Below are 288358 nucleotides of genomic sequence, written 5' to 3'. Positions count from 1 at the left end.
TGTTTTTTTCATCTGTAATATGCTTTATACACAATAGAAGAAATTTTGCCGATTCTGTAAATGTGGATAAGATCAGACTACTCTGTAATTTGCATTATGTATTTCTCCGACCTTTTTCGTCTAAGTGGTCTAAAAGATTACTTTCAAAGATACATATGCTAGACAGATGTCTGAAGTAGACACTGCAGAGCTGTGTACAACATTCTTCTACTTTTCCTAAATTACTACCAAATCGCTGTTTTTTTTCTACCAAAATGGTAGAAAACACACCTATATTGGCGATGGAAAGGAGTCTTTGAGGGGATATGGAGGAGGCCTATGTGTTTTAACTTTATTTTTAGGTGTGCAATAGTTTGTTTGCTGATAACTTTGGAAAAGTAGCTACAAATCAATGAAACTAGCATAATTTTTAATTTTAAAGATGTGGAATGTGTGAAAATATGTTTTTTTTGCCTGTAATATGCTTTATACACAATAGAAGAAATTTTGCCGATTCTGTAAATGTGGATAAGATCCGACTACTTTGTAATTTGCATTAGGTATTTCTCCGACCTTTTTCGTCTAAGTGGTCTAAAAGATTACTTTCAAAGATACATATGCTAGACAGATGTCTGAAGTAGACATTGCAGAGCTGTGTACAACATTCTTCTACTTTTCCTAAATTACTACCAAATCACTGTTTTTTTCTACCAAAATGGTAGAAAACACACCTATATTGCCGATGGAAAGGAGGCTGTGAGGGGATATGGAGGAGGCCTATGTTTTTTAACTTTATTTTTAGGTGTGCAATAGTTTGTTTGCTGATAACTTTGGAAAAATAGCTACACATCAATGAAACTATCATAATTGTTAATTTTAAAGATGTGGAATGTATGAAAATATGTTTTTTTTACTGTAATATGCTTTATACACAATAGAAGAAATTTTGCCGATTCTGTAAATGTGGATAAGATCCGACTACACTGTAATTTGCATTATGTATTTCTCCGACCTTTTTCGTCTAAGTTGTCTAAAAGATTTCTTTCAAAGATACATATGCTAGACACTTGTCTGAAGTAGACATTGCAGAGCTGAGCTGTGTACAACATTCTTCTACTTTTCCTAAATTACTACCAAATCACTGTTTTTTTTCTACCAAAATGGTAGAAAACACACCTATATTGGCGATGGAAAGGAGGCTTTGAGGGGATATGGAGGAGGCCTATGTTTTTTAACTTTACTTTTAGGTGTGCAATAGTTTGTTTGCTGATAACTTTGGAAAAGTAGCTACAAATCAATGAAACTATCATAATTGTTAATTTTAAAGATGTGGAATGTGTGAAAATATGTTTTTTTTGTCTGTAATATGCTTTATACACAATAGAAGAAATTTTGCCGATTCTGTAAATGTGGATAAGATCCGACTACACTGTAATTTGCATTATGTATTTCTCCGACCTTTTTCGTCTAAGTGGTCTAAAAGATTACTTTCAAAGATACATATGCTAGACAGATGTCTAAATTAGACATTGCAGAGCTGTGTACAACATTCTTCTACTTTTCCTAAATTACTACCAAATCACTGTTTTTTTTCTACCAAAATGGTAGAAAACACACCTATATTGGAGATGGAAAGGAAACTTTGAGGGGATATGGAGGAGGCCTATGTTTTTTAACTTTATTTTTAGGTGTGCAATAGTTTGTTTGCTGATAACTTTGGAAAAGTAGCTACAAATCAATGAAAATATTATAATTGTTAATTTTAAAGATGTGGAATGTGTGAAAAAAAATTTTTTTGGTCTGTAATATGCTTTATACACAATAGAAGAAATTTTGCCGATTCTGTAAATGTGGATAAGATCTGACTACACTGCAATTTGCATTATGTATTTCTCCGACCTTTTTCGTCTAAGTGGTCTAAAAGATTACTTTCAAAGATACATATGCTAAGCAGATGTCTGAAGTAGACATTGCAGAGCTGTGTACAACATTCTTCTACTTTTCCTAAATTACTACCAAATCACTCTTTTTTTTCTACCAAAATGGTAGAAAACACACCTATATTGGCGATGGAAAGGAGGCTTTGAGGGTTATGGAGGAAGCCTATGTTTTTTAACTTTATTTTTAGGTGTGCAATAGTTTGTTTGCTGATAACTTTGGAAAAGTAGCTACAAATCAATGAAACTATCATAATTGTTAATTTTAAAGATGTGGAATGTGTGAAATATGTTTTTTTGTCTGGAATATGCTTTATACACAATAGAAGAAATTTTGCCGATTCTGTAAATGTGGATAAGATCCGACTACACTGTCATTTGCATTATGTATTTCTCCGACCTTTTTCGTCTAAGTGGTCTAAAAGATTACTTTCAAAGATACATATGCTAGACAGATGTCTGAAGTAGACATTGCAGAGCTGTGTGCAACATTCTTCTACTTTTCCTAAATTACTACCAAATCGCTGGTTTTTTTCTACCAAAATGGTAGAAAACACACCTATATTGGTGATGGAAAGGAGGCTTTGAGGGGATATGGAGGAGGCCTATATTTTTTAACTTTATTTTTAGGTGTGCAATAATTTGTTTGCTGATAACTTTGGAAAAGTAGCTACAAATCAATGAAACTATTATAATTGTTAATTGTAAAGATGTGGAATGTGTGAAAATATGTTTTTTTTGTCTGTAATATGCTTTATACACAATAGAAGAAATTTTGCCGATTCTGTAAATGTGGATAAGATCTGACTACACTGCAATTTGCATTATGTATTTCTCCGACCTTTTTCGTCTAAGTGGTCTAAAAGATTACTTTCAAAGATACATATGCTAAGCAGATGTTTGAAGTAGACATTGCAGAGCCGTGTACAACATTCTTCTACTTTTCCTAAATTACTACCAAATCACTGTTTTTTTTCTACCAAAATGGTAGAAAACACACCTATATTGGCGATAGAAAGGAGGCTTTGAGGGGATATGGAGGAGGCCTATGTTTTTTAACTTTATTTTTAGGTGTGCAATAGTTTGTTTGCTGATAACTTTGGAAAAGTAGCTACAAATCAATGAAACTATCATAATTGTTAATTTTAAAGATGTGGAATGTGTGAAATATGTTTTTTTTTTCTGTAATATGTTTTATACACAATAGAAGAAATTTTGCCGATTCTGTAAATGTGGATAAGATCCGATTACACTGTAATTTGCATTATGTATTTCTACGACCTTTTTCGTCTAAGAGGTCTAAAAGATTATGTTCAAAGACACATATGCAAAACAGATGTCTGAAGTAGACATTGCAGAGCTGAGTACAATATTCTTCTACTTTTCCAAAATTACTACCAAATCACTGTTTTTTTTCTACCAAAATGGTAGAAAACACACCTATATTGGCGATGGAAAGGAGGCTTTGAAGGGACATGGAGGAGGCCTAAGTTTTTGAACTTTATTTTTAGGTGTGCAATAGTTCGCTTGCTGATAACTTTGGAAAAGTAGCTACAAATCAATGAAACTATCGCAATTGTTAATTTTAAAGATGTGGAATGTGTGAAAATATGTTTTTTTTGTCTGTAATATGCTTTATACACAATAGAAGAAATTTGCCGATTCTGTAAATGTGGATAAGATCCGACTACACTGTCATTTGCATTATGTATTTCTCAGACCTTTCTCTTCTAAGTGGTCTAAAACATTAGTTTCAAAGATACATATGCTAGACAGATGTCTGAAGTAGACAGTGCAGAGCTGTGTACAAAATTCCTCTACTTTTCCTAAATTACTACCAAATCACTGTTTTTTTTCTACCAAAATGGAAGAAAACACACCTATATTGGCGATGGAATGGAGGCTTTGAGGGGATATGGAGGAGGCCTATGTTTTTTAACTTTATTTTTAGGTGTGCTATAGTTTGTTTGCTGATAACTTTGGAAAAGTAGCTACAAATCAATGAAACTATCATAATTGTTAATTTTAAAGATGTGGAATGTGTGAAAATATGTTTTTTTTGTCTGTAATATGCTTTATACACAATAGAAGAAATTTTGCCGATTCTGTAAATGTGGATAAGAACAGACTACACTGTAATTTGCATTATGTATTTCTCCGACCTTTTACGTCTAAGTGGTCTAAAAGATTACTTTCAAAGGTACATATGCTAGACAGATGTCTGAAGTAGAGATTGCAGAGCTGTGTACAACATTCTTCTACTTTTCCTAAATTACTACCAAATCACTGTTTTTTTTCTACCAAAATGGTAGAAAACACACCTATATTGGCGATGGAAAGGAGGCTTTGAGGGGATATGGAGGAGGCCTATGTTTTTTAATTTTATTTTTAGGTGTGCAATAGTTTGTTTCCTGATAACTTTGGAAAACTAGCTACAAATCAATGAAACTATCATAATTGTTAATTTTAAAGATGTGGAATGTGTGAAAATATGGTTTTTTTGTCTATAATATGTTTTATACATAATAGAAGAAATTTTGCCGATTCTGTAAATGTGGATAAGATCAGAATACACTGTAATTTTCATTATGTATTTCTCCGACCTTTTTCATCTAAGTGGTCTAAAAGATTACTTTCAAAGATACATATGCTACACACATGTCTGAAGTAGACATTACAGAGCTGTGTACAACATTCTTCTACTTTTCCTAAATTACTACCAAATCACTCTTTTTTTTCTACCAAAATGGTAGAAAACACACCTATATTGGCGATGGAAAGGAGGCTTTGAGGGGATATGGAGGAGGCCTATGTTTTTTAACTTTATTTTTAGGTGTGCAATAGTTTGCTTGCTGATAACTTTGGAAAAGTAGCTGCAAATCAATGAAACTATCATAATTGTTAATTTTAAAGATGTGGAATGTGTGAAAATATGTTTTTTTTGTCTGTAATATGCTTTCTACACAATAGAAGAAATTTTGCTGATTCTGTAAATGTGGGTAAGATCCAACTACACTGTAATTTGCATTATGTATTTCTCCGACATTTTACGTCTAAGTGGTCTAAAAGATTACTTTCAAAGATACATATGCTAGACAGATGTCTGAAGTAGACATTGCAGAGCTGTGTACAACATTCTTCTACTTTTCCTAAATGACTACCAAATCACTGTTTTTTTTCTACCAAAATGGTAGAAAACACACCTATATTGGCGATGGAAAGTGTTATGTTCTGCTACCAGAGCTAAGGAAAGAGAGGAGATCTGTTCCTACGATAGAACTCAGCTGAATCCCTACGATGTAACAGGGAACCTGATCCTGCGATCAGACCTGCTAAAGTCCTAAGCTAGTCTGTACGGAGACCTATAGATGTGGGGAAGGAATCCCTACAAGTACTAAGGACTGGGAGGAAAATGGGACACCTCCTAACAGAAATAGTAGCAGACAGACGAACAAACAAAATATATAGAACATAGAGGTCCGTAGACCAAGCAAACTAACAGAGTTAGATACAGAGCACGGGCTAGCTAGAAAGTAGTTATACAATGAAGTCCAGCAAAGCCAGAAGGGCGGAGCAGGATTAAATAGGCCAACAAGGTCATGTGACCAGCAAAGGAAAAAACCTAAGAGCAAGGTTCTAACAGAAAGGAGGCTTTGAGGGGATATTGAGGAGGCCTATGTTTTGCAACTTTATTTTTAGGTGTGCAATAGTTTGTTTGCTGATAACTTTGGAAAATATTTCTCCGACCTTTTTCGTCTAAGTGGTCTAAAAGATTACTTTCAAAGATGCATATGCTAGACTGATGTCTGAAGTAGACAATGCAGAGCTGTGTACAACATTCTTCTACTTTTCCTAAATTACTACCAAATCACTGTTTTTTTTCTACCAAAATGGTAGAAAACACACCTATATTGGCGATGGAAAGGAGGCTTTGAGGGGATATTGAGGAGGCCTATGTTTTGTAACTTTATTTTTAGGTGTGCAATAGTTTGCTGATAACTTTGGAAAAGTAGCTACAAATCAATGAAACTATCATAATTGCTAATTTTAAAGATGTGGAATGTGTGAAAATAAGTTTTTTTGTCTGTAATATGCTTTATACACAATAGAAGAAATTTTGCCGATTCTGTAAATGTGGATAAGATCCGAATACACTGTAATTTGCATTATGTATTTCTCCGACCTTTTTCGTCTAAGTGGTCTAAAAGATTACTTTCAAAGATGCATATGCTAGACTGATGTCTGAAGTAGACATTGCAGAGCTGTGTACAACATTCTTCTACTTTTCCTAAATTACTACCAAATCACTGTTTTTTTTCTACCAAAATGGCAGAAAACACACCTATATTGGCGATGGAAAGGAGGCTTTGAGGGGATATGGAGGAGGCCTATGTTTTTTAACTTTATTTTTAGGTGTGCAATAGTTTGCTTGCTGATAACTTTGGAAAAGTAGCTGCAAATCAATGAAACTATCATAATTGTTAATTTTAAAGATGTGGAATGTGTGAAAATATGTTTTTTTTGTCTGTAATATGCTTTCTACACAATAGAAGAAATTTTGCCGATTCTGTAAATGTGGGTAAGATCCAACTACACTGTAATTTGCATTATGTATTTCTCCGACATTTTACGTCTAAGTGGTCTAAAAGATTACTTTCAAAGATACATATGCTAGACAGATGTCTGAAGTAGACATTGCAGAGCTGTGTACAACATTCTTCTACTTTTCCTAAATGACTACCAAATCACTGTTTTTTTTCTACCAAAATGGTAGAAAACACACCTATATTGGCGATGGAAAGTGTTATGTTCTGCTACCAGAGCTAAGGAAAGAGAGGAGATCTGTTCCTACGATAGAACTCAGCTGAATCCCTACGATGTAACAGGGAACCTGATCCTGCGATCAGACCTGCTAAAGTCCTAAGCTAGTCTGTACGGAGACCTATAGATGTGGGGAAGGAATCCCTACAAGTACTAAGGACTGGGAGGAAAATGGGACACCTCCTAACAGAAATAGTAGCAGACAGACGAACAAACAAAATATATAGAACATAGAGGTCCGTAGACCAAGCAAACTAACAGAGTTAGATACAGAGCACAGGCTAGCTAGAAAGTAGTTATACAATGAAGTCCAGCAAAGCCAGAAGGGCGGAGCAGGATTAAATAGGCCAACAAGGTCATGTGACCAGCAAAGGAAAAAACCTAAGAGCAAGGTTCTAACAGAAAGGAGGCTTTGAGGGGATATTGAGGAGGCCTATGTTTTGCAACTTTATTTTTAGGTGTGCAATAGTTTGTTTGCTGATAACTTTGGAAAATATTTCTCCGACCTTTTTCGTCTAAGTGGTCTAAAAGATTACTTTCAAAGATGCATATGCTAGACTGATGTCTGAAGTAGACATTGCAGAGCTGTGTACAACATTCTTCTACTTTTCCTAAATTATTAAAATATCACTGTTTTTTTTCTACCAAAATGGTAGAAAACACACCTATATTGGCGATGGAAAGGAGGCTTTGAGGGGATATGGAGGAGGCCTATGTTTTTTAACTTTATTTTTAGGTGTGCAATAGTTTGTTTGCTGATAACTTTGGAAAAGTAGCTGCAAATCAATGAAACTATCATAATTGTTAATTTTAAAGATGTGGAATGTGTGAAAATATGTTTTTTTTGTCTGTAATATGCTTTCTACACAATAGAAGAAATTTTGCCGATTGTGTAAATGTGGATAACATCCAACTACACTGTAATTTGCATTATGTATTTCTCTGATATTTCACGTGTAAGTGGTCTAAAAGATTACTTTCAAAGATACATATGCTAGACAGATGTCTGAAGTAGACATTGCAGAGCTGTGTACAACATTCTTCTACTTTTCCTAAATTACTACCAAATCACTGTTTTTTTTCTACCAAAATGGTAGAAAACACACCTATATTGGCGATGGAAAGGAGGCTTTGAGGGGATATTGAGGAGGCCTATGTTTTGTAACTTTATTTTTAGGTGTGCAATAGTTTGCTGATAACTTTGGAAAAGTAGCTACAAATCAATGAAACTATCATAATTGCTAATTTTAAAGATGTGGAATGTGTGAAAATATATATTTTTTTGTCTGTAATTTAGAAGAAATTTTGCCGATTCTGTAAATGTGGATAAGATCCGACTACACTGTAATTTGCATTATGTATTTCTCCGACCTTTTTCGTCTAAGTGGTCTAAAAGATTACTTTCAAAGATACATATGCTAGACAGATGTCTGAAGTAGACAGTGCAGAGGTGTGTACAAAATTCTTCTACTTTTCCTAAATTGCTACCAAATCGCTGTTTTTTTTCTACCAAAATGGTAGAAAACACACCTATATTGGCGATGGAATGGAGGCTTTGAGGGGATATGGAGGAGGCCTATGTTTTTTAACTATATTTTTAGGTGTGCTATAGTTTGTTTGCTGATATCTTTGGAAAAGTAGCTACAAATCAATGAAACTATCATAATTGTTAATTTTAAAGATGTGGAATGTGTGAAAATATGTTTTTTTGTCTGTAATATGCTTTATACACAATAGAAGAAATTTTGCCGATTCTGTAAATGTGGATAAGATCCGACGACTAAGTAATTTGCATTATGTATTTCTCCGACCTTTTACGTCTAAGTTGTTTAAAAGATTACTTTCAAAGATACATATGCTAGACAGATGTCTGAAGTAGACATTACAGAGCTTTGTACAACATTCTTCTACTTTTCCTAAATTACTACCAAATCACTGTTTTTTTTCTACCAAAATGGTAGAAAACACACTTATATTGGCGATGGAAAGGAGGCTTTGAGGGGATATGGAGGAGGCCTATGTTTTTTAACTTTATTTTTAGGTGTGCAATAGTTTGTTTGCTGATAACTTTGGAAAAGTAGCTACAAATCAATGAAGCTATCATAATTGTTAATTTTAAAGATGTGGAATGTGTGAAAATATGTTTTTTTGTCTGTAATATGCTTTATACACAATAGAAGAAATTTTGCCGATTCTGTAAATGTGGATAAGATCCGACTACACTGTAATTTGCATTATGTATTTCTCCGACCTTTTTCGTCTAAGTGGTCTAAAAGATTACTTTCAAAGATATATATGCTAGACAGATGTCTGAAGTAGACATTGCAGAGCTGTGTACAACATTCTTCTACTTTTCCTAAATTACTACCAAATCACTGTTTTTTTTCTACCAAAATGGTAGAAAACACACCTATATTGGCGATGGAATGGAGGCTTTGAGGGGATATGGAGGAGGCCTATGTTTTTTAACTATATTTTTAGGTGTGCTATAGTTTGTTTGCTGATATCTTTGGAAAAGTAGCTACAAATCAATGAAACTATCATAATTGTTAATTTTAAAGATGTGGAATGTGTGAAAATATGTTTTTTTTGTCTGTAATATGCTTTATACACAATAGAAGAAATTTTGCCGATTCTGTAAATGTGGATAAGATCCGACTACACTGTAATTTGCATTATGTATTTCTCCGACCTTTTTCGTCTAAGTGGTCTAAAAGATTACTTTCAAAGATATATATGCTAGACAGATGTCTGAAGTAGACATTGCAGAGCTGTGTACAACATTCTTCTACTTTTCCTAAATTACTACCAAATCGCTGTTTTTTTTCTACCAAAATGGTAGAAAACACACCTATATTGGCGATGGAAAGGAGGCTTTGAGGGGATATGGAGGAGGCCTATGTTTTTTAACTTTATTTTTAGGTGTGCAATACTTTGCTGATAACTTTGGAAAAGTAGCTACAAATCAATGAAACTATCATAATTGTTAATTTTAAAGATGTGGAATGTGTGAAAATATGTTTTTTTGTCTGTAATATGCTTTATACACAATAGAAGAAATTTTGCCGATTCTGTAAATGTGGATAAGATCCGACTACACTGTAATTTGCATTATGTATTTCTCCGACCTTTTTCGTCTAAGTGGTCTAAAAGATTACTTTCAAAGATATATATGCTAGACAGATGTCTGAAGTAGAATATGCAGAGCTGTGTGCAACATTCTTCTACTTTTCCTAAATTACTACCAAATCACTGTTTTTTTTCTACCAAAATGGTAGAAAACACACCTACATTGGCGATGGAAAGGAGGCTTTGAGGGGATATGGAGGAGGCCTATGTTTTTTAACTTTATTTTTAGGTGTGCAATAGTTTGTTTGCTGATAACTTTGGAAAAGTAGCTACAAATCAATGAAACTATAATAATTGTTAATTTTAAAGATGTGGAATGTGTGAAAATATGTTTTTTTTGTCTGTAATATGCTTTATGTACAATAGAAGATATTTTGCCGATTCTGTAAATGTGGATAAGATCCGAATACACTGTCATTTGCATTATGTATTTCTCCGACCTTTTTCGTCTAAGTGGTCTAAAAGATTACTTTCAAAGATACATATGCTAGACAGACGACTGAAGTAGACATTGCAGAGCTGTGTACAACATTCTTCTACTTTTCCTAAATTACTACCAAATCACTGTTTTTTTTCTACCAAAATGGTAGAAAACACACCTATATTGGCGATGGAAAGGAGGCTTTGAGGGGATATGGAGGAGGCCTATGTTTTTTAACTTTATTTTTAGGTGTGCAATAGTTTGTTTGCTGATAACTTTGGAAAAGTAGCTACAAATCAATGAAACTATCATAATTGTTAATTTTAAAGATGTGGAATGTGTGAAAATATGTTTTTTTTGTCTGTAATATGCTTTATACACAATAGAAGAAATTTTGGCGATTCTGTAAATGTGGATAAGATCAGACTACACTGTAATTTGCATTATGTATTTCTCCGACATTTTACGTCTAAGTGGTCTAAAAGATTACTTTCAAAGATACATATGCTAGACAGATGTCTGAAGTAGACATTGCAGAGCTGTGTACAACATTCTTCTACTTTTCCTAAATTACTACCAAATCACTGTTTTTTTTCTACCAAAATGGTAGAAAACACACCTATATTGGCGAAGGAAAGGAGGCTTTGAGGGGATATGGAGGAGGCCTATGTTTTTTAACTTTATTTTTAGGTGTGCAATAGTTTGTTTGCTGATAACTTTGGAAAAGTAGCTACAAATCAATGAAACTATCATAATTGTTAATTTTAAAGATGTGGAAGGTGTGAAAATATGTTTTTTTGTCTGTAATATGCTTTATACACAACAGAAGAAATTTTGCCGATCTGTAAATGTGGATAAGATCCGACTACACTGTAATTTCCATTATATATTTCTCCGACCTTTTTCGTCTAAGTGGTCTAAAAGATTACTTTCAAAGATACATATGCTAGACAGATGTCTGAAGTAGACATTGCAGAGCTGTGTACAACATTCTTCTACTTTTCCTAAATTACTACCAAATCACTGTTTTTTTTCTACCAAAATGGTAGAAAACACACCTATATTGGCGATGGAAAGGAGGCTTTGAGGGGATATTGAGGAGGCCTATGTTTTGTAACTTTATTTTTAGGTGTGCAATAGTTTGCTGATAACTTTGGAAAAGTAGCTACAAATCAATGAAACTATCATAATTGCTAATTTTAAAGATGTGGAATGTGTGAAAATAAGTTTTTTTGTCTGTAATATGCTTTATACACAATAGAAGAAATTTTGCCGATTCTGTAAATGTGGATAAGATCCGAATACACTGTAATTTGCATTATGTATTTCTCCGACCTTTTTCGTCTAAGTGGTCTAAAAGATTACTTTCAAAGATGCATATGCTAGACTGATGTCTGAAGTAGACATTGCAGAGCTGTGTACAACATTCTTCTACTTTTCCTAAATTATTAAAATATCACTGTTTTTTTTCTACCAAAATGGTAGAAAACACACCTATATTGGCGATGGAAAGTGTTATGTTCTGCTACCAGAGCTAAGGAAAGAGAGGAGATCTGTTCCTACGATAGAACTCAGCTGAATCCCTACGATGTAACAGGGAACCTGATCCTGCGATCAGACCTGCTAAAGTCCTAAGCTAGTCTGTACGGAGACCTATAGATGTGGGGAAGGAATCCCTACAAGTACTAAGGACTGGGAGGAAAATGGGACACCTCCTAACAGAAATAGTAGCAGACAGACGAACAAACAAAATATATAGAACATAGAGGTCCGTAGACCAAGCAAACTAACAGAGTTAGATACAGAGCACAGGCTAGCTAGAAAGTAGTTATACAATGAAGTCCAGCAAAGCCAGAAGGGCGGAGCAGGATTAAATAGGCCAACAAGGTCATGTGACCAGCAAAGGAAAAAACCTAAGAGCAAGGTTCTAACAGAAAGGAGGCTTTGAGGGGATATTGAGGAGGCCTATGTTTTGCAACTTTATTTTTAGGTGTGCAATAGTTTGTTTGCTGATAACTTTGGAAAATATTTCTCCGACCTTTTTTGTCTAAGTGGTCTAAAAGATTACTTTCAAAGATGCATATGCTAGACTGATGTCTGAAGTAGACATTGCAGAGCTGTGTACAACATTCTTCTACTTTTCCTAAATTATTAAAATATCACTGTTTTTTTTCTACCAAAATGGTAGAAAACACACCTATATTGGCGATGGAAAGGAGGCTTTGAGGGGATATGGAGGAGGCCTATGTTTTTTAACTTTATTTTTAGGTGTGCAATAGTTTGTTTGCTGATAACTTTGGAAAAGTAGCTGCAAATCAATGAAACTATCATAATTGTTAATTTTAAAGATGTGGAATGTGTGAAAATATGTTTTTTTTGTCTGTAATATGCTTTCTACACAATAGAAGAAATTTTGCCGATTGTGTAAATGTGGATAACATCCAACTACACTGTAATTTGCATTATGTATTTCTCTGATATTTCACGTGTAAGTGGTCTAAAAGATTACTTTCAAAGATACATATGCTAGACAGATGTCTGAAGTAGACATTGCAGAGCTGTGTACAACATTCTTCTACTTTTCCTAAATTACTACCAAATCACTGTTTTTTTTCTACCAAAATGGTAGAAAACACACCTATATTGGCGATGGAAAGGAGGCTTTGAGGGGATATTGAGGAGGCCTATGTTTTGTAACTTTATTTTTAGGTGTGCAATAGTTTGCTGATAACTTTGGAAAAGTAGCTACAAATCAATGAAACTATCATAATTGCTAATTTTAAAGATGTGGAATGTGTGAAAATATATATTTTTTTGTCTGTAATTTAGAAGAAATTTTGCCGATTCTGTAAATGTGGATAAGATCCGACTACACTGTAATTTGCATTATGTATTTCTCCGACCTTTTTCGTCTAAGTGGTCTAAAAGATTACTTTCAAAGATACATATGCTAGACAGATGTCTGAAGTAGACAGTGCAGAGGTGTGTACAAAATTCTTCTACTTTTCCTAAATTGCTACCAAATCGCTGTTTTTTTTCTACCAAAATGGTAGAAAACACACCTATATTGGCGATGGAATGGAGGCTTTGAGGGGATATGGAGGAGGCCTATGTTTTTTAACTATATTTTTAGGTGTGCTATAGTTTGTTTGCTGATATCTTTGGAAAAGTAGCTACAAATCAATGAAACTATCATAATTGTTAATTTTAAAGATGTGGAATGTGTGAAAATATGTTTTTTTGTCTGTAATATGCTTTATACACAATAGAAGAAATTTTGCCGATTCTGTAAATGTGGATAAGATCCGACGACTAAGTAATTTGCATTATGTATTTCTCCGACCTTTTACGTCTAAGTTGTTTAAAAGATTACTTTCAAAGATACATATGCTAGACAGATGTCTGAAGTAGACATTACAGAGCTTTGTACAACATTCTTCTACTTTTCCTAAATTACTACCAAATCACTGTTTTTTTTCTACCAAAATGGTAGAAAACACACTTATATTGGCGATGGAAAGGAGGCTTTGAGGGGATATGGAGGAGGCCTATGTTTTTTAACTTTATTTTTAGGTGTGCAATAGTTTGTTTGCTGATAACTTTGGAAAAGTAGCTACAAATCAATGAAGCTATCATAATTGTTAATTTTAAAGATGTGGAATGTGTGAAAATATGTTTTTTTGTCTGTAATATGCTTTATACACAATAGAAGAAATTTTGCCGATTCTGTAAATGTGGATAAGATCCGACTACACTGTAATTTGCATTATGTATTTCTCCGACCTTTTTCGTCTAAGTGGTCTAAAAGATTACTTTCAAAGATATATATGCTAGACAGATGTCTGAAGTAGACATTGCAGAGCTGTGTACAACATTCTTCTACTTTTCCTAAATTACTACCAAATCACTGTTTTTTTTCTACCAAAATGGTAGAAAACACACCTATATTGGCGATGGAATGGAGGCTTTGAGGGGATATGGAGGAGGCCTATGTTTTTTAACTATATTTTTAGGTGTGCTATAGTTTGTTTGCTGATATCTTTGGAAAAGTAGCTACAAATCAATGAAACTATCATAATTGTTAATTTTAAAGATGTGGAATGTGTGAAAATATGTTTTTTTTGTCTGTAATATGCTTTATACACAATAGAAGAAATTTTGCCGATTCTGTAAATGTGGATAAGATCCGACTACACTGTAATTTGCATTATGTATTTCTCCGACCTTTTTCGTCTAAGTGGTCTAAAAGATTACTTTCAAAGATACATATGCTAGACAGACGACTGAAGTAGACATTGCAGAGCTGTGTACAACATTCTTCTACTTTTCCTAAATTACTACCAAATCACTGTTTTTTTTCTACCAAAATGGTAGAAAACACACCTATATTGGCGATGGAAAGGAGGCTTTGAGGGGATATGGAGGAGGCCTATGTTTTTTAACTTTATTTTTAGGTGTGCAATAGTTTGTTTGCTGATAACTTTGGAAAAGTAGCTACAAATCAATGAAACTATCATAATTGTTAATTTTAAAGATGTGGAATGTGTGAAAATATGTTTTTTTTGTCTGTAATATGCTTTATACACAATAGAAGAAATTTTGGCGATTCTGTAAATGTGGATAAGATCAGACTACACTGTAATTTGCATTATGTATTTCTCCGACATTTTACGTCTAAGTGGTCTAAAAGATTACTTTCAAAGATACATATGCTAGACAGATGTCTGAAGTAGACATTGCAGAGCTGTGTACAACATTCTTCTACTTTTCCTAAATTACTACCAAATCACTGTTTTTTTTCTACCAAAATGGTAGAAAACACACCTATATTGGCGAAGGAAAGGAGGCTTTGAGGGGATATGGAGGAGGCCTATGTTTTTTAACTTTATTTTTAGGTGTGCAATAGTTTGTTTGCTGATAACTTTGGAAAAGTAGCTACAAATCAATGAAACTATCATAATTGTTAATTTTAAAGATGTGGAAGGTGTGAAAATATGTTTTTTTGTCTGTAATATGCTTTATACACAACAGAAGAAATTTTGCCGATCTGTAAATGTGGATAAGATCCGACTACACTGTAATTTCCATTATATATTTCTCCGACCTTTTTCGTCTAAGTGGTCTAAAAGATTACTTTCAAAGATACATATGCTAGACAGATGTCTGAAGTAGACATTGCAGAGCTGTGTACAACATTCTTCTACTTTTCCTAAATTACTACCAAATCATTGTTTTTTGTCTACCAAAATGGTAGAAAACACACCTATATTGGCGATGGAAAGGAGGCTTTGAGGGGATATGGAGGAGGCCTATGTTTTTTAACTTTATTTTTAGGTGTGCAATACTTTGTTTGCTGATAACTTTGGAAAAGTAGCTACAAATCAATGAAACTATCATAATTGTTAATTTTAAAGATGTGGAATGTGTGAAAATATGTTTTTTTTGTCTGTAATATGCTTTATACACAATAGAAGATATTTTGCCGATTCTGTAAATGTGGATAAGATCCGAATACACTGTCATTTGCATTATGTATTTCTCCGACCTTTTTCGTCTAAGTGGTCTAAAAGATTACTTTCAAAGATACATATGCTAGACAGACGTCTGAAGTAGACATTGCAGAGCTGTGTACAACATTCTTCTACTTTTCCTAAATTACTACCAAATCACTGTTTTTTTTCTACCAAAATGGTAGAAAACACACCTATATTGGCGATGGAAAGGAGGCTTTGAGGGAATATGGAGGAGGCCTATGTTTTTTAACTTTATTTTTAGGTGTGCAATAGTTTGTTTGCTAATAACTTTGGAAAAGTAGCTACAAATCAATGAAACTATCATAATTGTTAATTTTAAAGATGTGGAATGTGTGAAAATATGTTTTTTCGTCTGTAATATGCTGTATACACAATAGAAGAAATTTTGCCGATTCTGTAAATGTGGATAAGATCCGACTACACTGTAATTTGCATTATGTATTTCTCCGACATTTTATGTCTAAGTGGTCTAAAAGATTACTTTCAAAGATACATATGCTAGACAGATGTCTGAAGTAGACAATGCAGAGCTGTGTACAACATTCTTCTACTTTTCCTAAATTACTACCAAATCACTGTTTTTTTTCTGCCAAAATGGAAGAAAACACACCTATATTGGCGATGGAAAGGAGTCTTTCAGGGGATATGGAGGAGGCCTATGTTTTTTAACTTTATTTTTAGGTGTGCAATAGTTTGTTTGCTGATAACTTTGGAAAAGTAGCTACAAATCAATGAAACTATCATAATTGTTAATTTTAAAGATGTGGAATGTGTGAAAATATGTTTTTTCGTCTGTAATATGCTGTATACACAATAGAAGAAATTTTGCCGATTCTGTAAATGTGGATAAGATCCGACTACACTGTAATTTGCATTATGTATTTCTCCGACCTTTTTCGTCTAAGTGGTCTAAAAGATTACTTTCAAAGATACATATGCTAGACAGATGTCTGAAGTAGACATTGCAGAGCTGTGTACAACATTCTTCTACTTTTCCTAAATTACTACCAAATCGCTGTTTTTTTTCTACCAAAATGGTAGAAAACACACCTATATTGGCGATGGAAAGGAGGCTTTGAGGGGATATGGAGGAGGCCTATGTTTTTTAACTTTATTTTTAGGTGTGCAATAGTTTGTTTGCTGATTCCTTTATAATAATAATAATAATAATAATAATAATAGTTTATTTTTATAGCGCCAACATATTCCGCAGCACTTTACAAATTTTAGGGGGGACTTGTACAGACAATACAGAATAAGCATATCTCATATCGAAAGGAGTGCGGGCCCTGCTCGCGAGCTTACAGTCTATGAGGAAGTGGGGGAGACACAAAAGGTAAAAAGTTCATATATTGTATAATGCAGCCTTGATATACTGAATAGGATAAATAATAATTCATGGACTGGTCGCCAGCCAGTATGTGTGCAGTCCTGACAGAGGCTTTTATGTGCATGGTTGGTTTGAACCCGAAGTTGAAGAAGATTTTAATATGGGGGAAAGCTGGGATGGACAGAGTGTGTTTAGGTGATACGCCAGTCTAAAGAAATGTGTTTTTAGGGTTCGCTTGAAACTCTGGGTATTGGGAATTAATCGAACTGTCCTGGGTAGTGCATTCCAGAGAATTGGCGCAGCACGCGAGAAATCTTGGAGACGGGAGTGGGAAGTTCGGATTATGGAGGATTTTAGTTTCAAGTCATTTGCAGAACGGAGGGCACGTGTAGGGTGGTAGACTGAGACGAGGGAGGAGATGTAGGGGGGTACTGAAGCATGGAGCGCTTTGTGGGTAAGCGTGATGAGTTTAAAATGAACTCTATATTGGATGGGCAACCAATGCAATGACTGGCACAGGGAAGAGGCATCTGAGTAGCGGTTGGCGAGGAATATGATCCTGGCTGCTGCGTTCAGGACGGATTGGAGAGGGGAGAGTTTAGTAAGAGGGAGACCGATAAGTAGAGCGTTGCAATAGTCAAGACGAGAATGAATAAGAGCTACAGTAAGAGTTTTTGCCGAGTCAAAGGTGAGAAAAGTCCTGATTCTTGAGATGTTTTTGAGGTGTAGATGACATGAACGAGCGAGTGATTTGATGTGAGGAGTGAAAGAAAGATCTGAATCAAAAATGACCCCAAGACAGCGGGCTTGTTGCTGGGGAGTAATGGTGGAGCCACAAACAGAAATGGCAATATCGGGCACAGGTAGGTTAGTGGAGGGAGGAAAGACGAGTAGTTCAGTTTTTGACAGATTCAGTTTTAGGTAGAGGGAGGACATAGTGTTAGACACAGCAGAAAGACAATCACTGGTCTTTTGTAGTAATGCAGGGGTGATGTCCGGAGCAGAGTGTATAATTGGGTGTCATCAGCATAGAGATGGTACTGAAAACCGAATCTACTGATTGTTTGTCCAATAGGAGCGGTGTATAAGGAGAAAAGAAGGGGGCCTAGGACTGATCCTTGAGGAACCCCGACAGTAAGAGGAAGTAGGGAGGAGGAGGAGCCGGCAAAAGACACAGAGAAGGAGCGGTCAGAGAGATAGGAGGAGAACCAGGAGAGAACAGTGTCCTTGAGGCCAATAGTGCGGAGCATAGTGAGGAGGAGCTGGTGATCCACAGTGTCGAATGCTGCAGAGAGATCCAGGAGAATCAGCAGGGAGTAGTGACCATTAGATTTAGCTGTTAGTAGATCATTAGAGACTTTAGTGAGGGCAGTTTCAGTAGAATGTAAAGAGCGGAAACCAGATTGTAAAGGGTCAAGAAGAGAGTTGTCTGAGAGATAGCGGATTAGACGGGAATGGACCAGATGTTCCAGGAGTTTAGAGATAAAAGGAAGATTGGAAACAGGTCTGTAGTTGGCCATGCAGTTCTGGTCGAGGGATGTTTTTTTAAGTAATGGTTGTATGCTGGCATGTTTAAAAGAAGAGGGAAAGATACCAGATGAGAGGGAAAGGTTGAAAATTTTAGTTAGGTGAGTGGTGACAGCTGGAGCAAGGGACTGAAGGAGATGTGAGGGAATAGGGTCACTGGTGCAGGTGGTAGGGCGAGAAGATGCAAGGAGCCTGATCACTTCATCTTCCGTGACTGGTTCGAAGTCATAAAATGAGCAAGATACAATGTGGCGGGGGGGAGCATGCATAACATTTGGGGATTGGGAGAACATTTCCTGTCGGATATGGTCTATTTTTTCTTTGAAATAATTGGCCAGATCGTCAGCGCTGAGGTCGGTGGTCGGGGCCTGTGCTGATTGAGGAGAGAATGAAACGTGTCAAAGAGTCGTTTAGGATTATTGGAAAGTGAGATTATGAGGTTGTTAAAGTAGGTTTGTTTGGAGAGGTGAAGGGCAGAGTTATATGTTTTCAGCATAAATTTATAGTGGAGGAAGTCTTCGGGCAGATTTGATTTTCTCCACAGCCGTTCAGCGCACCTGGAGTACCTCTGGAGAAGACGTGTTTGAGGCGTGTGCCAGGGTTGTCGCCGTCTATGCCGAATTGTTCTTTGCGTAGGAGGTGCGGCTTCAGCCAGGGAGCATAGCATTATTTTGTTATAATGCTTCAATGCAGAGTCGGGACATGAGAGGGAGGAGATTGGGGCCAATGATGATTGCAACCTTTTTATAAATTTCTGGGTGCTAATGGCGCGTAAATTTCTATAAGTGTGGACGGTGGGAGTGTCTTGAGTAGAGTCACAGTTCTTGACAGAGAATGAAAGAAGATTATGGTCAGAGAGTGGAAGGGGAGAGTTAGTAAAGTCATGTACTGAGCAAAGCCGGGAGAAGATCAGGTCCAATGTGTTCCCGTCTTCATGTGTAGGAGAATTAGCAAGCTGTGAAAGGCCGAAGGAGGAGGTTAGTGATAAAAGATGCGTGGCAGATGGGGAAAGAGGATCGCCAATTGGGATGTTAAAGTCTCCCATGATTATCGTGGGGATGTCGCAGGATAGAAAATTTGGAAGCCAGGCAGCAAAGTAATCCAGGAATTGATGGGGGGGACCTGGGGGGCGATAGACAACCGCCACTCGCAGGGTAAAGGGCCGGTAGAGTCTGACTGTGTGGGCCTCAAAGGACGGGAAGATAAGGGAGGGTACAGGGGGGATAACCTGAAAAGTACATTTTGTTGAAAGAAGCAGACCAACACCTCCACCTGATCTGTTGTCAGGTCGCGGGGTATGAGAGAAATGTAGGCCACCATAGGAGAGAGCTGCAGCGGCGGTGGTGTCCGACTGCTGGATCCAGGTTTCAGTGAGAGAAAGAAGGATGAGGGAATTAGAGAGGAAAAAGTCATGGATGTAAGAGAGTTTATTACAAGCTGAGCGTGCATTTCAAAGGGCACAGTTGAATGAGACAGAAGATATGCAGGGAATATTAATGAGATTAGCAGGGTTTCTGAATGTAACAGGGAAAGAGTTAGTGTTATTATAACTGGAAGGTCCTGGGTTGGGAGAAATATCACCTGCGACTAATAGAAGGAAAATACAGAGAGTGAGCAGATGATTGAGTGATTTGTGAGAGCGTTTCCTGCGTTGTATGGTGGGAATGAATGGATCTGCGTTTTATAACATTGTGAAGAGAGCATGACAACTGTACATAGGAGAAGAGAGGAGAGAGGGGTTAATATGGATGAAGTGTGCAGAATTTGTGGGAGAACGGTGAATGTGTATGATTGTAGCAACCAGAAAATAAATGGCACAGATACAAATGGTGAATAGTGTTTTCCAAGAACATGACCTGGAAGCCAGTTTGTTTGTTTGTCTTGCATGTCTTACCTGTCTCCTGCCCTGTCCAACTGCCATTTTCTAACTGCAAGGGCACTTTGATAAATTATGCCACTTCGATAAAGTATGCATAACTGCTATATGCATAAATGCCCCCGCATAAATGCTGCCCCTTAACTAAGTCTCAATATATAGGGACGTATCTGCTTAGATCTACACAGATTTAACTCGTTAGCAATCAATCAATAGCTTAAAAGACAACAGGAGACCATAAAGTGCAGGGGAGAAAAAAAAATAAAAATAAAAAAATAACACACTCGGCATGGATCATAAACTCTTAAAGTAAGTGTGATGACCTTTAAGTATCATGGAATAAAAAACGTAGAGGAGTGAAAAAATATATACCAGAAATTGATAGGCTGCAGAGCATTGCATGGAGACACAAGGCAGTTTTCAGGATAGATCCCACAAGCAGTGAAAAATATATACCAGAAATTGATAGGCTGCAGAGCATTGCATGGAGATGCAAGGCAGTTTTCAGGATAGATCCCACAAGCAGTGAAAAATATATACCTGTAAGAAGAGAAGAAAGATGAATATTAGCAATGCCATTTTCTAACTGCCAGGGCACTTTGATAAATTATGCCACTTCGATAAAGTATGCATAAATGCTATATGCATAAATGCCCCGCATAAATGCTGCCCCTTAACTAAGTCTCAATATATAGGGACGTATCTGCTTAGATCTACACAGATTTAACTCGTTAGCAATCAATCACTAGCTTAAAAGACAACAGGAGACCATAAAGTGCAGGGGAGAAAAAAAAATAAAAATAAAAAAATAACACACTCGGCATGGATCATAAACTCTTAAAGTAAGTGTGATGACCTTTAAGTATCATGGAATAAAAAACGTAGAGGAGTGAAAAAATATATACCAGAAATTGATAGGCTGCAGAGCATTGCATGGAGATACAAGGCAGTTTTCAGGATAGATCCCACAAGCAGTGAAAAATATATACCAGAAATTGATAGGCTGCAGAGCATTGCATGGAGATGCAAGGCAGTTTTCAGGATAGATCCCACAAGCAGTGAAAAATATATACCTGTAAGAAGAGAAGAAAGATGAATATTAGCAATGCCATTTTCTAACTGCCAGGGCACTTTCATAAATTATGCCACTTCGATAAAGTATGCATAAATGCTATATGCATAAATGCCCCGCATAAATGCTGCCCCTTAACTAAGTCTCAATATATAGGGACGTATCTGCTTAGATCTACACAGATTTAACTCGTTAGCAATCAATCACTAGCTTAAAAGACAACAGGAGACCATAAAGTGCAGGGGAGAAAAAAAAATAAAAAAATAAAAAAAATAACACACTCGGCATGGATCATAAACTCTTAAAGTAAGTGTGATGACCTTTAAGTATCATGGAATAAAAAACGTAGAGGAGTGAAAAAATATATACCAGAAATTGATAGGCTGCAGAGCATTGCATGGAGATACAAGGCAGTTTTCAGGATAGATCACACAAGCAGTGAAAAATATATACCAGAAATTGATAGGCTGAAGAGCATTGCATGGAGATACAAGGCAGTTTTCAGGATAGATCACACAAGCAGTGAAAAATATATACCAGAAATTGATAGGCTGCAGAGCATTGCATGGAGATACAAGGCAGTTTTCAGGATAGATCCCACAAGCAGTGAAAAATATATACCAGAAATTGATAGGCTGCAGAGCATTGCATGGAGATACAAGGCAGTTTTCAGGATAGATCCCACAAGCAGTGAAAAATATATACCTGTAAGAAGAGAAGAAAGATGAATATTAGCAATGTCATTTTCTAACTGCCAGGGCACTTTGATAAATTATGCCACTTCGATAAAGTATGCATAAATGCTATATGCATAAATGCCCCCGCATAAATGCTGCCCCTTAACTAAGTCTCAATATATAGGGACGTATCTGCTTAGATCTACACAGATTTAACTCGTTAGCAATCAATCACTAGCTTAAAAGACAACAGGAGACCATAAAGTGCAGGGGAGAAAAAAAAATAAAAATAAAAAAATAAAAAAAATGACACACTCGGCATGGATCATAAACTCTTAAAGTAAGTGTGATGGCCTTTAAGTATCATGGAATAAAAAACGTAGAGGAGTGAAAAAATATATACCAGAAATTGATAGGCTGCAGAGCATTGCATGGAGATACAAGGCAGTTTTCAGGATAGATCCCACAAGCAGTGAAAAATATATACCAGAAATTGATAGGCTGCAGAGCATTGCATGGAGATACAAGGCAGTTTTCAGGATAGATCCCACAAGCAGTGAAAAATATATACCAGAAATTGATAGGCTGCAGAGCATTGCATGGAGATACAAGGCAGTTTTCAGGATAGATCCCACAAGCAGTGAAAAATATATACCAGAAATTGATAGGCTGCAGAGCATTGCATGGAGATACAAGGCAGTTTTCAGGATAGATCCCACAAGCAGTGAAAAATATATACCAGAAATTGATAGGCTGCAGAGCATTGCATGGAGATACAAGGCAGTTTTCAGGATAGATCCCACAAGCAGTGAAAAATATATACCAGAAATTGATAGGCTGCAGAGCATTGCATGGAGATACAAGGCAGTTTTCAGGATAGATCCCACAAGCAGTGAAAAATATATACCAGAAATTGATAGGCTGCAGAACATTGCATGGAGATACAAGGCAGTTTTCAGGATAGATTCCACAAGCAGTGAAAAATATATACCTGTAAGAAGAGAAGAAAGATGAATATTAGCAATGCCATTTTCTAACTGCCAGGGCACTTTGATAAATTATGCCACTTCGATAAAGTATGCATAAATGCTATATGCATAAATGCCCCCGCATAAATGCTGCCCCTTAACTAAGTCTGAATATATAGGGACGTATCTGCTTAGATCTACACAGATTTAACTCGTTAGCAATCAATCACTAGCTTAAAAGACAACAGGAGACCATAAAGTGCAGGGGAGAAAAAAAATAAAAAAAATAACACACTCGGCATGGATCATAAACTCTTAAAGTAAGTGTGATGACCTTTAAGTATCATGGAATAAAAAACGTAGAGGAGTGAAAAAATATATACCAGAAATTGATAGGCTGCAGAGCATTGCATGGAGATACAAGGCAGTTTTCAGGATAGATCACACAAGCAGTGAAAAATATATACCAGAAATTGATAGGCTGCAGAGCATTGCATGGAGATACAAGGCAGTTTTCAGGATAGATCCCACAAGCAGTGAAAAATATATACCAGAAATTGATAGGCTGCAGAGCATTGCATGGAGATACAAGGCAGTTTTCAGGATAGATCACACAAGCAGTGAAAAATATATACCAGAAATTGATAGGCTGCAGAGCATTGCATGGAGATACAAGGCAGTTTTCAGGATAGATCCCACAAGCAGTGAAAAATATATACCAGAAATTGATAGGCTGCAGAGCATTGCATGGAGATACAAGGCAGTTTTCAGGATAGATCCCACAAGCAGTGAAAAATATATACCAGAAATTGATAGGCTGCAGAGCATTGCATGGAGATACAAGGCAGTTTTCAGGATAGATCCCACAAGCAGTGAAAAATATATACCAGAAATTGATAGGCTGCAGAGCATTGCATGGAGATACAAGGCAGTTTTCAGGATAGATCCCACAAGCAGTGAAAAATATATACCAGAAATTGATAGGCTGCAGAACATTGCATGGAGATACAAGGCAGTTTTCAGGATAGATCCCACAAGCAGTGAAAAATATATACCTGTAAGAAGAGAAGAAAGATGAATATTAGCAATGCCATTTTCTAACTGCCAGGGCACTTTGATAAATTATGCCACTTCGATAAAGTATGCATAAATGCTATATGCATAAATGCCCCGCATAAATGCTGCCCCTTAACTAAGTCTCAATATATAGGGACGTATCTGCTTAGATCTACACAGATTTAACTCGTTAGCAATCAATCACTAGCTTAAAAGACAACAGGAGACCATAAAGTGCAGGGGAGAAAAAAAAATAAAAATAAAAAAATAACACACTCGGCATGGATCATAAACTCTTAAAGTAAGTGTGATGACCTTTAAGTATCATGGAATAAAAAACGTAGAGGAGTGAAAAAATATATACCAGAAATTGATAGGCTGCAGAGCATTGCATGGAGATACAAGGCAGTTTTCAGGATAGATCCCACAAGCAGTGAAAAATATATACCAGAAATTGATAGGCTGCAGAGCATTGCATGGAGATGCAAGGCAGTTTTCAGGATAGATCCCACAAGCAGTGAAAAATATATACCTGTAAGAAGAGAAGAAAGATGAATATTAGCAATGCCATTTTCTAACTGCCAGGGCACTTTCATAAATTATGCCACTTCGATAAAGTATGCATAAATGCTATATGCATAAATGCCCCGCATAAATGCTGCCCCTTAACTAAGTCTCAATATATAGGGACGTATCTGCTTAGATCTACACAGATTTAACTCGTTAGCAATCAATCACTAGCTTAAAAGACAACAGGAGACCATAAAGTGCAGGGGAGAAAAAAAAATAAAAAAATAAAAAAAATAACACACTCGGCATGGATCATAAACTCTTAAAGTAAGTGTGATGACCTTTAAGTATCATGGAATAAAAAACGTAGAGGAGTGAAAAAATATATACCAGAAATTGATAGGCTGCAGAGCATTGCATGGAGATACAAGGCAGTTTTCAGGATAGATCACACAAGCAGTGAAAAATATATACCAGAAATTGATAGGCTGAAGAGCATTGCATGGAGATACAAGGCAGTTTTCAGGATAGATCACACAAGCAGTGAAAAATATATACCAGAAATTGATAGGCTGCAGAGCATTGCATGGAGATACAAGGCAGTTTTCAGGATAGATCCCACAAGCAGTGAAAAATATATACCAGAAATTGATAGGCTGCAGAGCATTGCATGGAGATACAAGGCAGTTTTCAGGATAGATCCCACAAGCAGTGAAAAATATATACCTGTAAGAAGAGAAGAAAGATGAATATTAGCAATGTCATTTTCTAACTGCCAGGGCACTTTGATAAATTATGCCACTTCGATAAAGTATGCATAAATGCTATATGCATAAATGCCCCCGCATAAATGCTGCCCCTTAACTAAGTCTCAATATATAGGGACGTATCTGCTTAGATCTACACAGATTTAACTCGTTAGCAATCAATCACTAGCTTAAAAGACAACAGGAGACCATAAAGTGCAGGGGAGAAAAAAAAATAAAAATAAAAAAATAAAAAAAATGACACACTCGGCATGGATCATAAACTCTTAAAGTAAGTGTGATGGCCTTTGTATCATGGAATAAAAAACGTAGAGGAGTGAAAAAATATATACCAGAAATTGATAGGCTGCAGAGCATTGCATGGAGATACAAGGCAGTTTTCAGGATAGATCCCACAAGCAGTGAAAAATATATACCAGAAATTGATAGGCTGCAGAGCATTGCATGGAGATACAAGGCAGTTTTCAGGATAGATCCCACAAGCAGTGAAAAATATATACCAGAAATTGATAGGCTGCAGAGCATTGCATGGAGATACAAGGCAGTTTTCAGGATAGATCCCACAAGCAGTGAAAAATATATACCAGAAATTGATAGGCTGCAGAGCATTGCATGGAGATACAAGGCAGTTTTCAGGATAGATCCCACAAGCAGTGAAAAATATATACCAGAAATTGATAGGCTGCAGAGCATTGCATGGAGATACAAGGCAGTTTTCAGGATAGATCCCACAAGCAGTGAAAAATATATACCAGAAATTGAAAGGCTGCAGAGCATTGCATGGAGATACAAGGCAGTTTTCAGGATAGATCCCACAAGCAGTGAAAAATATATACCTGTAAGAAGAGAAGAAAGATGAATATTAGCAATGCCATTTTCTAACTGCCAGGGCACTTTGATAAATTATGCCAATTCGATAAAGTATGCATAAATGCTATATGCATAAATGCCCCCGCATAAATGCTGCCCCTTAACTAAGTCTGAATATATAGGGACGTATCTGCTTAGATCTACACAGATTTAACTCGTTAGCAATCAATAACTAGCTTAAAAGACAACAGGAGACCATAAAGTGCAGGGGAGAAAAAAAAATAAAAAAATAAAAAAAATAACACACTCGGCATGGTTCATAAATTCTTAAAGTAAGTGTGATGGCCTTTAAGTATCATGGAATAAAAAACGTAGAGGAGTGAAAAAATATATACCAGAAATTGATAGGCTGCAGAGCATTGCATGGAGATACAAGGCAGTGTTCAGGATAGATCACACAAGCAGTGAAAAATATATACCAGAAATTGATAGGCTGCAGAGCATTGCATGGAGATACAAGGCAGTTTTCAGGATAGATCACACAAGCAGTGAAAAATATATACCAGAAATTGATAGGCTGCAGAGCATTGCATGGAGATACAAGGCAGTTTTCAGGAAAGATCCCACAAGCAGTGAAAAATATATACCAGAAATTGATAGGCTGCAGAGCATTGCATGGAGATACAAGGCAGTTTTCAGGATAGATCCCACAAGCAGTGAAAAATATATACCAGAAATTGATAGGCTGCAGAGCATTGCATGGAGATACAAGGCAGTTTTCAGGATAGATCCCACAAGCAGTGAAAAATATATACCAGAAATTGATAGGCTGCAGAGCATTGCATGGAGATACAAGGCAGTTTTCAGGATAGATCCCACAAGCAGTGAAAAATATATACCAGAAATTGATAGGCTGCAGAACATTGCATGGAGATACAAGGCAGTTTTCAGGATAGATTCCACAAGCAGTGAAAAATATATACCTGTAAGAAGAGAAGAAAGATGAATATTAGCAATGCCATTTTCTAACTGCCAGGGCACTTTGATAAATTATGCCACTTCGATAAAGTATGCATAAATGCTATATGCATAAATGCCCCCGCATAAATGCTGCCCCTTAACTAAGTCTGAATATATAGGGACGTATCTGCTTAGATCTACACAGATTTAACTCGTTAGCAATCAATCACTAGCTTAAAAGACAACAGGAGACCATAAAGTGCAGGGGAGAAAAAAAATAAAAAAAATAACACACTCGGCATGGATCATAAACTCTTAAAGTAAGTGTGATGACCTTTAAGTATCATGGAATAAAAAACGTAGAGGAGTGAAAAAATATATACCAGAAATTGATAGGCTGCAGAGCATTGCATGGAGATACAAGGCAGTTTTCAGGATAGATCACACAAGCAGTGAAAAATATATACCAGAAATTGATAGGCTGCAGAGCATTGCATGGAGATACAAGGCAGTTTTCAGGATAGATCCCACAAGCAGTGAAAAATATATACCAGAAATTGATAGGCTGCAGAGCATTGCATGGAGATACAAGGCAGTTTTCAGGATAGATCACACAAGCAGTGAAAAATATATACCAGAAATTGATAGGCTGCAGAGCATTGCATGGAGATACAAGGCAGTTTTCAGGATAGATCCCACAAGCAGTGAAAAATATATACCAGAAATTGATAGGCTGCAGAGCATTGCATGGAGATACAAGGCAGTTTTCAGGATAGATCCCACAAGCAGTGAAAAATATATACCAGAAATTGATAGGCTGCAGAGCATTGCATGGAGATACAAGGCAGTTTTCAGGATAGATCCCACAAGCAGTGAAAAATATATACCAGAAATTGATAGGCTGCAGAGCATTGCATGGAGATACAAGGCAGTTTTCAGGATAGATCCCACAAGCAGTGAAAAATATATACCAGAAATTGATAGGCTGCAGAACATTGCATGGAGATACAAGGCAGTTTTCAGGATAGATTCCACAAGCAGTGAAAAATATATACCTGTAAGAAGAGAAGAAAGATGAATATTAGCAATGCCATTTTCTAACTGCCAGGGCACTTTGATAAATTATGCCACTTCGATAAAGTATGCATAAATGCTATATGCATAAATGCCCCCGCATAAATGCTGCCCCTTAACTAAGTCTGAATATATAGGGACGTATCTGCTTAGATCTACACAGATTTAACTCGTTAGCAATCAATCACTAGCTTAAAAGACAACAGGAGACCATAAAGTGCAGGGGAGAAAAAAAATAAAAAAAATAACACACTCGGCATGGATCATAAACTCTTAAAGTAAGTGTGATGACCTTTAAGTATCATGGAATAAAAAACGTAGAGGAGTGAAAAAATATATACCAGAAATTGATAGGCTGCAGAGCATTGCATGGAGATACAAGGCAGTTTTCAGGATAGATCACACAAGCAGTGAAAAATATATACCAGAAATTGATAGGCTGCAGAGCATTGCATGGAGATACAAGGCAGTTTTCAGGATAGATCCCACAAGCAGTGAAAAATATATACCAGAAATTGATAGGCTGCAGAGCATTGCATGGAGATACAAGGCAGTTTTCAGGATAGATCACACAAGCAGTGAAAAATATATACCAGAAATTGATAGGCTGCAGAGCATTGCATGGAGATACAAGGCAGTTTTCAGGATAGATCCCACAAGCAGTGAAAAATATATACCTGTAAGAAGAGAAGAAAGATGAATATTAGCAATGCCATTTTCTAACTGCCAGGGCACTTTGATAAATTATGCCACTTCGATAAAGTATGCATAAATGCTATATGCATAAATGCCCCCGCATAAATGCTGCCCCTTAACTAAGTCTCAATATATAGGGACGTATCTGCTTAGATCTACACAGATTTAACTCGTTAGCAATCAATCACTAGCTTAAAAGACAACAGGAGACCATAAAGTGCAGGGGAGAAAAAAAAATAAAAAAAAAAATAAAAAAAAAAAAATAACACACTCGGCATGGATCATAAACTCTTAAAGTAAGTGTGATGACCTTTAAGTATCATGGAACAAAAAACGTAGAGGAGTGAAAAAATATATACCAGAAATTGATAGGCTGCAGAGCATTGCATGGAGATACAAGGCAGTTTTCAGGATAGATCACACAAGCAGTGAAAAATATATACCAGAAATTGATAGGCTGCAGAGCATTGCATGGAGATACAAGGCAGTTTTCAGGATAGATCACACAAGCAGTGAAAAATATATACCAGAAATTGATAGGCTGCAGAGCATTGCATGGAGATACAAGGCAGTTTTCAGGAAAGATCCCACAAGCAGTGAAAAATATATACCAGAAATTGATAGGCTGCAGAGCATTGCATGGATATACAAGGCAGTTTTCAGGATAGATCCCACAAGCAGTGAAAAATATATACCAGAAATTGATAGGCTGCAGAGCATTGCATGGAGATACAAGGCAGTTTTCAGGATAGATCCCACAAGCAGTGAAAAATATATACCTGTAAGAAGAGAAGAAAGATGAATATTAGCAATGCCATTTTCTAACTGCCAGGGCACTTTGATAAATTATGCCACTTCGATAAAGTATGCATAAATGCTATATGCATAAATGCCCCCGCATAAATGCTGCCCCTTAACTAAGTCTCAATATATAGGGACGTATCTGCTTAGATCTACACAGATTTAACTCGTTAGCAATCAATCACTAGCTTAAAAGACAACAGGAGACCATAAAGTGCAGGGGAGAAAAAAAAATAAAAATAAAAAAATAAAAAAAATAACACACTCGGCATGGATCATAAACTCTTAAAGTAAGTGTGATGACCTTTAAGTATCATGGAATAAAAAACGTAGAGGAGTGAAAAAATATATACCAGAAATTGATAGGCTGCAGAGCATTGCATGGAGATACAAGGCAATTTTCAGGATAGATCACACAAGCAGTGAAAAATATATACCAGAAATTGATAGGCTGCAGAGCATTGCATGGAGATACAAGGCAGTTTTCAGGATAGATCACACAAGCAGTGAAAAATATATACCAGAAATTGATAGGCTGCAGAGCATTGCATGGAGATACAAGGCAGTTTTCAGGATAGATCACACAAGCAGTGAAAAATATATACCAGAAATTGATAGGCTGCAGAGCATTGCATGGAGATACAAGGCAGTTTTCAGGATAGATCCCACAAGCAGTGAAAAATATATACCAGAAATTGATAGGCTGCAGAGCATTGCATGGAGATACAAGGCAGTTTTCAGGATAGATCCCACCAGCAGTGAAAAATATATACCTGTAAGAAGAGAAGAAAGATGAATATTAGCAATGCCATTTTCTAACTGCCAGGGCACTTTGATAAATTATGCCACTTCGATAAAGTATGCATAATTGCTATATGCATAAATGCCCCCGCATAAATGCTGCCCCTTAACTAAGTCTCAATATATAGGGACGTATCTGCTTAGATCTACACAGATTTAACTCGTTAGCAATCAATCACTAGCTTAAAAGACAACAGGAGACCATAAAGTGCAGGGGAGAAAAAAAAATAAAAATAAAAAAATAAAAAAAATAACACACTCGGCATGGATCATAAACTCTTAAAGTAAGTGTGATGACCTTTAAGTATCATGGAATAAAAAACGTAGAGGAGTGAAAAAATATATACCAGAAATTGATAGGCTGCAGAGCATTGCATGGAGATACAAGGCAGTTTTCAGGATAGATCACACAAGCAGTGAAAAATATATACCAGAAATTGATAGGCTGCAGAGCATTGCATGGAGATACAAGGCAGTTTTCAGGATAGATCACACAAGCAGTGAAAAATATATACCAGAAATTGATAGGCTGCAGAGCATTGCATGGAGATACAAGGCTGTTTTCAGGATAGATCCCACAAGCAGTGAAAAATATATACCAGAAATTGATAGGCTGCAGAGCATTGCATGGAGATACAACGCAGTTTTCAGGATAGATCCCACAAGCAGTGAAAAATATATACCAGAAATTGATAGGCTGCAGAGCATTGCATGGAGATACAAGGCAGTTTTCAGGATAGATCCCACAAGCAGTGAAAAATATATACCAGAAATTGAATGGCTGCAGAGCATTGCATGGAGATACAAGGCAGTTTTCAGGATAGATCCCACAAGCAGTGAAAAATATATACCTGTAAGAAGAGAAGAAAGATGAATATTAGCAATGCCATTTTCTAACTGCCAGGGCACTTTGATAAATTATGCCACTTCGATAAAGTATGCATAAATGCTATATGCATAAATGCCCCCGCATAAATGCTGCCCCTTAACTAAGTCTCAATATATAGGGACGTATCTGCTTAGATCTACACAGATTTAACTCGTTAGCAATCAATCACTAGCTTAAAAGACAACAGGAGACCATAAAGTGCAGGGGAGAAAAAAAAATAAAAATAAAAAAATAAAAAAAATAACACACTCGGCATGGATCATAAACTCTTAAAGTAAGTGTGATGACCTTTAAGTATCATGGAATAAAAAACGTAGAGGAGTGAAAAAATATATACCAGAAATTGATAGGCTGCAGAGCATTGCATGGAGATACAAGGCAGTTTTCAGGATAGATCACACAAGCAGTGAAACATATATACCAGAAATTGATAGGCTGCAGAGCATTGCATGGAGATACAAGGCAGTTTTCAGGATAGATCACACAAGCAGTGAAAAATATATACCAGAAATTGATAGGCTGCAGAGCATTGCATGGAGATACAAGGCAGTTTTCAGGATAGATCACACAAGCAGTGAAAAATATATACCAGAAATTGATAGGCTGCAGAGCATTGCATGGAGATACAAGGCAGTTTTCAGGATAGATCACACAAGCAGTGAAAAATATATACCAGAAATTGATAGGCTGCAGAGCATTGCATGGAGATACAAGGCAGTTTTCAGGATAGATCCCACAAGCAGTGAAAAATATATACCAGAAATTGATAGGCTGCAGTGCATTGCATGGAGATACAAGGCAGTTTTCAGGATAGATCCCACAAGCGGTGAAAAATATATACCTGTAAGAAGAGAAGAAAGATGAATATTAGCAATGCCATTTTCTAACTGCCAGGGCACTTTGATAAATTATGCCACTTCGATAAAGTATGCATAAATGCTATATGCATAAATGCCCCCGCATAAATGCTGCCCCTTAACTAAGTCTCAATATATAGGGACGTATCTGCTTAGATCTCCACAGATTTAACTCGTTAGCAATCAATCACTAGCTTAAAAGACAACAGGTGACCATAAAGTGCAGGGGAGAAAAAAAAATAAAAAAATTAAAAAATAACACACTCGGCATGGATCATAAACTCTTAAAGTAAGTGTGATGACCTTTAAGTATCATGGAATAAAAAACGTAGAGGAGTGAAAAAATATATACCAGAAATTGATAGGCTGCAGAGCATTGCATGGAGATACAAGGCAGTTTTCAGGATAGATCACACAAACAGTGAAAAATATATACCAGATATTGATAGGCTGCAGAGCATTGCATGGAGATACAAGGCAGTTTTCAGGATAGATCACACAACCAGTGAAAAATATATACAAGAAATTGATAGGCTGCAGAGCATTGCATGGAGATACAAGGCAGTTTTCAGGATAGATCACACAAGCAGTGAAAAATATATACCAGAAATTGATAGGCTGCAGAGCATTGCATGGAGATACAAGGCAGTTTTCAGGATAGATCACACAAGCAGTGAAAAATATACACCAGAAATTGATAGGCTGCAGAGCATTGCATGGAGATACAAGGCAGTTTTCAGGATAGATCCCACAAGCAGTGAAAAATATATACCAGATAATTGATAGGCTGCAGAGCATTGCATGGAGATACAAGGCAGTTTTCAGGATAGATCCCACAAGCAGTGAAAAATATATACCAGAAATTGATAGGCTGCAGAGCATTGCATGGAGATACAAGGCAGTTTTCATGATAGATCCCACAAGCAGTGAAAAATATATACCTGTAAGAAGAGAAGAAAGATGAATATTAGCAATGCCATTTTCTAACTGCCAGGGCACTTTGATAAATTATGCCACTACGATAAAGTATGCATAAATGCTATATGCTTAAATGCCCCCGCATAAATGCTGCCCCTTAACTAAGTCTCAATATATAGGGACGTATCTGCTTAGATCTACACAGATTTAACTCGTTAGCAATCAATCACTAGCTTAAAAGACAACAGGAGACCATAAAGTGCAGGGGAGAAAAAAAAAAAAATAATAAAAAATAAAAAAAATAACACACTCGGCATGGATCATAAACTCTTAACGTAAGTGTGATGACCTTTAAGTATCATGGAATAAAAAACGTAGAGGAGTGAAAAAATATATACCAGAAATTGATAGGCTGCAGAGCATTGCAAGGAGATGCAAGGCAGTTTTCAGGATAGATCACACAAGCAGTGAAAAATATATACCAGAAATTGATAGGCTGCAGAGCATTGCATGGAGATACAAGGCAGTTTTCAGGATAGATCACACAAGCAGTGAAAAATATATACCAGAAATTGATAGGCTGCAGAGCATTGCATGGAGATACAAGGCAGTTTTCAGGATAGATCACACAAGCAGTGAAAAATATATACCAGAAATTGATAGGCTGCAGAGCATTGCATGGAGATACAAGGCAGTTTTCAGGATAGATCACACAAGCAGTGAAAAATATATACCAGAAATTGATAGGCTGCAGAGCATTGCATGGAGATACAAGGCAGCTTTCAGGATAGATCCCACAAGCAGTGAAAAATATATACCAGAAATTGATAGGCTGCAGAGCATTGCATGGAGATACAAGGCAGTTTTCAGGATAGATCCCACAAGCAGTGAAAAATATATACCAGAAATTGATAGGCTGCAGAGCATTGCATGGAGATACAAGGCAGTTTTCAGGATAGATCCCACAAGCAGTGAAAAATATATACCAGAAATTGATAGGCTGCAGAGCATTGCATGGAGATACAAGGCAGTTTTCAGGATAGATCCCACAAGCGGTGAAAAATATATACCTGTAAGAAGAGAAGAAAGATGAATATTAGCAATGCCATTTTCTAACTGCCAGGGCACTTTGATAAATTATACCACTTCGATAAAGTATGCATAAATGCCCCCGCATAAATGCTGCCCCTTAACTAAGTCTCAATATATAGGGACGTATCTGCTTAGATCTCCACAGATTTAACTCGTTAGCAATCAATCACTAGCTTAAAAGACAACAGGTGACCATAAAGTGCAGGGGAGAAAAAAAAATAAAAATAAAAAAATTAAAAAAATAACACACTCGGCATGGATCATAAACTCTTAAAGTAAGTGTGATGACCTTTAAGTATCATGGAATAAAAAACGTAGAGGAGTGAAAAAATATATACCAGAAATTGATAGGCTGCAGAGCATTGCATGGAGATACAAGGCAGTTTTCAGGATAGATCACACAAGCAGTGAAAAATATATACCAGAAATTGATAGGCTGCAGAGCATTGCATGGAGATACAAGGCAGTTTTCAGGATAGATCACACAAGCAGTGAAAAATATATACCAGAAATTGATAGGCTGCAGAGCATTGCATGGAGATGCAAGGCAGTTTTCAGGATAGATCACACAAGCAGTGAAAAATATATACCAGAAATTGATAGGCTGCAGAGTATTGCATGGAGATACAAGGCTGTTTTCAGGATAGATCACACAAGCAGTGAAAAATATATACCAGAAATTGATAGGCTGCAGAGCATTGCATGGAGATACAAGGCAGTTTTCAGGATAGATCCCACAAGCAGTGAAAAATATATACCAGAAATTGATAGGCTGCAGAGCATTGCATGGAGATACAAGGCAGTTTTCAGGATAGATCCCACAAGCAGTGAAAAATATATACCTGTAAGAAGAGAAGAAAGATGAATATTAGCATTGCCATTTTCTAACTGCCAGGGCACTTTGATAAATTATGCCACTTCGATAAAGTATGCATAAATGCTATATGCATAAATGCCCCCGCATAAAATACCTTTGGAAAAGTAGCTACAAATCAATGAAACTATCATAATTGTTAATTTTAAAGATGTGGAATGTGTGAAAATATGTTTTTTTTGTCTGTAATATGCTTTATACACAATAGAAGAAATTTTGCCGATTCTGTAAATGTGGATAAGATCCGACTACACTGTAATTTGCATTATGTATTTCTCCGACCTTTTTCGTCTAAGTGGTCTAAAAGATTACTTTCAAAGATACGTATGCTAGACAGATGTCTGAAGTAGACATTGCAGAGCTGTGTACAACATTCTTCTACTTTTCCTAAATTACTACCAAATCACTGTTTTTTTTCTGCCAAAATGGTAGAAAACACTCCTATATTGGCGATGGAAAGGAGGCTTTGAGGGGATATGGAGGAGACCTATGTTTTTTAACTTTATTTTTAGGTGTGCAATAGTTTGTTTGCTGATAACTTTGGAAAAGTAGCTACAAATCAATGAAACTATCATAATTGTTAATTTTAAAGATGTGGAATGTGTCAAAATATATATTTTTTGTCTGTAATATGCTTTAAACACAATAGAAGAAATTTTGCCGATTCTGTAAATGTGGATAAGATGCGACTACACTGTAATTTGCATTATGTATTTCTCCGACCTTTTTCGTCTAAGTGGTCTAAAAGATTACTTTCAAAGATACGTATGCTAGACAGATGTCTGAAGTAGACATTGCAGAGCTGTGTACAACATTCTTCTACTTTTCCTAAATTACTACCAAATCACTGTTTTTTTTCTACCAAAATGGTAGAAAACACTCCTATATTGGCGATGGAAAGGAGGCTTTGAGGGGATATGGAGGAGACCTATGTTTTTTAACTTTATTTTTAGGTGTGCAATAGTTTGTTTGCTGATAACTTTGGAAAAGTAGCTACAAATCAATGAAACTATCATAATTGTTAATTTTCAAGATGTGGAATGTGTGAAAATATGTTTTTTTTGTCTGTAAAATGCTTTATACACAATAGAAGAAATTTTACCGATTCTGTAAATGTGGATAACATCAGACTACACTGTCATTTGCATTATGTATTTCTCCGACCTTTTACGTCTAAGTGGTCTAAAAGATTACTTTCAAAGATACATATGCTAGACAGATATCTGAAGTAGACATTGCAGAGCTGTGTACAATATTCCTCTACTTTTCCTAAATTACTACCAAATCACTGTTTTTTTCGACCAAAATGGTAGAAAACACACCTATATTGGCGATGGAAAGGAGGTTTTGAGGGGATATGGAGGAGGCCTATGTTTTTTAACTTTATTTTTAGGTGTGCAATAGTTTGTTTGCTGATAACTTTGGAAAAGTAGCTACAAATCAATGAAACTATCATAATTATTAATTTTAAAGATGTGGACTGTGTGAAAATATGTTTTTTTTGTCTGTAATATGCTTTATGCACAATAGAAGAAATTTTGCCGATTCTGTAAATGTGGATAAGATCAGACTACACTGTAATTTGCATTATGTATTTCTCCGACCTCTTACGTCTAAGTGGTCTAAAAGATTACTTTCAAAGATACATATGCTAGACAGATGTCTGAAGTAGACATTGCAGAGCTGTGTACAACATTCTTCTACTTTTCCTAAATTACTACCAAATCGCTGTTTTTTTTCTACCAAAATGGTAGAAAACACACCTATATTGGCGATGGAAAGGAGGCTTTGAGGGGATATGGAGGAGGCCTATGTTTTTTAACTTTATTTTTAGGTGTGCAATAGTTTGTTTGCTGATAACTTTGGAAAAGTAGCTACTAATCAATGAAACTATCATAATTGTTAATTTTAAAGATGTGGAATGTGTGAAAATATGTTTTTTTGTCTGTAATATGCTTTATACACAATAGAAGAAATTTCGCCGATTCTGTAAATGTGGATAAGATCCCACTACACTGTAATTTGCATTATGTATTTCTCCGCCCTTTTTCGTCTAAGTGGTCTAAAAGATTACTTTCAAAGATACATATGCTAGACAGATGTCTGAAGTAGACATTGCACAGCTGTGTACAACATTCTTCTACTTTTCCTAAATTACTACCAAATCGCTGTTTTTTTTCTACCAAAATGGTAGAAAACACACCTATATTGGTGATGGAAAGGAGGCTTTGAGGGGATATGGAGGAGGCCTATGTTTTTTAACTTTATTTTTAGGTGTGCAATAATTTGTTTGCTGATAACTTTGGAAAAGTAGCTACAAATCAATGAAACTATCATAATTGTTAATTTTAAAGATGTGGAATGTGTGAAAAAAAATTTTTGTCTGTAATATGCTTTATACACAATAGAAGAAATTTTGCCGATTCTGTAAATGTGGATAAGATCCGACTACACTGTAATTTGCATTATGTATTTCTCCGACCTTTAACGTCTAAGTGGTCTAAAAGATTACTTTCAAAGATACATATGCTAGACAGATGTCTGAAGTAGACATTGCAGAGCTGTGTATAACATTCTTCTACTTTTCCTAAATTAATACCAAATCGCTGTTTTTTTTTCTACCAAAATAGTAGAAAACACACCTATATTGGCGATGGAAAGGAGGCATTGAGGGGATATGGAGGAGGCCTATGTTTTCTAACTTTATTTCTACGTGTGCAATAGTTTGTTTGCTGATATCTTTGGATAAGTAGCTACAAATCAATGAAACTATCATAATTGTTAATTTTAAAGATGTGAAATGTGTGAAAACTTGTTTTTTTTGTCTGTAATATACTTTCAACAAAATAGAAGAAATTTTGCCGATTCTGTAAATGTCGATAAGATCCGACTACACTGTAATTTGCATTATGTATTTCTCCGATCTTTTTCGTCTAAGCGGTCTAAAAGATTACTTACAAAGATACATATTCTAGACAGATGTCTGAAGTAGACATTGCAGAGCTGTGTACAACATTCTTCTACTTTTCCTAAATTACTACCAAATCGCTGTTTTTTTTCTACCAAAATGGTAGAAAACACACCTATATTGGCGATGGAAAGGAGGCTTTGAGGGGATATGGAGGAGGCCTATGTTTTTTAACTTTATTTTTAGGTGTGCAATGATTTGTTTGCTGATAACTTTGGAAAAGTAGCTACAAATCAATGAAACTATCATAATTGTTAATTTTAAAGATGTGGAATGTGTGAAAATATGTTTTTTTTTGTCTGTAATATGCTTTATACACAATAGAAGAAATTTTGCCGATTCTGTAAATGTGGATAAGATCCGACTACACTGTAATTTGCATTATGTATTTCTCCGACCTTTTTCGTCTAAGTGGTCTAAATGATTACTTTCAAAGACACATATGCTAGACAGATATCTGAAGTAGACATTGCAGAGCTGTGTACAATATTCCTCTACTTTTCCTAAATTACTACCAAATCACTGTTTTTTTCTACCAAAATGGTAGAAAACACACCTACAGTGGTGGCCAAAAGTATTGGCACCCCTGCAATTCTGTCAGATAATACTCGGTTTCTTCCTGAAAATGATTGCAATCACAAATTCTTTGGTATTATTAACTTCATTTAATTTGTCTTCAATGAAAAAACACAAAAAGAATTGTCCTAAAGCCAAATTGGATACAATTCCACACCAAACCTAAGAAAGGGGGTGGACAAAAGTATTGTCACTGTTTGAAAAATCATGTGATGCTTCTCTAATTCGTGTAATTAACAGCACCTGTAACTTACCTGTGGCACCTAACAGGTGTTGGTAATAACTAAATCACACTTGCAGCTAGTTAACATGGATTAAAGTTGACTCAACCTCTGTCCTGTGTCCTTGTGTGTACCACATTGAGCATGGAGAAAAGAAAGAAGACCAAAGAACTGTCTGAGGACTTGAGAAACCAAATTGTGAGGAAGCATGAGCAATCTCAAGGCTACAAGTCCATCTCCAAAGACCTGAATGTTCCTGTGTCTTCCGTGCGCAGTGTCATCAAGAAGTTTAAAGCCCATGGCACTGTAGCTAACCTCCCTGGATGTGGACGGAAAAGAAAAATTGACGAGAGATTTCAACGCAAGATTGTGCGGATGGTGGATAAAGAACCTCGACTAACATCCAAACAAGTTCAAGCTGCCCTGCAGTCCGAGGGTACATCAGTGTCAACCCGTACTATCCGTCGGCGTCTGAATGAAAAGGGACTGTATGGTAGGATACCCAGGAAGACCCCACTTCTTACCCCGAGACATAAAAAAGCCAGGCTGGAGTTTGCCAAAACTTACCTGAGAAAGCCTAAAACGTTTTGGAAGAATGTTCTCTGGTCAGATGAGACAAAAGTAGAGCTTTTTGGCAAAAAGCATCAACATAGAGTCTACAGAACAAAAAAAGAGGCATTCAAAGAAAAGAACACGGTCCCTACAGTCAAACATGGCAGAGGTTCCCTGATGTTTTGGGGTTACTTTGCTGCCTCTGGCACTGGACTGCTTGACCGTGTGCATGGCATTATGAAGTCTGAAGACTACCAACAAATTTTGCAGCATAATGTAGGGCCCAGTGTGAGAAAGCTGGGTCTCCCTCAGAGGTCATGGGTCTTCCAGCAGGACAATGACCCAAAACACACTTCCAAAAGCACTATAAAATGGTTTGAGAGAAAGCACTGGAGACTTCTAAGGTGGCAAGCAATGAGTCCAGACCTGAATCCCATAGAACACCTGTGGACAGATCTCAAAATGGCAGTTTGGAGAAGGCACCCTTCAAATATCAGGGACCTGGAGCAGTTTGACAAAGAAGAATGGTCTACAATTCCAGCAGAGCATTGTAAGAAACTCATTGATGGTTACCGGAAGCGGTTGTTCGCAGTTATTTTGGCTAAAGGTTGTGCAACCAAGTATTAGGCTGAGGGTGCCAATACTTTTGTCTGGCCCATTTTTGGAGTTTTGTGTGAAATGATCAATGATTTGATTTTTGCTTCATTCTCTTTTGTGTTTTTTCCTTGCAAGCAAATTAAATGAAGATAATAATACCAAAGAATTTGTGATTGCAATTATTTTCAGGAAGAAACTGAGTACTATCTGACAGAATTGCAGGGGTGCCAATACTTTTGGCCACCACTGTATATTGGCGATGGAAAGGAGGTTTTGAGGGGATATGGAGGAGACCTATGTTTTTTAACTTTATTTTTAGGTGTGCAATAGTTTGTTTGCTGATAACTTTGGAAAAGTAGCTACAAATCAATGAAACTATCATAATTGTTAATTTTAAAGATGTGGACTGTGTGAAAATATGTTTTTTTTGTCTGTAATATGCTTTATGCACAATAGAAGAAATTTTGCCGATTCTGTAAATGTGGATAAGATCAGACTACACTGCAATTTGCATTATGTATTTCTCCGACCTTTTACGTCTAAGTGGTCTAAAAGATTACTTTCACAGACACATATGCTAGACAGATGTCTGAAGTAGACATTGCAGAGCTGTGTACAACATTCTTCTACTTTTCTAAAATTACTACCAAATCGCTGTTTTTTTTCTACCAAAATGGTAGAAAACACACCTATATTGGCGATGGAAAGGAGGCTTTGAGGGGACATGGAGGAGGCCTATGTGTTTTAACTTTATTTTTAGGTGTGCAATAGTTTGTTTGCTGATAACTTTGGAAAAGTAGCTACTAATCAATGAAACTATCATAATTGTTAATTTTAAAGATGTGGAATGTGTGAAAATATGTTTTTTTGTCTGTAATATGCTTTATACACAATAGAAGAAATTTTGCTGATTCTGTAAATGTGGATAAGATCCCACTACACTGTAATTTGCATTATATATTTCTCCGTCCTTTTTCGTCTAAGTGGTCTAAAAGATTACTTTCAAAGATACATATGCTAGACAGATGTCTGAAGTAGACATTGCAGAGCTGTGTACAACATTCTTCTACTTTTCCTAAATTACTACCAAATCGCAGTTTTTTTTCTACCAAAATGGTAGAAAACACACCTATATTGGCGATGGAAAGGAGGCTTTGAGGGGATATGGAGGAGGCCTATGTTTTTTAACTTTATTTTTAGGTGTGCAATAGTTTGTTTGCTGATAACTTTGGAAAAGTAGCTACAAATCAATTAAACTATCATAATTGTTAATTTGAAAATGTGGACTGTGTGAAAATATGTTTTTTTTGTCTGTAATATGCTTTATACACAATAGAAGAAATTTTGCCGATTCTGTAAATGTGAATAAGATCAGACTACACTGTAATTTGCATTATGTATTTCTCCGGACTTTTATGTCTAAGTGGTCTAAAAGATTACTTTCAAAGATACATATGCTAGACAGATGTCTGAAGTAGACATTGCAGAGCTGTGTACAACATTCTTCTACTTTTCCTAAATTACTACCAAATCGCTGTTTTTTTTCTACCAAAATGGTAGAAAACACACCTATATTGGCGATGGAAAGGAGGCTTTGAGGGGATATGGAGGAGGACTATGTTTTTTAACTTTATTTTTAGGTGTGCAATAGTTTGTTTGCTGATAACTTTGGAAAAGTAGCTACTAATCAATGAAACTATCATAATTGTTAATTTTAAAGATGTGGAATGTGTGAAAATATGTTTTTTTTTGTCTGTAATATGCTTTATACACAATAGAAGAAATTTTGCCGATTCTGTAAATGTGGATAAGATCAGACTACACTGTAATTTGCATTCTGTATTTCTCTGACCTTTTACATCTAAGTGGTCTAAAGGATTACTTTCAAAGATACATATGCTAGACAGATGTCTGAAGTAGACATTGCAGAGCTGTGTACAACATTCTTCTACTTTTCCTAAATTACTACCAAATCGCTGTTTTTTTTCTACCAAAATGGTAGAAAACACACCTATATTGGCGATGGAAAGGAGGCTTTGAGGGGATATGGAGGAGGCCTATGTTTTTTAACTTTATTTTTAGGTGTGCAATAGTTTGTTTGCTGATAACTTTGGAAAAGTAGCTACAAATCAATGAAACTATCATAATTGTTAATTTTAAAGATGTGGACTGTGTGAAAATATGTTTTTTTGTCTGTAATATGCTTTATACACAATAGAAGAAATTTTGCCGATTCTGTAAATGTGAATAAGATCAGACTACACTGTAATTTGCATTATGTATTTCTCCGAACTTTTACGTCTAAGTGGTCTAAAAGATTACTTTCAAAGATACATATGCTAGACAGATGTCTGAAGAAGACATTGCAGAGCTGTGTACAACATTCTTTTACTTTTCCTAAATTACTACCAAATCGCTGTTTTTTTTCTACCAAAATGGTAGAAAACACACCTATATTGGCGATGGAAAGGAGGCTTTGAGGGGATATGGAGAAGGCCTATGTTTTTTAACTTTATTTTTAGGTGTGCAATAGTTTGTTTGCTGATAACTTTGGAAAAGTAGCTACAAATCAATGAAACTATCATAATTGCTAATTTTAAAGATGTGGAATGTGTGAAAATATGTTTTTTTTTGTCTGTAATATGCTTTATACACAATAGAAGAAATTTTGCCGATTCTGTAAATGTGGATAAGATCCGACTACACTGTAATTTGCATTATGTATTTCTCCAACCTTTTTCGTCTAAGTGGTCTAAAAGATTACTTTCAAAGATACATATGCTAGACAGATGTCTGAAGTAGACATTGCAGAGCTGTGTACAACATTCTTCTACTTTTCCTAAATTACCACCAAATCACTGTTTTTTTTCTACCAAAATGGTAGAAAACACTCCTATATTGGCGATGGAAAGGAGGCTTTGAGGGGATATGGAGGAGACCTATGTTTTTTAACTTTATTTTTAGGTGTGCAATAGTTTGTTTGCTGATAACTTTGGAAAAGTAGCTACAAATCAATGAAACTATCATAATTGTTAATTTTAAAGATGTGGAATGTGTGAAAATGTTTTTTTTTGTCTCTAAAATGCTTTATACACAATAGAAGAAATTTTGCGGATTCTGTAAATGTGGATAAGATCCGACTACACTGTAATTTGCATTATGTTTTTCTCCGACCTTTTTCGTCTAAGTGGTCTAAAAGATTACTTTCAAAGATACATATGCTAGACAGATGTCTGAAGTAGACATTGCAGAGCTGTGTACAACATTCTTCTACTTTTCTAAAATTACTACCAAATCGCTGTTTTTTTTCTACCAAAATGGTAGAAAACACACCTATATTGGCGATGGAAAGGAGGCTTTGAGGGGATATGGAGGAGGCCTATGTGTTTTAACTTTATTTTTAGGTGTGCAATAGTTTGTTTGCTGATAACTTTGGAAAAGTAGCTACTAATCAATGAAACTATCATAATTGTTAATTTTAAAGATGTGGAATGTGTGAAAATATGTTTTTTTGTCTGTAATATGCTTTATACACAATAGAAGAAATTTTGCTGATTCTGTAAATGTGGATAAGATCCCACTACACTGTAATTTGCATTATATATTTCTCCGTCCTTTTTCGTCTAAGTGGTCTAAAAGATTACTTTCAAAGATACATATGCTAGACAGATGTCTGAAGTAGACATTGCAGAGCTGTGTACAACATTCTTCTACTTTTCCTAAATTACTACCAAATCACTTTTTTTTTCTACCAAAATGGTAGAAAACACACCTATATTGGCGATGGAAAGGAGGCTTTGAGGGGATATGGAGGAGGCCTATGTTTTTTAACTTTATTTTTAGGTGTGCAATAGTTTGTTTGCTGATAACTTTGGAAAAGTAGCTACAAATCAATGAAACTATCATAATTGTTAATTTTAAAGATGTGGACTGTGTGAAAATATGTTTTTTTTGTCTGTAATATGCTTTATGCACAATAGAAGAAATTTTGCCGATTCTGTAAATGTGGATAAGATCAGACTACACTGTAATTTGCATTATGTATTTCTCCGAACTTTTACGTCTAAGTGGTCTAAAAGATTACTTTCAAAGATACATATGCTAGACAGATGTCTGAAGTAGACATTGCAGAGCTGTGTACAACATTCTTCTACTTTTCCTAAATTACTACCAAATCACTGTTTTTTTTCTACCAAAATGGTAGAAAACACACCTATATTGGCGATGGAAAGGAGGCTTTGAGGGGATATGGAGGAGGCCTATGTTTTTTAACTTTATTTTTAGGTGTGCAATAGTTTATTTGCTGATAACTTTGGAAAAGTAGCTACAAATCAATGAAACTATCATAATTGTTAATTTTAAAGATGTGGCATGTGTGAAAATATGTTTTTTTTTGTCTGTAAAATGCTTTATACACACTAGAAGAAATTTTGCCGATTCTGTAAATGTGGATAAGATCCGACTACACTGTAATTTGCATTATGTATTTCTCCGACCTTTTTCGTCTAAGTGGTCTAAAAGATTACTTTCAAAGATACATATGCTAGACAGATGTCGGAAGTAGACATTGCAGAGCTGTGTACAACATTCTTCTACTTTTCCTTAATTACTACCAAATCACTGTTTTTTTTCTATCAAAATGGTAGAAAACACACCTATATTGGCGATGGAAAGGAGGCTTTGAGGGGATATGGAGGAGGCCTATGTTTTTTAACTTTATTTTTAGGTGTGCAATAGTTTGTTTGCTGATAACTTTGGAAAAGTAGCTACAAATCAATGAAACTATCATAATTGTTAATTTTAAAGATGTGGAATGTGTGAAAATATGTTTTTTTTGTCTTTAATATGCTTTATACAAAATAGAAGAAATTTTGACGATTCTGTAAATGTGGATAAGATCCGACTACACTGTAATTTGCATTATGTATTTCTCCGACTTTTTTTGTCTAAGTGGTCTAAAAGATTACTTTCAAAGATACAAATGCGAGACAGATGTCTGAAGTAGACATTGCAGAGCTGTGTACAACATTCTTCTACTTTTCCTAAATTACTTCCAAATCGCTGTTTTTTTTCTACCAAAATGGTAGAAAACACACCTATATTGGCGATGGAAAGGAGGCTTTGAGGGGATATGGAGGCAGCCTATGTTTTTAACTTTATTTTTAGGTGTGAATTAATCTGTTTGCTGGCAATTTTGGAAAAGTAGCTACAAATCAATGAAACTATCATAATTGTTAATTTTAAAGATGTGGAATGTGTGAAAATATGTTTTTCTTGTCTGTAATATGCTTTATACACAATAGAAAAAATTTTGCCGATTCTGTAAATGTGGATAAGATCCGACTACACTGTAATTTGCATTATGTATTTCTCCGACCTTTTTGGTCTAAGTGGTCTAAAAGATTAATTTCAAAGATACATATGCTAGACAGATGTCTGAAGTAGACATTGCAGAGCTATGTACAACATTCTTCTACTATTCCTAAATTACTACACAATCACTGTTTTTTTCTACCAAAATGGTAGAAAACACACCTATATTGGCGATGGAAAGGAGGCTTTGAGGGGATATGGAGGAGGCCTATGTTTTTTAACTTTATTTTTAGGTGTGCAATAGTTTGTTTGCTGATAACTTTTAAAAGTAGCTACAAATCAATGAAACTATCATAATTGTTAATTTTAAAGATGTGGAATGTGTGAAAATATGTTTTTTTTGTCTATAATATGCTTTATACACAATAGAAGAAATTTTGCCGATTCTGTAAATGTGGATAAGATCCAACTACACTGTAATTTGCATTATGTATTTCTCCGATCTTTTTCGTCTAAGCGGTCTAAAAGATTACTTTCAAAGATACAAATCCTAGACACATGTCTGAAGTAGACATTGGAGACCTGTGTACAACATTCTTGTACTTTTCCTAAATTACTACCAAATCGCTGTTTTATTTCTACCAAAATCGTAGAAAAAACAGCTATATTGGCGATCGAAAGGAGGCTTTGAGGGGATATGGAGGAGACGTAAGTTTGTTAACTTTATTTTCAGGTGTGCAATAGTTTGTTTGCTGATAACTTTGGAAAAGTAGCTACAAATCAATGAAACTATCATAATTGTTAATTTTAAAGATGTGGAATGTGTGAAAATGTTTTTTTTGTCTATAATATGCTTTATACACAATAGAAAAAATTTTGCCGATCTGTAAATGTGGATAAGATCCGACTACACTGTAATTTGCATTATGTATTTCTCCGACCTTTTTCGTCTAAGTGGTCTAAAAGATTACTTTCAAAGATACAAATGCTAGACAGATGTCTGAAGTAGACATTGCAGAGCTGTGTACAACATTCTTCTACTTTTCCTAAATTACTACCAAATCGCTGTTTATTTTCTACCAAAATGGTAGAAAACACACCTATATTGGCGATGGAAAGGAGGCTTTGAGGCGATATGGAGGAGGCCTATGTTTTTTAACTTTATTTTTAGGTGTGCAATAGTTTGTTTGCTGATAACTTTGGAAAAGTAGCTACAAATCAATGAAACTATCATAATTGTTCATTTTAAAGATGTGGAATGTGTGAAAATATGTTTTTTTTGTCTGTAATATGCTTTATACACAATAGAAGAAATTTTGCCGATTCTGTAAATGTGGATAAGGTCCGACTACACTGTAATTTGCATTATGTATTTCTCCGATCTTTTTCGTCTAAGCCGTCTAAAAGATAACTTTCAAAGATACATATCCTAGACAGATGTCTGAAATAGACATTGCAGAGCTGTGTACAACATTCTTCTACTTTTCCTAAATTACTGCAAAATCGCTGTTTTTTTTCTACCAAAATGGTAGAAAACACACCTATATTGGCGATGGAAAGGAGGCTTTTAGGGGATATGGAGGAGACCTATGTTTTTTAACTTTATTTTTAGGTGTGCTATAGTTTGTTTGCTGATAACTTTGGAAAAGTAGCTACAAATCAATGAAATTATCATAATTGTTCCTTTTAAAGATGTGGAATATGTGAAAATATGATTTTTTTTGTGTGTAATATGCTTTATACACAATAGAAGAAATGTTGCCGATTCTGTAAATGTGGATAAGATCCGACTACACTGTAATTTGCATTATTTATTTCTCCGACCTTTTTCGTCTAAGTGGTCTAAAAGATTACTTTCAAAGATACATATGCTACACAGATGTCTGAAGTAGATATTGCAGAGCTGTGTACAACATTCTTCTACATTTCCTAAATTACTATCAAATCGCTGTTTTTTTTCTACCAAAATGGTAGAAAACACACCTATATTGGCGATGGAAAGGATGCTTTGAGGGGATATGGAGGAGGCCTATGTTTTTTAACATTATTTTTAGGTGTGCAACAGTTTGTTTGCTGATAACTTTGGAAAAGTAGCTACAAATCAATGAAACTATCATAATTGTTAATTTTAAAGATGTGGAATGTTTGAAAATATGTTTTTTTTGTCTGTATTATGCTTTGTACACAATAGAAGAAATTTTGCCGATTCTGTAAATGTGGATAAGATCCGACTACACTGTAATTTGCATTATGTATTTCTCCGACCTTTTTCGTCTAAGTGGTCTAAAAGATTACTTTCAAAGATACAAATGCTAGACAGATGTCTGAAGTAGACATTGCAGAGCTGTGTACAACATTCTTGTACTTTTCCTAAATTACTACCAAATCGCTGTTTTTTTTCTACCAAAATGGTAGAAAACACACCTATATTGGCGATGGAATGAAGGCTTTGAGGGGATATGGATGAGGCCTATGTTTTTTAACTTTACTTTTAGGTGTGCAATAGTTTGTTTGCTGATAACTTTGGAAAAGTAGCTACAAATCAATGAAACTATCATAATTGCTAATTTTAAAGATGTGGATTGTGTGAAAATATGTTTTTTTTTGTCTGTAATATGCTTTATACACAATAGAAGAAATTTTGCCGATTCTGTAAATGTGGATAAGATCCGACTACACTGTAATTTGCATTATGTATTTCTCCGACCTTTTTCGTCGAAGCGGTCTAAAAGATTACTTTCAAAGATACAAATCCCAGACACATGTCTGAAGTAGACATTGGAGAGCTGTGTACAACATTCTTGTACTTTTCCTAAATTACTACCAAATCGCTGTTTTATTTCTACCAAAATCGTAGAAAAAACAGCTATATTGGCGATCGAAAGGAGGCTTTGAGGGGATATGGAGGAGACGTAAGTTTGTTAACTTTATTTTCAGGTGTGCAATAGTTTGTTTGCTGATAACTTTGGAAAAGTAGCTACAAATCAATGAAACTATCATAATTGTTAATTTTAAAGATGTGGAATGTGTGAAAAAATGTTATTTTTGTCTGCAATATGCTGCATACAAAATAGAAGAAATTTTGCCGATTCTGTAAATGTGGATAGATCAGACTACACTGTAATTTGCATTATGTATTTCTCCGACCTTTTACGTCTAAGTGGTCTAAAGGATTACTTTCAAAGATACATGTGCTAGACAGATGTCTGAAGTAGACATTGCAGAGCTGTGTACAACATTCTTCTACTTTTCCTAAATTACTACCAAATCGCTGTTTTTTTTCTACCAAAATGGTAGAAAACACACCTATATTGGCGATGGAAAGGAGGCTTTGAAGGGATATGGAGGAGGCCTATGTTTTTTAACTTTATTTTTAGGTGTGCAATAATCTGTTTGCTGGAAATTTTGGAAAAGTAGCTACAAATCAATGAAACTATCATAATTGTTAATTTTAAAGATGTGGAATGTGTGAAAATATGTTTTTCTTGTCTGTAATATGCTTTATACACAATAGAAAAAATTTTGCCGATTCTGTAAATGTGGATAAGATCCAACTACACTGTAATTTGCATTATGTATTTCTGCGATCTTTTTCGTCTAAGCGGTCTAAAAGATTACTTTCAAAGATAGATATACTAGACAGATGTCTGAAGTAGATATTGCAGAGCTGTGTACAACATTCTTCTAATTTTCCTAAATTACTACCAAATCGCTGCTTTTATTCTACCAAAATGGTTGAAAACACACCTATACTGGCGATGGAAAGGAGGCTTTGAGGGGATATGAAGGAGGCCTATGTTTTTTAACGTTATTTTTAGGTGTGCAACAGTTTGTTTGCTGATAACTTTGGAAAAGTAGTTACAAATCAATGAAATTATCATAATTGTTAATTTTAAGGATGTGGAAAGTGTGAAAATATGTTTTTTTGTCTGTAATATGCTTTATACACAATAGAAGAAATTTTGCAGATTCTGTAAATGTGGATAAGATCCGACTACACTGTAATTTGCATTATGTATTTCTCCGACCTTTTTCGTCTAAGTGGTCTAAAATATTACTTTCAAAGATACGTATGCTAGACAGATGTCTGAAGTAGACATTGCAGAGCTGTGTACAACATTCTTCTACTTTTCCTAAATTACTACCAAATCGCTGTTTTTTTTCTACCAAAATGGTAGAAAACACACCTATATTGGCGATGGAATGAAGGCTTTGAGGGGATATGGATGAGGCCTATGTTTTTTAACTTTACTTTTAGGTGTGCAATAGTTTGTTTGCTGATAACTTTGGAAAAGTAGCTACAAATCAATGAAACTATCATAATTGCTAATTTTAAAGATGTGGATTGTGTGAAAATATGTTTTTTTTTGTCTGTAATATGCTTTATACACAATAGAAGAAATTTTGCCGATTCTGTAAATGTGGATAAGATCCGACTACACTGTAATTTGCATTATGTATTTCTCCGACCTTTTTCGTCGAAGCGGTCTAAAAGATTACTTTCAAAGATACAAATCCCAGACACATGTCTCAAGTAGACATTGGAGAGCTGTGTACAACATTCTTGTACTTTTCCTAAATTACTACCAAATCGCTGTTTTATTTCTACCAAAATCGTAGAAAAAACAGCTATATTGGCGATCGAAAGGAGGCTTTGAGGGGATATGGAGGAGACGTAAGTTTGTTAACTTTATTTTCAGGTGTGCAATAGTTTGTTTGCTGATAACTTTGGAAAAGTAGCTACAAATCAATGAAACTATCATAATTGTTAATTTTAAAGATGTGGAATGTGTGAAAATGTTTTTTTTGTCTATAATATGCTTTATACACAACAGAAAAAATTTTGCCGATCTGTAAATGTGGATAAGATCCGACTACACTGTAATTTGCATTATGTATTTCTCCGACCTTTTTCGTCTAAGTGGTCTAAAAGATTACTTTCAAAGATACAAATGCTAGACAGATGTCTGAAGTAGACATTGCAGAGCTGTGTACAACATTCTTCTACTTTTCCTAAATTACTACCAAATCGCTGTTTATTTTCTACCAAAATGGTAGAAAACACACCTATATTGGCGATGGAAAGGAGGCTTTGAGGCGATATGGAGGAGGCCTATGTTTTTTAACTTTATTTTTAGGTGTGCAATAGTTTGTTTGCTGATAACTTTGGAAAAGTAGCTACAAATCAATGAAACTATCATAATTGTTAATTTTAAAGATGTGGAATGTGTGAAAATATGTTTTTTTTGTCTGTAATATGCTTTATACACAATAGAAGAAATTTTGCCGATTCTGTAAATGTGGATAAGGTCCGACTACACTGTAATTTGCATTATGTATTTCTCCGATCTTTTTCGTCTAAGCCATCTAAAAGATTACTTTCAAAGATACATATCCTAGACAGATGTCTGAAGTAGACATTGCAGAGCTGTGTACAACATTCTTCTATTTTTCCTAAATTACTGCAAAATCGCTGTTTTTTTTCTACCAAAATGGTAGAAAACAAACCTATATTGGCGATGGAAAGGAGGCTTTTAGGGGATATGGAGGAGGCCTATGTTTTTTAACTTTATTTTTAGGTGTGCTATAGTTTGTTTGCTGATAACTTTGGAAAAGTAGCTACAAATCAATGAAATTATCATAATTGTTCCTTTTAAAGATGTGGAATATGTGAAAATATGATTTTTTTTGTGTGCAATATGCTTTATACACAATAGAAGAAATTTTGCCGATTCTGTAAATGTGGATAAGATCCGACTACACTGTAATTTGCATTATTTATTTCTCCGATCTTTTTCGTCTAAGTGGTCTAAAAGATTACTTTCAAAGATACATATGCTACACAGATGTCTGAAGTAGATAATGCAGAGCTGTGTACAACATTCTTCTACTTTAACTAAATTACTACCAAATCGCTGTTTTTTTTCTACCAAAATGGTAGAAAACACACCTATATTGGCGATGGAAAGGATGCTTTGAGGGGATATGGAGGAGGCCTATGTTTTTTAACGTTATTTTTAGGTGTGCAACAGTTTGTTTGCTGATAACTTTGGAAAAGTAGCTACAAATCAATGAAACTATCATAATTGTTAATTTTAAAGATGTGGAATGTTTGAAAATATGTTTTTTTTGTCTGTATTATGCTTTGTACACAATAGAAGAAATTTTGACGATTCTGTAAATGTGGATAAGATCCGACTACACTGTAATTTGCATTATGTATTTCTCCGACCTTTTTCGTCTAAGTGGTCTAAAAGATTACTTTCAAAGATACATATGCTAGACAGATGTCTGAAGTAGACATTGCAGAGCTGTGTACAACATTCTTCTACTTTTCCTAAATTACTACCAAATCGCTGTTTTTTTTCTACCAAAATGGTAGAAAACACACCTATATTGGCGATGGAAAGGAGTCTTTGAGGGGATATGGAGGAGGCCTATGTTTTTTAACTTTATTTTTAGGTGTGCAATAGTTTGTTTGCTGATAACTTTGGAAAAGTAGCTGCAAATCAATGAAACTATCATAATTGTTAATTTTAAAGATGTGGATTGTGTGAAAATATGTTTTTTTTTGTCTGTAATATGCTTTATACACAATAGAAGAAATTTTGCCGATTCTGTAAATGTGGATAAGATCCGACTACACTGTAATTTGCATTATGTATTTCTCCGATCTTTTTCGTCTAAGTGGTCTAAAGATTACTTTCAAAGATACATATGCTAGACAGATGTCTGAAGTAGACATTGCAGAGCTGTGTACAACATTCTTCTACTTTTCCTAAATTACTACCAAATCGCTGTTTTATTTCTACCAAAATCGTAGAAAAAACAGCTATATTGGCGATCGAAAGGAGGCTTTGAGGGGATATGGAGGAGACCTAAGTTTTTTAACTTTATTTTCAGGTGTGCAATAGTTTGTTTGCTGATAACTTTGGAAAAGTAGCTACAAATCAATGAAACTATCAGAATTGTTAATTTTAAAGTTGTGGAATGTGTGAAAATGTTTTTTTTGTCTGTAATATGCTTTATACACAATAGAAAAAATTTTGCCGATCTGTAAATGTGGATAAGATCCGACTACACTGTAATTTGCATTATGTATTTCTCCGACCTTTTTCGTCTAAGTGGTCTAAAAGATTACTTTCAAAGATACAAATGCTAGACAGATGTCTGAAGTAGACATTGCAGAGCTGTGTACAACATTCTTCTACTTTTCCTAAGTTACTACCAAATCGCTGTTTTTTTTCTACGAAAATGGTAGAAAACACACCTATATTGGCGATAGAAAGGAGGCTTTGAGGGGATATGGAGGAGGCCTATGTTTTTTAACTTTATTTTTAGGTGTGCAATAGTTTGTTTGCTGATAACTTTGGAAAAGTAGCTACAAATCAATGAAGCTATCATAATTGTTAATTTTAAAGATGTGGAATGTGTGAAAATATGTGTGCTATGTCTGTAATATGCTTTATACACAATAGAAGAAATTTTGCCGATTCTGTAAATGTGGATAAGGTCCGACTACACTGTAATTTGCATTATGTATTTCTCCAATCTTTTTCCTCTAAGCCGTCTAAAAGATTACTTTCAAAGATACATATCCTAGACAGATGTCTGAAGTAGACATTGCAGAGCTGTGTACAACATTCTTCTACTTTTCCTAAATCACTACCAAATCACTGTTTTTTTTCTAACAAAATGGTTGGAAACACATCTATATTGGCGATGGAAACGAGGCTTTGAGGGGATATGGAGGAGGCCTATGTTTTTTAACTTTATTTTTAGGTGTTCAATAGTTTGTTTGCTGATAACTTTGGAAAAGTAGCTACAAATCAATGAAACTATCATAATTGTTAATTTTAATGATGTGGAATGTGTGAAAATATGTTTTTTTGTCTGTAATATGCTTTATACACAATAGAAGAAATTTTGCTGATTCTATAAATGTGGATAAGATCCGACTACACTGTAATTTGCATTATTTATTTCTCCGACCTTTTTGGTCTAAGTGGTCTAAAAGATTACTTTCAAAGATACATATGCTAGACAGATGTCTGAAGTAGATATTGCAGAGCTGTGTACAAAATTCTTCTACTTTTCCTAAATTACTACCAAATCGCTGTTTTTTTCTACCAAAATGGTAGAAAACACACCTATATTGGCGATGGAAAGGATGCTTTGAGGGGATATGGAGGAGGCCTATGTTTTTTAACGTTATTTTTAGGTGTGCAACAGTTTGTTTGCTGATAACTTTGGAAAAGTAGCTGCAAATCAATGAAACTATCATAATTGTTCATTTTAAAGATGTGGAATGTGTGAAAATATGTTTTTTTTTGTCTGTAATATGCTTTATACACAATAGAAGAAATTTTGCCAATTCTCTAGATGTGGATAAGATCCGACTACACTGTAATTTGCATTATGTATTTCTCCGACCTTTTTCGTCTAAGTGGTCTAAAAGATTACTTTCAAAGATACATATGCTAGACAGATGTCTGAAGTAGACATTGCACAGCTGTGTACAACATTCTTCTACTTTTCCTAAATTACTACCAAATCACTGTTTTTTTTCTAACAAAATGGTAGGAAACACATCTATAATGGCGATGGAAAGGAGGCTTTGAGGGGATATGGAGGAGGCCTATGTTTTTTAACTTTATTTTTAGGTGTGCAATAGTTTGTTTGCTGATAACTTTGGAAAAGTAGCTACAAATCAATGAAACTATCATAATTGTTAATTTTAAAGATGTGGAATGTGTGAAAATATGTTTTTTTTGTCTGTAATATGCTTTATACACAATAGAAGAAATTTTGCCGATTCTGTAAATGTGGATAAGATCCGACTACACTGTAATTTGCATTATGTATTTCTCCGACCTTTTACGTCTAAGTGGTCTAAAAGATTACTTTCAAAGATACATATGCTAGACAGATGTCTGAAGTAGACATTGCACAGATGTGTACAACATTCTTCTACTTTTCCTAAATTACTACCAAATCACTGTTTTTTTTCTAACAAAATGGTAGGAAACACATCTATAATGGCGATGGAAAGGAGGCTTTGAGGGGATATGGAGGAGGCCTATGTTTTTTAACTTTATTTTTAGGTGTGCAATAGTTTGTTTGCTGATAACTTTGGAAAAGTAGCTACAAATCAATGAAACTATCATAATTGTTAATTTTAAAGATGTGGAATGTGTGAAAATATGTTTTTTTTGTCTGTAATATGCTTTATACACAATAGAAGAAATTTTGCCGATTCTGTAAATGTGGATAAGATCCGACTACACTGTAATTTGCATTATGTATTTCTCCGACCTTTTACGTCTAAGTGGTCTAAAAGATTACTTTCAAAGATACATATGCTAGACAGATGTCTGAAGTAGACATTGCAGAGCTGTGTACAACATTCTTCTACTTTTCCTAAATTACTACCAAATCACTGGTTTTTTTCTAACAAAATGGTAGGAAACACATCTATATTGGCGAAGGAAAGGAGGCTTTGAGGGGATATGGAGGAGGCCTATGTTTTTTAACTTCATTTTTAGGTGTGCAATAGTTTGTTTGCTGATAACTTTGGAAAAGTAGCTACAAATCAATGACTCTATCATAATTGTTAATTTTAAAGATGTGGAATGTGTGAAAATATGTTTTTTTTGTCTGTAATATGCTTTATACACAATAGAAGAAATTTTGCCGATTCTGTAAATGTGGATAAGATCCGACTACACTGTAATTTGCATTATGTATTTCTCCGACCTTTTACGTCTAAGTGGTCTAAAAGATTACTTTCAAAGATACAAATGCTAGACACATGTCTGAAGTAGACATTGCAGAGCTGTTTACAACATTCTTCTACTTTTCCTAAATTACTACCAAATCACTGTCTTTTTTTCTACCAAAATGGGAGAAAACACACCTATATTCGTGATGGAAAGGAGGCTTTGAGGGGATATGGAGGAGGCCTATGTTTTTTAACTTTATTTTTAGGTGTGCAATAATCTGTTTGCTGGCAATTTTGGAAAAGTAGTTACAAATCAATGAAACTATAATGATTAATTTTAAGGATGTGGAATGTGTGAAAATATGTTTTTTTTGTCTGTAATATGCTTTATACACAATAGAAGAAATTTTGCCGATTCTGTAAATGTGGATAAGATCCGACAACACTGTAATTTGCATTATGTATTTCTCCGACCTTTTTCGTCTAAGTGGTCTAAAAGATTACTTTCAAAGATACAAATGCTAGACAGATGTCTGAAGTAGACATTGCAGAGCTGTGTACAACATTCTTCTACTTTTCCTAAGTTACTACCAAATCACTGTTTTTTTTCTACGAAAATGGTAGAAAACACACCTATATTGGCGATGGAAAGGAGGCTTTGAGGGGATATGGAGGAGGCCTATGTTTTTTAACTTTATTTTTAGGTGTGCAATAGTTTGTTTGCTGATAACTTTGGAAAAGTACCTACAAATCAATGAAGCTATCACAATTGTTAATTTTAAAGATGTGGAATGTGTGAAAATATGTGTGCTATGTCTGTAATATGCTTTATACACAATAGAAGAAATTTTGCCGATTCTATAAATGTGGATAAGATCCGACTACACTGTAATTTGCATTATGTATTTCTCCGACATTTTTCGTCTAAGCGGTCTAAAAGATTACTTTCAAAGATACATATCCTAGACAGATGTCTGAAGTAGACATTGCAGAGCTGTGTACAACATTCTTCTACTTTGCCTAAATTACTACCAAATCGCTGTTTTTTTCTACCAAAATGGTAGAAAACACACCTATATTGGCGATGGAAAGGAGGCTTTGAGGGGATATGGAGGAGGCCTATGTTTTTTAACTTTATTTTTAGGTGTGCAATAGTTTGTTTGCTGATAACTTTGGAAAAGTACCTACAAATCAATGAAGCTATCACAATTGTTAATTTTAAAGATGTGGAATGTGTGAAAATATGTGTGCTATGTCTGTAATATGCTTTATACACAATAGAAGAAATTTTGCCGATTCTATAAATGTGGATAAGATCCGACTACACTGTAATTTGCATTATGTATTTCTCCGACATTTTTCGTCTAAGCGGTCTAAAAGATTACTTTCAAAGATACATATCCTAGACAGATGTCTGAAGTAGACATTGCAGAGCTGTGTACAACATTCTTCTACTTTGCCTAAATTACTACCAAATCGCTGTTTTTTTCTACCAAAATGGTAGAAAACACACCTATATTGGCGATGGAAAGGAGGCTTTGAGGGGATATGGAGGAGGCCTATGTTTTTTAACTTTATTTTTAGGTGTGCTATAGTTTGTTTGCTGATAACTTTGGAAAAGTAGCTACAAATCAATGAAATTATCATAATTGTTCATATTAAAGATGTGGAATATGTGAAAATATGTTTTTTTTTGTGTGTAATATGCTTTATACACAATAGAAGAAATTTTCCCTATTCTGTAAATGTGGATAAGATCCGACTACACTGTAATTTGCATTATTTATTTCTCCGACCTTTTTGGTCTAAGTGGTCTAAAAGATTACTTTCAAAGATACATATGCTACACAGATGTCTGAAGTAGATATTGCAGAGCTGTGTACAAAATTCTTCTACTTTTCCTAAATTACTACCAAATCGCTGTTTATTTTCTACCAAAATGGTAGAAAACACACCTATATTGGCGATGGAAAGGAGGCTTTGAGGGGATATGGAGGAGGCCTATGTTTTTTAACGTTATTTTTAGGTGTGCAACAGTTTGTTTGCTGATAACTTTGGAAAAGTAGCTGCAAATCAATGAAACTATCATAATTGTTCATTTTAAAGATGTGGAATGTGTGAAAATATGTTTTTTTTTGTCTGTAATATGCTTTATACACAATAGAAGAAATTTTGCCAATTCTGTAGATGTGGATAAGATCCGACTACACTCTAATTTGCATTATATATTTCTCCGACCTTTTTCGTCTAAGTGGTCTAAAAGATTACTTTCAAAGATACATATGCTAGACAGATGTCTGAAGTAGACATTGCAGAGCTGTGTACAACATTCTTCTACATTTTCTAAATTACTACCAAATCACTGTTTTTTTTCTAACAAAATGGTAGAAAACACACCTATATTGGCGATGGAAAGGAGGCTTTGAGGGGATATGGAGGAGTCCTATGTTTTTTAACTTTATTTTTAGGTGTGCAATAGTTTGTTTGCTGGTAACTTTGGAAAAGTAGCTACAAATCAATGAAACTATCATAATTGTTAATTTTAAAGATGTGGAATGTATGAAAATATGTTTTTTTTGTCTGTAATATGCTTTATACACAATAGAAGAAATTTTGCCGATTCTGTAAATGTGGATAAGATCCGACTACACTGTAATTTGCATTATCTATTTCTCCGATCTTTTTCGTCTAAGCGGTCTTTAAGATTACTTTCAAAGATACATATCCTAGACAGATGTCTGAAGTAGACATTGCAGAGCTGTGTACAACATTCTTCTACTTTTCCTAAATCACTACCAAATCACTGTTTTTTTTCTAACAAAATGGTAGGAAACACATCTATATTGGCGATGGAAACGAGGCTTTGAGGGGATATGGAGGAGGCCTATGTTTTTTAACTTTATTTTTAGGTGTTCAATAGTTTGTTTGCTGATAACTTTGGAAAAGTAGCTACAAATCAATGAAACTATCATAATTGTTAATTTTAATGATGTGGAATGTGTGAAAATATGTTTTTTTTGTCTGTAATATGCTTTATACACAATAGAAGAAATTTTGCCGATTCTATAAATGTGGATAAGATCCGACTACACTGTAATTTGCATTATTTATTTCTCCGACCTTTTTGGTCTAAGTGGTCTAAAAGATTACTTTCAAAGATACATATGCTACACAGATGTCTGAAGTAGATATTGCAGAGCTGTGTACAACATTCTTCTACTTTTCCTAAATTACTACCAAATCACTGTTTTTTTTCTAACAAAATGGTAGAAAACACATCTATATTGGCGATGGAAAGGAGGCTTTGAGGGGATATGGAGGAGGCCTATGTTTTTTAACTTTATTTTTAGGTGTGCAATAGTTTGTTTGCTGATAACTTTGGAAAAGTAGCTACAAATCAATGAAACTATCATAATTGTTAATTTTAAAGATGTGGAATGTGTGAAAATATGTTTTTTTTTGTCTGTAATATGCTTTATACACAATAGAAGAAATTTTGCCGATTCTGTAAATGTGGATAAGATCCGACTACACTGTAATTTGCATTATGTATTTCTCCGACCTTTTACGTCTAAGTGGTCTAAAAGATTACTTTCAAAGATACAAATGCTAGACACATGTCTGAAGTAGACATTGCAGAGCTGTTTACAACATTCTTCTACTTTTCCTAAATTACTACCAAATCACTGTCTTTTTTTCTACCAAAATGGGAGAAAACACACCTATATTGGTGATGGAAAGGAGGCTTTGAGGGGATATGGAGGAGGCCTATGTTTTTTAACTTTATTTTTAGGTGTGCAATAATCTGTTTGCTGGCAATTTTGGAAAAGTAGTTACAAATCAATGAAACTATAATGATTAATTTTAAGGATGTGGAATGTGTGAAAATATGTTTTTTTTGTCTGTAATATGCTTTATACACAATAGAAGAAATTTTGCCGATTCTGTAAATGTGGATAAGATCCGACAACACTGTAATTTGCATTATGTATTTCTCCGACCTTTTTCGTCTAAGTGGTCTAAAAGATTACTTTCAAAGATACAAATGCTAGACAGATGTCTGAAGTAGACATTGCAGAGCTGTGTACAACATTCTTCTACATTTTCTAAATTACTACCAAATCACTGTTTTTTTTCTAACAAAATGGTAGAAAACACACCTATATTGGCGATGGAAAGGAGGCTTTGAGGGGATATGGAGGAGTCCTATGTTTTTTAACTTTATTTTTAGGTGTGCAATAGTTTGTTTGCTGGTAACTTTGGAAAAGTAGCTACAAATCAATGAAACTATCATAATTGTTAATTTTAAAGATGTGGAATGTATGAAAATATGTTTTTTTTGTCTGTAATATGCTTTATACACAATAGAAGAAATTTTGCCGATTCTGTAAATGTGGATAAGATCCGACTACACTGTAATTTGCATTATGTATTTCTCCGATCTTTTTCGTCTAAGCGGTCTTTAAGATTACTTTCAAAGATACATATCCTAGACAGATGTCTGAAGTAGACATTGCACAGCTGTGTACAACATTCTTCTATTTTTCCTAAATTACTGCAAAATCGCTGTTTTTTTTCTACCAAAATGGTAGAAAACACACCTATATTGGCGATGGAAAGGAGGTTTTTAGGGGATATGGAGGAGTCCTATGTTTTTTTACTTTATTTTTAGGTGTGCTATAATTTGTTTGCTGATAACTTTGGAAAAGTAGCTACAAATCAATGAAACTATCATAATTGTTCATTTTAAAGATGTGGAATATGTGAAAATATGTTTTTTTTTGTGTGTAATATGCTTTATACACAATAGAATAAATTTTGCCGATTCTGTAAATGTGGATAAGATCCGACTACACTGTAATTTGCATTATGTATTTCTCCGACCTTTTTCGTCTAAGTGGTCTAAAAGATTACTTTCAAAGATACATATGCTACACAGATGTCTGAAAAAGATATTGCAGAGCTGTGTACAACATTCTTCTACTTTTCCTAAATTACTACCAAATCGCTGTTTTTTTTCTACCAAAATGGTAGAAAACACACCTATATTGGCGATGGAAAGGAGGCTTTGAGGGGATATGGAGGAGGCCTATGTTTTTTAACGTTATTTTCAGGTGTGCAACAGTTTGTTTGCTGATAACTTTGGAAAAGTAGCTACAAATCAATGAAACTATCTTAATTGTTAATTTTAAAGATGTGAAAGGTGTGAAAAAATGTTTTTTTCGTCTGTAATATGCTTTATACAAAATAGAAGAAATTTTGCCGATTCTGTAAATGTGGATAAGATCCGACTACACTGTAATTTGCATTATGTATTTCTCGATCTTTTTCGTCTAACCGGTCTAAAAGATTACAAATCAATGAAACTATCATAATTGTTCATCTTAACCCCTTCCCGACCCGTGTCACACCGTTTGTGACATGGAAAACAGTTCGTTCCCGACCCATGTCACAGCGTCTGTGACATGGAGGGAAAGAGCCCCTGCAGCGCCTGCGAGCGGGGTCGCTCAGGTGTCACAGTTGCTACTGCAACTGGACATCCTGAAGTCGACCCCCCGGGGGGTGGATTAACCCCCCCGTGCCTGGGACCTCTCCGATTGGCTGTTTCATTTTCACTTTTAGTGAAACTGCCAATCGGTATGAATTAAATATTTCACCAATGAAAATTGGTGTAATATTTAAATCTGGGCATTGCCTGATGCTTACAGCATCAGCCATTGGCTGGGGGGAGTGTCACCTCTGTTCCCCCCCTCCCCCCAGATCTGATTGGGGGGCTAGCGTCACATGGATACTAGCCCCAATCAGATATGGAGGGATGGCTGAAACCTCCCAGCACCTTCCCAACCCTAGATCGTCTGCTGCGGACCCCCTGCTGTGGACCCCCTGCTGTGGACCCCCTGCTGCGGACCCCCTGCTGCGGACCCCCTGCTGTGGACCCTGTGGATCGCGTCTGCCGCCGCCACCGCTGATCAGCGGTAAGTATTGCCGCCACTCCCCCCGACCCCCCCCCTCACCCCCCCGCGACCCCCTCCGCCCCCCTCTCCACCCCCCTTCACTTTCATACCTGCACCCCGACCTCCGCTCCCTCTGCTCCCTCTCCCACGTCTCCTTCTGACAGCCGGTGGACTGTGATCACAGCAGCAGCAGGCTCAGTGTAAATGCCCTGCTCCTGTGATCAAACCCACCATCCCCCAGTCCCAGTGATATCACCCCCCACCTCCCAATAATCACCCCCTCCCCCAGTGTTCACCCCCCCCTGTTCCCAGTGTTCACCCCCCCCTGTTCCAAGTGATCACCCCCCCGAAAACCCAGTAATCAGCCCCCAGCTCCTGCTCCCCTTTCTGCCCCAGTAATCACCCCCCGATGCTGCCGGCCTCCTACCCCCCCTTGCTGCTGCCGGCTCCTGCCCCAGTGATCACCCCCCTTGCTGCTGCTTCTGGCTCCTCCATCTCCTCAGCCCCCTCCTACGTCTGATCGCCCCATACGTCTGACCGCCCCATATGTCTGACCGCCCCCTACGCCTGACCGCCCCCTACGCCTGACCGGCCCCTACGCCTGACCGCCCCCACACGTGACTGCAGAAGGTTACACCAAGCACACACACGTACACTCACACTATAATAAAGTTTTGATTTTTTTTTTTTTTTTTTTTTTTTTACACACGCACAAAGCACACAAAATGTCCCGCCCGTCCCGCTCATCCCAGTCTAGGGCGTACTCAGCTGAGGAGGCTATGTCAGGTTGGTGTGTGTGTGTTGTAGTGTATGAGATTGTGTGTGTGTGTGGTGTATGCACTACAATATACCACACCGCACACCAACCTGACATGCACTACACAATGGTGTCCGCTAACAAATTGGAACCCTTTGCGTTTGGAGAGTCCCTGTGTGCCCAAACATTGGAGCTCACCAACAAGTGACCCCATTTTGGAAACTAGACCCCCCAAGGCACCTATATAGATGCATAGTGAGCACTTGGAACCCCCAGGTGCTTCACAAATTGATTGATAAAAATGAAAAAGTGAAAAAAAAAACACTTTTTTATTTTTACGGATTAATTTGCTAAGGACCTGGGGGTCCCAAGTGCACACTATGCATCTAGATAGGTGCCTTGGGGGGTCTAGTTTCCAAAATGTGGTCACTTGTGGGGGAGCTCCAATGTTTGGGCACACAGCGGCTCTCCAAACGCAACATGGTGTCTTCTAACAATTTGAGCCGACAATTTGTTAGCGGACACCATGTTGCATTTGGAGAGCCGCTATGTGCCCAAACATTGGAGCTCCCCCACAAGTGACCCCATTTTGGAAACTAGACCCCCCAAGGCACCTATCTAGATGCATAGTGAGCACTTGGAACCCCCAGGTGCTTCACAAATTGATTCATAAAAATGAAAAAGTGGAAAAAAAAACACTTTTTTATTTTTACGGATTAATTTGTGAAGGACCTGGGGGTTTCAAGTGCTCACTATGCATCTAGGTAGGTGCCTTGGGGGGTCTAGTTTCCAAAATGGGGTCACTTGTGGGGGAGCTCCAATGTTTGGGCACACAGCGGCTCTCCAAACGCAACATGGTGTCTTCTAACAATTTGAGTCGACAATTTGTTAGCGGACACCATGTTGCTTTTGGAGAGCCGCTGTGTGCCCAAACATTGGAGCTTCCCCACAAGTGACCCCATTTTGGAAACTAGACCCCCCAAGGCACCTATCTAGATGCATAGTGAGCACTTGGAACCCCCAGGTGCTTCACAAATTGATTCATAAAAATGAAAAAGTGGAAAAAAAAACACTTTTTTGATTTTTACGGATTAATTTGTGAAGGATCTGGGGGTTCCAAGTGCTCACTATGCATCTAGATAGGTGCCTTGGGGGGTATAGTTTCCAAAATGGGGTCACTTGTAGGTGAGCTCCAATGTTTGGGCACACAGCGGCTCTCCAAACGGGACATGGTGTCCGCAAACAAATTGAATGGAAAATCGGCAAAAATTGTTAGCGGACACCATGTTGCGTTTGGAGAGCCCCTAATGTGCCTAAAAAGTGGAGCTCCCCCACAAGGGACCCCATTTTGGAAACTAGACCCCCCAAGGCACCTATCTAGATGCATAGTGAGCACTTGGAACCCCCAGGTGCTTCACAAAATGATCTGTGAACACAAAAAAGTACTTTTTTCACAAAAATTTTCTTTTAGCCTAAATTTTTTAATTTTCACATGGGTAACAGGATAAAATGCATCCTAAAATGTGTTGGTCAATTTCTCCTGAGTACACTGATACCTCATATGTGGTCATAAACCACTCTTTGGGCGCATGGCAGGGCTCAGAAGAGAAGGAGCGCAATTTGACTTTTGGAGCTAATTTTCCATTCAAAAAGTAAAATGGCGCTCCTTCCCTTCTGAGCCCTGCCGTGTGCCCAAACAGTGGTTTATGACCACATATGAGGTATCAGTGTACTCAGGAGAAATTGACCAACAAATTTTAGGATGCATTTTATCCTGTTACCCATGTGAAAATTAAAAAATTTAGGCTAAAAGAAAATTTTTGTTAGAAAAATAAAAATGTTCATTTTTTTCTTCCATGTGGCTTTAGTTCCTGTGATGCACCTGAAGGGTTAATAATCTTCTTGAATGTAGTTTTGAGTAGCTTGAGGGGTGCAGTTTTTGGAATGGTGTCACTTTTGGGTGTTTTCTGTCATAAAGACCCCTCAAAGGGACTTCAAATGTGATGTGGTAACTAAAAAAATGGTTTTGTAAATTTTGCTGGAAAAAAGATAAATTGCTGATGAAATTTGAACCCTTCAAACTTCCTACCAACATTTTTTTTTTTTTCCAAAATTGTGCTGATGTAAAGTAGACATGTGGGAAATGTTATTTATTAACTATTTTGTGTCACATCACTCTCTGGTTTAGTAGAAAAAAAAATCAAAATTTGAAAATTGCAAAATTTTCAAATTTTTTCCCATATTTTTGATTTTTTCACAAATAAACGCAAATATTATCGACCTAAATTTAATACTAACATGAAGCCCAATATGTCATGAAAAAACAATCTCAGAATCGCTAGGATCCGTTGAAGTGTTCCAGAGTTTTTACTTCGTAAAGGGACACTGGTCAGAATTTACAAAAATGCCAAGGTATTTAGGGTCAAAATAGGCTGGGTCCTGAAGGGGTTAAAGATGTGGAATGTGTGAAAATATGTGGTTTTTTTGTCTGTAATATGCTTTATACACAATAGAAGAAATTTTGCCAATTCTGTAAATGTGAATAAGATCCGACTACACTGTAATTTGCATTATGTATTTCTCCGACCTTTTTCGTCTAAGTGGTCTAAAAGATTACTTTCAAAGATACATATGCTAGACAGATGTCTGAAGTAGACATTGCAGAGCTGTGTACAACATTCTTCTACTTTTCCTAAATTACTACCAAATCACTGTTTTTTTTCTAACAAAATGGTAGGAAACACACCTATATTGGCGATGGAAAGAAGGCTTTGAGGGGATATGGAGGAGGCCTATGTTTTTTAACTTTATTTTTAGGTGTGCAATAGTTTGTTTGCTCATAACTTTGGAAAAGTAGGTACAAATCAATGAAACTATCATAATTGTTAATTTTAAAGATGTGGAATGTGTGAAAAAATGTTTTTTTTGTCTGTAATATGCTTTATACACAATAGAAGAAATTTTTCCGATTCTGTAAATGTGGATAAGATCTGACTACACTGTAATTTGCATTATGTATTTCTCTGACCTATTTCGTCTAAGTGGTCTAAAAGATTACTTTCAAAGATACGTATGCTAGACAGATGTCTGAAGTAGACATTGCAGAGCTGTGTACAACATTATTCTACTTTTCCTAAATTACTACCAAATCGTTGTTTTTTTTCTACCAAAACGGTAGAAAACACACCTATATTGGCGATGGAAAGGAGGCTTTGAAGGGATATGGAGGAGGCCTATGTTTTTTAACTTTATTTTTAGGTGTGCAATAGTTTGTTTGCTGATAACTTTGGAAAAGTATCTACAAATCAATGAAACTATCATAATTGTTAATTTTAAAGATGTGGAATGAGTGAAAAAACGTTTTTTTGTCTGTAATATGCTTTATACACAATAGAAGAAATTTTGCCGATTCTGTAAATGTGCTTAAGATCCGACTACACTGGAATGTGCATTATGAATTTCTCCGACCTTTTTCGTCTAAGTGGTCTAAAAGATTACTTTCAAAGATACATATGCTAGACAGATGTCTGAAGTAGATATTGCAGAGCTGTGTACAACATTCTTCTACTTTTCCTAAATTACTACCAAATCGCTGTTTTTTTTCTACCAAAATGGTAGAAAACACACCTATATTGGCGATGGAAAGGAGGCTTTGAGGGGATATGGAGGAGGCCTATGTTTTTTAGCATTATTTTTAGTTGTGCAACAGTTTGTTTGCTGATAACTTTGGAAAAGTAGCTACAAATCAATGAAACTATCATAATTGTTAATTTTAAAGATGTGGTATGTGTGAAAAAATGTTTTTTTGTCTGTAATATGCTTTATACACAATAGAAGAAATTTTGCCGATTCTGTAAATGTGGTTAAGATCCGACTACACTGTAATTTGCATTATGTATTTCTCCGACCTTTTTCGTCTAAGTGGTCTAAAAGATTACTTTCAAAGATACATATGCTAGACAGATGTCTGAAGTAGACATTGCAGAGCTGTGTACAACATTCTTCTACTTTTCCTTAATTACTACCAAATCACTGTTTTTTTTCTACCAAAATGGCAGAAAACACACCTATATTGGCGATGGAAAGGAGGCTTTGAGGGGATATGGATGAGGCCTATGTTTTTTAGCTTTATTTTTAGGTGTGCAATAATCTGTTTGCTGGCAATTTTGGAAAAGTAGTTACAAATCAATGAAACTATCATAATTGTTAATTTTAAGGATGTGGAATGTGTGAAAATATGTTTTTTTGTCTGTAATATGCTTTATACACAATAGAAGAAATTTTGCCGATTCTGTAAATGTGGATAAGATCCGACTACACTGTAATTTGCATTATGTATTTCTCCGACCTTTTACGTCTAAGTGGTCCAAAAGATTACTTTCAAAGATACATATGCTAGACAGATGTCTGAAGTAGACATTGCAGAGCTGTGTACAACATTCTTCTACTTTTCCTAAATTACTACCAAATCGCTGTTTTTTTTCTACCAAAATGGTAGAAAACACACCTATATTGGTGATGGAAAGGAGCCTTTGAGGGGATATGGAGGAGGCCTATGTTTTTTAACTTTATTTTTAGGTGTGCAATAATCTGTTTGCTGGTAATTTTGGAAAAGTAGTTACAAATCAATGAAACTATCATAATTGTTAATTTTAAGGAGGTGGAATGTGTGAAAATATGTTTTTTTTGTCTGTAATATGCTTTATACACAATAGAAGAAATTTTGCCGATTCTGTAAATGTGGATAAGATCTGACTACACTGTAATTTGCATTATGTATTTCTCCGACCTTTTACGTCTAAGTGGTTTAAAAGATTACTTTCAAAGTTACATATGCTAGACATATGGGGTCAATATTATGGTGGGACCATGCTCCCATATATTTTTCAATCTTACTAAATTTACATGAAAAACCAGGCTTCTCATGGCGCTTGAATGAGAGTTTACTTCAGGACTACCTGTGTAAGTCCAAGGTGGAACAAACAATAACTAATTTAATTGCGGACCATGATGGGGACTCCACATCTCCTTCTATCAAATGGGAGGCGTTAAAAAGTGTCTTGAGGGGCATATTTATCTTGGGCATATTTATCTTGCATGGAGCACGTCTTAAAAAAGAAAGAGTGGCTGAAATAGTTAAATTATCAGCTCAAATACATACATTGGAAAACAAACATGAACAAGACCTCGCTACCAATACATTTGCACACCTTTCTACAGCAAAGTAAAAATGACTTGCCATAATCGATCAGAAATCACGATGTTTCAGAGAACGAATTAGAAACCGCTTTCATCAGTATGGAAATAAAAGCGGCAAATTATTGGCGAGAGCTATTCATCCGCGTAACCCAAACACATATATCCCCTTCATTAAAAACAAAATAGGGAAGAAAGTCCATAACACGAGAGACATTCTTTCAAGTTTTAGTGATTATTACAACTCCCTTTACAATATAGCAGGACACTATAAAGACCACATGGTCTATTATTTACCACACTCAATAAACATGACATACGCAGATTTGGTTGGAAAAATTTATGGCCACGGCCTTTATTAAAAATTCTTATACGTAAAAAAACATAACTTTAATAAAACTCTTATAACACCGCAGCTTAGCCATAAGCTCAAGCCCGTTTACCTTACCAACCTGGTGTCCATTCAGTCTCCTGAACGACTAACCCCAAGGCCATGACGAATATAAACATATATGTAGGAGGGTGGCGGGGCAGCAGCACTAGATGAGCAGCATCTGAGGACTGACACTCTCCTCAGGCGCTGCCATCTTTAATACCCTGCACCAACAATGTTTAATAAATATTAGGACCCTATCAGCAGCTGTCGCATAGGGAAGAAGTAGTCTTCCCCCTGCGACACCTCACTGACAGGCTGGCTATATGTACCAATCCCCAGCATGGCGGGAAACCATTCCAGCCACATTAACCCTTTCAGGAGAGGAAAACAATGCATAATAATGCCATGCATTCCCCTCCTGAAGGTCCGGGTCTTAACATAGCATTATACTGCATATTAACCTTACTTTCAAAAAACCTATTATTTACCACACTCAATAAACATGACATACGCAGATTTGGTTGGAAAAATTTATGGCCACGGCCTTTATTAAAAATTCTTATACTTAAAAAAACATAACTTTAATAAAACTCTTATAACACCGCAGCTTAGCCATAAGCTCAAGCCCGTTTACCTTACCAATCTGGTGTCCATTCAGTCTCCTGAACGACTGACCCCAAACGGCCATCGTGACTAAAAAGACACGCATGGCCCCGCCCCACCAAGGGCCAACTCAACCATTGTAAATTTAGGTTGAATATGTCAAGACCTGCATCAGATAGGTGAACACAATCAACCTGAAAAAAAAGGCCTGGCAAACCTCCTTCCAAATCCATGTGTCTAAATGAAAACCCACCAATTAGTGGCATGAATTTACTCAAAGACCTGTTTAAACTTTTACATATTTTCTCACAAAACTTCAGCTCCACTGACCTAACCCACAAAAGCCTGGAAATAACTTCAGAAAATATAATCTTAACATTATAAAATGGCTTTTTTAACTCTCTTCTTCATCTGGAATAACAGGTCAATAGTGCCCAACTTCCCAATGTCGTTTCCTCCTAGGTGTACGATAATTATGTCAGGGGCCGGAGCTCGAATACTCATTAGGGTCACTTGATCCAAAAGACCGTCCCATCTTTGTCCACTAATTCCAAACCAAAAAATTCTCACTTTATCCGAAGACAATGATAAATTTGGCCCGTAGGAGCGCTGTTGCGCCCTCCATTCAGCCCATCGGATAAATGAATGGCCCAAAATCCAGACTGTGACACCTAGAAAAACTACAATAGAAAAAAACAATAGTGTTAATTATCTCCTAATGTACAACTTATAACATTTCGAATCCCACCTTCCCAATCTCTTAATGACTTCCTCACTCAATCCCAATCTGGCGGCCTCTGTCGCAGCACCAATCCTAAAGGACTGGGTAGAAAAATATCTATCTCCTAACTGCATCACTGACAAACACTTTTTAAGAATACTTCTAAACTGGAATTGCGTCAGAGGCTCACCAGACCGATGAAGCAGGAACTTCTCTCCATTTGCCGGGCGAATATCCAAGTAGCTCTTCACCCTGCAGCCTGGAAAGATAGCTGCATCAGAAAAACATTTTAAATGAATACCACAACCTTTACCGGACTGATCTGTCTCTGACCTAGCTATAAAAAGCATTAATGATTTTATTTCCAACTTCACGTGCTGCCATGACAATCCTTCTGTGCCCGTCTTACTTCTGGGTAACAGTCCACCTATACGAAGAGCTCCAAAAACCATTAAAACTGCTGCTGTGGAAAATAAAATAGCCTCAAATTCATTATAACAACAAGTAAATGCCACTTCACACAGATTTTTTAGCATAGTTGGGGAAATCGGGCACCTTCCATCACGAACAAAACGCTTCCTCTTGTACCCCTTCAATACCTGCTTAATTAAAAAATAATCATTAATTGGACGCTGACCCAGAATTTTAAGAAAAAAAGAAATACCGGATAAATTTTTTGCTATTGTTGAATATGCAAGCCCTATATCAATACATGCCAACACAAAAGTTAAAGTGGCCTGCTCCGAAAGCCTGTCAGCTCTCAACCTGCCACCCGCACAGAATTCTGACCACAGCTCCCAAGCCGCCAGGTAACTCTTCCAGGTTGAAACCGCTAGTGACCTTTGCAACAATTCCATTACTAGGCCCAGATTATTCCCCACAAATATCCTGGACAATCCTCTCCTATCCGTTGAGCGCGGGGTGCGAGGCTGAAGAAATCCGAGAACTGTAAATGAGAAAGTGATTCAGCAACTGAACTATATTTATTATCAACTTCTACCGCCTTCAGCCAAATGTTCCTTTTGAGACACAACAGAACTAAATGCCTGAGCAGTCTAACTACTAATTTACATTTACTTGACAAGCAATTCACAGCAAGAACTACTCCTTTCCTACTGGAATGAATGAGAATATTCCTATTAGACAACTGCTCTCCCTAAATCGCTATTGACACCAAAATGGGAAAAACTTATAACAAAATTATATTATTTAAAACGCCATTTTTTAACCAGGCAGGGTGCCATTTCTCTGCACACCACTTACCACCCAGATAGACACCAAAACCTAAGGAAGAATTTACATCCATATACCACTCCAATTCAACCTCAGCAACAAAGGAAGACCGCCGAATTGATAGGCCATTAAAATACTGCAAAAAAAATAAAATCTAACCAGACTTCTAAATCTTCCTTGACCTCCTTGGTTATGCGCACATGAAACTGCGGGTTCCCAACTCCTGCAATGTGCGCGCGCACAAACGTCTACTTAAAACTCTACCCATAGGAATAACTCTAGACGCAAAGGCTAGCAAACCCGACACAGACTCAACTTCTTTGACCATTGCTTTCTTCTTACTGAATAATGCTAGCAATGCATTCCTACATTTGTCAATCTTAACTAAAGGTAATCGACACTCGCCCCTAACTGTATTTACTACAAAACCTAAATATTCAATACAACTAACCGGATGAATAGTTTTCCCTCTAGCTAGCGGGATACCAAACTCCACACAAATTGATTGAAAGATAGCTAACAGCTCACTACAAACATCAGAATCAGCTGGGCCTACAAAAGAAAATCGTCCAAGTAGTGCGCTATACCGCCCTTCATGGACTTGACTGCTGTCACCCACTGCATAAATGAAGCAAACGCCTCAAAATAAAAAACACGATACTGAACAACCCATAGGCAGGCATTTATCTACCCTTATCTACATAGAAAGAACCATCAAACTGAAAACCAAGAGAATTAAAACCACTAGGGTGTATAGGCAGCAGCCTAAAGGCAGATTCTATGTCGGCCTTGGCCATTAAAGCCCCAGGCCCAAAACTTTTAACTATCTCCACTGCCGTATCAAATGATGTATAGCTAACAGAAATAACGCTATTGTCAATGCTGTCATTTAAAGAAGACCCGTATGGATATGATAAGTGGTGAATAAGCCTAAACGAATTTGGCTCCTTCTTAGGGACTACACCCAGAGGTGATAAATGAAAATTCTTAAACGGACGCACCCTAAAGGGGCCCGCTATTCTCCCTTCCACTATTTCTTTACTTAATTTCTTCTCTACCACCTCTGGGTGTAGATCCACAGATTTTAAATTATTCATCCATATGCAGCCTTCCCCCAGGAATTGGGGAATATAGAAACCCTCTGTAAAACCATTAGTTAGTAAGCAGGCTCTCTTGCGGTCAGGGTACCGTTCTAACCAGGGGCGCATTTTTTCCAGATTTACTGGAGTCAATGCCCTTGTTAATGTGCTCCTTTGTGGAGGGCTGTCCTGACAGGCTTGCTTTTTAAAAAACATGGAAATAGGATGTGACCTTCCACAAAAGGAGCACTCGTGTTTGTATTTGCAGGTGTTGGGCCATTTACACTGTGATTCATTGAAAGCGAAGCAAGTACCTTTCCTCATTGTAGTTTGAGCTGGTATTTGGCGCTGAACATTAACAGGTTTGGAGGGCGACATAAGGTTCAGCCACAAACCCACATCCTTAACCCCCCATCTAAGGGATGGGTATAACGATAGTTTCTGTCTAAAATTCTCATCATAGAAATACCAGCTCAGATTACCAAAATGTTTGTATGCCTCCAATACTATTTCCACATGTTGGAAAAGCCCTGAACACTTGCTGCGAAACCTCTCACCCATAACACTGGCGTAAATACAAAAGGCTTGCAGCCAATTATTAAAAGACCGTGGAATCGGTCTGCGTCTATCATCGTCTTTCTCCAGCCGGGACAAAAAGTCCTTAGAAGCTGGCAGCAAAGATAAGATATCCAAATATTCATTACGCCAAATTTTTTCTTTCACTGTTATGGGTAAGTGATAACCCAGAGGGGAGACAGTGCATACTAACGCTTCCTTATAACAATCCTCCTCCACCCCTTTAACCCCTGAGGCTACAGGAGTTAACATGGATTCCTGCTCCCTCCTCTCATCCCCCAGGCCCTGGTCTAAGTGCTTCCATACCTCAGCTACACCCGGGGCCCTGGAGGACAGACTAGCTGGCCTAGAAGGCACAGCAGGGGGCTGTAATAAGTCCCTCAATGAGGACAATACATGTGACAACTGTTCCAGAGTGTAGTGTGTATCATGATGGCTATACTCACCGCCCTCAGGCGACTCGTCCAGACTGTCCTCACGCCTGAAGATCTCGTTCTCTGCGGGCTCTCCAGCTTGCGGACCGTCAGCCTCAGGACCAGCAACGGCTTCCTCCAGCTGGTGGTCAACTGAGGCCAGCTTGGTCCCTGTATGTGGGGTGACATCAGTGGTACCCATGCGTCCTCGCCTCCTCCCTGGTGTCCCGTGCGCCCTCACTAGGGATGGAGAGTATACCACTCTCCTCCTCTTGCTTCTGGCTCCGGCGCGCAGGACCGCACCGCCAGATGACGTCATCAGGGCTTCCAGCTCAGTGTCGGTGATGCGCTCCTCCAGTGCTTCCTGTTCTCCATTCAGTCTGCAGGCGGCACTCGGTCCGGGCACATCTCCCTCATCCTGGTCCAGGCATCGACGGATCCACGACAGGGCACCTTCCTCCCCCATCTTGCGGCGCAGCTCCTCCATCAGGGCGTCCATGGCGACACAGGCACAGCGGCGGCAGCAGCACTAGTTGAGCAGCGTCTGAGGACGGACACTCTCCTCAGGCGCTGCCATCTTTAATACCCTGCACCACCACTGTTTAATAAATATTAGGACCCTATCAGCAGCTGTAGCATAGGGAAGAAGTAGTCTTCCCCCTGAGACACCTCACTGACAGGCTGGCTATCTGAACCAATCCCCAGCATGGCGGGAAACCATTCCAGCCACATTAACCCTTTCAGGAGAGGAAAACAATGCATAATAATGCCATGTATTCCCCTCCTGAAGGTCCAGGTCTTAACATATCTACAACAGAATAAATTACCCACAATTCCAGAAGAAATATTGTCAGACTTGGAGAGAGACTTCTCCTCAGAGGAAGTCTCTGAAACCATAAAAGACTTAAAACAAGGGGAAAGCCCCGGCCCAGATGAATACTCAGCTGGCTTTTATAAACAGTTTGCTACATTAATAAGCCCACTATTCCTAACGGTTTGTAACTTCATATCATCTGGAGGCTCTTTTCCATCCCAGGCTTTAACTGCACACATTACAGTGCTCCCTAAACCTGGTAAGGACCTTTCCACATGTAGTAGTTATCGCCCAATCTCCCTGATAAATTTAGATATCAAAATATATGCAAAAATGATTGCAAAAAGGCTATGCCCTCTCCGCCCGAGACTGATAAATCAGGACCAGGTTGGTTTTGTCCCGGGTCGGGAGGCAAAAAACAACACCATACGGACTATCTCGCTAATAGATAGAGCTAGTAGAGGGGGGATCCCATGTGTATCCTGTCGATTGACGCAGAGAAGGCTTTCGACAGGGTACATGGGGAATTCATATTTCAGACTCTGGTAGGAACTGGCCTAAAGGAAAATATGCTTCGTAGGATCTCAGCTCTATACACTTCCCCTACCGCACAAGTTAAAGTTAATGGTTCATTATCAAATCTATTCCCAATCCGGAACAGTAGGAGGCAAGGTTATCCACTTTCACCTCGCTTATACATATTAACAATGGAACATCTAGCAAATTCGATACGTAGTAGTCCCTCAATTAAAGGTATGAAACTCCAATCGGAAGAACATAAACTAGCATTATTTGCAGATGACATCCTCTTGTACATTATGTCCCCTGCAACAAGCTTACCAAACATTATGTCGGAACTACATAAATTTGGCCTTCTAAGTAATTTTAAAATGGACTCTCATAAATCTGAGATACTAAACATATCATTGCAACCACCTATGGCAGCTCAGCTGGGCACCTTATTCCCCTTCAAATGGCGCTTAGATTCAATCACATATCTTGGAGTTAAAATAACAGCCAAAATATCACAGCTATATGATGCCAATTTTAAGATAGCCTTACATAAAGCTGAACTTGATCTAGAGAAATGGCACAAATTACAGCTATCTTGGTTTGGCAGGGTAAATGCAATTAAAATGGATTTACTACCACCTCTTCTATACTTCTTTCAAACGATTCCTCTATATCTACCTGTCTCCTTTTTCTCCCGTCTCAAAAAAGCGATTACTCTATTTATTTGGTCCCATAATTGAGCATGCATTTCATATTTTTTATTATGTAGATCCAAACAAGTTGGTGGAATCGGTCTCCCCAATCTCACATTATATAGTTATGCCTCACTCGGAACATGCGTACTAGATCTATTTCATAGCAAAAATAACAAGAAGTGGGTTAATCTAGAAAATGACCTTAATTGTCATGACTCTCAAGTAGCTCCAAAAAAGGAGAGGTGGGAAGAAGCGTTCCCCTCCCTTTCCTTACTAAAAACCTTATATTATTTATCAAGCAAGGAAATAAGGGTCTCCAAATTTCGACATCTCCTGGACCATTAACTCCAGTTTACGATAATCCAGCATTCCCAGCAGGTTTAGATAAAATAAATTATTTAAACAAGCATAAAAGTTCACGACCTATTGTACATGACTATATAAATCAAACCGGAATAAAATCCCTTCAAGAAATATTTTTGGGTGAAGAACCCCCTTCAGGTTCTTGGTTATTCTATAAACAACTAAAAAGCTTTATCACTGCAATAGCCAAACAAACCAACATATGTAGACCACTTACACCCTTTGAAACGCTTTGTATATCGAAAAGCCTTCCAGATCACACTGTCTCTCTCCTGTATAAGTTTTATCAAGAGGGACAAACTCCCGAACATGATTTTCCAGTATTCTTTTCGAAATGGGAGAATGACTTGGGAAAACCTTTATCACTCGAGGATAGATCGAAGATTCTTTTATTTACATTTAGGTTGTCGTTATGTTCGGTGTCACAAGAAAGGAGCTATAAGGTCTTATCAAGGTGGTATAGATGCCCCTCTACTATCCACTCCATGTTCCCAACAACTCCAGACACTTGCTGGAGATGCTTGAAGGAAAAAGGTTCATATGCACATATCTGGTGGGCATGCCCACCCATAAAGAAACTGTGGGTAGCAATTTTTGAACTCTACAACAGATTATCTATCTTTAAGATCCAACCCTCTATGGAGTTAGCCTTATTATCTCTTAGTGATATATCTATATCTAAGTTCAAGAAGGGTCTTCTCAGACATTTCCTCACTGCTACCAGAAATCTGATCCCCCGGTTTTGGAAACAAGAGAAATCGCCCTCACGTTCTGAATTTGTTGCGGAACTCAACGATATCTATAGAATGGAACAATTTATAGGTCAAGTGACGAGAGACCCTGATAAAATCTACAATACTTGGGCTCCTTGGATTGCATTTAGGGAAACCCCAGATCTAGATTCCTGGTTATCCTGGTCTTAACTGATACCTACAGGCAAAATGTTCGTTATCACAACATGGACATATTGAATCTGGTTTGTTTTTCCCTTCTCTGAACCAATTAACCAAGTCTTCCTTTCTTCTTCCTGCCTATTTGAAGGCCCGGGTCTGCCTGGTGGAGAAATTTAATCCTTTAGTTCTAAAATAACCTTCCCCTCTTTTTCCTCCCTTCCCTTCTCTCTCTCTCTCTCCTCTTCTATTTCCTTTTTCCCCCACTCAAAACTCTCTCTATATACCTCTTTCATTCTTAAACTAATACAGTTAAATTAGTTATTACATTATAAATTTTCTTCATTGATCCTAATGTTACTAGTAATCGATATTAATGAATAGAAGATGTCAGATGTCATAAGTTTTGTTATTAAACATAAATTAATTGTAATTGACATGTCTTTAACAGTTATACATTTGCGATTGTGTTACACATGTACAATTCTAAAATTTGTATTTTTTTTCTTGTAGTGTTGAATTCAATCTCAATTTCAATAAACTTGATTTACACAAAAACCTTGAAGGCCATGTTGAAGAAGGTCTTGGAGAAAGACGGCCGGGACTGGGACTCTCTACTGCCGTACCTTGTGTTCTCCATCAAAGAAGTCCCACAGGCCTCTACTGGATTCTCCCCTTTTGAGCTGTTATATGGCAGACATCCCCACGGACTCCTGGACGTAGCAAAGGAGACCTGGGAGGCGGAGTCTACACCCTACTGGAGTGTAATCGAACATGTGGCCCCGATGCAAGAGAGGATTGCCGAGGTGATACCCATTGTGAAAGAACATCTCCTCAAAGCACAAGAGGCACAGTCTAGGGTTACAATAGATCAGCGAGGGTGAGACACTTCAACCCTTGGGGATCAGGTACTGGTGCTGGTACCTATGGTGGAAAGCAAATTCCTGGCCAAGTGGCAGGGCCCCTATGAAATAGTTGAAAAGGTTGGCGACGTCAACTATAAAGTCCACCAACCAGGGAGAAGGAAGCCCTACCAGGTGTATCATGTCAACCTGATTAAGCCATGGCGAGATAGGGATCTCAAAAGAGGTGAAGCGGATGCTGAGCCTGAGAGTCATTGAAGAGTCCAAGACTGGCTGGTCCAGTCCCATAGTCTTAGTGCCGAAACAAGATGGAGAATGGCGGTTTTGCAATGACTACACATGGTCAAAATTGTTGATACCCCTCGTTTAATGAAAGAAAAACCCACAATGGTCACAGAAATAACTTGAATCTGACAAAAGTATAATAAATTAAAAATCTTTGAAAATGAACAAATGAAAGTCAGACATTCCAGAATTTAAAAAAAAATTAAACTCATGAAATAGGCCTGGACAGAAATGATAGTACTCTTAACTTAATATTTTGTTGAACAACCTTTTGAGGCAATCACTGCAATCAAACGATTCCTCTAACTGTCAATGAGACTTCTGCACCTCTCGACAGGTATTTTGGCCCACTCCTCATGTGCAAACTGTTCCATTTGCCTCGTGTTTGAAGGTTGCCTTTTCCAAACGGCATGTTTCAGCTCTTTCCAAAGATGCGCAATAGGATTTAGGTCAGGGCTCATAGAAGGCCACTTCAGAATAGTCCAATGTTTTCCTCTTAGCCATTCTTGGGTGTTTTTATCTGTGTGTTTTGGGTCATTATCCTGTTGCAAGACCCATGACCTGCGACTGAGACCAAGCTTTCTACACTGGGCAGCACATTTCTCTCTAGAATCCCTTGAAAGTCTTGAGATTTCATTGTACCCTGCACAGATTCAAGACACCTCTGTGCCAGATGCAGCAAAGCAGCCCCAGAACATAACAGAGCCTCCTCCATGTTTTACAGTAGGGACAGTGTTCTTTTCTTGATATGCTTAATTTTTCCGTCTGTGAACATAGAGCTGATGTGCCTTGTCAAAAACTTCCATTTTTGTCTCATCTGTCCATAGGACATTCTCCCAGAAGCTTTGTGGCTTGTCAACATGTAGCTTGGCAAATTCCAGTCTGGCTTTTTTTATGATTTTTTTTCAACAATGGTGTTCTCCTTGATCGTCTCCCATGAAGTCCACTTTGGATCAAACAACGACGAACGGTGCGATCTGACACTGATGTTCCTTGAGCATAAAGTTCACCTTTATTATCTTTAGAAGTTATCCTGGGCTTTTTTGTTACCATTCGTATTATCCGTCTCTTTGATTTGTCATCAATTTTCCTCCTGCGGCCACATCCAGGGAGGTTGTCTACAGTCTCATGGATCATAAATTTCTGAATAATATGTGTAACTGTAGTCACAGGAACATCAAGCTGCTTGGAGATGGTCTTATAACGTTTACCTTTAACATGCTTGTCTATCATTTTCTTTCTAATCTCCTGAGACAACTCTTTCCTTTGCTTCCTCTGGTCCATGTTGAGTGTGGTACACACCATGTCACCAAACAGCACAGTGAGTATCTGTAGCCCTATATACCGGCGCACTGACTGATTACAAGATTGTAGACACTTGTGATGCTAATTAGTGGACACAACTTGATTTAACATGTCCCTTTTGTCACATTATTTTCAGGGGTACCATCATTTCTGTCCAAGCCTATTTCATGAGTTTCATTTTTTATTTAAATTCTGTGGAAGCAGGGTTGAAAAGCAATGTCTGACTTTCATTTGTTCATTTTCATAGATTTTTAATTTATTATTACTTTGGTCAGATTGAAGTTATTTCTGTGACCATTGTGTGTTTTTCTTTCATTAAACGAGGGGTACCAAGAATTTTGACTATGTGTGTATAGATAGCTCAACAAAGTCTCTAAGTTCAACACCTACCCAATGCCAAGGGTAGACGAACTGATTGAAAGGTTGGGGCTGGCCAGGTACATTACCGCCCTTGACCTAACGAAAGGCAATACCCATGTCCCAAAATGCCAAGGAGAAGACGGCCTTCTCAATGCCAGATGATTGTTTCCAGTACACAAGGATGCCGTCTGGGTTGCAAGGAGCCCCGGCTACTTCAAGAGAACCATGGACCAGATCCTTGCTTACCACAAGAAGTACGTAGCGGCCTATCTAGATGACATTGTAGCTAGGTCCACGCGATACTTGATGCTTTGACAAGGTTGTCAAAGTATACGGCGAAACGCGCGTTGGATAAAGCACAGACACTTTGGAGTTAGTATTCAGCATTTATTCCTTGTTCATGTACATATACCCTGGTTTATTGGCACACTCTAGTGCCCATCTCTGGTATTACTCTTACCTTGTTTAGTAGCAATGGACAGGGATGTGTTATTGGCATTTTAAAGCATTTTTTAATGTAAGAATATTTTTTTTTATATAGCGCCAACATATTCCGCAGCACTTTACATTTAAGTAGGGACATGTACAGACAATAAAAACAATACAATGTATCACATTTCAACAGTTACAGGAAGAGTGAGGGCCCTCCTCGCAAGCTTACAATTTGTATGGATTTAGGGGGACATAATAGGTAGAACATGATCATCAGCCAGTATCTGTCTGAGTGCATTTACCCTGTGCTATTGGGTGCATGGAGGATGTGGAGACAGATGAATAGGCAGAAGCAGAATAAGATTAACATTTAGGAGGGAACGGAGGAGAGTTAAGTTAGTGAGTTGAGGTGATAGGCTTGTCTAAACAGATGTGTTTTTAAAGCACATTTAAAGACATACTGTCTAGATATTAGTCAAATTGTTTGAGGTAGTGCATTCCAGAAAACTGGCGCAGCACGAGAGAAGCCTTGGAGACGGAGGTGTGAGGTTCGGATTAAGGAGAATGTTAGTCTTAGATCAAAGAAATATGTCAGAGCGTTCTTGGGCATCGTGGGATATTACCGCCGGTTTATCCCTAACTTCGCCATGATAGCCACCCCTTTGACAGACTTCTTTAAAGGAACAAAGTCTGCTATGTCTAAGTGGTCTCCAGAAGCTGAGACGGCCTTCCAGGAACTGAAGCTAGCTCTGTGTAAACAGCCAGTGCTGGTGGCACCGGATTTCTCGAAGGAGTTTGTGGTCCACAGACGCATCAGATGTCGGACTGGGTGCTGTCCTATTACAAGAGTTGAACGGGGAAGAGCACCCCATAATGTATTTAAGTCGGAAGCTGACATCCTGTGAGAGGAATTACTCCATAGTGGAGAGGGAATGTTTGGCCATCAAGTGGGGATTGGACACTCTAAGATACTACCTCTTAGGTAGGAAGTTCAGGCTGGTGTCAGACCATGTCCCACTAAGGTGGATGAGGGAGAAGAAGGGGAACAATGCCTGAGTGACCAGGTGGTTCCTGGCCCTTCAGGATTTTAGCTTCCATGTAGAGCATAGGCCCGGGAAACTGCATGGCAAATACTGTTGAGGGTCCACTGTTTGATATCGGAAGGTGCCAAGCCCCCTGACTTTGGGCAGTGGGGGGTATGTAAGATGGCCTCCAGACAGGTTCTTGAGGGGAGATATAGATCATCGAGGTTGGTAGCTTCGGTGATGTAAACCTGGGAAAGCATGCTCCAGCATGTATAGTGCTGAGAGGGATAATACGGCATACCAGGGCCGGGTTTTACGAGTAGTCATAAGAGATGGGCGGGAATGGCTGCTCACATATCCCCACCCTGGGTGCATGGTTTTGTAAATAAAATGGAGACCAAGTGTCTCATTCAGTGTCTGTGGCTGGAGGTGTGGAGACCTCCAGGGGGTTTTGCTAAAGGACAATGACCTTGAGCAGGCGAATCCGCCATACTGTATGGACTGTTTATTTTCTGTTTTGTCACTCTGTGCCGGAAAAGGCTGTCTTTTTGTTTACTTCTAAAGTGCGGTTTATGCAGTTTTAATAAACCGGCCTTGGACATTTTAAAGAAACCGGTTTTCCTGTGCTTACCTCAAACACAGCTGAGTGAGTAAACCCTACATTATATTGACTCGGAACTACTGCTAATATATATTACAATAGGGCTTACTATAGCATGTCTTCTAACCCGTTGCAAATAATCAAAACCATATAACTTCCTGCTCTTGAGGCTATGTGCCCACGATGCAGAAATGAAGTGGAAAATTTCTGCCTGTCCTTGCCCGGAAAAACGCGTGTGGAATTTGACACGCGTTTTTCACACGTTTTTGACATGCAGAATTGCCTTGCGTTTTTTAATGCACTGAGAAGGCAATTCCGCAGCATGGGCATTGAAAGTGCGGATTGTCATTGGGGACCGTGGGGGATGGATTACCAAGAGTTTTACAAGCGTTTATGCTGCGCAAATTCCGCAGCAAAAATGCTTGAAAAATGCATCATGGGCACGCAGCCTTATAACATTTATAAATCATTCTGCTCCTGTTATTCAGCCCTTGTGTTCTGATCAAAAGATTCCCACACAAAGTTTGAGCCCCCTCAACCCTCCTAACAGTATGATATGCCCACAACTGCTCACACAGTATGATCCTTCACACAGTATGATGCCCCCACATTCCTCTGACAGTATGATGCCCCCCCCCCCACAGTCCCCAACACAGTATGATCCCCCTACAGCCAAACACATACAGTATGGTGGCCCAACAGCCAGACACATAATATGATATCCCCTCAGCTTTCCCCCCAGAAGTGCTAACTGACAACTTCCCACCACCCCCTCATAAACACATTACTCACCTCACCCCCTTTCGACTGACACGCTGCTTTGGTCTGTACTGTGCAGACAAAAACACTCCCCCACCATAGCTTAGAACCGGTTTCTCAGTGTGTGAGATTTAATGATACAGCTCTGACCTTCTGGTCTAACCTCCAGTGTGATCAGTGTGTGGGAAGGGGCAGTGAAGCTGAGTTTAGCTGTGTCACATTACAGACCCTTCTATCAGCTTTCCTGATTACTGAGTGAGTCAGTAATCCAACTTATGTCGGTTGTACTCAACAGGGCCGGTTTTAGGCAAAGTGGGGCCCTAGGCAAAAGTTTAGTGTGTGGCCCTAAATGCTGACATATTGCACCCTCACACAGAAACATTGCGGTTGCAGTTATATGCGCTGAGATCAGACCATTAAATGAGTGTGATTGACAATATTGAAGTTCTTCAGTGCTTGTTTCCCGGCCTCTTTACACAGGCTGACTAACAATGATGGGAACAGAACGATCACTAATACATCAATCTGTTCCCATACAGTATCCTGTTATCAGCAGCACATCTGCAGTTTTTATCGGACGATGTGCTGATGAGAACAATGATTTTGTTCTGCCATAAACAATCTAATTGCCCCATGAATGAGCAGCATTTTGCTCGTTCATTGGATGATTGCCGACATGTTTACACCTATGAGCTCTCGTGTGTGCAACCAGGATTTATAAATGTGGATCTCACCCCACACACACACACATACTGTGTCATATACTGCCACTGTGTGTCTATACCCGACCATCTACATATACTATTAACATATATACAAGTTAGAACAGGAGTCTCAAACACGCGGCCCGAGGGCCGCATGCGGCCCCTGAGGCTGCTTAATGCGGCCCGCAGGCTCCGGAGCCCCCATAATGATTACGGCCTGGTCCTGAGGGCCGCCGAAGTCAGTGATTCTTTTCAGTTGAATGTTCTACAAGTTAGGGACCAACATGGGCCATTACTACAAGATGGGAACCAGGATCAGCACATTACTACAAGACGGGGACCGGGATGAGCACATTACTACAAGATGGGGACCAGGGTGAGCACATTACTACAAGATGAGGATCAGGATGACCACATTACTACAAGATGGGGAGCAGGATGAGCAATTACTACAAGATGAAGACCAAGATGGGCACATTACTACAAGATGGGGACCAGGATGGAGGACATTACTACAAGATGGGGACCAGGATGGAGGACATTACTACAAGATGGGGACCAGGGTGAAGGACATTACTACAAGATTGGGACCAGGATGGAGGACATTACTACAAGATGGAGACCAGAATGGAGGACATTACTACAAAATGGGGACCAGGATGGAGGACATTACTACAAGATGGGGACCAGGGTGAAGGACATTACTACAAGATGGAGACCAGGATGGAGGACATTACTACAAAATGGGGACCAGGATAGAGGACATTACTACAAGATGAGGACCAAGATGGAGGATATTACTACAAGATGAGGACCAGGATGGAGGACATTACTACAAGTTGCGGACAAGGATGGGGACATTACCACAAGATGGGGAAACTACTACAAGATGGGGACCAGGATGGCCACGTTACTACAAGATGGGGACCAAGATGGCCACATTAATACAGGATGGGGACTAGGATGGGGGATATTAACACAAGATGAGGACAAGGATGGGGACATTACCACGAGATGGGGAAACTACTACAAGATGGGGACTAGGATGGCCACATTACTACAAGATGGGGACCAGGATGGCCACATTACTACAAGATGGGGACCAGGATGGAGGACATTACTACAAGATGGGGATCAGGATGGAGAACATTACTACAAGATGGGGACCAAGATGGAGGACATTACTACAAGATGGGGACCAAGATAAAGGACATTACTACAAGATGGGGACCAAGATAAAGGACATTACTACAAGATGGGAACCAAGATGGAGGACATTACTACAAGATGTGGACCAGGATGACCACATTACTACAAGATGGGGACCAGGATGGAGGACATTACTAAAAGACGGGGACCAGGATGGAGGACATTACTAAAAGATGGGGACCACAAAGGAGGACATTATTACAAGATGGGGACCAGGATAGAGGACATTACTACAAGATGGGGACCAAGAAGGAGGATATTACTACAAGATAGGGACCAAGAAGGAGGATATTACTACAAGATGGGGACCAGGATAGAGGACATTACTACAAGATAGGGACCAGGATGGAGGACATTACTACAAGATGGGGACCAAGAAGGAGGATATTACTACAAGATGGGGGCCAAGATGGAGGACATTACTACAAGATGGGGACCAGGATGGAGGACATTACTACAAGATGGGGACAAGGATGGGGGACATTACTACAAGATGCGGACAAGGATGGGGATATTACCACAAGATGGGGAAACTACTACAAGATGGGGATATTACTATATGAAGTTGGTCAGAATTACTATATGGCGCAAATTCTAAGAAAAAAATCACTGTATGTGGCCAATTAAGGGACACAAAAAGGAACTAAAAATTGTAAAAACTATAAAACTGTACCATAGCCCATAAAATGAATGCCATGTAAAATAATAAAATAAAAAAGCCAAAAATGTTCCAAAAATCCAAAAGTTGTATAGAACAAACAATATGATATCATTAAAAATGTCATATCATCCTGCAAAGAATGTGGACCTTCAAATTCACATTTTTTCTATGTGAGGCCCATATACTCAGCCGAGTTTGAAACTCCTGAGTTAGAATAATGCAATAAAATATATAAACATACACACTTATGCACACACATGTACATGGCACACACTATACACACACATGTACATGACACGCATGTACAATGCACACACTTATACACACATGTACACGGCACACATACATACACGGCACACACATGCTGAACAACAAATGCTCAGTAGATACACACAGTACATGTATGTGGGACAACAAACATTCATATAAACACATACAGATATCTTGCAGACAGCACACACTACACACACCTCACATACACTACACACACCCCACATACACACACTGCTTTATGCTGAAGGGAATAAAGATGTCCTCACTATGAGCTGCAGCTTCTCCTGCTCACAGCAGCACTCTCACAGCAGCACTGTCCCAGCCGACACCTCCCGGCCTCTCCTCTGCTGGGACTGCTGACAGGAGCAGGAGGAGGCTAGCAGGAGGAGGATGACAGGAGCAGGAGGAGGCTGGCAGGAGCATGAGGAGGCTGGCAGGGGCAGGAGGAGGCTGACAGGAAGAGGAGTAGGCTGGCAGGGGCAGGAGGAGAAGGAGGCTGGCAGGGGCAGGAGGAGGCTGACAGGAGTAGGAGGAAGCTGGCAGGAGGAGGCTGGCAGGAGCAGGCTGGCAGGAGCAGGAGGAGGCTGGCAGGAGCAGGTGGAGGCTGGCTGAAGGAGGCTGACAGGAGCAGAAGGCTGAAAGGAGCAGGAGGAGGCTGGCAGGAGCAGGAGGGGGCTAGCAGGGGAGGGAGGAGGCTGGCAGGGGCAGGAGGAGGCTGGCAGCAGGAGGCCGACAGGAGCATGGGGAGGCTGACAGGAGAAGGCTGACGGGAGGAGGCTGGCAGGAGCAGGCTGACAGGGGCAGGAGGAGGCTGGCAGGAGCAGGCTGACAGGGGCAGGAGGAGGCTGACAGAAGGAGGCTGGCAGGGACAGGAGGAGGCTGTTAGGAGGAGGCTGACAGGAGTAGGGGGAGGCTGACAGGAGAAGGCTGACAGGAGGAGGCTGGCAGGAGCAGGCTGACCGGAACAGGAGGCTGGCAGGGGCAGGAGGAGGCTGACAGAAGGAGGCTGGCAGGGGCAGGAGGAGGCTGACAGAAACAGGAGGAGGCTGGCAGGGGTAGGAGGCTGACAGGGGCAGGAGGAGGCTGACATGGGCAGGAGGAGCTTGACCGGGGCAGAAGGAGACTGACAGAAGGAGGATGGCAGGGGCAGGAGGAGGCTGGCAGAAGGAGGCTGACAGGAGCAGGAGGAAGCTGATGGGCAGGTGGAGACTGGCAGGAGGAGGCTGACAGGGACAGGAGGAGGCTGGCAGGGGCAGGAGGAAGCTGACAGGAGCAGGAGGAGCCTGACAGGGGCCGGAGGCTGGCAGAAGGGGGCTGACAGGGGCAGGAGAAGGCTGGTAGACGGGGGCTGACAGGAGGAGGCTAACAAGAGCAGCACAGCACACACAGGTGGACACAGGAGAACTTATCTGGCAGCTCAGCTGGGTAGGTACCTAGTCTCTGGTTCTCCCTCCCCCTCAGGCTCTGTGCAAGAGGACAGGAGCATTGGCAAATCAGTGCTTCTAAGGCTGCGTGCCCACTATGCGTTTTTCAAGCACTTTTGCTTTGGAATTTCTGCAGCGAAAACGTTTAAAAATGCTTGGTAATACTTGCCCCATGGTCCCCAATGATAATCCGCATGTGCTGTGCACATGCTGCTGACATTTCCGCTGAAGATTATCATTGCAGAAAAATACGCAGCATGTCCATTAATTTTGCGGACATGCAGCGTAATTGCCGCTATTGACTTGCTTGAATCGCTTAATATCCGCATGACTACATGTGCACACGCGGATTTTAAGCGATTCAATGTGACGTCGGCGGTTGCGTCACATGACTAAATGACGTCATGGCCGGTCCTTTCACACCACCGCGAGCCATACAACAGACCCGACGGAGCGGCGGAAACACTGGGGGCCATCGGAAGGTAAGTATAATCTTTATTTTTTACCATTCTTATTCTTTTTTTTTAACTATTACTTGGTTACACTATATAAATTCATGCCAGTTGCATGGATTTATATAGTGTGACCAAGTTGTCAAGCACTTTCCAAGTGATGCTAAAATCGCTTGATAACCCACATGCAGAAATGCATGCAAAAACACTTCTTCTACCTGACAGGAAAAACGCATGTAAAATCCGCATGCGCTTATCCTGCCAGGAAAAAGCAGAAAAAATATGCAGCATTTCTGCATCGTGGGCACTTAGCCTAAGCCTCTGATGGGGGATGTTCAGTGGCCGGAGCTCCTGTCTCAGCAAAGGTCCTGAAACTCTTCAGACTGCAAGGCCTGTAGTGACATCATGGTCACATGATCATGATGTCACTAAAGGTCCTCGACCAGTCTCTACATCGGAAGTTTCACTGATATTGCTATTATGAGTGGAGCTCTTGCTGTAGCCGCTAGGGGCCCCCAAGGGAGTGGGGGCCCTAGGCAGATGCCCAGTCTGCCCTGCCCCAACGCCCGCCCTAGTACTCCGTCCACTTGTACTTGCTCTGCAGTGAAAGAACGGTGTCATTACATCTCACACAGGACTAATCTTTTCTGGATTTCTCCTGTGGGAGATGTAATAAGACCCTGCACAACTGACATAAGTGTGATTACTGACAGGCAGTGTGGGGGGGAGGGGCAGTACAGCACAGTTGACAGTGCTAGGAGAGGAGAAGAACTGATTGATGGGTTTGTAATGTGACAGTTAAACTCTGCTGTGCATCCCCTAACTCCAAAGGAATCTGAAAAGCAGGAGTCATCTGTGCTCTAATCTCCCAGTACTTTCTAATGTGCAGTAGGTTAGACCAGGAGATCAGAGCTGTATCATTACATTTTACATACTGAGAAACCTAAGCTATTGTGGTGTATGTTCTTTTTCTGCTGTGTTGCTGCCTGCTTATTATTGGGCAACTCATACAGGGAGAAGAGTATACACCCCCAGTGAAAACTGTCTGATAACACTCACTAGGCTTAAAAAAAAGTTAACTCATTAGTAGCCAAATACTTTAATTGCTAACATCTCTGCAACGGAGAGGTAAAAGAAAGAAAAATGTTTTATTCCGCTCTGCAGCCACTCTTTAACTCCTTAAATACTACTGTCAGTCAATGGACTGCCATTGTAGTGTGAGTCTGCTTAAAGTGCCACTCACTACTATATTCGTTCTGTAAAATACAATCACAAGCTGGGCTTCATGGGAGACTGTGATTTTTACTAAATACTACAGCACAAGCAATCAAATGATCCCAGGTTCAAGTCCTCTATTGGGACTGAAAAAAGTGAAAAGTATAAAAACACAATATGGCTGTGTGCCCACGATGCATTTTTTAAGCGTTTCTGCAGCGGCAAAAACGCTGCAGAAACGCTTAAAAAACGCATGGTAGAAAGCCTGTCATGTCCCCCAATGATAATCCGCATGTGCTGTGCACATGCTGCGGAAATTTCCGCTGCGGATTATCATTGCGGAAAAAAACGCAGCACTACCAATTATTTTGCGGAAGTGCTGCATTTTCACCGCCATTGACTTGCATTAGAACGCGCCAATTCCGCAAGACTGCATCTGTACTTGCGTTATTGGCGCGTTCTAATGTGCGGATGGTACCCGGGTGTAGAGGAGAGGAGAGTCTCATCCACACCCAGGTACCATTAAAAAAGCTGTAAAAAAAGAATAAAATAAATGTATACTTACCTTCTGGCAGCCCGCGCTGCGCTCCTCCTTGCTTCCCGGCACTTCGCGATGGAATGAAGGACCTGCGCTGACGTCAGAGTCATGTGACGGGTCACGCGACGCTGACGTCGGCAGGTCCTTCAGTGTACCGCTGCCGGCAGCCGGGACCGAGCGAAGCAAGACAGCGCGGGTCATCGGAGGGTAAGTATATATTTATTTTTTTATTTTTTGACATTCTCTCGGGTCACACTATATAAATCCATGCTGTTTGCATGGATTTATATAGTGTGACCAAGTTGTCAAGCACTTTCCAAGTGATGCTAAAATCGCTTGGAAAGCGCTTGTCAACCCGCATGCGGAAATGCAAGTGAAGAACGCTTCACTTCCGCATGTCCCTGGCAGGAAAACGCATGTACAATCCGCATGTACCATCCGCATGCGTTTTTTTCTGCCAGGGAAATGCAGAAACGCTCAGGAAAAAATCCTGAGCATTTCTGCATCGTGGGCACATAGCCTATAACAAATACGAGGGGCGATCCAAAAGTAATGATAATCAATACTAAACAAAATGAATATAGTCAAAAAAAATTTTTATTTTTCTACATAGTCTCCTAACAAGTCTATACATTTAGTCCATCTCTTTTCTAAACTTAGAATTTTCTTCGCAAAAAATTCTTGATCTTGACCCTCAAAAAAATCCCCAACAGCGGTTATCATGTCGCTATTGTCGTCAAATTTCTTGCCCCGGAGGTGTTCCTTGAGCCGAGGAAAGAGAAAGAAGTCACTGGGGGGCTAGATCTGGCGAATAGGGGGGGGGTGTTCCACCAGTTCAAAGCCCGCTTCTTGAATGGTAGCCATGGCAACTGCAGCTTTGTGAGCCGGCGCGTTATCTTGATGAAACAGCACTCCAGCCCGCAGTTTGCCGCGTCTTTTCTCCTTGATAGCCTCCCGCAATCTTCTTATTTGTTCTGCGTAGTAGGAGCCCGTAATAGTGGCTCCCTTCTCCAAATAGTCCACAACAATAATTCCTTCAGCGTCCCAAAAAACGGACGCCATAACCTTCCCTGCTGAGCTTGACACTCTGAATTTCTTCGGCGTCGGTTTGTTGGCTCGTTTCCATGTCATCGATTGTTGTTTCGTTTCGGGATCAAAGTGGTGGATCCAGGTCTCGTCCATGGTCAAAAAACGTGACAAAAAGTTCTCCTTGTCTGCTTGGAACTTTTCGAGATTTGCTATTGAAATGTCAACTCGTTTCTTTTTTTGCTCGTCGGTTAACATTTTTGGCACCCAACGCGCCGAGACCTTTCTCATATGCAATTCTTTTGCAAGGATTCTTTGAATACTGCCATATGAGATCCCTGTGACCTCAGCTACATGCCTGATAGTCACTCTTCAATCGGCCAATACAACTTCTTCAACTTTTTTCACGTTTTCTTCATTGAGGGACGTGGATGGGCGTCCTTCACGATGTTCATCTTCCGTCGATGTTCTTCTCAGCTTAAATTCCTTGGCCCAGCGTGCAACTGTGGAATATGGAGGAGAAGAGTCCCCCAATGTTTCCACCAAGTCGCTGTGTATGTCTTTGGTAGTCATTTTTTTCAAGCTGAGGTATTTGATGACAGCTCTGAGCTCGTTTTTTTCCATTTTGATGTTCACTCCTCGGCAGTTCCTATTCAAATTAATGTAGCTCCCATCCAGTCTGTCATCCCGCAGACACTGAGAAGCGCAGGCATGCTTGCGCTCCTCAGTGTCAGGCTGTGACAGCATCCAGATGAGCCAAGTTTCTCACGCTCACCGCATGCGCAGGAGAATTCTCCCACGCTGTCAGTGACGTGCATGAGGTGAGCTGAGTTCATTGTCGGCTCATCGGGATGCATCCTATGGATGCGCCATTTCTAGGGAGGCTGACGGCTGGTGTTTCTAGCCTGGGAGAGGGCCAATATTCATGGCACCCTTCATGGGCTATTAATATCAGCCCCCAGCTGTCTGCCTAGCCTTTGCTAGCTATTAAAATAGGGGGGACCCCACGTCATTTTTTTGGGGGGGTCCCCCATTTTAATAGCTAGTAAAGGCTAGGTATTCAGCTGGGGGCTGATATTAGTAGCCTGGGAAGCTCCGTGGGTATTACCCTCTTCCCAGGCTTCAAACATCTGCCCCAGCTGTCTGCTTAACCTCCGCTAGAGACTAAAATTACGGGGAACCCCACGCCAATTTTTTTTTAAATAAATCCTTTATTTTAACACTAAATGACAAGTACAGTAAGCAACACTATCACTGTACTTATTATATATGTGACTGACATGTTTCTATGTATCTAATCTACGTGTGATGCTCTATCTTTCTGTTGTAAATTGTCGGGTACCGATGCTGAATTGCCGGCCGGCTTTTTTGAAGAGACGGTGTATGAAAACACTATTATTTTTTTAAATAAATCCTTTACACTAAATGACAAGTACAGTAATCAACACTGTCACTGTACTTCATATATGTTAGAACCTTGCTCTTAGGTTTTTTCCTTTGCTGGTCACATGACCTCGTTGGCCTATTTAATCCTGCTCCGCCCTTCTGGCTTTGCTGGACTTCATTGTATAACTACTTTCTAGCTAGCCTGTGCTCTGTATCTAACTCTGTTAGTTTGCTTGGTCTACGGACCTCAGTGTTCTATATATTTTGTTTGTTTGTCTGTCTGCTACTATTTCTGTTAGGAGGTGTCCCATTTTCCTCCCAGTCCTTAGTACTTGTAGGGATTCCTTCCCCACATCTATAGGTCTCCGTACAGACTAGCTTAGGACTTTAGCAGGTCTGATCGCAGGATCAGGTTCCCTGTTACATCGTAGGTGTAACATACCTGGCGGCGTCCTTGCATGGTGGTCCATCTCCCACTGTGCAAGAGGGCGCACTTGATCTCCTGTCCAGAATGTCTCTCTGGCTTCCCTCCATGCTGTCTGTTTGTGTCTGTTTCTGCTGCTTAAGGGCGGCGCCCGATCAATTCCTGCCTTTTGTACCTGCTGTGGGTCACACCCCTTGTGCGTCCTCAGCCTATTGCTGTCTGTCACTTGGTATATAGCTCAGCAGCTCCCTTCTATCCCTGCCTGAGCATAGTGTTTCCTTCAGTGTGTGCTTGCACTCTGAAGGTGCCAGGTCCCGTCTCTTGTCTCCTGCTTTTTGTATCAGTTCCCGTGTCTGAACTGAGTCCTGTATGTCTCCTGCTTTGCGGTATCAGCTCCCGTGTCTGAACTGTGTCCTGTATGTCTCCTGCTTTTTGTATCAGCTCCCGTGTCTGAACTGAGTCCTGTATGTCTCCTGCTTTGCGGTATCAGCTCCCGTGTCTGAACTGAGTCCTGTATGTCTCCTGCTTTGCGGTATCAGCTCCCGTGTCTGAACTGAGTCCTTTCTGTGTTCTCTTGTCTGTCCTGTCTGAACACGCTCCTAGCCTGTTCCTCTCGCCTTCTAGTGGCCGATTTCCTAGACCCGCTCCTGTGTCTGGTCTGTCCTGTCTGAACACGCTCCTTGCCTGTTCGTTCCGCCTTCTAGTGGCCGATTTCCTAGACCCGCTCCTGCGTCTGGTCTGTCCTGTCTGAACACGCTCCTTGCCTGTTCGTTCCGCCTCTCTGGGGGCCGTATTCCCAGACCCGCTCCTGTATCCCTCTGCAGTGTCGGTCTCCTCCGTACACTCAGTTCCAGTCTGAACTCTCTCCTGTCCTTTACCTGTTTTGCCTCTATGTCCGTTCCCTTCCTTTTTCTGCAGAGTCTGAACTCGTACCTAACTCCTGCTTGTTGTCTCTGCAAGTACTGTGTGAGTATCTGGCTCTGTCTTTCCCTTCCTGTCTGTTCCGTGTGAACAGAGCCCTGTCCTCCCTGCTCAGCCTTGTCTGCTCTCTAGCTGTGCTTGCCTGTAACCCTCTGCCTGTATTGTTCCTGAGTCCCGGTGTGTACTGGGTCCTATCCCGCCTGTGTTCCTACCTGCTAGTGCCTCCCTGTCTGCACTCTAGCTGTGCTTGCCTTTACCCCCCTGCCTGCATACCCGCCTGCCTGCATACCAGTCGTGCCTGCCTATACCCACCAGTCTGTGTGCCAGCCTATTCCTGTATTCCCCTGTGTGGGTCAACAGCCGTGTCCGGGGTCTGTCCTGGAGTAGCACCTGGTCCCTCTGCTCGGTTCCTCCTTGGTGCACTGGCGTCGTATGCCGTCGTGCGACCCTGGTCGGATCGGGTGAATACTTAGTCACGCCCCTCCAGGCATTCACTCTCCGGCACGGTCCAGTGGAATCACTACCAATCACACGCACACGCCGCTTAGCCCGGGCGTGTGCATAACAGCATGCTCAGGCCATGGTTCCCGTTGAGCCCCACGGCCTTCGCTCTTTGAGAAGTTTTTCCAGCGAATACATGCATTAAAATAAAATAAATAAATTTTTTTCCCCCTTTAGCTGAGTTCCAGGCGAATTACGCACCCGTCCAGATGGATCTATCAGCCCTCGTTCCTGCGGATCCGCCACGTTACTATGGGGATCCAAGACAGTGTCGTGCATTTGTGGAGCAATGCATGCTACACTTTAAGGCCTACCCTCTCTATTTTCCTTCCGATTGGGCTAAAGTGGCCTTTATGATTGACTACCTAGCGGGTGATGCCTTGAAATGGGTCACCCCCCTATGGGAAGCATGGGATCCTGTCATCCTTGACCTGCAGGCCTTCCTGGTGGCCTTTCGTATGGTCTTCGAGGACCCTAACCCTGAAGCCCCTGCTGAAGCTTCACTTCCCAATATCCCGGAGCAGCCCCGACGGGTAATGTGTGTGGGTAGCGCAATAGTCCTCCAGCCCAATGAGACTACTGCCCACCCAGAATCCTCACAGGGTGACTACGCTTTCCGGAATACTTCTCTCAACCTCAAGAGGCAGCCCAGACGTGCTAGACTTAGAGGCAAGCCGTCACGCCAGGGTCTGTCCTCCCTGAGACCTCCTGACCCCAACCTTGAAGTCCCTACTGAAGCTTCATCTCCCTGTATCCCGGAGAAACCCCAATGGGTAATGTGCGTGGGTAGTGCACCAGTTCTCCTGGCCGAAGAGACTTCTGCCCATCCAGACTCCACACAGGAGAACTTCCTGCACCCGGCATCAGATGCTTCTTTCTCTTTAACCGGTGTGCATGTCCAAGGATGCTCCAAAGCTGTGGTTACCTCAGAGTCTGTGCACCTCTACTACCTGGCGGAGGATCCCCTGTTGCCTCCTGAACCCTCCGGGATACCACTCGATGACAAATGGAGAGAGACTTCTCTACACCCGGTACTCAATACTTTGTCCGCTTCGTCCTGTGAGCCTGACAATGGGTACCCCAAAGTGGTAGTTACCTCCGAGTCTCTACACCCCTCCGACCAGGCGGAGGATCTCCAGTTGTCTCCTGAACCCTTCGGGGTGCTACCTGGTAGCGAAAGGACAGAGACTCTCCTATACTCTGTACCTGATACCTCGCTCGCTTCGTCCAGTGAGTCCAACTTAGTGTACTCCGAAGCAGAGGTTACTCCTGAGTCTCTACACCCCTCCGACCAGGCGGAGGACCTCCAGTTGTGTTCAGAATCCTTCGGGGTGCCACCTGGTGGTGAATGGACAGAGACTTTCCTATATCCTGGATCTGATACCTCGCTTGCTTCGTCCAGTGAGTCCGACCTAGTGTACTCTGAAGCAGAGGTTACCCGTGAGTCTCTACACCCCTCTGACCAGGCGGAGGACCGCCAGCTGTCTCCAGAACCCTTCGGGGTGCCACCTGGTGGTGAATGGACAGAGACTTTCCTATACTCGGTACCCGATACCTCGCCTGCTTCCTCCAGTGAGTCCGACCTAGTGTACTCTGAAGCAGAGGTTACCCGTGAGTCTCTACACCCCTCTGACCAGGCGGAGGTCCGCCAGCTGTCTCCAGAACCCTTCGGGGTGCCACCTGGTGGTGAATGGACAGAGACTTTCCTATACTCGGTACCCGATACCTCGCCTGCTTCCTCCAGTGAGTCCGACCTAGTGTACTCTGAAGCAGTTGTTTTCTCTGAGCCTCTGCACTCTTCTGACCCGGCGGAGGACCTCCAGTTGTTTCCTGAATCCTCCGGGATACCACCAGATAACAAAGAGACAGTGACTTTTCCTCATTATGTACGTGATAACCCGTCTATTTCTTCCTGTGAGCTTGACAAGATGTACCTCGAAGCAGAGATTACCCTTAAGTCTCTGTCCCCCTCCAACCCAGTGAACGACTGGCCCTCGAATTCCCTGCGGAAGATTCTGGCAGGCCTGAAGAAGAGGGGGCGTAAGGGGGGAGGTACTGTAACATACCTGGCGGCGTCCTTGCATGGTGGTCCATCTCCCACTGTGCAAGAGGGCGCACTTGATCTCCTGTCCAGAATGTCTCTCTGGCTTCCCTCCATGCTGTCTGTTTGTGTCTGTTTCTGCTGCTTAAGGGCGGCGCCCGATCACTTCCTGCCTTTTGTACCTGCTGTGGGTCACACCCCTTGTGCGTCCTCAGCCTATTGCTGTCTGTCACTTGGTATATAGCTCAGCAGCTCCCTTCTATCCCTGCCTGAGCATAGTGTTTCCTTCAGTGTGTGCTTGCACTCTGAAGGTGCCAGGTCCCGTCTCTTGTCTCCTGCTTTTTGTATCAGTTCCCGTGTCTGAACTGAGTCCTGTATGTCTCCTGCTTTGCGGTATCAGCTCCCGTGTCTGAACTGTGTCCTGTATGTCTCCTGCTTTTTGTATCAGCTCCCGTGTCTGAACTGAGTCCTGTATGTCTCCTGCTTTGCGGTATCAGCTCCCGTGTCTGAACTGAGTCCTGTATGTCTCCTGCTTTGCGGTATCAGCTCCCGTGTCTGAACTGAGTCCTTTCTGTGTTCTCTTGTCTGTCCTGTCTGAACACGCTCCTAGCCTGTTCCTCTCGCCTTCTAGTGGCCGATTTCCTAGACCCGCTCCTGTGTCTGGTCTGTCCTGTCTGAACACGCTCCTTGCCTGTTCGTTCCGCCTTCTAGTGGCCGATTTCCTAGACCCGCTCCTGCGTCTGGTCTGTCCTGTCTGAACACGCTCCTTGCCTGTTCGTTCCGCCTCTCTGGGGGCCGTATTCCCAGACCCGCTCCTGTATCCCTCTGCAGTGTCGGTCTCCTCCGTACACTCAGTTCCAGTCTGAACTCTCTCCTGTCCTTTACCTGTTTTGCCTCTATGTCCGTTCCCTTCCTTTTTCTGCAGAGTCTGAACTCGTACCTAACTCCTGCTTGTTGTCTCTGCAAGTACTGTGTGAGTATCTGGCTCTGTCTTTCCCTTCCTGTCTGTTCCGTGTGAACAGAGCCCTGTCCTCCCTGCTCAGCCTTGTCTGCTCTCTAGCTGTGCTTGCCTGTAACCCTCTGCCTGTATTGTTCCTGAGTCCCGGTGTGTACTGGGTCCTATCCCGCCTGTGTTCCTACCTGCTAGTGCCTCCCTGTCTGCACTCTAGCTGTGCTTGCCTTTACCCCCCTGCCTGCATACCCGCCTGCCTGCATACCAGTCGTGCCTGCCTATACCCACCAGTCTGTGTGCCAGCCTATTCCTGTATTCCCCTGTGTGGGTCAACAGCCGTGTCCGGGGTCTGTCCTGGAGTAGCACCTGGTCCCTCTGCTCGGTTCCTCCTTGGTGCACTGGCGTCGTATGCCGTCGTGCGACCCTGGTCGGATCGGGTGAATACTTAGTCACGCCCCTCCAGGCATTCACTCTCCGGCACGGTCCAGTGGAATCACTACCAATCACACGCACACGCCGCTTAGCCCGGGCGTGTGCATAACAGTAGGGATTCAGCTGAGTTCTATCGTAGGGACAGATTTCCTCTCTTTCCTTAGCTCTGGTAGCAGAACATAACAATATATATGTGACTGACATGTTTCTATCTATCTAATCTATGTGTGAAGCTCTATTCTTTCTGTTCTAAATTGTCGGGTACCGGTGTATGCCGCTGCTGAATTGCCGGCTTTTCATGTTTCACTGTGAGCACTGTTCCCAACGATTTGGGCAACCACCTCCCCCAATACATTCTACATTATTCTTAGTAGTTTTCCTTCATGTAGAATTAACCTACAAGGAAAGAAAGGGTTTATTTTCATTCCGATATTTGTGTCCCATTGACTTGCATTGGTTTCCGGTATCGGAGTCGGCAATATCCGATACTTTTTGGTATCGGCCCGATCCAATCCGATCCGATATTTCCTGATATCGGAAGGTATCGCTCAACACTAGTGGTAACTGCAGTGAAACACCGCACATTGCGTGTCATGGTGAAACGCAGATCCCATTCTGCATAGGTAAGCATGATGTATGACCAAATAAAAAAAGATGAAAGCAGATATGTGCCAAAGAAGAATATGATGATAATAATTGCACATAAATAATAATTTATGCAGTGATACATCTATCATCACATGACCCCTGAAGTGCATAATGTAAAAACAAATTTATATGCATATATCCATAATACAGTTATATGAAAAAGTTTGGGCACCCCTATTAATCTTAAGCTTAATGTTTTATAAAAATTGGTGTTTTTGCAACAGCTATTTCAGTTTGATATATGTAATAACTGTTGGACACAGTAATGTTTCTGCCTTGAAATGAGGTTTATTGTACTAACAGAAAATGTGCAATCTGCATTCAAACAAAATTTGACAGGTGCATAAGTATGGGCACCTCACCAGAAAAGTGACATTAATATTTAGTAGATCCTCCTTTTGCAAAAATAACAGCCTCTAGTCGCTTCCTGTAGCTTTTAATGAGTTCCTGGATCCTGGATGAAGGTATTTTTGACCATTACTCTTTACAAAACAATTCCAGTTCAGTTAAGTTTGATGGTTGCCGAGCATGGACAGCCCTCTTCAAATGATCCCACAGATGTTCAATGATATTCAGGTCTGGGGACTGGGATGGCCATTCCAGAACATTGTAATTGTTCCTCTGCATGAATGCCTGAGTAGATTTGGAGCAGTGTTTTGGATCATTGTCTTGCTGAAAGATCCATCCCCTGCGTAACTTCAACTTTATCACTGATTCTTGAACATTATTGTCAAGAATCTGCTGATACTGAGTGGAATCCATGCGTCCCTCAACTTTAACAAGATTCCCGGTGCCGGCATTGGCCACACAGCCCCAAAGCATGATGGAACCTCCACCAAATTTTACTGTGGGTAGCAAGTGTTTTTCTTGGAATGCTGTGTTTTTTTGCCGCCATGCATAACACCTTTTTGTATGACCAAACAACTCAATATTGGTTTCATCAGTCCACAGGACCTTCTTCCAAAAAGAAATTGGCTTCCCCAAATGTGCTTTTGCATACCTCAGCCGACTCTGTTTGTGGCGTGCTTGCAGAAACGGCTTCTTTCGCATCACTCTCCCATACAGCTTCTCCTTGTGCAAAGTGCGTTGTATAGTTGACCGATGCACAGTGACACCATCTGCAGCAAGTTGATGCTGCAGCTCTCTGGAGGTGGTCTGAGGATTGTCCTTGACTGATCTCACCATTCTTCTTCTCTGCCTTTCTGATGTTTTTCTTGGCCTGCCACTTCTGGCCTTAACAAGAACTGTCCCTGTGTTCTTCCATTTCCTTACTATGTTCCTCTCAGTGGAAACTGACAGGTTAAATCTCTGAGACAGCTTTTTGTATCGTTCCCCTGAACAACTATGTTGAATAATCTTTGTTTTCAGATCATTTGACAGTTGTTTTGAGGAGCCCATGATGCCACTCTACAGAGGAGATTCAAACAGGAGAACAACTTGCAAGTGGCCACTTGAAGTAGCTTTTCTCATGATTGCATACACCTGGCTATGAAGTTCAAAGCTCAATGAGGTTACAAAACCAAAAAAAGTGCTTTAGTAAGTCAGTAAAAAGTAGGTAGGAGTATTTAAAACAAGAAAATGATAAGGGTGCCCATACTTATGCACCTGTCAAATTTTGTTTGAATGCAGATTGCACATTTTCTGTTAGTACAATAAACCTCATTTCAAGGCAGAAACATTACTGTGTCCAACAGTTATTACATATATCAAACTGAAATAGCTGTTGCAAAAACACCAATTTTTATAAAACATTAAGCTTAAGATTAATAGGGGTGCCCAAACTTTTTCATATAACTGTATATCCATAATTAGTATATATCATATGAAAATTATGGAATAAAAAATGAAAAATTAAAAAAGTGTAACAGATGCAAAATACGTGTCACATAACTAAATCATGTACAACACCCTACCCATGCTACACATATGACTCAGTGCGAAAGATATAGTGTATTAGTGCACAACACTAATCCTTACATAATAATGCAATATAAAATTACAAAGTGAAAAAAATAATAATTGTGTGTATAAAAACAGACACACAAAAAAATGTATCATATGCAGTCTGTCACTGAAGATATAGCCTGAACATGGCTTGCTGGTTCATCCAACCCAAATGAAGAAAGAAAGGAACTACGCATTTCCTCACAAACGAATCCCATAAGAATAGGCGAAAGAACTACAGAAAAAAAGAAATAAAGAAAATAAATAAGAAGAAATACAAAAACCAAAATTAAAAATTAAAATACCAGTAAAATGCATAAAAACAAGTCACATGGACCAGTAAAAAACACACATATCCGTGATAAGAGAGAGAGATTATAAAAAAGGAACAAAACTGTTAGATTCATTTAATCCATTGGGAACCATCGTGTCAAGAATGGTTATCCATTTCACTTCCTTTTCAGCCAGTGCTTTTTTCCAATTCCCACCACGTATCCCTATGTATACCCGATCTATCCCACTGACCTTTAATAGAGAGGCATCACATCCATGGAATCTCTTAAAGTGGCGAGGTAGGGTTTTCAATTCCTCCGCGTCATTTATGTCCATAGCTGCTTTTATGTCCAAGACATGTTCTCTCGTTCGTCTGCGGAGTTCTCTGGTGGTCATGCCGATATACATTTGGTTGGAACCAAAGATCTCAAATTTGGACTCATCAGACCAAAGCACAGATTTCCACTGGTCTAATGTCCATTCCTTGTGATCTTTAGCCCAAACAAGTCTCTTCTGCTTGTTGCCTGTCCTTAGCAGTGGTTTCCTAGCAGCTATTTTACCATGAAGGCCTGCTGCACAAAGTCTCCTCTTAACAGTTGTTATAGAGATGTGTCTGCTGCTAGAACTCTGTGTGGCATTGACCTGGTCTCTAATCTGAGCTGCTGTTAACCTGCGATTTCTGAGGCTGGTGACTCGGATAAACATCCTCAGAAGCAGAGGTGACTCTTGGTCTTCCTTTCCTGGGGCGGGCTTCATGTGAGCCAGTTTCTTTGTAGCGCTTGATGGTTTTTGCAACTGCACTTGGGGACACATTCAAAGTTTTCCCAATTTTTCGCACTGACTGACCTTCATTTCTTAAAGTAATGATGGCCACTCGTTTTCTTTACTTAGCTGCTTTTTTCTTGCCGTAATACAAATTCTAACAGTCTATTCAGTAGGACTATCAGCTTTGTATCCACCAGACTTCTGCACAACACAACTGATGGTCCCAACCCCATTTATAAGTCAAGAAATCACACTTATTAAACCTGACAGGGCACACCTGTGAAGTGAAAACCATTTCCGGTGACTACCTCTTGAAAGCTCATCAAGAGAATGCCAAGAGTGTGCAAAGCAGTCATCAAAGCAAAAGGTGGCTACTTTGAAGAACCTAGAATATAAGACATATTTTCAGTTGTTTCACACTTTTTTGTTAAGTATATAATTCCACATGTGTTAATTCATAGTTTTGATGCCTTCAGTGTGAATGTACAATTTTCATGGTCATGAAAATACAGAAAAATCTTTAAATGAGAAGGTGTGTCCAAACTTTTGGTCTGTACTGTATACTAATTATGAATTTTGGATATATCCATATAAATTTGTTTTTACATTATGCACTTCAGGGGTCATGTGATGATAGATGTATCACTGCATAAATTATTATTTATGTGTAATTATTATCATCATATTCTTCTTTGGCACATATCTGCTTTCACCTTTTTTCATTTGGGCATACATCATACTTACCTATGCAGAATAGGATCTGCGTTTCACCGTGACACGCAATGTGCGGTGTTTCACTGCAGTTACCACTTACGTCACTCTTACCTCTTGCGGCTCAAATTGACCCCGGAAGTGTAACATATGTCACTTCCGTGACTTGCGGTCCAACCTGACACGCACGCCGACTCTGTCGCTTCCGGTGGACCGCGCTCTATGGAGACGCGGCCCTCCCTGATGCGACTGGAGTTGGCTCACTGAAGCATGGCGCCATGCTGGAGCACATTAAACTAATCATGACTATAACCCCCTCATTGGCTAATCCTCCTTTATATACCTTACCTTTATGCCTGACACAATATCCTGGTTAAAGCCATCGGCGAAACGCGCGTCGGATCTGTGTGGACTCTGAGGGACTGGCAGGTATTACATTGCACTATTATTCTATCATTGTGACACTTTTTTTGACTTATATGATATACTTAGCTATATAGGCGGACCCACAGCCACCATTGCCATTTACTCTTCTCTTTATTATTTTCATACATAAAAGGAAGATATTAATAATCTTGTACTTTATTGTTTGCTTGTGCATTTACACCCACTTGGGTTCATATTTATTGCACTATGCACTTTATTGTATGCACCTTAATTTGAATATGTATGATTGGTGGATTCTGTGGTTATCCACTTGTTACTAGTGTCCTCTGTAATTTTACCTGCCCACCCCCGGATGTCCATTATATCTGGGCATTTTTTCCTCTATTTGATATTGTATTGTGATGTGTTTCTATTTTAATAAAATAAATATTTGATATGTATATTGGACTATGTGTCATACTCATAGGTTTGCAAAATATAAAATTATTTAATCCACCCAGTAAATGTGGTAAATAAAAAAATCAAAATGGCAAAATTGCTGTTTTTGTTGCTGGATATCCAACACAAAATGCAATAGAAAGCAAGCAAAACATTGTATGTACGCCAAAACTGTATTAATAAAAATGTCAGCCAGCCTCACAAAAAAAAGCCCTCACACTGCTACATTGAAAAAAAATAAAAGATTATTAGCTGTGAGTTGTCTTCTCATAGAGCTGTAAGCTCTGCTGTCCTGCCCTTCTCCCACACTGGCAGCCTGAGAGCTGTGAGATGGAAGCTGAGACACTATGAGAGAACAAATGCAGCTGCAAATATTTGTAATGAGGCAAACGTCAATTCTGCTGATTTACTGTGGTGGCTCTGCTGTACTGTGTTACTTCTCATCTCACTGTAGAGCTCTATGTGATTATCAGAACAGACTGTCAGTCATTCCATGTCTCACACTGGTAATACCCGTTTCATAAAAAATAAGCTCTGGACGCAGATTCTCAGGGAGATCAGTGTCCGGCCCATCGATCTTAAAAATAACCTATTACCACGATTTTGTAATGTATTGACATGGCCATAATAGTGAAGAAACCTTTGGTGAAGAAATCCGCTATGTGGTTCTTGTTTAATCAGCTTTTGAAGTTTTCTACTAATCAGATTTCTCTGCACAAGGGCGGTACTGTGGGTAGGGTCTTCTCTTCTGGCTTCGGCCCCTCGGCCTGACTCTGGTGTTTCAATGACAGGTGACAAACAAAAGAATACAGCTCGGGAGAGACATGTCTGATAAATATTAGGTTTATGGTCCCATCAAAGAAAGGTCGCCTTGTCATGGCTAAGGGGCTCACATGAATTGGCCAATTTGTGCGCTAAGTAACTTCTCTTTTATAAGTATATTCTATATAGCAGTAATGCAGTTCAAATCTCATGTTCAGTGTTTGCAGATCTTAGTGCTTACAGAGGCTGCTGTATTCTCTTGTTTGTATATTATGCAGTCATAGCAGCTTGCACCTGTTCACAACGGCTTTATTTTGTCTGGAGGGGCTGGTGAGTTTTATGTTTTTTGTAATGACAGGTCACTGATTTTTCAAACAGAAGTGACCTGCCTCCTGTTTGAAATTCTGCGCACGCGCCGCTGTCATTAGCATGGACGGCATATATGCAGTCTGATTTCACAGCTGCTCTTGCGGTAATCAATAAAATGTTGCAGGAGGCGGCGCATGCGCAGAGCGAGATCTCGGCTCAATGACATCGTGCTGACAGGTTCTCTTTATCAGCTCATTTACATATCAGAAATACATATATTTCTCTGGAATCAGACATCGGATCTCAGTAATCAAGGTATCATTTTATTCAGCTTCCTATGACCTACATGCTGACAGATTCCCTTTAATTCCATTTGCCTGTTCCTCTAAACCAGTGTTTCCCAAACCCTGTCCTCACAGACCCCCAACACATCGTGTTTTCAAGATCTCCTTAGTATTGCACAGGTGAGAGAACCTGTGGCAGTTTCTGATGCCTTAATAATAATTCTATCACCTGGGCAATACTAAGGAAATCCTGAAAACATGACGTGTGGGGGGCCGTGAGGACTGGAGTTTGGGAAACCCTGATCTAAACCAAGGGGGGCACAACATCTACTGATCAGGGGCCACATTGTCATATTGCATGACTTCCAAGGGCTGCAATAAAACATAGAGGGCCCGTGCATTATTGCATTTCTGCCACGCTTTATTGGTGTGAATACCTCTTAATTTGTGACTTCTTGATTGATGTCAAATTCATCAAACGATTTGCACCTTTTGGCCACGGCCCCCACTATCAGTATTTGGTCAGTATTTTTTCTCAGGAGTGGGAGCCAAAACCAGGTGAGGAACAATCAGAGAAAAGGTATAATAGAAACAAGTCACCAATTCTGCATTTATCCCCCACTCCTGGTTTTGGCTCCCACTCCTGAGAAAAAATACTGACCGAATACTGACCAAATACTGATAGTGGGGTCGTGGCCTTTTAAAGTTTTAGGCTATGTGCCCACGTTGCATTTATGAAGCAGAAAATTTCTGCTGCATAAATGCAAGTCCTCTCCTGGAAAAATGCATGCGGAATTCCGCACGCGTTTATCGCGCATTTTTCGCGCGTTTATCACGCGTTTTCCACATGCGGAATTGCCTTGCGTTTTTTATGCATTGGACAAAGGCAATTCCGCTTGCGGAAACGCAAAATTAAATGACATGCTGCGGATTTTTGAACGCGGCATAAACGCTGCGGAAAAATCCACAGCATGTGCATAGAACTTGCGGAATCCCATTGGGGACCATGGGGTGCGGATATACATGCGTTTTTCAAGCGTTTACGCTGCGGAAATTCCGCAGCATATACGCTTGAAAAATGCTACGTGGGCACACAGCCTAAAGGAGCCAGCTATGACACACCGCGCTCTCCCATCCCTCCTCCTGAGCAGTGTAGAAGTCTTCAGCCCCCCTTACATGGAAACTCCTGTTTACAGCAGGTTGGGGGCTGCACACACCTTTGCTCCAGATGGACTGTCACAGCACAAGTGTGAACACAGCCTTACATACAAAAGTTTTGTTCTGACCTTTCCTTTTACATTTATACCGCAACCAAACTTACTATGAGTGTATGGCTGGGCGTGTCTGTCATTGTCAGTGTATACAGGTGTGTGTACATCTATGGTTTTGTAAATCAGTGTGTTACTGCTGTGAGTACAAACCGGAGGTGTGAACAGTAAACTGCAAATGAAGTGCCATGCACAGGTTAGGTGGTCAACAGTCACTGATAGCTTCAGCATTGTGTGCAGAACTACAAGTCCCAGCATGCCTCGCCGGCGCAGACTGCACATGTGCGGATTACGGCTGTAATGTTATGTAATGGGAGGTAGCAGGTGAGGCTTGGAGCGCGCTCACTGTCACAGCAATTCTCATTGGTTACACGGCCGGGATGGGCGGGGCCTGGTCTCCTGCTGTCACCTCTGCATAGCGGGAGCTTAGATAGCGCCTACTGATTGGCTGCGACGTTCTGATGACGTCAGTAGACCCAGGCAGCTGTCGCTCCTGTGACCTGACTGCGCAGTAGTTTGGCTTTAGGTCTGAGCAGTGAAGACGCGTGCACAGGACGGCCGCCAGGTGGGTGCAGACTGTGTGTACAGGGCCTCAATGACGGCCGCAGACTTACTGTGTGTGTACAGGGCCTCAATGACAGCTGCAGACTTACTGTGTGTGTGTACAGGGCCTCAATGACAGCCGCAGACTTACTGTGTGTGTACAGGGCCTCAATGACAGCTGCAGACTTACTGTGTGTGTGTACAGGGCCTCAATGACAGCCGCAGACTTACTGTGTGTGTACAGGGCCTCAATGACAGCTGCAGACTTACTGTGTGTGTACAGGGCTCTGCAATGACGGCCGCAGACTTATTGTGTGTGTACAGGGCGCTGCAATGACGGCTGCAGACTTACTGTGTGTGTACAGAGCTCTGCAATGACGGCCGCAGACTTATTGTGTGTGTACAGGGCGCTGCAATGACGGCTGCAGACTTACTGTGTGTGTACAGGGCTCTGCAATGACGGCCGCAGACTTACTGTGTGTGTACAGGGCGCTGCAATGACGGCCGCAGACTTACTGTGTGTGTACAGGGCGCTGCAATGACGGCTGCAGACTTACTGTGTGTGTATAATGCGCTGCAATGACGGCTGCAGACTTACTGTGTGTGTGTACAGGGCTCTGCAATGACGGCCGCAGACTTATTGTGTGTGTAGAGGGCGCTGCAATGACGGCCGCAGACTTACTGTGTGTGTACAGGGCGCTGCAATGACGGCTGCAGACTTACTGTGTGTGTACAGGGCGCTGCAATGACGGCCGCAGACTTACTGTGTGTGTGTACAGGGCTCTGCAATGACGGCCGCAGACTTATTGTGTGTGTACAGGGCGCTGCAATGACGGCTGCAGACTTACTGTGTGTGTACAGGGCGCTGCAATGACGGCCGCAGACTTACTGTGTGTGTACAGAGCTCTGCAATGACGGCCGCAGACTTATTGTGTGTGTACAGGGCGCTGCAATGACGGCTGCAGACTTACTGTGTGTGTACAGGGCTCTGCAATGACGGCTGCAGACTTACTGTGTGTGTACAGGGCTCTGCAATGACGGCTGCAGACTTATTGTGTGTGTACAGGGCGCTGCAATGACGGCTGCAGACTTACTGTGTGTGTACAGAGCTCTGCAATGACGGCCGCAGACTTATTGTGTGTGTACAGGGCGCTGCAATGACGGCTGCAGACTTACTGTGTGTGTACAGGGCTCTGCAATGACGGCTGCAGACTTACTGTGTGTGTACAGGGCTCTGCAATGACGGCTGCAGACTTACTGTGTGTGTACAGGGCTCTGCAATGACGGCTGCAGACTTACTGTTTGTGTAGAGGGCGCTGCAATGACGGCTGCAGACTTACTGTGTGTGTACAGGGCGCTGCAATGACGGCCGCAGACTTACTGTGTGTGTGTACAGGGCTCTGCAATGACGGCTGCAGACTTACTGTGTGTGTACAGGGCTCTGCAATGACGGCTGCAGACTTACTGTGTGTGTACAGAGCTCTGCAATGACGGCCGCAGACTTATTGTGTGTGTACAGGGCGCTGCAATGACGGCTGCAGACTTACTGTGTGTGTACAGGGCTCTGCAATGACGGCTGCAGACTTACTGTGTGTGTACAGGGCTCTGCAATGACGGCTGCAGACTTACTTTGTGTGTACAGGGCTCTGCAATGACGGCTGCAGACTTACTGTGTGTGTACAGGGCTCTGCAATGACGGCTGCAGACTTACTGTGTGTGTAGAGGGCGCTGCAATGACGGCTGCAGACTTACTGTGTGTGTACAGGGCGCTGCAATGACGGCCGCAGACTTACTGTGTGTGTGTACAGGGCTCTGCAATGACGGCTGCAGACTTACTGTGTGTGTACAGGGCTCTGCAATGACGGCTGCAGACTTACTGTGTGTGTACAGGGCTCTGCAATGACGGCTGCAGACTTACTGTGTGTGTAGAGGGCGCTGCAATGACGGCTGCAGACTTACTGTGTGTGTACAGGGCGCTGCAATGACGGCCGCAGACTTACTGTGTGTGTAGAGGGCTCTGCAATGACGGCTGCAGACTTACTGTGTGTGTAGAGGGCGCTGCAATGACGGCTGCAGACTTAGTGTGTGTGTAGAGGGCGCTGCAATGACGGCGGCAGACTTACTGTGTGTGTAGAGGGCTCTGCAATGACAGCTGCAGACTTACTGTGTGTGTAGAGGGCTCTGCAATGACGGCTGCAGACTTACTGTGTGTGTATAATGCGCTGCAATGACGGCTGCAGACTTACTGTGTGTGTAGAGGGCTCTGCAATGACGGCCGCAGACTTACTGTGTGTGTACAGGGCTCTGCAATGACGGCCGCAGACTTATTGTGTGTGTACAGGGCGCTGCAATGACGGCTGCAGACTTACTCTGTGTGTGTACAGGGCGCTGCAATGACGGCTGCAGACTTACTCTGTGTGTGTACAGGGCGCTGCAATGACGGCTGCAGACTTACTGTGTGTGTACAGGGCGCTGCAATGACGGCCGCAGACTTACTGTGTGTGTGTACAGGGCTCTGCAATGACGGCCGCAGACTTATTGTGTGTGTACAGGGCGCTGCAATGACGGCTGCAGACTTACTGTGTGTGTACAGAGCTCTGCAATGACGGCCGCAGACTTACTGTGTGTGTACAGGGCGCTGCAATGACGGCTGCAGACTTACTGTGTGTGTACAGGGCGCTGCAATGACGGCCGCAGACTTACTGTGTGTGTAGAGGGCGCTGCAATGACGGCTGCAGACTTACTGTGTGTGTATAATGCGCTGCAATGACGGCTGCAGACTTACTGTGTGTGTAGAGGGCTCTGCAATGATGGCTGCAGACTTACTGTGTGTGTAGAGGGCGCTGCAATGACGGCGGCAGACTTACTGTGTGTGTAGAGGGCTCTGCAATGATGGCTGCAGACTTACTGTGTGTGTAGAGGGCGCTGCAATGACGGCGGCAGACTTACTGTGTGTGTACAGGGCTCTGCAATGATGGCTGCAGACTTACTGTGTGTGTAGAGGGCGCTGCAATGACGGCGGCAGACTTACTGTGTGTGTAGAGGGCTCTGCAATGACGGCTGCAGACTTACTGTGTGTGTATAATGCGCTGCAATGACGGCTGCAGACTTACTGTGTGTGTAGAGGGCTCTGCAATGACGGCTGCAGACTTACTGTGTGTGTATAATGCGCTGCAATGACGGCTGCAGACTTACTGTGTGTGTAGAGGGCGCTGCAATGACGGCTGCAGACTTACTGTGTGTGTAGAGGGCGCTGCAATGACGGCTGCAGACTTACTGTGTGTGTAGAGGGCTCTGCAATGACGGCTGCAGACTTACTGTGTGTGTAGAGGGCGCTGCAATGACGGCTGCAGACTTACTGTGTGTGTAGAGGGCGCTGCAATGACGGCTGCAGACTTACTGTGTGTGTATAATGCGCTGCAATGACGGCTGCAGACTTACTGTGTGTGTACAGGGCTCTGCAATGACGGCTGCAGACTTACTGTGTGTGTAGAGGGCGCTGCAATGACGGCTGCAGACTTACTGTGTGTGCACAGGGCTCTGCAATGACGGCTGCAGACTTACTGTGTGTGTAGAGGGCGCTGCAATGACGGCTGCAGACTTACTGTGTGTGTACAGGGCTCTGCAATGACGGCCGCAGACTTACTGTGTGTGTGTACAGGGCTCTGCAATGACGGCTGCAGACTTACTGTGTGTGTACAGGGCGCTGCAATGACGGCTGCAGACTTACTGTGTGTGTACAGGGCGCTGCAATGACGGCGCAGACTTACTGTGTGTGTACAGGGCTCTGCAATGACGGCTGCAGACTTACTGTGTGTGTACAGGGCGCTGCAATGACGGCTGCAGACTTACTGTGTGTGTAGAGGGCGCTGCAATGACGGCGCAGACTTACTGTGTGTGTACAGGGCGCTGCAATGACGGCTGCAGACTTACTGTGTGTGTACAGGGCTCTGCAATGACGGCTGCAACTTACTGTTTGTGTAGAGGGCGCTGCAATGACGACTGCAGACTTACTGTGTGTGTAGAGGGCGCTGCAATGACGGCCGCAGACTTACTGTGTGTGTACAGGGCTCTGCAATGACGGCCGCAGACTTACTGTGTGTGTACAGGGCTCTGCAATGACGGCTGCAGACTTACTGTGTGTGTAGAGGGCTCTGCAATGACGGCTGCAGACTTACTGTGTGTGTAGAGGGCGCTGCAATGACGGCTGCAGACTTACTGTGTGTGTAGAGGGCGCTGCAATGACGGCAGCAGACTTACTGTGTGTGTAGAGGGCTCTGCAATGACAGCTGCAGACTTACTGTGTGTGTAGAGGGCTCTGCAATGACGGCTGCAGACTTACTGTGTGTGTATAATGCGCTGCAATGACGGCTGCAGACTTACTGTGTGTGTACAGGGCTCTGCAATGACGGCTGCAGACTTACTGTGTGTGTAGAGGGCGCTGCAATGACGGCTGCAGACTTACTGTGTGTGTACAGGGCTCTGCAGTGACGGCCGCAGACTTACTGTGTGTGTGTACAGGGCTCTGCAATGACGGCTGCAGACTTACTGTGTGTGTAGAGGGCGCTGCAATGACGGCTGCAGACTTACTGTGTGTGTACAGGGCGCTGCAATGACGGCTGCAGACTTACTGTGTGTGTACAGGGCGCTGCAATGACGGCTGCAGACTTACTGTGTGTGTACAGGGCGCTGCAATGACGGCTGCAGACTTACTGTGTGTGTACAGGGCGCTGCAATGACGGCTGCAGACTTACTGTGTGTGTACAGGGCTCTGCAATGACGGCTGCAGACTTACTGTGTGTGTACAGGGCTCTGCAATGACTGCTGCAGACTTACTGCGTGTGTAGAGGGCGCTGCAATGACGGCTGCAGACTTACTGTGTGTGTACAGGGCGCTGCAATGACGGCCGCAGACTTACTGTGTGTGTGTACAGGGCGCTGCAATGACGGCTGCAGACTTACTATGTGTGTACAGGGCTCTGCAATGACGGCCGCAGACTTACTGTGTGTGTAGAGGGCTCTGCAATGACGGCTGCAGACTTACTGTGTGTGTAGAGGGCGCTGCAATGACGGCTGCAGACTTACTGTGTGTGTACAGGGCGCTGCAATGACGGCTGCAGACTTACTGTGTGTGTACAGGGCGCTGCAATGACAGCTGCAGACTTACTGTGTGTGTACAGGGCGCTGCAATGACGGCTGCAGACTTACTGTGTGTGTACAGGGCGCTGCAATGACGGCTGCAGACTTACTGTGTGTGTACAGGGCTCTGCAATGACGGCTGCAGACTTACTGTGTGTGTACAGGGCTCTGCAATGACTGCTGCAGACTTACTGTGTGTGTAGAGGGCGCTGCAATGACGGCTGCAGACTTACTGTGTGTGTACAGGGCGCTGCAATGACGGCTGCAGACTTACTGTGTGTGTGTACAGGGCTCTGCAATGACGGCCGCAGACTTATTGTGTGTGTACAGGGCGCTGCAATGACGGCTGCAGACTTACTGTGTGTGTACAGGGCGCTGCAATGACGGCTGCAGACTTACTGTTTGTGTACAGGGCGCTGCAATGACGGCCGCAGACTTACTGTGTGTGTACAGGGCTCTGCAATGACTGCCGCAGACTTACTGTGTGTGTACAGGGCGCTGCAATGACGGCCGCAGACTTACTGTGTGTGTACAGGGCGCTGCAATGACGGCCGCAGACTTACTGTGTGTGTACAGGGCGCTGCAATGACGGCCGCAGACTTACTGTGTGTGTACAGGGCTCTGCAGTGACGGCTGCAGACTTACTGTGTGTGTGTATAATGCGCTGCAATTACGGCTGCAGACTTACTGTGTGTGTACAGGACGCTGCAATGACGGCTGCAGACTTACTCTGTGTGTGTACAGGGCTCTGCAATGACGGCCGCAGACTTACTGTGTGTGTACAGGGCTCTTCAATGACGGCTGCAGACTTACTGTGTGTGTACAGGGCTCTGCAATGACTGCTGCAGACTTACTGTGTGTGTACAGGGCGCTGCAATGACGGCTGCAGACTTTCTGTGTGTGTGTACAGGGCTCTGCAATGACGGCCGCAGACTTACTGTGTGTGTACAGGGCGCTGCAATGACGGCTGCAGACTTACTGTGTGTGTACAGGGCTCTTCAATGACGGCTGCAGACTTACTGTGTGTGTGTACAGGGCGCTGCAATGACGGCCGCAGACTTACTGTGTGTGTACAGGGCTCTGCAATGACGGCCGCAGACTTACTGTGTGTGTACAGGGCTCTGGAATGACGGCCGCAGACTTACTGTGTTTGTACAGGGCTCTGGAATGACGGCCGCAGACTTAGTGTGTGTGTACAGGGCGCTGCAATGACGGCTGCAGACTTACTCTGTGTGTGTACAGGGCTCTGCAATGACGGCCGCAGACTTACTGTGTGTGTACAGGGCTCTTCAATGACGGCTGCAGACTTACTGTGTGTGTACAGGGCGCTGCAATGACGGCTGCAGACTTACTGTGTGTGTGTACAGGGCTCTGCAATGACGGCTGCAGACTTACTGTGTGTGTACAAGGCTCTGCAATGACGGCTGCAGACTTACTGTGTGTGTACAAGGCTCTGCAATGATGACTGCAGACTTACTGTGTGTGTGTACAGGGCTCTGCAGTGACGGCTGCAGACTTACTGTGTGTGTACAGGGCTCTGCAATGACGGCTGCAGACTTATTGTGTGTGTACAGGGCTCTGCAATGACGGCTGCAGACTTACTGTGTGTGTACAGGGCTCTGCAATGACGGCTGCAGACTTACTGTGTGTGTACAAAGCGCTGCAATGACGGCTGCAGACTTACTGTGTGTGTACAGGGCGCTGCAATGACGGCTGCAGACTTAATTTGTGTGTACAGGGCTCAGCAATGACGGCTGCAGACTTACTGTGTGTGTGTATAATGCGCTGCAATTACGGCTGCAGACTTACTGTGTGTGTGTACAGGGCTCTGCAATGACGGCTGCAGACTTATTGTGTGTGTACAGGGCGCTGCAATGACGGCTGCAGACTTACTGTGTGTGTACAGGGCGCTGCAATGACGGCTGCAGACTTACTGTGTGTGTACAGGGCGCTGCAATGACGGCCGCAGACTTACTGTGTGTGTACAGGGCTCTGCAATGACGGCCGCAGACTTACTGTGTGTGTACAGGGCGCTGCAATGACGGCCGAAGACTTACTGTGTGTGTACAGGGCGCTGCAATGACTGCTGCAGACTTACTGTGTGTGTACAGGACGCTGCAATGACGGCTGCAGACTTACTCTGTGTGTGTACAGGGCTCTGCAATGACGGCCGCAGACTTACTGTGTGTGTACAGGGCTCTTCAATGACGGCTGCAGACTTACTGTGTGTGTACAGGGCTCTGCAATGACTGCTGCAGACTTACTGTGTGTGTACAGGGCGCTGCAATGACGGCTGCAGACTTTCTGTGTGTGTGTACAGGGCTCTGCAATGACGGCCGCAGACTTACTGTGTGTGTACAGGGCGCTGCAATGACGGCTGCAGACTTACTGTGTGTGTACAGGGCTCTTCAATGACGGCTGCAGACTTACTGTGTGTGTGTACAGGGCGCTGCAATGACGGCCGCAGACTTACTGTGTGTGTACAGGGCTCTGGAATGACGGCCGCAGACTTACTGTGTGTGTACAGGGCTCTGGAATGACGGCCGCAGACTTACTGTGTTTGTACAGGGCTCTGCAATGACGGCGGCAGACTTAGTGTGTGTGTACAGGGCGCTGCAATGACGGCTGCAGACTTACTCTGTGTGTGTACAGGGCTCTGCAATGACGGCCGCAGACTTACTGTGTGTGTACAGGGCTCTTCAATGACGGCTGCAGACTTACTGTGTGTGTACAGGGCGCTGCAATGACGGCTGCAGACTTACTGTGTGTGTGTACAGGGCTCTGCAATGACGGCTGCAGACTTACTGTGTGTGTACAAGGCTCTGCAATGACGGCTGCAGACTTACTGTGTGTGTACAAGGCTCTGCAATGATGACTGCAGACTTACTGTGTGTGTGTACAGGGCTCTGCAGTGACGGCTGCAGACTTACTGTGTGTGTACAGGGCTCTGCAATGACGGCTGCAGACTTATTGTGTGTGTACAGGGCTCTGCAATGACGGCTGCAGACTTACTGTGTGTGTACAGGGCTCTGCAATGACGGCTGCAGACTTACTGTGTGTGTACAAAGCGCTGCAATGACGGCTGCAGACTTACTGTGTGTGTACAGGGCGCTGCAATGACGGCTGCAGACTTAATTTGTGTGTACAGGGCTCAGCAATGACGGCTGCAGACTTACTGTGTGTGTGTACAGGGCTCTGCAATGACGGCTGCAGACTTACTGTGTGTGTACAAGGCTCTGCAATGACGGCTGCAGACTTACTGTGTGTGTACAAGGCTCTGCAATGATGACTGCAGACTTACTGTGTGTGTGTACAGGGCTCTGCAGTGACGGCTGCAGACTTACTGTGTGTGTACAGGGCTCTGCAATGACGGCTGCAGACTTATTGTGTGTGTACAGGGCTCTGCAATGACGGCTGCAGACTTACTGTGTGTGTACAGGGCTCTGCAATGACGGCTGCAGACTTACTGTGTGTGTACAAAGCGCTGCAATGACGGCTGCAGACTTACTGTGTGTGTACAGGGCGCTGCAATGACGGCTGCAGACTTAATTTGTGTGTACAGGGCTCAGCAATGACGGCTGCAGACTTACTGTGTGTGTACAGGGCTCTGCAATGACGGCGCAGACTTAATGTGTGTGTACAGGGCTCTGCAATGACGGCTGCAGACTTACTGTGTGTGTGTACAGGGCTCTGCAATGACGGCTGCAGACTTACTGTGTGTGTGTACAGGGCTCTGCAATGACGGCTGCAGACTTATTGTGTGTGTACAGGGCTCTGCAATGACAGCCGCTGACTTACTGTGTGTGTACAGGGCGCTGCAGTGACGGCCGCAGACTTACTGTGTGTGTACAGGGCGCTGCAGTGACGGCTGCAGACTTACTGTGTGTGTACAGGGCGCTGCAGTGACGGCTGCAGACTTACTGTGTGTGTACAGGACGCCTTTCATTCCAGCAGCCCAGTCTACAATGACTGCCATTGTACAGTGTGGTATGTACAGTAGATGACTTCTGCAGCTTATGTGTCTGTTCTGTACTAAAAGCTTCTCCTCTGCGTCTGGGAGGGCGTGCTGAGATCTGTAGTCCTTCCATATTTTGCTTCCAAAGCACTTCTCCATTATTACAGCTTTGTGCCAATTGCTGAGTTTCTCCAAAATTGTCATCACCTACTGAGGATATAGAACAAGTCTGATCTGGGCGTCACCTGTGCGGTGTTATGGAGCCGCTGTTTTATGCAGAGTCTGCGGTGTCCATTACATTGGTGGTTTTGCTGGTACTGGATGCTGATATTCGCTCCCTGCACACAATGTGGGGTCCTGGCCCTTGTGTGCTGTCTACTGAAATCCGTGGCCCCCATGGAGCTCTCCCACTTCTTGGAGCAGTTCTATACTGGGCTTAATAATATTAATTTTTTTTTGCATTCCATGCAGATTTTCTTTTGTGTTTTAGTCAATAAATCTGATCTGATTTTTAGCAAATAACAAAAATGTATGAACCTGCCATACGACTAATCCATCCGTGTGGACGAGCCCTGGTGCAGACTGCAGTCTTACCTTTATGGGAAGATCTAAAGTGATTTAAATGTCTTCATGTAAAGATCCGTGATCAACATGTTATCTGCATCAAGGTCAGAGGAGACAGCATGTATAGCCTGCAACCACGGCAAATTAATGGCCATAGATGGAAGGGGTGATAAGCCTGGATCTAAATAATGAGCATGCTGGATCCGTCACATGACTGACACCAGCGGCTCCTGATGGATCCCACTGATTATATGGGGGTTTCTTTGGTGTCTGTCACTGTATAAGGTTGGGCAGCATGCCATGCTTTTGTATAGTGTATTTTTTTCCCCCAGCTCCATCGAAGCCTTAGTGTTCAACTGATACATGGCAAGATATTCTGAAATGCCAAGCGCTGATCAGAGGTAACAATGTTGAGCAGGGCTGTGGAGTCGGTAAGCTAAACCTCCGACTCCTCAATTTCCACGACACCGACTCCAACTCCACGACTCCCTCATACATGGATCATGTTTAAGTGATAAATTTACTGTAGCCCAGATTCATCTCAGTTAAAAGTCTAGACCCTTAGATCAGGAATAGGACAGACCTTTAGAGGACATTTCATAACTTTCCCAAATTCTTATGAAAAAAATATTCCCCACAAACTGCATTGAACTACTGTACCCAATTTATTATATATTTTAGGATTTGGTCCATTTTATACTGACTCCGACTCCACAACAGCCCTGATGGCGAGACACCTAAAATGGTTCAGTTGTCTTAGCATTAAAGGCTATGGACACTTTCAGTGAATGCAATAATTTATTGCTGTAAAATAATTTTTGCAATAATTTTCAACTTTCACAGTCGCTACGTTTCACTGTACATAGCTCACTGCAGAAAGAGTTAACTGAACTCATTAGTGAGCTCATTCTGTGACGCTCTGTAACCCTCATCTTTCACCTTCTGACCGCCTATAAGCTTTTAATGGTATCCTCAAGATATATATACAGCTTAATACTATGGTCAAATAGGGAACTGTCTGCTTCCTCTTCCACCATTCAGCCTGTGCATCTGAATCCCAATGCAGAAGGTGCTATGACCTCACCAGATTGTGCCTACTGCACAGAGTCTCAGTCTGCACAGACTGAAATAGCACATTAGGGGAACAGGGCTAGGTAAATAATACTTTGGGGTTTTTTTTTGTCTGGAATGTGGAGTTTCATATTGTGTCTGTGGGGCCATAATACCGTGTGGTGGGAAGTGGGAACACCATGAGCGACCAGAATGGTGACCGGTCTGGAAACCATGTCCTATGAGGAACGGTTACAGGATTTGGGAATGTTTAGCTTGCAAAAAAGAAGACTGAGAGGAGACTTAATAGCCGTCTACAAATATCTCAAGGGCTGTCACATTGTAGAAGGATCATCTTTATTCTCATTTGCACAAGGAAAGACTAGAAGCAATTGGATGAAACTGAATGGGAGGAGACACAGATTAGATATTAGAAAAAACTTTTTCACTTGAGGGTGATCAATGAGTGGAACAGGCGGCCACGAGAGGTGGTGAGTTCTCCTTCAATGGACGTCTTCAAACAGAGGCTGGACAGACATCTGTCTGAGATGATTTAGTGAATCCTGCTTTGAGCAGGGGGTTAGACCAGATGACCCAGGAGGTCCCTTCCAACTCTACCATTCTATGAATCTATGATGTGGGCACCTCTGGAGGATCATACTGTTTGGAGAGCTGTTAATCAACTTACAAGGGCCTAATAAGGGGGAGCAATATGATTTACTGTTTTTGATAAATTTTCTAAAAAAAACAAAAAAAAAAAAAGTGAATGTCTATGGCTTTTATTAGCTCCTTTTTTCTATTCTGTCGTGGAGGCTCTTTTTCACAAAAAGTATTCCCCCTACTTTTTTTTTTTTTTTTTTTTTTTAAGATTATTTAGTGTTTTTTGAAAATACAAATAAAGATTTTCCTATATCTTATTTTTGTAATATTGCAAGTATCGTTTCATTTCCTTTTATATATGGGTTACTGGAGCCGTATAAACACCCATTCCCTTTCCTTTCTATTTAGTTTTTATTAGCTGCTATTGAGAAGGATAAATGTACAATCGGTCCTATCTCAACATGGGTTATCAGTAGTAGCGAGACAACATTCTAAATTCTGCTTAATATTAAGCAATAAAATTATTAATACAAAATAACATGTTAATATTGAGCCAAACTAATTTCACCCTGTTGGTTTGGCCCTCCACAAACAGTCGTGGTCTCTGGTAATGTAATTGCCCACCACCTGGTCAGGACTATGTGATGATTTAGCAGCTTTAATGTAATGCTAATATCAGATTAAAATATATAACTAATTTTATATTAGCCCAAACACTATTCTACAATTTGACAATATTGTTAGTTCATGTCCTAGACTGATTGGGACAAGCAACATATTAAAGCATAACCTGTAGATGTTGTCCTAGAAAGTGGAAAATTCCATTGTAGAATCCCATTAGTTTGAGTGCATCCTCCCCTGCTGCTGCGCACAGATTCCAACCCAGCACTAAGAATAGAATAAAAGGGTCCTGGCATCAATGCCCTGGTGCCAATTGTACATAGCTGCTCTGTCTCCTCAGTATCTGTAGTATCAGGATCTGACTCACATCCAGACGCGGCTGACATGAACTTGCCCTCTGCATTTGTGGGGTGCAGGGTTTGGTTAGAATGTTGGATCTCGTGAATAGAATTATTGTGTCGCCATAGTAGCGCTGCATCTTCATGTGGATGTTTGGCTGTTAAAACCATTGAGATCCTCAGTTTCTATTCCCTTCCTCCTCTAAGAGCCGCTCATAGGGACCTGTCACACTTCCTACCACACCGCTGTAATCAGGCAGGTCACTTGAGGTTGGTAACTTGTGTGCCAGGCAGGAGAGCAGCTGGATTACAACTCCTTTTTCTTCTCCCTTCTGTTATTTGCACGTCGTTTCTTCAAACCATTCAGAGTTGATCCGTGTTTTTGCCTTGAAAAACAATCATTCTTCCACTATAAGATACAAACGATTACACCCATCATTTTCCTTCCTTGAGATGGCTAAAGGAAAATGTATTTTCTATTAAAACACTGTCTGTGTGTGTGTGTGTGTGTGTGTGTGTGTGTGTGTGTGTATATACCACAAACTTAAATGTATTTTATTGAGATTTTGTGATACACCAACACGAAGTAGCAAGTATTTGTGAAGTATGAAGAAAATGATGCATGGTTTTCTAAATATCTTAGAGGTTGTCCACTACTTTTTCACTGATGACCTATCCTTAGGATAGGTTATAAATGTCTGATTGGCCGGGGTGCGACACCTGGCACCCCCACCGATCAGCTGGTGGTGGCTGCCGCCGGCTGGAAATACTTGCGGAGCTGGACGTCTTCTGATAGTGGCCGCCGCAGGGTACTGCACTTCCGCCTACTATTGATTTGAATAGGAGGTGGATGTGCAGCACCCTACCTAGGCCACAGTCAGCTGACGTCCAGCTCAGCAAGCGAGTATGTCCGGCCGATGGCCGCCAACATCTATAACAGCTGATCAGCTGGGGTGTCGGGTGTCTGCCCCGGCCGATCAGACATTGATAACCTATCGTAAGGATAGATAATCAATGGAAAAGTAGCGAACAACCTCTTTTAAAGCACCACTGCAACGTGTGGGGGTTTTTTTTGTTTGTTTTTTGTTTTTTTATTGCAGCGATGGAGTAGGGCTGGCTGGCAAAATTTGGCCTGGGGGCAATCACAAAGCAGTGGCCCATCTCTAGCCTGCTTATCTCTGGCCGCTGCATTAAAATAGCAAAGGTAACAGGCTTTAAACATAATGGTGGCTAGTACATAATTATGTGAACAGAATGGAGCTTACTACATAGATACAGGAAAAGAAAGAAACTACAGCACAGATACAGAAACAGAACCAAGCCTACTACATAGATACGGGACCAGAACCAAGCTTACTGCATAAATATGGTACAGGAGCAGAAAGGAGCTTAATGCATAGATAAGGGAGCAGAACAGAGTTTAGTACATAGATATGGGAACAAAAACAAACATACTACACAGATACAAGAACAGAGCTTAGTACATCAATATAGAAACAGAACCGTGCTTACTACTCACTAGAGATGAGCATTGTTCGACTAGAACTGTTCGCCAATCTCAAATTCGAGCTGTTTTGGGCGGTGTTCGAGTTGTTCGACGAACCCGAACGATTTGCAAAAATTCGGCTGTTCGAGGTTATGTTCGATAACTGTTTGTGCACCAAAAGCGTGTCCTGCATGTCTGGCGCTATTTAGAGCACCAATCATGCAGGGATTGTCTGCCACTCACTGTAATGCCACAGCCATGGTGGTTGTGGCATTAGAGTGATTGCCCAAATCGATGGGAACTGTGCTCACAGTGAAACATGAAAAGCCGGCAATTCAGCAGCGGCGTACACCGGTACCCGACAATTTAGAACCGAAAGAATAGAGCGTCACACATAGATTAGATAGATAGAAACATGTCAGTCACATATATAAGAAGTACAGTGACAGTGTTGATTACTGTACTTGTCATTTAGTGTAAAGGATTTATTTAAAAAAATATTAGTGTTTTCATGCACCGTCTCTTTAAAAAAGCCGGCCGGCAATTCAGAAGCGGTACCCGACAATTTAGAATGGAAGGAATAGAGCATCACACATAGATTAGATAGATAGAAACATGTCAGTCACATATATATGAAGTACAGTGACAGTGTTGATTACTGTACTTGTCATTTAGTGTTAAAATAAAGGATTTATTTAAAAAAAAATTGGCGTGGGGTTCCCCATAATTTTAGGCTCTAGCGGAGGTTAAGCAGACAGCTGGGGCAGATGTTTGAAGCCTGGGAAGGGGTAATACCCACGGAGCTTCCCAGGCTACTAATATCAGCCCCCAGCTGAATGCCTAGCCTTTACTAGCTATTAAAATGGGGGACCCCCCAAAAAATTGACGTGGGGTCCCCCCTATTTTAATAGCTAGCAAAGGCTAGGCAGACAGCTGGGGGCTGATATTAATAGCCCAGGAAGGGTGCCATGAATATTGGCCCCCTCCCAGGCTAGAAACACCAGCCGCCCCAGAAATGGCACATCCGTAGGATGCGCCAATTCTGGCACTTAGCCTCGCTCTTCCCACTGCCCTGTAGCGGTGGCAGTGGGGTAATAGGGCTGGGGTTGATGTCAGCTTATAATGCCAGCTGACAGCAAGCCCAGGTAAGTAATGGAGAGGCGTCTATAAGACACCCCCATTACTAACCCCATAGTCAAAGTAAAAAAAAAAAAAAAAAACACCCAGAATAAAGTCCTTTAATTGAAATAAAGACACAATTCTTTATTGTTCTAAATTAAACCATACTTACAATCACGCCCATTCCAGCTGAAGCCAACGATCCCCTGCAATAAAAGAAAAATAATAAAGCAACATAATCCTTACCTTTCCATGGTTCCCACGACAGCTTCAGCTCTGCTACATCGAGATGACAGGCTGGACCGCAGCAGAAAGCTGCCATCCAGCCTGTCATCCCGCAGACACTGAGAAGCGCAGGCTTGCTTGCGCTCCTCAGCGTCTCTCTGTGACGGCATCCAGATGAGCCGAGTTCATGTCCAATGAACTCGGCTCACCTCATGCACGTCACTGACAGCGTGGGAAAATTCTCACGCTGAAGCGCTGAGTGCAGGAGAATTCTCCCACGCTGTCAGTGACGTGCATGAGGTGAGCTCATGTCCAATGAACTCAGCTCACCTCATGCACGTCACTGACAGCGTGGGAAAATTCTCCTGCACTCAGCGCTTCAGCGTGAGAATTTTCCCACGCTGTCAGTGACGTGCATGAGGTGAGCCGAGTTCATTGGACATTAACTCGGCTCATCTGGATGCCGTCACAGAGAGACGCTGAGGAGCGCAAGCAAGCCTGCGCTTCTCAGTATCTGCGGGATGACAGGCTGGATGGCAGCGTTCTGCTGCGGTCCAGCCTGTCATCTCGATGTAGCAGAGCTGAAGCTGTCATGGGAACCATGGAAAGGTAAGGATGATGTTGCTTTATTATTTATCTTTTATTTCAGGAGATCGTTGGCTTCAGCTGGAATGGGCGTGACGGTAAGTATGGTTTAATTTAGAACAATAAAGAAATGTGTGTTTATTTCAATTAAAGGACTTTTTTCTGGGTGTTGTGTTTTTTTTAAATACTTTACTAGAAATTCATGGTGGTCATGTCTAATATTGGCGTGACCCCATGAATTTCGGGCTTAGGGCCAGCTGATAATGCCAAGCTGGCCCTAACCCCTTTATTACCCAGTGAGCCACCGCATCAGGGCCCTGGATGAGTTGGGTACAGCGCCAGAAGATGGCGCTTCTATGAACGCGCCATTTTCCGGGAGGCTGCGGACTGCAATTTGCAGCGGGGGTGGCCCAGAAAGCTTGGGCCTCCCTGCGCTGCGGATTCCAGCCCCCAGCTGCCTAGTTGTACCTGGCTGGACACAAAAATAGGGCGAAGCCCCACGTCAATTTTCTTTAAATTATTTCATGAAATAAGGAAAAAAGGGCTTCCCTATATTGTTGTGTCCGGCCAGGTACAAATAGGCAGCTGGTGGTTGGGGGCAGCCCGTTCCTGCCTGCTGTACCTGACTGGACACAAATATAGTGCGAAGCCCCACGTCAATTTTTTTTTAATTATTTCATGAATTTTCTGAAATAATTTAAAAAAATTGAAGTGGGGCTTCGCACTATATTTGTGTCCAGCCAGGTACAGCAGGCAGGAACGGGCTGCCCCCAACCACCAGCTGACTATTTGTACCTGGCCGGACACAACAATATAGGGAAGGCCTTTTTTTCTTAATTATTTCATGAAATAATTAAAAAAAAAATACGTGGGGCTTCGCCCTATTTTTGTGTCCAGCCAGATACAACTAGGCAGCTGGGGGCTGGAATCCGCAGCGCAGGGAGGCCCAAGCTTTCTGGGCCACCCCCGCTGCAAATTGCAGTCCGCAGCCACCCCGGAAAATGGCGCGTTCATAGAAGCGCCATCTTCTGGCGCTGTACCCAACTCATCCAGGGCGCTGGTGCGGTGGCTCACTGGGTAATAAAGGGGTTAGGGCCAGCTTGGTATTATCAGCTGGCCCTAAGCCCAAAATTCATGGGGTCACGCCAGTATTAGACATGACCGCCATGAATTTCTAGTAAAGTATTTAAAAAAAACACAACACCCAGAAAAAAGTCCTTTAATTGAAATAAACACACAATTCTTTATTGTTCTAAATTAAACCATACTTACCATCACACCCATTCCAGCTGAAGCCAACGATCTCCTGCAATAAAAGAAAAATAATAAACCAACATCATCCTTACCTTTCCATGGTTCCCATGACAGCTTCAGCTCTGCTACATCGAGATGACAGGATGGACCGCAGCAAAAAAGCTGCCATCCAGCCTGTAATCCCGCAGACACTGAGAAGCGCAGGCATGCTTGCGCTCCTCAGTGTCTCGCTGTGACGGCATAAAGATGAGCCGAGTTCATGTCCAATGAACTCTGCTCACCTCATGCACGTTACTGACAGCATGGGAGAATTCTCCTGCACTCAGCGCTTCAGCGTGAGAATTTTCCCACGCTGTCAGTGACGTGCATGAGGTGCGCCGAGTTCATTGGACATGACCTCGGCTCATCTTTATGCCGTCACAGAGAGACACTGAGGAGCGCAAGCATGCCTGCGCTTCTCAGTGTCTGCGGCATGGCAAGCTGGATGGCAGCGTTCTGCTGCGGTCCAGCCTGTCATCTCGATGTAGCAGAGCTGGAGCTGTCCTGGGAACCATGGAAAGGTAAGGATGATGTTGGTTTATTATTTTTCTTTTATTGCAGAAGATCGTTGGCTTCAGCTGGAATGGGTGTGACGGTAAGTATGGTTTAATTTAGAACAATAAAGAATTGTGTGTTTATTTCAATTAAAGGACTTTATTCTGGGTGTTTGTGTTTTTTTTAACTTTGACTATGGGGTTAGTAATGGGGGTGTCTTATAGACGCCTCTCCATTACTAACCTGGGCTTGATGTCAGCTGGCATTATAAGCTGACATCAACCCCAACCCTATTACCCCCTGCCACCGCACCAGGGCAGCGTGGAAGAGCGAGGCTAAGTGCCAGAGTTGGCGCATCCTATGGATGCGCCATTTCTGGGGCGGCTGACGGCTGGTGTTTCTAGCCTGGGAGGGGGCCAATATTCATGGCACCCTTCCTGGGCTATTAATATCAGCCCCCAGCTGTCTGCCTAGCCTTTGCTAGCTATTAAATAGGGGGGACCCCACGTCATTTTTTTGGGGGGTCCCCCATTTTAATAGCTAGTAAAGGCTAGGTATTCAGCTGGGGGCTGATATTAGTAGCCTGGGAAGCTCCATGGGTATTGCCCCCTTCCCAGGCTTCAAACATCTGCCCCAGCCGTCTGCTTAACCTCCGCTAGAGACTAAAATTACGGGGACCCCCACGCTAATTTTTTTTTTAATAAATCCTTTATTTTAACACTAAATGACAAGTACAGTAATCAACACTGTCACTGTACTTATTATAAATGTGACTGACCTGTTTCTATCTATCTAATCTATGTGTGATGCTCTATCTTTCTGTTCTAAATTGTCGGGTACCGCTGCTGAATTGCCGGCCGGCTTTTTTAAAGAGACGGTGCATGAAAACACTATTATTTTTTTAAATAAATCCTTTACACTAAATGACAAGTACAGTAATCAACACTGTCACTGTACTTATTATATATGTGACTGACATGTTTCTATCTATCTAATCTATGTGTGATGCTCTATTCTTTCTGTTATAAATTGTCGGGTACAGATGCTGAATTGCCGGCCGGCTTTTTTAAAGAGACGGTGCATGAAAACACTAATATTTTTTTTAATAAATCCTTTACACTAAATGACAAGTACAGTAACCAACACTGTCACTGTACTTCATATATATGTAACTGACATGTTTCTATCTATCTAATCTATGTGTGATGCTCTATTCCTTCTTGTCTAAATTGTCGGGTACCGGTGTATGCCGCTGCTAAATTTGCCGGCCGGCTTTTTTAAAGAGAGCGTCTTCTGAGCAGTTTGTCAGCGTTTGGACACCTTTGAAGGTGTTTTCTATGTGTTTCTATGTGTTTTTGTTTGCCTGCCATTGGTTTTAACGGTGTTCGACGAACAGTTCCTCGAACATCCCGGTGTTTGACGAACCGAACCGAACCCGAACACTACGGGGGTGGCTCAACACTACTACTCGCATACAGCAACAGAACCAAGCTTGCTAACTTTTATCTTAAAAAAAAAAAAAAAAAACACTTTGGAATAGTATTTTTATTATGAAGCATATCAAAAACCCTTCAAAACCGCTTTAGTAAATGTTCCTCAAAGAAGGAGTGTCTGCTGAAATGGTTTCAATTATAAAACTTTGTTTTTGACCCCCCCCCCCTCTAAAAACTCTGTCTGCACATAACCCATGTCTTCCCTGCAGCGCCTTCGCAGGTGAAATGCGACATTGCACAGTTGTCATTTAAGAAAATCTGTGTAATGCAGGACAATTATTTGAAAATGGGTTTTCTAAACTAGATAAAAAAAGAAAATCTAATCAGGCCTAGTATGTGATAGTACTGTATGAATAAAATGTGCAGTTACTGTCTACAGTCTTTACACTCAGTTCCTGGAACAGTAAACCGTTTTATGGGACTGCTTTTTTTTGGGCACCTGCTCACTATTCTTCCCCTCTAGTCCATACTTCTAAGACCTGCTGTACCTATACATGTAGTGTATAAACCCTGAACTGTTAATGACCAAGTATTTTTTGGGCATCATTGTTGCAGTGGGAAGAACCAACAGAGGGGTGGCCGTGCTTTATTAGAATTGTAGTCCCATCATTGAAGGGATCAAAGACCCCCACTGATGTTGTGTTTATTGCTGTATTGGATTAGTTGTATTAAGTTATCATCTCACTAACTGGCGCAGTAGAGCTTTATATATGTTTATTATATAGTTTTCACCATATATTAATGGTAAACCAGATTAATAGTGTGATAAACCATGCTATTTTATTTCTTTTTCCATATAGAAAACAAACATGTCTTCAGAAGAATGGACCTCCTCAGAAGGCGACTCAACATCATCGAAGCTGATCAAAAAGTCTAAGGAATCGCCTTTTGTCCCTATAGGTACAGTTAATTGTTTTCTGATTGGTTGTTTTTGTTGCTTGTTAAATTCGTTCTGCTTTTTGCTAATAGATTCCCATGCAAACTAAAGTGATCAGCTCCGATGGTCATTTAGGATGGTTTAGTTAGATGCTGGATCAGAGAAGAAACTTTGGACACTTTAGCGTTCAGCTCTGGTTTGGAAGTAAAGAGAATTGTACCCCAATTCCATAATTGCCCTATTCCCTTGTAGCAGCTCTTGCTTGAAAATGGTTAAAACTGCAAAGGGCTTTAAAAAAATAAAAAAAGTAACTGTACAATATATTTCTTATTAAAAATCCTCTCTTAAATGGAGAAATGCATTTCTAATCACCCAAGGTCTGTGCTGCGGATTACACTAAACTAGTCAGCGTCCTGCACGTCGATCTTGGCTACCATCTTCATCATGGGAGCGAGCACTGTACAGTTCTATTGCACTCGCCCCCTGCACTGAAGACAGTAGCCTAGCAGCAGAAGCAGGACGTTGCTTAGTGTATTGCAGCCCGCATCACACTCCTCGGGTGGTCCATGCTGCCGGTTAGCAGCATAAACCTCTTAGGCTATGTTCACGGGATATTTTTTTTTCAGGTGTTTTATGACCGGGCCTGTTTTAAAGAATGCCTGAAAAAGTGCTTGCCAGGTTCTTCCTTTTTATTTCTATTAAAAATCAAATTCATTGTTTATAATAGAAGGCAATAGTGAGTCAAAAAAAAAAAAAAAAGGCATGAGAGCTATCTGGGCGTATTTTAGGGCATTTTGTAAGTGCTTTTGAGGCGTTTTTGCCTCAGAAAAGGCTAGTGCTTCCAGAACTTCCCTCCTGACAGCACCACCAGGAGGTAGCCCTTCTTATCCTTGATGGGGGCAGGAATACACAAGAGGTTAAATAGCCCCTTCCAACACCACCCACCAGTGTTTTTCCTGTCCCTATCAGTGACAGACACATGAGAGGTGCCCTCTATGCTCGAAGACTTTACCTGACAGACTCAGGAGGATCGGAGGGGTTTATACTTTTCCTTCCTCCTGTCACAGGGTCCGTGGCCTACACCTCTCTGGGCAGAGGGCCTTCCCAGTCCAGCCATGGGATTAGGTACAGCCGCATCCCTCTGTGGAGGGCTCTTGGCTTCCTGCCGCCTATTCCCTGGAGCATGCGCGGGTGAGGAGGTGCTGCCTTTGATGCGCCCAATGTGCGTCCCAGGATGACACACATTTCTGGTTCTGGGAGCGGCGCCAAAGGCCTCTTGTGTCTGGTGTGCATTCCAGTGTGGAGCACACGTCTGGTTCCGGGGATTCCAGTGTGGACCGCAACAGAATTCGGATCACTGTTGAGTGGAGACTGCTTTAATTAATTGGATATGGGCAGCACAGATGGGTCAATCCAGTTCTGATGAATCAGATAACGAATGCTGGGTGAGATCTTTCTTTATTTCGGATCCTGTGGCCGACCTTACTAGTGCAGGTTTTGCTAGCAATGGAGGGGTAAAATCCTGGCCTTTCTGACAATTCTGCAGAGCCATCCCTTGGTCAAGTGAGTTATGTCAGGGGGCAGTAGTCATTTTTCTTATTTCCTCAGATGTCTATATTGCATCTCAACGTTTTTCATAGGACATGGAGATCCTTAAAAAAAAAAAACTGAGCTACTAAGAAGAGGGTTAAGAGATATGCAGCATGTAGCATTAAATTGTCAAAAGCAAACAGCTGTATAGAGTGTATTTCCTAGATGGTTAAGGAGGACCTATCCTCCTTCATGGTCGATATGAGGACAATGATTAGGGAGGAAGTCAAAAACACTATCTAGCCTGGTCTTGCCTCTATCTGCCGAGTCTACTCTTCGTCATAAGAGACCTAGCTGGGACATGGATTCTATCTTTGAAGAGTGCCTCAAAAAGCCCTCCCTTGACCCATCCTCACTGACTAGCTATCGCCACATATCACTTCTCCCCTATGCCTCAAAACTACTGAAACAACACGTCCACTTTGAACTGTCCTCCCACCTCTCCTCCTGTTCCCTTTTTGACCACTTACAATCTGGCTTCCGACCGCATCACTTCACTAAAACTACCCTGACTAAAGTCACCAACGACCTACTAACCACCAAATCCAAGCGACACTACTCTATCCTCCTTCTCCTGGACCTGTCATCTGCCTTCGACACAGTAGACCACTCCCTCTTACTACAGACTCTCTCATATCTTGGTAACACAGGCCCTATCTTGGATCTCTTCATACCTAACAGACCGGACCTTCAGGGTCTTCCACTCAGACACCACAACCTCATCTCGCCCCCTATCTGTCGGTGTCCCCCAAGGTTCAGTTCTAGGGCCCCTGCTCTTCTCCATCTACACTTTTGGCCTGAGAAAACTCAGTCTGATAGCTTTCAGTATCACCTCTATGCTGATGACACACAGATCTACCTCTCTGGACCCGATATCAACTCCTTACTAACCAGAATCCCATAATGTCTGCCCGCTATTTCATCCTTCTTCTCTGCTAGATTTCTAAAACTTAACATGGATAAAACTGAATTCATCATCTTTCCCCCACCTCACTCAACTCCCCCCATCTGACCTATCTATCAACGTTAATGGCTTCCCCCTCTCCCCAGTCCCGCAAGCTCGCTGCCTCGGGGTAACACTGGACTCTGATCTCTCCTTAAAACCACACATCCAAACCCTTTCCACTTCCTTCCGACTCTAACTCAATAATATATCCTGGATCCGCACATTCCTCAGCCAAGACTCTGCAAAAACACTAGTGCATGCCCTCATCTCCCGCCTCGACTACTGCAACCTCCTGCTGACTTCTACCACTCTTGCACCCCTCCAATATATCCTAAACTGTGCTGCTCGACTAATCCACCCCCCCCCCGCTACTCCCTGGCCTCTCCCCTCTGTCAGTCCCTTCAGCGGCTTCCCATTACCCAGAGACTCAAGTTCAAGACCCTAACCTTGGCATACAAAGCCATCCACAACCTGTCTCCTCCATACATCTGTGACCTAGTCTCCCAGTACTTGCCTACATGCAACCTCCGATCATCACAAGATCTCCTTCTCTACTCCCCTCTTATTTCCTCTTCCCACAATCACATACAAGATTTTTCCTGTGCATCCCCCTTTCTCTGGAACTCTCTACCCCAACATATCAGACTCTCGCCTACCTTGGAAATCTTCAAAAGGAACCTGAAGACCCACCTCTTCCGACAAACCTACAACCTGCTGTAACCCTCGCTCCACTATACCGCTGCACGACCAACTTACCCTCACCTACTGTATCCTCACCCATCCCTTGTAGCTTGTGAGCCCTTGCGGGCAGGGTCCACTCTCCTCCTGTACCAGTCGCTGACTCGTTTTGTTCAAGATTATTGTAATTGTTTTTATGTATACCCCCTTTTTCACATGTAAGGCGCCATGGAATAAATGGCGCTATAATAATCATATTATTCTAACCATGAGCAAGATGAGGGTGAAAGTGTTACCCCAAGATTACCTGAGGAGAAGAAAAAATATTTCACATCAGAGAATGCTGATACGCTTCTGCAAGCAGTAAGAAGCACTATGAAAATTGAGGCGACCCATGAATCCCTGTCATTCCAAGATGAGATGTCTGGGGGCCTGAGAACCTGGAGGAATAAGGTTTTCCCAGTTAATAGACACATCAGAGTAATGATTCTAAAGGAATGGAAGGAAGGGATTTCAAAGCTTGCCACCCTTCGAACCCGATGATGTCAATCTTTGGGAAGAGGTCCCAAAAATTGATATTCTATCGGCTAGAGCAGTAAAGAAAACCTTGATCCCATTCGAGGATTCCTCGAGCCTCAAAGATCCTATGGATAGGAAATCGGCCAGCCTACTTAAGAGAATTTGGGAGACCTCTTCCGCCATTATCAGAGCCAACATAGCTGCCACCTCGGTAGCTAGATCAATGCACTTGTGGATAGATGAGTTAGATAGCCACTTGAGAAAGAAAGCTCAAAGAGTGGATATATTGGAATTTCTTCCCTTACTGAAAATGGCAATAGGCTTTATGGCATATGCTTCGGCAGATTCTGTCCGGTTCGCTGCAAGGGATGGCGCGCTTTCTAATGCAGCACGGCACGCTTATGTCTTTAAAACATGGTCGGGGATAGCCATTCAAAGAATAAGTTATGTTCTATTCCCTCCTCTGGTCTTCAGGTATTCGACTGTGTTCTAGATGACATCTTGAAGAAGGCCTCTGACACCAAGAGGATTTCCAGAAGAGAAGCGAAAAAAGTTCCTTGTGCAGATGTTAAAAAATCTCCAGTAGTTTATCAGTGACTTCTAGAAGATGTAAAAGATTTATTGAACTCAGGAGTAATGGTGCCCGTTCCCCAGTCAGAATGGTATCGGGGCCACTATTCAAGTCTGTTCACAGTAAAGAAGCCCAGAGGCGACTTTCGGACCAGTGTAAATCTAAATCCCTTAAACGATTGGATATCGTACAAAGGATTCAAAATGGAATCAGTTAGGTCAACCGTACCATTAATGGGGAAAGATACGGTGGTCAACCCTGGACCTGAAAAACGCCTACTACCATGTAGCCATTCAACCCTCATGTCAGAAGTTCCTGAGATTTGCAGTGAAAGAACAGGATGAGATCCAGCACTGCCAGTTCCAGTGTCTTCTACTTTGCTTGTCTTCCACCCCTCACTTCTTTATGAAGCTGGTCGCAGAGGTTATTGCCTAAGAAAGATATTTTGATCACTCCGTATCTGGACTACTTTCTTCTAGTAGCAGACTTGTCGCAACAACTGAGGGTCCATCTAGCGACAAACATCTGTTTTTGAAATTAGGAAAAATTGCACCTCAGGCCAGAGAAAAAGATCTTTATGGGGGGGGGGGTGCCCTTCTGGACTGAAAGTAATATTTATCATTCCTCCTAGAACAGAAACAGGCAGAGATTAGAGCAAAAATTCAGTCCTTTCAAAAGAGGGCATGAATATCCCTCAAAGAGGCAATGAAAGTCCTAATTCTAATGACATCTTGTATATCAAGTGTTCAGTGGAGCCAATGCCACACAAGCAATCTTATCTTCCTGGGATTGACAGCCATACAGTTTAGATAAGAAAATAAGGTTATCAACAGAAGTGAAGGAATCTCTGAAGTGGTGCTCCTCTCCACTGAATCTTCAGAGAGGGAAACCATGGATTCTGTCCCCATACGTGGAGGTCAATACTGACGCAAGCCGCCGTGGTTGGGAGCTGACGTAGATGACCAATAACTTCAGGGCACTTGGCCAGTATCCGTTCGACCCAGATCCTCGAACTACAGAGAACTCCAGGCTGTGTGGGAGATGTTAGGCCGGGGTCCCACTAGCGTATGGCATCCGATGCGATATGCTAATGACACTTGGTTCCTGCTCTGCTGTGAGCGGGAGCCGAGTGTCAGTGCTCCATGCTCCGATTCTCTCGGGTAATTTCTCCATCTCCCCTGTTGCTGGCATCGGCGGGAATCGCACTGCACTCGGGTGATATCGCAATCCGATCGGAGCTGGAAAAAAAAAAATGCCACTGAGCACAGAATCATAGGATTAAATTGGTCCAAATGCAATCCAATTAATTTAATCGCGAGTAAGAGCAAGCCCTTACAAAGGTGTCGACCTATTCTCAGAAACCAGAATGTCAGAATTTTCCCAGCCAACATCACTACGGTTTCCTTTTTCTTCTTCAAAGTGGTCCGAAGCATCCCCATCTTCAGTCCTTAGCATCGGAAATATTCTGCTGGGCAGAAAATACAGTTCTCTCCATCTCAGCAGTACATGTAAAGGAGTCAGAGAATCAGGTTGCAGATTTCCTCAACAGAGAAAGGATAGAGCCATCAGAATGGCCTCTGAACATGGATGTGTTCCATCAATTAACCCAGCACTGGCATATCTCTCTGGTAGATCTGTTCACCTCCTTGATGAATACAAAGACGGAGAAATTATTTTCTTTAAATAAAAGGGACAAGCCCGCTGGAATAGAGACACCTTGTCCCAGGATTGAGACATGGACGTGGCACATGCCTTCCCTCCATTTCCAGGATCCCGAGGGTACTGAGGAAGATTCAGGAAGATCATGCCAGAGTAATTCTAATAGTTCCATTCTGGCCCAAGAAAAGTTGGTTCTCCCTTCTAAAGCAGATGGCTCTGGAGAGTCCCATCCTCCTACCGTCAAGACATGAAGTTCTGATCCAGGGTCCGGTATACAATCATGATGTGGAAGTACTACATCCTGTGTTTACATAAATATTAACGCTATGGCCTATAGAGAAACCAGAGCAGACCGCTAAAATTATTATTTGTTTATTAGTGATTAACTAAAAGAAGCTGACTTAAAAAGATTAATAAATAATACCACGATGTGTAAATCAGCTCAATACAGGGATTGCGTGAACCACTGAGGCAGCGTGGCCGTTAATTCACCAAAATGAATAATCCCCCCCCCCCCCTCTAGATAGTCAAAGTGCAAGGTTATAATGACAGAAAAAAACTTTTCAGAACTGACAGTATATGATCTATTTTCTAACTGAGGATGAATCGAAGGCATGTAATTCTCTGACTGCTGCAGAGATTTCCAATCCAAGGTAGAAGAGTATATTGAAGGCAAAGCTATAATAGGTGCCAATAGATATACAGTACAGACCAAAAGTTTGGACACACCTTCTCATTTAAAGATTTTTCTGTATTTTCATGATTTTGAAAATTGTACTTTCACACTTAAGGCATCAAAACTATGAATTAACACATGTGGAATTATATACTTAACAAAAAAGTGTGAAACAACTAAAAATATGTCTTATATTCTAGGTTCTTCAAAGTAGCCACCTTTTGCTTTGATGACGGCTTTGCACACTCTTGGCATTCTCTTGCTGAGCTTCAAGAGGTAGTCACCGGAAATGGTCTTCCAACAATCTTGAAGGAGTTCCCAGAGATGCTTAGCTCTTGTTGGCCCTTTTGCCTTCACTCTGCGGTCCAGCTCACCCCAAACCATCTCGATTGGGTTCAGGTCTGGTGACTGTGGAGGCCAGGTCATCTGGCGTAGCACCCCATCACTCTCCTTCTTGGTCAAATAGCCCTTACACAGTCTGGAGGTGTGTTTGGGGTCATTGTCCTGTTGATAGATAAATGATGGTCCAACTAAACGCAAACCGGATGGAATAGCATGCCGCTGCAAGATGCTGTGGTAGCCATGCTGGTTCAGTATGCCTTCAATTTTGAATAAATCCCCAACAGTGTCACCAGCAAAGCACCGTCACACCTCCTCCATGCTTCACGGTGGGAACCATGTCTATTTCTTACACATTCCTCACATGTAATAAAGCTGTCAAACAGTTGCAAATCACGCACACGGGTGCGATTTAACCTTATCACCGAGCAGCTAGAAATACTCGGAGCTCGGCCCAAGCGTACTCGGACAGAACATACTCGCTCAACACTAGTTGTGACGAATATCATCAGTAACTTATACTGTTTGCAATAGAGATGTGTTTTTTTCATACTTGCACATTTGGAGCGTTTTGTGTTTTTTTTATTTTTTTTTTAATTTTTTTTATTTTCAAATCTAAAAGTAATAGCATTGGGGTATCTTTCATTGGGTTCTAAGGCAGAATATTCCTGTGCAGCACTTCTTCTATGGCAGATCAGACCAGTCGTGTGGCTTTGCTTTGGATTCATAGCTTCTTATTGAGAGTTGAGTTGATAATCTAAATGGGAAATGTATAATTGTGCTCTGATAATGGTCGTCTTTAAAGCCAGCCTTTCATCTTCACCGTTGTTAATACCCTGGCCAGATTTTCTCATCTCTTCTACTTAGAAAAAGTTAATAATGGACAAATCTAATTAGCACTGAGCACAGCCGGCCTGGAAAATGGCAGTGGCATCGGTTATATGAATTAATCTAATAATGTCCAACAAGGTTTATCCTGATTGTTTTGAAATGAATGACGATGACATCTGTACTCATCTGATTATCTCCTTTGAGGTCTAACCTGATTTCTGGTATTGTCATTTCATTAGATCTGGGCATATGAGCAGTTGGCAGACACTGTTGGTGCCACTTTATCAGGGTGCGATCAGGTTATTTAACAGATTCAAATGATTGTACCTGAGTATTTTATGTTCCTTGATACTTGTCCTCCATAATTAAAATGAATGTTTTTTTTTTCAGTTTTATACTCTCTATTAACCCTTTACACTATCCCCATTCGACTTCATAAAACTGGTGCCCAATAGTTTAGAATCTCTAAATAGCTGTATTTTGCCAATGCCTGACGCTGCTTATGACTCTTGATGTGTATCGCCTCATTAGTGTCGATTATACATGGGTCCAAAAACATACTATTCCGGTTCCTTAGCATGCACTGAGCAAAAAACTCTCCAGAACCCCACCCCAGACACCCACCTATAAAGTACACAAGAAACAAACATGCATGAAGGCAACATTTTGCGTTACAGGATATCTTTCTTTTTTCATGGCCAATGACTGAGCTCTTGACACCCTGCATACACTAGATTTATTGCTATATACATATTGAAATGTTTCCTTTTAATTGGTCACGTATGAGCGACGCCTTTCTGAACCCTAGTTGTCAGGCGCTGAGATTAGCTGTACTATTACAGGGTTTTGTCAGATCGACAAGAGTAAATGAGGACACGGTTCTGCAGATATATTGTATGAAGTGGCGACAGGGCAGTTGGTTTAAATGTACTGAAATAGCCTGGTTATCTGCCCGATAAGTGTGAATAAAAGATGGCATGTGTCCACTCCGCATGTGACAACCAGAGTCCGGCCCGTGGTGACTGATGTCCTCTATCAGAGGAGATTGAGAACAGACCAAGGTGCATGTAAAAGGCTGGTATTTTATTCTTTGCACAAACCCAGGGATTTTTTTGGCACATAAAGTAACTAAAACTGACCAAATTAAAAAATTGTCCTTTTTATAATCTACAGTATTTTACAGATGCATCAATAAAACCACTGACAAGTGACATGAACAGTGTGTTGTTTTGTAATAAAGACCCCTGTTAAAGAGTGGAATATATGATTCAGCAAGTGAAAATTCAAGTTTACTCAACATTTTAAGTAATTGTTCAGAATAAGCTGTCGCGTGTGTACATGAGGAATAACGCTATTTCTGGCCATTATATCTTTGTATTCCGCATTCTCACCAGTGTTGCCCTCTGCAGTCTCTGTCTCTAATTTCTGTTAGTCCACACTCACTAGCTCAGAGACAATCTGCTGTGTCTCCTATACACAGCCACAGCACACTGATATAGATGGGTTCCTGCTCTTCTTTATTTCTAGCATTCAGACAAAAGCAGCAGGGAAGACATTATACACAAGTACTGAGCGGTGTAGTTGTAAACCCAGCACTGAAGAGGAATATATTTATTACAAGCTACAGCATAATTTTTTCACCCTTCATCCCCTCTCCATAGTTTAATAGGAGCTGTAACCTGATACTTCATTGAGATAGAAGTCTGCCTTGATTTGCCCAATATGGATTTGACCTGTTTTTCAGAGTGAATAGTGACTTAAGAAGCAGGGCTGTGGAGTCGATAAACCAAACCTCCAACTCCTCAATTTCCATGACAGGCTCCACGACTCCGACTCCCTCATTCATGTCTCATGTTTAAGTGATAAATTTACTGTAGCACAGATTCATCTCAGCTAAAAGTCTAGACCCTTAGATCAGGAATAAGACAGACATTTATAGGACATTTCATAACTTTCCCAAATTCTTACGAAAAAATATTCCCCACAAACTGCATTGAACTACTGTACCCAATTTATTATATATTTTAGGAGTTGGAGTCGGTCAATTTTATACCGGCTCCAACTCCACAGCCCTGTTAAGGAGTCCAGGACGTAAAGGGAATCAGTTAGCAGGTTTTTGCTACCTCATCTGTAGGCAAAGAGACCCTGATTCCAACCATGTACCACTTAGTTTACTGGGTACAGTGGTTCTGACAGTTTTTTTAGACTTGGCAATACAGCAGAGCTGAGGAAGCTAGCCCCGCCCACACCAGGCTCTGTATATACAATGTCTATAGACAGTGAGGTGCCTATCACAGGAGGGGGCAGAGTGAACTAGCATGCAGGGCTGATGTGTCCCAACAATGATAAGCTCCTGGTGCTAAAACAATCATAGCAAGTAAACAAAACCATGGAGCTTGATAAGAGAGGCATTGCTGAAGTCTGTGTCTTAACCCCTACAGCATGCTGTCTTCAGATTACATAGCAAAAACCTGCTGACGAGTCCCTTTTAAAGGATATAATGCCAGATACCACAGGTCCCATCCATGGTCTTTTGAGTCCATACCTCAAAGTGGCTACGTTATGACTGTAGATTAGTGTACACAAACGTTTCAGCAACTGCAAATACATTCAGGAATTGTGTATTGATCTCCCAGCCCAGTCTTATCTTGCTATCAGCTGGATATACATTTTTTTTTTCCTTGGGTGATTTGTGCATTTTGGCACCAGAGCTAAATTGGTATGGACTCCAAAAATGTAGAGTCGGTAAGCCAAACTTCTGACTCTGATTCCACTTTATTTTCAACACTCTTTCAAAAATGGCTCATGTATAGTAATTAGTATTAAACATATACTGTAGTGAAATGGCAGTGTCAGTATCACGGAAATAGTTTGCTCAGAACAAACTGGAATAGGAAAGGGTTCTTTACAGTTAGAGCACTCAGACATTGGCATTCCTTACCACAAGAGGAGTAACCTCATTTGAAAAAGGGCTGGATGATGTTCTCACAACAAATGGCACGGTGGGTTATAAATAAGCTAGTGATAGAGCATGTAAAGCTGGTGAAGAAAGATTGAGCTTGATGAACCCAGGTCTCTTTTTCAACCTATATGACTATGTAACAAAATATATTTATTTCTGTGCAATTTCTTAAAAAAAACGTTAAATTCCTATGAAAGTAAATGCCAAAAAGCAATTTATTTATGCAATGTTAATATTAGTAATCTATAATATCTTTATTTTGAAGCATTGTTGGAGTCTGTACATTTGTACTTGCTCCACCCAAAACGAACTCTGACCCCATACCCCAACGCGATTTCCTCACCTCGTTAGTACATTGCCAAATTTCTTATTGTAAAAAATCTTTGATTAATATTAGTCCTCAAGTGTGCACTGAAGTTACTGTAATGTGAAAAATACAGTAGAGATTGAGTTATTCATGACATACCTTCACCCGAACAATTTCTGTAAAATACAGAACGTTTTATACACTGAACTCTTTGACAGTAATAAAGGCAGATAGCTCATTTTATGGCTTCAGTGGCATACATACACGTATATACGTGTAAAGGTCAGGTTGCCAGGCTTTGTTTCATTCTTTTTCCTTCTTTTCTTTTGCTCTGCTCGTGTTCCGTTTAGAAGAACAGACAAAATGAAATTGATGCCCAAATTGGATCTGTTGCTAACAGATGCAAAAGGAAACAGAGGGGCCCCATTGATTAATATGGGGTCTGTCTAGTTTCCATTTGGTGTTCAATGGAACCGGATAAAGAATGCAGCATGCACAACTTTTTGTTCAGTTACAAAAAAAAATGAAAACAACAATTACTGGGACCCCACTGGTTCTATTTTCATCAGTTAGCAAATGGGCCCATTTTGGGCATGGATCAGTTTGTTCCTAAAGTGGAACAGAAAATGGAAATGTGAACAGAGCCCAAAACCAAGCAGGTTGTCTCTAATGAGGACTTTCTGGTGGACCCATGCCATGGATCCAGTATTGCATTGTGCTTTCCAGTGCAAACTGAAGCCACGGCACGGATGTGAATAAAGGCTAAGCGGTTCACGGATACTAACTCGTGATTTTGACACATCCAATATTGTAGCTGATGACTCTCTCGTTTATCAGGATATGTCTGCAGAGGATTCTGGTCACACACAATTTAATGCACTCACACAATATGAATATTTGGTTTCCTCTTCCTTGCAGGGATGGCCGGTTTCCTGGCAGTGGTGGCTTATGGTCTTTACAGAATCCGCAGTCGTGGGGACCAGAAGATGTCCGTACATCTCATTCATATGAGAGTCGGTGCCCAAGGATTCGTTGTCGGTGCTATGACCTTTGGTAAGTGAACATTAAATCACCAAAACTTCTCTAATGTTCTCAGTTGGTCAGTAATATGCGAAGGGGAAATTAAAAGGCGCATGGAGACCCTACACTTGGGGGCAACATCGTTGTGTACAGAAGAGGATGTCTGTATTACAGGATTACCAGAACTGTGTGTCATACTGCTGAGTTAAGTGGGTAGATCAGGCATTAAATGACTGCCATGACAGCCATCGTTCTCTAAAGCACAGGCCCGGTTTACACAGGATAATGTGCTGCAGAGAATGATTATCACTCTCCAGACAAATGAGTGTTTTTTTTTTTGTTCATTCGTCAGGTGATCGGCAGCCTGTTTACACTGCCAATTATCAGGAAACGAGTGGTACTAGGAATATTCATTCACGATTAATCATGCTGTGTAAATGCACCCCAAAGCTAGGTTTACATTTGCTCGACTGTTCTGTTGGAAGCTTTATCACAGATTCCTCAAAGAGAATAGATTGCTAATAGACGAAAACTCCAATATGGTTTATGGCTTTGATTGGGAACTGATAATGTGGCTGTCTTTTGCAGGTTTCGGTAATGCCATTATTTTTTTTTTCTGTTCTATAGTGTAATAGAAGAATAGAAATAAAAGGCTTCGTTCACATCTGCACTAAATGTTTGACATTAAAATGATCTATAGTTGTAATTAATTTTTTTGAGGGTGAATCTTTATGGATATCTGATAGTTGTAGCTGCAGAGCTTTTTTGCTGGAAGGAGAATGACTGTATGCAGTGTATGGTAATAGAAACGATTGTTACCTGATGCATGTATGGACTGAATCCGTGCTATGAGAAACACTTGGATCCTATTTGCTTTATAGGAACGTTCAATTAGAAAAAGTATAGAAAAGGATTTTAAATGTAAATGTGTCAATTTTAGCCATAGAACCTATATATAGGACACATAAACTAAATATAATATAAAATATAACATTTATTAGTGATAATTTTAAAAATACATAATAAAAATAAAAAGAATAGGGAAAGGAATCACAAAAAAGAGGGTTCACAAAGGAAAGTATCAATAGTGCCAGGAGAAGACATGCACAAAATGAATACATCAACCAATATACCACATGAAATGTTAAAGTGTTATGTATGCAGGTAATAAAGTGAGATAGTGATAAAGTGCAAGTGCTAGTATACTTCTCACAGTACTAGATGTATTTCAAGATAACACAAAAGTGGGAATGGTAAATAGGAATAAGGCATGTGTTACACAGTACCAGCCTCAATATGTAACACATGCCTTATTCCTATTTACCATATCCTGTGAGAAGTATACTAGCACTTGCACTTTATCACTATCTCACTTTATTACCTGCATACATAACACTTTAACATTTCATGTGGTATATTGGTTGATGTATTCATTTTGTGCATGTCTTCTCCTGGCACTATTGATACTTTCCTTTGTGAACCCTCTTTTTTCTTTTTTGTGATTCCTTTCCCTATTCTTTTTATTTTTATTATGTATTTTTAAAATTATCACTAATAAATGTTATATTTTATATTGTATTTAGTTTATGTGTCCTATATATAGGTTCTATATTTATAGGAACGTTGTATGCAATTCCATTAGGTTCAGTGACGTACGAGCACTGCTCATGAGACAATAATAGTACATTGATGTAGTTGGAGCAGTATTTGACAGTGTAGTGGTTAGCATTGCTGTCTTGTTTGTATGTCTCTCCTCCTTTGTGTAGTTTTCTTCCCGGTGCTCCGTTGCATTCTTACATTCCAAATCATTGGTTTATTAGCCTCCTATAAAAAATTATCCTTGCTGTGTATTTTAGGCTAGGTTCACTCTTGCACAGCTCTGTCATTTTTGCTGGAAGAAAAATGATAGTCTCCCTAACAGAAACCCAAGGGTCCCCATTACAGTGAATGAGGTCCTTCTGGCACATAAAATCTGTCATAGGTTGGTTGCATTTTTTTCCTGCAGTTCGTACAGCAGAATGCTAGTGTGAACCTAACCTTAGATAGTATAATTAGATTGAGCCTCATTTCCTGATTCTTATGTACTGTCAGCATATCCCACAGCGCTATAGAAGGAAATAGCCAGATTCGGCACAACACTCCGTTTCGGTTTGTTTATAACCCTTTCTCTTTTTCTGATCTAGGTGTAATATATTCCATGTACAAGGAATACATCAAGCCTCAATTCGAAAATCATTCTGAAAAATGAGACCTGGCGTAGAAACAAAGGCCGCCGGTAACAGAAGTGTCGTCGTAGACCTGTCTGGTAATCGACCTCAAGTCCTGGACCAGCTGATCAGTATTGTGTTTGTCACTAGTTAAATTACCTTTACTTTGTTATAATACCACGTTTTGGTAGTTTCATTGACTGTGATGATTATGTGCCAGTAAATCATTTGTTTTTACAGTTCTCACTGCAGTTTGACTGGAATTTCATGGGAAAACCAGTATTAGTGGTGGATTGCGTGTACTACATCAGCACAACATACTTTAATTGTAAGCTTTCATTTATTTCTCTGCTGATTTATAGAAACCTAATACACGGTATATATGGCTTTTTCTACACTTACATTTTGCCTGCACTGTGTAATAATTCAGACTTGTTTCCAAGCTTTGCCAAGTTCGGTCACTATCCTCTACTGTGAGTCCTCAGTGCCTCTTTATAAAAGTGGACAGAAGTCTAATGGTCTTACTGGTCTGTGGTCAGAAATGATGCTGAACGTGGCCCAAGATGTTGACTATGAATCTTTGGTGGCTCTTCTGTAGCTCAGCATGTTCTACATGAGCTACTAAAGTCCTCTATATACTGTATCCTACCTGGTAGAAGCATTGCTGATCTAGTTAGGGAACACAAAAGCACAATATTGAGGCATTTTTAGCTTTAATCTCATAAATGTAATCAGTTCATTATCTCTATTTTCCATTCCTGCATAAAACCAGCATTTCAGAAATTGCCATTGTCAGTGTTTGATTTCAGCAAAATCCTTTATTCACCCAATTATCGTCTGCCTAGATGGCAATCTTACTTCCTTACATAGGTGATGACCACTATGGCTTTGTCCATTTTTAATCTCTGGGCTCTGAACACATGGGAGATCACTTGGCATGTGTAAAAGGGAGCGCCCTCCCTGGTTTTGCCACCCAGGACAGAAGGTCCAGGTGCTTGTTTCCTTCCTCTACACCATGTCCACTATGGTTTATAACACCATTGTTGTAAACTGTAACAGCTCAAGTCTCACCCCACCCAGTTGTAAAGGTGATGAGACCAACCTGGGTTGTGCACCCCTCTCTCCAAAGTGGCCAATCGCTACCCCTGCAGGGCACGCACCCCTTGATATTGCATTCTTGAGGTTCTTTTTATGCAGTAAATGCAGCCAGTCAGCGAAAGGTTGGATTGTTCATTAATCTTTTAACATGTCACACTAAACTGACTTGTTTTAAGTGGCAACTGATCGTCCGATGATCATACTTTACACTGTTATATTGACAAAGGCCAAGAAAATCAAACTTAACAGATCACATCTTAGTCTGCCATCAATATAATTCCCAAATAATGATCAATCAAAGATTCCAAAATTGATTTTGTGTATGCGTAGCTTCACTTCTGACTGTTTAATGGCATAGTCTAGGTCTACTAATCAGCATTGTGACAATTATTTTGCTCACCAGTTTTCTTCGTGCAAAATGGAATGCAATGCTCTTCATCATCTGGTAACAAGTAAATTCTATTTCTATAAATTACTTTCATAGTTTCTTAGTAAATTATACTGTTTAATAAAGTGGCATCATTCTGTACAGTACATGCCAATAAATGCCAGTGCTGGTTATTGGAGAGGCTGAATTTTCCACTGCATTATTCCACCGAGTGAATGTCAGCTGATGTGTGGATGGGATCATTGCCCTTTAGCTACAGACCTGTTATACGTTGTCTAATATAAAAATCCCAAACTTAGGAGGTTTTCCATAATGCAGGAGTATAAACTGAGATTTTCTTTTCTTTATTTTTTACTAAATGCCTTTCATTATTTGCTGTCCGCTACTATTTATCCCAGTAATCCAATAGGTGGAATCAGAAAACTTATAACATTTAGGAGAACATTTTCTATGGTGCGTTAAATCATGTCATCGACTATTCTCAGCATTCCCACCATTTTTATTTGAACCTTTATACATATTTGCCTTGGATGTGTTTTCCCTGTATAGGTTTTACTGTATACTGCAATATAAATTATCATAAGCACTAGTATATGGAGCCTTGTATATGTCATAATCAGGGCTGTGGAGTCGGAGCCCATTTTGGTGGAGTCGGTATAAAATGGACCGACTCCGAAAATATATAATAAATTGGGTACAGTAGTTCAATGCAGTTTGTGGGGAATATTTTTTTCATAAGAATTTGGGAAAGTTATGAAATGTCCTATAAATGTCTGTCCTATTCCTGATCTAAGGGTCTAGACTTTTAGCTGAGATGAATCTGTGCCACTGTAAATTTATCACTTAAACATGAGCCATGTATGAGGGAGTCGGAGTCGTGGAGTTGGAGTTTGTGTCATGGAAATTGAGGAGTCGGAGGTTTGGCTTACCGACTCCACAGCCCTGGTCATAATGCATAATTACATAATGTGTCATCGAACTACAGGACTAGACACGGACAGAAGGGGTCCCTGTGCAATAACACTACATGGGCCCTTTGCAGCTCAATAGCTCATCATAATGCACAATTCCACTGCTTTGGAGATGGACGTAAGCCCCCTTACCTAATGGGCCGCAGTGCGGCTGCACAGGTTGCACCAATGGTATGTCTGCTCCTGGACTACCTACGGTTTTGTTTGGCACTGAACCAAATTGTTGTTAAGTGATGCACTTAGTTAATGTGTCAATTTTCCTTTGTCACATGGGTTCTGTGCATATAATGCATCAATTCTAGTCAGTTAATCCCCACTACAAGACTGTTAACATGGAAATGTGTTAATTTATTTCCCCATTTTATCAATGGGGGAGTTGTATCAAAACTAGAAAAAAAAATACAAAGTGGTGCAGTTGTCGTGTGCTAATAATAAAAAGATCCTATATCTTTGGATTGTATCATTTTGAAGAACTGCTATAGACTTATTGGATCCTATTTGAAGTAATTGCAATTATGCCTCAAGGCTCCTGTTTCTGACAGATCTGTTTAAGTATAATAGATCATAATGGCTACTATTGAGAGCAGTATTCATGCTACTTTTAGAAGCGGCTTTGAACTTTTGCTCTAGAAAGTATGTCTACCCAAACAATACTTACAAAACGTTTTCTTTTCCGAACATGCTGGGTGGAAGGGGGAGAGTTGTTTGGACTCCTACTCTAACATGACTCTGTACTCAAAGCCAATTCTAAAGGGGCATGAACTAGGCAGGTAAAACAGCACTTTCATCATTGTGTTTGTAATATATGCCATTACCTTATTTTGCTTCCATCTTTCCCAAAGATTTATTTCATTTGCACAAGCCAACCAATGATTTAAAGTGTTGTCCACTGCTTGGACAACACCTTCTTAAATACTGAATTTCCCAGTATAAATTAAAATCTAGAAATCTCACTTCCTGCACAGTTCCCGCAATCTCTATGCTGGCTAGCCTGGCGCTGGTCTAACATTGTTATGCTACTTCCACATTGCTTCACTCACACGTACCTTGGACGAAACACGGATGTTCATTGGAAGTGTGAAAATCTTCAGCCCTTTGGCGGCCGCTGACTGGCTGCAGCGCTGATGTGGCAAAACAATGTCAAGTAAGTGCTGGGAAACTCCGTGCAGGAGCTATTTTACACTGAGGATTACAGATTTTAAGTAGGGTTTTTAGTAGACAACCCCTTTTAAATATTAAAAAAATAAATTGTGGGTTTGTTTTTGTTGTTTTTGCCCCGCTCCACTTTGGTTCTAAACCTGAAATGACTGGAGCTTATACAGACATTACTTTATAGAATTTATTATATTTTTACCTGTTGTCAATGTGAAAAAAAATTGATATCTACAGATTCCAGACCCCACTAAGCATGACTGATGACTGGGAGTTACTAGGCAAATCCAAATTTCAACTCTTAAAAGCTGAGTATATTTAAAGGGGTTGTCCACTACTGAGCAACCCCTTCTGAAATGCTACACTACCCCAAATAAAATAAAAAGGCATACCTTCTTATCCAGGCACCTTACTAGTAATGTCAGAGCTGTGTCTCCCTGCGCTTATGTTATATTATGCCATGCGAGCACTGCTGCCAGTCGGCAGCCACTGATTGGCTGCAGCCTTCACACTTCCGTCAGCCAGAACAGTTTTGTTTGACATAACTCTGAGTGCTGCAGACCATAAGCGCCTGCTGGGGGCCGTGTATCATGTTATAGGTGCTGTTTCTATAGCTTCACCTGACTACTACGTATGAATAATTGGCTCTACGGCTGTTCATTATTGTATTAGTTTGTGCTGTAGCCTTGGCATTACAAAATAATACTGACCCAGCTTTAGTTATCAAATACAATGTATCTCAGCGGGTTGTGTTTTCTTGTATTGTTTGATTTGTGCACTTATTAAATATCCTATTGACACACACATGACGTTGTCGCAATCTTTATCTCCTGTATCCATCATTGATATGTAAGAAAACCAGCAGAAAACACAACTTCAATTCTCTAGTCACTTTTATTAATAATACTTTAACTTGCCCTCATTAAAAACAGAATTTTATTTTAAGCGAATATATGAAAGGCACATTGACAGCCCACGGTTTCATCTAGTGGATAATACTAATTGTCTAACAACATAGAAGTTACAACGTGATACGAAACACTTCTAATGAGGACAGATATTATTTCTCATTTCCAGGAAATGACATTGGACTTTTTTTTAAAAAGTGCAAAAGTTTAGCTGCAAGTGAAGAACTTCTAATGCCGTCGGTGTCCACCATTCAATGTGCTCTCAACTATTAAGACCAAATCCATTGCTATATCAGAGCTTCTCAAATGTATCCTTTTAATGAATATTTACGACAATCACTTTGAGCTATGATACAACGTTGGATTGTGGTTTAAAAGCGGAGAACAAACTGTGGCTAAACTGCATATACTCTTCACAATTGTGGCTACATGTTTTCAAACATATCTTTCTAGGAAATTATCTTAAAACTGCTTGTCTGGAAACCCATGCTTATGACACCACTTTGAAATGAAAAAAAAAAAAAAGTTTTTCCATGCACTTTTCAATATTGTGAACATCAAAGTCCTCTCCCGCCTCGTCGATTTAAGTAAATACTTGTATTGCCTACGAAATATCAACTTTGTTTGGTTTCTCTGTTATTCCTCCAGAATATTTATGAATAAATTAACAACTAGGTGTTATCATTTCTCTTAACAAAGGGCTTGTTCTGCGCTGTGTACCAATGATTGGACAGTGTGTTAACACCCAATTAATTTATGCTTTATTTCCTTGTAGGAATAATAAACAGAATTATTTCATGAGCCAGTATTTACTGAAATTGACAAGGGGAGGTGACAGGTATATTTTAAAGTTAATTGGGAAAACCAGCAAGAAACACAAAAATCAGCAAAAAAAAATAATAATTTTAATAATATTGCAGTTGAGACTTGGCAGGACTTGTGTCAAGTGTAATTTTGGTCAGAAGGTCCAAGTGCATGTACATAATTTCTTCACTGTAAGAGGTTGTGCACTACTAGGACAACCCCCTTCTTGATCAAAATGTTTGACCCCCATAAAATACAGCCTATACTCACCTCCAGTGCTGGCACAGTTCCTATGGTGTCAGCACTTGCGGTCCCGGTGCTGCCGTGGTGTTGTGACACGTGATGCCGGCGCCCAATCAGCCCTGGCGTCACTGGCCCCGCCTTCGTAGGCCCCGCCTTTGTAGGAACTGAACCTGAAGAGGAAGTCCGGGCTGCAGCTGATCTGACGTCCTCTTCATGCTCAATTCAACAGGAGGCGGGGACAGTGACGCCAGCTCTGATTGGGTGCCAGTGTCACAACAACAGCGTGGGAGACCGGGTGCCGACACCGCGGGAATGGTGCCAGCACGAGAGGCGAGTATAGGCTTTATTATTTTATGGGGGCCAAGTGAGAGGCATGAACAGGGGTTGTCCAAGTAATGGACAACGTCTTTAATATATTTCTACTTATTAAACTCATTTGTCGCTTATTACCAAACATCAATTCATAATATTGTTGACTTTTGACTTCTTCTCTTGCCCTTTGTCATACAGATTTGCTTTGTGATTTATTTTGATGTTTTGTATATTTTGGATTGTCACTTCTTAATTCTCTATTAGATGCATTATTAACAACTTTGAAAATAATTTAGTTTTTTTGATTAGGTATCTCCTCTATAACACAGAGCAGAGAGTTGGGGTATGTGCACACGACATCTTTTTCAGGCGGATTCCAGCTCTAAAAAACATGTAAAAAAAATAACCACTTACACAATGTCAAAAAGACTTGTGCTGATGTTCCATCTTTGGTAACTTTTTTTTTAGCTGCTTCACAACCTTTAATGACTGATGGGGTTAAAAGAACTGACCTGCCCCTTCTTCAGGTGACTTTTTGGAAGCTGACACTATTTTTATACGCAAGATTTTAAAAAAGATGACTCTTTAGGAAAAACAACGCTGGAATTTTCCTAAAGCTTCTTGTGCCTCAAAAACAATGCAGGTACTCTGGCGTCTTAAAGACATTGCGTGCGCTTAGCTTTACTGTGTATCATTGGCTCCAGCCATAGTGAACTCAACCCCTTTAATGCAAAGAAGCGCTGTCAAGGATTTAGGTTAAATCAGATCAGTGTGGGACCGACACCTATCGGTTATTACCTGCTTCGGTGATTGCTGGATATAAGAATTTTTTGATGTAGAGTTCATCTCCCATTCAAGTTATCAAGCAATAAGGCGCAGTAAGAGGAAACAGTTAAAGGGAACGACTGTACGTGCGGGGAGAAGATACTTGTGCTTTGGAACTTTTTGATGATGGGAGAGAGTCTGTGTTGGGGTAGCAAGTTCTGGAATGTGGAGGACACATGGAAGAAATTTTGGAGTCAAGGTGTAAAAAGCAGACGAGAAGGCGGCTTTGTGAAGACTGGAACAACACGTGAGAGGTATGGCAAAAATGTATGGAGGGGGACAAGTAATGGAGAGCCTGATCTGTCTGGATTTTAAAATGTATTTGCCAAACAATAGGTGCCAGTGACGAGACCGATAGAAAAGGGCACGAGACCGAATGCTCAAGAGGAGCATGTTGCAGTAGTCTACGTGAGAGGTGATGATCGTCCTATACTTATATAAAGCTCTGACCTGTTTCTTGTTCTGTACGTTTTCACTATAGAATACTTGGATCACATCTTGCTATCGATTTTTCAAATACCAAATTCCTAACGAGAGAGTTCTAAAATGTAATAAATAATGAATATAAGAACTGTGGGAAGTACTATTATTCTAAACCCCAGATCTTTGGGGGAAAGGGATAAAATATATATTTTCTAAATCTTAAAATACTTGTGAAGCCTTATTCACACGTCCAGTTTTCTTGTACCTGTGATATACATTTTTTATTTATTTTTTAACAGACAGCACTTTTAAAATTGGAAGCCATATCAGTGTGACAGAAAAATATACTTAATGGGGAAACACTGATCAAGGCGCGTGGAGAGAGTTGTAAATTCGAACCTTTCTCCGTTGCCAAGTCAAATAGGCACAGCGGCATAATAAAATGGTATATTGTGGTCTATTGATATAACGGTCATGATCTTTGCAGTATAATCTTAGCATTTGAAATGTGAAAGTACAAATTAAAATTACATTAATAAAGAAATATTCCAGGTTTTTTTTTCTTATACAAGAAAAATTGTATAAATCAACAATGGTTTAAAAACCTCAGCAGAATTGTGTATGTCATGGATATAACATGGTGTCATTCTTCCGACTCCCCACATGTAGTGTTCCAGCTAGCATTCAGTTACCAACAAAGTTACATGAGAAATGAACATGTAAGAAATATGCAACCATCGGCCAACTGAGACCAGACGATGGTTTAACAACTATTTTTCTGGTATAAGTAAAGTAAATACGCAGATTTTTAAATCCATGTATATTCTAAAAAATTGCTATTTTATATAAAATCAAAACTGAAATATGCATCTATGTATACTTCTAGTATGCACTTAGAGGTATAGTATCTCCCACAATCGGTATAAAGCTTCAGAGAGATGTAACTTCAAGCATAACTGGATCTAAACGGCATTCTGCCCCTAAGAGCTCACGATTAGAGATGAGTGAAGCCGAACTGTAAAGTTCTGGGTTCGTACCGGACACTTAGTGGCCAGTGCTGAACTCCGAACTCTGACTTCTCTTGGAAGTCCATTTTATGGTAGAGATAGATATTTTCTAGCTCCAAAGTTCGGGTCCCAATTAATTTCTAAAGTGTTCTGGAACCCGAACCAAACTTTGGACTAAAGTTCGGTCGAACCCGAACCTTCGCGGGTCGGCTCATCCCTACTCACAATCTATTCTTACAGTGCAGTGACCGGACTACCATATCACAGAATCACTCTTCTCATAGAAAGGGAAGATTCAATTGAAATAAAAAAAAAATCACAGTTCACATTTAACAGTCATAATACATATAGATGATTACAAGGCACGGTTAGAAAATTCCCCACAAAGGCAGCACCGTTATTTGGTGTCTCTTCCCCTGTCCGAGCAGCATCCTCTACTACCGTACCCATACAGTCCACCTAAATAGCTTTAGTTTGATGTTTCTTTTTTGACCTGTTGCATGAAAACCGTACGTGTTTTAACCAAAGTTGGAAATGGTTATATGAATGTTGCCTATAACTTTTAAGTGGCATCATAATTTTTTTTTCAAAATATCTGCAGAAAAATAACGTTTTAAAGAAAACATCTGCTTAAGGGTGGGAGCATTGATTTTTTTTTTTCCATCCATAATTCAGAAAGTTATATTCCAGCAGTCAACACAAAACAGTAAACCTGTTTATAATATAATGAAGTTGGACAAACAGCCTCACGTCTGAAGACTATTTCCATAATCTAGGTTTCTACAGTAAGAAACATGGTTGCTTATGACAACCATTTAGGCAATGGTTTTCATTTCTTGTGCAGATTGTCATGTGAAACATGACTGGTTGTGCTGGGTAACCCAACTTACTTCATCAGTTTCTTCTACCCTGCCTCAATTTCTGCTGATCACACTAATAACTACTATTTACTAATATGGTAAAAACAATTGAAAGCTCATTATCGGCATCGCCCTTCTTGCCACTCTACACAAACCTACTCCAATTCTCAGTCACGGCCATCTCGATGAATGGATGAAGGCTTACCTTTTCTATCAGAATGGAGCCAATGTGACAAAACATTGCCAAATATGACAGTTCGCATACTGACTCTGATCCTTACGAAAGTGCTAAAAAAATACAATAAATATAACCAGAGTTGTGTTGATGGTCATGTTCACTATTATGTTCTTTTAGTTCCCAAACTTTGACATGGCACCTCATAGTTGCTGAGTTCTCCTAGATTAGGGCCAAGAGGAGATGAAGATCTTCAGAGTCGGGGTGAGTATGCCATATGACTTCCATCATCACCGGGAGGAGGGCAGGTCTTCTTTCTCCATATTGTTTAGTAAGAAAAGCTCAGGGAATGTGGTCAACCCCAGGTTATACTAAAATAGAGGAAGAAACAACACATAAGAAGCTACACAATACAAAAGAATATACTTTATACATGTGACTGAAAGCAGCGGTGTGCAGGGGGGAAGGAGGGGCTACAGAAAACTGGAGGGTACATGAATATGGAGCCGAGATGGATAACATTTACACTTAGAGGATTATAGTCCAACGTACGTAAACAATTTGCACTACAGCCCTTCTATAGTCTCTTGGTCCATTAACAGTACCCAGGGGGCCGACATGTAAAGGAAGCTGGTGTCAGGCACAGCCAGAGCAGTATGCACAACTTTTGGCTATGTTCATGTTTTTCACCCTTCCATACAGTCTGTAGGATGGGATGGAGAGTAAAGGTGCCAATACACATTAAATAGCTTATGGATGAATGCTGCTTCAGCCAACCGCTATCTCTCCTGACACAGTTGATGAAGCCATAACGTATTTTCAATGGGAAGATAAGTAGAGAGAGATCAGCTATGTACCAGAGGAAGTGGACGGGACGTCCACGAAACGGATAGTAATCGTAGCTTTTAGTAATAAACTACAAGATTGTATAAATTTAACAATCTCTCGTCATATTTCTTCACCACGGAGGAGCGCGGATTCTATTCCCGGCACCAACGTTATCCTATTACAGACAGCCTTCAATGGGAAGAGAAAGTCGCTGCCAGCTTATAAAGTGCTAGAATTCAACCTGGCCGATCCTTTTCTCCCCTTACATCATCTTATGGGGGAGAATCAGGTGTACCCTCCGCCCCAACACTTTTATATAGCCAGTCAACCAGATTTGGGCAACTTGAATGTGTATTGGGAGCCTTTACGAATGACTGCAAGGTCAGGCTACACAGGGTTTAATCATCTGCAACCCCTGAAACACACAGGTCTGCAAAGGAGCTGAATACACAATATGGTAAGATATTTTTACCCCTAGAACGCATACCTGGGGCCTCGCAGGCCCGCCCTGTTAACCACTTCGCGCCAGAGCCTGTTTTTGCCTTCGTGACCGGGCCAATTTTTTCAATTCTGACCACTGTCCCTTTATGAGGTAATTACTCTGGAATGCTTCAACGGATCCCCCTGATTCTGAGTTTGTTTTTTTGTGACATATTGTACTTCATGATAGTGGTAAAATTTCTTCGATATCACTTGCGTTTGATTGTGAAAAAATCGGAAATTTGGCGAAAATTTTGAAAATTTTGCAATTTTCAAACTTTGAATTTTCATGCCCTTTAATCAGAGAGATATATCACACAAAATAGTTAATAAATAACATTGCCCACATGTCTACTTCACATCAGCACAATTTTGGAACCAAAATTTTTTTTGGTTAGGAAGCTATAAGGGTTAAAAGTTGACCAGCGATTTCTCATTTTTACAACAAAATTTACAAAAACATTTTTTTTAGGGCCACATCTTATTTGAAGTGACTTTGAGGAGCCTTTATGACAGAAAATACCCAAAAGTGATACCATTCTAAAAACTGCACCCCTCAAGGTGCTCAAAACCACATTCAAGAAGTTTATTAACCCTTCAGGTGCTTCACAGGAATTTTTGGAATGTGGAAGAAAACAATGAACATTTAACTTTTTTTCACAAAACTGCTACTTTAACCTCAAATTTTTAATTTTCACAAGGGCAGCCAGAAAAAATGGACCCCAAAATGTGTTGTGTAATTTCTCCTGAGCACGCTGATACCCCATATGTGGTGCAAAGCCACTGTTTGGGTGCACGGCATGGCTTGGAAGGTAAGGAGCGCCATTTGACTTTTGGAATGGAAATTTGACTGGAATGGATAGCGGACGCCATGTTGCATTTGGAGAGCCCCAGAGGTGCCTAAACAGAGGAAACCCCCAACAAGTGACCCCATTTTGGAAACTAGACCCCTCAAGGAACTTATCTAGATGTGTGGTGAGCACCTTGAACCCCCAGGGGCTTCACAGAATTTTATAATGTTGAAGTGTGAAAATAAAAAAACACATTTTTAACACAAAACTGCTACTTTAGCCTCAAATTTTTAATTTTCACAAGGGCAGCCAGAAAAAATGGACCCCAAAATGTGTTGTGCAATTTCTCCTGAGCACGCTGATACCCCATATGTGGTGCAAAGCCACTGTTTGGGCGCACAGCATGGCTTGGAAGGTAAGGAGCGCCATTTGACTTTTGGAATGGAAATTTGACTGGAATGGATAGCGGACGCCATGTTGCATTTGGAGAGCCCCTGAGGTGCCTAAACAGAGGAAACCCACAACAAGTGACCGAATTTTACAATCTACTCCTCTGTATAAATTAATCTAGTGGTGGGAAAATAAGTAGATAGGTAAATGGTCACTAAACCCATAGATGAATTCCCACAGAGGTGTCATTTCTATAATGGGGTCACTTCAGGGGGGATTATGCTGTTCTGGCACTTTTCAGAGTACCAGAGCTAAAGAATCCCCCCTGAAGTGACCCCATTTTGGAAATGAAACCCCTCTGGGAATTCATCTATGGGTTTAGTGACCATTTTAACTCAATGGATGATTTCCAGAAACAAGCACGCAATGGAAGGTTTAGATTCTGGAGAACCCCCCCTGGAAATTAAGTGAGCTCTACTCGAATGTGTCATTCACTAAATGAACCAAATGTTTGAATGACAAATTGGGATACATTTTTACAGTTTAAAAACGTGGTTCTGTGTGGAAGATTTTAAAGCAGTCAGTGACGCATAAGGCTGGCAATGATGGGCATTGTGGGCAATAGTAGCGGGTATCACGCCTCATTCCTCTCTTAGTACATACACATCTTTTCTGGGGGTTCCTTCTTGTTTCCGTTGCTGGAATAAGTGCAATAAAATGTCGCTCAGTGAGTCTTTTCACATCCTCAGATTCTAATGGATGAGCGGGGCTAACACTTTGAAAGACAAGATTTTCAATTACCTTTTCTTGATAATCAAGAAAAGGATCTGAATTTCCTGCTTTTTTGTACAACACAAAAGAATTGTATGTGGCCACCTGAAACAAATAAATAACCAACTTTTTATACCAGGTATAGGACTTTCTTGATACCTGGTATGGCTGTAGAACCTGGTCTGCAAGGTCCACACCCCCCATGTGTTTGTTGTAGTCAATGACTGACACAGGTTTTTGCTTCGGAGTGGTGGATCCTAGTTCTACAGTGGCCCTTGTGGCATCTGTGTCGATCGAGCTGAGGACAAAAATATCCCTCTTATCCCTATATTTCAGGGCAAGCAGCTCTCTGTTGCGTACAGCCCCTGACTGCCCCTTTTGAAACTTTTGGTTGACCAATGGTTGTGGAAACCCCTGACAGTTTTTACAGATGGTCCCACAAGCCCCGATGTTGTGTTCAACCAGACTTTTAAATAGGGGTATGCTGGTGTAATAATTGTCCACATATAGATTGTAGCCTTTTTGAAAAAATGGACTTATCAGCTCCCAAACAATTTTTCCAGATGTCCCCAGATAAGTAGGGCATCCTGGTGGGTTTAGTTGGCTATCTTTCCCCTCATATATGCGAAAAGCGGATGTGTATCCGGTTGAACTTTCGCACATTTTATAGAGCTTTATTCCAAACCTTGCCCTTTTAGATGGGATAAATTGCTTGAGGTGCAGTCTTCCTTTGAATTTTACAAGGGACTCGTCTATAGAAATATTTTGTGTTGGGGTGTAGAGGCTTAAGAATTTTTCTGACAAATTTTCAATGATGGGTCTAATTTTATATAACCTGTCATGTTCTGGGGCATTTCTGGGCAGGCATTGACTATTGTCGTTAAAATGCCAAAACCGCATGAGCATTTCATAACGGGTCCTAGGCAGAACGACTGAAAACATAGGGGTGGCTTGAACAGGGTGGTTGGACCAGTAGGATCGAATGCTCGGTTTTTTAACAAGCCCCATGGCAAATGTAAGTCCTAAAAATTTTTTTATTTCCGGGACATTAGTTGGTGTCCATAAATTTGCCCTAGCATAGTAAGATCGGGGATTCTGGCTTATGAATTGGGACGCGTATAAATTTGTTTGCACGACAATATGCTCTAGCAAGCTGTCTGTAAAAAACAAATTAAAAAATGAATTGGTCCAAAATCTTCCACCTCCACATTTATACCAGGAATGGCGTTGAAATCAGGGCTGAATGGAGCAGCCGAATCTGAAGCCTCCCATCTGGGAAATGCTAGATCATGTGGCAAAGCCCCTTGTACACTGGCGTGCGCCAATTCACTAGTAGCAGGGACAGCGCTTGTACTGGGCAGTGTTCCCTGATTTGGAGACGTTTCTCCAGTAGCGCTATTTGCCCCTATTGCTGTACTGGTCCTTGGGCTTGAGGATGGAACAGAATCACTGCTCATTTCTGGGCTCTCAGTGTCGCCGCTACTAAAGCCCTCAAAATCCACATCTCCATCTGAGATTGCGCTGTCATCAGTGTCAGAACACAGCAGGGCATACACCTCCTCTGCGGTATAAGTCTGACGGGCCATTTTACTTTTATATTTTTTGACTGGACTGAACGGACCGGACTGAAAGGACGGGACCGGACTGGACTGACCGGACTGATCTGACAGGACTGACAGACTGATGTGACAGGACTGACTGACTGATCTGACAGGACTGACTGACTGACAGATCTGACAGGACTGACTGACTGACAGATCTGACTGACTGACAGATCTGACAGGACTGACTGACAGATCTGACAGGACTGACTGACAGATCTGACAGGACTGACAGATCTGACAGGACTGACTGACTGACAGATCTGACTGACTGACAGATCTGACTGACTGACAGATCTGACAGGACTGACTGACTGACAGATCTGACAGGACTGACTGACTGACAGGACTGACTGATCTGACAGACTCACTAACCCTAACTCTTACTTTCTTTTTTATTTTTTTTTTACTTTCACAGTGGCAAGGCTGACAGCTCTTGTCACACTGTTTCTCCTCTGCTCTCTCACTGAGATCGGAGGAGAAACTGCATTTATCAGGCAGATCGCCCGGGAAAGTTTGTTGCTAAAACAAACTTCCCTGGTGATCTCTCTGATTGGCTGGTGTGACGCTGACATCATCGAGACCTGAGCCAATCAGGTCTCGATGATGTCAGAGGTCACAGCACCGGGATCCCCGCCGCTGACAGGTATGTGGGGGGTCCCGATCGCCGACCACCGGCTGTCCCTATCTTTTAAATGCCGCGATCGCTATGGATCGCGGCATCTAGAAGATAGGAACAGGTTAACATCATGGGGACCTGATCCAATCAGGTCCCCATGATGCCACATGTCAGAGCTATCGCTCTGAACCGGTACCGCAGCGCTAGCAGGACCCTGGGGGTCCTGAGCGCTGCGGGACCACCCACCGTTTTTAAACGTCGGCGCTGCACAGAGCCCAGGCAGCGCCGACGTTTATGTACAGTGGGCGGTCCTGAACCGGTTAATTGTTTTCTATTTTCTGCAAGATTACTTTAGTTAGAATTTTGAAACTCTAGGTATTCCTCAGGTATATAGTTGTTTGTCATTTTCTTTTGAGTTATTCCATGTTATTTGCACACGGGCCTAAAAGGCCTCAGGTATGTGAAAAAGTAGATTTTTATGGTAATGCGTTCTAGGGTTAAATTATTTGCAAAGTTTATTTTTCAATTTTAATGATTGTAAAATTGTACATAGCTTTACATTAATATTATTGCAGGTTTGAGAACTAAAATAGCATAATATAAAAATCTCAACATGCAGCAGTCCTGTGTATACATGTACTTACACCGTCCACTGTCACTATTTGTAATGAAAGCTTGTAAAACAGTAAAAACATCACATATTCAGAGGATGGCAACACACAACTACAGCATAAACACTAGGAGAATAGGAAAGATCAGATGTGAAGTTTAAATGAGCCCAGACCCCTTACAATGCTTTTAGTGTAAAGGTAGCCATGTTTGTTTTTTACATTTAAATTAATTATGTCAATAAAGTGATTTAAGGAGAACGGCTTTATTACATAGAACAGAACCTTCATGTGTCTATAGACAATTTGATCATCAGGCCTGATGCAGTTCTTTTCCACAGTTGTCATAGAGCAGATCCAGCTGGAGATTTGGGATACTGGTGAGAAGAAATGTATTTTTTTCGAGCATCCAACTTCATATCATCCATATACCCAAACCTAGTATTCTGTCTCCACGGTCTGTAAATAGGGTGAGCTCAATAAATCTAGTGTTTTCTCTTCATTCTCACTACAGTGACCATGCCTAATGAGAAATGGCTGACAGAAGGTAGAGCTCGTCACATCAAATGTCAAAAACATCAACCCCAAAATTATGCTGGCAACGTTCTTAAAGAGAATCTGTCGCCAGGTTTTTGCTCCTTCACCGGAGAGCAGCATAATGTAGGAAAAGAGACCCTGATTCCAGCAATGTGTCACTTAGTTTACTGTGTGCAGCAGTTGTGATACAATCAGAGTTCTTAAAAGCTGAGAAAGCTAACCTCACCCATATCACTGCTGTCTGTCTACTGACAGTGAGCTGCTCATCACAGGAGGGGACGTGGTCGGACGACTGAAGGAGGCAGCGATAATGTCCTAGTGATAAAACCTTCATTGTAAGTAAAAAACAGCACACAGCCTGAGAAGTGACATCAGTGTTTTAACCCCCTACCTCATGCTGTCTTTGGATTACATAGCAAAAACTTGCCGACAGATTCCCTTTAATGTGAATTTTATTTAATGTTTTTTGAACGGTTGCTTTTCATTCTCTGTTGTAGGACTATAAGAGCCAATGTCAGATTATGGACTACTTTTACACTCTAGATAATAAGTGCACCCAAAGAAATATACCGTAATCTTTTATTAAATCATAGAACCAGACAAGACATATAAGAGGTCACCAATATACAGATAGTGTAATATCTACAGGAAATATCTAGACACTCAGGAGACACAGACGGAGGTCAAGAAAACAGCCCGACTCGTACATGTATACACTTGGCTTCCTAGCGAACGTTTAGTGGTGCCGTCCTTTCTTCTTCGTGTGCTCTGATTGCATTGCAGTACTGACCCATTGTAAATATTTTATTTAAAGAAGTTGCCCGGGAATAGTTGTCCAGGATAGTAAAATGTAGATAACTTGGCACTCCAGAGTAATTTGCAAGATGAATAACGTTTATTTCGTGCAGACAATCCACAGAAATAAACATTTCGGTCGTATTGACCTTCGTCAGTATAGCATATTGCAAGAGGACTGAAGTATGAGGCAAAGCCATAGGAGGGCAGTACACACTGCGGCTGTGGAGTGTTTTCTACCCTTAGGATAGGTCATCAATATCTGATTGATGGGGATGGGTCACCAGGCGCTCCCACCTATTAGCCGTTCCCGATGCCGGCCGGATGTGCCCAGTTGCGGAGCTGCACATCAGTTTCATCAAAGCTATAGCGGCCGCAACTGGGTACAGCACATCCGCCTCCTATTCAAATCAATAGGGGGCAGATGTGCAGTACCACGCCACTGCCACAATACCATTTATGGAGCTGTGCAGCTCCGCAACGGAGTACTTCTGGCGCCGGTACCGAAAACAGCTGATCGGCAGGGTCACCGGGTGACGTACCCCCACCAATCAGATCATAAACTATCCTAACAGTAGCCCATTGATGTAAAAGTCCTGGACAACTTCTTTAAGCAAACCATAAAGAAGACTCTAACATAAATGGTCCTTCTATTTTCCAGGTTTGCTTTTTAGAGCCTCGGGAATTAAAGAAGCATTTCCATCATGGTTTATATCCTCTTAATACATACATGTCAAACTCTGGCCCATGGGCCAAATCTGGCCTGCAGGGTGGTTTTATTTGGCCTGTGACACCAGAACCACCACCAACCTTTTGGGGTGCCCATTATTCTGTATGGAGGACTATGTGGGGCCCATTATTCTGTATAGAGGACTGTGGGGCCATTATTCTGTATGGAGGACTATGTGGGGCCATTATTCTGTATGGAGGACTATGTGGGGCCCATTATTCTGTATGGAGGACTATGTGGGGCCATTATTCTGTATGGAGGACTATGCAGGGCCATTATTCTGTATGGCGGACTATGCGGGGCCCTTTATTCTGTATGGAGGACTATGTGGGTCCGATTATTCTGTATGGAAGACTATGTGGGGCCCATTATTCTGTATGGAGGACTATGTGGGGCCATTATTCTGTATGGAGGACTATGTGGGGCCATTATTCTGTATGGCGGACTATGTGGGGCCCTTTATTCTGTATGGAGGACCATGTGGGTCCGATTATTCTGTATGGAGGACTATGTGGGGCCATTATACTGTATGGAGCACTATGTGGTGCCATTATTCTGTATGGAGGACTATGCGGGGCCATTATTCTGTATGGCGGACTATGTGGGGCCCTTTATTCTGTATGGAGGACTATGTGGGTCCGCTTATTCTGTATGGAAGACTATGTGGGGCCCATTATTCTGTATGGAGGACTATGTGGGGCCATTATTCTGTATGGAGGACTATGTGGGGCCATTATTCTGTATGGAGGACTATGTGGGGCCATTATTCTGTATGGCGGACTATGTGGGGCCATTATTCTGTATGGAGGACTATGTGGGGCCCATTATTTTGTATGGAGGACTACGTGGGGCCCATTATTCTGTATGGAAGACTACGTGGGGCCCATTATTCTGTATGGAGGACTATGTGGGGCCCATTATTCTGTATGGAGGACTATGTGGGGCCCATTATTCTGTATGGAAGACTATGTGGGGCCATTATTCTGTATGGAGGACTATGTGGGGCCCATTATTCTGTATGGAAGACTATGTGGGGCCCATTATACTGTATGGAGGACTTTATGGGGCCCATTATACTGTATGGAGGACTTTATGGGGCCTATTATACTGTATACTGGCTGGCCTGCGACTTTGTCTAAGTTTTTCATTTTGGCCCTCTGTGAATTTGAGTTTGACATCCTTGTCTTAATATATTCCAATCATCATATTATATAGCACTGTGTACTTACAATTGCGCATTTTGCCTTTCAACCCAGCTAATTCTTCTCTTTTCTCTGTTCTATGCAGAAACAGGAAGTCTCTTATCCCTGCATTTATTATTCCCCTTTTCATCTCCTGACCCAGCTGCTCCCTCCTTCCACTGCGAAAGACTTTTGCAGTGACTCATGAGTCATGCAGGGAAAATTGAGCTTAGAAGGATTCAGCAAGTCAGTTTTTAACCATGTGATGTCATAGATCTAATGGAAAAGAGTAGAATTTTCTGGGTAGAAACGCAAAATGAGTAATTGTAAGTACACAGTGCTGTATAATATGACTGCAATATATTAACAGAACAACAACTTTGATGGGAGTGCTTCTTTAAGGTTATAGCACTTCACTATATGTGCTGACTTCAAAGTATATACATTTTATTGATTAGGTCTTTGAAATTAAAGGGAATCTGTCAAATCCAGAAATGCATTTACCTGCAAAAAGAGTGGTAATCTGCAGATAGTGTTTAACTGGAGCAGCGGCTACAGTGAGAAAATGTTTTATTCTCCCTGCAGACGATTAATCGCTTCCAGTCATTGGGGCGGTGCAGGGAACGGTTCCAGTCACTGCTCACTATACAATGAGTGCAGCTGTAGTCACTCCCAGCACTTTGATTGACAGCTCATCTGCAGTGTGTGTGCATGATTACAGCGCGCTCACTGTAGTAAGCGGTGACCAGCAGCACCCCCCACTGCCCCAATGACTGGAAGTAAGCAGCTGCATGGAGAATAAAACTTAAAGGGACTCTGTGAGCACAGAATGACTGTTTAAACCAAGCACAGGCGCTGGGTGCATCATGGCGGGGGCCAATCCTTTATATACCCTTCCCATCTGCTTGTTTTCCCTTTATCTCCTCCCCCCTCTAACTGACAGCTCTGGCTTCATAGGGCCAGAGAAGGATGGAGTTAAGGCCCCGTCACACTAAGCGATGCAGCAGCGATCCCGACAACGATACGACCTGTCAGGGATCGTTGCTGCATCGCTAATACATCGCTGGTGAGCTGTCAAACAGGCAGGCTCACCAGCGATGAGGGGAGCAGCGATATCGTGGAAAGAATCGTTCCACGATGTCCTGCTCCCGTTCCCAGCCTGCTGCTTAAGCAGGAGCAGGCTGGTAACTATGGTAAACATCGGGTTACTAAGTGCGCGTGTGCCCCTAGTAACCCGCTGTTTACCATGGATACCACTCTGCTACGGTGCGCTGGAGCCTCCGCTCACCGTAGCAAAGTGGTATCTATGGTAAACAGCGGGTTACTAAGTGCGCGCGTGCCCCTAGTAACCCGATATTTACCATGGTTACCAGCCAGATCGTTGGTCCCGCTGGTCACATACAGCGATGTGTGCTGGCCAGCGGGAGGCCAACGACCAAAAAATGGTCCAGGACACTTTGCAACGATCAGCGACCTCACAGCAGGGGCCTGATCGTTGCAAAGTGTCACACATAGCGACATCGCTGGTGAGGTCGCTGGTGAGTCACCAAAACCGTGACACAGCAGCGATCTCGCTAGCGACATCGCTTAGTGTGACGGGGCCTTTAGAGGGAAAACAAGCAGGTGGGAAGGAATATTTAAATGTTTGGCCCCGTCCTGAAGCACCTGTACTTTGTTTAAACAGTCATTCTGTACTGACATTTAATTTTCTGCCTAGAGCCAGTGATTCCATAATCTGCTAAACAGGATTTAAACACCATTTACCTGCAGATTATCCTTATGTCTGCAAGTAAATATCGTTTCCGGACTTGACATGATCCCTTTCGTCTCCTGTAATTTAAAATGTAGGTGTACTATGTTGACAGGTTTAAAATGATTATATTTAAAGGGGTTGTCTCATCCTGTTAAAGGGACTCGTTTGAAGTGTCATTTTATGCTGACAAAGTTCCGCTGCTCGGAGCTTTACGGCGGGACCGATCATTTATATACACCTTCCTAGCTACTTGTTTTCCCTCAATCTCCACCCCCTTCTTTGATTGACAGCTGTAGCTTCATAGAGTGAAAAAAGCAGGTGGGAGATATATATAAACGATTGGCCCCGCAGTGAAGTACCAAGCGCCTGTACTTCGTTGGAGCAGTGATTCTGTGCTGACAAGAGTCCCTTTAATGGATTCTGTCAGCACAGAATGACTTTTCACAAGTACAGGCCCTCCGTACACCCATGGTGTGACCAAACATTTAATTGCACCTTCCCACCTACTTGCTTGCCCTCTATCTCCACCCCTGCTATTCTTTGATTGACAGCACTGGCTTTATAGAGCCAGAGAATGCTGAAAATGGAGGGGAAACAAGTACTGGAGGTGGGAAGATGCACTTAAAGAGGACCTTTTACCAACTCTCTCACGTTGAGTAGACACACAATATAATAATTGTGGCTGCGGAGTGGTATTATGGTTTACTGCTTGCTGTCTAAGTTACCGGTCTCATCTACAGTCTATCAGTGGTTTCCAGTCTCTTAGGCAGGGAGCCTGTTATGAAGATTCATGGTGTTCAGAAGTAGATTTTTACTTTTAAATAATTTGTTCCACTTCAGTTTCTGATTATTTTTTTTACTTTGTTGTTCAGTAGATGTGGGTCTGACAGGTCGCTCAGCATTATATTTCACTCCATCCTTCATTTTATAAATCAGAAACTCTCAAGCCTGAAAATTGGCTCACTACTGTTGATGACAATGAATTTCCAATTAATTAGTAAAGCTACTTTAGAATTTGCTGCAAAATCTAATAGTTGGAAGCAAGCTACACAAGGTTTTTCTAATGAACTTTTATATAGTAAAATTATGTACCTGCATTGAGACTGCTAAGAAAATAGAGTTTCACTAAATGTTTGATTACATGGTAAAATCAGCCACATTAAAACTTCTCATTCACTCACAAACATTCTCAAATGTCTCCGTCTGCACATGGGAAACTGCCTAGAAAATAGATTGTTTAGAAAATCTAATTTTAGATTGTGAGAATTTATTATTTTTTCCCGTGCAGTATGAGAAAAAAAAAGTCGAAACCAACTCTCAATTCCTGCCCATTCCACTCTTACATCTTTGGCAAACTATAAATTAAGCAGTTGGCCTATGCAATGGAATAAAACTACTGCCCATCAAAAGTTCTTGGCCCATATGTAAGTCCAAGAAGGCCATCTGTTGTAGACTGGTAGCGGTATATGGCACCTTCTACTTTAATGCTTAGGTCAGAGACAGACTGCCTTATTTCTCATGCGAGGATCGCATCCTAAACCTCGGAGTGGCAGACACCTCTCCTGACCTGAGCTTGACAGCTGCATAGAAATACATCACGCCGTCATGTTCTGGTCAGGAGAGGTGCTGGCAAGTCCAGTCTGTGCGACGCGATCGTCGCATGAGTTATACAGCAGTCTGTCTCTGGCCTTAAAGAAAGTCAGTCAGCACAGAATGACTATTCACCTCAAGCAAAGGTGCACCGTGGCCAACTCCCTGCACCTCTCCACCTACTTGTTTTCCCTCTATTTCCACTATTCTCTTCCTTAAGTGACAGCATTAACTTTATAGACCCAGAGAAGAGCAATGATAAATGGAAAAAAAAAAGGTAGGTGAGAAGGTGCACTCAACTGTGTGGCCACACCAAGGGTGCACCAAGCGCATGGGCTAGGCTTGAACAGTCATTTTTTCTGGCAGACTACCTGTAGTAGATAAGTGATGTATAGGAAATTAATATGTATAGCAAAGGGGTAAAGTGATGGCATACCCTAGAAAATGTAATTTACCTAACATTCAAATTGGCAAGATTGATCACATTTTCCTAGCAACCAGCGAGGGCTAAAGTGGTGAGTCGCTTTTCCTAGTAAGGATCACCGTAATTGGACACTCACAGCATAGCAAAGTTATATGGCATCAAGGTCTATAATAAAAGAACTCTAATATCATCCTTTTGAAGGTCTGTATTTAAAGTGGATCCAGCAAGGCTCCTATTTTTTCATGCATTTAAGTAATGCAATCAGTCCCTGTCCACACTGGGGCCCACAATCAAAATTCATCATGTTTTTGAAGTGTAGGAAGAAAGATACCTAAACAAGGAGGACATACAAACTCCTCAAGTCTCAGAGGTCGTATAGAAAACTGTGGAGCTCATGGATTTATAGTTGTTCCATGAGTTAATTCAGCATTTTCAAGCTGTTTAAAAGTTGCGAGGACTAATAGGAAACCCTTAAGTCACACACACCCTACATCCCCAAATAATTCACAGCTTCCTCCATATACAGAGAAAGCCAAGCATTGCGCTCAACTATTGCCAGAAGTCCCGTAGACAACGAATGGAGCGAAGGTCAATCATGTACACAAGATGGGGGGCAGAGCCCTGTTCTCACGACTGATGGATGTCCCAGCGTCACAACCTCCTCGATCAGTAAGTTGTCCCCTATTCTATGAATAAGGGATAAAGCATTATTCCCAAAATAGAAAGTGAAGTATCTTCATAGAAAAATAAATATGACCCCAGTTTAGCCACTCTCTTCTATGCTATGCTGCATCCGACAAGATGGCATAGAAGAGCTGATCGATCCATACCAGGTGAACCTAAAATCATGGTGCTCGTTGCTACGGCCATAAGCATACTTCCCTCCTACACGTGTTATAAGTCCACACACGGAGATTGGAAACCTGTTTAATATTCAGGACTTGTGTCATATACTAGCAGATGAGACTGGTTATGATAGGAAGACTGTATGTAGGTCTGTGCTTAAATAAATCACACCGAGCCAGCTACTCCTGATCCGCAGTCCTTTATTGAGAGATTCAGGATCATTTACGTCAGGGAGACTTTATACGAGTCTCGCATTATCTTTCTATTGCATTATGGCTAAATACACAGATGTCCTTCTAATTTAGCCTAATGCACATACATTCAGGACAATAAATCAGTATGACTGTGAGGACTAGACGGTAAAGTTATGATTCACAGATAGATCATTACACAGATTAAACAATGGGAAGAAAAAAAGACAAACAATTAGAAAATTAATCACACAAAGAAGACAAAGTTCTGACAACCAGTGGGTAATCAGTTCATTAAAAAAAAAATCAGCAACCAGCAAGTCCAATTCAGTATCAGGGTGGTCTCGCACTCTCTAAAATCCCATATCAATTGAAACACCCGACAAATGTATTCTTCAAATAGAAATATTTTTATCCAAAAAAGTGCAAAAATACAGTCCAGCAAGGATATATACAAAAATACAGCTACACCTGTGTGAAATTTCGGGGGGTACCTCCCCTGGCATGCTTGAAGAGTTGGGAGGTTATGTTAAATATTAATTACGGATATTCATTTTATTCTGAATTTTGTACCATATATTGCATAAGATTACATCAGCCTCGTGCTAGGGTTTCTAGATGACATGGGCTATTTGTGTATTTTTAATTCGGTGTAAGTTAGTAACATAAGTAGAAGAACAGCTCGTATGACCGGCCTATATAGCCCATACATGAAGGGGGGCTCGGGCGCTCTTGCCATTTCACAGGATATTGGACGAGGATCTATGTGTGAAGGAAACAGCTGCCGATGTAAGCCCAAGGAGACACGTGCTTTACTATTAAGCTAATTATGGACAAATGGACAATCACTTTGTAACTATTTAATCTATTTTATGTAACTACTGCAATCATTCTTTTTAATGGACAATTCAAGAACTAAATCGATACATTTTTTTTTATAAGAATATCATGATATAGTCTTTGATCGATTGCATCTGATAAGAAGTCCTCTATAAAAAAAAAAATACAGAAATAAGTTTTACAGGTTACCCTTAAACATCGTACAGGTGTGCCTCCTCGCAGTGTCTCAGCATGTAGGAGTGTCTCCTGTGGATCTACAGCAATGTCCGTGTAGGTAACTACTCTTTTGTATATATCCTTGCTGGACAGTATTTTTGCACTTTAATGAATAAAATATTTCTATTTGAATACATTTTCCAGGTGTTTCAATTTATATGAAATCAGTGGGTATCATGCACAAGTCCCTTTAAAGAGGTTTTCCCAAAATTGTAAGTTATCCTATGTCCGATGTAATGGGGATAACTTCCTGATATTTCAGGGTCTCAGCAATTCGGAAAAAAAGGGACTACAAAACCCCATCTTGAAAGGACCAGAGGGGCACATGCTGGATCTCTGCTCCAATCATTGTCTATGAGACTGCTGGAAAAAGCCAAGTAGTGTTGTCGGCTATTTCTGGATCTCCCGTAGACAATGAAAGCAGCAGAGGTCAAACATGCGCACATCCATTCCATTACACACAGGGCCTGTTCTCTGCATCACTGGGACCTCAAACAATCAGAAAGTCATCCTCTATCCTACGGATAAAGGAATAACTTGCAATTTGGGGAATATCCCTTTAATTAAAATAGGAACCTTGCACAATACTTGCTGGGGCTTTGGATGGTTGTAAAGGGCATCTGTACCGGTCAGTGCCCTTCTCCATGACAGGGTGTCTGAACAAACCCTTCTGTAATACCTTTATTAAATGGGCTAAGAGTCAAAAGGAAGTTCTGTAACCCCACTACCCAAGTGTTCATTAAAAAAAAAAAAACATCCAGTGACAAAACACAGCGATGTGCGTAACAACTGAAGTGTGTAAACACTTGCTTTTTATTTATTTACAGCAGGGTTTAGTTTCATTTTGTTTCTTGTAGGTTTTTCTGATTCATGGCCATTGTGCAACATGCACTTATGTGCTGCATGTATACCATTTTAAACCAAGCTCAAATTGTGTTTTTTTCTTTGTATATTTTGCATTCTGTGAAAACCTGGGTGTGGCCTCCCTTCCTACAGCTGGATAATACATTTAAAAGCTTCCCTGGGCTGGTGTTCACAGTTTGGGACTTGAACCTCAGTCTGCCCTTATTCACACAGAGGTCAACTTTGACACATGGTAAGGTTTTTAATATTAGACAGAGTAGGTTCTATCCCGAACGGGTTCACCTTGTCGCTGGTGGGATAGCTTTCATATTATTTTTGATCAAAATCAGTGTTACTAAGAACCCTATTTTATTTAAATGCACTTGCTTTTTATTTATTTACAGCAAGGTTTATTTTCATTTTGCTTCTTGTAGGTTTTTCTGATTCATGGCCATTGTGAAACATGCACTTATGTGCTGCATGTATACCATTTTAAATCAAGCTCAAATTTTGTGTTTTTTTCAAGCGTGTAAACAGGTAGGCTACAAGGTTGCCCCTTCCCAGGATTGCATGGAAGGGACACAGCAAAATGAATAATTCTACAACCCTGACCCCTCAGCCTGACTTCGGGGACACCTCTTGCGTGAACAATTTTCTGACCAAGGTCTGAGGCCATGTGCCCACGTAGCGTTTTTGTAGCATTTTTACGGCTGCGAAAACGCTTGTAAAACAGTCTGCCATGCAAAGCAATGTGAATTCGGATGTGCTGTGCACATGATGCGCTAATCTGCGCGCAGAATTCGAATTGCGTTGCAAAACGCAGTGTGACCATTTCTACCGCGATTACGCTGCAAATTCGCGGCCACTGAGGAACATTGAAACGTAGCAAAGCCACAGGTATATGTGGATTGGCTGCGTTTCAATTAAATTCAATGGCCGCGAATTTGCAGCGTAATCGCGGTGCGTGTGGTACCCGGGGTGAAGAGGAGACTACAACTCTTCTTCATCCCGGCTACCACACGGTGAAAAAAAGAAATAAAAAAGTTAAAAATAAACAAAACTTGTATATTCACCTCTCCGGTGGCCCCCGGTCTGCTCCCGGCCAGCTCCCGGCCACGTCCTCTCTCCTTGGCGTCCCGCGGTGTACTGTCAGGACCTGCGGTGACGTCATTTAGTCACCTGATGGTCACGCGACCGCTGACGTCGGCGGTCAGGTGATGGTCGCGTGACCATCAGCTGACCAAATGACGTCACCGCAGGTCCTGACAGTACACTGCGGGACGCCGAAGAGAGAGGATCGCCGCCGGGAGGAGACTGGAGGAGACCGGAGAGGTGAGTATACAGGTTTTTTTTTTATTTTTAACGTTTTAATTCTCTTTTTTTTACTATAGATGCTGCATTTAAAGCATCAGTTGTTCACACATTATAAATCCATGCCGGTTGCATGGATTTATATTGTGTGACCAACTTGTCAAGCACTTTTCCAAGTGATGCTCAAAATCACTTGGAAAACTGCTTGAAAAAAACTGCATGCGAAAACACATGTAATAACGCTGAAAAAAACGCTTCTCTCTAGCAGAAAAAAAGCATGTAAATCTGCATGCGTTTTTTTCTGCCAGAGAAAGGCAAAAACACTCTGCATCAAATCTGCTACGTGGGCACATAGCCTTAGGCTATGTTCTCATGATGAGTACTTGGAGAGTTTTCTGATTTTTTACATTTTCTGCAGCATTTGTGCACCTATTAGGTAAAATTAGGTTACTTGCATTTTAATCATGTTTTTGACGCTGCGTTTTTTGTCTTTCGTTGATGTGTCGTGTTTTAAATTAAGCTGCTCTGTTTTTATAATTCCTGGTATTTGGCTTTACCAAAACTTTGATACAGTCATGTGCGGATTACATGTGTATTCAGTGAGTTACCCAATTAGAAATGCACGAAAAACGCCTGTGTTTTTTACCAGTGGATTTTCCACATCTACTGTAATGCAAGTCTGTTGGGGAAATTCGCACAGAATATTCACCGTACCCGCAAGAGAAATTGACATGTTGCGAATTTCAAAAATGCACCGCAGGTCTGTGTACACTGAGTAAAAAAAAAAGGCACAGTGGGCATGAGATTTCTACAAATCCCATCCACTTTCATGGAACTGTAAGAAGTTGTGTTTTTTTTTTTTCTGCAGTGAAATTTGCAGCGTCAAAAACTGGATCGTGGGAACTTGAACTTATAGCCCAAAATTAGAATAATAAAGTGCTCTTCTCTGAGCACTACGTTAGGGTTTCTGTTGGGATGCTGCTAAAACAGGATTCCGATGGAGCCATTAATTTCAATGAAGCCAACAGTCACTGAACACTGGCCTCCGTCCTGCTAGTATTGGTCTGACACATTTTGTTCATGTCTTTTAAATATTGGCCCCGTTTCATCAATACCAGCGATTTTCAGGAGCATTTGAGAAGTGGCCTGCACCTCACAACAAATCTTACTCCAGTAAGGGACTGGAATAAGATTTCTGGCATAAGGAATGAATTAGACGTGCTGTGGCATCACGCCTCCGTTGAGCCCCAGCATTTTGGTGGAGCTGGGAAAAACTAGGGTTAAAACGTCAAAAGTCGTAACAATTTTTGCACAACTACACAGAATTCTGGCATAAAAGCTTTGATAAATCGGGGCCAATGTTCTTCTGCATGTTGGAAAAAGACGAATACTGTCACGACTGAGGCTAGACTATGTCAACTGTGACTCCATCGGATTCATTAATGGCTCCATCTGTGCTCCCATCAGAATGCTGCTTTCCTGGAATTGCAAAAGAAACCTCAAGGTATTGCTCAGCGGGGAGCACTGGATAGGTGTGAATCTATCCTAATGTGGACATTCATTTCTGCCTCCATGCTAAAAAAAAAAAAAAAAATCTCATGGAAAGCCTTTCTAAACCAGATAAGGTTTTCACAGCAGCAAAGAGTTTTTAGAATGAGAATCAGATTGCAGAGTCAAAAATTCCCGAAAAAGATGAAACTGCCCTGTACCCCTCAAGAATCATCAAAATAACACAAGTGCCCCCCCCCCTTCCCCACAGGACTCCAGCAGTCAACTGTAAGTGGGCTGAAAGTGTTTGAAACTTAGCATTACACAGTGCTTCTTCACATCGGGTAGTTGTGTACAGTCATGGCCAAAAGTTTTGAGAATGACACCAAAATTATATTTTCACATGATCTGCTGGCCTCTGGTTTTTATTAGTGTTTGTCTGATGTTTATATCACATGCAGAAATATAATTGCAATCATATTATGAGTACCAATAGGTTATATTGACAGTTAGAATGAGTTAATGCAGCAAGTCAATATTTGCAGTGTTGCCCCTTCTTCTTCAAGACCTCTGTAATTCTCCCTGGCATGCTCTCAATCAACTTTTGGACCAAATCCTGACTGATAGATTATGCAAGAATGGACTGCTATGCTTGCATTTTGCCAGAATTTGTTGGTTTTTGTTTGTACACCCATCTCTTGATGATTGACCACAAGTTCTCAATGGGATTAAGATCTGGGGAGTTTCCAGGCCATGGACCCAAAATCTCTATGTTTTGTTCCATGAGCCATTTAGTTATCACCTTTGCTTTATGGCAAGGTGCTCCATCATGCTGGAAAAGGCATTGTTGGGCGCCAAACTGCTCTTGGACGGTTGGGAGAAGTTGCTCTTGGAGGACATTCTGGTACCATTCTTTATTCATGGCTGTGTTTTTAGGCAAGACTGTGAGTGAGCCGATTCCCTTGGCTGAGAAGCAACCCCACACATGAATGGTTTCAGGATGCTTTACAGTTGGCATGAGACAAGACTGGTGGAAGCGCTCACCTCTTCTTCTCCGAATAAGCTGTATTCCAGATGTCCCAAACAATCGAAAAGGGGATTCATCAGAGAAAATGACTTTGCCCCAGTCCTCAGCAGTCCACTCCCTGTACCTTTTGCAGAATATCAGTCGGTCCCTGATGTTTTTTTCTGGAGAGAAGTGGCTTCTTTGCTGCCCTCCTTGAAACCAGCCCTTGCTCAAAGAGTCTCCGCCTCACAGTGCGTGCAGAAGCACTCACACCAGCCTGCTGCCATTCCTGAGCAAGCTCGGCACTGCTGGTAGTCCGATCCCGCAGCTGAAACAGTTTTAAGATACGGTCCTGGCGCTTGCTGGTCTTTCTTGGGCACCCTGGAGCCTTTTTGACAACAATGGAAGCTCTCTCCTTGAAGTTCTTGATGATGAGATAGATTGTTGACTGAGGTGCAATCTTTGTAGCTGTGATACTCTTCCCTGTTAGGCCATTTTTGTGCAGTGCAATGATGGCTGCACGTGTTTCTTTAGAGATAACCATGGTTAACTGAAGAGAAACAATGATACCAAGAACCAGCCTCCTTTTAAAGTGTCCAGTGATGTCATTCTTACTTAATCATGACTGATTGATCGCCAGCCCTGTCCTCATCAACACCCACACCTGTGTTAATGGATCAATCACTAAAACGATGTTAGCTGCTCCTTTTAAGGCAGGACTGCAATGATGTTGAAATGTGTTTTGGGGGTTAAAGTTCATTTTCTGGGCAAATATTGACTTTGCAAGTACAGTAATTGCTGTTAAGCTGATCACTCTTTGACATTCAGGAGTATATGCAAATTGCCATTACAAAAAATGAAGCAGTAAACTTTGGAAAAATTACTATTTGTCTCATTCTCAATACTTTTGGCCATGACTGTAGTGCAGGAATAGGTCCTCTATATCTAGAGATGTGCTGGTTAACTGCTCCCCACTATGACCAAGAAATAAGGATCCTAAAACAAGAGACACCCTCCTCTATTAACTAAACTAGACTATCCCTTTAATTATGTTACATAGCAATAAACTGGCGTTTTCATTGTATTTATGACTAACCAAGAGGCCACAAATGCTAAGTAACCCTGTCAAAAGTCACTGACCACCTGGGCGCACTAACTGAAGCATCAATCATATGTACGTGTCAGAAGCACTGTGGGAGCAGGTAACAGAACTCTTGAAGTTCAAGGAATTCAGAACAGTGGCACTCACCATCCATAAAAAACAAACTTTATTTCAAATCACCGTTAAAAATTCTATACTGTGGGAACAGCAGGGTGCGGCAGACAAAGGCCGTTTTGCACTGTAACAAGCCCTTCGAGTTCATTCGTTTTTACCGGTATTTAAAATGAAGGTTGGTTTTTTTTTGGATGGTGAGTGCCACTGTTCTGGATTCCTTGGACTTTTTGCATTTATTTTCACAAGTAGAGCGCCACCGGATCCATTGGCCTGAAGGAGAGTCCTACAAAAAGTCCGTTATTTCTCGACAGTGCCAAGCTTCCCTTTCTACTTAGTGTTAACAGATCTCCTGAAATTATGGGTTTTACCCATTTGGACATCTTCTAATCTGTTAGAAATGTTATAAAGAAGAAGTTATCAGTGAGGATCTGTGCTTAGTCACCTCAGCCATAACACTAAAAAGTCCCATGGCAGTGTATGAGAGATCAGAAGATGGCAGTAGTGCCATCGAGCTTGGGCACTTTATAAGCTTTCCCACCCAGTTCAGAAGGGTCTGCATTACTCTAGAGAGTCCTCCACTTTATGTTAGTTCAACCCAATGATACACGGTCAAGGTTAATCGTTCCCCTTTAATGGCAATGTTGCAAGTTCAATGCATATTAATACCGCCACTAAGGAGATTTCTGACATCCCCAGCTGCAAGAGTCTTCAACTATGACTCAAGTTTCCAGCCTCGGAGTATGTGCACACAGATGAAGATGTCAGATGAAAATACTTAAAAGGGTTTTCCCCAAGAAAGTACATTTTAATCAATAGAACTTGGAATAAAAATAACTTCCACAATTGGTTGTGTTAAATAAAATGTTCCTGTGCTGAGATAATCTTATAAATGTGCCCCTGCTGTGTACTGTGTAGTGTCTGACTGTGCAGGAACATGGTCTGATCATACCACAGCTCCTGGGCAGGGGAGGAAGCAAAAGAGTATACAGACAGGACAGTATGGGATCACAGCTGATGCTTTCTGTGAGGTAAAACATTTCCCTGCCTGTTTTTAAGCAATGCTTTACCTCAAAGAGAGAATCAGCTGCAATCCCATATTGTCCTGTCTGTATACTCTTTTGCTTCCTCCCCTGCGGCCCAGGAGTTGTGGTATGAAATTATTATTCCAAGATCTATTGATTAAAATGTCCATTTAAATTAACTTTGTTCTTGTGAAAACCCCTTTAAGGACACGCCGATTTCTTTCATCCTAAAGCATCTTTTTCTAGCGTCTTTTCGATTGTTTTTTTACTTTGTATTCAGCGGTGTGAATGTTTAGGCCAAATCTTTTAACCACTTTGCTCCTTTCGAATCCTGAAGTTGTTAAAAAACAAAAAAACCTCAAAAAGACAGAAATGCACAGCAAGTCGTTTTTTCATTTCAAGACATATGTTTGATTCTTTTCAGCACTTTATGTGCTTTTTCAGGCAGCTATCAGGTGGGATCCACCTGAAAAAGACATCATGTACAAATACCCTTTGTAGAACTGACTCTTATTACTGAATGACGGTACTAACTACTATACTGTATAAGTAGTTCCATAGTCTAATGGGAAAAGGACGGTATCCATCTGCCTCTTTTGGGACGGTCATTCCCAGGAAATTTAAAGGGAAATTCCTTTTTCATAAATCTCTTGCCAGCTTTTGAACGTCTTTCAATCTCCAAGTGCTGGAGAAATCCGTAGAGTGTTTAAAGATCCTCCCTTTTGGAAATGTCTAAGTAACTGAAATGTCCAAGTAAAGTTCACACATCAACACAAAAGTTAAAATTCCCCTTTAAAACAGCCATCTCCTTCATATTTAGTAAAGACACTAGGTCCCATGTAGAACTATACTTAAAAGATAAGGAAACAGGGTTTGTTTTTTAACAATTTTTTTTCTTTTTAAAGTGATCATATACATGAAAAGGGCACAAACTAAAGCTGCTGATCATCTAATGAGTATGGTGGAAACATCACTATGCTCAAAAGGGAGGTGTTGACGGAAAGAAGGATCAGGCATACTGGATTCCAACATGCCCAGTCGTTTGCCCTCGGTGGTAGATAAGCTGCTGCTAGACACCTCTGGCAGTAGCTTCTTCACTCTTCCCATTGATAACACGTGCTCACTTAGGAGAACATACATATGTATTGGGGGCATGTGATGTCAGGAGGAACAGCTAATGTGTATCGCCACCTATAGAAAGTGAGCTACTTAGATGCACTTGGCTGCTGCAGAACTGCAATATTTTCATGATTGCACACCTTCTCGGTTTACGTGCTGCCCTAAAATTAGCAATATCACTAATCAGTGGGGAATGGGCAGCAATCAGGCTTACAAAGTCCTGTTGATCTGGTGCATATGAACAGCCGTGGTCTGATTTGCTATAAATTTGCGGTCAGAAGTGAAGGTACAGTAAATCTTTAGCGCTTTCTTAATGTATTCTGGATTTTCCACAGCATAAAAATGTAGTAGAAATAAGAATGTCAGATGCAGAAAGTGTCCGTCAGTCATCAGTGAGGTGCATACACTTTAATGGAAATTGTATCTGAATATTTGTTAGTCTAAAAACATAAATAGCAGCACAAAGGGGATCTTCAACCAAAAGTTCAGCATGAATCAATTATGTAGAAAGTGTTAAATAAGAAAATAGTAAGAAAACCATACAACCATGATTTATAACAAACATATCGTCCTCTGTGCAAATTGCACATACATTTTGGTATGTTCACACAGTAAACCATAGAAACACACTGGCTCTGATGGCCACTTGCCATGCCCAGAATAGACTTCATTCCCTTAATTAATAGAGGAATCAGGTTGATCTTCGGCAAGCATTATCTGATGGATGCTTACCGTCTGGCCACATTCCAGGAACTTCACGCCCAAGGCAACCAAACATTGCCACGTCTGTGTGCAGAATGAAAAATCACAGTATTAGAACACCACAAAAATATACCAATATCTGCAATCTGTGACAACGGGCGCTACCTGGGGATACTGTGCAAGTGACAGGCGCAAGAGAGAACATAATCCACAGTTAGGCTAGGGTCACAAGACAATTTTTTCCTCCATCTTCTCCTCATCCGAGAGAATCGGGTCAATTATACAAATCACACAGATCAGAGATTTATCAGTGTGATCCACTTGTCTCGGATGAGGAGAATATAGAAAAAAAAATAAATATTCTCCATTCTTTCAGTCAGTGGAAATCAGACTGCACTCAGATGTCATCCGAGTGCAGTCCAATGGCTTCTAAGCACTCATTTGCTTGCATGGCTGAGTTCAATCTAAATATCGGATCAAACTTGGGCATGGTGTGATTTTTGTACATGATTACAGTAACAGTGTGGTTCCGGCACATGAAGCCAATGACTAAGTCATCCTTACCGAATTGTGTCATGACACATTCTGGCATTGTCACCGGTATGTATAAACATGACTGCATTGAGTAGGAGTTATGTGGTAAGAGATTTTTTTTTTTCTTTTAATAAAGTGACACGCCATAAATGTCTGAATGAATAACAGCTTTTGACATGTATTGGTAGAATGCTTTTAAACAATATGATTTGTAGATTTAATTAAGATTTACTTGCCCAAATGAAGGTTCCTTACTCCATTGTTACAATTTTCAATAAGAAATTGCTCTTCCTTCTGATGTTAATGTGTTATCTCACAAGTGTTTATTACATGACATGAAAGCTGATTATTATTATATTAGGCGCTCGGCACAAGGTCCAACGCTGGTCCCAAGAATGGGACAATCAAACTCTTGGCCACACGCCAATAAAAAGTGCCTAAAGCGATGGTCAGGGGTAAAAGTAACACGCTATCCACCGACTTGTGAATGCATCAATTATGTTTCAGGACATGTCCACGTTAACCCTTTCGCGACCATATAACATAAATACAAGTCATATGAATGCAAGAGGGTATATAACGGAGTTCGTACCATACCTGGCAGGTGCCAACGACGATATACAGCCGGCATATGCTGGTAACAGCAGAGACTGGAGCTAGCATGGATCGCTGCTGTTTTAACCATTTAGATGTGGCTGTCAATCACTGACAACAGCATTTAAATAGCTGGGTTACTGGTGCATGTGCAACTGGTACCATTCCCCCCTCAGTGATGTGATTATGGGATTCTTACTAAAAGCTCCCATCACTGCTATTTTGATCCTCCTATAAACTACAGCCGGCGGGTGGGCTTCATAAGAGAACTTCAATTTCACAATATACTACAATACCATTGAATTGCAGTATATTGAACAAGTGATCAAACAATTGCAAGTTCAAGTGCCCTATGGGGACTAAAAATAAATAAATAAAAAATATTCTAATAAAAAAAAATTTAAATTAATTTTAAAATCACCTCTTTTTTCAAGTTCAAAAATAAATTAAAAAAAAACATTTGATGTCATCACGTCCGTAAAAGTCCGACAATAAAATATAAACTTTATACTGTACAGTAAAAGCCTAAAATAAAATAAAAAATCACGTGCATTTCACACCCCAAAAAATAAAGCAAAAAATAAGCAATAAACAAACAAGCGAAAAAAATTATTGTTATGTAGCTCAAACTGGTATCAATAAAAATATTAGCTTGGGGGGGAGGGGGTGGAGCAAAAAACAAACCCTTAGCTCTCTATCCATGGAAATATAGAGTCTCTAGAAATGGCAACACAAACTTTTTTTTTTAATTACAAAAGTTCTGAATTTTTTTAACCAATACATTATATATTTTTTTTTAACAAAAAAAAAAACCTTACACATATTGACGTAATCGTACCGACCTGAAGAATAAAATTGTCATGTCATTTATTTCCCGCACAATGAACGTCATAAACAAAGCAAAATAAGTAAATAAATATTAATGGAATTGTGTTTTTCTTTTGTATTTGTTTTGCCATTTTACTCTACTTGGATTTTTTTATCCTGTTTTTCAGTACATTGTATGATAAAATAAAACTACAACTAGTCCGGCAAAAAAAAAAAAACAAGTATGGTCATATTGACGGAAAAATAATAATAATAAAGAGAAAAAAAGGTATGACTTTTGGAAGAAGCGGAGGGAAGCGGAGGGAAAAACAAAAGCGCAAAAACAGAAACTCACCTGGTCATGAAGGGGTTAAATTGACAAGTGAAAGACTTCTTCAGTCATTCAACTATCCAGACATTTGTTGGGAATCTCTCTCAAGTAAAACTAACAGGTCAAGCAAATTCTTATCCTCTCTTGCTGACAACTTTATCTTCCAAAAGGTAGGGGAGAAAACAAGGAGATCTGCTACTTTGGATCTAATCCTTATAAACAGGGATGAAATGGTTGAGGAGGTAAAAGTGGCTGGGACCCTAGGAGGCAGCGATCATGCTGTTATAGAATTCTGGATAACTAGAGGAGGAAGACATGTGAAGACTCAAACTTCAAGGTTAGATTTCAGAAAGGCTGATTTTAAGTGACTCAGAAAGAGAATAGGAGGGATCCAATGGCTGGATGTCCTTAAGGACAAAAATGTCCAGGAAGGATGGGAAATTTTTAAAAATGAGATTCTCAAAGCGCAATTGTTAACAATCCCGAAAGGTAGGAAGAATGGGAAGCATTTAAGGAAACCAGGATGGATTAACACAGAACTTAAACACATGCTAAAAAGAAAGAAAGAAATGTTTATCAAATGGAAAGAGGGAGGCATATCTAAAGAAGATTATAATGCAGTCTGCAGATCCTGCAGGGCACGTATCAGGTTAGCTAAAGCGGACAATGAATTAAGGCTTGCAAGAGATGTCAAAAGCAATAAAAAGGATTTTGGGGGTATGTCAAAAGCCAAAGAAAAGTCAAAGATGCTATAGGATTTTTTCAGGATGAAAATGGTGAAATGGTAAGAAAGGATGTTGAGAAGGCCGAACTATTTAATTCCTATTTTGCATCAGTTTTCTCTCAGAAAGAAAATGTAACATCAACTGATCTTCACTGTCCTATTAAAGGAATAGAAGAATCCAGGTTATCTGTAAACAGAGAGATTGTGAGGGAATATTTAGCTAACATAAATGAGTTCAAGTCTCCAGGTCCAGATGAATTACACCCCAGAGTACTGAAGGAGATCGTAGAAGAAATTTTAGAACCACTCTCCATAATCTTTGAAAATTCTTGGAAAACAGGAGAAGTCCCAGAAGAATGGAGAAGAGCAAATGTTGTTCCTATCTTCAAAAAGGGGAAGAAGGTGGACCCAGGGAACTATAGGCCGGTGAGTCTGACTTCTATACCAGGAAAGATCTTTGAACAAATTATTAAACATGTATGTAAGTACCTGGATAAGAATGAAGTGATTAACCATAGTCAGCATGGGTTTGTAACTAACAAGTCATGTCAGACTAACTTAATTTCCTTCTATGACAGAATCACTGACTGGGTGGACCAGGGAAATGCTGTAGATATGGTATATCTTGACTTTAGCAAAGCATTTGACAAAGTATCTCACACCATCCTTATTGAAAAAATGACCAAGTATGGAATGGACAAGGTAACTGTTAGGTGGATTCATAACTGGCTTAGTGATCGGACTCAAAGGGTGGTCGTAAATGGCTTCACATCCAGTTGGATGAATGTCTCAAGTGGGGTACCACAGGGCTCTGTCCTGGGACCTGTATTGTTAAACATCTTTATCAATGATTTAGATGAAGGAATTGAGGGTAAACTGATTAAATTTGCTCATGACACAAAGCTAGGAGGGATAGCTAATACTAGAGAAGAGAGAGAGAGGATTCAAAAAGACCTAAATAAACTGGAGCAGTGGGCAGCAACCAACAGAATGGTTTTTAACAGGGAAAAATGCAAAGTACTACATCTGGGCAATAAAAATGAAAAAAACATATACAAAATGGGAGGAATAGAGCTAAGTAACAGTACATGTGAAAAAGACTTAGGTATACTAATAGATCATAGACTGAACATGAGTCAACAGTGTGATGCAGCAGCAAAAAAGGCAAATACAATTCTGGGATGTATTAACAGAAGCATACAGTCTATATCACGTGAAGTCATTATCGGTCTTTACTCCTCTTTGGTCAGACCTCATCTGGAATACTGCGTCCAGTTTTGGGCACCACATTTTAAAAAAGACATCGACAAACTGGAGCAAGTTCAGGGAAGAGCGACCAGAATGGTGACCGGTCTGCAAACATTGTCCTATGAGGAACGGTTACAGGATTTGGGAGTGTTTAGCTTGCAAAAAAGAAGACTGAGAGGAGACTTAATAGCCGTCTACAAATATCTCAAGGGCTGTCACATTGAAGAAGGATCATCTTTATTCTCATTTGCACAAGGAAAGACTAGAAGCAATGGGATGAAACTAAATGGGAGGAGACACAGATTAGATATTAGAAAAAACTTTTTGACAGTTAGGGTGATTAATGAGTGGAACAGGCTGCCACGAGAGGTGGTGAGTTCCCCTTCAATGGACGTCTTCAAACAGAGGCTGGACAGACATCTGTCTGAGATGATCTAGTGAATCCTGCTTTGAGCAGGGGGTTGGACCAGATGACCCAGGAGGTCCCCTCCAACTCTACCATTCTAGGATTCCTTTACTACAGAACCCATTTACTCGGCCTCTCTCAGACCTCAAATACTACACAGAGATTCTCACCCATATTGATTTAAAGACTGTGAGAATAAAGTGTCAAAAATACAATCACCTTACTCCTACCCACGGCTGTCTGCACTAAAGAGCCTGCAGAATACATTGCATTTTGATAAATTGCAAAGAATGACGTACGATTGAAAGGCAAAAGATCATATGATGAAGTAGCAATCCCACACTTACCAAATATCCCACAAAACATAGATAGGCAATGGACAAGATGGCGGCTCCAACATAAAATGCCACGTGACCAAGAGAAGACACGTACACCACCACAAAGTACATGTTTATGCAGCATACTAGAAGTATAAGGACACCACCAGCGATCTTCCACCCCCTGTAGACAGAAAAGTGTAATCGAATAATCAGTATGGGGGCATGATCAGAAAGAAATATCTAAAAATATATATAATAATAATATCTAAAGCAGACTAATGGCTGCTATTGTTTGCATTTTCATTATGTTTACAAAAATATAGAAAAAAATTATAATACATACACATATTTTCGTGTGTGTGTGTGTGTATGTATATGTGTATATATGTATGTGCTATATATCATCCACACGCACATATATCTATATGCATCTCATGGCCAATCATGGCCAAAAGTATTAACACCCTTGAAATTGTTCCAGAAAATTAAGTATTTCTCCCAGAAAATTATTGCAATTACACATTTTGTTATACACGTTTATTTCCTTTGTGTGTATTGGAACACAAAAAAAAAAAAGCAGAAAAAAAGGCAAATTGGACATTTTTTTGAGCTTGTGTGTGCAATTTTGTCCAGACAGCAAAACAATCCCAAAACATCTTTGAACCTCCACCAAATTTGACTGTAGGTTCTTTTATTTGAAGGCCTCATTCCATTTTCAGTAAACAGTAGAATGATGTGCTTTACCAAAAAGCTCCATCTTGGTCTTACCTCTCCACAAGACGCTTTCTCAAACGGATTTTGGCTTACATTATTATTATTATTATAGCGCCATTTATTCCATGGCGCTTTACATGTGAAAAGGGGTATACATAGCAAAAACAAGTACAATAATCTTGAACACAATGTGACAGCGACTGGTACAGGAGGAGCGAGGACATACATTTTCTCAAACTGCAGTCTAGCTTTTTTATGTCTATGTCAGCAGTAGGGTCCTCCTGGGTCTCCTGCAATAGCATTTAATTTAATTCAAATGTCGACTGATAGTTTGCGCGGACACTGATGCACCCCGAGCCTGCAGGACAGCTTGAATTTCTTTGGAATTTTATTGGGGCTGCTTATCCACCATCCGGACTATCCTGCATCGCAACCTTTCAACAATTTTTCTTTGCCGTCCACGTCCAGGAAAATTAGCTACAGTGCCATGGGTTGTAAACTTCTTGATTAAGTTGCACACCATGTACAAAGGAACATCAAGCTCTCTGGAGATGGACTTATCAACAATCTCAAGGTTATATTTTTCAACAATTCTGATACTCAAGTCCTTAGACAGTTTTCTTCTCTTCTCTCTCTTCTCCATGCTTAGTGTGGCACACACAGATACACAATGCAAAGATTGAGTCAAATTCTCCCCTTTTTATCTGGTTTCAGGTATGATTTTCATATTGCCCACACCTGTTACTCGCCACAAGTGAGATTGAATGAGCATCACATACTTGAAACAAAGTTGTTTACCCACAATTTTGGAAAGGTGCCAACAATTTTGTCCGGCTCATTTTTGGGGTTGTGTGTGAAATGATGTCCAATTTGTCTGTTTTTCTCAGTTTTTTTTTTTCGTGTTGTTCCAATACACACAAAAAGGAAATAAGCATGTGTAATTGCAATAATTTTCTGGGAGAAACACTTCATTTTCTGGAACAATTTCAAGGGTGCCAACACTTTCGGTCTTGACTGTATCTAAAGCAAAGTTTTACACCTCACAGAGCAAAATTTTAAGGGTTACATATTGGAGACACATCATCCTGTATTAAGTGTGCAAGATCCTTTAGGTTAAAAGAAGAAATAATTGTGTGCTACTGAAGCATATTTTTTTAAGGGTGGACATAAAGGTGGATCTGTACTTGGCAATATTATTATTTAATGGCCTTCAGCTCAATCTTGAGCCATGGCGATTTGATGGATGAACACTCGGTAGGAAGATCAATCTTGTGCAAGCCTACATAGGTCTACCAGGGTCTTCCCTGCCGTTATCTTGCCAATATGAAGCCATCGGGTTGCTAGTCTTCCTCTTTACCTTTCTCTTTCTATTCTTCCGACCATGATGTCGTTCTCCAGTGATTACTTTCTTTGTATGATTTGTCCAAAGTAGGAAAGTCGTAGCTTGGTGATCCTTGCTTTGAGTGACATGTCTGGCTTGATTTGTTCCAAAATTGATGTTTGTTTGTTATTCTTGCCATCCATGGTATTGATAAACATCCTTCACCACCAAATTTCGAAGGCGTTGATTCTTCTGTCTGGTTTCTTGATTGTCTAGGTTTTGCAACCATATGTTACTACAGAAAAGACCAGACTATATATGAGCTTTGTCTTCGTCGCCAATGAAATGTTCCTCGATTTGAAGACTTTGTCCAGTGACTTCATTGTTGATTTGCCCATAGCTATTCTCCTATTGACTTCCGATGTTGTCGCTGCATCTTGAACGAACATTGATCCGAGTAGGTTAAAGACCTTTACAACTTCCAGTTGCATCTCAAATGCGTCCTGGTCGTGTCTGGCAGTAGTCAATATCTTTGTCTTTATTTGTATGGAGTAGGAGCCCCATGTTCAAGCTTTCTTGACACACTGTAGTAAGTTCTTCATTCCTTCTTCGCTTGTTGCCATCAATGTTGTATCATCTGCATATTTAAGATTATTGTTCAGCAATTTTGATTCCATCTTTTTCGACAAGCCCAACCTTCCTGAAAATAGCTTCTCCATATAAATTGAAGAGAAATGATGACAGGATGCAGCCTTGTCTGACGCCTCGCTCTATTTTGAACCATGCCGCCTCGCCGTGCTCCATTCGGACTGTTGCTTCTTGGTCGATATAAAGGTTCCTAATAAGGCTGATCAGATGGTTCAGTACACCCATATCCTTCATGATATTTAAGAGTTTGTAAACCAGAAGTTTCTGGTGATCAACACAGTTGAAGGCTTTGCTGTATTCGATGAAGCAAAAATAGATCTCCTTGTTGTAGTATTTGGACTTTTCCATTAAAAGGGGTTTTCCCACGAGCAAAAGTTCATTTTAATCGGTAGATCTTGGAACGATAATTTCCACAATTGGATGTGTTTAAATAAAACGTTCCTGTGCTGAGATAATCTTATAAATGTGCCCCTGCTGTGTACTGTGTAATGGCTGTGTCTGACCGTACAGGAACATGGTCTGATCATACCACAGCTCCTGGGCAGAGGAGGAAGCAAAAGAGAGTATACAGACAGGACAGCACGGGATCACAGCTGATTGTTTAAAAACAGGCAGGGAAATGTTTTACCTCACAAAAACAATGTTTTACTTCAAAGAAAGAATCAGCTGTGATCCTGTGCTGTAATGTCTGTGTACTCTCTTCCTTCCTCCCCTGCCCAGTAGATGTGGTATGATCAGACCATGTTCCGTACACGGTCAGATTCAGCCATTACACAGTATACAGCAGGGGCACATTTATAAGATTATCTCAGCACAGGAACATTTTATTTAAACACATCCAATTGTGGAAATTATTATCATTCTAAAAACTATTGATTAAAATTAACTTTTGCTTGTGAGAAAACCCCTTTAAGCCTACAACCTGCAGTAACCCTCGTCTCACCATGCCGCTGCACGACCAGCTCTGCCCTCCTGTACCAGTTGCTGACTTGTATTGTTCAAGATTATTGCACTTGTTTTTATTATGTATACCCCTTTTCACATATAAAGCACCATGGAATAAATGGCGCTATAATAAATAATAATAATATTATTCTTTTAAGCTCCTGTGTAACCAATTGTTTCAATAACTATTCTCCATCTACTGAATATTCAGGTTGCTGAATTGTGGCTTCTGTAAGCATTAAAAGGGGTTTTCCCATCTTCAAGGTTTTTATCAACAAAAGATTGGTATGTGTAAAGATATGTTCACACAGTGATTTTTTGCAGTGTACTTTCTGCATGAAAAACAAACCAGTGTTGGCAGAAAAAATACTGTGCATAAAAAGAACATCAAAAACGTGTGTAATGTACAATCAATTGAATGGGAAAAATAATGCAGCTACACTGTTGAAAGAATTGACATGCTGCAGTTCGCAAAAAAAACACCACGGGTCAAGAAAACAAGGAAAAAAAACAGTGTGAATGAGGTTTTAGAAATATCATTTATTTTGCTACTACTGTAAACAGCTGCATTTTTTTCCCCACACTGAAAGACGCACAGAAAAAAAATACAGCAAAAAACGCAATGTGAACAAGCCCTAACAGTAACAAACTGAGCCTTACTTGCCAATCCAGTAGGGACTCGCTGCCTGTAACCCCAGACTTTTTTTTAAAGACTTCTAAAAAGGGCAACCTATGCCATCGGCTGCCCAATCCACGAGCAGTAGGTATAGGAGCCCTGCTGCACGAGTGCAGCCAGGTATGTGTGTCTCTGAGATGCCAGTACCTATAGCACCGCTCCAGGTGATTGACAGGTCTCGTCCTAAACATACAAATGGGAGAGACCTAGCAATCAACTATAGCAGTGCGAGGCGAAGCCTGCTGGGGCTGCACCGGACTAGTCTCATGTCTGGCTATGGTCCCTGGTTGGATCCTCAAACAATGTCGTCTTTGACGGAAAAAAAAAAAAAAAAAAAAAACATACCCGATGGCAATCGCGCAGCCAGGCTATGATTCCCGCAGTTTGGCAGCATGAATCAGCTGTCAGGTTCCCTTTAAATTGTGAAAAAACTTTAAATTAACTAAAATTTTGGACTCTAAATTTCAAAATCTGTTGACAAAGATCAGGCAGAAATAAAGATCTTGCAAACTCCAATTTGATGGTCATCTTTACATTATCTACAGATTTTTTCCTCCAAATTATACTAATACACATTGAACATCAACAAAAATTATTTTCATACTTACAATCCATTTGCAAAGTCGTTCATCACAGGACGAAGACTGGTGAAGGTCAGAACTGGTATTAAGGCAAATGGAAGCTTAAATAAAATGAGAAAAAAAAAATCGGTCCAATAGCAAAAGAAGAAATACCAAGATATAATGATGTAGTTGTATTCAGAGGGAAGGAATCACTATGGGGTATATCAGCTTCAGGCATAAAAAAAAAAAGGTAAAAGAAAACATCTTCAAATTTAGATTCTTCATGAATGCCTCATGGTTTTCAAAATCTCTGCTTACTTTCAATTTCAGTTTTCTCCTATAAATTAAAAAAAAAAAATGGACACTGGTGCAGATTACAGTTCCATAGTGTGTGTGCACATGTGTGTATCTGACAAACTGTGCACCCATGTGTATCCCTGAGAGCCGTGCATCCAAAATTTTGGGAGAAACAAGTGAGCGCAAGCAGAGATCTTAAAAACTGAATAATTTCCACAAAGTATATTGGAATTATTATTTCTGATGAATTTTTGATATGCACTTAGGAATCATCTTTCCAAACAATGTTGCAAAAAAAATAAATCCGCTCAAACACCTGTTCACCATTTATATTGAGAATGTCATCTAGTATTAAATCATTTTTGAAAATTAGGAATATTTCTGCATGAAGATTATTGCCAATGTAGTAAACATTACGTGATCCAGTGATTTGCTTCTGTGATCTTATTTAAAGGGAATCTGTCACCCCTTTGGAGTTATCAGACCTCTAATATGGGCATACAGGCAAGTATGGATTTACATTTCTATAACCTGTATGCCCATATTAGAGGTCTGATATCTCCAAAGGGGTGACAGATTCCCTTAAGATTAGCAAAACTCCCAGAACATAAAGGATATACAATGCCGTATATAAGTCGGAGACCTGAACACACTGCCAGGTACACAAGATGCAGCACAGATGCAGTCTCACCTGTAGACTCTGAAGGACGTTGAGGAAATCATTCATCCCTGTTAGGTGTTCAACGTCTTGGAAAATGGCAACAAGTAAAGTGGGAGTTATTGCTATAGATCGGGTAAGGATCACCCTGGCAAATCGGGACCACTTCAAGTTCAGGAAACCCTACGAAATATAAAAGTAGCAACAAATAATAGTAATAGGACGATTGGAAACAAATCATCACTAAACTACCTCTATGGGACGTAGGAAGTGACACCGTGCCCTTACCTCTCCCGCCACTTGTGGCATTGCAGATTGTAGCTGGAGTCTCAGCTGCAAAACACGTAGACTAGTTTATTTAAAGGAGTCCTATTCTTCAAACTGACTTGGGACAACCCCTTTGGCTAAGAATGGATTGTATTCTTAAATGCACATAAGATTTAGTGTAGTGATGGGAAAACTGATTCGCAGGACTCCTGTCCACCAGCCAGTAATCTGTGATCGCTGGACGGGAAACTCGCAAGTCTCCTTACCAGCTTTACAGCTCTTCTTTTGATTAGCCGGACGGGCGCGACATCATCATTGCAGAATGAACCTTACGTCATCATGCCTGCCCGGCTAATCAAAAGAAGACCCTGGAAGTAAGGAGATTCGCTGGCCTCCCATCCAGCAGTCACAGATTACCGAGTCCTGCAAATCGGTTTTCCCATCTCTACACTAAATCTTATGTGCATTTAAAAATACCATACATTCTTATCCAAAGGTGTAGTCCCAAGTAATTTTGAAGAATAGGACCCCTTTAAATATATTAAATCAGAAAAAGTGTTTTGCAGCTGAGACTCTGGCTACAACCTGCAGTGCCACGGGTGGCAGGGGGTAGAGCACGGTGCCACTTCCTAGATAACTAGCCACTTCAGTGATTTTGCCTATTCCTCCTTTCCTGGGATCATGGCTGGTCAGAATTCTCCATTTGGAGATGATGGCTTGAAATGTTCATAGGAGATGCCTGAGCCTCAGTAGGGGCCTTATGTACACTTTTACCTTATACTTCCTTATCTTTCTACTATTTCTAGAATGTTTTTTGACACCGTTTCTACAAATAATTTATGGTGACCATTTCACGGCCATTGTTAGGAGAAATAATGACAGAATATTTTAAAATTATATTCATCGCTTTCTGATCTTTGGTGGTCCGCCGCTGCTGGCATATCCAACAAATATCTACCAGGTGACTTTCTTGCATACATGCAAGTAAGAATCAAAGCAAGGAGAAAAAAAAAAACCACCCTATGTGACATTGGAGTCACTTTTGCCTCTTCAGTGCCAAAAGATCAAAAACGTGTTATGCCAAATGATAAATGAATGTGAGTTACCAGGAAAGCCATTTACTTACCTCCATGACAAACTGCCCAGAGTACGTGCCAGTCATAGTAGAGCTTTGACCTGCGGCCAATATCCCCACTGCCCAAATATAGAGAGCAGCCGGCCCAAAGTAGCACCCGAGAACGACACCCTACAACAGAAGGAAGCACAAGTAAGTCACAACACACTGCGGCCCCAATGTCTCCAGGGCAAAGGACATGCTGAGCCCAAATAGCTGGTCCTGCTCTGAAGACCCTCTAACTTCACCCAGAAGGCTAGTTCAGCTTTTAGGGTGGCTCTAGGCAAAATTATTACTTTTTTGTGGCAAGTGTTTCATAATATCTGCCCCACAGCCTGCAAATGTAAGACCCAAACCCAGCGATGGCAGACAAGTCAGATTTCATAGCGGGATCAGCAGCTCCCCACTAACAAGATGCAAGATCAGTACAGTGTGGGGCTAGATGACAGAGTCACTTTATGAACAAAAGGTTGAGCCATGCAAAAATGTTCTTTATGGCCCATATGTCCAAATATACATCAAGGACCATTGGTAGATGCCACCAGGTTTAGGGTATGGTCACACAGATGTTTTACATGGTATTTGGCACAGATTTTGCACCAAAATCCTTAACCAAATCGGCTTACAACGAGCTTCTGTAAAAAAAAATAAAAAACGAAACCACGCCTAAAGAGCAGCTGTTAAAAAAAAAATGTAATTATAAATTTTTTGCCACACTTTACGAGCAGAAATAGCGGGAAAATATGTTTTTGAGGCAGCAAAGACATCCCAAACACAATACCATTTTAATACACCCATTATAATTAAAAACTTTTTTTTTTTTTTTTTAAAAAGTCAAAAAAGTCGCATCAAAACCTTACCAAATACTACTCGTCTTTTAGAAGTGGTTTTCAGATGCGGATTTTTCAGCTAGAAAAATCCACATTAAAAATAAAAAAAGACTGAACAAATCCATAGGTTACATAGTGCACAGCGCGATCCGATTCTCTCGGATGAAGGGATGGTAAGAGAAAAAAAATTCTCCATTGTGTCAGTGTGGAAAAATAAAAAGGTCAGACGTGCACGGACCCATAGACTAACTGAGTCCGATGTTTTGTCAGATCTGCCTTGGACCGAAAATAGGTCCATATGCACGAGACCTTAGGCATTCTCGACCTTGTAGTGCCACAGATAGGTTGTTATTATACAAGTCAATGTTGGGCTCTTTCCACAGCCTCGAAAACATAAAACGGACTGCCAGTTTTAGGTCTCATAGGAAAGAGCTATTTGCATACTAATTTTTCGCGGGGATGGCATGAAGACTTCCTACTTTTCATAAACTACAGAAATACTTTGCGGGGCAATTATGATGCAACTGAAAAGGTGTCTCACAATAGGATTATCTCATCCAGTTAAAAAGTCATAATTTTATTAGAACCTTAATTAAAAGGAAACAACCAAGTTCCCAGTCACAAACAAAAAAGAATAATAGAGCAAAGGCATCTAATCAAAGCAATGCAGTAGAATAGAGAACACATACAACCCCAGGTAAAAATTCTGGAATCACAGGGCTTGGAGGATGTTCATTCAGTTGTTTAATGTTGTTGAAAAAAAGCAGATCACAGACATGGCACAAAACTAAAGTCATTTCAAATGATTTCTTTTAGAGTTTCTTAAAGCCCTAAAGTTGCCAAGATTAAAAATGTGGTACTCAGTACGGGTAATTTTCTTCAGACCAAGCAGAGGGAAAAAATTATGGAATCATGAAAAACAAACACACAAAAGACCACTCCAATACATCACTAGTATTTTGTTGCACCACCACCGGCTTTAATAACAGCTTGCAATCTCTGAGGCATGGACTTAATGAGTGACAAACAGTATTCTTCATCAATCTGGCTGCAACTTTCTCTGATTGCTGTTGCCACATCAGCTTTGCAGGTTGGAGCCTTGTCATGGACCATTTTCTTCAACTTCCACCAAAGATTTTCAATTGGATTGAGATCCAGACTATTTGCAGGCCATGACATTGACCTTATGTGTCGTCTTTCAAGGAATGTTTTCACAGTTTTTGCTCTATGGCAGGATGCATTATCATCTTGAAAAATGACGTCATCATCCGAAACATCCTTTCAATTGATGGGATAAGAAAACTGTCCAAAATATCAATGTAAACTTGGGCATTTATTGAAGCTGTAATGACAGCCATCTCCCCAGTGCCTTTACCTGACATGCAGCCCCATATCATCAATGACTGTGGAAATTTGCATGTTCTCTTCATGCAGTCATCTTTATAAATCTCACTGGAACGGCACCAAACAAAAGTTCCAGCATAATCACCTTGCCCAATGCAGATTCGTGATTCATCACTGAATAGGACTTTCATCCAGTCATCCACAGTCCACGATTGCTTTTCCTTAGCCCATTGTAACCTTTTTTTTTTTCTGTTTAGGTGTTGGCTTATGTTTAGCTTTTCTGTATATAAATCTCATTTCCTTTAGGTGTTTTCTTACAGTTCAGTCACAGACATTGGCTCCAGTTTCCTCCCATTCGTTCCTCATTTGTTTTGTTGTGCATTTCCTGTTTTGGAGACATATTGCTTTAAGTTTCCGGTCTTGACGCTTTGATGTCTTCCTTGGTCTACCAGTATGTTTGCCTTTAACAACCTTCCCATGTTGTTTGTGTTGGAGCCATGATTCATCTCAGTCCACTTGGTGCAACAGCTCTCCAAGGTGTGATCACTCCTTTTTAGATGCAGACTAACGAGCAGATCTAATTTGATGCAGGTGTTAGTTTCTGAAAAAAATTACCCTTACTGAGTACCACATTTTTAATCTTGATTTCTTTTACTGTTTCTTAAAGCCCTAAAGTTGCCATTTGAAATGACTTTAGTTTTGTGCCATGTCTGTGATCTGCTTTTTTTCAACAACATTAAACAACTGAATGAACATCCTCCGAGCCCGGTGATTCCATAATTTTTGCCAGGGGCTGTACTAGCACAGTGACCTATGTTGCCACATGCTAAAAAAACAAGCATCATGGCTGTGTGAATCTGCAGCAATCTACCCACTATCTGAAAAAGCCACTTTCCAAAAACCTCCTGATGAACCATAATTGATCGGGAAACGTGTTGAAGTCGTGGTGAACTGGTAGCTATGTGGGGTTTTTACCCTTTGTGACAAAGCAGCATTACTTATGTACTGACATGTTGGAGTTGTTGATTGCAAAACTAAATCCATTTTATTACATTTAAAGGGAACCTGTCATCAGAAATAATGCTGTTAATCTGCAGGTAAACAGTGTTATTATGCTGCCCGGAGCCTGCACGCAGCCAAATGCAGCAGGGAGAAAATTAACTTTATTCTCCCCGCCAGCATTCAGATTCAGTCATGGGTGCACCGCGGTTTCAGTCACCGCTCAGAGTATAAAGAACATTGGCTGTAACCGCATCCCCGTCACTGACCAATAGCTGAGCCCCAATGCAGAGGAAGATCATTTTCTCCCGGCTGAGTGCAAGCATAATATCGCTGTTAACCTTCATATTAACAGCCTATCTGCAGGTTAACAGCATTATTTCTGGTGACAGATTCCCCTTAAGGTACTTTAGATAATGACACTAGTATGCCATATCAGTATAACGATTACGATTCATTATATCCTGGTTATTGACAGCTTGCATTTGTAGTCCTTTGCCAACAGGCATCTTCTTCATATCTGTGGCCACATATACTAGCGCAGTGACCTATGTCTATTTTATTGCATTGTCACTTGGTTGTTGTATTCCATATTTTTGTATTTTTGGGATTATTGTTTTATGCTCATTGGAGTATTTCCTCGTGAGGGTTGTCTAGCACAGAGCTACACGGGGTGAACTAGGACAAGACCACGGTGAGCGGGGGCGCCATAAACTTGTGTGCATCTAGGGTGCCAGCCTCCGCGACGCGGCAAGGGCGTTATTAGGGAACAAAATAAGGGAAAGGAATAGACCCTTTTCTCTGCCCTTTTCCCACCTTGCTTTGTTTAAATAACTCAAAACTTTATTAAGTGAATAAAATAAAACCCTGGATATATAGTACAGACCAAAAGTTTGGACACACCTTCTCATTTAAAGAAATTTCTGTATTTTCATGACTATGAAAATTGTACATTCACACTGAAGGCATCAAAACTATGAATTAACACATGTGGAATTATATACTTAACAAAAATGTGGGAAACAACTGAAAAAGGAGGAGAATTTTGTGTACTCACTGTAAAATCTCTTTCTCTTAGCCTCTAATTGGGGGACACAGGACCATGGGTGTTATGCTGCTGTCCACTAGGAGGCGACACTATGCATAATCTGAAAAAGATTAAGGCTGTGTGCCCACGTAGCATTTTTCAAGCGTATATGCTGCGGAATTTCCGCAGCGTAAACGCTTGAAAAACGCATGTATATCCGCACCCCATGGTCCCCAATGGGATTCCGCAAGTTCTATGCACATGTTGCGGATTTTTCCGCAGCGTTTATGCCGCGTTCAAAAATCCGCAGCATGTCATTTAATTTTGCGTTTCCGCAAGCGGAATTGCCTTAGTCCAATGCATAAAAAACGCAAGGCAATTCCGCATGTGGAAAACGCGTGATAAAAAATGCGCGATAAACGCGTGCGGAATTCCGCATGCGTTTTTCCGGGAGAGGACTTGCATTTATGCAGCAGAAATTTTCTGCTTCATAAATGCAACGTGGGCACATAGCCTAACTGTGGCTCCTCCTCTGCAGTATACACCCCTGGACGGCGTCAGCCTTCTCCAGTTTTGTGCAAAGGCAATAGGAGGAACGTAACATGGATAACATACCATGCCTATAAGAAAGCAACTACGAGCTCAAGAAAAAAAACAATATGAGAACTCAACATAACGGCCCGGAATGGGCAACAGGGTGGGAACTGTGTCCCCCAATTAGAGGCTAAGAGAAAGAGATTTTACGGTGAGTACACAAAAATCTCCTTTACTCTGTCGCCTCATTGGGGGACACAAGATCATGGGACGTCCCAAAGCAGTCCCTGGGTGGGAAGCAATGGAATGACGAATATTGTGTAGACAGGCCCCTATAATTGGGGCACTGCCGCCTGCAGGACACGTCTACCCAGGCTCGCGTCCGCTGAGGACTGGGTATGAACCCTGTAGTGTTTGGTAAACGTATGTAGGCTAGTCCAGTCAAGTGTGCCGTAATACCTGCTGGAAGAGGAGAATTTTTGAGGCGGTAGGCCTCTTGTATTGTGGATTTGATCCACCTGGCAAGGGTAGCTTTGGAAGCTGGTAGACCCTTGCGGCCGCCTTCCAGAAGAAGGAAAAGAGAATCAGACTTCCGGAAGGGCGCAGTCCTAGACACGTAATGCCCTGACAAGGTCAAGCGTATGCAGAGCCTTCTCCACTATGAACCGGGACCGGACCGAGGGATGGCAGTGAAATTACTTCATTGAGGTGGAAGTTGGACACAACCTTTGGAAGGAAGGATGGGACCGTACGGAGAACTACCTTGTCCTGGTAAAAAGCCAGGAATGGTTGTCTGCAGGAGAGTGCTGTGAGTTCAGACACCCTGCGTAGCGAGGTGATTGCCACAAGGAAAACCACTTTCTGGGATAGAAGGCAGAGTGAGACTTCCCTAAGGGGTTCAAAATGTGTTTCCTGTAATGCTGTCAGCACCAGGTTGAGTTCCCACGTTTCTAGCGGTCGTCTGTAGGGGGGAACCAATCGGGAAACCCCCTGAAGAAATGTCCTTACTTGCGGCTTGTTAGCAATGCACCTGTGAAAAAGCACTGAGAGAGCTGACACCTGGTTCTTAAGGGAGGCCTGGGACAGTCTGGCCTCCAGACCCGATTGGAGAAACCCAAGTACCTTGGGGAGGGAATAAGGGAATGGGGTCTGGCCACGAGATTCGCACCAGGTAAAGAAGGCTTTCCAGGTACGGTAATAAATCTTTGCAGAGGTTGGCTTCCGTGACCTGATCATGATTCCACGGAAGCCCCTGAGTTCTGGTGGTAGAACGGGCCTTGTGACAGAAGATCTGGGCGGTCGGGGAGACGCCAGGGGACGTCTGCTGTGAGCTGTACGATGTCGGCGTACCATGCTTGATTTTCCTCACCACTCTGGATATCAGGGGGAGAGGTGGAAAAATGTACAGGAGCTGGAACTGGGTCCAGTCCTGAACCAGGGAGTCCGCTCCTACCACCCGCGGATCGTGTGTTCTGGCCATGAAGTTGGAGACCTTGGCATTGAAGAGGGATGCCATTAGGTCCACGTCCGGAGTCCTCCAGCGATGGCAGATCTGGCGAAAAACATCGGGATGGAGATACCACTGTCCCGAGTCCATTCCTTGAAGGCTGAGGAAGTCTGCTTCCCAGTTGTCCACACCCGGAATGTGGACCGCAGAGAGAACCGAACCTGTGTCTTCCGCCCAGTGGAGAATGTGTGTCACTTCTCGCATAACCTGGGCACTGCGGGTCCCCCCTTGGTGATTCATATGCCACAGCTGTGGCATTGTCCGACTGTACTCTGATGTGAGAGGCTGCCATGAATTTCCAAGATGTTGATGGGCATTGTTGCTTCTGCTGGGGACCATTTGCCCTGTGCTCTGTGGTGTAGGTGTACCGCACCCCAACCCGTCAGACTCGCGTCGGTGGTCAGAACCTTCCATTGACCCGTGAGAAAGGATTTCCCCTTTGTTAGTGAGGTTGGCTTGAGCCACCAGTGCAGGGACCTCCTGGTTGACGTCAGCTGGAACTCCCTGTCGAGAGAAAAAGGGTTCCTGTCCCATGACTTGAGGATGGCTAGTTGGAGAGGCCTGAGGTGAAGTTTGGCAAATGGGACCGCTTCTATTGCCGCCACCATCCTGCCAAGGACTCTCATGGCAAACCGGAGAGATCGAGGGTGTTTGCTGAGGAGGGTGCGAACTCCTAAACGGAGAGGCAGTGCCTTGTCCTTGGGAAGGAGCACTAGACCCCTGAAGAAGTTGAATAACATTCCCAGGAAGGTCAGAGACTGACTAGGAGTTGGTGATTACTTTTGTAGGTTGACTAACCAACCCAGGCGACTCAGAATGTCGATTGTGATTGAGACGCTGAGCTCGCAGTCCTTGAAGGTGGGAGCCTTGATAAGAAGATCGTCCAGGTATGGAACGACTACTATGCCTCTGGAGTGCAGGACGTGCATGGTGGCTGCCATGACTTTGGTAAACACTCTGGGAGCCGTGGCGAGTCTGAACGGGAGAGCCACGAACAGGTAGTGGTCCTGGTCCTGACTTTTGCGTCGACCGCGAGTTGTCTCTGCGTGGGGCGCGGTTGCTATTTTGTGATGGTCGCGAGACGGACCAGCCAGAAGAGTTCCGAAAGGATCGGAATAGAGTTTGGTTGCGATTCTTGTAGGTGTGTTTGGGCTTCAGTTGGGGGAGAGAGGTACTCTTACCCCCGGTGGCGTTGGATATCATTGTGTCCAACTGTTCACTGAAAAGTCGACCACTGAGGTACGGGAGGTGCGTGAGGGACTTCTTTGAGGCTGCGTCTGCTTTCCATTCCCGCAGCCAGAGGATACGCCGAATTGTGATGGCGTTTGACGCTATCCCCGCTGCACCCCTTGCAGAATCCAGAGCTGCATGAAGCATGTAATCTGCTACAACTGCTATTTGGGCCGCTTGGTCCAACAGCTCAGGGGCAGATACTTGTAGGCTAGCTTGTAAATTTTGGGCCCAAGCCAGGATGGCCTTGGCAGCCAAAACTGAGGCGAACGCGGGAGCCAGGGAGGCCCCTGCGGCCTCGAAAATTGAACGAGCCATGCGTTCTACCTGCCGGTCTGCTGTGTCCCTGAGGGTTGAGCTATCTGGCAGTGAAAGGAGTGACTGTGCTGCTAGCCTAGAGACTGGGGGATCCACTTCAGGTGGATCTGTCCATTGTTTGGTGACCTCCTGTGGAAAGGCGTACCGCGCCTCCAGATATTTGCGATAGGTAAACTTCTTCTCAGGCTGTGAGAACTGCTTTTTAAGGATCGACTTAAATTCTGGGTGGTCAAAGAAGACCTTAGGCGGTTTCAGAACTCCTTCAAAGGAAATCTTATGTCCTGGTGTTTCCGAGGGTGGATCAGAGATGTCCAGCACCCGATGGATGGATGAGATTAGATCATCAACTAGCGCTGTATTGCTAGGGGGGATAGGGATTAGGGTCCCTTCGGTTTCCTTGTCTGAGTCGGAATCACAGATGTCTTCCGAATCCTGTGTATCGCTAAGGCGTCTCCTGCTGGGTGAACCGGAGCGGAGGCCTTCTCTGGTCAGGGATGGCTGTGGGGATCTGTATTGTCTGTCCATGGCAGGGGACGGTCTAGATGAGCTGGGACTACGGTGTCTCTCCCTAGCAGGGGATGACCGTGTGATATGGGATGACGCAGATGAAGGTGACCTGTGGGTCCGCTTGCGTCCTGACCTAGACGTGGATGTGCCCGTGCCGTCATGTCCCTGAGTGGAACTCTCCCTTTGCTGGGTAGTGTTCATAGCCGAGGCATGACTCTGCAGAGCCTGAAGCAATGTGGATGTGAGGTTATCTATAGACTGCGTCATAGATTGTGACATCTGAGTGACCCATTCTGGCGTGGCATTAGACACCGAAGTATTGGCAGGGGCTTCTTGGGGCTCTGGCACAGCAGTCTGGATGCAGTCCTGGCAGTGCGGGTACGTGCTGCCACTGGGGAGAGTATTACTGCAGGCTGTACAGACTGCATAATAGCAGTCCTGCCTGGTTCTCTTGGACCTTGAGCCCGGCATAGTGTCCTGGCTATGCAGAGGAGCTTATAGGATTCACAGCCGAGGGAGAAACTCCAGCTGTGATCTTACCCCACCAGTGTGTCTCTAGGTCCAGCGCCGAAGATCCACAGACCTGTGCCCCCGGAGACAGGCAGGCCTGGTCTGTATGTGCCGATCGGTAGCTGCAGGGTTAATCTTTTCCTGCAGTAGATAATGGCCACCGGAGTATGAGGAAGAAGGGGGACGGAGAGCTGAAAAAGGGAGGCAGTTTGCTGTGAAAACGCGCCCTTTCAGTGTGGATCCGCCCCTTCTATGACACTGTAGAGTGTCATATTCGTCATCCGGGGGGCAGGCCGGGGGGGCAGAGAGGGGGTGGCGGCTTCGACTAGGCCGGAGCCGCGGTGTAAATTAGAAACCTGATGCCCAAAGGGGCTCCAGGCCGGCGCGGAAGTCCGGGAGGGGGCCGGATGTGAACCGACCCCCCCAGATTTAAAGGCAGGATAGTGGTGGGGGTATCAGCGGAAGGGGGGGGGGGCCTTGAAGGGTCCCCCTGAGGCACCATAGCGCTAGTGCTGCCACAGAGACAGGGCCTGTGTCTGTATTGTGCCATGCTTGCCTGCACTCCCCCCCCCCCCCCCCCCGGCCCCAACAGGAGTCCGCAGCAGGGCTGGGATCCCTGGATTCAGTGCAGTGTGCTAGCTACTGGGATCTGCAGATTGCTGCCTGTACAGGCCGTACCTGAGGCGTCTCAACCTAATACCCCCAGAGGGAGATTAGGGAGGGTGCTGTTGTCACCATCAGGGGGCTTTATCCTCGCCTAGACCCACTTTTCTTCATCTGTAATCCCGTCGTAAAAAAAAAAGAATCGGAGTAAAAATTTTAAGTGTGCCTCCTATGCGACACTAAGCAAAAACTGGAGAAGGCAGACGCCGTCCAGGGGTGTATACTGCAGAGGAGGAGCCACAGTTAATCTTTTTCATATTATGCATAGTGTCGCCTCCTAGTGGACAGCAGCATAACACCCATGGTCCTGTGTCCCCCAATGAGGCGACAAAGTAATATGTCTTATATTCTAGATTCTTCAAAGTAGCCACCTTTTGCTTTGATGACTGCTTTGCACACTCTTGGCATTCTCTTGATGAGCTTCAAGAGGTAGTCACTGAAAATGGTTTTCACTTCACAGGTGTGCCCTGTCAGGTTTAATAAGTGGGATTTCTTGCCTTATAAATGGAGTTGGGACCATCAGTTGTATTCTGCAGAAGTCTGGTGGATACACAGCTGATAGTCCTACTGAATAGACTGTTTGAATTTGTATTATGGCAAGAAAAAAGCAGCTAAGTAAAGAAAAACGAGTGGCCATCATTACTTTAAGAAATGAAGGTCAGGCAGTGCGAAAAATTGGGAAAACTTTGAAAGTGTCCCCAAAAGTAGTTGCAAAAACCATCAAGCGCTACAAAGAAACTGGCTCACATGAGGACCGCCCCAGAAAAGGAAGACCAAGAGTCACCTCTGCTTCTGAGAATAAGTTTATCCGAGTCACCAGCCTCAGAAATCGCAGGTTAACAGCAGCTCAGATTAGAGACCAGGTCAATGCCACACAGAGTTCTAGCAGCAGACACATCTCTACAAAAACTGTTAAGAGGAGACTTTGTGCAGCAGGCCTTCATGGTAAAATAGCTGCTAGGAAACCACTGCTAAGGACAGGCAACAAGCAGAAGAGACTTGTTTGGGATAAAGAACACAAGGAATGGACATTAGACCAGTGGAAATCTGTGCTTTGGTCTGATGAGTCCAAATTTGAGATCTTTGGTTCCAACCACCATGTCTTTGTGCGACGCAGAAAAGGTGAACGGATGGACTCTACATGCCTGGTTCCCACCGTGAAGCATGGAGGAGGAGGTGTGATGGTGTGGGGGTGCTTTGCTGGTGACACTGTTGGGGATTTATTCATAATTGACGGCATACTGAACCAGCATGGCTACCACAGCATCTTGCAGCGGCATGCTATTCCATCCGGTTTGCGTTTAGTTGGACCATCATTTATTTTTCAACAGGATAATGACCTCAAACACTCCTCCAGGCTGTGTAAGGGCTATTTGACCAAGTAGGAGAGTGATGGGGTGCTACGCCAGATGACCTGGCTTCCACAGTCACCAGACGTGAACCCAATCGAGATGGTTTGGGGTGAGCTGGACCGCAGAGTGAAGGCAAAAGGGCCAACAAGTGCTAAGCATCTCTGGGAACTCCTTCAGGATTGTTGGAAGACCATTTCCGGTGACTACCTCTTGAAGCTCATCAAGAGAATGCCAAGAGAGTGTGCAAAGCAGTCATCAAAGCAAAAGATGGCTACTTTGAAGAACCTAGAATATAAGACATATTTTCAGTTGTTTCACACTTTTTTGTTAAGTATATAATTCCACATGTGTTAATTCATAGTTTTGATGCCTTCAGTGTGAATGTACAATTTTCAAAGTCATGAAAATACTGAAAAATCTTTAAATGAGGTGTGTCCAAACTGTATATGTGGCATCTCGATCGTATATCTATATGAATACTTTACCCTTTAAGTAGATGCCATTGCGCTATTATTTTTTGTTTGCGACTGGGAACTTGGTTGTTTCCTTTTCATTAAGGTACTAATAAAATGATGACTTTTGAACTGGATGGGATAATCCTAGTGGGAGACACTTTTTGAACCCTCTCGACTTTACTTATAATTTGTCAGTCTATTTGCGACTGAAAAGGTGTTTAAAAATTGCACTCCACCTGTAGTGACACAATCACGCTGAACAGGTGGAACAATCTTATAATAATAACATAAATCAGTGGAATTCAGCTCTAAAAATCTTTACATGCCATCTTTACACTTCAGTGCAGGTACTGGAGTATATACTCACCCCCTTGTAAATATCAACTTTCAAAGGGTCTGTATTGTTGGGAAATAAGTCACTTTGTCCACCGCTGGTCTGGTTAAAGCACTGTGCATGCTTTGAAAGAAATAGGGAAAAAAAGTTAAATCTACCAATTGTATCTATGCATCTTTCTGTAGAAAAAAAGGTAATATTTCAAGAACAGCTGCATATTTTAATAAGCAATAAATTGTAAAAAATCTTGTTTTTACAAACACTGTTTGACAATATTCAACTATGAAGATGGGAATAATTTAAAGGAAATCTTTCAGAAGGTTTTTGCTACCTCATCTAAAAACAACACGATGTAGCGAAAGACCCTGAATCCACAGATGTATCACTTAGTTTACTAGGTGCAACCATTCTGACACAGAATTTTTAGATTTAGCAATGCAGCAGAGCTGAGAAAGCTAACCCCGTCCACACTAGACTCTGTGTACATACTCTATAGACAGTGAGCAGCTTATCACAGAAGGGGGGGCAGTCGGACATTGCCTGCATGCCAGCTAGTCACAGCAATGATAATCACCAGGTGATGAAACCTTCAGTCTAAATAAACAACAGTACACAGCCTGACATGTGCCACATCCTTTAATTCGGTGTTTTAACCTGTACATCATGATGTCCTTAGATTACATAACAAAAACCTGCTGACAGATTCCCTTTAAACCCCATTTAGGGTCGCATAATTTTTGGCCTTTTTTATCACATAAAATAATTTAAAATTTCTCATCTCAGCAAATCAGGAATTTCACAACTGTGCATTATCACTGAAATGTGTACGATTTATTTAAAAAAAAAAAAAAAAAATTGTAGTTTCTACACATACCATTTTGCAATATTTATTTTAAAGGGAACCTTTTGATTCATGGAGCCTAATCTACATGCAGCATGAATCAGAACCTGGTTGCGTTTCAGAGAAAGCGTTGTTTGAAGAGCCGGCTGGGGACCGTAGGAAGAGGCTAGCATGCTCCCTGCACTATTCTTGTTAATTGACAGGTCTCTCCTGATTTACTCATATGGGAAAGACCTGTCAATTAGAGCTGAGCAAGGAGAATTAGGTTTTCTCTGAAACTATGGAACATTACAGAGACAAACATACCTGGCAGCAATCATGCGGCTTTTGATTCCAATATATTGCCACACTTACATCACAGTATTGTGCCTATACAACTGCTGGAATGTGAGTATTCTCTGATCCGGGCAGTCAGTACTGCTGTGTATCAGAGTCTTCCTCTGATCGGTCATTGCAGAGGCACAATCACCTGGACATTACGGTGCCATGGTGACTTCATTGCCTAAGGCCCTCAATGTCATTTCATTTTAGAGTAATAAACTATGCATTCTGCATCAGAACAACTATTTAGTGGTTTTAACCCATTTGTCACATAACAGTCAGTCATACACGAATAAATAATGGGTTAAATCACACTCCTGTACAACAAAATATTGCAGGCTTTGGCATACACAGTCTGGTGGGATGGAGACAAATCACTGCCGTCTTACAATACATAGAGGCCTTACCACTTCTTCATTAGTTTTTCCAAAGAAGGCCTCCGCAAACACGGCCACCACAAAGACGTTGATAAGGAAAGACACAAATAGGGCAATGGTCGACTCGATGAAGAAATACTTATTGGCCTCCTTCACTTCTTTCTTGTTGGAACGATTTATTTCTCTGGACTGGAAGGAAGGAAAACCTCAATTTATAGTTTTATAATGACGTGGATAAAACACAAGACAGCAAAATTGACAGAGAAACCAGAGCAACATCCAGTGTATTGGACTTTAATGGAAACTATATTGAAAGTGACATTAACACCAGGTAAGTCAGTACACTAGTAATTACGTTCTCCTGTCAAAATGAGACGTTTAATAGCGGGGGGGTTGCTGATAAGAGTCTGCCCCCCTCAGTCGAGATGTGGTTTGGCATTTCTGGGATATAGCTCTACTTGAATTGCTGCATGGCTCATTTACACATATCTACACTATGAAGTGGTTTAGGGACCACCGTACCTTTATTTCAGAGAGGATCGTTCAGTTAGGTCATGGGATCCCGTGGTGACCCCAATACCTTTCCCCCTGAGAAACACATGACTATGTTCTGTATAGAAAGTCATCTGAGTCAGAAGAAGTTTCTGTATGATGAAACTGCATGGACTGTACAACTGAAGTTCTTGATAGGTGTGGGGGACAGAAGCTCATATAATGATGATGACTGCACAGTGCCTGTCACATGGTTATAATGTAGAGGGTCACAGTTTAGTCTCCCTTACTGTACATTTCAGAGAATATACAGAGGAGAATAACAGTTTACGAAGCAGCCAGAGATCGTACTGTATTGAGCAGATCATGTAATGAAACATGGGATTTATAGCGGCGCATAGAGGAATAACATACAGAATGAGAGCTAGGAATCAAGGTGAGGGCTGAAGAAGAAAAAATGGGAGGATGAACTACATGGAAGTAAGTACACTGTTCATATACAGTGGCATGTAAAAGTTTGGGCACCCCTGATCAAAATTACTGTTATTGTCAACAGTTAAGCAAGTTGAAGATGAAAATGATCTCTAAAAGGTCTAAAGTTAAAAGATGTCACATTTCCTTTGCATTTTAGGCAAAAAATATATATATATGTTTTCATCTTTTACATTTTAAAAATTACAAAAAGGAAAATGGGTCAATGCAAAAGTTTGGTCACCCTGTATGGTTAGTATCTAGAAGCACCCAGTTTTGAAAGCATCACAGCTTGTAAACGCTTTTTGTAGCCAGACAAAAGTCTTTCAATTCTTGTTTGGATGAAATTCCCTAATTCTTCCTTGGAAAAATTCTTCCAGTTCTGTGAGATTCCTGGGTCGTCTTGCATGCACTGCAATTTTGAGGTCTAGCCACAGATTTTCAATGATGTTCAGATCAGGGGACTGTGAGGGCCATTGTAAAACCTTGTAAAAGATGAAAATATATATATTTTTGCCTAAAATACAAAGGAAATGTGTCATCTTTAACTTTAGACCTTTTAGAGATCATTTCATCTTCAACTTGCTTAACTGTTCACAACAACAGTAATTTTTGACCAGGGGTGCCCAAACTTTTTCATGCCGCTGTAAGAAGAGTGCATGGCGTGATGTACAATCAGTTGGAGGGGGGTAAAGCTATAGAAGGAAATAAAAACAAACTTTTCCAAACAAAAAAAAAATAAATAAAAATAGCTAAACCACGCTGCTTATTAAACCACAGACACATGAACCATTCACAGCAGCTGACAAATATAACGTTACGAAAACATTTGTATATTTAGGCATAAAATAAGTACCTTGACCAAGGCTGAATGTAGGTACATATTGTGAGGCATAATGACAGCACCGACAATCCCCACTGCTTGCTCAAGTTGAGGGGTCCCACAGCCTTCACAGTAAGGAAAAAACATGCCCTTAAGAAGCTGTCCTTGGTCTGGGCCGACTCGTATATACTGCAAAACAAAGAGGAAAATAATCACAAGGAAAGGAAATGAAGATCCTATGGGCCAATAAAATATCTGACACCACAAAATAACCAAATGGAACAAAAAGGGGGAAAATAGTCATCAGTAAACTGGACCAAGTTACTTTTGCAAGACAAGTTGCATTTTAATGCCATCATTTTGGGGACTAAAGATTGTTATTAATAAGTCGTATTAACCAATCCTTGGAGGTAAAATCATTTGTGACTTTCACTGTGTAGTCTCATTAAAGGGAACCTGTCAGGTGATACATAGTTGAGGTTGTTATAAAAGTGGAAATACTAAATATGTTTAGATATTTTTGTTTGTTATTATAAGTATCGCTCAATAGGCTTCTGGAGATGGTAGGCCCGGAGGCCATTGTTAGACCTTCAGTTGCCATAGCAATGTCATTGGCAGCTCACGACTGCGCTGGAGAATGATCAGTTGACAGACACAGCTATTAACTACAGTGTTTAAAGCGTTAACACATCTGGTATGCCCCCCCGCCCACTCTATCCAAAAGAGTCCAACCTTGCAGACTTGAAGCCTAAGTGATTGCAGACTTGAGAATCCTCACATTCCGTGAACTGTGCACTGTGAGGATTCTCCGGTCCCGGGTAGTCATGTGACCATCCCGACTAGTAATACACTTGCATCAATTGAGGCCACGCATGTCTAGTTGGCACATGACCGCATGTATGCAAATAGCATGTCTGCTGTCACACGCCTGCCGACAGTGCAAGAGAAACCTCACAGTGCACACGATGTGAGGATTCACAAGTATGCAGTCACTGAAGTCACTGCAGACTTGTAGCCTAAGGTCGGACAACCCCTTTAAGTAACGTAATTTATAAAAAATAAATCCAACTGCTGCTAATCCATAGTCTTCATTCAAGAAATTAAATGGATTAACCAAAGTAGGACAAGGTCCACATAAGGAATTGTACAACCTACCTCATAACCAAAAGTTATCGCCATGATTGTAATCAGTAAGCCAAAAAATGCTTCCAACTTCCTCAAACCTGCAAATAAACACAAAGATTTAACAAAAAAAAAACCCAGTAATATCTTTTCAGATATAAGTCAATTGTAATTTCACATTTACAGAATGGTCAATACAAATATAAACACAACAGGATCGATTCTTCACACAATGTAAAGGTGATGTCCTAACAGGTATGAAACAGGTACACTGCTCAAAAAAATAAAGGGAACCCTTAAACAACAGAATATAACTGCAAGTAAATCAAACTTCTGTGAAATCAAACTGTCCACTTAGGAAGCAACACTGACTGACAATCAATTTCACATGCTGTTGTGCAAATGAAATAGACAATAGATGGAAATTATTGGCAATTATCAAGACACTCAATAAAGGAGTGGTTCTGCAGGTGGGAACCACAGACCACATCTCAGTACCAATGCTTTCTGGCTGATGTTTTGGTCACTTTTGAATGTTGGTTGTGCTTTCACACTCGTGGTAGCATCAGACGGACTCTACAACCCACAGAAGTTGCTCAGGTAGTGCAGCTCATCCAGGATGGCACATCAATGCGAGCTGTGGCAAGAAGGTTTGCTGTGTCTGTCAGCGTAGTGTCCAGAGGCTGGAGGCGCTACCAGGAGACGTGGAGGGGTCCGTAGGAGGGCAACAACCCAGCAGCAGGACCACTACCTACGCCTTTGTGTAAGGAGGAACAGGAGAAGCACTGCCAGAGCCCTGCAAAATGACCTCCAGCAGGCCACAAATGTGCATGTGTCTGCACAAACGGTTAGAAACCGACTCCATGAGGGTGGTATGAGGGCCCGACGTCCACAGATGGGGGTTGCGCTCACAGCCCAACACCGTGCAGGACGCTTGGCATTTGCCACAGAACACCAGGATTGGCAAAGTCGCCACTGGCGCCCTGTGCTCTTCACAGATGAAAGCAGGTTCACAATGAGCACATGTGACAGACGTGACAGAGTCTGGAGACGTCGTGGAGAGCGATCTGCTGTCTGCAACATCCTTCAGCATGACCGGTTTGGCAGTGGGTCAGCAATGGTGTGGGGTGGCATTTCTTTGGAGGGCCGCACAGTCCTCCATGTGCTCGCCAGAGGTAGCCTGACTGCCATTAGGTACCGAGATGAGATCCTCAGACCCCTTGTGAGACCATATGCTGGTGTGGTTGGCCCTGGGTTCCGTCTAATGCAGGACAATGCCAGACCTCATGTGGCTGGAGTGTGTCAGCAGTTCCTGAAAGATGAAGGCATTGAAGCTATGGACTGGCCCGCCCGTTCCCCAGACCTGAATCCGATTGAGCACATCTGGGTCATCGTGTCTCGCTCCATCCACCAACGTCACATTGCACCACAGACTGTCCAGGAGTTGGCGGATGCTTTAGTCCAGGTCTGGGAGGAGATCCCACAGGAGACCATCCGCAACCTCATCAGGAGCATGCCCAGGCATTGTAGGGAGGTCATACAGGCACGTGGAGGCCACACACAATACTGAGCCTCATTTTGACTTGTTTTAAGGACATTACATCAAAGTTGGATCAGCCTGTAGTGTGTTTCTCCGCTTTAATTTTGGGGGTTACTCCAAATCCAGGCCTCCATTGGTTAATAAATTTGATTTCCATTGATGATTTTTATGTGATTTTGTTGTCAGCACATTCAACTTTGTACAGAACAAAGTATTCAATGAGAATATTTCATTCATGCAGATCTAGGATGGGTTATTTGAGTGTTCCCTTTATTTTTTTGAGCAGTGTATATCTAACTCCGGAAATAAGCGACGTGTTCCTGGATTGGTCTCCTACATAGGTAGCGGATTATGGGTGATAACCACTGACAGATGTCATGGCAAGTGAGACGGGTTGTCACAATAAATGACCTATCCGGAGGGAAATCCTACATATATAAATACACCATAGCAGCAAAGTGGATGAGGGCTGAAAAAAAAAAAAACACATTTATCTAGATGCTGATGAAAATTTCCAGACAGAATTTGACCAGACATGGAAATTGCTGGTTCAAGTGGTTGCAAATGTGTTACGGATTTTTTGCACAGAGTTCAATGGGAAGTCTGGAACAAACCCAAACTGTTCCTCACCTTCTCTGGCCCTTCCGTGGTAATGGTAGCCTGATTGCCCACTGCCCGGCGGCAGCAGTCATGTAATGATCCATCATCACTGCAGGCCAAGATACCCATCAGCCACAACAAAGCAACCTGTTTATTTTTCAATGGGAAGCTAACCATTTCTATCAGCCATAAATTTGAAGGGTATGTAAAAACCAGCACAAATAAAAACTATCCTTAGAGTATGACACAACGTGTTTTTCAGGAGTGGGAGGGGGTCCATTCAGAAACCCACTTTAAAAAAAAGCACCTTAAGGGTATGTGCGTACGTTGAGTATTTGGTGCAGAAATTTCTGCATCTCTTGGCAGCAAAAATGCAGCGGAAAACCTGCTATGTTTTTTGTGCATTTTTGCATGCATTTTTTTTGCAGTGCATTCAATGGGTGAAAAATGCAGGCAAAAAGGCACAAAGAATTGACATGCTGCGGATTTTTAAGCACAGCAAACCCTGAAAGGAAAAATACTGATCATGTGCACAGCACTTGAGGATTCACATGGACTGTGCTGGCATAAGCATTCCCTACAGTTTTTGGGCCAATTTCGTGCAGAAAAAAATTGCACCGTGTGCACATAGCCTAAAATGCTCAAAATAATTGAACATGTGCATTTTGTCAAAATGTTGTGCAGTGCATATGTTAATAATAGTTAGTAATAGTAATAGACCATTTTTCTGGCATCTTCACTTCAAAACTATGGGAACCAAAAAAAAAAAAAAAAACAGACAAGGCGCTAAAAAAGCAGGTGTTTCCTAAATCAAATTCTGCTTAAAAAAAACATCAGAAACTCAAATCATCCTCAAACTTGGGAGTTTCAGCCAAATTTCCACACCACAAACTCATCAAAAAGACTCAGTGTCACCACAGCCTTACTGATGGGAGGAGTGCTCAGCCAACTGAGGAAGTCACTACCTTAAGGGTGTATATATCAGTCACAGCAGTTTGCACATGTTCACACTTGCTTCATTTTGTTAGGAGAAACTGGCCAGTTTTGTTTCCTTAATGTAATTTTTCTACTTTATGTCGGGCTGCAGTGGTGATAGAACACATGTAGAAAGCGGTTTAGACAACTAACAAAAAAAGAGGTGGCACCAGTTTAGTATGGGAAAACCTGACAAGAGCTTCCCTTTAAGAACATTAAAGTCCAGGTCTCCGGATGCATCTATTCACCGAGACGGAGCCGAGCTCAGCTGTATTTCTACGTGGAAACGCTCTCTAAAAGATTTTTACTGGACGTGTTTGAACCTCCAAGTCTAAACCTTCTACTCACCGTACTTATCCAGGAAAAGGAAGAAAAAAGTGTCTACGATTGTAATCAATACTCCTCCCCATAATGGAATTCTGGAGACAGAAGACAAGAAGGCGTCAGATAATCTGTCTACCACCTGGAACATGTGTGCATTGCTAATACCCAAATTTCATCCACAAACAGTAATTAAATGAGTGATGAATGAGCCTCCGGTCTCCATTATTACTAGACATGGTACACAAGTGTACTGTGCAGCAACGCCTAATCATAATTAACAGTAATCACAATGTATTTCGCATCATTACAGACATTTCTCAACTGTCATCAAAATGCGAGTGGGTACATTTATTTTAATCAGAGATGTTGCTCCATTCATATTTCCCAGCAATCCTTCAGAATTATAACGCTGGCTGTACACTAGTGACTTTAGTCACATGGTGGACATCATCGTGGTGGACATCATTTGGAATGACAAACTCATATACCAAACTGAAAAATACAGATAATTCATAGACTGATCACCGTATAGGTAATGATGAACATATAACGATCGTTAGATCAGTTAAAAGGGAAGCTGCGAAACGCCATGTGAAAAAAAACGCCATTAACCTACAGATATGGGGTTAACCCCTTCATGACATCTGACGTAAACTTAGGTCGTGTACCCGCTTTTGATGCAGGCGAGCCCGCGGCTGTAAACTTGTTCAACCCTGCTGTCAATCTCGGCCAGCGGTATTTAACAAATGCCAGCAGGGGATCACGGAGCACTGATGGGTTATGACAGCCGGGGGTCTGCTGATGACCCCCATACCTGTCATTACGATCCTCCTGTGAAAGCTGGCGTTCATAGGAGACTGACTTTTGCTATACATAGCAGTGCCGATGAACTGCTATGTACAGCACAAGAGGTCAGACAGCTTCAAGTCCCCTAAGGGGACTAACAAATACAGTAAAAAGTGAGAAAGAAACAAAAAAAAACAAAGTTCAAATCACCCACCTTTTGACCCAATAAAAATAAAAAAAATTAAAAAAAAAAGATGCATGTTTGGTATCACTGCATTCGAAAAACTCCGATCAAAATATAAAATAAATTAATCCGATCAGTAAACGGCATTATGAAAGAAAAAAAAAATCAAAAACACCAGAATTATGTTTTTTTGGCAGCCACAACATTGCAATAAAGGGCGAAAAAAAAACAGACATCAGCTCAGGGTGCAAAAAATAAGCCCTCACAAAGCCATTCATCCTGAAAAATGAAAGCGTTAGGAGTCTTGAAAAATGGTGACAAAAGCAAAATTTTTATTTTATTTTTACAAATTTTTCGAAAAAATTTTCGCCACTGAAATAAAAAAACCCAAAAACAACAACCTTTATATGTTTGGTACCTGCATACTCGTACTGACCTGGAGAATCACATCGCCAGGTCAGTTTTACCATATAGTGAACATGGTAAATAAAAAAACAATTGTGAAATTGCACTTTTTTTGTGCAATTTCAATGCACTTGGAATATTTTCTCCCCGTTTTCAAGTACACTACGTGGTACAATGTATGGTGTCATTCAAAAGGACAACTCGTCGCACAAAATAAACGCCATCAAACGGCTATATTGATAGAAAAATAAAAACATTAACTCCTTCATGACATAATAAAATAATCTGTAGGTTAATATTCTAAATCCATGCAGCTGCCGCACATAAAGTGCAGGTGGAAAATGATCTTTATTCCTCCTGGCAGCCTCCAGCTTTCAGTCGTAAAAGGGTAGCTGGTGCGACTTTAGTCACCGCTCAGTAGATAGTGAATGGTGGCCGTATCCGGGGCCCCGGCACTGAATGACAGCCGGCTCTGTACTGATGAACTGCTGAATTGGCTGTCAGTCAATGCCGGGGCACGCTTACAGCCGCCACCCACTATATACCAAGCAGTGACTGAAAGCCGGAGGTATAAAGTTAATTTTCATTCGACAGTGGGGTTTTCAGTGCAGCGGCCGCATTGCTTTTGAACTCCATTAACCTGCAGATTTACAGCGTTTTTTGACATGCCAATTTCCCTTTAAGAGCACAATGTAGATAGTGCCGATTAAGAAAACGTAGTAGTAACTTACATTCCTACAGACAGAAGGTTGATGGCAATAGCAGAGCCAATGACCTCTTGCATATCAGATCCAATGATAGCCATCTCTACCATAAGCCACAAGATTATGCGGGGGACCTAGGAAAATAATGGGGTGAATGTCACCTGCCAGCAGTAAGAGCACACAGGACGTCAGGCTGCATCATAGAGAAGGCCAAGAGAAGGTAACGTGAGGAGGCTGAAGATAAGACATCGCACCTTTGGATACTGCCTGTTGCACATTTCTGCTAAGTGAAGACCGGTCACTACTCCTAACCTTGCCGCCAGGCGCTGCAGAAGGAGGCCGATAATGGTGGCAGTCAGGAGCACCCACAGAAGCTAGGGAAAGAGAACACAAAGATTCCACATATTGCATATTATAACGTAAGCTGGTTCTGACCATTATGAGAACTCAATGCAACAGGGCTAGTATAGTAAAGGAGTTGGCCATCTCTAGGACATTTTTTTTTTCTTCAATATTAAATACATATATTTTGAGCCAAAAAATCATTTTTCCAATTGGGTTTGATTACAAATTCTACAAGGTTTTGCTTTTCCAGGTTCACTGTTTCCTTGCACTTTCAACGTTAATGTAGTCTCTGACCATAAATCAGCTGAGAGAACTCAGAAAAAGACAGATAAGAGAGTTACATACTATCCTGATAGAAGTCAGACGGAGCTCACTGACAGATTCTCAGTGGAAAAGCTCGGCCACTTTCTCTTGATACTGAACAGTGTACGAGGAACGCTGCACTACTTCTGTCCATACGATGGCTGCTGGCGGAACAGCAGTGACCAGACCTGTCCATCAGCCTCCTCCATAGTAATACACCTTACAGGGAAAAGCTGATGGACTGTTCGAGGTCTGAATCTGAGAATCAGTCAGCGAGCTCGTTCTGACTAGTGTTGAGCGAATCTGTTCGGCATTTCAAATTCGGGTTCGTGTTCGGGGTTCCGGCTGGTTTGTGCCAAAAAAAAAAAAAAAGAAAAACAGCTCCGCCAATGAACATCCCTGATTTGCCATGCTGTCAAGCAGATGTTATCCGGATGTTATCCAGATGTTAGCCAGAACCCCGAACGCGAACCCGAATTTGAAATCCCGAACAAATTTGCTCAACACTAGTTCTGACACCTATCATGTAATTTTCTTATCTGTCTTTCTTTGCTCCTCTCAGTTAATTTATGGCCACATACTACATGAACGCCGATTGTGCAGGAAATCAACGAGCCTGGAAAATCCAAACGCTGTAAAATTTGTAATTATTTTTAGCCCAAAATACATGCATTAAGGCTGCGTGCCCACTATGCGTTTTTCAAGGGTTTTTGCCGCGGAATTTCCGCAGCGAAAACACTTAAAAAACGCTTGGTAATACGTGCTCCATAGTCCCCAATGATAATCCGCATGTGCTGTGCACATGCTGCGGAAATTTACACTGCGGATTATCATTGCGGAAAAATACGCAGCATGTTCATTAATTTTGAGGACACGCAGCGTAATCGCCGCCATTGACTTGCATTGGAGCGCGTGACAGCCGCATCACTGGATCTGCACATGCGGATATCACACGGTTCAATGTGCGGATGGTACCCAGGTCTGGAGGAGAGGAGAGACTGTCATCCAGACCTGGGTACCATAGAACCTGTTAAAAAAAGAATTTAAAATAAAAAATAAAGATTATACTCGCCTTCCGATGTCCTCCGGGTGTTTTCTCCTCTCCGTCTGGTCTGCTGTATGGGTCGCGGTGTTGTGAAGGACCTGCCATGACGTCATTGAGTCATGTGACCTGTCACATGACTCAATGACGTCACCGCAGGTCCTTCACACCACCACGAGCCGCCCAAGACACCGGACGCAGCAGAGAAAACAGCGGGAGGACATCAGAAGGTAAGTATAATCTTTTTTTTTTTTTTTTTTTTTACCATTCTTATTCTTTTTTTTTTTTAAACTAACTTGGTCACACTACTATAAATCCATGCCGGTTGTATGGATTTATATAGTGTGAACAAGTTGTCAAGCACTTTTCCAAGTGATGCTAAAATCGCTTGGAAAAGCGCTTGATAACCCGCATGCAGAAACGCTTCTACCTGGTGAGAAAAACGTATGTAAAAACCGCATGAGTTTTTCCTGCCAGGGAGAAGCGGAAAAAATATGCAGCATTTCTGCATCGTGGGCATATAGCCTTAAGTAAAAACTACATAGACTTTTTTTTTTTTTTTTTTTTTTAATTATTCAGCTCATGATTTCAACCAACAATCCAGCGCCTTGTAACCAACTCAGGATGGTAAATTGTAAGTGTCTGCCAATGTGAAAGTGACTGCTTTTTGTCAGGAAGATTGAAAAAAAATTGTTTGGTTTGATAACCCTATAAAATCCGGAATTTCTGAGCAGTAATCAGAATGGGAGATGCTATATGATGTGATCGCACCCACTATAGCTTTAGCCCTAGAGTTGTACCTGCAACCAGACGGTGCCTCTCATGCCAAGTCTATGGATGATTTTCACAAATCAGTGACAGCAGCATTTATTATGTCCCTTAAAAAGGAAGACTACACCTACAAATAAAAAATAAGAGACGCTCGCCTATAGACTAACATTGTCTATGCAATAGAGATCAGTGACCGCTAACTAGGCTGGTTTTGACTATATTCTGCTAACTATTGGTGCCTTATTAGTATACAAACAAGCGTGACATATCTACACATGGCAGACGTGTATCGAAAGGTCAATCTGCCATGTCGGATATTGTTTTTAATCGATTACCTTATTAAGTAGCATTTATGGTGTCGCCTATTGTCCCAAGTCATTCTGCTCTCATGTATTATAGGCTCTCACAGTGCCTTGTGCGTAAATGGTGATCACACATAACTGAACAATCCCATTGTAAGGACAATTAACACGATACAAGCTAAAAGACAAGTGTTCACCTTGAAACCCGCTACAGAACCAGACTGTAAATCAGACTCAATGTTTCCTGGATCCAGATAGGCGATGCTCATCAAGAAGCCGGGTCCGGTGAAGGCCCACAGCTTCCGAAAACTGAACCAGGAGTGCTGCAAGGAGAAGAAAAGCAGTTACAGATGAGAATAAGCATACATCATTGCATCCATTATTGCTTATTTGCCAAGTTTTTAACCCCTTTGCGACCTTTGGTTTTTCAGTTTTTGTTTTTTGCTCCCTGTCTTCTCAGAGCCATAACTTTTTTATTTTTCAATATGGCCATGTGAGGGCTTGTTTTTTGCGGGACGAGTTGTACTTTTGAACGACACCATTGGTTTTACCATATCGTGTACAGGAAAAAAATTCAAAGTGCGGTGAAATTGCAAAAAAAGGGCAATTCTACAATTGTTTTTTTACCATGTTCACTGAATGCTAAATTGACCTGCCATTATGATTCCCCAGCCCACTACGAGTACGTAGATACCAAACATGTACAGGTTCTTTTTTATTTCAGTGGTGAAGAAAAAAAATCCAACATTTGCAAAAAAAATAAATTTTCCGAGATCCTTAGCGTCTCAATTTTTCAGGATCTGAGGCCAAGTGAGGGCTTATTTTTTGCGATACGATCTTTTGATCGCCCGTTATTGCATTTTATTGCAATGTAGCGGCGACCAAAAAAAAAGTAATTCTGGTGTTTTGATTTTTTTCTCGTAACGCCGCCTACCGATCAGATTAATTCTTTTTATATACTGATAGATCGGGCAACTCTGAACGTGGCGATACCAAATGTGTATTTTTAATTGTTTTATTTTGTTTATTTTGAATGGGGCAAAAGGGGAGTGATTTGAACTTTTATTTTTTTTAATATTTGTAAAAACGTTTTTTTTTGTTTTTGTTTTTTTTACTTGCTTTAATAGTCTCCATGGGAGACTAGAAGCTGCAATCGCCTGTGCCTGTGTGTAGCCGAAATGCTCACTAGCTATGAGCGCAGACTGCTGGGTGCCGCTGATAGTATCCTGGCAGTGACAACCGCAGGGGGTCTCCTGCAGACCCCAACCGTCATGCCAACCCATCGGCGACCCGCGCTCAAGTAACAGGGGCGCCGATAGTGACGAGCTTCCGACGCAGCGAAGTTAAAGAGGTTTTCCCACGAACAAAAGTTCATTTTAAAAACTGTCTGTGTCTGACCGTGTATGGAACATACCACAGCTCCTGGACAGGGGAGGAAGCAAAAGACAATACAGACATTACAGCAGGGGATCGCAGAGGATTCATTTTGTGAGGTAAAATATTGTTTAAAAACAGGCAGTGAAATGTTCTACCTCACAAAATGAATCCTCTACGATTCCCTGCTGTAATGTCTGTATTGTCTTTTGCTTCCTCCCCTGCCCAGGAGATGTGGTATGTTCCGTACACGGTTAGACACAGACAGTTTTTAAAATGAACTTTTGTTCGTGGGAAAACCCCTTTAAATGCCACTGTCATATACTGACAGCGGCATTTAACTAGTTAACAGCTGCTGGTGGATCGCAATTCCACCCGCGGCTGTTAGGGGCACATGTCAGCTGTACAGATCAGCTGTCATGGGCCCGGTAACATGCGGGATCAGCGCTGGAGCCCGCATGGATTGCAGGGGTACTACTTTGGACGTACTCATACGTCCAAGGTGGTAAAGGGGTTCATTTTAGTTTTAAATATTTTTTAAAAATTAAAAGAGATTTATTTCTAATAGAGGATATAAAATGTCATGGGTTTTTCAAATAAATCAGTAAAAATGTAGGGCCCCGATTATTGCATTTGTGCCTGTTTATTGCCATTTTTCGACTTTCTTTGTTGTTTGCATCAATCTTTCCATCTGCACCTTTTTTGAAGTCTATGTTATAGGTGTTCGCTTTTTCAGAGGTTTTCGCCAGATTCAACATTCACAAATTTTAAATCACAAACATAGTTCAGTCCCCCCTGGGAGTGATTCAATGTATGCCAGAAATTGAGGCAACATTTTTTGTGCCAAGTCGTCACAACAGTTGTTAAAGATAAAAAAAAAAAAAGAGAAACCTTATTTTGTGCAAAATGCATGAACCACTTGCACAAGTTTAATTAATTTGGCCCAAAAATGTCAGCTAATATCACAAGAAAAAAAGGTAAGCGAGTTAAAAATACCCCCACAAATGATGAAGGGAGATTTTAGGTGTATATTTTTTTCAGATTTTCTTTGCCCTTATACATAGAAAAGAAAAGTTTTCTGAAACCACCAATTTTGACCATAATGAAAGACTGTCGGCTTCATTAAATCAAACAATTGTTGTTTTGAGCAATGGCAGAAAGTTCGTTAGCTTAAAATAACCATCGGGTATATTGAATTTTTTTTGGAAAATTAAAAGCAATGGCTGTATGATCAGCTGAAAAAAAATGCAACATAGCTGACAGTCCGATATTTTTTTTTATTTTTTTTTACAAGTCAATGAACGACCCATATTTGTGTATGGGATCTTAAAGGGTTATTCCAATCTTCACAAATGGACATTGTCGGATAGTGCTTGTAAAGAAAAGCAATTTTGCAATTTACTGCTTGTTAAAATTGTCTTGAGATGCTAATGCTTTTGTTTACAGCTTGTTGGCTTGGAGACCGACCACTGCTGTTAGACAGCATAACGTGCAGTTCTAACAAACTATTCCATTGAGCATGTAAAAACTGTTTTGAAGCTAGCTAGTATCTCCCAATTCAGGCCAGGGTCCGTTCAGTGCAATGCTTACAAGGTAGACAGCAGCGGTGGTCGGTCTCCTAGACAACATGTTGTAAAAGGAAAGTGCTACCATCTATATTGACTTTTAAAGTTTAGATTGCTATTTCCCCTTTAACCAAGGGGGGCATTAGGTGTTTGTATCTAGGGGCGAGAAGCTTTTTTCCTGCATCATGTTGTCCAATCAAACACATTGGGCATTAAAAAAAAAAAGTCCCCAGAGAATCCCTGAGTCCGCTATCTCTTGTGAGCTAAGTAATGACAAACAGCCTTGCTCTCCTCTGAGATCTCCACACCACTTAGAGAAAGGGACTAGTCAGGAGCATACAGGAGAGGGGTCTGCAGCACTGAGGAGAAGCAAGTGCTGTTGGGAAATGAAGTAGAACCACACATTCTGCTACGTGACGCTGGATGCACAGGGCCAGATGGGAGATGAAAAACTACACAAAAAGGTGCCAGAAACACTGCGCTCTGTGAAAATTAATGTTTGCCAGACCTCTTTAAAACAAGTGCAATAAAGATTATCATTAATATCTACGTATTCCCTGAGCCACTTACCACCTCATCTTGTGGGATAGGTATTTTCTCATCAAAATAGCTTGTAAATGGTTCACCCTCAATGACAGGCTGGATACCCGCGTCACTGACGTCCGGTTTTGAGTCTTGGTCTGCGGATTCACTTTCTAGGAAACAAAGATTCACTTTTTTAATTGAGAAATATAATGATTTCATAAGGCTCAAAGCCTTTCATGCAATTCATGTTATTAAACTAAAAAAAAAAAACAACAAAAAAAAAAAACTACTAAAGCATATATTTATATAAAATATAATATATATAGCTCTGGCAAAAATTAAGAGACCACTGCACAGTTTTCTAAAAATCACATCTCTACATGTCTGACAGCCATTCCATTCCAGTGTCACTTGAATTCCAACCAAAGTCCACCTCATTCTACTTAATGTGCTTCTGATTAGGTGATCACCTGAACCAAATCGTATATAATGAGGAAAAGTATAAAAAACACTGCTGTGGTCTTCACAATCCTCTTGCAATAGGACAAGCTGGATGGCAAAACAAGTGCTAGGAATAGCCCAAAAGTAATTTGAATTAAAAAAGTAGCTTTTAACCATGCCAAAGGAGTTAAAAACAAAAGTCTTGAGTGAGGAAAAGAAGGGCTCAATTCTGGCTTTACTAGCAGAGGGATACAGTGAGCGTCATGTTGCCTCCATCCTTAAAATTTCGAAGACGGCAGTCCATTACAACAAGGTCAAGAAGCAGACATTGGGGACAACAAAGCTACAGACTGGCAAAGGGCGAAAGCGACCCTCCACTGACCGGGATGACCGTCATCTTATTCGAATGTCACTCAGCAAAGGCAGGATGACATCAAGTGACCTACAAAAGGAATGGCAAATGGGGCGAAATGCACGGCAAGAACAGTTGGTAACAGGCTCCTAGAGGCCTCAAGTCATGTAAAGCTAGAAAAAAGCCTTTCATAAATGAGAAGCAAAGGAGAGCCAGGCTGAAGTTTGCCAAAGACCTTAAGGATTGGACCATAGAGGATTGGAGTAAGGTAATCTTCTCTGAGGAGTCTAATTTTCAGCTTTGCCCAACACCTGTTCGTCTAATGGTTAGACGGAGACCTGGAGAGGCATACAAGCCACAGTGTCTTGCACCCACTGTGAAATTTGGTGGAGGATCGGTGATGATCTGGGGATGCTTCAGCAAGCTGGAATTGGGCAGGTTAATCTTTGCGAAGGACGTATGAATCAAGCCGCATACAAGGTTATCCTTGAAAAACACTTGCTTCCTTCTGCTCAGGCAATGTTCCCCAACTCTGAGGACTGTTTTTTCCAGCAGGACAATGCCCCATGCCACACAGCTAGGTCAATTAATGTGTGGATGAAGGAGCACCACATCAAGACCCTGTCATGGCCAGCCCAATCTCCAGACCTAAACCCCCATTGAAAACCTCTGGAATGTAATCAAGAGGAAGCTGGATAGTTACAAGCCATCAAAGAAGAACTGCTTACATTTTGGTGCCAGGAGTGGTCATCCAAAAGCTGTGTGAAAGACTGGTGGAAAGCATGCCAAGATGCATGAAAGCTGTGATTAAAAATCATGGTTATTCCACCAAATATTGATTTCTGAACTGTTTCTGAGTTAAAACATGAGTATTGTTGTTTCTAAATGAATCAGAACAGTACAAACAAAGTTTGGACACACCTTCTCATTTAAAGATTTTTATGTATTTTCATGACTATGAAAATTGTACATTCACACTGAAGGCATCAAAACTATGAATTAACACATGTGGAATTATATACTTAACAAAAAAGTGTGAAACAACTGAAAATATGTCTTATATTCATGAAAAATGTTAAATGAGGAGTGTCCAAACTTTTGGTCTGTACTGTGTATGTATGTATGTATGTATACAATACAAAGAAGCTTTATTAGCAGGACCAAATAAACATTAGCTTTGCCAAAGCAGGTGTACAGTAGGGGACAGGGATGGGGGCTGTGGAAGTACATGGCATATCACAGTCCTCTTTCTCACAGCCTATGCCATGTATTCACATACTGCGCTGCTATCGCCTCCGTGCGCTCTTCTTCCCCCAGCAGGATATAGGTTTTCTCTTCCTCCTTCATGGATACGAAGTTTGGGAAGAGATCATAGAGTCTCCTGAAGTGAGTGTCCCTCACGGCTGAGTATTTGGTGCAGTGTAGCAGGAAGTGGGTCTCATCCTCCAGGGCCTCCAGCTCACAGTGTGGGCACAGTCAGTCTTCTCTGGGCTTGTAGCTCTGCCTGTGCCGGCTGACCTCGATGGCCAGATTGTGGGCGCTGAGTCTATAGCGGCTCAGGATCTGGCGGTCTCTGGGGTCCAGGAGTTTCTCCAGATATGGAGCCAGTCTGTATTCTCTCTGTAGGCTCTGGTACATGGTCAGTTTCTGTGAGACGGTTAATATCGTTCCTCCAGTCACTGACGTATCTCTCCTGTGCCTCATCTACCATCTTCCTGATTCTGGCTTTTGTCAGGCTGCTGTTGTTGCTGTTTTGGTCAGGTTGGGTTTGGGTGAGCTGTTCCGTGGGTCCTGGTTTGTTTGACCCCCTTACATGTAACAGGGCTTTATAGTGATGGGAGCTTGGATTGCTACTTTGTAGGTGAGCCTGGAAGGACAGTGTCCTCTTCAGGACTGCTAGGTGCAGTGGGAATCTGCCCAGCTCAGCCCGACATGCACTGTTGGTGGTGCTCCGATGGACCAGGAGAAGGTGCTTACAGAATTCCAAGTGGAATATTTCTGTTGGGCTGGAATCCCATCTTGACCAGTCAGGGTATGTGTGAGGACCCCAGACTTCGCTGCCGTACAGGAGGATTGGGGTGATGATGGCATCGAAGATTTTTAGCCAGACCCTCACTGGTGGCTTCAGATGGAAGAGTTTCCTACGGATGGCATAGAAGGTTTTGAAGGCCTTGTCCTTCAGGGTCTCTATGGCGTGTTTGAAGCCCCCTGACTGATGAATTTCCAGGCCCAAGTAGGTGTACTTGTCCATTTCTGTAAGAGCGCAGTTGTTTAGCACAAATGAAGGGTGCTGGTCCAATCTTGTTTTTCTGTTCTGGAACACCGTGATGTTGGTTTTGTTTGGGTTGATGGGTAATGCCAATGTGGATCTGAATTTCTCCAAGGTTTCCAGATGGTCTTGGAGACCCTTCTCGGTTGGTGATAGCAGCAGTAGGTCATCTGCATACAGCAGGAATTTAACCTGTGCGTCATGGAGTGCGAGACCTGGTGCCGCAGAGAATTCTAGGGCAGTGGCCAGCTCATTGATGTAGATATTGAAGAGAGTTGGACTTAGGCTGCAGCCCAGTCTGACTCCTCGGTGCTGCTGGAAATCAGACGTTCACCTTCACGCTGCAGCGGTTTTCAGTGTAGTAGCTTTTGATGACATCATAGGTCTTTCCTCCTATTCCACTCTCCAGCAGTTTCAGAAACAGGCCCGGGTGCCATATTGAGTCAAAGGCTTTTTTAAAGTCTACAAAACAAGCGTACGTCTTCCCGTGCTTTGTATTGAGGACGTGACTGAATCAGGCTGTGCAGGGTGTAGATGTGGTCGGTGTTGCGGTGGTTTGACATGAACCCTGCTTGGCTTTTGCCGAGGACGTTGTGTTCGGTGAGGAAAGGGGGAACCTCTTGTTTAGGATACTGTTGAACAGTTTTTCCTCCATTGCCTTTAGTTTTGCAATCATATTTTCCGGTTCTTGGCTTAGTCCTTCCTTCGAGATGTCTTTGTATAGGTCACTGAAGTACTGGAGCCAGATGTTGCCGTTTCGGATATGTATATTGCTTTTCTTGTTTTTTGTGCCCATGTGGTTCCATAGTTCCCAGAAGGAGTGGTCTTGGAGGGAGTCTTGGAGTTGGTTAAGTTTAGTGGAGACGTAACTCTGCTTCTTCCTCCTGAGAATGGTTTTGTATTGCCTTTGTATCGTGTTGTATGCATTTCTGAGGTCCGGGTGGTTGGGGTCTCTGTGCTTCTTGTTTGAGGCTGTTCTCAGGCTCTTCCGAACGGCTTTACATTCTCTGTCAAACCAACCGTAGATCTGTTTTTCTTTTGGTCTCTTGTAGTTGACTTTAAGGTCGGACAATTCAACCACGGTGTAGAGTATATCAATGAGATCTTTAGGAGCTTGATTCATACCTTCTGGGTTTCACTTGTACTCGTAGTTGTAGAAGTGGTGGCACATCTCCTGTATTTCGGGGTTGCTTGGAACCTCTTTATATTTTGTTGCCGATGTCTTGAACCATTTATAGGATGGAGGCAGGTTGAGGAGGCCACTCAGCTGGGGCTTTTCTGTTGAGTTTTTTTTGAAGATTTCATGTATAGAAGAAGTTGGCTGTGATCTGTCAGGTGCAATTGAGGGGTGACAATAAAGGCGCTGATATTTGCCGGGTCCATGTCTGTAATGGCATAGTCTACAAAACTCCTTCCTACATGGGAGTTTAATGTAAATCTTCCTAGAGAGCCTCCTTTAGTACGGCCATTGCGTATATGAAGTCCTAAACTTCTGCATGGGTTCAGGAGCTTTTTGCCACTTTTGTTGATCGTACTGTCATAGCCGTTTCTCTCTGTGTGTACTGAGCCGTGGACGTTAGATTCTGCTCCAACTATGTAGCGGTTTCCGTCCGTGGTCAGAAAGTCTTTTTCTCTCCCTGTTCTGGCATTGAGGTCTCCAAAGAAGAGAACTTTGCCCAGGGCCTGATAATGGGCAGCTTCTCTTTGTAAGGTCTCAAAGCTGTCTGGATTGAAGTAGGGTGACTCTGGTGGGGGTATGTAGGTAGAACAGAGGTAGACATCAGACTGAGAGGTGAGGATGGAGCTGCTGATTTTGATCCATATGTGGCTGTCTCCTCTCTTAATCGGTTTGATGTACGGTTGGAGCTCCTCTTTATACCAGACCGATATTCCTCCTGAGCAGCGGCCCTGTTTGATGTTTTTATTTTTCAGGGCAGGGACGGAGATTTCCCTGAATCCAGTGGGCACCAGGGATTCATTTTCAGCTCTGGTCTGTTTCCAGGAGGATCTGGATGTCTATATTTTTCAGTCTTTGTGTAAAGTCTGGGTCATTTGTTTTACGTCCAAAGGCCGAGGCGTTCAGGCCTTGGATGTTCCAACTGCTAATAGTAAGTGAGGTCATTTTTTCTATATAACTTGTGTGCATATACCTTGTAATGACTGTGGTTGTGTAGGACACACCGGATTTCTGACTGGTTTATTAATGACGTTCGTTTCATCCAGTCTCATTAGTTTCTTGCATAATGTGCTGAGCAGGGTCTTTATCTCCTACATGTCTCTGCTCTGCATTTCTCTTCTCTGGATGTCTCTCTTTTGCATATCTCTATGTGAGGCTGGTGGTCTCCTTCGTGGTGGTATTCTCTGATGGTCCAGTTTTGAGTGCGGGTGTTTGTTTCCAGTTTTTGTGAGATAATTGTGGTTTCCTGTCTTTTCATTGCCGGGGGTCTTTTCACAGAATTGTGGCTGGTGCTAGGTCCAGGCCAAGGGTCTCTGTTTAGTATGATGTCCTTCAGCTCCTTGGCCAGGAGGCTGACCCCTTGTTTGTTGAGGTGCTAACTGTCATACAGGTGATGGTGATTTATGGAGGGGTGTTGTGCCAGAGTCACTCCTGGCACAGATTTCATTCTAGTCGTTAGGTCCATGTTGATGTCCTGGATAGTTTGGCTGGTTATATCAGTTCTTGGGAGCAGAGATGACAGGATGATTTTGCTTTCCGGGAATTTTAGTTGGGCCAATTGTCCTGCGATTTGCTGGTGCTGGTCTGGCAGGTTGTTTGTACCTGTGTGTATTAGAATATGATTTGGGTTGTTAAATCGTGGATTATTGATGACTTGTCACCTGCTCAATGGTTGCACAGCGGGTTTTATTGACTCTTCTTCCTGGGAATAGACGCCGTGTGTTTAGGTACTTCCCATTTGAGTCCATTATTAGGACGATATCAGGACTTTGTAATGTCACGGGAGGGCTATGTGACTGTGATGGGGGTCTGTGCTGGAGACTATGCTGGTGGCAGTTTCTCGTCTCTCTTCTATGGAGATGGTTTCTGGTTCACTTTTATTAGTTTCAGGTTTATTCATATTGTTGGGGTTATTTGGCATCTCGTTCTCCTGGTCAGTGGAGGTCAAGTTGTCAGCACCAATTCTCTTTCCCATGGTCCCCTCTTGGTTCAGATGTCCAGGTATTTGTGGTTTTAGCTTTTCCACCTCCTGTCTCAGCCTGGCATTTTCTTGCTTCAGTTCACACATTGCTGTTCTTATTTCCTGCAGTTCAGATCTATGTTCACATTTCAGTTTATCTCATTGATTACTTGGTTATTTGCATTTCTGTCACCAGGGTTTCTTTGAAGCTCTTGCTTAAATTGTACAAAGTCTCTTTCTAGTTGAGCTAGGTGGTCTCTGAGGGTCTGGGGCGAGGGGTGTGAAGCATTGGGGGCAGCAGTGGTGTTCCTGGATGTCTCTGTAGGGGGGGGGTGGATATCAGAGGTGGCTGGAGCTTGTTGTTCCTTATCAGTTTGGGCCTGGAGTTTAATATATGGGAAACGGTGTTGAAATTGCTATAGATTGTCCTCGGTCCCTTGTACCAGGACGGTGCCGGTGTTGTACAGGCTGATGGTAAGTGAGTGGCAATTGTCATCTTCATGGTCTCTAATTCTGATCTGCCGACCCTTATTGTCATCAGACTTGTTTATATATTTATATTGCTTGCAAAGGGCGGTGTGCCAGGCCATTGGGTGGTGTGTGAAGAATAACACATTGGTTTTTCTTCTAACTTCTTCTTTAGAAGTAAAGTCATCATAGAGGGTCTCTGGGTTATCTCTAATTCTGGCATGTTTTATGGTTTTATTGCTCTTCTGCCCTTCGGAGAATGTGGTCTCCAGGATCTCTGACCCCCTGCTGGCTTGTGTCTCCAGATCAGTGCAAATATATTTTACTTTCCTCTGAATGTCTTGTACTAAATTTAAATTTTCCATTTCTGTAATAATTCTAATTCTTATTTCTGCGAGGTGTAGGTTCTAGAAAGACTATAGGTTGTGGTGGGGCTAGAGGATGGTCCTACCAGTGGATGCTCAGTCCTCTGGCTGTCAGATCTGGTGCTGCCTGTCCTCCAGAAGATTCTTGTTTAGTCCTTTAAATCTTCTAATTTCTCCTTTTCCATAAAAATCTTTAGTCCAGCTCAGTCCGGCTCGCTTTTCTCTATCTATCTATATACATATAATTTTAGGGGTTTTTTTGGATCATCATACATGGGGGTCCTTCACTGTATTAATCAGGATGGAGGGCCACTATAGAAAGCAAGAAAAATTAATCATGGCAGTGCCAGCCTGCATATTCTTCCCGCGATATCAGACCCGCTGCTGTGGAGTTGGAGTCGGTGTCCATTTTGGTGAAGTCAAAGTCTATATAAAATGGACCAACTCTGACAAAATATAATAAATTAAGTACAGTAGCGACCAAAAGTTTAGCATTTTTTTTAAAGTGTGATTACTTCTGTCTGGTTGTTGTGATGCCATTTTCCTGGTGATTTTAATAAACCAGAAGCAAATGGTTGTCAGCTATAAGGAAGAAAATTGTGTTTGACATAGTTTTCAACATTTGCTGGGCCAAATGTTTTGCATAATTTGTCATGGGTAGTCAAATTTTGCCTAAAATTTTATTTTTTCGTGTGTTTCTAGGTTAAAACATGGCAAAGACAAAGCCAAATTTATCACCAAATGTCAGGAAGATTATTATTCTGAGAGTAAAGTCAGGCAAAAGCCAAAACGAGGTAGCTATGGAAATCAACTGTTCTCAGAATAAAGTGTCACATATATTAAAGAAAGAAAAAGGTGGTTATGGAACAGCTGACAAACCTAGAAGTGGACGACCATGGAAAACTTCCTCCAGAGTTGATCACATTATTAAGAAAAAGTCAGTATCTGATGTCCAAAGAAACAAAAAATATGGGGTCAAAGTGAGTCACCAAACTGTGGTGCGACGGCTAAGAGCAGTAGGGTTGAATACATAAGTTCCAGTCAAGAAGCCTTTCATCTCTGCAACGAACTGGGAGGTCCCACTTGAGATTGCAAAAAAAGAGACAGCCAATGGAAAGAGACAGATTGGTCAAAGGTGTTGTGGTCGGATGAATCCAAGTTCAATCTGTTTAGTAGTGATGGAAAGCACTGTATGTACCGCCCAATTGGAAAACGTAATGATGTAAGGTACCAAACACCTACAGTGAAACATGGTGGTGGCAATGTCACAGTTTGGGTCTGCTTTTATGCATCTGCCATTGGCCCTCTGCATAAGATTGATGGAAATATGAATACTACCATGTAAAAGGATAAACTGGAGAATGTAATGCTGCCACATGGTAAAACTAAGGTAGGCAGGGGATGGAAATTCCAGCAAGACGATGATCCTAAGCACACATCCAATTTAGTCAAAAATTGGTTAGCAAAGAAAAATGTTCACCTGTTGCAATGGCGAAGCCAATCACCTGATTTAAACCCTATAAAGCACCTTTGGGATGAGTTAGGGTGACAAGTTGGGGCCCGTACCCATAGCAATAAAGATGAATTGTTTGCAGATTTGCAAATGGAATGGAGCAAGTTCCCTCAAGACGTCTTGAACTCTCTAGTGGCTTCAATGCCCCGTCGGGGTAAAGTGTAATCTTGCCTGATGAAGGAGCCTCTTGTGCTCTGAAAGCTTGCATACATATATATATTTTTTTTTCTGGTTAGCCAGTAAAGGTATCACTCCGATAATACTTTTGTCATTTTTGGCACAAGCAATGAATTACTTTCTATGTTGTGATCAATAATTAGTATATGCAAAACTTGTGGCAGTCAGTTTTCTTTAATGAAATGACCATGCCTATATTCAAAAGCATTTAGGTTAAAATTAAGGTCTTGCATGATGACAACTTCATGCACTTTCAATTCATCACCAGGGAAATGGCATCACAACAACCAAACAGAAGTAATCATACTTTAAAAAGAAATGCAAACGTTTTGGTCGCCACTGTATGTGCTGTACAATTTTTCATTAATATTTGGGAAAGTTATGAAATGTCCTATAAATGTCTGTTCTATTCCTAATCTAATGATCTAGGCTTTTAGTTGAGATGAATCTGCATAGTGTATTAGAGCATAGCGTATTGAGTATTTAGAATTTGAAGTTTGTGTTATAAAGTTCTATCACAATAAATGTATTTTATGTTCTAATAATTGATTACTGTATCATAATTGTGATGAAAAGCCTGGTGTTACCATTTTACTACAGTAAATTTATCACTTAAACATGAACCATGTATGAGGGAGTCGGAGTCATGGAAATTGAGGAGTCGGAGTGGGATGTTTGGTTTACCGACTCCACAGCCCTGATCAGACCTGCAACAAGCAAATGATGGGCTGCGATCTGTTGTGTTCTCCAGTTTTGATAATTGCTCAGCTGACAATTCCAGAAAAACACAAGAATAAATAAGTGAATAGTATATGAAGATTTAGTTCTGTGATTTTTTTTTCACTCTTTTCATTTAATTCTGTAAATGCAATTAATCAAAGATTTCCTTATATCTTTGATAAACTATATCACATTTTAATTGAAAAGGAAAATACATTTTTTATGATATTTAGCTTTCAATCCTGTGTATCAGCATGGCAGCTGTACTGGGACATGGAGAAGCTGTGCTGTATAATAGTCTTACAATGTGCAACCATTTGTAACGGAAAACTGCTATCTAGAGCATGCAGGTGTGCCTGGGGGTGATGGGGCTGTGCCAGGCCAGATAGGCAGAGAACACCCTCTTTGTTGCCTTTTCTAGGCCTTGCTCTTCATTGATAACACTCACCACTGATTGTCATCTCACAAGCTTGCCTGGCGGTTCTCAGCTCTGGGTTCAGCAGCTTCTTCGTCCGTAGGACAACCGGATTCACACACAGAGGCCACCTCTGCCAATGTATAGCAGGAGATTATCCCAATGGTGGAACGATATTGGTCTTCAGGATTAAGGGATTTAGGCTTTGACGTAGCGGAAATGGTGTGACTGTCACTAAATGATATCTGTGGTAACCTCTTATAGGTAGGAGAGGGCACGGCCCAAACTTAAATATCAGTGACTGGCCGGAAAAAGACTTACCGTCCAGATTTCGATAACTCTGGTCAGACATGGTGGCTCTTGTTACAGGCGACTCACTTTCTTTTGGATAGGTCACATTAACTATAATAGAAAAACAGCAAGACATCAGTGTAATATCATTTACTATAACACAGGATTTGTATACCTTGAGGGGTTTGTGGCAGGTTACTAAGTTGTAGATCAGTCATAACTTACACACTGTTGGGGGCCACATCAATCGAGGCAGAGAAGCTCTACAGAGTCCGATCTAGTAATGGAGCAGCGGTGAAGCACGTGTGCCACCGCTCCATTCACTGTCTAAGGGACAGGCAGATACAGCCAACAAAGCGCCCTGCTACCTGCGTCATCCCACAGACAGAGCCATGGAGCACTGGTGCACATATCACTATTCAGACAAAGTGCCCTGCTACCTGCATCATCTCACAGACAGATCCATGGAGCAGAGGTGCACATGTCACTATTCAGACAAAGCGCCCTGCTACCTGCGTCATCCCACAGACAGATCCATGGAGCAGAGGTGCACATGTCACTATGCAGACAAAGCGCCCTGCTACCTGCGTCATCCCACAGACAGATCCATGGAGCAGAGGTGCACATGTCACTATGCAGACAAAGCGCCCTGCTACCTGCGTCATCCCACAGACAGATCCATGGAGCACATATCACTATTCAGACAAAGAGCCCTGCTACCTGCGTCATCCCACAGACAGGTCCATGGAGCACATATCACTATTCAGACAAAGAGCCCTGCTACCTGCGTCATCCCACAGACAGGTCCATGGAGCACATATCACTATTCAGACAAAGAGCCCTGCTACCTGCATCATCCCACAGACAGATCCATGGAGCAGAGGTGCACATGTCACTATGCAGACAAAGCGCCCTGCTACCTGCGTCATCCCACAGACAGATCCATGGAGCACATATCACTATTCAGACAAAGAGCCCTGCTACCTGCGTCATCCCACAGACAGGTCCATGGAGCAGAGGTGCACATGTCACTATTCAGACAAAGCGCCCTGCTACCTGCGTCATCCCACAGACAGATCCATGGAGCAGAGGTGCACATGTCACTATGCAGACAAAGCGCCCTGCTACCTGCGTCATCCCACAGACAGATCCATGGAGCACATATCACTATTCAGACAAAGAGCCCTGCTACCTGCGTCATCCCACAGACAGGTCCATGGAGCACATATCACTATTCAGACAAAGAGCCCTGCTACCTGCATCATCCCACAGACAGATCCATGGAGCAGAGGTGCACATGTCACTATGCAGACAAAGCGCCCTGCTACCTGCGTCATCCCACAGACAGATCCATGGAGCACATATCACTATTCAGACAAAGAGCCCTGCTACCTGCGTCATCCCACAGACAGGTCCATGGAGCACATGTCACTATTCAGACAAAGAGCCCTGCTACCTGCATCATCCCACAGACAGGTCCATGGAGCACATGTCACTATTCAGACAAAGAGCCCTGCTACCTGCATCATCCCACAGACAGGTCCATGGAGCACATGTCACTATTCAGACAAAGAGCCCTGCTACCTGCATCATCCCACAGACAGGTCCATGGAGCACATATCACTATTCAGACAAAGAGCCCTGCTACCTGCATCATCCCACAGACAGGTCCATGGAGCACATATCACTATTCAGACAAAGAGCCCTGCTACCTGCATCATCCCACAGACAGGTCCATGGAGCACATATCACTATTCAGACAAAGTGCCCTGCTACCTGCATCATCTCACAGACAGATCCATGGAGCAGAGGTGCACATGTCACTATGCAGACAAAGCGCCCTGCTACCTGCGTCATCCCACAGACAGATCCATGGAGCACATATCACTATTCAGACAAAGAGCCCTGCTACCTGCGTCATCCCACAGACAGGTCCATGGAGCACATATCACTATTCAGACAAAGAGCCCTGCTACCTGCATCATCCCACAGACAGGTCCATGGAGCACATATCACTATTCAGACAAAGTGCCCTGCTACCTGCATCATCTCACAGACAGATCCATGGAGCAGAGGTGCACATGTCACTATTCAGACAAAGCGCCCTGTTACCTGCGTCATCCCACAGACAGATCCATGGAGCAGAGGTGCACATGTCACTATGCAGACAAAGCGCCCTGCTACCTGTGTCATCCCACAGACAGATCCATGGAGCACATATCACTATTCAGACAAAGAGCCCTGCTACCTGCGTCATCCCACAGACAGGTCCATGGAGCACATATCACTATTCAGACAAAGAGCCCTGCTACCTGCATCATCCCACAGACAGGTCCATGGAGCACATGTCACTATTCAGACAAAGCGCCCTGCTACCTGCGTCATCCCACAGACAGATCCATGGTGCAGAGGTGCACATGTCACTATTCAGACAAAGCGCCCTGCTACCTGCGTCATCCCACAGACAGATCCATGGAGCACATATCACTATTCAGACAAAGCGCCCTGCTACCTGCGTCATCCCACAGACAGATCCATGGAGCAGAGGTGCACATGTCACTATTCAGACAAAGCGCCCTGCTACCTGCGTCATCCCACAGACAGATCCATGGAGCACATGTCACTATTCAGACAAAGAGCCCTGCTACCTGCGTCATCCCACAGACAGGTCCATGGAGCACATGTCACTATTCAGACAAAGAGCCCTGCTACCTGCATCATCCCACAGACAGGTCCATGGAGCACATGTCACTATTCAGACAAAGCGCCCTGCTACCTGCGTCATCCCACAGACAGATCCATGGTGCAGAGGTGCACATGTCACTATTCAGACAAAGCGCCCTGCTACCTGCGTCATCCCACAGACAGATCCATGGTGCAGAGGTGCACATGTCACTATGCAGACAAAGCGCCCTGCTACCTGCTTCATCCCACAGACAGATCCATGGAGCAGAGGTGCACATGTCACTATTCAGACAAAGCGCCATGCTACCTGCGTCATCCCACAGACAGATCCATGGAGCACATGTCACTATTCAGACAAAGCGCCCTGCAACCTGCGTCATCCCACAGACAGATCCATGGAGCAGAGGTGCACATGTCACTATGCAGACAAAGCGCCCTGCTACCTGCATCATCCCACAGACAGATCCATGGAGCACATATCACTATTCAGACAAAGCGCCCTGCTACCTGCGTCATCCCACAGACAGATCCATGGAGCAGAGGTGCACATGCCACTATTCAGACAAAGCGCCCTGCTACCTGCGTCATCCCACAGACAGATCCATGGAGCACATATCACTATTCAGACAAAGCGCCCTGCTACCTGCGTCATCCCACAGACAGATCCATGGTGCAGAGGTGCACGTCACTATTCAGACAAAGCGCCCTGCTACCTGTGTCATCTCACAGACAGATCCATGGTGCAAAGATGCACATGTCACTATGCAGACAAAGCGCCCTGCTACCTGCTTCATCCCACAGACAGATCCATGGAGCAGAGGTGCACATATCACTATTCAGACAAAGCGCCCTGCTACCTGCGTCATCCCACAGACAGATCCATGGAGCAGAGGTGCACATATCACTATTCAGACAAAGCGCCCTGCTACCTGCGTCATCTCACAGACAGATCCATGGAGCACTGGTGCACATATCACTATTCAGACAAAGCGCCCTGCTACCTGCGTCATCCCACAGACAGATCCATGGAGCACATATCACTATTCAGACAAAGTGCCCTGCTACCTGCGTCATCCCACAGACAGATCCATGGAGCAGAGGTGCACGTCACTATTCAGACAAAGCGCCCTGCTACCTGCGTCATCCCACAGACAGATCCATGGAGCAGAGATGCACATGTCACTATTCAGACAAAGCGCCCTGCTACCTGCGTCATCCCACAGACAGATCCATGGAGCACATATCACTATTCAGACAAAGAGCCCTGCTACCTGCGTCATCCCACAGACAGATCCATGGAGCACATATCACTATTCAGACAAAGAGCCCTGCTACCTGCGTCATCCCACAGACAGATCCATGGAGCACATATCACTATTCAGACAAAGCGCCCTGCTACCTGCATCATCCCACAGACAGATCCATGGAGCACATATCACTATTCAGACAAAGAGCCCTGCTACCTGCGTCATCCCACAGACAGATCCATGGAGCAGAGGTGCACATGTCACTATTCAGACAAAGCGCCCTGCTACCTGCGTCATCCCACAGACAGATCCATGGAGCACATATCACTATTCAGACAAAGAGCCCTGCTACCTGCGTCATCTCACAGACAGATCCATGGAGCAGAGGTGCACATATCACTATGCAGACCAGGCTCTGCAGGGCCCTATTCTCGTGATTGGTGAGGGTACTAGTGATCTGCAAGTTATCACCTAGTCTATGTATACCTACATAATTCAATACTTTGCCAAGACTGCATTAAAGGGGTGTTCCACTTTATTTGCCATCTGAACAACCTTTAACCTCAGACTAGAATCACACAATGTCTTCTTCTATGGTCAATGCACGAGAGCAAATATTTAGGAGTAGGTGCAATAGTTATGTATTACGGAAGCAGGAGATAGATAAAAGATTATCAGATTTCGAATGCCTCTAAATATCTGAATTCAAACAAAGCCGAGCTGGATTGAAGTGATCTGGGGATCCTGGGTAATGGCACAAGAGTATAAAACAGAAACATTTACCCTCAGTAATGAATATTCCTTTTAAAAGTTTTCCAGAGAGCACCTACTGTAACTCCCTTCACTGTTCACCCAGGAACACTGCTGTCTGTATGCTTGTGGCTGTGCCAGGTACTGCAGCTCACTCCCTGACTAGGACGGAGCTGCAGCGCTACTAACAACCACGCCCTTATGTAATGTGCTGTGCCCGAGAAACTGATGGCGAGATCGCATACTGCTTTTTATATGTGGTGCAGAAGGCGAGATCCATGGACAAGCACAGCCACCTCCCCATTTAGTCATTGTCTAAATGATGCCTTCCTATGTATAATGGGGCATAGAGTGGATACACCATAACTGTAAAATTAAATTGATATCGTCCAGAATAAAGACAGTAACTTTACTATCAGGTTACACTTCCTACTGTTTCTATGAAGGATGGCCCTTCTACACCTCTACTTTTATTTTTACAACCTCCATGTTTCTGAAAAGGCTCATCTACATGTACCAATTATCAAACGATAATTACCAGTGTAACTAGACCACGTGCCATGTATAAAATGGAGACACCACAGCTATCTAATGTGTAGAAACAGTGAAGCATGCCAGGTTTTTTTCTGCCAAAATCCTATAAAATAAGGGATTTTTTTTTCTTAAAAGGTTATTTCCGTCTTCATGCAAAGGGATTGTCAGATATAAAATTGCTTGTATTTTACTGCTTATTAAAATTTTCAGTCGTTCCTGAGATATTAACATTAATTTTCTTTTGTTTATAGCTTGTTGCCTTGGAGACCGACCACAGATTCTAGTTAGAACATGCGCAATGCTTACAAGCTATTTTCTATTGAGTATGTAAGCACTGTTTTATAGCTGGACGGGATCATTGAAGCATGCCGATACTTTCTAATCCTGGCCAGCGTCAGCACAGGCCTTACAAGCTAGACAGCAGCGGTGGTGGGTCTCCATAGCAACAATTCTGTAAACAAAAGAGAAATTAACATCTCAAGAACGGCTGCAAATTTTCACAAGTAACTTGGAAAAGTTCTGATTTTTACAAACATCATCCAAGAAAATCCATCTATGAAGACGGGAATAATCCTAACAAGACCCGAACTGTATCAGCCACATGGCAATACCTGCACCTCTCTGGTTCCGAGCAATTTGTAGCAGATTTTGCAAAAACGATAATGACAGTGATTGTTATGGGAAATGGAACTGTTACCTAAAAAGCAATTGTTTTCTGACTATTATATAAAAATGAAGACATATAGCTATGGTGAACAGCAGGTGCTGATGAAGTGCTTGTCATCACACCCCTCACCCCCAGAGACCCCTGTATTAGTAACGAATGGTACATGGCATAATCCAGGACAGTGATTAACATTCTCGAGGGAGGAGAAAGCGAAATAATCCTCTTACCCTGCACTTTCCTGTTTTATAAAATTGCAAAATGTGCCAATGACTTAGAGGTTTACCAGTCAAGGGCTTCAATGTAGAAAGCACTTCCCTAAAGTAACAGAGAGCCAGCAATACACAGAGAAACTGCAACAGGGGGAAATGGTGAAGATAGCAGGATCGACTCGTGGTTCATTAGCCGGGTCAGTAATCTGTGGCCACTGGACGGGAGCCCTGTGAGCCTCCTCTTACCTCCCGGTCCTTCTTTTGATTAGCCGCACTGGTACAACATCATGTATGCGGCAGGCGGTAATGACAGCAGCCGGCTAATCTAAAGAAGAGCGGGAATGCCGGGAGGTAAGAGAAGACTCACAGGGTTCGCGTCCCCTTGTCACAGCTGAGTGTCCCGGCCAATGGACGGTAGTCCTGCCACTCGATTCTCCCTTCTCTACTAGATACAAGTACTTCTCACTAAATTAGAATATCATCAAAAAGTTTATTTATTTCAGTTCTTAAATACAAAAAGTGAAACTCGTATATTATATAGAGTCATTACAAACAGAGTGATCTATTTCAAGTGTTTATTTCTGTTAATGTTGATGATTATGGCTTACAGCCAATGAAAACACAAAAGTCATTATCTCTGTAAATTATAATAATTAATAAAAAAAACACCTGCAAAGGCTTCCCAAGCGTTTAAAAAGGTCCCTTAGTCTGTTTCAGTAGGCTCCACAATCATGGGGAAGACTGCTGACTTGACAGATGTCCAGAAGGCAGTCATTGACACTCCACAAGGAGGGTAAGCCACAAAAGGTCATTGCTAAAGAAGCTGGCTGTTCAGAGTGCTGTATCCAAGCATATTAATGGAAAGTTGAGTGGAAGGAAAAAGTGTGGTAGAAAAAGGTGCCAAGCAACCGGGATAACCGCAGCCTTGAAAGGATTGTTAAGAAAAGGCAATTCAAAAATTTGGGGGAGATTCACAAGGAGTGGACTGCTGCTGGAGTCATTGCTTCAAGAGCCACCACACACAGAGGTATCCAGGACATGGGATACAAGTGTTGCATTCCTTGTGTCAAGCCACTCATGACCAATAGACAACGCCACAAGCGTCTTCCCTGGGCCAAGGAGAAAAAGACCTGGACTGTTGCTCAGTGGTCCAAGGTGTTGTTTTCAGATGAAAGTAAATTTTGCCTTTCATTTGGAAATCAAGGTCCCAGAGTCTGGAGGAAGAGTGGAGAGGCCACAATCCAAGCTGCTTGAGGTCTAGAGTGAAGTTTCCACAATCAGTGATGGTTTGGGGAGCCATGTCATCTGCTGGTGTAGGTCCACTGTGTTTTATCAAGACTAAAGTCAGAGCAGCCGTCTAGCAGGACATTTTAGAGCACTTCATGCTTCCCTCTGCCGACAAGATTTTAGGAGATGGAAATTTCATTCTCCAGCAGGACTTGGCACCTGTCCACACTGCCAGAAGTACCAATACCTGGTATAAAAACAACAGTATCACTGTGCTTGATTGGCCAGCAAACTTGCCTGACATTAGAAAGAAGCAGATCTCGCTGATAAGATATATTACAAAGTAGCTTATTTTCAGGTGCACTATTCAATTATCAAAGATTAAAGCCAGATTCAATTTTATGAGATCTGTATGGCGTTTCTAAAATCATTCAGCAGGTGGAGCAGGTGTGTGAGATCCTGGCTTCAGTACAGTAATTGCCCTAACCCCAGAGCAGTCACCGCAGTGTGCTGCCCCCTCCATAGCCCTGTAAGTACAACCCCCACCCCACAATCATAGTCACAGCAATGTCTCACACATCATCACTCCTCGCAAAGCTCAAAATATATATATTTTAAAAAAAAAAAACTCACTTTATTAGGATTTCTCTGAACACATAATGTTGTACAGCAGATTCCCAGGATTTCTTACAATGCTTCACGCAGAAATAACACAGGGCCATCTGCACATCACACATACAGCTGCAGAAATATAAGTGTAAGGCCGTGTGCACACAGAGTATTCTGAGCATGTTTTCTAAAGGAAACTCTTCAGGAAACACTCCTTCTTTGGGAAGTTTTTGGAGGAGTTAAGCAAATTTGCAGAGTTTTTTGCGGCCTTTTGATTGGACAGGGCCTAGTTTGGAGAGTTTTCCATCAGAAGAAGCTTCATAGAAGTGATATGCACAAGTGGAAGAAAAGCGGTCCAAAAGGAAGAGCATATGACCAGCTAAGTGGTTTTACAATGAATAGGAAGTCTTTCAAGATTTATTTTAAGTAATTTCTTAGGCAAACTCTGTGCACATACCCTTACAACAAACTGACAAATGGAAATGTGAACATAGCCTAAAGGGCAGAGATGAAGGGAAGAAGGATGACAAACCCCTCCAGTCACATGCATAGCTGACACCTTCAAAAAATAAGCTAAATAATGAAGCTCCTCAAGAGACGTTGGTAACTGCTGAAGGAAGCCTCTTATAATCTACCATTATCACACAAGCTGTGGTACATGCTGGTTGTGTAACCTGCCCTCGTGATACATTCCTAAGTTATGTATTAGGTTTGCATGTTGATGTGCCGGATTTCCACATTACAAAGTGTTTGATGAATAGGTCAGACTCAGTTGGTGTTTTCTGTAACTTCCATTCATTCCAAAGAGGTCTCCTGAGTGATGAATAAAAAGCAGCAGTGTATAGCAAGTCATATATATAGGATAGCCGGAGATTTCCTCCGATAACCCAGGGATGTCTGTATATCTATAGGTAGAGCAGAAAACCTCCTGCAGCTGTGATCAGGAAGACCAGGTATCAGAGGTGCTGAAACTCAACATGCCCAAAGCTTGCTCCTTCCGAAAGATGATGGAGAACAGGTGGAAATACCAGTGTAGAAATCACATTCGCCTTCCATTTTCCCTGTATGACCAGGACTTGCCCCATTCATAGACTCATTATCTCCCCTGACAGTTAGCACTCCTGCCGGATTATGAAACATTCACTTTATCTGCGAACTTCAAGAAGTAACTGAACTTCTACCTCACACAGACCCGACAGAGGACAGCAGAGATTAGGTAGGGAAAAGCTGACACTAAGGGGCCATCCACACAGGCTCATCCTCCCAAACCCTCTGCCCACGCTTGGATTAGACAATTACACGGGTTCTCAATGAGGAGAGGGGTAGTAAGGCTCTGCGAACATGTCCATATGTAATGGATCCAGTACCAAGCACAAAAACAGACGTTGGTTCCGTTTTGCAGCCATCCTCTGCTTCACTTGTCACTGATCCATTTCTTACTAGAAGCATCTCTGATCACCTTTAATATTCTAGGCATGTACAGTGCTAAAAACGGATGCAATGACAGATGACCGTACGTTATGATCCGTATCCCATAGCCTTCAATGTTTAAAAAAGAATGGATAGTATCTGGATCAGGGTTTTTTTTTTGTTTTGTTTTTTTTAAGAGGGGCGTGGACAGAAAAAAATGTTGTGTAGATTACATTTTTTGCTCCAGCTAAACAATGGATAGCAAAACAGAAAGCAGGCAAATGGCGAACAGTTTACGACACTTCAGCTCCCATTAAAATAAATGGATCATGTACGGGTATATTTTATTTCTATGTATATGATACTAAAATGGATATAAAAATGGAAATAACCACTGCACATGTGAACACAACCTAAAACGCTGCCAGACACCTCTAAAGGTGGAATATCTCCCAAGTGAATAAAAGATCAGGCATGTCGAAATTCAACATGTCCAATTCTTCTTACCCACACAACATCTGAAGTCGGAGGAGGGCTAGAACACCCCTATATCACATTAGAAAGTCACATTTCTCAAAAAAAATTGGCTGCAGTTCAGCTTATGTTTAGGGCTATAAAAACATATAAATGGTCAGATTGCGAACAAGTATCCGACCTTGTGTGGCCCTTTACTATACAAGGCTCTAATATCTACAAACACTCAGTACTTCACAGCACTCCATTACTCCTGAGAGGATTGCGACTACACGCTTTGTTTCTTTATGGCGATTCTTCGTGTGTTTATATCTATAAAAAAACTAAAGTAAATTTGTTAACCCAATAAACTAAAGCAATAAATGGCTCCTCACAAGTGTGCTGTTATCTGTAGTGAAAATACAGCGCTGTTATCTGTTGCGCAAATACACACAGGATGACCTGCACTGATAATCCAGGTTGTATGCTGAAAGTGGTGGCGAGTATTGATGTCAGCAAGGAAATGGGATTACTCCATAACAAAAAGGTAAGACTTTTCCAAGAAACTGTTTTAAGTCTACAAGCCTTTGGAGTAAAATCAAAGTCAGATGTACTCCCCCACCGCAGGCCTGGTGCTGCCTCTAAGCCACTGTCCAGGTCTTTGACAGGCATCTGCAGTGATGTCACTACTACAACACAAGTGACCGCTGCCACCAATCGCTGAAACGGTGATGCCAAGGTAGGCGTGATATCACCGCAGCAGAGACCCGGGGACAGAATCAGAGTGGCAGCCCTTAGCCTGCAGTGGGAGAGTATATACTTTTTTATGAATTATTCAGCTTTCAAGATCTCTGCTTGCTGCCATTCAATGTATTTGTCATAGTTTCCTACCAGTGATGGACACACGAGTGATTAAGTCTTTAGAAGACATGGCCTTCATGATCCACATCATGTAGCTGTAATCCGTACGGTAAACAGTGAGGTTTCCTATTAACCCCTACATTACCAGCAACGATGAGGTTTTCACTAATGTGACTGTATGAGGCGTTGTTCTACACAGAGTTGTTCTGCCAGTATCACTGACGCTTCTCCTAGGAAGGCCCATCGAAATCATGCATGTGGTGTCCAGCTTGGACAATGGACGCTGTGGTGTGTCGGAGCTACCTTTGTGGTCAGAACTTTGGAATCCAAATGTTTTAAATTTTCTAATAAAATCAAGTTTTCTACCAGAAGCTGGAAACAACTACCTTTTCTTACATCCAGGTAAATGACTGCCCCTCTAACACGTGGACGACTGAGGCCCACGACGGCCCTCTGTTTTGAACAGGGTAGGAGGGGGGGGGGGGGTCCCGACATTTTTTAAAAGACAAATAGTTTAAATGAGTTTTGGGCTTTAAAATAGTGATGGCATATGGTTGGGGATCTGACCTCCAAGAACTCAACAAAGAAAGACTGCAGTCCCTTTTGACTTCTAGCAGGCACAGCGCCACCAACGTTCATGGGCTGTCTCGGTACTGCAGCTCAGCCTCATTTGCTTGAATATCGCGGGACTAACGCTACAGATACGTCCCATGGAAGAGAGAGCTGTAACAGTGACATATGGGACAGCAGACCGGTCATAGACTAATAAATCTGATGTGCCCACCTCTACTGAAATAAGTCACTGGGGCAGGACCTAGGGCGCAGGCTTTCTAGGGAGCACACTCCCACCAGTGAGACTTACTGACGGGTTTCTACAATATGTCAGAAATTTTCCATTAAAAAGAACACACTTTACAGACACGGCTTGTGTTGGTCAAGTCTGATACTTCTTCCAGTGACCACCAAGGAGAATACGTGACCAATGCCAGCAGCGGATTACACAGAACGTGGCATTACCACCAAAAATGGAGACTTTGCACAGAGCACCGTCACAGAACCGACCACTGCTGTCTGTGTGTTGTAGCTTTTCCTCACCCCCCACAGATCCAGCACTGCCTCTCTGCTGCTGCTCTGGTTTGTGTTGATTGTGATAGTCAATGTGATGTTACCGCTGCAACCAATCACTGAGCTTAGCAGCCCTGCCTATGCAGACACAGTGATTGGCTGCAGAGCTATCCATGTGATGTTACCACTGCAGCCTATCAACTGAGACCAGAGCAGCAGCAGAGAGGCAGCGCTGGACCTGGGGTGCCAGGGTAAGAGATTGGTTTGGGACTTTTTTGCCTCCCTGAGCCTTTGGAGCAAACATCTTTATAACCGGACATTCCTTCACCTGTGCGTCCGGTCCTGCTATTTCTGTAGATTAATTCGGTGATAGGAACAAAAACCTGAAAATAACGTCAGAACCGGCACCGACCTCGCCCCGCTGGTGCCGACCTCGCCCCGCTGGTGCCGACCTCGCCCCGCTGGCACGTTATCCCGGCTGGAGCTTTTGGCTGAATCTCTGCGATTGTCCTTTGTGCATCTGTAATCCCCACAGCGGCACATTCATTTTAGCAATAAAGACAGAACTGCCTGTGACAGAAAAAACTACAAAAAAAAATTATAAAAAAAAACAAAACACGAGTTACAAAATCCTGGCGCTGTGTGTGGAGGGTAAAGTGTAGCCTAATCAATGCTGGCATCTGTAATTTACAGAGGGGCACAGGATCCTGGCACCTCAGGGTAAGGCCCACATGATCCAGCAGGGCACAGGCAGCTGATCACTGACATTACAGCTGCAATGGAGAAAACTCCGGACATGCTGGGGGTTGTAGTTCCACAACAGCTGGAGACCTGTGTGCTCTCATGATGCGGTTTTGCACAGCTCAGGCTCTGGGCACAGTATATGTGGTCGGAAGCAGGACGTATACCGCCATGCCCACGGGACAAGGGCACCTGCGGGCACCAGTGCACCGGCCAGAAGAGTCTCCACCACGTGACCTCCTCCATACACTCACCAGTGCAACCGGGAGACACTCTCCGCCATCCCCGCCGCCTACCTGCCCGCAGGAGCACTCCAACCTCAGCCGGACACTCAGCCGGGTCACCTCGCGATGTCCATGGCAAATTCAGTCCCTGTCTCCAAATAGTCCTGCCCACAGTGACGTTCCCGGAAGAATGGGGCACCACGTTACCTGAAGGAGAAGCCCTCTGCTGGCGAGCTCTGGTAGTGCAGGCAGTGACGCGGCCGGCGTCGTGTCTAGTGAGGAGTGCGGCCCCTGGTCATCAGCACCAGATTTCTAACCATACAAGTTTGCTATTACTTTGTATATTTTTAGTATGATCCCCCCACAAACACTATAGTGCCCCACTACCACACAGTATGATGCCCCTACACCCCCACAACAAACACAGTATGATGCCCCCACACCATACAGTATTATGCCCCAACACCACACAGTATGATGCCCCCTACCACACAGTATTATGCCCCCCACACCACACAGTAAGATGCCCCTACACCACACAGTATGATGCCCCTACACCCCCACAACAAACAGTGTGATGCCCCCTACCACACAGTATGATGCCCCCACACCACACAGTATAATGCCCCTACACCACACAGTATGATGCCCCTCCTACCACACAGTATGTTGCCCCCACACCACACAGTATGATGCCCCTCCTACCACACAGTATGATGCCCCTCCTACCACACAGTATGATGCCCCTCCTACCACACAGTATGATGCCCCTACACCACACAGTATGATGCCCCTACACCACACAGTATGATACCCCTACACCACACAGTATGATGCCCCCACACCACACAGTATGATGCCCCCACACCACACAGTATGATGCCCCTCCTACCACACAGTATGATGCCCCTACACCACACAGTATGATGCCCCAACACCACACAGTATGATGCCCCTCCTACCACACAGTATGATGCTGACGCGCCCCCTGGGCCAGTGCTGTTTGGGGATTACCCGGAGCCGGATCTGATGGGGGTTGTAGTCTCCGAGTGGCGGCGACCCGGTCCGTGCCCAGGGTGTCAAACTCAGTGTGTGGCAGTCTTTACAGATGTTATTAGTTGTTCTTAGTGTCGACTACGCCACCCGTTGATTTGCGGTCAAAAGGCCGCCGCTGCAGCAGGGTCCGCTGAGGCTGGTGGTATATGTGCAGCTGTGGTAGTATAACCCCCAACGGGAGGGGTATAGCCTCAGGGGGTCAGGTGTAGAGGATGGTGGTAGTGGTGGTGCAGTGTGGATGGTAAGAAGACTCAGAGTCGGGCTGTGCAGTTCAGGGTTTTTACTTACTGCTGTTCTGTTGGTCACTCTGGCCTTGAGTGACCGCCCGAGCCATGCTGCGTCCACCAGGTCCTGGACTCGGCCAACCCCCAAGCAATTCTGGAGCGTGGTCCTGAGCTCCCTTTCTGACTGTCCTCTCTACTGGCCGTTCCCACCAGGGATCCACTTTTGGCCGGCTCCCTCGGGTCTCTTGGTGGTCAAGCCTCCTCTGGGCTCCCTGACCCTATACTCGGTGTGCCTTTCTAGTGGATTTGGTGAGGGTCGTGGCAGATCCTGACCACGACCTCCGATTCCTGGCTAAGGTTCGTTTTGGCCTCCGCCAGCTTGGGATCCGGTACCCGTGTCCGCCAACCCTTCACCCTTCTGTCCTTATTCTGGGATCTTGGGGTTCCTTCTTGTTTCCTCTCTGGGTCCTTCTCACTCCTCTCTCTCTCTCTCTGCAGGCTCTGCTCTGGAGCTGGGCCCAGCCGGAGCCACAGCTCCCTGTCAGCCCTTCTGGCTGAGCTCCTCTGCTCTGCTCCTCTTGCCTGACTGAACTCACCCTGTTCTAAGATGGTGCCCACCTTATATACTCCCTCTATGTGTGAGCTCAGGTGACCAGCACCCAATGAGCTCCTATCTTTACCCAGACTACTCCCCCTATCTGCCCCTACACTACTGGGATGTTCCACCCCCCTCCCACTCCAGCCAGGGACAGACGCTGTCGTACCTGCACATATACTGGTGGGAGTACCGTTGATCTGTCCCCCGGAAATGGGATGTATGTAGTGCATGCAGCCTACTGAGCTCAGTTCCACACTCCATCCTTACCCGGGAGTGGAATACCACACCTCTGGCTTGAGGTGTAATACCCCTGTAGCAGCCGAGTCCTCAGGGTGCTACATTCCCCCCTGGTAAATCACAGCACGTCCTCGGGCTGTAAAAGAATAAAAACATCCACAAACATACAATTTTTTTTTTTCAAACATCATAAACATATAAAACATTATATATATCATCAGCATAAAACTTTTCATAGTAAACATTCTTGTCCTCTGGCCACTTGTGCAAATTGTGACCAGGTAAGTGCCACAGTCTCTTCAAGAAAAAACAGTTTCCTATAAAACCGGTAGGGGGCGCCTTAGAAAGCGCAACTATATACAAGGGGAGGTATGGCCGCTCTCAGTCCTCGGCCAGTGGGATTAGGGATGGCTGCTCACAGTCCTCAGCCTGTGGGGAGATGGGACACACTGGAACAGTTCACTGGTCCCAACGGGGACTATATTTTAACTAGCAGCAGTACTTATAACAGTTCTCATACCCCGACGGGTAACTATATACAGTGCTCCTACTGTACATCAGTGGCGACGTCCTCCTGGGGGGTCCCACTCAAACTGCGCCTCCTCTAACGAGAGCGGGGTCATCTTGACGGGCGCCGGAACCGTGATTAGGGGCTCCTCCAGAGGTCTTTCTTTCCGGAGTCGGGGATGGTGGAACTCCGGCGGCCACACAAAGGGCTGCCCATCCGGGCATGTGTGCTGGGCAAATAGGTCTTCACCCAGGTGTGGCGCTGTGGACGTTGAGGGCGCTGTTGTGGTAGCGGCGCCCGGGTTCACCAGGCCTTGCGACCAGGCCTGGGGCACCCTGAATGTAAAGGGCACCGTGAAGACGGCGGCGCCCGGGGTTACTTGGCCCAGTGACCAGGCCGGTGGCTCAGTGGAGGTAGAGGGCGCTGTTGGTACTGCGGCGCCCGGGGGCACTCGGCCTTGCGACCAGGCCGGTGGCGTCTCCTGCTTGGCCGTGCTCTGGATCGAGGCGCGTGACGTCACAGGGGGCGTGGCCGCGGCTCCGGCCGCTTGAGGCCTAGCTTGGAGCGATGACGCAGCGGCTACGGGAACGGTGAGTGGGGCTTCGGGCTCTGCGACGGGGAGCTGGGGCAGGTTTACGGCTTCTGGGCACGGGATATTGTCGTCCCCATTACCTGCCTTCATCTCTTCGGCTCCCTCCGCGGCGTCGTCTCCGGCCGTCGTCCCTCCTTCGCCGTCCTCAGAGGTGGACTTGCTCCTCGCTGCGGGTGGCATGCTTCGGTGGCAGGCTCCAGCCTGCAGGGCCATCTCTCGGGTCCACTCCGCCAGCGTTTCCTGCTGCACCCGGGCCATCCTTCGTGCGAGGCCCTCCAGCGCGGTCTGTGCACGCTCCCGGTCTCGAGGGAGCTGTGCCAGGATCTCCAGCAGGCCTTCTGGAGTGGCGGCCTGCAACAGGCTCCTGACCACAGGGTCGGTGCTGCCTGACTCTCCCTCCATCTCCGGGTACGGCTCCTCCAGACTCCTCCAGGCTGCACCCATCTTCGCTCTTTTGTTCTGTCTCCACCCATACTGAGGGCGGTCCTGGGGTAACTTGGTGATTGTCAGTTCCAGGGGCAGTCCCCTCACGCTGATGGACATCTCTAACATCACAGTCTCTGCTGGTGGGGGCGGTTTCCGCTTTTGGCGCCATTCCTTGACCTGGCCCACGATGGGAGGTGGCCTCTTGCCACCCTCCGGCACGCCCATAATGGCGTCCGCTCTGCCAGGGCGGGAAATCTTCTGAAATGGCGGGAATCGTCTCCCAGTGGCGGGAAACTCCGTGGATGGCGGGAATCTTCACCGATGGCGGGAAGAAGGCTGAAGATGGCGCCGGATGGCGGGAAAACTTCACGGATGGTAAGTTTTAAAAGTCTCTTTTTCAGGCACGCAGTACCCGGTGGTTGCGGGCACGTTATCCTGCCGACTACGCCAAAAGTTGACGCGCCCCCTGGGCCAGTGCTGTTTGGGGATTACCCGGAGCCGGATCTGATGGGGGTTGTAGTCTCCGAGTGGCGGCGACCCGGTCCGTGCCCAGGGTGTCAAACTCAGTGTGTGGCAGTCTTTACAGATGTTATTAGTTGTTCTTAGTGTCGACTACGCCACCCGTTGATTTGCGGTCAAAAGGCCGCCGCTGCAGCAGGGTCCGCTGAGGCTGGTGGTATATGTGCAGCTGTGGTAGTATAACCCCCAACGGGAGGGGTATAGCCTCAGGGGGTCAGGTGTAGAGGATGGTGGTAGTGGTGGTGCAGTGTGGATGGTAAGAAGACTCAGAGTCGGGCTGTGCAGTTCAGGGTTTTTACTTACTGCTGTTCTGTTGGTCACTCTGGCCTTGAGTGACCGCCCGAGCCGTGCTGCGTCCACCAGGTCCTGGACTCGGCCAACCCCCAAGCAATTCTGGAGCGTGGTCCTGAGCTCCCTTTCTGACTGTCCTCTCTACTGGCCGTTCCCACCAGGGATCCACTTTTGGCCGGCTCCCTCGGGTCTCTTGGTGGTCAAGCCTCCTCTGGGCTCCCTGACCCTATACTCGGTGTGCCTTTCTAGTGGATTTGGTGAGGGTCGTGGCAGATCCTGACCACGACCTCCGGTTCCTGGCTAAGGTTCGTTTTGGCCTCCGCCAGCTTGGGATCCGGTACCCGTGTCCGCCAACCCTTCACCCTTCTGTCCTTATTCTGGGATCTTGGGGTTCCTTCTTGTTTCCTCTCTGGGTCCTTCTCACTCTTCTCTCTCTCTCTCTGCAGGCTCTGCTCTGGAGCTGGGCCCAGCCGGAGCCACAGCTCCCTGTCAGCCCTTCTGGCTGAGCTCCTCTGCTCTGCTCCTCTTGCCTGACTGAACTCACCCTGTTCTAAGATGGTGCCCACCTTATATACTCCCTCTATGTGTGAGCTCAGGTGACCAGCACCCAATGAGCTCCTATCTTTACCCAGACTACTCCCCCTATCTGCCCCTACACTACTGGGATGTTCCACCCCCCTCCCACTCCAGCCAGGGACAGACGCTGTCGTACCTGCACATATACTGGTGGGAGTACCGTTGATCTGTCCCCCGGAAATGGGATGTATGTAGTGCATGCAGCCTACTGAGCTCAGTTCCACACTCCATCCTTACCCGGGAGTGGAATACCACACCTCTGGCTTGAGGTGTAATACCCCTGTAGCAGCCGAGTCCTCAGGGTGCTACAATGCCCCTACACCACACAGTATGATGCCCCTCCTACCACACAGTATGATGCCCCCACACCACACAGTATGATGCCCCAACACCACACAGTATGATGCCCCCACACCACACAGTATGATGCTCCTACACCACACAGTATGATGCCCCTCCTACCACACAGTATGATGCCCCTACACCACACAGTATGATGCCCCCACACCACACAGTATGATGCCCCCACACCACACAGTATGATGCTCCTACACCACACAGTATGATGCCCCTCCTACCACACAGTATGATGCCCCTCCTACCACACAGTATGATGCCCCTCCTACCACACAGTATGATGCCCCCCTACTACACAGTATGATGCCCGCCACCGCACAGTATGATGCCCCTACACCACACAGTATGATGCCCCCCACAACACAGTATGATGCCCCCACACCACACAGTATGATTTTCCCATAGATTCTCCACTCACAGTATGATGCCCTCCCACCACACAGTATGATGCCCCCACACCACACAGTATGATGCCCCCATACCACACAGTATGATGTTCCCATAGATTCCCCACTCACAGTATAATGCCCCCATAGCTACACACACAGCTCTGCTACATCAGGAAACACACCTTTCCTGTGTACTGCTTGCTTGTCTCTGCTGCCAGTCCCATAACCTGGCAGGGGCTTCAGTCTCTACATGACTTAAGGACCTGATGGTTACCAGCTCCACCGTAAGGGCACGGTCAGACAGCCATCCATACAAATCAGACAGAGGTTGGACCGCAGTGCATGGGCTGGCCACGGCTCTCCCGAGCGGAGCGTGACAGCTACATGTCACACTCGGGTCAGGAGAGCTAAGTCCATGCACTGCGGTCTGATCTCAGTCCGATTTGTACGGCCGTCTGTCTGCGCCCTTATATTCAGCTGTATCTGAGTTCTGATGATTTAGATACAGCTGAAGTCGGGAGATGCCTCAGACCTCATGGGACAGCCCCCCAAATTTGGTGGGACAATCCAGCTGGATCCGGGATGGTTAGGAGGTACATGGACATACTGGCTTTTATTGCGAGTTGGAAATCCTGCCAGTTTCTGTGAGATCTGCATGAATTAGATGTGGATTTCACCGTTTCCATTGCAAGGAGGGGAATTCATAGTAAAAATCCACAGCATGCTGCAGAAATAAAATCCTCTCCGGTGAATTTTAGCAGATTTTTTTCTGCAGCGTGTGGACGAGGTTTGGTGAAATCTCATCAGCTGAGCTGTTACTGTAAAAGCACTGTGGATTTTCTGCTTCGGTAAATTCGCAGTCTGCCGATATCTTGGGAACACATCATATGGGCGGACGCTCCAGTCTGTCTGCACTGCTCCCTAGAATATACTCAGGGTTAGAGCATGTACAACCTGCGCCTGAGAGCAATAAGCAGCGGACCTGCACATCTACGCTGCTTATCCTGAGGGCTATGGTATGACCAAACATTAAGGGGAATCTGTCAGCAGGTCTTTGCTATGTAATCTGAAGTCAGAGGAGATAGAGGCTCAAACACAGAATTCAGAGATGTGTCATACGTCCAGCTGGGTGCTGTTGTTTACTTAGACTGAAGATTTAATCACCTGGTGATTATCATTGTCTGGACTACAGAAGAAGCTATAGCAGCACTGTGCCTGGCAGTCCGACTCCGCCCCCTCCATTGTATATGCAGAGCCTGGTGTCGGAGGGGCTAGCTTCCTCAGCTCTGCTGTATTGCTAAATCTAAAAACTCTGATTGTGTCAGAACGCTACACCCAGTAATCTAAGTGATACATCATTGAATTCAGCTTTTCTTTACCTACATCCGGCTGCTCTCAGGTGAGGTAGCAAAACCTGGAGACAGATTTCCTTTAAGAAGAGGTTTCCATGCAGCAGTTGTGCACCTCTTTTTTTTCTCACTATATGAGTGGTTTAATACACAGTTTAGAAAAGATTGGAAATCCTGGTTTTATGTACAGAAGAAGTGGCTCCTGGAACATTTCTGAGAACTTCTAAAATAAATAGCAGCTGCTGTTTTTTGCATGTATTTTTTTCCATTTTAAAAGGTGAGAGGAAAATGTTGCAAAAATACCCAGCACTGGGCACTATCTAGGCTTGTCACAAAATTAAAGGGGTTTCCCACCACTTTGATATTCAAGACTTTTAGAATAGGTCATTACTAAGAGATCTGTGGGGGTCCACACCCGGCACCACCAGCAATCAGCTGTTAACTGATAGAGGTTGGATATAAACAGTGTACAGAGCAGAACAGCATAGCGCCATACACTGTCTAGTGGCCACTGCTGGGTACTGCAGATCAGCTGTTATTTAAAAGAAATCTATACATGGTTTATGTCAGCATGCTGCCAGAGATGGTACCAGCTGATTGCTTGGGTGCTGGGCGTCGGACTCCTACAGAGCTGATATTGATGTCCTGTCCTTCGCATAGGTCATCAATATAATTTGCCCAGAGAACCCCCTTTAATTGTCTATGCAGGGGATTTGGAGCCCTGTATCAAAAGTATGGAGGTCTACTGTTATAAAGACATATCTAAAAAATGATCTGCACAGATTATTATAATTTATATTAAAATAGGGACATTTACTTTAAGCTTCATTTACATAAAACTGGAACCCCCTCCCCACCCCCGTTTCTAAAAGCTGCAACTTTAGAGTGAAGGTTTTAAGTACTTTATAAAGTATGGAGTTCAGACGAGAAGCTTTTTAAGACTTTGAAGACTTTTGTTCCATCTTATTCTTGTATAATTTATGGAATGTTTGCTCTGTTACCAAGCGCAGCTCCTGACCCTTTTCTGGAGGACTGCACTTGTATTTTAAGAATGCACTTGTGCACATACCAAACCCTATTTCTTTAAGGAAGTTTAATCTAATCAAGATGCATATTTTCTGTTGTATTCCGAATGACACCTTCACTATAATAAAGCTGCATCTGCTATATATATATATACGGTATATATATTACGGTATATACGGCTGCCATTGGGACAGCAGGGAATATGCTAAAATAAAGGGAGTCGGGAACTTGGTCAGCATTAATTGTGCCCTCAAAGCTGAGAAATACAGTCATATACTTATTCATATACTTATTCTGCAGCAGGACAACAACCAGTGGTTCAACTATACAATGGGCCTCAATGCAAAATTTGGACCTAGGTCCCCACCAGCATGTTGGTCACATTTCCGGTTCCTGTAACATTCTAGATCCTATAATGACATATTTGTGTCCCCCCCCCCCCATAACAAAAAAACTACTGATAAAAAATAGAAATCTGATAGAAGAAAATGGCAATAAAATAATTTTCTAAGTAATACTTCTATATAGTGGTCACATAGTTACCAAATAACAAATATTACCATATTGGTCTTGAACAGGTCTGCTATACTAATATACCAATAATAAACCACAGAAAGGGGATAAATGCCGCCACACCAAGGGGTTACATATTACCACTACATAGTAATCAAATAATACCACATAGAAGGACCAGGATGAGTGACATAATTGAAGAATGACTCTCATTTTGGCCCCCTTTAATAATGTCCCACATCCTGACCCCTTTTTTAATAACGTCTCCCTGTCTCCCATCAATAATGTAATAATGCCCCCCTTTCATGTCTTTTTATTTAATAATGTGCCTCATACTTTAATAAATTCACTGGTCCTGGCCCTCATGCTTTTTTAATTTTCTCCGACATGGCCCTCATCCTTTAATAATATCTCCCATCCTGGCCCTTGATTTTAATAATGTCCCCTATCATGTCCTCCATATTGTAATAATGTCCCCAGTCCTGTAATAATGTCCTACGTCTTGGTTCCTTTCTTTAATAATGTCCCCCATCCTGTAATAATGTTCCTATCCTGTTCTCCATCCTGTAATAATGTGCCCCATCCTGGCCTCCATCTTTAATAATGTCTCCCATCCTGTAATATTGTCCTCCATCCTGGCCCCTTTCTTTAATAATATCCCCAACCTGGACCCTTTCTGGCCCCTATCCTAGCCCCCACCCTTTAAAGAAGCACTCCTCTTCCCATCAAAGTTTTTATCCTGTTAATATATTGCAATCATCATATTATATAGCACTGTGTACTTACAATTGCTCATTTTGCCTTTCTACCCAGGTAATTCTTCTGTTTTCTATTAGGTCTATGACATCACGTGATTAAAAACTGACTAGGTGAATCCTTCTAAGCGCTATGTAGAAACACAAGGTCAATTGTCCCTGTATAAGTTATAAGTCACTGCAAAAGTCCCTGGCAGAGGGAGGAGGGAGCAGCTGGTCAGAAGTTGAAGAGGGGAATGATAAACACAGGGACAAGAGATTTCCTGTTTCTTCATAGAGCAGAGAAAAGAGAAGAATTAGCTGGGTAGAAAGGCAAATTGAGCAATTGTAAGTACACAATGATATATATAATATGATGACTGCAATATATTAAGAGAATAAAAACTTTAATGGCAGTACTTCTTTAATAATGTCCCCCATCCTGGCATTTTTCTTTAATAATATCCCCCCTGCTGGCTCCCATTGTTTATTAATGTCTCCCATCCTTTTCTCCAACAAATTAAAAAAATATATATATACTTCTTACCTGTTCCTGTTTGCCTGATGTGCAGCGTCTTCTTCCTCCTCCATAGCAGGGGGCGGCTCATGGGAGCATGGGCAAATGATAATGAATTGAGGGTGCGGGACAACATATGATGATGAATTGGGGGTGGATGAGAGTAAATAATTAATTGAGTGTGGGGGAGAGCAAATTATGATGAATTGAGGGTGGGGGTAGGAGAGAGAGAGGACATGACATAATGAATTCGGGCGGAAGGGGGCATGTAAATATAATGAATCGGGGGAGTGGGAGTTGCCAGGCTCTGATAGACTGGTAGTTTGTATAGTTTGTAAAAGTATTGTGGTTTAAGAAGCCGGCGGCTTTCTGCTCCGCAATACATTTCAACTGAATGTGCGTCTAAGGACAAACACCCTGCTGAAAAAGGCTCTGGTGATAACAGGTCCCCCTACTGCATGAGCCTGGTCACAGTCGCACACTCTGCAACCACCCCACACATACAGTCATCGTCATTAAGAACCATCTTCAGCATAAAGTAGAACAAGTAGTCCTGGAAGTGATGATATGGCCCCCACAGAGCCCTGATCTCAACATCATGGAGTCTATGTGGGATTACATGAAGAGACAGAAGGATTTGCATAAGCCTACATCCACAGAAGATCTGTGGTTAGGTCTCCAATATGTTTGGAGCAACCTCACTGCCGAGTTCCTTCAAAAACTGTGTGTATCTAGAAGAATTGATGCTGTTTTGAAGACAAAGCATGGTGACATCAAATATTGATTTGATTTAGTTTTCTCTTTTACACTGACAAGCAAAAGGGTAACAATGTTTAGAACTTTTGACTTTCAGGCTCCATATCTCACCATCCACTACTGCTTTGAATGTGAGACTACTATCATTTCATAGACAATCATCTTGGGTATCTCATACATAAATTTGACTTGCAACTATTTAGCATATGATCGGTAATGCAGATTCTTGTCATATCACTGCATGGTTACTGTTTTGCTCCTAAAAATCTAAAAAGCTGTTTTCAGTGAACATTGGGTGGGCATATATTTCAGGAAGTGTCACCAAGGTGAACTTCAGAATATCACTTGAGGTCTATGGAACAGGCATATAGCAAAAAAATTATTTCTTTTTTGAAAAAGGTATTAAAGCACAGCGTTAACAGGGTCCAACTGTATCCTTAATCTAGATACTAGCTTTCTAAAAACTTACCAAGTTCACACGGATGGGATGCAGCCTTTTTTCCTCCCATTGTTGTTCCCTAAGGTAGGCTCTCCATCAACTGACTTAGGTCCTCGGCTACTATTTCAGCACTTAAGTAGCCCCTCCCTTCAGATAAGCACCCTTCATTCTCAGAATTATTGGTTGGCATTGTCCCTAGAAATTAGAAAAAAAAGTCATAGAGAAGTGGGTAAAAACTTGTGCAAACAAATTTGAGTGATTTTTCCAGTAATAAAAATCTAGACAGTAAAAATGACACTTTTAAAGAGTAATTAAAAAATCAATTCCCCAGCCTGAACACAAGCCAAGCAAAAAAAACAGTTTATTAAATAACAAAAGTACAAAAGTATTACAATTTCTTGTTTCCTTCATGTTGCATTGAACTATGAACCAGTGAATTATTAAAGCCACCAGATACACAAATTGTTATTGCCTATACCAGCAAAATATAATCAGAAGACATTTTTATTACTATAAAAATTTCAAACTTTTTTTTTTGCTATAATTTTTTTTATGTGCTACTCATTCCAAAAAAAGAAATCAATTTCTCATTCTTCATATATCCCAACTTTAACTTTAACGCGTTTAATCCTTTTATGAAGGCAAAGAAATGTCACTAAGGATGGGGGTCACACAACCGTTTTTCTCTCATCCGAGAAAATCGGTCCGAGTCAGAGTTTGATCAGAGTTCTATCCGATTTTTTTCGGATGAGGAGAATAAGAAAAAAATCTCCATCTTCTCCATTCTGTCAGTCCATGAAAATCGGAGCGCATTTGGATGTCATCCGAGTACAGTCCGATTTTTTTCCACAGACCCATTGACATGAATGGCCGAGTGTAATCCGATAAATCCGATTATAATCGGATGCAACTCGTGCATGCTGTGATTTTTTTTTCATCGGGCCAACTCAGTCCGAGGAAAAAATCTGATATATGCACAGGCCGGTAGAATAACATGGGACGAGTGCGATCTGTCAAAACGACGTATACCACTCTTCGGAATTTTCCGGTTGTGTGCTTGAGCCTTAAATATAAGTTAGTAGCTATTCATTGAATAATTAATCCAAAATCCAGAGAGTGCAGCACCCCCTGCATGATTTACACAGGTAAAGTGACTCTCGCTTGCAAAAGCTGTACCTGGTCCTGTAGCCCAGTACCTTTTAAAGGGGTTGTCCACTATTTGGACAACCCCTTCTCATTCCTCATGTTTGGCCACATTAAAATAAAAAATATATATACTCAACTCTGGCGGCGTTCCAGTGGTCGGCACTAGTGTTGCCCGTTCTCATGTGAGGTTGTTATGTCACGTGAGCCCTGCGCCCAATAAGCACCAGTGTCATAGTCTCCGTACCCTCTTGTTGGCAGTTCCTGATTTATATTTCAAACTAGAAATAAAGAAAGGGTGGAAAATCAAAGCGAATGCACCCGTTCTGTAAAAGAAAGTCACAAATTTTATTGCATGCCGCTTTTGCTACTTTCTGATATTTTTTACTGCATTCTCTACTTTCACAAAGTGGGTGTAATATTGGCGTTGTTAGCTACGATTTGAAACATTTTAGAAAGGACTTGGAGCAGCTGTACATTGTGTCTACCTGGAGCATAGATGTTTCTCTGTCCCCAATCACGTCGAACATAATGCTCTACTGTATTTCTACTGTCCCATAAACACAAGAAGCAACAATATTTTGTGAAACCTCCTTGCATTCCCATTAGCACATCAATCACTTTCCAATCTCCACTGATAATCCATTGATGATGCTTATATTGTATAGCATCCAAAACAACTGACAGATTTTCATAACTTTCCTTTAGATGACATGAGTGAACAATAGGGAGTGATGGTTTCATATTTCCATTGAGAAGGAACACTGCTTTCAAACTTCTCTGGGATGAGTCAATACAATCGCCAATCCCCAACAAAATACTCTTGATTTAGTTCTTCAAAGAGGCCATTCACATTGTTACAGTACACAATTGGTCCATCAACTGTGAAAAATTGTGTTACACTGTTATTTCTGTTTCGGTAATAACACACTTTGACATCATCATGAAGAAGATTCTTCTGTTTCAACCTAGATGCAAGAAGTTCGGCTTTATCTTTTGACAATGACAGGTCTCTGATGAGATCCATTAATTCATGTTGAGTAAAGCGTTCTGGCTGCTCTGATGCTCCATCAGGTACATACTCATCTTGACTTGAGGTCTCCATGCCTTTGCTAATAGGTTCAGCTCCATATTCTATTTCAATTTCATGCAATCCAGACAACGGTGGTACAGGAACTGGGAAGGTATCATCATGTGGAACTGGTTCTGGGTAGTTAATCTTATTTTTTTATTGTAGAAAAGCCCTTCAGTTTGACAAAACAAAAGTAGCAGTCATCACTATAATTTTTGGGTTCTCTCCAAATCATGGGAACAGCAAATGGCATAGCCACTTTCCTCATATTCAACCAGTCACGAAGACCATTTGAACAACTTGAGCATATCCTATGAGGGGCCCAGCTTTTGTCTTGATCACCAAGTGGACAGTTAAAGTACATCTGGTACATCATTTTAATATCATGAGCATAGGCGGATTATAATGAGGGCAATCCGGGCTACCGCCCGGGGCCCCGAGCCAGCAGGGGGCCCGCGGCTCCGGGCGGGGTGTCTAATGCCGGATTGCCCTCATTATATGTGCGGGCAGCTGCGGCAGATACTGGTAGCAGTGGCGGGAGGGGGGGCCCCGGACCGCTCCCCCAACAGCGGCTGCCACTACTTCTTCATCGGCCGGGCCAGCACTGCAGCAGTTAACTTCCCTGTGCTGGCCCGGCCGCGTCACTGCTAGGAGACACGGCCCTGTGCGCGGCCGTGTCTCCTAGCTGTGACGTCACGCAGTGCGAGCCCGACCTGCACTTCTGCAACGGAGAAGAGAGAGCTGGCAGGAAGAATGGAGCCGGGGGATGGTGAGTCTGTATGTGTGTGTGTGTATATGTGTGTGTGTGTGTATGTATGTGTGTGTATGTGTGTGTGTGTGTGCAGGCAGATATCATTGTGTCATGTCTGTTTATATGTATTTTTGTGTTTCAAATGTGTTTATGCGTGTATGTATATGTTTGTGTGTGTGCGTGACTGCATGCGTGACTGCGTGCGGCCTCCTGCTGAGTATAGTTGGCGCCGTGCTTCCCTGTGCTGGCCCGGCCGCGTCACTGCTAGGAGACACGGCCCTGTGCGCGGCCGTGTCTCCTAGCTGTGACGTCACGCAGTGAGCGCCCGGCCTGCACTGATGAAACGGAGAAGAGAGAGCAGGCAGGAAGAATGGAGCCGGGGGATGGTGAGTCTGTCTGTGTGTGTATGTGTGTGTATGTGTGTGTGTGTGTGTGTGTGTGTGTGTGTATGTATGTATGTGTGTGTATGTATGTGTGTGTATGTATGTACAGTTATCTGAAAAAGTTTGGGCACCCCTATTAATCTAAAGCTTAATGTTTTATAAAAATTGGTGTTTTTGCAACAGCTATTTCAGTTTGATATATGTAATAACTGTTGGACACAGTAATGTTTCTGCCTTGAAATGAGGTTTATTGTACTAACAGAAAATGTGCAATCTGCATTCAAACAAAATTTGACAGGTGCATAAGTATGGCCACCTCACCAGAAAAGTGACATTAATATTTAGTAGATCCTCCTTTTGCAAAAATAACAGCCTCTAGTCGCTTCCTGTAGCTTTTAATGAGTTCCTGGATCCTGGATGAAGGTATTTTTGACCATTCCTGTTTACAAAACAATTCCAGTTCAGTTAAGTTTGATGGTCGCCGAGCATGGACAGCCCTCTTCAAATGATCCCACAGATGTTCAATGATATTCAGGTCTGGGGACTGGGATGGCCATTCCAGAACATTGTAATTGTTCCTCTGCATGAATGCCTGAGTAGATTTGGAGCGGTGTTTTGGATCATTGTCTTGCTGAAAGATCCATCCCCTGCGTAACTTCAACTTTATCACTGATTCTTGAACATTATTGTCAAGAATCTGCTGATACTGAGTGGAATCCATGCGTCCCTCAACTTTAACAAGATTCCCGGTGCCGGCATTGGCCACACAGCCCCAAAGCACGATGGAACCTCCACCAAATTTTACTGTGGGTAGCAAGTGTTTTTCTTGGAATGCTGTGTTTTTTTGCCGCCATGCATAACGCCTTTTTGTATGACCAAACAACTCAATCTTGGTTTCATCAGTCCACAGGACCTTCTTCCAAAAAGAAATTGGCTTCTCCAAATGTGCTTTTGCATACCTCAGCCGACTCTGTTTGTGGCGTGCTTGCGGAAACGGCTTCTTTCGCATCACTCTCCCATACAGCTTCTCCTTGTGCAAAGTGCGTTGTATAGTTGACCGATGCACAGTGACACCATCTGCAGCAAGTTGATGCTGCAGCTCTCTGGAGGTGGTCTGAGGATTGTCCTTGACTGATCTCACCATTCTTCTTCTCTGCCTTTCTGATGTTTTTCTTGGCCTGCCACTTCTGGCCTTAACAAGAACTGTCCCTGTGTTCTTCCATTTCCTTACTATGTTCCTCACAGTGGAAACTGACAGGTTAAATCTCTGAGACAGCTTTTTGTATCTTTCCCCTGAACAACTATGTTGAATAATCTTTGTTTTCAGATCATTTGACAGTTGTTTTGAGGAGCCCATGATGCCACTCTTCAGAGGAGATTCAAACAGGAGAACAACTTGCAAGTGGCCACTTTAAGTAGCTTTTCTCATGATTGCATACACCTGGCGATGAAGTTCAAAGCTCAATGAGGTTACAAAACCAAAAAAAGTGCTTTAGTAAGTCAGTAAAAAGTAGGTAGGAGTATTTAAAACAAGAAAATGATAAGGGTGCCCATACTTATGCACTTGTCAAATTTTGTTTGAATGCAGATTGCACATTTTCTGTTAGTACAATAAACCTCATTTCAAGGCAGAAACATTACTGTGTCAAACAGTTATTACATATATCAAACTGAAATAGCTGTTGCAAAAACACCAATTTTTATAAAACATTAAGCTTAAGATTAATAGGGGTGCCCAAACTTTTTCATATAACTGTATGCATGTATGTATGTGTGTGTGTGTGTGCAGGCAGATATCATTGTGTGATGTCTGTTTATATGTATTTTTGTGTTTCAAATGTGTTTATGCGTGTATGTATATGTTTGTGTGTGTGCGTGACTGCGTGCGGCCTCCTGCTGAGTATAGTTGGCGCCGTGCGGCCTCCTGCTGTCTCTGGGGGGGGCGCCATACGGCCTCCCACTATGTATAGATGGCGCCGTGCGGCCCCCTGCTGTGTATAGATGGCGCCGTGCGGCCCCCTGCTGTGTATAGATGGCGCTGTGCGGCCCCCTGCTGTGTATAGATGGCGCCGTGCGGCCCTCTGCTGTGTATAGATGGGTCCGTGCGGCCTCCTGCTGTCTCTGGGGGGGCGCCGTGCGGCCTCCTGCTGTGTATAGATGGCGCCGTGCGGCCCTCTGCTGTGTATAGATGGCGCCGTGCGGCCCTCTGCTGTGTATAGATGGGTCCATGCGGCCTCCTGCTGTCTCTGGGGGGGGCGCCGTGCGGCCTCCTGCTGTGTATAGATGGCTACGTGCGGCCTCCTGCTGAGTATAGATGGCGCCGTGCGGCCTCCTGCTGTCTCTGGGGGGGGCGCCGTGCGGCCTCCCGCTGTGTATAGATGGCGCCGTGCGGCCTCCTGCTGTGTATAGATGGCGCCGTGCGGCCTCCCGCTGTGTATAGATGGCTACGTGCGGCCTCCCGCTGTGTATAGATGGCTACGTGCGGCCTCCCGCTGTGTATAGATGGCTACGTGCAGCCTCCCGCTGTGCATAGATGGCACCGTGCAGCCTCCCACTGTGTGTAGATGGCTACGTGCGGCCTCCCGTTGTGTATAGATGGCTACGTGCAGCCTCCCGCTGTGTATAGATGGCACTGTGCAGCCTCCCGCTGTGTATAGATGGCTACGTGTGCTCAATATTGAGTCATACAATTAATACAATACAATTAATTGAGTCATACAATTAATGTAAGGCTATGTGCCCACGATACAGAAATGTTCCGGATTTTTTTTGAGCCTTTCTGCATCTCCCTGGCAGAAAAAACGCATGCGGATTGTACATGCGGATTGTGCATGCGGATTGTACATGCGGATTGTACATGCAGATTGTACATGGGTTTTTCCTGCCAGGGACATGCGGATGTGAAGCGTTCTTCACTTGCATTTCCGCATGCGGGTTGACAAGCACTTTCCAGGCGATTTTAGCATCACTTGGAAAGTGCTTGACAACTTGGTTACACTATATAAATCCATGCAACCGGCATGGATTTATATAGTGTGACCGTAAAAGAATGGTAAAAAATAAAAAATATATACTTACCTTCTGATGGCCTGCCGACGTCAGCGGTCGCGTGACCCGTCACATGACTAAATGACGTCACGGCAGGTCCTTTTCAGACCATCGCGAGCTGCCGGCAAGCCAGGACGCATCGGATAAAGACACCGGGGGCCATCAGAAGGTAAGTATAATGTATATTTTTTATTTTATTCTTTTTTTACAGGTTCTATGGTACCCGGGTCCGGAGGAGAGTCTCCTGTCCTCTAGACCTGGGTACCATCCGCACATTGAAACGCATGGATTCCGCATCTACAGATGCAGGGATGTGGATTCCATGCGTTCTAATGCAAGTCAATGGCGGCGAAAACGCTGCGCTTCCGCAAAATAATTGGTAATGCTGCGGATTTTTCCGCAGCGGAAATTTCCGCAGCATGTACACAGCACATGCGGATTATCATTGGGGAACATGGCAGACCTTTTACCAAGCGTTTTTTAAGCGTTTCTGTAGTGGAATTGCCGCTGTGGAAACGCTTAAAAAACGCGTAGTGGGCACACAGCCTAAAAAAAAATATTATAATTAATATTGTGCCAAATTAATTTCACGTGAACTATCACATGATCTATCACAGGGGATCATGTGACATGTCACGTGATAAATCAGGTGTGTGTGGGGGGGCCCGCGCCTTCTAAACTGCCCGGGGCCCTTGCTACTCTTAATCCACCCCTGATCATGAGTACTCATGATATCATTGAACGTATTTGGCCTTTTGGCGTAAAAGAACCACACACATAGCAGAATCTGTCCGGATGATTGATACACTGTCGGGGCATTTTTCTCCTTTAAATCAGATCAAACAGTAGAGTAAGTTCAGTTCAATGGTGGTGGCAAACTCAAAAAAAAAAATGTGATGAGCCGGTATGTAGATATTTCCCCAGAAATGACAGAGGCAGCTTGTATTTAGATCTGATTTTACTTGAGGTAATCTAGTAGATAACTATATACAGGTGTGAGATAAACTGGTCAGCCTATTCCTTACAGATGAACACTTGCAGACAGGCAGTTTCTCAGTGTGATATTGGCTGCTTTCAGAGTCTCTCTCTGTGGAGACCCTCACTCAGTTACACCTCAGTGTAAGAGGCCTGTAGAGGCTGGTCTCATGTCACATTGTCACATACCAGTTCTTGCAGCCATCACCATCCTTTTCTGACTGACTCAAATCTTACCACCTCATAACAGTTAGCTCCTCCCCATAACATGTGTCTGTCCGAGAAGCAGTCATTGGCTGACTGCACTGTCAATACTCCTTCCCATAAAACTCACTAAAAACTTTACTGATGTCCCTGTAAGAAAATTCACAATTAAGTACGACAAGCAAAAAAATGGGATAACATAGAAAAACCAAATACATTGAAAATATAGAAATAATGTAATAACAAAAATGCTTCTATATCAGAAACTTATTGTGATAGAGCAAAACTAAGCTTATTTTAGAAATCAGCACATCAAACTCCATAAAACGGACATATTACCTTTGCTGATGATTTTTTTGTGTTGAAAGGTGTAATGTACCGTATTTTGCGGACTTTAAGACGCATCGGACCATAAGACGCACCCCATAGGAACATAGGAAAAAAAAAATGGGGAGTGTCTTATAGTCCGATATTAGAGGGAGGGGGCAGCTGAGATGGAGTGGGGTCTCGGCTCCCAAGATCTCAATCTGCGCATTCGCCTCCTCCGATGGCCATTTTCTCAAAGCCCACCTCAGGGAAATAAATGGAAAGGGGACTCCGCTCACCGCCAACATTTAATGAAAGCCCAGAGCCAGCAGTCTTGCACCTCCGAAACACCACCAGCTCGGGGCCCGCGGCACCATCCCAGTCCTGCCGGTGCCAGGACTGGGATGCCAGGACTGCAGCAGCAACCCTGTCTCCTGTGACCCCGCTCCACCGCAGCTGGTAAGTTACATTCGGAGTATAAGACGCACCCCTATTTGTCTCCCAAATTTGGGCAAAAAAAGTGTGTCTTATAATCCGAAAAATATGGTATATGTGTGGCGCCCCTGAGGGTTCGACCGCCACGGGGATGCTGCACTTCTCTAATGGAGTGTAGTGTTCCTCCTTTGAGGTAAGAACAGTGCGATGGTCAGGACCCTTCTTTCACATCCAACACCACACTTCTTCCACCAGAGGGGGCTAGAATGCACTAGGTGCTGCCCTCCTGGTTATCGGGAGACTAGGGAACCAACAGACAGGGGAACCATTTAGTGGGTGAGGGTGGAGGAATCACATTTAGTGACACTTTAAATTTCATATTTAATACACAGCCATCTTGGTTCTTGATTCTTTTGACTGTCTTTGTACTGTGACCTCCTACCCTGGACGCGGATCCTGTGTGGGCCCGCATCGGATGGAGACACAGCCCTCGTACCTTGGCCTTGGGTCGAGGGGCAGGCTGCAGATAATGTGTGTCTCAGCCCGGTCAGGGACCATGACCAAGAAGGCCCGGAGCTCAGGAGTGTAGCTCCACAGCAAATGGATCCCAGGGAGGATACAGACGGAGCGGCGTACGCCACCAGTCCTCGCCAACCTGATATATTCAGAGGGAGTCCGGCTACAAGAGGGGTACCGGCCCCCGATACCCGACCTTGCTACTCCACGTCCTGGTCGGGAAAGCCCGGTAGGCCCTGAGGATCCCACCGGGTAACGGAAGGCATGGCGCTGCCACCCGTACCCTTTTTCTGAGAAGAGTTCAGAGGGAGACCCGGCCTATCTACACACACACAGACAGGAAAAGACCCGGTCTGAAGTCTAGGAACACTCTGGTGCAGGGTCCTGATTGAACGCTGGACTTACTCGGAGGTTGTCGGACCCCCTTCGTCTCTGGTGACCGCAGAACTCCGCGAGGAGCAGGGAGTTGCCTTCCTACTGCCATCTCTTTCGTGAGTAAAGCCTTGGAAGTTCACCCCTATGGCCTCCGGACTCTTTATTCTGCATCACACCGTGCTACGCAGCACCAGGCCTCCTAGACTACTACCCCCGTCATCCTGTCATTTCTGCCCTGAGGCCCTGCTCCGCCTGTGGGGAGTAGTAACAACGTCGACTGCCATAACACCATGCCTCAGCGGACTGCAGCAGCGCTGGTGGTCTTCACCAGGTGCCACAGGTGGCATAGTCGTAATCAGCCACTCAACCCGGATAAGCCCATACCATCCTTTTTTAAATGTGACGGCCCTGGGCACGGAGCGGATCCGGGCCAAGGCTGCACCCCATCTCTCCATCACAGGACCCGACTCCGAATCCCCCATCTCCCAGGGTAGGGGGCTTACAGGAGGCTTTGAGGCGTCACATTTCCTGGCGTAGTCGGCAGGATCGCGTGCCCGCAGTAAAGGAAGGAATTACCCATTGCTACCGGGTACTGTGTGCCTTACACCTTGGACTGTCGTTTTCCACTTAAAATGGCGCCCGCCCAAGAAGAACAGGCGCCATAATGCTGTGAAAAGACGGTCTTCAAACACCTCCCATCGTGGGCTGGGCTCCCGCATGGCGCCAAAAGTGCGGACCGCCCCTTCCATCAGAGACTGTCCGCGGGGTAATGCCCGTCAAACCGGATGGGCTGAACGAAGGCGGGCCTGTCAGCATGCCGCCCAGGAACCGCCCCGAAAGAGGAGGAAGAAGAAAAGCAACAAGGTGCGGCCATTGCAGTCGGAGTTTGGCGACCTTCGGGAGCGGATATGTACGCTGCTGGAGCGCAACAAACGGAGCCTTCCGAACCCGGTCCAGGTCCTTCCCCCGGCAGGGAGCGAAGCGGCACCAGACTTACAACGGGAGATATAGCATTTCTCCACTAGGAAGCCCCGGGTCTTGCACGGAGACTGAATGAGGCCCAGAAGGCGGCGTCTGCTGCGTGTCGGGAAGACATGCTGCTGCGCATCCGGACCCGCCGCCAAGGAGCTGAAGCTCAGGGAGAAGCGGTGACAGAGGTCGCGAGCGGCATTGAGGCGGGTGAGTGTACTACCCCTGCCCTGGCTGCTGAACCTACCGTACCCATACTGGACCTCATTGCCGAATATCTCCTGCCCGGCGCGGTCACCTGGGAGCAGGTCTTTGCCCCGGAGCTGCAAGCTTCAGCTATAGGTGGAGACCTGCACTGCCGCCCAACTCCCGAATCGGAAGCGCCTGAGGCTGCTGGGGTATCCACCGACCCCAACTTGGACTGGTCCACACTTGCAGAGGACCCGCAGCAACCCCTAATGACACCGCTACCCGCACCAACAGTCACCAGGCCGGAGGGGGGGGACCTGATGGGCTTCTCCCGGGAAACCCAGGCTGAAGCGCAGAGGAGGAGTGAGGGGTGCCTTGAGCAGATCCTCCAACTCACTCGGGAGCAACGCCAGAGGGAGGTCCGCTGCGAGCGCCTCAAGGTGCGGGCCAAAGCTGCCAAGTCCCGGGCCCGACAGGAACAGGCAACCCGTCCAAGTCTCCGTGTGGAAGGGCAAGTTGTCCGCTTCCACCATGAGGCGGGATGGGGGTTCATAAGGAGTCCCCAGTACCAGGACGACGTCTTTGTCAGCAGGCGGGACGTCGAGCCGCGTTTGAAGAAGGGACACCCTGGCCGGAACCTCTTCCCGGGCGATGTAGTTACGTACTCTCGCCACCATGGGGTGCGGGGGTGGTACGCCCTGGATGTCCACAAGGTGTCTGGGAGCGACGCCCCCTCGCGCTCAGCCTCAGAGGACCGGTCAGCCTCCCTCGGGAGGAACCAGCCTTTTCCCAGGAGGGAACCCGAGATCTAAGCAGCCCCGGTGGTTGTAACCTGTTAAAAGTTATTATGTTGACGTTTATGTTTTGATTTTCTATCCCCGGTTTCTAGAGACATTGGTCCCTGCGGACTTGCAGCAGACAGACTCCTTTCTTGTACATAGTTTGCATCTCTTTAGGTGCTCCTTATTGGTTTTATGTAAAACCACATATATATTTCTACCTCAGACCTCAGAAGAAAAACCTGTAAGGGTGGCTCTCCTGGAGGTCCAACTCGGGATCTTCATGCCCTGCAGCCACCCCAGGGCGCACGTTGGGGGTTTGGGACAGGTCCCTCACACTTCTGAACTGACTCTTCGTCCTTGCACTTTAACCCGTCGGTCTGCATATGAATGTCTCTGGAAAATGCTAGCACTTTTATAATTTTATACTTTTATACTCCTGTATTTTTGTGTTATATTATTATGTTCGAAACGTTTAAGAAGATGTGCCTCCCATAAAGGGAAGATGGTTTATTGTTATATAAAAAGAAAACTTTCCTAGGTCTTACTCTTTTGCAGCCCGCGGACGTGCTGTGTTTCACCAGGGGGGAATGTGGCGCCCCTGAGAGTTTGACCGCCACAGGGATGCTGCACTTCTCTAATGGAGTGTAGTGTTCCTCCTCTGAGGTAAGAACAGTGCGATGGTCAGGACCCTTCCTTCACATCCAACACCACACTTCTTCCACCAGAGGGGGCAAGAATGCACTAGGTGCTGCCCTCCTGGTTATCGGGAGACTGGGGAACCAACAGACAGGGGAACCATTTAGTGGGTGAGGGTGGAGGAATCACATTTTAGTGACACTTTAAATTTCATATTTAATACACAGCCATCTTGGTTCTTGGTTCTTTTGACTGTCTTTGTACTGTGACCTCCTACCCTGGACGCGGATCCTGTGTGGGCCCGCATCGGATGGAGACACAGCCCTCGTACCTTGGCCTTGGGTCAAGGGGCAGGCTGCAGATAATGTGTGTCTCAGCCCGGTCTGGGACCATGACCAAGAAGGCCCGGAGCTCAGGAGTGTAGCTCCATAGCAAATGGATCCCAGGGAGGATACAGACGGAGCGGCGTACGCCACCTGTCCTCGCCAACCTGATATATTCAGAGGGAGTCCGGCTACAAGAGGGGTACCGGCTCCCGATACCCGACCTTGCTACTCCACGTCCTGGTCGGGAAAGCCCGGTAGGCCCTGAGGATCCCACCGGGTAACGGAAGGAATGGCGCTGCCACCCGTACCCTTTTTCTGAGAAGAGTTCAGAGGGAGACCCGGCCTATCTACACACACACAGACAGGAAAAGACCCGGTCTGAAGTCTAGGAACACTCTGGGGGTCCTGATTGAACGCTGGACTTACTCGGAGGTTGTCGGACCCCCTTCGTCTCTGGTGACCGCAGAACTCCGCGAGGAGCAGGGAGTCGCCTTCCTACTGCCATCTCTTTCGTGAGTAAAGCCTTGGAAGTTCACCCCTATGGCCTCCGGACTCTTTATTCTGCATCACACCGTGCTACGCAGCACCAGGCCTCCTAGACTACTACCCCCGTCATCCTGTCATTTCTGCCCTGAGGCCCTGCTCCGCCTGTGGGGAGTAGTAACAACGTCGGCTGCCATAACACCATGCCTCAGCGGCTTACAGGAGGCTTTGAGGTGTCACATATGAATATGATGAAAATCGTTCGATTCTCAGGGAACTTCAATCTGATAAGACATGTGATGGTGAACTTCGGTTAAGCAGGTGTGACAACTTTCGAATGAATACATTTCTTATGACAGTTGACAACCTTAAAGAAGGACTTGAGAAAATGTCAATTGTTTACAAAAGTTTGGCAAAAGATTTGGTGCTATTCCAAAATTCTGATTGCTGACTTCTCCTGAACTTGAAAAAGAGGGAAGAAATCTGCTTTTGATTTTTAAAGATGATCTGGAACCTGCTCTATGCGATGAACTTGTCCATCTGAAATCTCACATAACCGATTGCAACATTGGGACTAAAAACCCCTTAGCACTTTGCAAGAGACTATGAGAAAAAGTACTACAAACAGTTTATCCAAATGTTGTCATTTTATTAAGAATTTTTGTCTGCAAGCCAGTGACAAATTCCTCGGCTGAAAGGTCTTTCTTCCCTGAAAAGAGTCAAGGATCATTTAAGATCTATGATGCAGCAAACTATGCTGGATGCCCTTGCACTTCTTTGCATTAAAGCAGATTTAACAAGATCTGTTGGCTTCAATGCAATAATTAAAGCCTTTTCATGGACAAAAGCACAAAAAAAGAAATTGCAGTGCCCCCGAGGTGCTGTAGCAACAGACAATCCCCAAAGTGACCACATTTTGTGAACTACACCCCTCATTCAATTCATGTAGCAGTATCATGAGCATTTTTATCCCACAGATGTTTCACCGATTTCTTTACCATTGGGCTGTGGGAAAGTGAAAAATTACATTTGTTACAGTAAGAAGTAGATTTATTTCAAAATGTTTCATTTTTCCCATGGCTAATAAGAGACAAAGTGCCCCGTAAATAATTATGTTATTTCTCCTTAGAGCGGCAATACCCTATATATGGTGAAACACTATTGTTGGGCACATGGCAGGATTCAGAAGACAAGAAGCACCATTTGGCTTTTGGGGTGCAGAGTTTCCTGGAATAGTTTGTGGGCACATTTGCAGTGCCCCTAAGCTGCCAAAACAACACAAATTCTCAGAAAGTGACCCTATTTTGAAAATGATATTCATATATTGGTGTAGTGACTATGTGGACCCCACTGGCAGTTTCTAGAAATTAGTATTCACTGGATGTTGCAGAATTGATGCCATTTTAGTGTCCAATACACAGTGCCCAGCTTGTGATACATAATGCCCAGTTTGGGCTTTTAGCGACATGCGCCCCATAAATTGTTAAAACAAGTTGTCCTGTACTGTAATTGATGACCTATCTCAATGAGATTGGAGGAAGTCCAACACCTCAATAGATCCGATTAAAATTGCTCCGGGTACTGCACTATGTTTACTTTAATTGGAAAAAATATAATACAGGCACTTATCAATGTACGGAGCTGCTGTTCCACTCATACATCATTTAAATCTGGTGTTAAAGAGCAGTTTTCAGCTGATAAGTGAGGTTCTGACACCCCCACACACCCACTGCCTCAGCCTCTGTCCCCACTCTGAAAGAAGAGCCATCAGTGACACCCGTTTCAGGGTGTGAGCTAGTCCCTCCTCCTTTATTAACCATGTGTTGGTTGTCAATTCCAAGGTTTGATCAGTAGGATATTGTCACTGCGCAATATGCAAAGTGACTGTGCATATTACTCACCATATCTAGGCTCTCCGTCCCCACAGCCTCCATCTCCTCTTCAGTTCTGTCTCGTAGTGAATGCGGTTAATGTTATAAAGTGACGTCATCGGGTCGCACGACGTCCCCGGCGTGGTGCTGGACCCCAGCAGGCCACAGGTAAAAAATAGGGATGGAATATGGAACCGGTGGCTGTTAACAGTACCGGCATCCTGAGGTCGTCTGTACTTTTAACAATTGCAGACATTTGTTGCAGACAATGTTCCCCACAGCCGGACCAGCCCATCTAGCAATTTCCAGAATTGCCCCATGGCCGGTCCAACCCTGCTTCATGGTCATGCCAAGATAGATGGCACAAGACCCCTGAGCCCGATGACTGGCTGCAGTGGTCACATTACTGTCAATTTGACTTCAATAATACAGCCATGTCAAAAAAGATGATTTTGTTACATTTTTATTTTTAAACACCTGGTAATTTTTTTTCTGCTAGTCTTTAAAATGGCAGAACATGTTTTGTATTGTGTCAATTCCTTATACGTGTGTCAATCCAGACTGCTTAAGCTTTTCTGCTGAGTTTACTGGCAGAGCAGCATAAAGCGCTGCCAAAAGTTTTAAAACTCATGCTGAAATGGGCATAACACATGACACACATAGACTTCACATGTAGATTATTTACTGCTTACCTGTCATCCAGTCTAACAGGTGAGGCCACATGAATAATAGAAAAACAAACATCATTTTGCACAATATTAATCAGATGCCAAGAACATAAAACGCTGCTTAGTCTTTAGTCTTTCCAAATCCACTCTTAAAGAGGTTTTCTTATTTTTTTTCCTATGGTTAAGAACTAACAGGCAGGTAGTTGCCAACTACTGCCAGCGCCGATCTCTGCCAGCTCAGCACACAGAAGGACCGCTCTTACCAGCAATTTTGCGGCTTTCCGTGATGTCACATTGGCAGTGTCGCCCCATTGGCAAGTCCTACCTACTCATAAATGCAGGCTTCAGCCTAGGAGAGGATTCACATTAGGATAGGTTCCCAACAACAGGAGATCGCCTTGTCAATGGGCTTGCATGAATTGGCCAAATTATGTGCTAAGTGTCTCCATTATTTCCTATTATCTAGAGCAGTAGTGCAATTCATATGTTATGTTTGCATGGTATAGAACTACGGAGTGCAACTGTTTTGTTAATTATGTATAGAGATGGCTACTCTTAGTATGCACCTATACACACCAATTTTCTGCTTGAAAGTGACAGTCAGTCTTTTGTTCTCCCTCGACAGAGCAGACTGGAAGAGGAAGAGCTGCTCTGTTGTTTTGAGGTCAAATGAAGCAACAGAATAGTCGGCAGGAGCGGTCTGTGAATGCTCTGAGCAGGCAGAGATTGGCGCCAGGCAGGTAGGTAGCAACTATCAGCCTGTAAGTTCTCATGGAAAAATAAGCAAAGTCCTGGGTAAACCCTTTAAAGGCAATGCAAAAAAATGTTTAGATTTTCTTTTCTTTATATAAGTATAGAAACTGCCATCTTGTCTGATCTGCTTCTTACAGCTGTGATCAGCAGCTCCAGAGATACTTTTAGGCTGTGTGCCCACTATGCGTTTTTTAAGCGGCAGTTCTGCTGCAGAAACGCTTAAAAAACGCTTGGTAGAAGGTCTGCCATGTTCCGCAATGATAATCCGCTGCGGATTATCATTGCGGAAAAATCCGCAGCACTACCAATTATTTTGCGGAATCGCTGCGTTTTCGCTGCCATTGACTTGCATTGGACCGCATGACATCCGCATCACTGCATCTACACATGCGGAATCCATGCGTTTCAATGTGCAGATGGTACCCGGGTTTGGAGAAGAGGAGACTCTCCTCCGGACCCGGGTACCATAGTACCTGTAAAAAATAGAATAAAATAAAATATATACATTATACTTACCTTCTGATGGCTCCCGGTGTCCTTAGCGATGCGTACTGGCTCTCTGGCAGCTCGCGATGGTCTAAAAAGGACCTGCCATGACGTAATTTACTCATGTGATGGTTCACGCGACCGCTGACGTCGGCGGTCGCGTGACCCGTCACATTACTAAATGACGTCATGGCAGGTCCTTTTAGTCCACTGCGAGCTGCCGGAAAGCCAAGACGGATGGGATAAGGACACCGAGGGCCATCAGAAGGTAAGTATAATATTTATTTTTTATATCCATGCCGGTTGCATGGATTTATATAGTGTGACCAAGTTGTCAAGCACTTTCCAAGTGATGCTAAAATTCCTTGGAAAGCGCTTGTCAACCCGCATGCGGAAATGCATGTCAAGAACGCTTCACATCTACTTGTCCCTGGCAGGAAAAATGCATTTAAAATCCGCATGCGTTTTTTCTGCCAGGGAGATGCAGAAACGCTCAGGAAAAATCCGGAGCATTTCTGCATCGTGAGCACATAGACATATGTCAGTCAAGTAGACAAATGAAATTACTGTAAAAAATGGGTTTGCCAGTACCGCCCGCTTCCACATCATATCTGCCGGAACGTGCACAGAATTGGCAGGAATTGTGCATCTAATAAATAGGGTTCTTGCACAAAACCTGACAATTGTACACCCATCCCGGCTGCTGTGGGTAGATGTATCTGCACTAGTGTTGAGCAAATGTGGTAGAATAAGGTATTATCTGAGCTCGCTTGAGTCCTAACCGAGTGTCTTCGGCGTGCTCGTCAAATATGTTTGCGTTGCTTCGACTGCATGTCTCGCGGCTTTTAGACAGCCGCAACACATGCATTGATTGAAATAACAAACAAGCAATACCGGCTTGTGTTGCGGATGTCTAACAGCCATGAGACATGCAACGTGAACATATTTGACGAGCACGCCGAAGACACTTGGTTAGGACTCGAGCGTGCTCAGATAACACCTTATCCGAGTACGTTCGCTAAACACTAATCTGCACTCTTTATATCTTTGTACAGTTAGTGATCACTGTAGTGGATCCTTGCACTGACCTTAATACTGGGAGCGAGCAGCGGCAGAGAGAATAAAACTTAATTTTCTCACTGCCTCCACTCTTTTAGGTAAAAGTCAGCTAATAGGGGTGTAAATTCTAATCGGAGAAAAAAAAAATGCATCGACTCACTCACCCCAATCCAAGTTTGTAAATTCCTGCTCGGACCACACTTTAGGCTTAGGTGGGTAAATAGCAATCAGAGAGAATCCATAGTGTCCAGCATAGAGAAATAAAACGTATCCCCTTTATTTGCTCTTCATTAAAAAAATAATCCAATGGGCATCACAAGTGGCAATTAAGATGTTGCTGATATGTTTTGTGCCAACATGTGCTCTTAATCATAGGATACATACTAAACCGTGAGGCCTTCTGGATCTACCACTTTAATCCCTTTCTGACATACTACGTGATAGTACGTCCCTGCGCCCTGGTACTTTAGGACGTAGTATGTATTATTACGACATGGCGATCGCGCCTGCAGATAGGCTGTGCGCGCGCTATCGCCGACGGGTGTCATTCTGACAGCTGACACCCAGCAGTCAGTGCCAGGAGTGGTGCCCGAACCGCTCCCGGCACTTTAACCCTCTAAATGCTGCGATCGCAGCATTTAGTGAACGAGCAGAGGGACAAAAGTCCCTCTGCTCTTGGATCGGAGACCCCGCGCTGTCAGTGCAGGATCCTGATCGTTGCCATGGTGACCCGATGTCGTCATGACATTCGGGTCACCAGGCCCCAGCAAGTTACTTTGCTCATGTACAGTGCATGATCAAAGTAACAAAATTAAAAAAAAGTTGTAAAGATATATATATTTATATATATATATATATATATATATATATATATATATATATATATATATATATATATATATATATATATACAGCTCTGGAAAAAATTAAGAGACCACTGAACAGTTTTCTATTGGAAAGCATGGAAAGACTGGTGGAAAGCATGCCAAGACGCATGAAAGCTGTGATTAAAAATCATGGTTAGTCCACCAAATATTGCCAAATACTGATTTCACAGTTAAAACATGAGTAATTTGAGGTCTGAAAGCACTGTTTCTTTTTTAGTATTTTGACGCTTTATTATTTGCTGCAAATAAATACAAAACTTTTAGCTTTGAATTTCGGAGACATGTTGTCAGTAGTTTATAGACTAAAACAACAATGTATATTTTACTCAAAAATATACCTATAAAGAGAAAAATCAGAGAAACTGAAAATTTTGCAGTGGTCTCTTAATTTTTGCCGGAGATGTGTATATATATATATATATACACACTGTATATGAGCTGAAACCAGAAGTTTACATACTCTATATAAAAGACACATATGCTTGTTTTTCTCAATATCTGACATGAAATCAGAATAAACCTTTCCCGTTTTAGGTCAATTAGGATTACCATAATTTTTAATATTTGCCAAATTCCAGAATAATGAGGGAGAGAGAGAATGTTTAAGGAATTTTTATTACTTACTGCAAAGTCAAAAGTTTACATACACTAAGATTACTATGCCTTTAAACAATTCTGGACTGCCCATATGATGATGTCATGTGTTTGAAAGCTTCTGAGTTAATAAGAAACACACCTGTGGATGTATTTTAATGCACGCCTGAAACACACTGCTTCTTTGTGTAGCATCATGGTAAAGTCTAAAGAAATTAGCCAAGATATAAGGAAGAGAACTGTTGACTTGCACAGGTCTAGCTCATCCTTGGGTACAATTTCAAGATACCTGAAGGTGCCTTGTTCATCTGTACAAACAATTATACTCAAGTACAAATAAGATGGAAATGTCCAGCCATCATATCGCTCAGAAAGGAGACGGGTTCTGTGTTACAGAAATGAACATGCTTTGGTCCGACATGTGCATATCAACCCAAGGACAAAAGCAAAAGACCTTGTGAAGATGATGGCGGAAACTGGTAAGATTGTGTCAATATCCACAGTGAAACGAGTACTGTATCAACATGGGCTGAAAGGTCACTCTGCCAGGAAGAAGCTATTGCTCCAAAAGAAACATAAAAAAAGACAGATTAATGTTTGCAAATGCACACAGGAACAAAGACCTTAATTTTTGGAGACATGTCCTGTGGTCTGATGAAACTAAAATTTAACTTTTTGGGCATAATGACCATCGTTACATTTGGAGGAAAAAGGGAGAAGCTTGGAAGCCTAAAAACACCATGCCAACTGTGAAACATGGGGGTGGCAGTGACGCGCCCCTGGGCCTGAGTCGCGCAGCGTTGCGCACGCGGGAGCCTACCCGGAGCCGGATCAGATGGGGGTAGTAGTCTCGTGGCGGTGACCCGGTCCGTGCCCAGGGAGTCAGACTAAGTGGCAGTCTATTAGCAGTAGATGGTGGATGACTACGCCACCCGTTGAATGCAGCTATGGAGCTGCCGCTGCAGGGCAGACCGCTGAGGCCGGTGGAAGGTTGGTGCAGCGTGGATGGTATAACCCCCAACGGGAGGGGTATGGCCTCAGGGCAGCCGACGTGGATGATGGGGATAGTAGGGACCACTCAGAGACGATGCGGTGTAGTTCAGGGTCTTTACTGGTGACAAAGATAGACCCTCCCGGAGTACTTGCTAGCAATCGGGGCCTGGTCAGTCCTTGAGCAGATGGGATCTCCCCTGGCCAGGCGGAGTTGTAGGCCTTCCCAACTAACTGTACTCTTCTGGCTACCTTGCTAGAGGCAGGTAAAAGTAGCCCACGTCCCTCAGTGTACCGTGTGGTGCTCACCCGTATGGCCGGTGACTCGGGGCCTTCTAATGGCTTCCGCTCCACGATGGCGGTGCTGGTCCCACGCGTGTGACCGTGCCTTCGGGTTTCTGGGCCAGAGGACCTGCAATCCCCTGCCTGACGGATTCTGCTGCTGGGTAGAGATTAGTCCCCACAGCCCCTGACTCCTTGTAACACTGCTCCCACAGAGCTCCTGATATTCTGTTCCTATATTTGCTTCTTTTCTCTGTCTCTACTTCTTCTCTACTCACTAACCCTGCCTCAGCCCTAGGTTTATATAGGGGAAATTCTTCCCCTCCCAGGACTGGGCAGAAGGTGTGGCATGCATAGGATCCCTGACCAAGAGACCTCCCACCTGCTCTCAGACGTAATATCTCTATCACTGTGGCAACCAGACCCCTGGGGTGTCACATTCCCCCCTAGTGAAATTTAGTACTCCGGGACTAAACATATTTTTGGAAAAAGATAACAAGGTATAACAATAACAATACAATAAAGAAACACATAAAGGTGGTCACGGCATGTCCGTAACCGGGTGCAGTCTTTGAAGAAAGCAAGGTGTCCATTTCACCAAAACAGGGAGACGTAACCAGGTAGGGGTCTGTCCTGCCCCGAGTCCTTAACAGTCTTTAGTCCGTCCTGGGTTACGCTCCAACTATGTACAAAGGATTCCCGGTAAATCCACCAAAGTCTCCTATAAACAACTAGAAACACATAATTATACACAAGCAACAAGAAAAACAGGTAACTACAAATAAAACAATTTATACATTTCAAATCCTCCAACGTGCGGGTAACTGGCCTCTAGTGGCCCTACGGAGCTGACTGTCTAGCCCTGAACTACAGGGTGTAGGAGCTGTCAAGGGTAAACTGGGCAGCTGTCTACCGGCTCCTTGGCTCACTAGGGGTACGGCAGGCTCACTATAAGCAGAGGGTTGATCCTCCTGTTCTGCTTGTGTGGAGTCTTCTGCCTCCTGGACCGGCTGCTCTTCCAGCTCTACCTGTCGCTCCGTAGGTGCTTGGGATGCTGGTTGGAGGAAGGTGAGTACGGGTACCACAACTGCGCCATTGACTTGAGTCCAAGACCGAGGGAAGTCTCCGAGCACAGTACTAACCATGTCTTCCCTTTCCTCTACGGGTCGAGGGTCTTCTTGTTCCTCTTCAGGGTTCCGTAGCTGTTCGGGACACTTCTTCAGGTGATCCCGGGATACAATGGTTGTGGTTTCCCCTCCGTCTTTACTGATGGTACAGACCTTTGGGTTGTCGTGGCTTGAGGGCAGTACGGTGTACGGGTCCTTCTCCCACTGGTCGTCCAACTTGTGGAGCCGTCTTTTTCTCTTCAAGACCTGCTCTCCGGGTACCAGGGGAACAGCGGGAGCATACTGGTTGTAAGTTTTCTCTTGTCTTTCCCTAGCCTGACAGAGACTTCGCTCCACGCTCTCCTGTACTCTCCGGTACTGCTGCTGCCTCTCTGTGTCCCAGTCTGCTTCTGGTGAAGTGTCCTCGGGTGTCAGGACTCCCATTTCCAGGTCAACAGGTAACTTACCAGGTCTCGCCCTCATTAGGTAAGCCGGGGTACAGTTGGTGGAACCTACCGGGATGTGGTTGTATAGGTCCACCAGATCGGGCAGCTTCTCAGGCCACAGACCGCGTTCTTCCAGGGGCAACGTTTTCAGAAGATCCATTACCACCTGGTTCATTTTCTCACAAAGTCCATTAGTTTGCGGATGATAGGGTGTCGTCCTTATCTTCCGGCAGCCATACAGAGTGCAGAATTCTTGGAAGACCTCCGCTTCAAAGGCAGGTCCCTGGTCTGTCAACACTTGGTCCGGGTACCCGTGTGGACGGCAGAAATGCTGCTGGAAGGCTCTAGCTGCTGTTCGAGCTGTTAAGTCCTTGACGGGGACGACAACCAAGAACCGGGAGTAGTGATCCACGATGGTTAGTGCGTAGACGTAGCCACTTCTGCTTGGGGTCAGTTTTACATGATCCAAGGCTACCAGTTCCAACGGCTGCCGGGTGACGATGGACTGCAGGGGAGTCTTCTGGCTGGCACGGTCCTTCCTTCTTAGGTTGCACGGGCCACAGTCTCTGCACCACCTCTCGATGGTTCCCCTCATGCCTACCCAGTGGAACCGCTCGCGCAGCAGGAACTCCAGCTTCTTCCATCCGAAGTGTCCAGCCCCGTCGTGGTATGCCTCCATCACCATGGCTGCGTCTCTTCGTGGCACCACTACTTGCCAGATTAGTTCATGCGTCCGGGAGTTAACCATTCTGCGGCACAACTTCCCCTTGTAAAGGAACAGTCTACTCTTTTCTGCCCACAGTTGCTTGGCTTCCTCCGGAGCGTCTGGGTCAAGGCGAGCCTCTGGCCGAGTCAGCATCTCCTTCACCAGCCGGACGGCAGGGTCACTGTCCTGCGTTTCCGCCCAGTTGTAGTGAGGTAAGGGGTTAAGCGTGGCGCCTTGCTTACTCCTTACCCGATGGGAATACTGGATAGTCCCATGACGGTGAAACGCGGGGAGTTCGACTTCTTCCAGTCCCTCTGGATCTTCTCCTACGTCCGGTAGGTTTGGCATCCTGGAGAGGGCGTCCGCGTTGGTATTGGAGCGTCCTGCCCGGTATTTGATGGTGAACTCGTAGTTGGACAGGCGGGCCATCCATCTCTGCTCTAGGGCACCGAGTCTTGCCGTGTCCAGGTGTGTCAACGGGTTGTTATCCGTGTACACGACGAACCGGGAAGAAGCGAGGTAGTGCTTAAAGCGTTCGGTGACTGCCCACACCACTGCCAGGAACTCTAGCTTAAATGAGCTGTAATTCTCAGGGTTTCTTTCGGTGGGTCGCAGTTTTCGGCTGGCGTAAGCGATTACTCGCTCTTTCCCCTGCTGGATCTGGGACAGCACGGCTCCTAGCCCGATGTTACTTGCGTCGGTGTAGAGGATAAAGGGCTGGCTGTAATCCGGGAACGCCAGGATTTCATCCCCCGTGAGGGCCATCTTCAGCTGGCGGAAGGACTCTTCTTCCAACTTCTCCCATCTGAAGGGCGGCTTCTGGTTCTTGGCCTTCCGGGACTGGCCTATCAGGAGGTCTTGCATAGGCGCTGCCTTTTTGGTGAAACTGGGGATGAACCTGCGGTAGTAGCCTACCAACCCGAGGAACTGCCGCACTTCCTTTACACTGGAGGGACTTGGCCATTCCTTAATTGCGGTGATCTTATCAGGGTCGGGAGCCACTCCGTCAGCGCTCACCACGTGTCCCAGGTACTGCACCTTTGGTTTCAGGAGGTGACACTTGGAGGGTTTCACCTTTAGGCCGTAGCTTGCCAGAGCTTCGAACACTTCCGCCAGGTGTTTCAGGTGGTCCTCATAAGTCTTAGAATATACGATGACATCGTCCAGGTACAACAGGACCGTCTCGAAGTTTCTGTGGCCCAGACAGCACTCCATTAATCGTTGGAAGGTTCCTGGTGCGTTGCAGAGTCCGAACGGCATACAGGTAAACTCGCTAAGTCCCATCGGGGTGGTGAATGCGGTCTTCTCCCGGTCCGCCTCTGCTACAGGAACCTGCCAGTACCCACTAGTGAGATCCAAGGTAGAGAAGAAGTTAGCAGATCTTAAAGCAGCCAAAGACTCCTCTATCCTTGGTAAGGGGTACGCATCCTTGTGTGTGATACGGTTGATTTTCCGGTAATCTACACACATCCTCATGGTGTTGTCTTTCTTTTTGACTAAGACTAGTGGAGCTGCCCAGGGGCTACAGCTATCCCTGATCACCCCAGCCTCCTTCATGTCTCTAAGCATCCCCTTGGCGTGTTGGTAGTGTGCAGGGGGTACGGGTCGATACCTCTCTTTTATGGGAGGATGGTCTCCCGTGGGGATGTGGTGTTCTACCCCCTTGACTCGCCCGAAGTCTAACGGGTGTTTACTAAACACTCTCTCGTACTCTTGAACCACCCGATAGACTCCCTGTTTCTGGTGTGAGGGAGTGGAGTCAGTACCCAAATGTAGTTGCTGACACCAGTCCTCCATTGTTTTCTTAGAGCCGTTACCTTCCTCCGGGTGAGATGGAGGCAAGGGTTCCACAGATTGTATAGCATTTTGGTTGATGGTATATAATTTGGCTAGCGTGGCATACCGGGGCAGGTACACTTCCCTCTTCCCGATATTGATTATGCGAACGGGCACCCTCCCATGGCGTACATTAACCACCCCCCGTGCTGTCAAGATGGTGGGCCTACTGTCTGAGTAAACTGGCTCTACCATTGCCTGGTAATCTCTACCTCTCAGACCAATAGCTGCCCGGCACTAAATCATCATTTCACTTTTTGGGGGCATGGCAATAGGGAAAGGGTCACACATTCTCACGCTACCAATCTCACCGCCGGAGAGTTCCACCTGTTGCCGTCGCATCAGTGCCCGGATCTCTTTTTGGAGCACTCGCTGCTCGCCGGAGCTGGCGTTCTTGGCAACCTGCTGTAAAAGGAAAATCACCTCTGCAAGACAATTTTCAATTACATTAGTTCCTAGAGTTATCTTTGGGTGACTCTCGTGTTTGTCAATGTCTACAATGATCAGTCCCTGTGCTGCCAGTTCAACTCTACCAATTTTAATGGTCACCTCTTTAAATCCGATCTGTGGCACGGGCTGACCATTGCTGGCGATGATACTCAAATCGTCGTCAGGGTAGCGGGTAATATCCGAGTCATTCCAGTACTGCTTGAAGAGCACGTACGGGATGGTGGTGACCTGTGATCCGGTGTCCAGTAGGGCACTCATAGGAATGCCATCCAGTACCACAGGCAAGACTGGACGTCCGCCCACATATTTGTCGCGCCAGTTCGATGGGCCTGATGATCTTTTTCCTAGGGGTTGGCCCTCTACCCTAGGTTGTGCCCGTTTAAAGGACAGTACCTTGCCATATGTCCGGGTTGATTGCAGAGGCGGCAGATGGGTTGTCCGTCCTCGTTGTATCGGTCGCTGGGTCTTCCTCTGGCCGGTGGGGTCCTCCTTGGTCGACGCCACGGGATGTCCTCCGGTCCGGATGCCAGCTGGATCTTCCCTGGAGTGGAAACCTGTAAAGACTGCACAGTTCGGGTTAGCGCAGCAACGCTTTTAGCTAGCTCTTGGACCTGATGGTGCAGGTCTGGAGCCGAGTCATTGTTCAAAGCCTGCACATCAGCTCCCACAGGCCCTGCCGACAAGGGCGCCGCCTCCTGGTGGTAAGTGGTAGTGGGGCGTCTGTGGGTCACAACGCCACCTGGTGCCGGTTCTCGGAGCACCCGGATGGCTCTGTCCTTGAACTGTGCAAATCCCAGATGAGGGTCCTGTAAGGCCATTGCCCGCAACTGGGTTCGGTGGGCATTGCAATATAAACCCTCTATAAATTGTTCAGTTAACAGCCTGTCCTCGTCTCCCACGCCGTCAGGGTCGGTCTGCTTAATGGCCCTCAGGGCCTCTTGTAGGTTCAGGGCATAGTCCCTTATACTCTCATGTGCCCGCTGTTTGCACCCGTAGAATCTAAGATTGATCTCGGCTGAGGTGCGGGTATCAAAGGTGTCCCTCAGCCGGGTTAGTATCCCTGCGACAGTTCTCCCCCCAGGTGGCCAGGACTTTACCTCCCTTTGGGCTGCCCCGGTTAATTGGGCCACCAGGATGCTCACTTTTTGCTCTTCTGTGAGGGGGTACACCTGGAAGAGGCTATCCAGTTTTTCTCTAAAGTCCTGCAGGGTATGTGACTCCCCTGAGTACTGGGGTAGCCAGGCTGCCCCCGGGATATAGGGCATGGTGAAAGGCATGACTGCCACAGCGGTGGCGCTGGCGGGGGTTGGTGCGGTGAAGCTCTCCTCCGTATCCGACATCCTTCTCCCCCCTAGTGGACCGTGGCCTACCTTGCGATGATCCTCTTCCGTAGGCCGCGGCTCCGCAGTGGATCGTCAGGGTTGAGGACCTTCCGTCGCGCTCCTGTGACGTCGGCGTCTGCTGGGCTCCTTCCAGGACCTTACGCAACGTCCGGACGTGAGGCGGGGCTTCAGTTCTCGCGCGCTTTCGGAGTCCACGCCCCTCTTCTTCCTGCGCGGCGTCTTCAAGATGGCGGCCAACGGCGGGAAAACTCCACGGATGGCGGGAAGAAGGCTGAAGATGGCGCCGGATGGCGGGAAAACCTCACGGATGGCGGGAAGAAGGCTGAAGATGGCGCCGGATGGCGGGAATCTTCACGGATGGCGGGAAGAAGGCTGAAGATGGCGCCGGATGGCGGGAAAACTTCACGGATGCTAAGTTTTAAAAGTCTCTTTTTCAGGCACGCAGTACCCGGTGGTTGCGGGCACGAAATCCTGCCGACTACGCCAAAAGTTGACGCGCCCCTGGGCCTGAGTCGCGCAGCGTTGCGCACGCGGGAGCCTACCCGGAGCCGGATCAGATGGGGGTAGTAGTCTCGTGGCGGTGACCCGGTCCGTGCCCAGGGAGTCAGACTAAGTGGCAGTCTATTAGCAGTAGATGGTGGATGACTACGCCACCCGTTGAATGCAGCTATGGAGCTGCCGCTGCAGGGCAGACCGCTGAGGCCGGTGGAAGGATGGTGCAGCGTGGATGGTATAACCCCCAACGGGAGGGGTATGGCCTCAGGGCAGCCGACGTGGATGATGGGGATAGTAGGGACCACTCAGAGACGATGCGGTGTAGTTCAGGGTCTTTACTGGTGACAAAGATAGACCCTCCCGGAGTACTTGCTAGCAATCGGGGCCTGGTCAGTCCTTGAGCAGATGGGATCTCCCCTGGCCAGGCGGAGTTGTAGGCCTTCCCAACTAACTGTACTCTTCTGGCTACCTTGCTAGAGGCAGGTAAAAGTAGCCCACGTCCCTCAGTGTACCGTGTGGTGCTCACCCGTATGGCCGGTGACTCGGGGCCTTCTAATGGCTTCCGCTCCACGATGGCGGTGCTGGTCCCACGCGTGTGACCGTGCCTTCGGGTTTCTGGGCCAGAGGACCTGCAATCCCCTGCCTGACGGATTCTGCTGCTGGGTAGAGATTAGTCCCCACAGCCCCTGACTCCTTGTAACACTGGTCCCACAGAGCTCCTGATATTCTGTTCCTATATTTGCTTCTTTTCTCTGTCTCTACTTCTTCTCTACTCACTAACCCTGCCTCAGCCCTAGGTTTATATAGGGGAAGTTCTTCCCCTCCCAGGACTGGGCAGGAGGTGTGGCATGCATAGGATCCCTGACCAAGAGACCTCCCACCTGCTCTCAGACGTAATATCTCTATCACTGTGGCAACCAGACCCCTGGGGTGTCACAGCAGCATCATGTAGTGGTGTTGTTTTTCTGCAGGAGGGACTGGTGCCACTTCACAAAATAGATGGAATTGTGGCACCCCAGGGGTCTGGTTTCCACAGTAACGGCAATGTTATGTCTGAGAGCAGGTGGGAGGTCTCTTGGTCAGGAATCCTATGCATGCCACACCTCCTGCCCAGTCCTGGGAGGGGAAGAACTTCCCCTATATAAACCTGGGGCTGAGGCAGGGTTAGAGAGTTCAGAGGGAGAGTTCAGCCAGGAGGGCTGACAGGGAGCTGTGGCTCCGGCTGGGCCCAGCTCCTGGGCCATGCCAGAAGTAGAGACAGAGAAGAGAAGCAGCTATGGGAAGAAACAACAGGAGCTCTGTGGGAGCAGTGTTACAAGGAGTCAGGGGCTGGCAGCTGCAGAGCTCGCCCTGACTGAGAAGATTTCTTACCGGACCCGGAGTCCGAGGCTGTGGGGACTAACTCCTACCCAGCAGCAGAATCCGTCAGGCAGGGGATTCCAGGTCCTCTGGCCAAGAAACCCGAAGGCACGGTCACACGCATGGGACCAGCACCGCCGTCGTGGAGCGGAAGCTACTAGAAGGCCCCGAGTCACCGGCCATACGGGTGAGCACCACACGGTACACTCAGGGACGTGGGCTACTTATACCCGCCTCTAGCAAGGTAGCCAGAAGAGTACAGTTAGTTTTGGAGGCCTACAACTCCGCCTGGCCAGGGGAGATCCCATCTGCTCAAGGACTGACCAGGCCCCAATCGCTAGCCAGTACTCTGGGAGGGTCTATCGTTGTCACCAGTAAAGACCCTGAACTACACCGTACCGTCTCTGAGTGGTTCCTGCTACCCCCATCATCCACGTCGGCTGCCCTGAGGCCATACCCCTCCCGTTGGGGGTTATACTATCACGCTGCACAATCCTACCACCGGCCTCAGCGGTCTGCCCTGCAGCAGCAGCTCCTTAGCTGTACTCAACGGGTGGCGTAGTCGTCCAACATCTACCGCTAATACAGCGCCACTTAGTCTGACTCCCTGGGCACGGACCGGATCACCGCCACGAGACTACAACCCTCAAGAGATCCGGCTCCGGGTAAGCTCCCGCATGCGCAACGCAGCGCGACACAGGCCCAGGGGCGCGTCAGAATCATGAGAAAAGAAGATTACGTGGCAATACTAAACCAACATCTCAATGTTATGATCTGCAACATTACTTAAATGACGCTCACAATACTTAATCAAATGATCATCTTTACCACAATAAAGACACAAACCTTCGGTGAATCTCCGATCTCTTTCCTGAGAGCGGAGTGACATCGCCCCAACCTCCATTGGTTCTCCGCTGTCAGAGCAGATTTTCTGGGAACTAGGACCTGAAGTTACAGGAGTTTTTACATCATTGACCCTGGACCTCAGTCTCCTGTCCACACGAACAGCTAACTACATAGCTTCCTGCAGAGTCTCAGGTGCAGGGAATGCAATTAGCAAATCCTTAACCCTTTCACTCAAACCAGCAAGAAATAAACATTTCAGCGCCAAATCATTCCATTTAACTTCTGAGGCCCATCTTTTGAAGTGTGTGCAATAAATTTCAACATCATCTGACCCCTGATTCAAACGTCTAAGTTCTGATTCAGCAGATGAGATTCAATCAGGATCGTCATATAATAGCCCCATAGCAGAAAAAAAATTCTTCAACAGAACTTAAACACGGATCATTAGGTTGGAGAGAAAAGGCCCACCCCTGTGGTTAATTGCGCAACAGTGACATAATAAAACCAATGCGCTGTGATTCATTCCCAGAGGATCTTGGTCTCAAACGAAAATATAACAAACAAGCATTTTTAAAGGAAAAAAAAATCTTGCTGTTTACCATAAAAAACATCAGGCAGTCCTACCTTCGGTTCGACAAAATGCGCTCCAGGACAGCTACTCACGTGTTGCTGAAGCTCGGCCACCTCCAGAGACAATCCCTGCAGGCGATGAGCCAACTCCTGGACGGAAACCATACTGATCCCCGAATTTCATTCCTTTTAGTTTTTTTTTTGGGCTGGACTTACTGTTATGATCTGCAACATAAACTAAGGAAAGATAGGGGAAAGCTGTCCCTACAGTAAGACTAAGCTGAATCCCTACGATGTAGCGGGCTGCCTGTTCCTTGTGAACAGACCCGCCTTCGTCCTCGGCTAGTCTGAACGGAGACCTATAGAATAAAGGGAGGGTTCCCTAAATGAACTAAGGACTGGGACAAAAATGGGACACCTCCTAAACAGAAGTTGTTGCAGAGCAAAAAGGACAAACTGACAAAAAGTACTAAAGGTCCCAGAGGACCAAGAACTGACAGAGATAGGCACCGAAGCACCTGGCTAGAGAGACAGTCTAAACAACACTGAAGTCCAGCAAAGCCAGAAGGGCGGAGCTGGAATATATAGGCAGCTAGTCACGTGACCGCAAAACACAAGATAGCAAAAACTAACAGGAGGGTTCTAACACTCAAGACATCAGCTAGGAAGTTAAGGCTTGGGTGGAAATGGGTCTTCCAAATGGACAATGACCCGAAGCATACTGTCAAAATGGTAACAAAGTGGCTTAAGGATAACAAAATCAATGTTTTGGAGTGGCCATCACAAAGCCCTGATCGCAATCCTATTGAAAATTTATGGGCAAAGCTGAAAAGGCAGGTGCCAGCAAGGCGACCTACAAACCTGGATCAGTTACACCAGTTTTGTCAGGAGGAATGGGCCTAAATTCCGACAATGCATTGTGAGAAGCTTGTGGAAGGATATCCCGAACGTTTGACCCAAGTCATTCAGTTTAAGGGCAATGATACCAAAAACTAATGAAATGTATGTAAACTTTTGACTTTGCAGTAAGTAATAAAAATGCCTTAAAACATTCTGTCTCTCTTATTATTCTGGCACTTGGCAAATATTAAAAATGATGGTAATCCTAACTGACCTAAAACAGAAAAGGTTTATTCTGATTTCATGTGAGATATTGAGAAAAACATGCATATGTGTCTTTTTATACAGAGTATGTAAACTTCTGGCTTCAACTGTATATTGCACCCACAAATAAATATTATTCTGGAATAAAAACAAAACAATAAAAGTACACATATTTGGTATCGCCGCATCCAGAACGACCTGACCTATAAAACTGTCCCACTAGTTAACCCCTTTAGTGAACACAGTAAAAAAAAAATAAACAACCAAGCAAAAACAGTGCTTTATCATCATACCGCCGAACAAAAAGTAGAACAAAACTCGATCAAAAAGACGAATGTAAATAAAAATTGTACCGCTGAAAACATCATCTTGTCCTGCAAAAAAACAAGCTATCAGACAGCTCCATCAGCTGAAAAATAAAAAAGTTATAGCTCTCAGAATAAAGCGATGAAATTTTTTTTTTTTTTTTATATAGAATAGTTTTTATTGTGTTGAAGCGCCAAAACATTAAAAAAGATATAAATGTGCTTTCGCTGTAATCATACTGACCCGAAGAATAATGCTGCCTTATCAATTTTACCACACGCGGAACGGCATAAATGAAAAACAATTCCTGAATTGTTTTTTGTTTTTTTTCTGCCTCCCAAATATCAGAGTAGAAAGCGATCAAAAAATATCACGTGCCCGAAAATGGTACTATTAAAAACATCAACTTGTCCCGCAATAAACAAGCCATCACATGACTCTGTCGGACAAAATATGGAAAAATTATAGCTCTCAATAATATGGCGATGCAAAAACTAGTTTTGCAAAAAAAAGCGTCTTTTTGTGTGTGACAGCAGCCAAACATAAAAACATGATAAAAATCTGGTATCGCTGTAATCGCACCGACCCGAAGAATAAAGTCGTCTAATCACTTATACCTCACGAGGAACGGCGTAAAAAATAAATAAAATCAATTGTTCACCTGCTGCTGATTTGTTCATTCTGCCTCCCAAAGATCGAAGTATGGCTCGGCTCACATTTATCCTGCTCTGCGCTGAGCGTTTACACCAGGGTTTCCGTGTAAATCTCTGAAATATGTGATTCAGACGGAACCCCCTGCGGAAGATTCCCTGTAATGAGGCAGATGGAGGCACCGTGGACTCTGTCTGGCCTGTGATCCCACGGTGTCCGTCTTTTTATTAGGTGTGCATAAAAGTGCCATCGATTACAGTTTTGTGAACCTCTGTAAAAAAAAGACACCGCTAAACAGAGGCCAGATGGAGTCCAGAGTAACTCTGCTGCCTCATTATAGTGAATGAATCCCTTAGGATAGGGTTAGGGTTGTGTTAGGGTTAGTATTAGGGTTAGGGTTGTGTTAGGGTTAGTATTAGGGTTAGGGTTGTGTTAGGGTTAAGGGTGGGATTTTTTCAAAAGTAAAGAAAAAAAAATGATGACGATATGGCGACTAGTGTTGAGAGCAAGTGCTCGATACTTGAGTTTGCATTGGGTGCTCGCGTATGCACCGAGTATTGCGGGTGCTCAAGTGACATGCTCGAGTCTCTGCCCCGCATGTTTCACGATTGTTAGACACCCAAAAAAAATTGTTATGCCTGCCATAAATAAACAATCCCTGCATATTTTTTGGGGGGTGTCTAAAAACCGTGAAACATTCGGGGTAGGGACTCGAGCATGTCACTCAAGCACCCGCGATACTTGGTGCATACCCAAGTACCCGATGCAAACTCAAGTAGCGCGCACTGGCGCTCAGTACTAAAGACTAATGACAACATATTCAATATGATGACCTAATGTTATCAAATTTTGTGTCATACCTCTGGCTTCAAAAGGTTCACTATACCCCTTGATAAAATCCTTAACCCCTTTCCGACCAGGTCAGTAATAGTACGTAGCTGCGCCCTGGGACTTATGGACCAGCTACGTACTATTACGTGTGCGGCGATCGAGCCCGCAAACAAGCGGTGCAAGGCAATCGCCGCCGGGTGTCAGCTGATTGTCACAGCTGACACCCGGTGCTATGTGCAGGGAGCGGTCCCGCACCGCTCCCTGCACATTAACCCCCGCAATGCTGCGATCGAAGTTGATCGCAGCATTGCGGTGGCAAGGGGGGAGGTGATCGGTATACTCACCTCTCCAGCCGGCATCCCACGGTGTCTGCGGCGGCTTCCGGATGTTGTCATGACGACCCGATGTCGTCTTGACAACATCCGGGTCACCAGGAGACAGGACGCTACTTTGGTCATGTGCAGTGCATGACTAAAGTAATGTCTCCCCTGTGTGCAGCGCTGACAGGCTGCATGGCATAGGGAGCTGCTGCTCTCTATGCCATGCAGCCTTATCGCAAAAAATGAAAGTCACATAGTGGGACATAGTGTAAAAGTAAAAAAAAAAAGTAGAAAAGTGAAAAAAAAAGTAAAAAAAAAAATTGTAAAAATATATATAAAAAAATGAAAAAAAGAATCCCCCAAAAAATAAAAATATATTGAACCCATAATATTTATTTATTATGAAAAAAAAAATAATAAACCAATAAAAGTACACATATTTGGTATCGCTGCATCCGGAATGACCTGACCTATAAAACTGTCCCACTAGTTAACCCCTTTAGTGAACACGTTAAAAAAATAACAAAAAAACGAAGCAAAAAACAATGCTTTATCATCATACCGCCAAACAAAAAATAGAATAACACGCGATCAAAAAGACGATGGTAAATAAAAATGGTACCGCTGAAAACGTCATCTTCTCCCGCAAAAAACGAGCTGCCATACAGCTCCATCATCCGAAAAATAAAAAAGTTATAGCTCTCAGAATAAAGCGATACAAAAATATTATTTTTTCTAGAAAATAGTTTTCATTGTGTAAAAGCGCCAAAACAAAAAAAAAGATATAAATGCGGTATCGCTGTAAACATACTGACCCAAAGAATAAATCTGCCTTATTAATTTTACCACACGCGGAGCGACATAAAAAAAAAAACATAAAAACAATTCTGGAATTGCTGTTTTTTGTTTATTCTGCCTCCCAAAAATCGGAATAGAAAGCGAACAAAAAATGTCACATGCCCGAAAATGGTACCAATAAAAACGTCAACTTGTCCTGCAAGATGTCACATGACTCTGTCGGACAAAATATGGAAAAATTATAGCTCTCAAAATACGGCGATGCAAAAACTAGTCTTTGCAAAAAAAAAAAGCGTCTTTTAGTGTGTGACAGCTGTCAATCATAAAAACCCAATATGAATCTGGTATCGCTGTAATCGCACTGACCCGAAGAATAAAGTCGTCTAATCACTTATACCAGACGAGGAACGGTGTAAAAAAATAAACTCTAGGGTTAGGGTTGTATTAGGGTTAGGGTTGTATTAGGGTTGGGGTTAGGGTTGGGCTAGGGTTAGGGTTGGGGTAGGGTTAGGGTTGGGCTAGGGTTAGAGTTGGGCTAGGGTTAGGGTTGGGTTTGTATTAGGGTTGGGATTTTTTCAAAAGTAAAGAAATAAAAAATGATGATATGGCGCACTGTGTTGAGCGTAAGTGCTCACTACTTGAGTTTGCATTAGGTGCCCGTGTATGCACTGAGTATCCAGGGTGTTCGAGTGACATGCTCGAGTCTCTGCCCCATATGCTTCGCGGCCAAAAAAAAACGTTGCTCGGATCGCCTGCCATGCACGAGCAATCCCCGCATGTTTTTTTTTGGGTGTCTAACAACCGTGAAACATGCGGGGCAGGGACTCGAGCATGTCACTCGAGCACCCATGATACATGGTGCGTACCTGATGCAAACTCAAGTAGCGAGCACTCAAGCGCTCAACACTAATGACAACTTATTCAATATGATGACCTAATGTTATCAAATTCTGTCGTACCTCTGGGTTCAAAATGTACACTATACCCCTTGATAAAATCCTTGAGGGGTCTAGTTTCCAAAATGGAGTCAATTGTGGGGGGGTTCTACTATTTAGGCACATCAGGGGCTCCCGAAATGCGACATGGCGTCCGCTCTTGATTCCAGCCAATTTTGCGTTCAAAAAGTTACACAGTGCTCCTTCCCTTCTGAACCCTGACGTTCGCCCAAACAGTGTATTTTCTCCACATATGGGGTATTGGCGTACTCAGGAGAAATTGCACAACAGTTTTTAGGTTCCATTTTCTCCTCTTACCCTTGTAAAACGAAAAAAATTGGGGCTAAAAGATTATTTTTGTGGAAAAAGTTAGATTTTTTTATTTTCACGGCTTCATGTTATAAACTTCTGTGAAGCAACTAGGGGTTAAGGGTGTTCACCACACATCTAGATAAGTTCCCTGAGGGGTCTAGTTTCCAAAATGGTGTCACTTGAGGGGGGTTTCCACTGTTTAGGCACATCAGGGGCACATCCGCTAATTATTCAAGCAAATTTTACATTCAAGAAGTCAAATAGCGCTCCCTCCCTTCCGAACCCTGCCGAACGCACGAGCAATGATTTTCCCCCACATATGGGGTATCGGCTTGCTCAGGAGAGAATGCACAAGTTGCATGGTGCAATTTCTTCTGTTACCCTTATGAAAATGCAAAACTATGGGGCTGAAAAACATTTTTGTGGGAAAAATGTGAAAATTTTATTTTCACGGCTCCATGTTATAAACTTCTGTGAAGCACCTGGGGGTTCAAGGTGCTCACCATACATCTAGATAAGTTCCTTGAGGGGTCTCGTTTCTAAAATGGTGTCACTTGTGGGGGGTTTCCACTGTTTAGGCACATAAGGGGCTCTCTAAACGCAACATGGCGCCCGCTAATTATTCAAGCAAATTTTGCATTCAAAAAGTCAAATGGCGCTCCTTCCCTTCTGAGCCCTGCCGTGCGCCCAAACAGTGGTTTTCCCCAAAATATGGGGTATCCGCATGCTCAGGAGAAAGTGCACAATAAATTTTGGGGTCCATTTTTTCCTGTTACCCTTGTGAAAATAAAAAATATTGGGTCTAAAGTAACATTTTTGTGAAAAAAAGTTAAATGTTCATTGTTTTCTTCCACATTCCAAAAATTCCTGTGAAGCACCTGAAGGGTTAATAAACTTCTTGAATGTGGTTTTGAGCAAGGTGCAGCTTTTAGAATGGTGCCACGTTTGGGTATTTTCTGTCATATAGACCCCTCAAAGTAACATCAAATGTAACGTGGTCCCAAAAAAAAATGGTTTTGTAAATTTTGTTGGAAAAATTAGAAATCGCTGGTCAACTTTTAATCCTTATAACTTCCTAGCAAAAAAAAATTTTGGTTCCAAAATTATGCATATGTAAAGTAGACATGAGAGAAATGTTATTTATTAAATATTTTGTGTGACATATCTCTCTGATATAAGGGCATGGAAATTCAAAACTTAAAAATTGCTAAATTTTCAAAATTTTCACCATATTTCCGATTTTTTCACAAACAAATGCAAGTCACATCGAATAAATTTTACCACTATCATGAAGTACAATGTGTCATGAAAAAACAGTCTCACAATCAGTGGGATCTGTTGAAGCGTCCCAGAGTTATTACCTCATAAAGTGACACTGGTCAGAATTGTAAAAATTAGTCCGGTCATTAACGTGCAAACAACCTTTGGGGGTAAAGGAGTTAAGACCTTCATTCTAGTGATCAGAGGCGGTCCCAGGAGTAGAGCCCCCAATGATCAAGCAATGGTAACTTATCCTGTGGATATCTGGAAAGCAAACAATTTGCTTCTTGCGAATTGGTAAAAATGCCCGCCATCATTTTACACAATGCAGAAATGCAGAAGTTTGCATAAGTTAAAAAAGGCTCACATGACCTCAGGCACGACTGGGTGTGCCTTCCCATAATGCCTTGCAGCTATCACATCGCATGGCATAGTGCAGCCAATCAGAAAATACTATCATAGACTGTATAAAAGCAGAAGCAGAGAATACAGCAGCCTTATTGGGATAAATCTGGATAGTAAAATAATGTCACAGTTTACAGTTTAGAAGTAAACTGCATTCCAAATTATAATGCAAATTAGATTTAAGTGTCATAAAGATATAATTTTTTGTTTTTCAAATAAACTCATTGATGGTATTGTGTCACTGAAATCAATCTTTAACACCTGTGATAATTAGTTTGCCAGATGATCCCTATTAAAGGACAACTACTTAATTAGAATGTTCCACATTATTAAGCAGCCACATGTTTCAAGCAATATGGGAAAGAAAAAGGATCTCTTTGCTGCCGAAAAGCGTCAAATAGTGCAATGCCTTGGATAAAGTATGAAAACATTAGATATTTCACAAAAACATAAGCGTGATCATCATACTGTGAAGAGATTTGTGGCTGATACAGAACACAGACAGGTTTGTGCAGATAAAGGCATAATGAGGAAGGTAAAATAACATTACAAAGCAGCAAATAGGCATTTGAAGCTGCTGGTGCCTCTGGAGTCCCTCACACCTCAAGGTGTAGGATCCTCCAGAAGCATGCACCTACTATTCAGCCACCCCTAAACAGTGCTCTCTAGAAGAAATTGCTGCAGTAGGACGAGGCATACATGAAGACTAATTTTAAAACAGTCTTACTTACTGATGAGTGCCATGCAACCCTGGATGGTCCAGATGGATAAAGTAGTGAACAGTTGGTGGATGGCCACCATATCACAAAAGGGCTGCAAAGTCAGCAAGGAGGTGCTGGAGTCATGTTTTGAGCTGGAATCATGGGGAGAGCACTGGCAGGCTCCTTTAGGGCAACTACATCTACAATCATGACAATTCACCATGTCATGCTGCAAAGAATACCTCTGGCTGCTATGGGCATAAAGGGAGAGAAACTCATGGTGTGGTCACCATCCTCCCCTAACCTCAACCCTTTTGAGAACCTTTGGAGTATCCTCAAGCAAAAGATCTATGAGGGTGGGAGGCAGTTCACATCAAAACAACAGCTCTGGGAGGCTATTCTGACATCCTGCATAGAGATTCAAGCAGAAACTATCCAAAAACTCACAAGTTCAATGGATGGAAAAATTGTGAAGGTAATATCAAAGGGGTCTTATGTTAACATGTAACTTGGCCTGTTAAGATGTTTTTGATTGAAAACGCTTTTGATTTCAGCAAATGTGACCTCTGAATGCTGCAAATTCAACAGACTGACAGATCTGTCCTTATACACACATAGGGAGAGGCCGGTCAGTGTAGGGGAGTGGGGCGGGAAGATTCTTCCGGGAACCTGCCCCTTGGATAAGTTGTTTGAGATACATGGTCCCTGGCTGGCCTTTTAAGAGTATGATTTTTCTGAAACACCACAACATTTCAGAGTAAGGCTAAGTTACCACGATGATAATTTGGTGCATTTTTGATGCTGTGTATTTTCATTGCGCGAAAAATGCAGCATATTACAGTTCTAGCAAAGAGGATGGGATTTCCCATGCTTTTTGAAACTTTGAAACTTTTGAATCCAAACTTTTAAAGTTTTGCTTGTACTGTATCTATTACCCATCAGTTGTTCCCATGTACCCCGGACTATTTCCAGCAATCAATTTCTTCATTTTCTATACTGGACATTACATTTTACCTTCTTTGATTCTCTCCTGAAAAGAGCTTGACTCAACTAGATCTGGGCTAAAAAGTCACTGTGGGTAAACCCAATGCAGAAGCCCCTGAGTCAGAGGAGCTGAACAGTTATGGCTGCTTGGTGACCTGAAAGTGCAATTTGGCTTGTAAAAGATTGGCACTGGTGATTAAACAGATAAAGAAGGGAAATATCTGTAAGTCAGCAGTTTAGAGGTTTCAATTGTATGGTAAAATAGACACACCTGTAGATGTGAATGCTGACACGTCTAATATCAGTAATGTTATGTGTGCTAAGGTGCAGGTGCTCAACTTTACACAGTCACCACATGAGAAAGTCAATTTTATATTCATCCAAAAGTTTTATCATCAGCTGTACATTGCATAAAAGTGATTGTGACCTCAGCACCGTATTGGCACATAGAAAATGGCAATTGTAATGGAAGTCCATTTAGGACCCCCTCTATATCATTATAGTAGACAGCTTTTTATTTGAATGGTCCTATGCAGTGCTGTAGGGTAAAGTACTGCAAAACACTGCTTTTGCTGATGGCAGCAGCTGATTTCTGGTGGTAAGAATTTCATATGTAGATCTTTGAATTGCAAAGGGTAAAATTCCACAGGAGTAAGAGCAAAATATCACAAAAAGAGTAAGACTACCCAATGGTATGAGAAGATACATCCACCAATGCACACCCCAACATACGCTTCGCAAACGCCTTCGTCTAGGGCAGAGATGTCAACCTCAAATACACAAATGAAAAACTTGTACAAAGTCACGGACCAACGAGTATACACTATAATGGTCCCCACATAGTCCTCCATACAGAATAATGGGCCCCACATAGTCCTCCATACAGTATAATGGGCCCCACATAGTCATCCATACAATATAATGGCCCCACATAGTCTTCCATAAAAAATAATGGCCCCACATAGTCATCCATACAGAATAATGGCCCCATATAGTCCTCCATACAGAATAATGGGCCCCACATAGTCCTCCATAAAGAATAATGGGCCCCACATAGTCCTCCATAAAGAACAATGGCCCCACATAGTCCTACATACAGAATAATGGGCCCCACATAGTCCTCCATACAGAATAATGGCTCCACATAGTCCTCCATACAGAATAATGGCCCCACATAGTCTTCCATACAGTATAATGGGCCCCACTTAGTCCTCCATACAGAATAATGGGCACCACATAGTCCTCCATACAGAATAATGGGCCCCACATAGTCCTCCATACAGAATAATGGGCCTCACATAGTCCTACATACAGAATAATGGGCCCCACATAGTCCTCCATACAGAATAATGGGCACCACATAGTCCTCCATACAGTATAATGGGCCCCACATAGTCCTCCAAACAGTATTATGGGCACCAAATAGTCCTTCATACAGAATAATGGGCCCCACATAGGGGTGGTGGTTCTGGTGTCGCGGGCCACATAAAACCACCCTGCCGGCCAGATTTGGCCCACGGGCCAGAGTTTGACATGTGTGGTCTAGGGTGACAAAGTTGCTGGCAAATCACACTTCGGGTTAGCATTTTTGCGATATTATTTCTACATTTCTACCCTTCAACAGCTTTTTTGTTTGCAATTTATTTTGTTAACTTTCTTTTGGTCTTTGGCATATATGAATGCTGGGACTTAAAATACTTTCATGAACTTCTTGTTGCTTTACTGATTTTCTCAAGCCATTACAAAGGTACGTTAGGATTTGGTGTACAATGTTTACATGAAGTATAGATAGTTATCTGTACTTTTCTGAAGTCACCCATCATACATTTTTAAGTGCGATTGTTTTTGCAAGATGCATTAGTGATATTTTTATAATCCCAATAAAGAGATCTTATGTTTATTCCATTGTGTGTACAGATACTGATAAGGAGCATTGAAAAAAACACAAAAAAAACGATACATGTAAAATAAAAAAGAATAAATGGAGTAACACTTCTGGCGAGGTGTACTTCACTGATAAGATGGACTGAATTCATTAAGTGGCGTGCATCTCTTATTGAATTCAGCCCATCTTTTTCCTGCATGCCCTTCATTAAGACTGGTGTACAAATCTCCAGTCTTGGCTATTGTGTTTAACCCCTTCACACCCAGGCTATTTTCCATTTTTGCGCTTTTGTTTTTTGCTCCCCTTCTTCCCAGAACCATAACTTTTTTATTTTTCGGTCAATATGTCCATGTGAGGACTTATTTTTTGCGGGACAATTTGTACCTTTGAACGTCACCATTGATTTTACCATATAGTGAACTGGGAAACGGGAAAAAAAATCCAAGTGCAGTGAAATTGAAAAAAAAAAAAGTGCAATTCCACAGTTGTTTTTTTTATTGTTTTATTTTGAATGGGGCAAAAGAGGGTGATTTAAACTTTTATATATTTTTTTTAATTGTTTTTTTACTTTTCACTTGCTTCAATAGTCTCCATGGGAGACTAGAAGCTGCGATTATCTGATCCCCTGTGTGTAGCTGAAATGCTCACTTTCCATGAGTGCCGACCACTGGATGGTGCTCATAGCATCCCGACAATGACATCCGCAGGGGCTCTTGCAGACCCTGGGTTGTCATGCCAAACCCATTGGCGACCCGCGGTCATGTGACACAGGCGCCGATGGGTTGGACTTATGATGTCCTACAGCGGCATTTAACATGTTAGCAGCCGTAGGTAGATCGCGATTCCACCCGCGGCTGTTAGGGGCACATGACAGCTGTACAGATCAGCTGTCATGTCCCCAAAAAGGTGCAGGCTCATCGCTGGAGCCCGCGCCAAAGGGAGAGACACAACATGTGCCGTACATGTACAACACATGTCGGAAAGGGGTTAAAGCAGCCAATCATATATTGTCTATGGAAGTGATAATGATAGTGCAGTGCTTGGCCATGGTTGCCAGCTCCATAAATCTGGACTCATACATCAGGGCTCACGTACAACTAGCAGTTCAATATATCCCTTCTTGGCCACTATCTTGCAACCAAGGGAGAATGTGCCACACAAGCCTCCCATTCTAGCATTCAGTGGGGGTCCCAGCAGGACTCACACCAACCCATCAATTATCACCCACCAGTTGGCAGGTAATTTCCCCTGTAGACTGGAATATCCCATTAATACAGTGTTTTCCATCTTAACATTTCCATTACAGATGGAATATTTGATTGCAAATACAGAACATACTGTGTTTACAGGCTATTTCCAGCCAAGACATTTATGGAATATCCACAGGATGAGTCATAAGTGTCTGAGAGATGCAGGTTCAATCTCTGAGTTCCGCTCATATGTGGAGAATGGTTAGGGAGAAAATAATTGCAGCATGCTGAGCACTCTGAAATTGGATATCACTCACTAATTCAAGTCAATGGGTGCATGGAAAACATCTGACTGCACTCGGATGACATCTGAGTGCAGTCCGATTTCCGCTGACTCACACAATGGAGAAGATGGAGAAATTTTGTTTTCCATCTTCTCCTCACAGTGTGCTATGGGTCTCTCATCCGAGAAAATCAGATCACACTAAGCTGACGCTCTGATCAAACGCTGATCAGAGTGTGATTAGCATAATTGACTCAATTCTCTCAGATGAGAGAATCAACGGTTGTGTGCCCGTGCCCTAAGGCTAGGGTCACATAACTCATATTCTCTCATCTGAGAAAATCTGTCCAGTTATGCTAATCACACTCTGATCAGCGTGTGATCCGATTTTCCCGGATGTGGAGGAGATGGAAAAAAAATTCTCCATCTTCTCCATTCTGTCAGTCTGTGAAAATCAGACTACACTCGGTCCAATTTTTTTGACGAACCCATTGACCTACATGTCCGAGTGTAATCTGATTTACTGATGCAAATCATGCATGCTGTGATTTTTTCCTTGGACAGACTCAGTCTGGGGAAAAAAAATCATACATGAGCACAGCGCCATAGAATAACATTGGTCCGAGTGGGATCCAATGTTTTGTCAGATCACACCCGGACTGAAAATAAGGTGGTCTGCATTAGCCCTCATCAACATTGTACCAATTAGTTTTATTTTGCTATATTAACAATCCTGGTATGATTTTCTATATGCAGTTTCTATAGAACGCTATTGCCTGTATGCTGTTACCCATGAGAACTCATTATGCTACCATACTCTAAGTCCTACTGCAGTGATGCCAAATGGTCTGTGGGCCATATGTGGCCATCAAGTCTCTTACGTGCAGGTCTCAGAGAAAAGCAGTCATATGGAGCACGTGTCTTCCCCTGGATGATTAGACATGGTGGTTGTGCCCAAATAGAAGTAATGTGCCTTGGATCAATTCTTGACTGAATGTAACATGAGGCCTCTTGGTTAGACACTGAAATTCAAGCCCCCATGATGCAGCATGTACAGTTGAATGAGGCACCTTCAGGTATCTTGAAATTGTACCCAAGGATGAGCCGGACTTGTGCAAGTCCACAATTCTCTTCCTGATATATTGGCTGATTTCTTTAGACTTTCCCATGATGCTACACAAAGAAGCAGTGTGCTTCAGGTGTGCATTAAAATACATCCAAAGGTGTGTTTCTAATTAACTCAGATGTGGCCAAAAAAACTATCAGAATCTTCTAAACACATGACATCATCATATGGGCAGTCCAGAAGTCTTTAAAGGCATAGTAATCTTAGTGTATGTAAACTTTTGACTTTGCAGTAATAAAAATGCCTTAAAACATTCTCTCTCATTATTCTGGCATTTGGCAAATATTAAAAATTATGGTAAACCTAATTGACCTAAAACGGGAAAGGTTTATTCTGATTTCACGTCAGATATTGAGAAAAACATCATATGTGTCTTTTAATATAGAGTATGTAAACTTCTGGTTTTAACTGTATGTTGTACACCGCTGCTCTACTGGTAGGATCCCACTTGGTTGGTTTATCAGTGGGAGATTTCGAGTGGGGAACAGGGAAACATGAATCGCATATGGGAAGTGTGTTTTTCCTCAACATCGGTCCTTTTCTTTAGTCAGGGGCGTTCTTTTAAGAGTGCAGAATAATCTAGGTGTGGCTTCTTTATGTTTTTCTCCTTCAATAAACTTGTACATAGAAAACTATATATAATAAAATTCTGAATAAAAAAAAACACATTAAAGTTTTTTTTTTACAATCCCACACTCGATAAAACACCCACCAAAAGAGCCTGTAACGGAGGGACAGAAATAACAATGGAGAATGGCTCTGTAAAGGCAGCGGGCCAAAGATCCCATTCAGACGCCCATTAGTAGAGTCCGCTTATGGACCGTGGTGTACGGGCTGGCACCGGGGCTATCTGCCCAAACTCAACAGCCTCTTTGGCTTATGTGAAGACGATGAGGTCGGCCCAGGAGACCCACGTACATCACAGCCGTGCACGGACCGTGATTCATGGATCATGGTCAATGGGGGAGGGGTACAGGTTATAGCTCAGCGATGACCACGACAAAGGCGGCAGAGCCACAACCTGCTGCCTGCCAAGGTAAAGGGCAGAATCTAGGTCCTTCTCCAAACCCCCCCTGCAGTGTCCAGCACCTCACTGCCATTTTCTAATAGAATGGAACCCAACTATTGCGCTTATATATTTAAGAAACATGTGTCATGCGTTATTTTCATTGCATTTATCTCGGT

At 42.6% G+C, this 288358-nt stretch overlaps 2 protein-coding genes across 7 annotated transcripts; one reads left to right on the top strand and one right to left on the bottom strand.

Moving 5' to 3' along the window:
• Positions 1-103494: 103494 nt before the first annotated feature.
• On the top strand, positions 103495-142185 carry HIGD1C (HIG1 hypoxia inducible domain family member 1C). Its single transcript, XM_073663254.1, has 4 exons — positions 103495-103650; positions 123391-123490; positions 135464-135598; positions 137749-142185. The coding sequence occupies exons 2-4, from the start codon at positions 123400-123402 to the stop codon at positions 137811-137813; spliced, it is 291 nt and encodes a 96-aa protein (XP_073519355.1). The 5' UTR covers positions 103495-103650; positions 123391-123399; the 3' UTR covers positions 137814-142185.
• A 2882-nt stretch (positions 142186-145067) lies between these two features.
• On the bottom strand, positions 145068-244866 carry SLC11A2 (solute carrier family 11 member 2). Of its 6 annotated transcripts, none has more exons than XM_073663248.1 (17): positions 244773-244866; positions 220984-221064; positions 210851-210993; positions 207539-207664; positions 204833-204952; positions 204606-204712; positions 202524-202594; positions 199094-199161; positions 197972-198127; positions 196183-196341; positions 194647-194736; positions 183016-183135; positions 181656-181805; positions 180713-180786; positions 175828-175981; positions 170867-170920; positions 145068-147309 (listed from the first exon to the last, which is right to left on the bottom strand). In XM_073663248.1, exons 1-17 carry the CDS (start codon positions 244810-244812, stop codon positions 147229-147231), a joined length of 1794 nt encoding a protein of 597 aa, XP_073519349.1. In that variant the 5' UTR covers positions 244813-244866; the 3' UTR covers positions 145068-147228. The 6 variants fall into 6 exon arrangements, with proteins under 6 accessions (XP_073519349.1, XP_073519350.1, XP_073519351.1 ...); XM_073663249.1 differs by having other exon boundaries at positions 210851-210975; XM_073663250.1 differs by lacking the exon at positions 244773-244866 and adding an exon at positions 233708-233839.
• Between the last annotated feature and the right edge of the window lie 43492 nt (positions 244867-288358).

This window comes from Phyllobates terribilis, unplaced genomic scaffold, assembly GCF_046119375.1.
Source record: "Phyllobates terribilis strain yellow unplaced genomic scaffold, ASM4611937v1 Scaffold_2__4_contigs__length_985480577, whole genome shotgun sequence".
NCBI classification, from domain to species: Eukaryota; Metazoa; Chordata; class Amphibia; order Anura; family Dendrobatidae; genus Phyllobates; species Phyllobates terribilis.
Note: the sequence above shows the minus strand (reverse complement) of the source record. Positions and strands in the feature narration are given on the sequence as shown.

Coding starts and splice junctions, on each gene's coding strand:
- SLC11A2 (XM_073663248.1), bottom strand. CDS start 244,812: ATGGGAGGAAAAAAGGCTGCATCCCATCCGTGTGAACTTG. Junction 210,994..220,983: donor GAGTTATCGAAATCTGGACG/GTAAGTCTTTTT, acceptor CAATTAAAAAAG/TGAATCTTTGTTTCCTAGAA. Junction 183,136..194,646: donor AAGTTGATATTTACAAGGGG/GTGAGTATATAC, acceptor CTTCTGTTGTAG/GGTGTCGTTCTCGGGTGCTA.
- HIGD1C (XM_073663254.1), top strand. CDS start 123,400: ATGTCTTCAGAAGAATGGACCTCCTCAGAAGGCGACTCAACATCATCG. Junction 123,491..135,463: donor ATCGCCTTTTGTCCCTATAG/GTACAGTTAATT, acceptor TCTTCCTTGCAG/GGATGGCCGGTTTCCTGGCA. Junction 135,599..137,748: donor TGTCGGTGCTATGACCTTTG/GTAAGTGAACAT, acceptor TTTCTGATCTAG/GTGTAATATATTCCATGTAC.